Source organism: Populus alba, chromosome 6, assembly GCF_005239225.2.
Source record: "Populus alba chromosome 6, ASM523922v2, whole genome shotgun sequence".
NCBI lineage: Eukaryota > Viridiplantae > Streptophyta > Magnoliopsida > Malpighiales > Salicaceae > Populus > Populus alba.
In genome coordinates, this window is record NC_133289.1 from 20666123 (window position 1) to 20949876 (window position 283754).

Here is a 283754-nt window from a genome sequence, read left to right on the forward strand (position 1 = left end):
TATTATTATTTTGCATTATTAGGCTTCTATAGTTTTTCTATTCGAAGAAAATAGTTTTTATTTTTATTTTTATTTTTCTATCTAGTATTAATATGGTTTTCTAGTTTTTTCTATATAAAAAGTTATAAAAGCCTTTCAATAAATTAGTCTTTGATGAATAAAAATTGAATATTTTGAATGTTTCTCTATAATTATGTTGTTCTTGATCTTTAAGGGTTTAGAAATTAAATATAAAAAATATTTTAAATAATATAAATAAGTGATTATACAAAAACAAAGGAAAAAGAAATTAGTAAAATCATTAGTCACAAAAAATATCCCCACATGCTTATATGTGTCTTTAAAGAAAAAAAAAGAAAGGAATTCGGGCCATTGTTTGAGCCCAACCGTTTTCTTTAGGTATTTTTTTTCTCTCCTTCAGTTGTGGGCTTATTTCTTTGCTGAAGCCCCTTTTATTTTATGGGTCCAACTGGTTTAGTTTTTAGAACACATGGGCTAATATTAAAGATTTAGGTCTTTAAGTTTATTTAGGTTTAAATATTTATTTGGGTTCATGAAGTATTTTGTAATGTACTTGTAATTAACGTATGAATTGGGCAGAATTATTCTTTTTAATGCTAGGGGGTTTTAGTGTACAGATACGACATTAACAAATTACAAATAAATTGGTAAAGGGATGAAATTGAAAAAGAAACAATAGTACAAGGACGAATCTCTTGTAGTCATGTTTAACCCAGGGGGCAAAATGAAGTTTTACTCTTACTAAAACCCCTCTGCTGGGGCTCAAAAAACAAAACCCTAATTTCAGAATTCTCTCCCTCTCCATCGCCATCTCTCACTCAATTTATTCCTTGCTCCACATCTCATTTTCTCAGTAGTAAAGGTACAATTTTCCTTATTTACTTTACTTTATCTTTTCGTGCTTGATTGAATGAAAAGCTGCACTTTAAGCTTAACTTTTCCTTGATTTGTGATTAAAGTGTTTGAATTTTCTGTGAAGGGCTGTGCAATGGAATCCAATGTGGAACAGCAAAGCCCATCTCAGAAATTTCAAATATACTCTACTTCTAACACTGGTGTCACTCCCTTCTGGAGAGGTCTCTCTATATTTCTATTTCTCAAAATGACAAAATTTCTTACATAAAAAATTCGTTGGTTATTTTAATTTAACTATGTATGTTTTGTTTCTGGGCAGAAAAGTATGAAAGGGATGCTAAGAAGTATTGGGATGTCTTTTACAAGCGACACCAAGACAAAGTAAGCATCTTTAGTCATTTTGATATTTTCTGTTGGTATAATTCAACTTTTAGTTCGTTTTTAAAGTATTATGCTTGAAGGGACTTGGTGCGATTTTGAGTTATTTTTATCTTATGTAAGAAAGTCTTGAACTTATTATGGTTTGTGAATCGCACTAGTGGTCTAATTTACTTTCAGTATTATGGATATTGATTATCATTGTTCTTCAGTTTTTTAAGGATCGTCATTACTTGGACAAGGAATGGGGTCAATATTTTGCAGTAAGTTGAAAAGAGATAGCTTTTTTGTCTGTCATTATGGTTGGCTGAGTTTTATAATCATGTGACATTATTGATTTGGGATTTGTAGGGCGAAGAAAGAAGAGTTGTTCTTGAGGTAAACAGAAAAAAATCCTTCTCTGCACTATGACTTTTCTAATCTATACTATTTTGGTTATTGATAACTCCTGCTGATAAACAGGTTGGATGTGGAGCTGGGAACACCATTTTTCCTCTTGTTGCTAGCTACCCTAATATTTTTGTCCATGCATGTGATTTCTCACCACGCGCTGTTAACTTAGTTAAGGTCTGATCTCTTACCCTTTACTAGCTGATTTATTACAATGATGTATGATTGAACATATTCAAAGAATTTTACTATTTCATTTTTTTTTATTTTTCTGTAAGAAGTAACTGTATTAATCAGAACTATACATTGGATCTGGCACTTATGTTTTATGAAGGTAAAGTTTTAGAACTGATAGTGTGGTTAAAAGTTATTACTAAAATTTTAAAATTCTGCATTATTGACACTGTTCTCTTGATGAATCAAGATTGGACATTATATGCTCAGGTAGCTGCAATAGTATTTATCTAAGAAATTCTTCTGCTCCTAATTCTGGCATTGAGCATCGCAATTGCAGCTGTCTTGACCCATGTCCATTAAATATGTAACCAATATTGACTCATATATCCTAATTCTTCTCGCATAAGCCCCCACCCTCTCTCTGAATACAGTGAACCACCATTTTTGTTTTCGTATATGTCTCCACTATGAAGAAAATATGATAGATTGCATTACAGTTGACTTTTGTATAATCTGGTATGATTGCATACATTGCAAGGGTCAAGGAAGGATTGATCTATAAAGTTCTTCAAGATCACACATTTCTTTCTTTGAGATTAATAGTTGTTGTTTTGATTTTGACAATGTGTTTTATCTTCGTCAATATTCTGTGTGCTGAACTTAGAATTGTGCCTTTAGTTTATAAATTGATAAAATAGTGGCGTGATCTTAGTGGGCATTATGTTCTATTTTGATCGCATATGAAGCTTGGCAAATTTTACCTTGAACTCATAATTTCTGTTTCGGCATTTATTTTTTACTGTCTGCTTATAATCCATATTTTTTTCTAGCATAAGTAGGTCTAGTGGTGAATAGATCTCTATTGCTTGTTGCAGACTCATAAAGACTACTTAGAGACATGTGTTGGTGCATTCGTATGCGATCTGACTGTTGATGACTTGAGCAAAGAGATTTCTCCATCTTCAGTCGATATCGTGACAATGGTATTTGAATGCAAATTATTACCTACAATATTTACAAAATAACAGGATGTCACTTTGTTCAAGTTCATGATTAGTAACTGCTATCCTGAGCCTCTCATTGAGAAACTTTATTGTGTTTAAATTGTACCTCTCAAGTTTCTTTATCCTTCATTCAACTTTCTGACTTTTTAAGTAGATATTTGTGTTATCTGCAGTGTCCCCTGAGAAGATGCCTCTAATCCTGCAAAACATTAAAAAAGTAATGAAGGTAAATTTTTGTAGCTGTAAGTTTCGACTTATTATCTAATCAGATAAATTGATTAATTATGATGAAACTCACTTTTTTCCTTCTTCAGCCTAATGGTTATGTGCTGCTTCGTGACTATGCTGTAGGGGACCTTGCTCAGGTTGATCTGCACGCTTTTTTTTTTTTTACTTGTATTCTATTTGATTAGGAGGTGCTGGAACCATCTTTATAGTTCTTTTTCTTACACCACAGCCCCATCTTGGCATTTATGGGGCTGAGTTTTCAGTGCTGTTGCCCTTCTTTATTCTCAGTTGATTTATTTAATGAGCTGGATAAAATATTTCTCTCATGGTTTTTGTCTTGGTGCATCTATACCTATTAATGTGGGTTGTACGTGTGTAAACATGAGTCTTTCTCTACCTCGTTGCCTCAGTTGTTGTTGGCCTTATTCATAATTATCTTCTCTCATGATGGTCAACAGGAAAGATTAACTAGCAAGGATCAACAGATTAGTGAAAACTTTTATGTCAGGGGTGATGGCACTGTAAGTTTCAAAATGTGTGCATCCATTATTCTCAGCATTCTACTATTCTAGTTTTGGAAATTAGCTTATATTTTATTCCTCTGGCTTCTTTCAGCGTGCTTTCTATTTTTCAAATGAATTCTTGACAAGTTTGTTTAAAGATAATGGATTTGATGTTGAAGAACTTGGTTTGTGCTGCAAGCAAGTTGAGAATCGGTCTCGTGAAATAGTGATGAATAGGTAAATGATGAATATCATGGAGAAGAAAACCATAACTCCTGGGAAAGTCAAAGTCATTTGTTTTCTTATATATATATATATATAAAAAATAAATTATGTGGAACTTTTCGCTTCTAGTTTCTTCTTTAATACCATCTCATGCAATTTTGCCTGATTTTCAGGCGTTGGATCCAAGCTGTTATTCCGATTTGCGTCAGACAGCTCAAACTATTCTGTTAGCAAAGAATCTGCAATCAAGGAAGCCCTCTGTCAAGAAAATGTAAAGTCTAATGTCAAGGAAAGCACATCACAGTACCCTTCAAACAATTTTGAGATCGATATGTCTGAGGGTGTGGCAGCTGAAATGTTTGGAATTTCTCCTTCCAATGATAATGAGAGTAGCACACCTATTTCCTTTTGTATCTTGTTTTGTGCAATTTGCTGATAGATTTTGGTGTAAGAAATCTCTGAAGTCTTTGCTTCACAGATTTATTCTTTTCTCAACTAAGCACGATGCATGTGAAGTGTAAGTGTATATATGCCATTTAGAAAAAAAGATATAACTTCACAGACATTAATGTATATATTTTTTTTTCAAAAGGTGATTCATCGTTACCTTAGGGACGAAATTTCAAGATTAATGTCCTGTCAAAGAGTATCAGCATACTTGTAAATCAACAGGATTGATGCTCTGGGAATCAGCTCGTATGATGGCTATGGTGCTAGCAGTAAATCCAACTATTGTTGAGGGGAGAAAGGTGTTAGAGTTGGGGTGTGGCTGTGGGGGTATAGGTGCTCAATGGTTTCTGCAATCAGCTGACTCTTGTAGTGCTACTGATGGGACGACAAAAAGCACTTTGAACTGTTGTCCCAGAATGTTGCTTCTAACCTTAGACAGCCATCCCTTGCAAATAGCGAAATAATTACGGCGGTGGGGGAGAATACAGAATGATATAGAGAATGGCAGTCAAGGATCTCAAGTCGCTGGAGGCTTTGAAGTCATAATTGGCACAGATGTTACATACATTCCTGAAGCTATTTCTGCCTTGTTTGCCCTGCAAAGGAATTAATTTCACGTGAAGATGGATGGCAGAGACCAGGAACATCTCTAATTCTCTTGCCATATCTTCGCCGAGTCGATGAACCGTCGTTACTTTCAGCTGCATCTCAATTTGGTTTTAAGTTGGTTGACAAATGGCCGTTAGGAATTCCATCTAATCCATCTCAAAGCATTGTAGGCTCTTGGTTCCGCAGAGATGGTTCGTGAGGATTATATCCCAAATGCAGCATTGAACATCATGTACTTCCACTTGCAGTGAAGCCTTGCTGTGCTACCATTTTACCTCTCTTTTTTTTCCTCATTACATCGGTCTGATTTATAGCTTGAGTTGTTAAATCCATATTTTATTGTAGCATGATCGTGCACTTTAACCTTTCATTTTTCTCAAACCGTTATGATTTGTTGTGCTTGTACAAGATCCAAATCAATTAGCATAGTAACTCAGAATAATTGTCACACTGATATAAAAGGATCCGTGGTGTTTTTTTTTTATTTATTTTTTGATGATTGAACGGAAAGCCATTGCGTTACCCCACAGAGCAAGGCAATGGCTTGTTACCTTCAAGTGGAAAGATATTTAGCTCCGTTTGTTTGCTGGAAAGTATTTTTTTTTTGAAAAATAAATTCCGAGAAAGTGAATTATAAGAAAGTATTTTTTGATATTTGGTAGTGTAATTAAGCTGGAAAACATTTCCAGTGTTTGGTTATGTTATGAAAATGAGCTGGAAAATAACTTATTAACATTTTATTTTTTCTCAAGTTTATTAGAATAATAAGAAACAAATTCTTACAATTAAAAAGTTGAATGAGAATGAAATTGAAAAAAAATATAATTTCATAAAATAAATAATAATCAAAATATAAATATCAAATCTAAAAAATTAAAAAAATAAAAGATGAAGAAATTAAAATAATATATAATCAACATTCATAAATTATTTCAAATAAAATAAGTTAATAATCAAAGAATGAGGATCAAATCTAATAGATAAAAATTTTCAATAAAAAAATGATAAGAAAAAAGCAAATAACAATTATAAAAATAAGGACCAAAATTAATATAAAAATAAAATTTTAAGAGATGAAATTGAAAATAAATATTAAAAACAAAATATATATAGCGATTAAAATTTGAGGATCAAATTTGATATAATCAGCAAATAATGACATTTTTAAATTTTTCACCACGAACTTCCTGAAAGTTTTCCCCTAAATTTTTTAGGAAACACTTTCCTGGGAAACCAAGCCAAATTTCTTTTTACTGGAAAGTGTTTATCCATGCATCAACTTTCTAATGACAAATAAAACACAGAAAGTTTGAAGTGATTTTTTGGAAACCACTTTCCGGGGAAAACAAACACAAGCTAAAGGGAAAAACACTTTCCTGAAAAACCAAAGGTCAATTTTTCATTGACTAAAATTGACTGGAAAGTATTTTCTGACCGGAAAGTGTTTACGTTAACCAAATTTTAAAAAAATCTAATGACAAATATACACAGAAAAGTTTTGAAAACTGGTTTCCGGAAACAGTTTCAAGAAAACAACGAGGCCTTAGATCCTGTCGCCCGGAAAAGGAGGGTTTTGTCATTTGCACTTGGCAGTGATATTTTTAACCTTAATCCTTCCTAATCCGCAAATCTTATCCTCGAGAAAAATATGAATTCAAATAACTTGTGATTGAAAAATCATCCATCCTCTGTCACTGAAGGAATTAAGATTAATAAGTGGTCTTCTTTTTTTAATTTTTTTTCAGAAAAGATTTGCCGGTGTCTTCTCCTGACTGAAAGCATCATATGGTTTTACCATTGTGGATTAAACAGATGATCTTTATTAATAAATATATGTTAGTTTTTGATTACAAGTAAGAGTAGTGGGCAGGAGTAGAGAGCTGTACAAATTTAATTAGAGACCAATATAATTAAATAGGATTTACATTTATGGTATAAAAAATAATTAAAAGAACTAAATTATAAATCAAATAAAATGAGTCCCTTTTCATTTTCACTCAAAAAGTTAACATCTTTCATTTATGCATTTTTATTCCTGTTTAGTTTTAGATGCTAAACTTTTTTTTTTTTTTTTTTTTTAATGTTTTAATCCCTTAGTTTTGAAAGAGGTGAGAGAAAATCCGATGAAAAAGGAGGAGAAAAAAAGAGGTCAGGTTGGCCATATTAAAAAAAAAAACTGATTTTGGTATCAAAATGTGCTTTTTTAAGAGGCATGCAATTGAAGTGTTTTTGAATTTTATCTTAAAAAAAAAAAGATTAGGGCTCGAGAATTTTTTTCTATCTATTAAATTGTAGGTTTTTTTGACTAATTAAAAGCTGTTTTGAAGTTGATAACAAGTTTAATGAAATTCTTAAGATGTTTTTTTAGATGTTTTAAATAAAAAGATTAAAAAATAGATTTGTGAGTCCTACAACCTAATATACCAACTTTTTGGCTATTTTTAGTGACTAAGATTTCAACCAAGTAAATGATATATTGTATGTTTTATTTAATTTTTTTTTTTTAAAAGGGGAAAGTGATGTTTTATTTACCTATTTTAAAAAAAGAAATAAACAGCATGTTGGCTAGCCTTCTAGTGTTTATCTAGGCTTTATTATTATATTATTATTATTATTATTATTTATAGGGCTAGATGTGAAAAACATCATTTAAATGTTTAAGGCAAAAGTCTTCATCTATGCATCTTGATCCTTTTGATTTTAGACTTTTATATTATAGGTCCTAAACCTATATATATATATATATTTTTGTTAAATGTTTAAGGCCTTGAGTTTTTGAAAGAAGAGAGAGAGTCATTAAAAATTAAAAAAAAAAGAGAAAGTGATTAGGTGATTACGTTTCAACAATAAAAAAAAAAGTTGAAGATATCAATGAGTTTCTTTTTGACAAGAAAAATTCATGTGAGGTGGTGTTTTTGAACTTTTATCTCATCAAAAAAATTTGGATCGAGGTTCAAGAATTTTTTATATATCTAATTTAATTTTTGTCTTTTGATTGATTTTAGGGTGGTATAATATTGATAATGAGTTCATTGAGGTGTTTAAGGTGTTTTTTTAGTATTTAATTTCAGATAAAAATAATAATTAAAAATGAATTTTTCGAATCTAAAAGCTTGAACCTGACTTTACTAATAGATAAAACGTTGTCTACTTAACCTTAGTTTTTAGATTGTTTCTCACCCGAAATAGCACATAAAGAGCTTCCCTGTTAGCAAACCTTTTAAGATCCTTAAGCTAGCTACCATGTTTCCTGCCAATGCAGCTCCTTTTCTCTCCTCAGTCATCGATCCCTTCCTCATGACATCCAAGAACCAAACCGTAATATAATGAAGTTTGGAAAATAATGAATAAAATTAGGGATTGAAATGGACATTATTCATAACCTATTGAGATAAAATTGAATCGCATTCCATTGGTGATAAAATATATTACAAGAATTCAATCCCGTGCTGTGTTAAACCAGCAATATACACTGCAATCTAGGGAATTATCAAGCTATCATTTCCACCCATTTTCTCCTCATTGATGCGTGCATGCTACATTTACCAAACACAGCTGTTGCTCTGTTCTATTACCGAGCTAGTTAGCTGAACAAGCTAACTATCTCCTCTGTTTAAGCTGTAGCCTGGCAGCCATGAACATTGTAGATTTTTAGCTCTCTTATTACTTATTGAAAAACTCTTCTGCAGTTCTATTTATTATAACCTGCCAATTTGACTTCTTGCAGCATGCATGTTCAAGTGAAGTGAAGAGAAGAAACGGCGAATTCACTATTAGCATATGAACCAGTGTCGCTGAAATTGACACGCAGATTCACTGGAAAGAATTAATGATCTTGTGTTAGAGTGTATTTTGATATTGTGATAGCTTTTGTGGTTGTGGTTTGAAAACATTATTTTATAAAAAGTATTTTTAGTTAAGGTTGATTTGATATTTATATATGTTTGGTTTAAAATTATTTGTTTGAAATTGAGATTGAACAAAAGTAGTTTAATGTGTTTAGTTAATCAAGCTTTTAAATTGAAGTTATAAAATAGGTAAAAAAATATATATTAATATTGATGCGTTTTTAATTTAAATATTGTAGAATTAATTACTACTATTACATTTGAAATAAATAATACTTATATAAAATATTTTTATTTTTCATAAACTATCTATAATTTCATTACGTATAAATTCATTTGATAAAAAACTATAGTTTTCATAATTTTTGAGCGTGTAATAAAATTAGATAAAATATTATCAATGTATAAAATTAATATTACAATACAAGTAAATTTAATTCACTCTATACTAGTTTTTGAGAAGAAAAAAAATATTGTTCACATCATAGTGCGAGTGAATTTAATTCACTCTAAACTAGTTTTTTTTATATAAAAAAACTGTTAAAAAATTAACACACCAAAAAAAAACTAAAATTGTTCACGTGAACAATGTGAGTGAATTGCACTGTTCATATGAACAATGTATCAATGCACATTGTTCATGCTAATTGCACTGTTTAGTGAACAGTGCAATTAGCATAAACAGTGCGCGAAAAACAAGAATTCCTTGCTTTTCTTTCCCTATGTTTCGGACGCAAAAGTAACGTGGGATCCATGAACAGAAAATCTTGTTTTCATGTTTACCAAACAGCTAAAATCTGTGGTTTAATTAAAACTCAGCCACAGCCACGTAAACAAACACATTCTAAATATTTTATCCCACAATGATCATATATAGTTCGTACTGTATTTTTGTTATAACTCTAATTATTTTTTTCTATCATGGAAGGAAATATATGATTATATTTTGCTTAAAGTAATTCCTTTCTATTGTGATTGGATGATGTTTCAAGACAAAAAAAAAAGAAAAAAAGAAGAAGCTAAAATGAAACGATGAAAAGAGAACAAAGATGGAATTATGTTTGGTAATAATATACAAAACAAAAATAAAATCTTGTTTTATTGACTAGGAATAAGACAATACAAAATACAAAAAAAGTATATTTTATATTGTATTGTTTTGTTTTTATATTATATGTATATTTTACTCATTTAAATTATTTTTCAATGATAATACTATTTTCCTCTAATAATATGCAAAACAAAATTTGATTTAGTAAAAAAACTAATTTATAGTGCCAAGCTACACTACGAATCGGGGTCAATTTTTTGTTTTTTTATTGTAAAAAAAAGATATTCAGGTCGTAAACATTATTTGGCATTGTTAGTCAACTCGACAGGTTAACCTTTGAAATCTCCTGATCTGATTTCTTGCTATAACCCAAGTTTAAAATTAAATCACGTGGGAGTTGATCTAACATGACTTGATTAACTTTGCCGATCCAAAGACAATTCAATTGACCATTAAAAAAATAATAAAATTGACAGAAAAAATCTTCTAACTCAACTTCTTGCTTAGCCAAGGTTTAAAATTAAACAGCGTGATAGTTGTTCTAACATGACCCTATCAACTTGGTAAGTCCAAAAATAACTTGGCCAACCGGTGAAAACAATATGATGATTCATTATGCAATCTTGCTTTGTTTGTCCACATAAAAATATCATTTAGTGATCTTAGTAACTTTATCCCAATATCCCAATTAACAACTCTTATCACAACATTTGCTACTCTATATGGAAAATTGAGTAATATATACTATCCTAGTTGGTTTACACTTTATTAAAGATTACATTATTGTGAGGATCTTAAATGGGCCAAAATATTCCAAAGAAAAACAAAGATCACATTTTTTTTTCCTATAAATCCCAATATCATTCCATGCAAGTAAAAATCATCTAAGGACTCTAGTAAAATCTATTATTGCCCTAACCAAGCCACCACCAAAGACCATGATTGCTATATCATCTCACATTAAAGAAAGACATGCTATGTAGTCTCAATCTTTCTTTTTTCACAGGAAGACAACTCAAATCATTCCATTGTAACATATTTTATCGGTGGAGAAAAACTTTTGTAGTTAGTTTATTCATAATGACAAGCTAGAGATTAAACTTAACCTTTTAAGAAGAGCGAAAAAGGACTAGAAATTAGATTGGAATGGTTTATCTCTTGGTAGAAGAATAGTCTTTTTATTGAAAAAAAACCTTTTAGATCCGGGTCTCTAAAATATTCAATATCCATAATATTTTGACTTAAAGAAATTTTAGATAGTAGTTGCAAAGGCTGTATTTCCTTTTCCCTTTTACCTTTCACCTTTTTTCTTTTGGATATAAATTTTAGTTTGTGTTAATGAACCTCACAAGTAGTTTCGTGTATCAATTTTTAAAGGTAAATAAATATCATTGTTCTCGAACTATTGTCACATGCTTTTGTTTTTTCAGAACTAGTAAAATATAATGTTAAGATTATTATAAATTTATTTAAAAATAGCTTTAGCAACATATTTTAAAAAATCAGGAAAAAAACTAATATGTATTAATAAAAAAAATGATATGAATTAAATAAAAATATTAATTATCAATTGATTTTCTATTGTTGATTCCAAATCAACATTTTTTATTGTTGTGATATTAGCAAAAACAAATCTACATTTAATATTTTCTATTACTAATGAATTTTAGTTTTATTTGTAATATAGATTAGATAATTGTTACTCGCCCTCATTTTTTTAGTAGTGATTAATGAAGAGGTCACATTGCTACAAAGAAAATATATATTATATGAGCAAAAATAGGAAATTGAAAGGCTAGGAGTTTGGTTGCCAATGGAAATTTGAAGAGCCTCGACCAATTAGCACAAGAAAAATAATAGAGGGATAACATGAAGAAAAGAACAAGAATGGAGGGAAAAATATATAATTAACCCAAATGAATAAACGTTAATTCTAATGAAGTTAACCTCTTTATATATACAATCAAGAAGATCAATTCATAACACAATATATTTGATAAGCATGGATACATATTGATGGAAGCTCAAATTTCTCCGCAGGAAATTATGAAGCCTAATTTACCATGGCAATTGTCTCTTCATTTGAGTCAAAATTGATAAGAGACCAGAGAATCGAAATGAAGGTATCGTTCTTGGAATTGTTTAGATGAAATTTCTTCCAATGGGGATCTATTCACTGCATAGATTCAATTGAAGATGCGACAGTTAAATTCTACTCAGATATTTTTCAGAAACCTAATTGCAGACGTGTTTCTATGAGTTCTTTTGGTTTTAAGCAGCTGAATATGGAGAAGGCATTATGGTTAGAACGATAGCTTGCTATGAAGGAGCTTAAAAAAGTTGTGTGGCACTGTGATGGCTCAAAGTCTCCAGGTCCACAGAGTTTTAATTTTATTTACAGGAGAGCTTGGGAGTATATATGTCAGATCCTTTTTTACTTGGTAAATGAGTTTTTTACATCAGCAAGGATGCTTAAAGGTATTAATTTGGCATATGTCACTTAATACCAAAAACAACATTACCAAAGCTCTTCTCCGACTATAGGCTGATCAATATGATTCATGGGATTTATTATAAAATTGTGTTAAAGATCCTCTCTAACAAACTGTGGTATGTTATCCAAGACTTAATTAGTGACAACCAGACATCATTAATTTTAGAATGACAGATCGTTGATGATTTCTTGATAGCCAATGAGATGGTTCATAACTTGAAGATTGATGGTAAAACATGTTTGGTTTTTAAAGTAGACTTCCATAAAGCATTTGACACAATTTTATAGGATTATTTAGATGAAATTATGGGGTATACGAGGTTCAATAATAAATGGAGACGGGTTTTTTTTAATGAATGTCTCTCTACCTCATACCTCATAATTGCCTATTTTGATTAATGGATCTCCGTCAAAGGAATTCAAAGTTAGTTGTGGAATTCGACATGGCGTGATCCTTTATCACCACAGTTATTCAACATAGCTGTAAAAGGACTTTCAATTCCATTTCAAAGGGGTTCAATTTCTGGCACTCTTGTGTTTATGCCGGTCAGTTTACAACCACTGCAAGCAGTTAAGCAGATTCTTAGATGGTTTGAATTGTGTTCTGAATTAAAGATCAACTTTCATAAAAGTTTGGTGGTTGGAATCAACCTTGATGAACCTCACACTACAGGTATGGATCATTCTGCTATTTGTAAACATGATTCAATATGGAAGGGTAAGATGCTTAGCATGACAGGAAGGATATGCATGATAAAGAGTGTACTTACTTTATTACCTCTTAATTTTATGTTTATTTCCTTAATGTCTACAACATTTTAACGAAGATCTCTTTCGGTTGGCGTTGCACAACAAATGAAGATTTGTAAGGTTCAATGCATGGAAGGCGCGCCTGTGATTAAAGAAAAACAAAAGGAGGATTGAGTATTGGCTCTTTATTGAGCAAGAATAAGATACTGCTGTTTAAGTGGTTACGAGGGTTATGTAGTCCACCTCAAGACAAATGGAAAAAGATTGGTTGTAAGAAGTATAGTCTCGGTCATAAAACCAGGAGAGGAAACTGCTACATCCATGCGAAATTGTATCAGCTTTGTAGTTCGGAATGGAAAGAATGTTTCATTGTGGAATGACAAATGAGCAGGAAATATATACAATCATCAAGCTTTCTTTTCCGAGACTATTCATGCTTACATGCACACCAGCAGCAACAGTATCAGATATGGAAATCTGGATAAATGGAGATCAACATGGGATTTAAAGTGGAGAAGGCCTTTACATGTTTATGAATTTCAGCAGTGTGAAGCTCTACATCAATTACTATCATCGACTACAGCTCTACTACAAGATAGAAATGACAGAAAGATATGGAATCTATATCCAGATGGTAACTTTATAGGCAAGAGTTGTTCTTCTTTAATTGACATAATTGAATTCAATGGTGGGTGTTCTTTTCAAACAAGGGTCAGGATATCTACAACACCACTAAAAATACAAGCTCTTACCTGGTTGAATCTGTACTACAACTTTCTCAAGTCAAAGAGGTTTGCTACTCATAGAGCTTTCGGTATGTCCTTCATGTACAATTGATATGGAAACAACTAAGCATCTGTTGATTCATTGCTCATTTTCATGGAGACTGCGGACTGAGTTTTTGTCATGGTGGGGCGTTTCTTGGTGCGTTCCTAAATCACTAGATAACTTACCATTTGAATGGCCTCACATGATTTTTAGGAAATTTTAGAAAAAGACACGACAACTCCTATATCTTTTGGCATTGATTGAAGTGTTTGGCTAGCTAGAAATGACTTGGTTTTTAATGAGGTTCAATCTAATGCAAAAATATGCTTCTCTATAACTTTGTTTCGTCTTTCTTCTTGGTCACAGGCTAGTGAGAAGCATTTAACTTATACAGGTTATGATTCAGAGATAAGTTCAGCTTGTATTAGTGCATGATCTAACAATATTAACTCAAAATAATTAAGGAAATATGGATCTCTGTATGTTGTCGCGCTCTTAATTTTTTCTTAAGTTTTTATATCACTTATTGAAAATTAAAACACTTTAAAGTATTAAATATCCCCTCTTAGTCATTGATATTAAAAAATATTTTATATGTTTATAGAAAGATTACAAGCTCCAATTATCATAATACAATCAATATTTTAATTAACTAGTTATATAAAGATTCTAAACATATCCCTTTTTTGTTTTAAGAAAATCCTATTTAGATTAGGATTTCAACTACTATCTCAACATGCTTGCTTTTACATGATCATAGCTATTCCTAATCATAGAATATCATAAACATGAAGCAAAATACAAGGAAATATATACGTGAGTGGTTTTTTTTTTTTTAAAAAAAAGCACAATAGAACAGGAACAAAGAGAGAGGAGAGCCGCTCAATAAAGATCGATCTAGCTGAAAAAAAAGTTCAAATAACATGTGTGCTGAGCAAGATGCCCACGCCTAAACTCTCCAAGACCATAAAAGACCACACCCTTATTTAAGAGAAGCAGCAAACCAAGGGAAGATCCTCAAACAAGTAGCACACATGAACACCTGAACACCATTAAACAAGGATCTGTGCAGTGCCTCCAAACAAACCAGAAAACATGACCAAAACCTGCAGGCATTGAATTGATCAAAACTGCATAATTTTCTGCAGTAAACGGTTAGAAATTCAATATAAAACCATTAATAAGGCCTTACATAGATTAATTTTTTGAGTTGAACTGATTCTTTCACATTAACCAGACCACAAAATCACTACTCCTCCATTCGCCTTGCTTGGCCACAGAGTCTGCTACAGAATTCGCTTACCTAAAGACGTCAGCAAAGATCATCTACCAAAATTTGGCAACAAGATCAGCAATGTCAACAGAGTGTTTTCTAGTTTCCAAAGATGATTAAAGGGATTTCATGAGCTCAAATATCTTATCATAAAACCTAGCTAGATATTTCCAGTGGGGGGTTTTAAATTGCACTTTCAGCTTCTGTTTTGAGGGAACATCACGTGACTCATGTCAAACTTTCCTGTAGCTCTAGATTGTCCTGGCTTTATATTTAATAAAGCCTAAGTTAAGCACAGCTGATTTATTTATTTATTTACTTGGCCAATAAGAAGGATTCATCACTATAAACAAAGGATATGCATGTATCAGAAAGAGATCATATATATATATATATATATATGCCATTACAAGTATGATGAACAACCAGATCTAAAGTATCCTACTGGCAGAATTGTTGGCCGGATCCCAAGTGGACTGGCTAAAGGGATGAAACGCAACCCTAGCTCTCTAACGCGTGTCTTCTAGAGTATCATTTCGATTCACAATTGGCACTCATGCCAACATAAGCTGAGAAGGAAAAAAAAAACACTATATATTAGTTAATGTCAAGTGTCAGTTGCAACCGAATACAACCAAGAACAAGGCCAGTGTTCTACTTTTATGCATCAAAGTAGAATAAATTCTTACCTTATCGCTACAAAAGTAACGATTTATGTGTTTGAACACTGACCAATGAAGCTAGCAATAATTTCAATGAAAATATAAGAACATGGATCTACAAATAGTCAATGGAAGGAAACAACCTAAATGAGAGCCTGTGTCCACACTTATGTTGCTTGATTTCCTTGACCATATTTGCAAGAAAATCAATTAACTCAGCATAATATCATATGCAGACACTAAGAATTAAGAAACACAACATACAGACAGGGAAAGGGGAAGATCAGAAAGAGAGAGAGATGGTGGTGGGGTGACAGATAGAGAGTAAGCACGCAAAGTTTCAAGCATGGATGTCATGCAAGAAAGTACCCTGTGTGCTCACTCTCTTCTGTCACCTCCCTTACCCTTAAAACCCTTGATTCTTGAGGCTGAAAGCACAACCCGTGGAGTCCCTTGCAGCAGACAACTAAACCAAAACCCTATTATACTACTATATATATATGACCCAAACTATATTGTTCCGTATAAGACTGGAACCTTGCTATGTTTGCTTTGCTGTGTGTAGAAGTGGTGGCATGTTAGGGCCTTTATATAGAACCATAAAGAGAGTTGCATCACGTATGGAATAAATGTGGTCTCCAATATGATAATACAATGGCATGACACAGGGAAAGAGAGAGAAAAAGATATTCCACATGAAGCATTATCTTTTGATGCCTCCCAATACAACCCTAACCACACACATTTATTCAATTACTATTACCAATGTGTCTTGTAATTCTAAATCTCTAACCCTCCAATCCAACTACTTTCCCTTTTATCTCCTTCACATCTTTATCCTATCTCTTCCACTGCTCTGCTCAATCTTGTCTTCTACTGTGTAAATGGCATGCGTACAAGATTTTTGGCCTTTATCCATGGTTTGTTAGAGTGATTTTTCATGCTTTTGTGGGTTTGGGGATTACAATTTTGGCTGGAGTCCGAGTTTGCTCTCATGCATCATTACTCTCAAATGAAAATCCAATTTTAGTTCTTTAAGAAACTTGATTCCGCAACAACTTAAGCTTTGGAAACCTGTATCGGGCAAATAACATTATGCAGCTGCATAAAATGGTAAAAGCATCGGAACCCACACACACACATGTAAAGAATAAAGATAGATAGATAGTTGATTAAGGCAGCCCAGTTATTAAAATGATCTTGCATTTTAACGTTAATTAAAGGCATTTTTTATTTGATGTGTCTGAGAAGTACTGACGTTCTCATGTATACTGATTTGAATGTTTATGTCCATGAAATCTGTTGCTTTTCTGGATACTTGTAGATTTCTTCACCACACACACACACACACACACAATACGCATTACATGCACACTATGTTAGAATAAATTTTGAAGTGTAAATTCAATATGTAATTTTAATTTTTCTGTGATTATTTATGGTTTTGTATTGAATAAATATATTTTCTAGATGTACTGTATCAAAGAAATGAAAATTAACGTGATAAATCAGTAAAGTCCAATCAATAATTCGTCGAAGTTGTATGGCTTCTACAAATGATTTTGTATGGAGGGAAAAGGCTACAAGTTAGTATAGAGAATTCCGGTATGCCGGATTTTTTTTCCGGGTTGCACGGATGTAGATTTTTGCTAGAAAAAAAAATTCTTAAATTCAATAGAAAATTTAAAGAAGTTTCAAGAAACTGATCGACTATAATGAAAACCTTATCAGGTTCTAAGGGCGTCTTACCCCTTCAGCCGTAATATCACTTTTATATACAAGTGGGAAATTAATTTATTAAAATACATAACATATCACAATCCAATTAAGCACGCTAGCCATCAGCAGCCGTTTAGGAAATGATTAAAGAACAAGTTGTGAAACGATTGTGATTGTCTATTCTGAAAGCTAATCTGGAAGAAAAGAAATATAGGAAGAATTGGGAGAAACTACATGCATACATAGAGATGTATTATCCTTCCTCTCTTGGACCTTCTAGTTCAAGATTTTTTTCTTCTCCTCCACCTCCATCTTTCATTTTGTTAGGAGTTTTTGTAATGTAATTAAGATATTTGTATGGAATTTTGATATTAATTGTTACATTAATATTATAAAATTCTATTGTTCAATTTTTTGTTTGATTTTGCTATGATTTTAAGTTCAATAAAATGCAATTGGGATTATTACAAGGAAACATGCAAAAAAAAAAATTAATGACATACCGATAGAAGCACCGACAAAAATCAATATTCTATTACTGATTTCATTGACAATAAACAAACCAATTTTGTTAAAGAATTAAAGAACATTGTGGATTTTTTTAATCTTGACAACCTGGTTGATAGATCAATGATGGAAAACATCCATTGATAATTATTATACCAATGTATTTGTTGATGAACACTGGTCAACATTTTACTTCATAAACAAAATTATAGATGAACATCAAACCCTCAATGATAAGCTGATTGGCGACATAAATCCATTGAGAATTCTATTAGAATTTAATGTGTCAATAGATATAAAACATAAACACTAAACTAATATTTCATTGGCCTTAGCAACTTTCTAGTAGTGGTATGGCATGTTTCTCTTTAAGAAAAAAAATAAAAACATGGATCTCACTATATTATATATACCAAAAATGTTCTCCTCTTTTTAGTAAGATTTTACACAATTAATTTGATAATTCTTTCATCCCTACTTTGTGTTTTTAACAAAAAAAAAAAAAAAAAGTTTCTAGTTAATTGTGTTAGTAGACGCTATTAATTGGAACTTCTTGGATGCTCTAGAAATTAATCTGATCAGTGGGGACATACCAAAAGGTTCAAGAAAAGCCGTCTGGTAAAACACTTTGAAGCACTAATTTGCAGATTTTTAGTTCTTAATCTGATCAAACTGTACGAAATCATTCTTAATTATTGATTCTTGAAATAAGCCCCTCTCAAATTAACCTCGTACCTGTAGCAGGATATGTGAACTCTTCGATTTGATTTATGATCACTAGGGCCAGGCAAGCTTTAACTTAATTAAAAGGTTATATTTTTGCACTGTGTTACATACGAATAAATACCTGGGAGACGTCGACAACAATGTTATTCAAGCAGATCGTGTTTCCCTTGACAAACTTGAAGAAGACCCAGTTGCAGTGACCTAACTTGTAAAGATGCCATTCTCTTTCAGCTTAGTTAATTGGTAATTAATCACCCGAGAATCCTGCAATTTAAACCTAAAACTAATGGCTGGATGTTCCTTGCCTCTGGAAAAGATAAAGAAAAAAGATATAAAGAGGAGACGTTTTTGAAGCGTTGATCCAATGACAGATCAACAGAGCCTCAAAGATCTAATACGTCGCTAAAGTACGTATGCTTTATATTAATTAATTAAGCAAATAATATTGTAAGAGAATCATTGACAATTGTTCTAACCAATCACTCTAAACCGTGGTTTACGGGACGTCATACCTTTTATACATTCCCTGCTGCGTTTTGTATAATAATTATCATCAGATTTGATATCTGTGTAAAGCAGGTAAATCCAAATCGAATTAGATCGTTAATTATATTCCTTTTCCAGATCATCATGCACGCGTCGAATGTAGCGTAATTATGCAACAAGATTAAGCCAATCATTCAGCCCGGAACCAAGCTCACAATGCCGGATGATTGCAACTTATTAAGCATATCACAGGGAATATAAACGTAGCCTGCTCGATTTTTTATATAATTTGGCTATGTCAATGTTTTCTAGAGAGAGCTGGGAGAAAATTCTCCATGATTAAAACACTTTATGTTTGCATCCATATCTAGGAACCTAATCTCAAACGCACCCATAACCTCATAACACATGATGGTTGTTCTCTTCTCCTTGCACTGTCAAAAAAATTATCAAATACAAACCGATAGAAAAACACTCGTTGGTAAATTACATTAGCATTTACCAACATAATATTTCCTTGTTATTTCTTCTTGGTATACATCGATGAAATCTTTCCGTGGGTGAATACAGAGAGAATAACAATTGGAAATAAAGGAATGAAAATAAAATGACATGCTATTATTATAGACATAGTTACCAAGAAAATATGCTCATTGCTAATACCCGTCAATGAATCCATCGGTAATAATAGTATGGTCGAGGTAGAAAGACCTATAACAATGGAGTTTGTGTTACGGGATCAACTTCTAATGGGCTTGAAGTTGATTACTATAGGAAGTTAGAAAAGGTGATTGAACTGCAATATCATAACAAGCTTAATAAAGTTTTTTTTTATTCAAATACTATTGGTATGATACCACCGGCAGAGGAATTAAAGTAAATCTCCATCATGGTTTATTTGAAATTATTACGAAGGTTAGACTTTGTAACATCAATGATGTTTTTGTTTTTGCAAATAAATGCCAACAAGTTTATTATATATACACTTCTTCGTTTAAAAATAATCGTTCTAAGGTTGATTGGTTATCCGTAGTGAACACCAAACCGAGTAGTCGTGCCCAAGTTGTTCAATAAGGTAACGATGAAGTAACTATAAGAGAGGATGTCTTTTAAATTGATGAATTAGTTAATGCACATCAAGTTGTTCTGTCTAACAAATTAGAAGAAAATTAAAATTTTCATGTTGCTGTGAATATTTTTATTAATGTTGACGTTGAGGAGTTAAATAATGTATTGAGAAATAGTGGATATATAAAAGTTGATGAAGATGATGATATTGACAAGCATAAATTCAATGAAGAAGATTATGATGGACATGACGATGATGAACTTGAAAAAGAAAAGGACAATTTTAATCAAATGGTAAAACATCAATGTGTAATGAAATTGATTTTAATGTAATCTTTATGTTTATTCATTTACAATGAACTATTATTAACACTGATGAAATATTTACTGATGTGGTTTTATTATTATGAACATAAATGGATAGATATGGAAAACTAGAACACTTGCCAAAAAAAAATTTGCTTTAATTACTAATGAAATGTAAATACCAACAAAGTACATGCTTATCGATTAACTAAATCTCTCAAAAGAGTTCTCTAGAGAAGGAAAAAAATTACAGGGCTTTAGCATTAACCATTACAAACAAAATCATTGATGGACTAAGTCCCATGAAAAGTTCTAGAGAGTTGATAAGGCATTACATGACTTTTCCATTGACAATTATAAACAAAATCACTTACATACTAAATCCTTCAGAAAGTCTTAGAGAGTTGAAAAAAATTGCAAGAGAGATACGAAAATGATCATTTGATTCATCCGAAACTTGATCCAGATTTATGGTTGAAGGGTGGATTGTTCAGTGGACCCAATAGAAATCAGGTTTATGGTATCTCAAACAACACAACTGAGGATATGTGAACATGCCATAATGTATTGATCATTTGTTCCTTGTAATCAAGTTTGAACTCCTAATCTCTAGTTGTTCAAGTGATTATATGAAAACAAGTTGAAGCTCAAATGACTTGACTAAGTGCTGAGAGTGTCCAACTTGGGTCTGAGGCGATCAAACTTAAGCTATTGTACGAGGAGCTGTTGTCAAACCTCGATGGTACATGTAGTCTACCTCGTCGCCCTCTAGTCCTGACGAAGATCTGCCTCCTCCTCCTTCTTCTTTTTCAGCTTCTGTCATCTAGATAAATTATATTTAAACTGATATTTTTTAAAATTAGTAATAAATATTTAGTTTTTTTATTTTGGTTTTTCTAAAAAACATATTAAATATAATGCTGACATAATTTGAATCATAGACGGAATGATCGATGAAATAAATCTCTCAAAAAGTTCTAAGAGTTCTAAAAAATTGTAGTAATTGCCCTTGACAATACGTAAATCACCGGCAGGTTAATTATGTCAGTTTCAATCACCGATGGAATTAATAATGGTCATTTATGTTGGTGATATGCCATACTTACCGATTGAATTACTGACGGGATGATGTTGATAATTTTTTTTGTTTGACGTGCTTTTTCTTTTTATAAATCCATCGATAATTAAATTATTGATGGAATGATCAACATAATAGAAATTACCTATATGATAAGTTTTTTAACGAACAAGTTATTGTATATGATTTCATCAGTAAATATTTTTCCCACGAAAGTAATTTTCAAATACCAACAACATATCCCTTCGTTTTAAGCAAAATTCCGATTGTGTTGAAAAATGAAATGCGGCAAATATACAGCTAGCGTAATCTTAATGAATACCGGGTTGCATCCTCACAAAAAGTTTGAACCTAACTAGCTAGCTATATCTCCCCATAACAAGCGTCTCTCTGCACATGTCATTGAGCCTAGTACAAGCTATGGCTCACCATCTCATTTAGCTATGTAACATGGAGCTAGCTAGGGGGTCTGGTTGTACTTTTATTGATATTAGGAAGTGGGTACAAAGGAAATATATGTGTTGGTTATAACATTTCCGATTTCGGAAGCAGACATTAAAATAGTATGGTCTAGAAACTTTCCCTTTCAGGAGTGGGGAGTGAGAGGAGAGCTTACGTCCATGGTGATTCCCTGCCAACAGATGTGAAAGCAAAGCCTGTTTGTCAAAAAAGCGCATGCCACTTGCATCGCCAATTATGATAAGCATCTTCTGCCATATTGTAAACCCACTTTTCCTTTTGGAAACCCTAACGCAGGTAAAGAGGACTTTGGTCTCTCTACCATGTTCCAACCCTATCTTCTACACCACTTTCGGCAGCAGGGAAGATGGATAGACAGAAGAAGTGTGGATCCTTGTTGAGGCAACAAGTGGCATTGTAGGGTTACCTATAATTGGTGGCCAAAAACCAGCCATAAGTTTGCTGTCTTGGCGACTAGCAACACCCTAGCTAGCTAGAATTAGTGCTCATTTCTGTTCCTTCCCAAGTAGTTTGAAGCGTGTGAGAATCTATGTATGTGGTCCAAGACGTTGGGGTATCCAAGGGGGCTGGAGTACAGCCATTGATTTCTTCATAAATTATTAGTTTTTCCAGATGATATATACACTGCTACATCATTTTAAATTAGACAAGATTGAAAAGAAAGTAAATGAGAATATATTTATACATATGAGGAGCAATTAATAATAAGAAGAAGAATAGAAAATTCAAAAGAGAGTGGAGGACCATGGCATTCCGGCCCAGATCAAATGCATCAACGAGGCATGCAGTCGCTGCCGGCCGCTGGGTTGAAGCATGCGAACATGCAGGTGAATCAGAAGCCATGTGCAACTGTGCATGCTTTGATCACATGCTGTTCATCTTAACTCAGTAACATGCAATGCAATTGGCTGAGAGTGGAGGTGTGACAGCATCCCACCAGATATAATTAATATTGTCCCGTTAATATTTGCCAGAAAGCTGCATATATATTCTCTCTCATTTTCCCTCTTTCTTTTTTATTAGTATATTTCTGGGCAGAGGCCAGAGGAACAGGAGGGGGGAGAGGAATTAGGGAACACATGCAAATTAAAGATAAGACGTGGACAGTTTCTGGGGTCAAGTATGATAAAGGATAACATCTCTCTCTGCTGCCCCTGCATGAATGGAGAGATGCTTTAGATTTCATTTAATTTCCTGTGTTTAATTTCTTTGTATGGACTAATTATTGCTTGGAGTGGCCGGGGTGATCATTCATTTAATTAAGAAAGCTATATAATTGCACCAACAGGTTGTTGGCTCAGTGGTTGTTGGGGCAGCTCTTCTTCCTTCGAACTTCAGTTCGAGTCCCAGTGAGAGTGGGGCTGGAGAGTTTGTTCCCTTCCTATCTCTATTGGATCCTTCCTGTGTGGTATACATGTCACCCTCGCGGTTCCTTACCTGCTCACTGGGCTTGCAAGATGTTCAGTGGGCCGTGAGATTAGTCGTGGTGCGCGCAAGCTGGCTCGGACACCCACGTTAATAAAAAAAAAAAGCTATATAATTGCGTTTTATTTATTATTGTATTGGGATAGAAGAAAAATAGAGATAGATTTGGTTAAAAATATAGAAATATAAAGTAAATATATTTTTGTGATATTTTTAGAGTGAATTTTTATATTTTTAAAATTAAAATGAGAGGTATTATTATTTAGTTGATATTGAGAGGTAGGCGCTTGGTATAGCGACTTTATAGAATGCCAAAGCTACTTAATAGAATGCGTTTGAGAAATTTTAAAATATTCAATAAAAAACTATCAATATTTACTAAGAACAGATATAAAATATTCAATAAAAACTATCAATATTTACTGAGAACAGATATAAAAATAAAAAATATATATATTTAGACCCACTAAAAATAAGTATTGATAGTTACTCAGAATACCCTAGAATTTATTTAATTTCTCTTAATATTGATAAATTTTATGCTAATTAAATCTTGATTCTTAAATTAAAATAAATGGATATGATTTTGTTAAGTTTTCATATAATGAATGTGTGTGTGTGTGTGTGTAAAAGAGAGAAAGACTTCGATCATGTAGGGTTTTTTTTTTTTTTTTTGCCTTTGCAAGTTAGAATAAAATAAATGGAGGTATTTTATAAGACTTTCTTCTTCTCTTTCAAATAATTAGCTTCAAAGGAAAAAACAAAAGAAAGTATGTCCTGTATATTAACTAAAAAACAAAAAGAACTGGGGTATGAGAGAGTTGATTCATATGAATAATGAATCTCCTCTCTTTTTTTAATTTCATTTTTATCATCTTATTCTTTTTAATTTCATTCTTATATTTTTTTTAGATTTAATTATTTTGTTACTTAATTTCAAGAGATAAAGTCTTAAATAGTAATAATTTTAACTTAATCAATGATGAAATTGAATGAATTAGAAATTTGAAAATCCAATTGTGGACTGAATTGAAAAAACCTAAAACTAAGGATTATTTTATAGGACAAGTTGAAAATTCAAATCCAAGAGTCCAATTGCAAAATTTCAAAGGTCAAATTGAAAATATTATAAGAGATAAGGATAATTCTAGGTTTAATTGAAAGGTTTAGAAATTCAAGAGGCAAATTAAAATTTGATATTTACTGAATCTAATTCTTCTTCTTTTTTTTTAATAAATGACACGTTATTTGTTTTAAATCCAAGGATACAAACGACATGTTATTTGATTATTGTTTAAAAGCCGCCGGAGAAATCACCAAAATGCCTTCGATTCAACCCGGTTCAACCCAATCTGCTCACCAAATCACATCGAATCTGCTCCAAATCTTAGAGTAGATTGTCTATTTCAAATCTCACTAGTTAGTTCAGTTTTCTTTGCCCTCACAATGATCACTTGACACCAAAAAGAAATCCATCCTATAATCCAACAATGACAAAACTAATGGTGTTTTCTTTTCACCAAACACGGAATAAACTTGAGTTGTAGTTATCTTTTTGGTTTCCTTCTTGTTCTTAAAAACCCAGGAGGATCTGCATGGAGGTTCACTAATAAGAGTCTAACAACGATTTTAAGAAAAGTCAACAGTTTAGAATTGTAAAATGATGGGCTGTTGTCATGGGATGTGGTCTGGTTAGTGTTGACTTTGAACTCATGGGCTTTGGTTCATGATTTGGTTAATCTGTTAGCTTCGGTAACATGCGTGTGCTTGGAGTTTTTCTCTTTATGGGCTCATTTGAGGTTCCTTTTTTTTTTTAAAAAAAAAGAATTATCTTGAATTTTTTTTCATTGCAAAGTTCAATCTAAAAATAATTATGGCATATCTTAGAATTGTAAAATAAAAAACCTTTGTTTTGCACATTGTGGCATTTATTTTAGCATTGTCAGAAATAAAAAATAAAAAAAAACTAAATAATGTTTTTTTATGCATATTTAGACCTTATAACAAGATTTATAAAGTCCATTAGGACTTGATCTAAATTAAAAGATCATTAGGCCAGCAAACCTAAATTTCAAAATATGAAACTATTAACTTGTTTTTATATTAGAAAACTTTTTGTTTGTGTTTGAGGTTAATGAATTCATAACGAGTCATTGTATTGAATAATAAAAACAAAAATATATTTCATAAAATCTCAACAAAAAAATATTTTTTATCAAAACTTTTTATCTTAACATGTATTTAGGATACCAAAGTTGTGAATATTTGTATTTATTAATGCTAAAATTAAAAATACACTTAATACTTATTAATACTCATTTAATATTTATTGGTGTCAAAATCTAAAATATTCATATGCAAATACTCTTGGTTTTTACTAAAGTTGAAATTAAAAAATATTGAATAGAAAATTATTCTCAACCATAAAATTTATTGATATCAAAATTAGAAAATATTATTTTTATCGACCGTCTAAATTTTTTAAATTTGTTGAATCAACTTATTTATAGTAAAATAACTATTATATAATTTCATTTAAAGTTCAGATAAGAAATCCAGCGGACATGTTTGATTTTCAATAGCAATAGTCAGAAATGCAGTTTTTGCAGCCAAATCTCAGCTAGCACCAGGAAAAGAAAAGAAAAGGGCAAGTTATTAAAATAAAACGCAAGATTTGCATCGTATTTGTGATCGAATATCGGTTGCAAATATTAAACCTCAAACGACCGAAGAATTGAATTTGCAGTATTGTCAGAAAAGCAGTGTTTTTTAAAATATTTTTTACAACAGTTTTGGGGCTGCTTATGTTGGCTCGCAAATCAATGGAAAATTGTGACTCTTCGACTTATTTAAGGGAGTTAGAGCATCTCCAATAAATGCTATTTTAAAAAAATAAATTGATAAAATAACATTTTAAATAGTGTAAATATAATTTTTTTTATCATGTATATTCCAATGAAAAAAACCATTTAAAAAGTCAATTCTATTAAAGTAGAATAAAGAAGTGTTTTATTTTTTTTAATGATTTTTATTATTTTTTTTCCACATGGCTAGATTTAATTAGTTTATTCTTTTGTTGGCCCACTTGATTAATTTTGGTTCTTTTAAGAGATATGTAGGAATAACATTTGTGGGAGAGAAAATACACTTTAGCATTTTGTTTGGCTTTCCTCTTGGAATGTGCAAAACAAGCAAAGAAAAGTTAAAATATTAATTTTTTATTTTTAGCTATCTATTTAGCTTCTCCATTGAAGATGCTCTTAGCGACTGCATGTGGAGTACAGGATTTTATTTATTTATTTTTAAAATCATCATTAATAGATTTGTGGTAAATTATAGTAAGCCTTATGACTTATGAGATGCCTTACAAGTCACAAAGGCTCAAAAGTTTGGAGGCTTGTCACAAAAACTCTCCCCGTTTGAAAGAAAGAAAGAAAAAACTATGTAAATCATATTTATTTTCAAAAATTGATGAAGTTACTGGACAATTTTATAAATATTATCTTGATGATTTTACTTGAAGAATTTATTAAAAAAATAAGAATTTATTAAAAAAAGAAAATATAAAATAATGGGCTAGGGCACAAGCCCTCTAAGAGCCCGTTTGGCATTGCTGCCAAAAAAAAAAAATTTTTTTTTTTTTGCTAAAATTGAGTGACGGTTGTACTTTCTGGATCGTTTTGATGTGCTGATGTCAAAAATGATTTTTAAAAATAAAAAAACATCATTTGCATGCTTTAAAAAGCTATTTGAAAAGCAACCGCTACCACACTGTCAAACACGCTCTAAGACCTAGAAAATTCAACCCCCATACCTGGTCTAAAAGCAAAAGGCCTAGGCATGTTTGGAAGCTAGACCAGCATGCTTGTTATTTTATTTTAATATAGTTTTATTAAATTATTTTTTAATTTTTATATGGTTGCTTGGAAAGTATCAACGAGTGCTTTTTTTTTTTAAACAATGATATTATTCTATTTTAAAAAATATATTTCTAATAAAAAAAACATGTTTTCTTGAAAAAGGAAATAAGTGAATAAAAAAAATTAAAAGCAAACTTAAAAGTATATTTTTTACTCAAGAATATAAATCATTGGAATTTTATAAAGAAAAATTACACTAATCTTCTCATACTTTATTTGCTATTACATTCTGACTCTATAATTTCAGAAATTATCGCTAATATCTTGAGTAAATGTAAATTTTAAATTTTTATGAAATGAAAAATTTATCCTTGTATACAATATCATCTAAATAACCTCAATTCATTATATTTCACAAATTATCTCTCTCTCTCTCTCTCTCTCTCTCTCTCAATCAATCAATTCAATTCAATTCTCTTCTTTTTCATCTACCAAATCTCCTGGTGGGAAACAAAATCTGGCAACAAATTAAAATCCTCTAATGGTTCGTGATTTTGTAATTTCCTCTAGCCGTGACCCCATAATTTCTAAGAATAACTAACAAGGCTTCAGATGCATGTAGAAATGGCGGTGCTCTTGGAACTTACAAAAGAGCATTAGTTACCATGAACAATAGCCACCAACCACGCCTCCTGCTCGCCTTTCACGAGCCACCACAACCCCTCTTCCACCAGCCACGCAGCCACCAAACCACCACATAATAGTTCCAAATCAAGAAAATCCAATACCAAGACGGGCAAGAACACATATATGATTTCTTTCCCCCTACTACTGTACAACACTTATAGCTGTAAGCACGCTAAAAAAAACACCTTTGAAACAGCCAGTTCTGCAGCATAAAACCCACTCTAAACGCCTTTCTTTTTGCTGCAAAATATGGCGCCGATAATAGGGGTTTGAAGAGTGGAATGAACAGAATCGATCTTTGATCTGTATAAAAGGACACGTTGGTTTTTGAAAGAGAAGTGGAAAAGGGAAAGAAACAAGTCTGAGTGTGAAGACAGAATTTGTTGAATATTATTGGGTTTTGTTTTTCAACTCTATGGAGATTTTGTAATTTCAATTTTGGAATTGTTTTTTTGGTTATTATTTGGAATATAGTAGAAATCTTATAATTATTTTAAATTATTTTTTTGATTTTGTTTTTGGTATATTTCATTGGTGATATATAAAGATTTATATAAATTATTATAATAACAGTTAAACGGTGTAGGAAAATCGTTATATAAAGAGATTTTTTATAAGGAATTATAATAGTAATTTTATTTTTAAATTTTTATTTGTGGATAAATGTTTTTTTGGCTTTTCTTTTTTTCCTCAGCGAATGGGTGATGTCCATGCTATTAAGAAGACGCAGATGACGCTTCTTGGTGGCCAAATCTGACATTCCAACTGAATGTGTAGTCGTATCCTTTTTTATATGGTATGACACGTGTAAATAGATAATGGTTGGATTGCCGCTTGTGATTGATTATTTGCGTTTTTTTTTTCTCTCTTAACAACTAATATACACAATTCTCATTTTTATTTATTACTTGTCAAATTAGACATGTTTATCATACTTAAGACGCTTAAATCTAGCAAACTTGAGTAAGTATAGTGTGGATCAAAATGCAGTCCACTGTAGACTTGTATAATAAAGTTTCCAAACCATGAAAGCTTGGGATGAAACCAATGTTGTCTTTTTCAAAAAAAGATAAATTATTATTTTATCATTTGATTGAAAAAACTAAGCCCTAATGTGGGGATATTTCAATTTTTTTCATATATTGTTTTATTATTTTTAAAGTTGAAAAGCTGTGTAGACTTGCTTGAATCTGATAAAAAATTGAACGAAATTTTAAAAATTCATCTATTTGATTAGATTTAATAATATTATTAAAATATATTTTTATATTTTTAATATTTTTTTATTTTAAAAAATTATTATTAGTTCACTGCAGCGCGCGGGCAAATAAATTGAGAAGCTTTAATGTGCAAACTTGCAATTTATGAAACGCTTGCAACTATGCTCTCGTGAAACAAGATCGGAATTGGGCCTTCCTCACCTGTAAGCCCATTAAGGCCCACCTAAACATGAGGAAAAAAGGGCGACATGGTAAATTAAAAAACCAAGGCACGGGAAAAAAATCCCTTGATTAGGGTCATAATTTAAGCAAGCCCGTCTCCGTATCGTTTCCTCACATCACAGTGCTGCTATCGATCTAACTATCTAATCAAACAGAGTGTTCCTTGAAACTCCTCCAAAACAAACTACAAAAAGATCCGAGGAGTTTGTGGATTCTCAATCAAATCTTCTATCTCTTTTCTCTTATCAATCATCACTTTTTCCAGGTAACCAATCCGTATACTCTTGTTTGTTTCTTGATTTAATGTTTCGATCATCTGACAATCTCATTGTTTTTCTTTTAACTTTTCTTGCTGCTTTTGTTCTTTATTGTTTGTAATCAGATCCGTAAGTTTTTGTTCTTTTAAGACCTTGTTTATTGAGTTTTGCGATGGTTAAAGATGAATCAGTGTTAAAAATCTGTACTTGATTGATGAATAATCGCTGATTAACGTTTTTTTATTATGATTTTGTGGGGGCCTAGCGATTTGGGTTTGGTGGAAAATTGGATGTGTTTTTCGGTTTGATAGGGATGTGAATTTGGTGCGAGAAAGGATTTACTTTCCCCACCCTTGTTATGGGAAAGATGGGCATGGTTTTTGTAGTGAATTATCATATGGGCTTTATTCGGTGTGTGCTTTGTATTGTGGTGCAGGGTCTTTTTCAAAAGTGTTTTTTCTTGAAAAATGATTTCTTTCAGATTTTTTATTTTATTTTTAATATCGGTACATCAAATTCTTCGAAAACCACTTATAAAAAACATCACTTTGATGTTTTTTCAAGTAAAATGCACCTAAAAGTAAAAGCTACCACATTCCCAAACACCCACTAAAATCTCTTTGATGAGTTTGTTATTGGGTTACTGAGTTATTTGTTGGTTACTGTTTGCAGTCATGGCTAGTTCGGCACCTGAAGGATCCCAGTTTGATGCTCGTCAATTTGATTCTAAGATGAATGAGCTGTAAGTCCTTATTTTGCTCTATGATATGTTTGCCGAGGTTTGTTGGTTATAATGTGTTTTGTCTCTATTTCACTGTTTGAATAGTGTCTACAATTTATTGGCTTCTGTTTATCCGTAATTGCCTGGTGCCCTATGATGTTGAATTTGCTAGCTTGATGAGTGCAGGCTCACAACTGAAGGACAGGAGTTCTTTACCTCATATGATGAGGTGCATGAAACATTTGATGCTATGAATTTGAAGGAGAACCTTCTGAGGGGTATTTACGCATATGGTGAGTGGCATTAAAACTGCAATCCTTTTCATGTTGAATTTATCTGAGTGGTGTTGCATGATGAAGCACAATTTGGAAATTTTTCTGGTTGCCTGAGTTTACATATGCAAGCATTTGAGATTTTTTTCATTGCCTAATCAGATCAATTTAAAATAAAATTCAGATTTCAGGTGGTTGGCTGGGTTGAATTTAGTTTCTCATACTCCACCTATCAACTGCTTTTTTTGTGTTGCCATTCTTTTTATTGTATATGATTAATAACAGTTATTTTAAAGCTCCTGTTTTGTCCTTGGAATATATTTGTATGCATTAGACATTATGTCTGTGCTGTTGCAAATTTGAGATCTCATGGTGTGATCTAATTTTGTTTGAAGGTTTTGAGAAGCCATCTGCAATTCAGCAAAGAGGGATTGTCCCATTCTGCAAGGGACTTGATGTAATCCAACAAGCACAATCAGGAACTGGAAAGACAGCTACGTTTTGCTCTGGGATTTTGCAGCAGCTTGATTATGATATAGTTGAATGCCAAGCATTGGTTCTTGCACCTACCCGAGAACTAGCTCAACAGATTGAAAAGGTTATGAGAGCACTAGGTGATTATCTGGGTGTGAAGGTTCATGCTTGTGTTGGTGGAACTAGTGTTCGTGAGGATCAGCGTATTCTCTCAGCTGGGGTTCATGTTGTAGTCGGTACTCCTGGTCGTGTGTTTGACATGTTGCGGAGACAATCACTTCGACCTGACTATATCAAGATGTTTGTATTGGATGAAGCAGATGAAATGCTCTCAAGAGGATTCAAGGATCAGGTTCCTACTTTTACTTCAATCTGCACATGCGTTCTTTCTTAAGGCTTTCTACTGTTTTTTGCATGGTAATGTCACTTTGAAGTTACACACGAGTGTTTCTACTGGAAGTTTCTCTCTAATGATCAAACTTTCTTTTAACAGATATATGATATTTTCCAATTACTGCCCCCAAAGATTCAGGTTGGGGTCTTCTCTGCTACTATGCCACCTGAGGCCCTAGAAATTACGAGGAAGTTCATGAATAAACCTGTGAGGATTTTAGTGAAACGTGATGAGCTTACCCTTGAGGGTATCAAGCAATTCTATGTTAATGTTGACAAGGAGGAATGGAAGCTTGAGACACTTTGTGATCTATATGAGACCTTGGCAATAACCCAAAGTGTTATCTTTGTGAACACCAGGCGCAAGGTGGATTGGCTCACAGACAAGATGCGCAGTCGTGATCACACAGTCTCTGCCACTCATGGAGATATGGACCAAAACACAAGGGACATTATTATGCGAGAATTCCGCTCTGGTTCCTCTCGTGTGCTGATCACTACTGATCTGTTGGCCCGTGGTATTGATGTCCAGCAAGTCTCACTTGTGATCAATTATGATCTCCCTACCCAGCCAGAGAACTACCTCCATCGTATTGGTCGTAGTGGACGTTTTGGAAGGAAGGGTGTTGCTATAAACTTTGTTACCAGGGATGATGAAAGAATGCTTTCTGACATCCAGAGATTCTATAATGTAACGGTTGAGGAGCTGCCATCAAATGTTGCTGATCTTCTTTGAAGCAATTTTGGTTCTCCAAGGTAAATGGCTGAGCTTGGAAGTTAAAACTATTATGCTGTTTGCAGTTTTGGGGCCTCTATTTAGCATGGATTGGACTAGCCCTGCAGGTTTGGTTCTGAGCATTTGAGATTGGGGTCAATCCCATTTCGGGTGCAGGAGTCCCTTGTGTTAAATTTTGTTGCAAGTTTGTTTTTGCTTTTTCCTTTTTGTGTCGGAGTAAAATTTGCAGAATTATGGTAGTGTCCATCATAATATTTTACTCTCTGCGTGGTTTTTCATTTTATGCAAGGGAATTTCATGTAGGTAAAAAACATATGATAAAGTCATTATGTTATAATATTGGGCTCTCCGTTGCTGTTCTCTTGAGCAATATTTAATTTGTGTTTCTTGATGCCTTGTCCTTTCCATTAGTAAGCCCCCCCCCCCCTTTTCTGTATGTGTGTCATGTTCTTAGAAAGAACTAAACGGAGGAAACGGATCCTTACATATTCAAATCCTAAAGCCTCAATTACTTGAGTTTGTGCAACACAAGTGTTTTTGCTAAGCCGAGGGATCCTGTTCAGAGTGATATTAGCAAAGCACCTTCACTTGCCCGGGCTGGCATGTATATGCATATGGAGTGCCAACAAATATATATTATATGCTATTTCACCTAATTTTTTGGCTGGGATATGCCCTTATCTTTGGACCGATGATTTTATGGGAGCATGCATATGTTATTTATCAGTCATTCCACGGGAATTTGTTGTTTATCGTGTGTGCATATGCTGCTCTTCTACCTGAGTTTACTGATTAGGTACCGTTAACTATTCTGACTTGTCTATATAGTCTTCACGTATTTAGGAAGATATAAATCCCTATTTTAATCTGCTAGTTTGGGTGGTCGGGTCGTGATGATTCTGCATATTATCATCGATCGTGAATGCACATGGGTTTCTCGGTCTGTGATGAGAGGTTGAATAGTCTTTACTGAAAAGGCGTAGCCTATTGACCCGAATGCAGACGAAATGATGAGCACGTTGCACCTGGTCAACCACCATGGCCCATTTGCTTGAACATGAGCACAGGAATCCTCCCTTATGCTGAACTCCACGGACCACATTTCTAATTGATCAAAGAGCAGCATTTTGCTACTCCGCTAAGAGTCGAAATTCTTGCGAACACAACTTGCCATTATTTCTAGACATTGAAGCCCTTGTTTCTCCACGGTGGACGCAACATATCATTTTCACAAGCCTTTGTAGTGTGTTTTACTCTTACCTTGCCGCATGTGGTAATGGAAAATCTTATGTTGTTTCGAATACACTAAAATAAATTAGCCGTATCATGACCGTTGCGAAACATACAAAAATGTGCTTCATACCACTGATGATGATGATGTTGCTGCAAATAGTGAACCATTATTAGGAAAAGTATGAGTAAAACTTTTCGGTTACAGAACTGTAAGAATTCCTCCTAGTGAATCTACTCCATCAAATTCTATGAAAATTGATTTCAAACATGGTGGTGTGCTGGTAGCCCCGGTCAAGGGAATTTCACACAAGGAGTTTTATCTCATCGAAAGATTTTGGATTTCCCTCTATACAAAACAGATAATAGTAATATATAAAAAGTATAAACATAAATTGCAGTCATGAATACTGACATAAGGACGGTATTATTCATTCTGACAGGTAAATACTGAAAACACGAACATGCAGAAGAAAAAAACGCACAAGTAAAAAACTACTGCCCTAGACAAAATGATTGCCCATTAAACACGCCATGTAGATTCACTCATCGAGAAAAATGTCCAGTAAGTCAATCCAAGCTAAAAAAAAAAAGTTGAAAAAGGAACTCGAGCATCTCATCCTGTGTTGGATTGGACCCCACCATTCCATTATTCCTACTCTTTCCTCCTCTGTCAGAATCAAGAAGCTCAACCAATAAAAACAACCTCTCCTACCTTCATTCAATGTCTGTTTCTCTCCGTCTCCGCAGCATACCTATACCATATTCCTCATCCCATGGAAGACTACAACAGATCAAGATCGTATTCTTATTCTCATGGGAATGATATGATGCAGATGGAGAGTTATCATGGTCCCCAAAGGCCACCAACTTCTTCTTATGAGCTCAGGTCCTATAGCACCTCCTACGCACAGACTCAGGTGGCCAACGGCAGCTATAACACCAACAATTTCGGCAACAACAGGGACTTTAAGGTTAAGAAAGGAAAGGGCTATACTGGTTCATCTTCTTCCAAGTCTTGGAGCTTTGATGACCCTGAGTTTCAAAGGAAGAAGAGGGTTGCTAGCTATAAAATGTATAGTGTTGAAGGTAAAGTGAAAGGGACTTTCAGGAAGAGCTTCAGGTGGATTAAAGATAGGTGCACACAAGTGATGTACGGATGGTGGTGATTTGATGATGGGTATTGCTCTCTTTCTTCCTTTTCTCCTTTGCCTAATTTCCTGTGTTTGTACTTAAGGTCTCTGCGACAATCACTGAAAGTTTATAGATTGATGTGTTGGTGTTATAAATTCCTGATGTGGGACTAGTTTTAAGTTGTGTAATTGATTGTTTTTACATTTTTTTGCTGCCTGGGAGGCTTAAATTAATCTTTTAATTCCCTTAAAAATTCTTTTGATAATGATGTGATCTATATATATATACTCTTTAAGGTTATCTGAGTTTGATTAATCAGTTCTATGGATACTTTGGTTCTGTAAATTGGATTGTTTCACAATTCGTCACCATGGGTTAGATTTATTATTGAAAAAGTCGATTTGCTTTAGTCTGGTCTTTGATGTAATACTATTCCTTATCAGTGCTGGTATTATTATTATTATTGCTTTTAAATTATAGTTGAAGGCCATGTTTTTGGGTTAATCTTGAAGGTTTGCAGAAGAGGGTTTTGTTGTCTACACTGGATTTGAAATCCTTTTTCTTTCTGTTTATGTTACTTGATGCATTTAAGGTTATGAAACTGGAATGATTATATTGTGTTTTTCTATGGCATCCATCATACATGATCTCTACATTCCTATAGCAGAATATCATCAATCCTTTTCTGCTCGTTGTGCATAAATTGAAACAAAAACCCTTTCCGAAGCCAAATATGGTAGACAATCAACATGACTTTGTTACATATGCGCTATATAATGTCTTCGGAATATCATTTCTTTTGTGTTCTTTATTGCGAAGGCTTCTATCCATTTCCTTGATTAGCTTACTTCGAAATTTGATCATAAGCCACAATCTTGTTTCTACTCAGAGCGATACAGGCCAGTGATGGTTTTTCATTCTTGAACTTCGTAGTTCCAAAACCTTCATGGCCGTGAATCATGATAATGTCCAAGTAGGGTTAACTTCTAAATTTAGAGTCGTGAGGAGCTAGGGGCAGAGGGGGCCTTGGATTCTTCTAATTTGATGACAGACCAAAATATGAAACTTACCTATGCAATTGAGTTTCCTTCGTTCTGCATTTCTGTTTGTCATCTACTGAAGTTATCCATGTTAGCATAGTCAAAAGCTAGCATCATAAGAAACATAAACATGTTATTTGATCATGCTCTCCTCTGTCAAAACTCTGAACTTGTTATATATAATTTGGTTAATTAACCTTATGTGCTAAGGAAAGGAGATGAGTCCACTTCATTAATTTGTTGTTTTCATTTCCTAAAGTTGGTTAAATCACCTTCATTCTTGATGTGCTGATCAAGCAAATGGTATTAGCAGTATAATGATAAAATGTCAACTCTCCCCACTCAGATGCCTTGTAACGTGTCCTTTACGAAGAACTCTGAACCTTTTGTATGTGTAGCGTTAGTTTTTGATGTGAAACTTTGTCATTTCACACTTCCTCCAGGATAAGCAGTACAAATCCATGATAGATTACTCCTGGATTATCATTCATGTCATGTAGCACTTTTCTCATAGCATGTCGCAATTATGATCTTTGTGCTGTCATCATGCACAGATGCAGGCGTTGTAGATTATAAGGATATATGATGCATATTGCTTTTGGTGAAAGATCCACATTGAAGAATCAAGATAAATATGGATTGAACAGTAGATATATATAGCAATGCTCTTTCATTTATGGTGGATAACTTTTTAAAGAGCTGTTCAATTTGCGTTTGTTATATATATATATATACACACACACATAAAAACCGCTGAAAAACACTTAAAAAAAATATTAATTTGATGTTTTTTCAAGTGAAACATTTTAAAAAACAAAAACTATGGCATTCTCAAATACTATTTCTGAACCTTTAGAGGCTAAGCTGGAAAGACTGAATTTGCAGCTTTGATCAGTACTCTGGGGCTAAATATTCTCGTTTCCATTACTGAACTTTGAAGGCAACGATGGTGATGAGAAACAAGTTTGTGTGTTTTAAAGCAGGGTTTACCGGGAGTTGTCATAGCTTAAATGCTGTATTCGTGTTAACTGTTAACTTACTCTGTCATAGCTTAGATGTTGTATTCAAAATATAACTACAGATATGCAGTTTATTTGCCTCTTTTAAGCCAAAATTTGTTTCTCGCCTTCTTTTATCCATGGATTGCATGTGTTGAGATGCGAAGTCTACTTAAAAACTTAAAGCTTTATAATTGTACAACCAAGTAATAGTGAGGTGCTGATGGTTTTTTCCAATTACTATGTGTCTTGGATTAGAACCCACTAGATAGCTTGTCCGTGCGCTTCAGTGTGAGTCGGCCTGATTTTTTTAAAACATAAAACAAACAATGTTTAAGTGTTATAAGTATATTTTAAAAAAAAAATTAATGGCTTTACATCATAGAAAGAGAATAAAAAATAAAATATTAACAGTCAATCTCTAAGAATTCAAATGATGAAAAATAAAATTAAAAAATAAAAATCAATAAACAAAAAAAAGTAAAGAAAAATACTGGTAAACCCAAGTGATGAAATTTTAAAAAAAAAATTAAGATTATGGATCCAATGATGAAATTATAAACAAATTAAAATTTAATAAAGGTGTCAAAAAAAAATTAAAACCAAAACATTGATGGTTAAAATCTAAAATACCATCAAATATTGAACTAAATGGTCAAATTAAAAATTTCTAAGTTTATAAATTAACAAAAAAAGTCAAAACAAAATAAAATCAAGTGAGTAGGTACAAAATTTAAAAAATTAAAAAAAAAAAACTAATACTAAAATATATCATTTAATGCTCAAAATGATCTATTTGAAAATGGTTGAGTCATGACTCATGAAGTATTTCGGCTATTAAAAAGTTGCCATGACAAAATAATTTGATTGTATATGAAAAATATAAATTTACTAAATTATCTTGATTGATAAATAAAATTTTTATCCCAAAAAAAAAACAACTCTCTCTAGTAACCAAAACAATTGTTCAGAATATTAAAAGACAAAATGAGTAATATATTATTTAAATTCACAGTATTTCTCCTCACTTGATATAAAAAAGAGTTGAGCCTCTAGAGTTTTTTTTTTTTTTTTTTTATTATTATTATTGTTATTGTTATGATGCCAGGCTATGCTAATTTCAATCGAATTCTTGTTTGTCTTTGAAGGGAATAAAAAGAAGAAAAAGAAGAAGAAGGTACCATTGCTAATGCTTGTCCAAAGTGAAGCATGTATTGAGGACAAAAGAGTGGTGTTGTGTTCTTTCAATTATGGACAAGGGAATATCCAATTTAATTGACAGAATCTAACAGCACGGAATCTAATTGCTCGTTGACAAGATTCTCTCCTTTAAACTACTAGCATTTAAAATCGCGATTGTAATCTTATTTTTAAAAAAATAATATATTTTTTATATATTTTAGATTGTTTTAATACATTAATTTAAAAAATAATTTTTAAAAAATAAAAATAAAATAATTTTAATATATTTTGGTATGAAAAACACTTTAAAAAACTACCAAATAACTGCACCTTCAAACCATTTATATTATTATTATTATTATTATTATTATTATTATTATAGAATTAAAGTATTTCATCCTCTGGCGAGTAGTCTAGATTTTACCCGTAAAATAATTTTACTATAAATGAGAAATATTCTACACGCAAAACAATTTTTCAGAATTTCAGGTTTTCCGGTAAATAAACTAAATTTAAGGGTTTAAGAATTTCTATCACCTCTAATAGAAGGGTGTCGATCAAAGAAAGAAACAATAAGGAACCTTTATGAATTTCACCTAAATTCGGGGATGCTCACGCTAACGATCTTATTATTATATTGCCTGAACATGGCAGTCAACCAACAAACCCCAAGTAATTGTAAATTAAGGCAAGTAACTAACGCTAAGACAACAACAACCAAACACATAAAACCCACCATAAAAAGAAACGTGAAAAAAATTGGAGACTCACCGCCTTAATACAGCAAGAAAGGAGAGATCTTTTTGCTTCTCTGCCTTTCAGATTTTACAGAGCGAGCAAAAAGAAATGTGGGAATCCATCTTTTTAACGTTGGCAGCCACCGCCGGTAGTAACATCGGCAAAGTTCTTCAAAAGAAGGGCACGGTCATTCTGCCTCCTCTTTCTTTCAAACTCAAGGCGTGCTTCTTTTTCCCATTTTCTCTTTCTATCTCTTTTGTTCTTCCCTTTTCTTTTCATGACATATGCTTTCAATTGTGTTGAATAACAAGTTAACGACCAATAAGATAGATTATTTGCTTTAGTCTTCAAGTTTGTTGGAAGATCTTCGATTCCTGAATTTGGAATTCTGTTATGTTAGTGTTTCAATTTCAAGAATTGATCTTTATGCTGACAAGTGCATGCGTGTTGCTTGGATTTTTTATTTACATTATCAATCTTCCGTTTCTTGATTCTGGGTTTATGGAATTTCTCCCAATTCTTTGCTTATTAGAATGTGTGCTAGCTAACTATGTACGTGAAGGAAATGGGCTCTTGCGTATGTTTATTGATTTATTGTGTGTGACTTTTCAGGTGATAAGGGCATATGCTGCTAATGTAGCTTGGATCATTGGTTTTCTTATGGATATTATTGGTGCATTGCTGATGTTGAAGGCATTGTCTCTGGCTCCTGTGAGTGAATTCATTTATGTTCCTGATTTTTTTAGATTGGTCTGCTTGATTGGAAATTTCTTTTTCTATTGAAAAAAAGGAAAATAGTAGATTGACATTTTTGAACTATTTAACTATGCACACATTTTCAACATATACCTGCGAAGGGGAAAAATGAAAAAAACACGGTGAGATTCTGCTTCTTGAAAATGATTTGAAAAATATATTTGCCGTATTCTTCCACCAATTACCAGTAAAAAGGGAGCTCTTTTATTTGTTTGTGGAATTCATTTTGGTTAGTGCTGTTTATTGGTCTCATTTGTGCCTAATCTACATCAAATCTTGACTGTTTTCTGTTAGGTTTCTGTCATCCAACCAGTTTCTGGTTGTGGACTTGCTATTCTTTCTGTCTTTTCCCATTTTTACCTAAAGGAAGTCATGAATGTCATTGATTGGATGGGGATCACTTTGGCTGGTATTGGTACTATAGGTATGTAAACTCTTCTTGGTTGACTCCTGGATTGGTGTTGATCTCATTATTATACTCATAGTTCAGAATGTTTCCATGATAGTTATGGCTCAAAAGTAAGAGCACATCATTACCTATTTTTCATTTTTTCCATGCTCTGTGTGCCTTTTGTGGATGGATATAGATTTTATTGGGTGTCTCATTTGGAATAGGTCTTGACCTGAAATCTTGTTTTTCATTATCTAACGAGTATAAAGTGTTGTTGTATTTAGCCAAATTATTGATAGAAACTTATTAACTGGTTATGAAAATCCAGTCCTCCAAAATTGTTCGTATATACATTGTGATTCAACATCATATTTACGTGTCTAATTAAACCTTTTAATTGCTTTTTTTGTATTTGCAGGAGTTGGTGCTGGAGGTGAGGAGCAAGAGGCTTCGTCCATATCTATTTTTCAGTTACCTTGGCTGGCGTTGCTTGTTGCCATCTTGTTTGTAGGTACCTTATACTGTGCACCAACTTTACTAGCACTAATATGGTTTTGTTATCAGAATTATTGCAATAGATATATGAGTATGTGAAGCTGTTTCTCTTGAAATCTAAGCTTGTCTTTAAACTGCTGAATGATAGGGATGTTGAGAAATTCAGGTCTGGCAAGGACATCAATACAACCAAAATAAGGAATGAAAAGTTTCTCACAGATACTACCAACAGATCATGTTTTTTCATAAACTCACTAGGCTATCTCTCTACATGCCACCTATAATGCACACAGCACACGCTCATATAACACATGCACGGAGCAGTCATATATGATGAAACACACAAGATCAGCCAAAGGTCCCTACTTATACTAGTGTAGGTGACATAATTTCACTTCTTAATGTTGATTCCTGATGCACTGCTGGATGTTGATATTTGGTACAATTTCCAGAGAAAGGGGATTTTGTTTTAATTGGTTAAATTTCAGCTCCATGGTCCCCTTTATATGCTAGCATGGCTGACTTTGAAGAGTTGGTGTTGATTCTCAACACTCCCCCTCAACAATGATTCTCTTGGTTTTTCACTAATTGTAATTGAAACTCTGCAAATTTGGTATGGCTGAGGTCTTCAGTGAATATCAGTTCCTTTTGACTCTACATAAGCATGATCTCCACCATGCTGAATGTTGGTCCCTTGCTAGCACAGTTCACAATAATTACCTAAAGCCCAATCCTTGTTTACAAACTCCAGAAGTGGTCCTTGACTGCTTGTTCTAATACCACTGTTCATACTAAGACAAAATTTGCATTCAAATTTTGAAAGTTCTTCTCCAAGTTTTTGATTATGCAATCCCATTAAGTTGCAAATTCTTTTGGTAGAAAATCATTTATTTCATGCGAGAATGAAGCATGTGGAACGGAATTATCACTTTGTAAAAGATAGGGTTAAAAGGAACATTAGCGATGCAAAAAATTGTTATGGAAGTCCAAGTGGCTGAAATTTTCACTCACTGAAGGACTCAATGCTTACAATTTGCAAAGTTTCAATTGTGACTTGGTATGACAAAAAGAGAGTCATTGTTTAGGGGGAGCGCTGATAGTCAATGACTAACTCTATAATCAAAGAAGCAAACCTGAATTTTCTCTCTAAAGCAAACCTTCAGTCAGCCATGCTGCTGAAAGTTTAGCCAACCAAATTACAGCTACCTTCATAGCTAGAACCAACCCAAGAATGGTTGTGTTTACAACTCACCTTAAGAAGAACAAACTGGTCTCTCTGGCTTCTTTTTTGTAGCACGCGCCATTTATTTATTAAGACAAATTCTACATAATGTGTGTAATGGGCAGCAAGAGCAGAGAAAGCTTAATGAGCTCGTGAGCATTTTTTGTGTGGTTTTAGTGTAGTGCTCCAATGTAATAAAAGCGTGTTTTGTCTCAACCCTTTTCATTTCTCAGCTAGGAATGTTTCAAAACTTCATCCTTCTTATTTAAAAGTGGGGATTTAAAAGTGGGGGCTGTAACCTGATTACTACCATTTATTGTTTTTGGTGCCCTTATTGCATATTTTTTTAGTTAGGGCTCAATTCATTAGACATTTACAGGTCTCTGCATGGTTGGAGGGAGTATATTAGATAATGTGATGATTACTCTCTATGATTTGACATAGGTAGTTCTCAATGGATGGCTTCGGATGTACAGACGTCAAAGAAGAGCACATGAGACAGTAATATTTTCTATGTTTATGTTGCTCGTTTGTAAGAAAATGTTTCTGATTTTGAGTCTTCAACCAACCACTTAGCCTCATTTTCTGCCTTCCATTGACAATTCTTTTCAATGCACAGATGGACTCTGAAGTTGTTGAAGAAATTATATACGGCTTGGAATCTGGCATTTTGTTTGGGTATGATTCCTGACAAACCATCTTTGTTCAGACATTTATTGCTTTTCAGAGTTGACTCTTTTTATACAACATAGTTTTATGTCCAACAAATTCAAAATAATAAGGATCTTTTATGTGCCAATTTACATAGATAACTTTTTTGGGCTTTCATTATATCATTGAATGCACAGAAATTTACATTAAAAGATGTAAACACGTGTTATGCCTAAAGGGTTCGCCACCCAGTGTTATCATTTTAGTTTGTCATTGTCATTTAATCAGAATAGTTATAGTCACTTCAATCAATAATGTAACTTTTATAATCATGAATTAACAATTTCATTTCTTTTAAAGAAATCATTCCTTGATGATTATGCTGAAAATATTGTTTTAAGTGCAATTCAACATATTAAATGTTTTGAACTACTGCTGTTATTCAGCTAAGTTTAAGATATTAAATGCTGAATTAAGACATCTAATTCAGGATGGCTTCTGTAATATCAAAGATGGGATTTGTCTTCTTGGAGCAGGGCTTCTCCAAAATGCTAGTTCCTTTATGCCTTGCCATCAGTATATGCTGTAGTGCAACAGGATTTTATTACCAGGTATTTTCAAATCATCTTCTAGATTTTCTCTGGAGCTCCATCTGAGCTATTTTGACTTTTTATCCATATAGAACTTGCTTTTCATATTTTAGATGTCCACATATTTGGAGAGATTTCTGCTTATCTCTCTTGTCCCATAACAAGAAAAAAGCAATTTTATTTTCTGTTCTAGCTCCATCAAATGCATACACGTCTTATTGATTTTCCATTTGGCTTAATTTTGGGTGGAACCAGATCCCATTTCACTTGTCCTGTTGAAGCTACCTGTGTGTGTAGAAAAGTTGACAGATCAAACTGATTTATGCTTTCCTTCTGAACAGACCCAAGGTCTAAAACATGGAAGGGCAATTGTGTTGTCTACATGTGCTGCCGTGGCATCAATAGTGACTGGTGTACTTGCTGGAATGCTTGCTCTGGGGGAACGGTTGCCTTCAGCACCAGCTGCTCGTTTTTCTCTTCTTCTCGGATGGTAACTGTAAAGCAAAGTTTTTATGAAACAATTGCTCTTTTATATTTGAGTATCTTGATATGAACTTGATGCCCTAAGTCGTGGTCATAAAGCCCATGTAATTTGATGCTATACCACAGTTAAGGTGCCCTATTCAAGAGGTTGCATGTGGAAAAAAATCTATTGTTGGACAATTTTGCGGAAATCTGAATTTAAAACCTTGACTTCCATGTTATTGAAATTTCCCCATTTGGCGCAAACTGATGGGCCAATGGAAGTATTCAGTCCCATTTTAGTATGCTTGGCGACTGAATGCAACCTGAACCAAAAAAAAACAAGTTGAACTCCACGCAATGATATTAATTTACCTTCCATGGCCAATTTTGTAGAATTTATTAATTGTTTTTCTGACTAATGAAACCTAGTCCACACAAAAATGTGCATTTAATAGGGAATTAGGGATCCCAGTTTCCCAGCTAGGAAATATAAGATATTGTCATCTTGCTATAATATACTATTTCATTGAGCTTTTCCTTATTTCAGGCTGCTTATCGTAGTAGGTGTGATTTTACTTGTGAGTTCAACTTGGCTGTTGCGACACCTTCCACGACCATTGCGTAACTTAACAAGTAGTGCTGATCGAAATTTCAGTCTGAGTCGATCAGGATCTCTCCGACTTAAGGATCCAAACCCAACTGCTGTTATCCATGCAGCAACATTGCATCATTTGATATCATCTCCATCTAAGGAGAAGGCTTGAACAGAAACAATGCTTGCAAATTTTTTGCCAACGCCTAGACTCGAGACATTTTGGTTAACATGGTTGTGCATTCCCTGAAATGCTGCATCGTGCTTGGTCTTGTTAAGGGTGGGGTGTACAGTCAATCTGATCACTGCGTTCTTTTTTGGAAGGCATGAAATTTTTTAAGCCATTCCTTCTGTAATATAATTCAAGTTTGGAATATGTACCTATTTCCAACTCCATTTAAAGTTGCATTCGACTGTAAGATGTAAACCATTTGTCACAGTATGGTATTGTAATTAAGATTGGATTTCTGTCAACAACTCCACTTCAATCATCTCAGCATAAAACAGGTTCTACGAATTATATACAGCAGCACACTAAGATCAGCTTCATCTACAAACAGGCCCGGTTGGCCATGGAATAGATTCTGGGACTATGTTGCTAAAATAATTGGTTGCCAGTGCAACGTGTTTTGCCATGAAGCTACTCGGTTTGTTTGAGCACTGGATCATCCAGTTAGGATGAAGCCGGTTACTGTTTCTGTCCGACATCCTATGTTAATTTAAATTGGTTGGAGATGCAGCTGGGAAAGAAATCCCGAATGATTTTATTTCCATTCGAAAACAAGGTTGGCTTTGAGGATATGTAAGAGGGTGACAAAATATGTTGCAGACAACACCAGACTAATACTCTGTTTAGCTACTTTACGATGGCATCATGTGCAAAATTTCCTTTAATTTTTCCTCATGTTGTATTCTCACTTCCTTGGTGGTTAAGTGTTGGTATTTCCTACAAGGTACCAAGCAACATGCATGATGGTAACAGGTGGTAAGGACAAGCAATTTCAAAGGACAATTGTCTGAAAAAACAAGACCTAATTCTGAGTTAAAGAGGTTAGGGGGGGGGGGGCTTCATATAATAGTACGAACAGTTGCATACCTCTGCAATCACTTCATGGTATGTCCTAGCAAAACAGTAAAATGGCTTTTCAGTTGTTGCAGCGACTCATTTACGAACAGAAAGGGAGAAAAAGGGACCCCATGAGAAACTGCAGCCATCTCCACCTTTACCTACTAGTTCATGACATAACAAGACCAAATGGTCCACTATGACCTGGACAGGAACCGCTACTGTTGGTAGAAGATTCATATTGAAAAACAAGAACCTATCTCAGAATTTCAGAGGCATCATCAAATTCGTGAAAATACAAAACTCATGGACCACATTGTGGTGAAATGGGGCAAAACCATCAATTTAAACAAAAAGGGCTAGTCTTCTTCTCTTTTTTTTCTTGTTCTTTCGAAAATAAAAGCAAAATTACGCGTCCAATGAAGTGGCATGTTGTGGTACTTCACTGGATGGACACGGAGAAGAGAGAACACGTTCACAGGCTTAGGACCCCTCAGTAGGCAATTCCCATGTGGGTTGCAGTTGGGACCATCAAAATAAAGCTAAGCCTTAACCATAAGGCCACACATGATTTTCCCAAAAGCTGACAGATCAGTTGGGCTCCAAAGATTTTGGACAAAATGGTTTGCTCATTGCAGTGTGCTACTCTGCTAACCTCAATAGCCAGCCGAGTTCACGATTCCAAACACCAACACTTGACCCTGGTAAAGGACTATTCCTGCTTGCTATTACATGGATAGCAGTAAGGATGTCTGTAAGGAAACACGGATTTGCAGCCACCAGAAAGGCTTATAAATTTCCAATGGCCTATATCATCTAAATAAATAGTTTTGCCTTCTCATAATCATCATAAAGGGTCACAAATGATTCTTTAAAGGAGTGCTCCACAAAGAAAAGGCTGTTTGTTAAGTGGTCAATTACTTCACAGGAAGTTTAGGGTAAGAATTAGGCTTTTTAAGGCCATCTTTTCACATTTTATCAGCCAAGAGCTTGCTTCCTTCAACAACCTCCGAGTTCTGATGCAACCACAGTAAGCAATAGTTGTAGTTCTATAAACATGTTCGGTTGATTTATATTTTATACTCTCGAGAAGGACTATACTAGGATATTGGTTGAATTCACAACGCTAGAATGAAATCTCAAAATTTGCTAGATTTGGCTAAATAATTGCTTCTAGTTTAAGTTTCACCATAGCAGAATTTACCCCTAATAATGTGTGTACATATCTCCACGTGGTATAGGCCTCTCAAGAGGTATTATTCCAGATGATGTGGATTCAATCATTAAACCTATCGTTTTCTGATCGATGTGAAATAATGACATTATCATAACCACCTGAAGAGGGGTTTTAAAGCGCAATATAACTAATGCTCTCACAAACAACACTAATGATACCATGTGTCTACATCCATATATGGTAGACTCCCTGAAACAATATTATTCTAGTTGACATGGGTTTATCTACATAATAAGTTTTGTTCTTGGAAAGACATTTTTTATAGAGATCAGAGACCCCCATGCTACATAAGTGATTAAAGACTCTGTCCTCTTAATCAATACATGATAGTAGCATATCATCATAATCCTCGAGATGAGGGGTTTGGATAGCATATCATGGATAATATTCCCACAAATAAAGCGGCACCGATAAAACTGGAAAAACTTCACTTTCTTTACAAACAATGATGGATTAGATGGTGGATGTTACTTGCCAAATAACCATCTTATGTTTCCGTCAATTTAGGATTTTTTTATATGGGTATTATATAAGAGAAAAAGACAGAGATAAATATTTTTCTTTTGTGTTTGAGATGGAAAAAATTCTTTTTTTCTCTCCTCTCAACATGTAAATATATAGCTTACCTTGAAAAAAATCCGAAACTACTTCCAATGAAAAGTGGCAATTCTGTTGTGATACTCAAGCTTCTTGTTTAGAAAGCTATGATGATGTTGCTATCTTATATCGGCTAAGAGACAAAAATAATAGTTGTTTATATACATGTGGGTCTTTTTTGTTTTCAAGAGGTGGATGTATTTTCAAGAACAAACCCCATTACGTAATTAAACCCATATTAACTGAGATAATATTTCTTGAAGGAAATAAATATCATGTAAGGATGTGAACTCAAATCATCCACCTCCAAAGAACCTAATTAAAATGGAAAGGTTAAGTGTTATACCTCAGTGCATTGCATGCGCATCTTTCAGTCCATCGGAATGTACATATAGTAAGTCGTGTTGTACAAAAAAGGACTTAGCTCTATGCAATAACCACTTTCAAACTCTTTACAGCTGAAAAACCTTCTAACTTTTCGTTTGGAGTTGACTGAATATTCAAATAAAGCAAGAAAAGAAGGTCCTCCTGCGACAAAAACAAAAAAAAGGTCCGGTAATCATCCACAAATCTTGCCGATAATTACAAGATAAGCTAGCTTTATCACGTTCTTTCTTCAAGATGCTTCAAAATGCCTATGACAGCGGGATTTACTTCTAGTGCCTAAAGCAAGGTATCTTGGTAAAACCAAAAGCAAGTGGCGGAAACATACAGTAGCTTGCATGTTGCTAGAAAAAGCTTCCACCAACAAAACTGCTTCTAATAAGAAGCTGCGGGATTGACCGAGTGTTTTGCCCTTTCTCTCATGGAAAGATCAACTGCGATACTGCACGGGATGTGTCTGGCCTTACGTCACAAGTTACTGTGAGGTGGCCACACCTAAATACTCTTGTTATCAACCCACTTGTGACGCTGGTCACATATAAACACTCATGTTATCAACCCGCTAGTTCTTTTTATTTCACACAAGGTGAAACTTAACTTGGACGATTTCGTGAGAGATCAACTTTTCTCAACACCGACAACATGACTATTAACAAAACAGAGACCACAGGTGCCTTGACAGAAACCTTTTTTCCATCGTGTGAAAATTGCTCCAAATTCAACTTCCATTTGACACTGAAAATAAATTTTGATGTGAAAGAACGGTCGTCAACAGAATCGACTTTCAGAGGTTGGATTGATGAGGTGCTTGAGGTCCAATAGCTTTGCTACCGACCAAACACCTTAGTTGCCTCCACCAAACGCACTTAAATAGTCCACTTTAGGGACCATTATTCACTATTCATTAGATGAAATTGTACTAAAACCGCTTGCAATTTGTTTGCATTTCTAGGTATCTTTGCCCTTCAGTAAGTGGTAACAACCAGATAAGACCCCAAAACAGTGGCTTGATTGACCATAAACCAATGAAAGTTCTGAAACAGCATGGATGATTCTAATAGACTTCAAACCATAAAACAACGACAAAAGTACATAGTAACCAACAATTATGTGGTCCCATTTCAGAAAGAATCTTCTACACAGCTCAGAGTTACGATGGATTACATCAGGAATTAATTTGGGATAAAGACCTACCACCGAAACCCTCACTGTGCATTCTGTTGTTTAGCATAGTCTCCGAGTTGCTCCATATTCCAGCTTTCACGAGGCGCAACCTGTTTGTGGGAAGGAGTGTATTGCTGCAAAAATTTTAGAAGTTCAAAATTCTGTCAAGTAATAAGGCTCTATTAGTTGTAACTAAATACTAATTTCAAGAAAAAGCTATTGATAGGCTCTTGGAACAACTACAAGCCAAGTGGCTGGCAATGTTCCATTTGAAGTTACAGGGGGGAAATGCAACAAAAAGGATGGAATATGTAGTAAATGCACTCTCATCCTCTACATTCCAATAGTAACTAATGGAAGACATCATGCCGGTAAACATGAGGACGGACTTGTCCAAGTTTGAACCAGCTTTTCTTTCCATACATTATTTTCAATTTGTGACCTCATCAAACCAACAAACTGGAATCCACATCACTGGCAATTTTGCAATTTTTCATCTTAAATTTAAGAAGAAAATGTATTCTTATCACTGAACATTTTTTTAAAAAGAAAAACTAGTGAAATTGCTCCCGTCATTTTGAGGAAACAAAGCATGTGAATTACAATTGGTGCAACTACAAGCAAGTCTTATAGTTATGCATTCTCCCTTATTTAGTTATTTTTAAAACATTTTTTTCTTTATGTTTTCACAAAAAGTTAATTTTATCCAATCCCGAGTATCTAAGATTTTACCTCCATCTTTTCCATAAGTTCTTTGGCTGTTGGAGCAGAGACAACAATGTCCCGAGCACCGGGCTTGATGAAACCTTGTTCGACACCATTGTCAAATAATGCAAGCAAACAGTTATAGTATCCATCAACATTTAGCAAACCAACCTGTGCAGAGTACCACTCAGTTTCAACACGGAACATGGAAAGGTAGTTTGCCTAAATATGATCCTCAAGCATGGAGAATGGAAGGTTACCGGTTTCTTATGAATTCCAAGTTGCGACCATGTGATCATTTCTAATAGCTCTTCCATGGTTCCATATCCTCCTACAAGAATAAACAAGTATTATCACTTATTATCAGAAGCATTTTAAAAACTAAAGAAATCCTGTTAGAGAACATGAATTAAGATCTCTACTTCTGCTTCTCAGGTATGAAATTATATCTGCTAATTGTTCATCGAGAAAATTGATGAGAACAGCAAAGATCATTACCAGGAAGAGCAATAAAAGCATCTGATTCTTTAGCCATGGCAGCTTTACGCTCATGCATGTCCACAACAGTTCTTACTTCTCCAACAGTTTGACCAGATATCTGGAATGTTGCAGAAAACAATTTACTGGTGAACAACTGATCACAATTTTACTGCTAAGAAGTATAACTTCTTTTCAGCAAAGAGAGCTAGAACTAATATTATAAAGGGTCCGGTAAATTTCTAACCAAAAAGTCCAGATGGGGATTAGAATGCTAAAGCAAAATACAAACAGATGAAAGTCCAAAGGGAAAAGCACTACTAATATTTCAAAGGAGTCAAAATGATAGAGTTAATAACTTCAAAAGCAATAAGAGAAAAAACTTGTAAAACCTAAGCACTTAAAGAGTGAAAACCAGAAGCAAATCAAATTTCAAACAAAAAAACCTTGTCAGCATACCGGCAGTCCAAATTACAATCAGAATAAGAAAGATATTCACAAAAAGCACCATAGTTGAAGACATTGACAAGAGGGCAAAATTTTATTTGAGTTAAAAGCATAGATACCTCAAGAGGCATGAGTGCTTTTGGAATGACCCTGCATTTGAGGAGCAACTATTAGTTTAGCACTGCAATATAATAGGAAAGGATCAAACACCCTGTGTTTAATCAAAACAGATAATGAAAAAAAAACGAAGAGTATATTCCTCAATGCAACTTTCTTGATTACCCGAGAACATGGCAGCCCCCATCATACACTTTCTGGGATATCAAACCCATCAGTCCAACACTTCCTCCACCATAGACCAGTTCTATCTTCCGCTTCACCTACAAGCCACATTCAATATCAGCAAACCAGAAACCAAACTAATCATTGTAACAAAAGCTAAACACCATTTCCATTTTCACAGATAAGAGTCATTTAGACCATTAATCAGTACAAACCAAGATAAGTATTGCTTGCAAACATAAACCCATTCTTGTACAAGAACTATCCAAACAAGTGCACTGAGTTACATATATCAAACACCTCACAGCACCTTAAGGGTATCCATAAATGACAAAAGGTATCAAAAAGGTCAAATATTTGAGACCAACAAACACAAGAGCAATCTTAGTCAATGAAAACAATATCTATGAAAAAGTGAGTCTATTGGACCAACCAGTTCATCTCCCAATTCAATAGCAGCATCGCTGAAGACTTGTCTGTTGCCAGAGTTGCTTCCACAAAACACACACAACCTCTTGAACTTGCTACTCCTTGTGTTGCCTTCTTCCATTCACGCAATCTCTATTACAACAACCACCTTAATGCAATCTCTATATATCTATATCCTCCTCGATTCTCAATAAGAAAAGGGGACCCTTTAAATAAAGAAAAACAGAACAAAAGGAAAGACAACAAAAGAAGACAAAAAGCAATCAAGCAAAATCTTAAGTAGATAATAACATTACTTATTGATAAGTTGCAAGAACCAAACTTATTGTAGAAATCAATGTTAAAAACTAGAAACAAAAATCTGGGTTGATCTTGAATTTAAGAATCATTTATTAAAAAAACTGAAGAAATCAAAAGGGATGTATTGTTTCTTATACATTTGGAGAACGAGAACATAAGAAGCCCACATGCTCCATGCCCTTTCTAATCCAACGTCTCTCTTGCGGCTTTGTTGTATTTTTACATATATTTGGAGTATTAAATTAAACAAGCATAGTAATTAAAAATATATATATATATTGCTGGTCAGTAATTGATGAATGATAAAACAAAAAATTATTTAATTTTCCTTGGTCAAACGCAAAATCCAAGTAGTTTTAACTTGTACATGACAAAAAGAATAATGAAGCAAATATTCCCTAAAATTTGCTCTTTTTTTCACCGTTTGACTTTCCTTTGCACATTTATGGTTCTTGCGCACTCCAACTTCAAGTTGTAATGGTGTTTTGAATCATTTTAGAAGTTCATTTGATGGTTAAAATAAATTACATTTTATTTTTAGAGTTTAAATTTTTTAATTAGAATTTTAAAAAGTCATCTAAATGCAACAAGCCAATATAAAAGCATTATTAAGATTGTGTACAAAGGTATTCTAACTCGAAAATACCCATGGAAAAAAAAATATTCTACCTATATATCTAGTGTCATTTTTTCTATAGTTTATACTAGTATTTTTGTTATCTTATTTAAACAAATTATTTACATCATAATAAATATATCTATGAAAAAATTTTAAAAAAAACATGTTCAATTAAAATGTACACGCCCCCCCCCCCCCTCAATGTCTAATTTTACACTCCAAATGGGGTTTCTTTTCTTCTATTTTGGTGTAATATATCAAACATATTAGTAATAATGGTTTTTGAACTTTAATGATTAATTTTATATCAGTTTTCATGAATAAAGATTAAGTACTTTTTAAATTATCATTTATATTCAAATTGTTGTATTTAAAAAACGATTAACAATATTTTTTATTTTTTCGATTAAAAATAGCGTTAGTAAGAGTTTGTTAAGCTTTAAAATATATATATATTAATTTTAATGTTAAGGATAACCCTATAAATGAGGAAGCACATGACCATCATGTCAATCCTCTCAATTAACTGTTAGTTAATTTTTAGAGAATGTTTGTTTAATCTAATTGAGTAATAATGGAATTTACCCCTTGATGATGTTATAAAATCCAAGGAGTTTAATAAAAGGTTAATATGTTGGATAATTAATTAATTTTATGATTCAAGCAATTTGTTCTTCTCTTCTTAGTTAAAGTAGCTAACAGTTGATATATAGGGGTGAGCAAAAAAATTGATAAATTGATTAAACTGAAAAAAACCGAACCGAAAAAAAAAAAATTAAATTAACTGATTAAAAAAATCACAAAAAAGTTCTGATTTGGATTGGTTTCGGTTTCGGTTTTTAAAGTCTGAAACTGATTGAACCTAACCGAATTGATTCAACCAGGCCAGCACTTAAAAAAAAAAAAACAAGTATAAATATAATGTTTTCTAATCCTAAACCTAAAATAACATTCAGCTACCCCTCTCCATTTGCTCTCTGCATCTCTCCTCTCTGATTTTTCTTCATGCTCAGCTCCACAATTGTTACTTGTTAGTTGTTAAGCTCCTGCCCATACTCCTTTATCCGCCCCCTCTCCCTATCCTCTATCTCTCATCTCTTAAATGATTTGAGTCAAATCTGTCTTATTCTCTTCCATGCTCTTTATCCCTGTCTCTTATCTCTCAAATCTGCATGTTCTTGGTTTAAATGTTGTGGCTTTGTGGTGCTTGACAATTTTAGTAGGTTTATATGTTGGCTAAGAATTGCTTACACTTTTGTATAATTCTTTCCCTGCAGGGATGTTTGGTAACTGCTTTTGGAAATGCCTTTAGTTGAATTCAGTAACCCTGCACTGGATTTGATCTATTGTAACCTCAATAGGATGAGATTTGAGTGCATGCATGATGTTGGGAATGTTTTCTATTTGTTTGCAACTGGTAGGCCTTGTAACATTCCCTGGAGAAGGAGTGGATTGAATCTGAAATTAGCTCAAGCATCATAATTTTGGTTTGAACCGGTTTAGAAAGGAAAAAAACCGAACCGAACCGAACCAAACTGAAATTAATCAATTTGAACCAATTTTCAATTCGGTTCAAAAAGTTAAAAAAATATTCGGTTTGGTTATTTATTTTAGTTCAAAACCGGATCGAACTGAAAATGCTCAGCCCTATCGATATGTGATGTTTAGTAGGTATAGGTGGTATTGGCTGGTACCTGACAAAAAAAAATTATGGAATTAAAGACTATATTATGCTTATTAAAGTATCTTTTTAGAGGGAGAAAATATATCAATATGTACTTGGGCTTAGCGCGTTGTTGAACTTAAAAATGTTGGGTCTGATAAATTGCCAGAACTATATACACCTAGGCTCATCGTATAACTGAGTATAGAGATATTAAATAATTACCTTATCTATGATCCTTTTTTTAACATAGGTTTTAGATAAAAAATAATATGTATAAAATATGTTGATCCATAAGTAATTTGTTTACCCCATAACATAACTTTGTATTATGATATAATATGTCTTATATATATGAAGTAATTTTTTCACCAAATATTTGAATGTTTTAAAAATTGTATTAAAAACTAACTTTTGAATGAGGTACTAAATGTTTATTTTTGCATTACAACCTACTTTTCAAATCTTTTTTCACTTAAAAATGTATTTTGGATGTTTTAATAAATTATGTTAAAATAAAATAAAATAAAACATCATTTTTAATGCATATTTAATTAAAAAACACTTTTAAAAATTATAATACACCATAATATCAAACACACATTAATGCAGCGTTTAGTTACTGTCCTGAAACAGAAATGATAGAAACAATGGAAACAAAGATTTGTTTGGTTGAAGAGACAAATATATAAACATAAAAATAAATATGTCTTGTGATAATTACAATTTTTTGATTTATTTCTAAAACATCCTTGTAAAAAACATTTAATTTTAAAATTGTCTAACTAAGACATGTAATGATACAAATGATTATTATCATAGTTTTAAAACCCAACTCAGTGGGTCAATCCAAGACTAAGCCAGGGTTACTAGTCGAGACCTGGTTTGATCCAAGTCAATGTAAGAATAAAAATGATTATTATTGTATTTTTAAAACGCGATTCAGGGTCAACTGGGGGCAAGGCTCAAGTCACATATTGGGAAGGTCAACATAAAAACATATAAAAAAGTTATTATCATAGTTTTAAAACTCGACTCGAGAATCAATCCGAGACAATATTCAAGTCATGAGTCAGGAGTGTCAACCCGACTGGCCCGATTTGTTTTTTTTTTTTAATTAAAACAACCTTGCTTTGACCAACAAAATTTTCAAAAAAATCAACAGGTTTTTATCCCATGTTTTATCTTAGGTCAACATAAATTTTTATCGAGGTCATATCAAGTTAATTATTATTTTTTTTTTATATAAACTTGGACTAGTTCAATTTAAACTCTGAGTCGGCATTGTTTCGAATCAACTCACCAAGCGAGTCCTGACTTTATAACCAAGGATATTATGATATTAAAAAAATAAACTTCTTCGTATATCTCTCTTTTTTTTTATATATATATTTTTTATCAGGGTACAATAAACAAATACAACCTGCTACTACCTAGACAACAAAGTCAAGACTTCCTTTTTCTTTTTTCTCTAACGTTATAGACATGGTGTTGTCTATATTCGTAGCTCTAATGTTACGAAGCAAAAGGCATGTCTGCGGGCTAATTTTCTTTTGAATCAGCAAAGAGGGATTTTTTTTTATTTTAATTTTTTTTCAATTTAAAGGTAACGTAAGTAGGTGTTTGCTGTGTCTTAAAAGGATTAAAATAAGGGCAGGTTAATGGGTGGACAAAACAGAGCCGTCCCTTTGATGATATATATTATTTTTTTAATAATAATGCTTTCTTTCATGTCTGGATTGCTGTCTTCTTGTGTAATGGTCCTCTTGACAGGGATAGATTTGTGCATTAAACCCCTTTCTCTTTTCTCCACTTCATCATGATAGAAATATGGCATAAAGAAGCTCCACCAGACCCCTCCGGCCCTCCCTCCTCTCCTCCTCCGAGGCCGGGCCTCATAATTTCGACACGACAATCTGACTTTATTTTTTCCACAACAACAACAATAATAAAATTATAAATTTAGTTTTTTTTTTTCAAAATTAAAATGATCCAAATTCAAAATAATTCCAAAGTTTTTATATTGGATCGGATCAATTAGAGGTCAAGTGCTGTTTTAGATATAGTTTTTAAACTCGGCCAGTTCAAGGCTTAGATTTTGAATTTTGATTGAGTCGCTTGGGTCATAATTATTATTTTTTTAAAAAAAATCAAAACAATGCTGTTTTAGTAAAAAAAAAAGTCATCGAGTTGTAATCAGCTCTTACCGGGCCAACTGGATCATCAAGTCAACCTGTCAGATGACACTAAATTTTTTTTTTTTTCAATTCAATTTAATTTCAATTCTAAATTGATTCGCCGACACCGGGCCGGATTTTAAAATCTTTGCTGCAAGTACTTTTAGCCAGGTTGAAAGAAAAGCAGTAAATCTAACTGTCCAGAATTGAGAACTCTACTAAAAGTTTAAGGCTTAAATCCTAGAAAAGGTGGGATGGGATTTAGATCGTGACTAGCTTATTCAATTTTTTTTTTTTTTTTTGTGTAGCAAAAAGAAATGTGCGGCCATTAGCAGCATGTTTTTTTGTTGCAGCAAGAAATTTCTTTTATTGCGAGTCTTTTTCTTATCGTCAGTCAAAATCATGGTCGAGAGCCACAAAAAATACTCGTTATTTCTACAAAAGAAATAACGTTATAAAATCCCATAAAAAAAATAAAAGATCAAATGGTATTTAATCAAACAATCGAATAAAATCTAAAAAAATAATCATGAAATATTGTACAAAAAAAATGTTTGCTAGTATCATAAAAAAATTATGATTAAAAAAAATGGAATTCCAACTATATCCAATAAAACCAAAAATCAAATTATTTTCTGGTGAATCTATTTCAAGGGGCAAGACTCAAGAGTGTGAGACTTAGGGAATGTATAAAAAGAACGGGCCAAGTGCGTGGGTGGGCCTGTTCAGTGGGCCACGAGACTCGAAACCTCCAAAACGTGAAGCCCAACATGGAACTGGACTGTGCTAGACCATGAATCTAATTATAATCACCGCACAAGAGGCAAACAGGAGATTGGTTAGTTAAGATAATCTCTCAGTATCGATGTACCTATTTTTCCTAGGATCCTCCTAGATATTGTGGAGGTTAGTTTTGCATTGCCTTGCGTAGCTAGCTTACAGCTAAGAAGAGAGAAGAAGAGAGATGAACGATGAGGATTCTCCACAAATGCAACCAACTTAACCGTCAATGAAGGGCTTATCTGTATTGAAGCAGTACCCAGATGTCAAATATTGGCATCTTTGCCTCCTCGCCTCTATTTCCCTTCCTTCAATCCTAACTCCAAGCATTCTGTTTGGATACTCAGAAATTATAGAAAACAAGAAAAGTGGCCGTTTTTTCTCCATTTTTTCTTTATGAACATCAAAGGCAGTTCCTCCTCCTTTAGCACCATCTCAAACAATTAAAATCAACAAAGAAAAACTCCTGACCCTTTTTTCCTGTATTGTTTATGCACTAGTTTTTGTATGAAATTTCTTTGGCCAATGGTCAATGAGTTCGTAATCCAACATTTTCATTTTCTTTGTTCCTTGCAACAATGGCTGGAGCATTGGCTATGATCAAAAGTCTCTGCGGTGCCCGGTTTCGAAGATCACGATCGAAAGCATCAGAATCACCCCAACAAAGAGGGGAGTCGAATTCGGATGTGAGCACCTCACCATCATTAGCCTCCCCATCGCCGCCGCCACAAGCAGCAGCCATGGAGACAAGAACGGCGCCTCCACATACACAAGCAGGCGGTGCAGCAGAATCTCACTATATAAAAGAGAATGATGCCCAGGAAATAAAAGAATTGCCTTTACCACCGGCTATGCAATTGACAGCCGAGACTACCTCCGCACGCAACTGCATGAAAAAGTCTGCCTCCACCCGGAGTCTAAGCAGCATGAGCATGAAAGCCATAAGCATGAAGTTGCCAAGAAGCATGTCAATGGCGAGGAAGGACGGAGATGACAAAAAGAATCAAAAGAAGAAAGGGAAACCGAAGCATGAGGATTCAGTTTGGATGAAGACAATAATATTAGGGGAAAAGTGCAAGGTGCCAGATGAAGATGAAGCTGTGATTTATGATGGCAAGGGAAAAAGAATCTCAACATATCACAAAAAGGCCTCGTGTTCTAGGCAGAATTCTCAAATTGATTTAAATGCAATTCCTTCTCAAGACAGGGAAAGGGGGGTCTCAAGAGAAGAGGGTGAAGAATTCTCTTGATGTTAATGGATCATCTTAACTTGTGTTATCAAAGGGTAGGAAACCTTTTTCTCTTTTCTTTCTATGTTCTTCTTCTTCAAAAAATAAACGTGCATGGATTTATTATGATACTCAATGAGAAAATCAGCAGCAAAAATGGTTTTCTTCCTGCTAAAATTGTCATGATTTCAAATTTGATAAAGACAGGATCATAGTCCTTTTAACACATTAGCAATTCTGACATAATAATAGATGAATTCTATATCAGTATCAATGCATGCAGTTTCTTCGTCCAAATATTTTCAGGACGATAAAATTCAACAGACCAGTGCCAATATTATCTTGCTCTGGGCAATCGTAAGCTGTTAATGCAATAAAATCTGTCAAAATGCTACGTGAGGTGCTGCCATTCCTCAGTTTGGTTTAAAATAATGAAAAAAAGATTCTACAACGGTATCAGCACTAGACTTGCGTGGAGTTGTTCTTCCATATTTACCACCAAATTGCAAGGTGACCTCGTAAATTTAGAAAACTGGATATCTCAACAGCCATGGCTTTTGTCTTTGGTAATTCAAACTGCAGCCAGGATTGACCAAGTAAACATAGGTAATTGTAGTGCTGAAAGCATTAGGACTAGATTCTGGAGTCACCTCTACGGTGGTTTCCCTGATGATCGGGTGGAAATGTTTGAACCAATGCCTCGAAATCCAACCTGTATTCAAAGCAGTTTCTTTAAGAACTTCATGATGATTTGTCATTCCTTGCTATCGACCGAAGATCTCAGTTTTGTCATTCCTTGGCAATTCAAGATTTTGCATAAGAAACCCCGTTGGATATATGGTGTGCAGTAAAATTGATTTAGTTTGGCCTGGGATACTGGGTGATTTTGGATAGTTATGCGTGTATTTATCCTAATTAAATAAAAAAAACTACTCCAAATAATTTACACAGATAATTTACAGATATATTTATAAACTAATAAAACATATTGAATAATTCAAAAAAATCATAATTTTTTTATCTAATTGTTGAATCGCGTTTAAATTTTTACAAGAATTTTCAAAAATTATTTTCTTTCAAGTAGCTATAAAATCATTACTTTAACTTTTATATCTTTAGATTTTGAAAATCTTACCCTAAAACCTTAGTTTTAGCTGTTTTTATAATTTTTCTTATTATTTTTAATTTAATTTTATATTTCCTTCCATTATAATCACAAATTCTTATTTTTATTTTTTAATTGAGATAAAGTTGGTATCCTATTTAAAGTTTTGAGAACCTCTCCTAAAAAGACAAACATTAATTATCATTGTTATTCTTAAAAAAAAAAAAAAAAAAAACCCTGAAAACTTGAGGTTAATTTCAACGAATCTTTTCGTTCATTAAAATTATCGTGCTATTTCTTTTTTTTTTACTGTCCTCAGCTTAAAAATCTTGCACAAACAAAGTGATGCTCTCAATTCCAGAAGGTTTATAATGCATTAATAATTGTTTAGATATTTTGAGAATAGTAGACATTGAAACAATGAATTATGGTTTTGTATAATTAACATCGAAACAATAGTAAGAAGTCAGGATGGCCGAGTGGTCTAAGGCGCCAGACTCAAGTTCTGGTCTTCGAGAGAGGGCGTGGGTTCAAATCCCACTTCTGACATCTAGTTTTTGTTCTATGACCTGTCTAAAAGTACTTAAATCAATTTGTTTGCATATTTAAATTAATTTTTTTTATTACTCTCATATCCAGACACTAAATTTGATGTATTCATGAGTCCAGTCCAATAATTATTAATTTAGATTTATATAATCTAAATTTCATAGATTTTTTTTTAAAAAAAAATCTTTAATGTGTTATGTCTTTTATTTATAGCAGCTACAAGTTTATTCGAAACTTCACGGCAGAAAAAAAATAAATTTACATACATGATGGGATTTTAAGTAAAAAAATTACCGTATCTCTCATTGCAGTTTTGATATTCTATCACTGTGGAACAACATGAAAAATGGAAAGATGAGAGAAACATGGTGCTAAGCAAAGTTTCAATAATTAATTACTGTTTGTTATATGAAATTCGATTTTTATCTTGATTTTAATATTATAAAATCTTGAGATATAGATGGAATGAGTAGAATGAAAGATGTGGCAGAAATTCTTGCAAAATTATCATTACCAGCTGGACCACGAAACTCGAAAGTACATGTCATCCTCGTATCTTTCTTTTTTTGGGTAAAATATGTTCTGATCTTCAGGAAAAAAAAAATCCCAAGGTAGCATCTGACCACTTCTTGTGCTTTATTATTAAGTAGTTTTGAATATTTTTTTAATAATTTTATGGAATAAAATAACTTGGAAAGAGAAAAGATGAGAAAAACAATGAGCATTCCATCCATTTTCTTCTTTTTTGAACGCCAAAAAGGTAGCATTGAGGTTGACTGTTGCCATTTACCTTGCAAGACTGTGTTGGGGCTGGCTATATATTATTTTCTTATAATTTTTGATGTTTTGTGTCAGGGAGGAGTGATCGTCTCAGAATCAGATAGCCCTCCTTTTCTCTTGTTAAGGGAGTCATTATTGCTTTCAACTCGCAGTGAGTGGTGCTTCCCAGAAAGGAGGTTTTCTTGTACTAGGACTTCTTAAGAGTTTTGATCATCTCTCATGGTGGATTTGCAGTCTAAGATAACAGTCAACTGGAGTTGCAGATGGTTGCTGGAATTTTTGTTGACGAGGCTGCAGATTCTGCAATTTATTATGTTTCTGAGTAACATTTTAAAGGGAAAAGAAAAACTCTTTGCATTTAAGATTCAGTTAGATCAACTGGGAATCAAGAGATAGGCTATGATTCATTTAGATCAACTGGGAATCAGGACTCTGCATCTCATGAACCGCTGGAAAGAATAGGCTGTGATTTTAAGTTGGATTTTGATGTATTTTCTTAGAAAAAGATGTTGTTTTCAATATTACAGATCTACAGAATGTCTGTTGATTTTTGTTCTTATTTTGAGGAAATATGAAATTTTGATAGAAGAAAGGATCACCTAACTATGGTCCAGGCAATACACCAGCTTATCTCAATGTTTAAGACTTGGCACCCAAGAATGGCGACACCACCTGGGCAGGCCTCGGCATCTTTCACTCTGGTGTGGAAGGCCGAGGCTCCCAAGTGTTTTTTTATTGAAATTAAGAACCCATGTAAAAAAATATGTTTTTTATTGAAATAAATACATTTAAAAGAAAAGAAAGAATTATGCTAGAATTTTTTTAATGGAGTTTAAATTATTTATATTCTAAAAGAAATTGAATAACTCAATAATATGAAATTATATATATTTATCCTAACTTCTTGATTATCTTTTGATGAAATCAAACTAGTTATTATCTAAAAAATATTTAAGGATTTGCCGTATTTGTGACGAGAAGAGCGCAATGCCAGCCATTAGCCAGACAGCTAATGTAAATAGAGTCAAAAGTCAAAGAAAACACAGCACTCCTATTATTATTAAACTACGTTTCTTTTTTGTTATATATAAAAAAAAAAAAAAAAAAAAAAAACAAATACGCCCTTTTAAATTTCCTTCCTGAAAGCGCCTATTTAGAAGCCAAAAAAAAAAGATACAGGACAGTAAAACGTTGGAGAAACCTCCCTGCCTCCATCCTTAATCTTTCCTTCATAGGTGAACAGAACAGAACAGGGTTATCGATACTTTTATGCTGTTTTGTTAAAGTAACTAGCCTGTTCTCCTGTGACCCAAGAAAGAATCATTTACTGGTAGGTTTTCTCCAACAATTAATAAACAAAAGTATAAAAACTGCGTTAATCTTGATTGATCTCAATTGGGTTTTGTTTATTTGGTCATTTGGGTTAGCATTATAAAAGGGTTATGAGAATTCTGTACTGTTTGATTGAAAAGTTTTGATTTTGAGACAAGGGTTTGGATTTTTTGGTCTGGGATTGATTGGATTTGTGTTCTTGCTGGTTTGGCTGAGGTTATTGGATCTGGTTTTTTATTTTGGATTGGTAGTGTTTGATAGAAGTGGTTATCTTGGAATGATTGTTGGTGGGTTTGTGATAGATCCATGGGAGAATTGTCGTGATTGAAGGGATTTGATTACTTGGTCTGGTGTGACTAGTTTCTTTGTGTTTGTTGATGAATATTGTTATTTTTGAAGAGGAGGATCGGCTTGTGAACTTTCCCAATTCGCTTCTGGGTGTTCTCAGGCCCTTGGATTTACTTGTTCAACGAAAGGTCTTTTCTTTTTGTATCCCTAGAGATAGATGGGATAAGGAGTTTTTCAAGCTTCAGAGTGGATAATTACTATTATAACCATCATCCATCTAATTTTCAAAGGTTGTGATTGTATAATTTTGGTTTGGAAATTGGAATTTTTGGGAAATGAGCTCCTCGCAAGGGTCCACATTGTCTTCTAATGTCGCCGAGCTGGTTGATGGTTCATCTTCTCACAGGGACGTTTCTTTGCTTGATGATGTGCCCGTTTATGTGAAGGAGCTCATTGCTGGTGGAACTGCTGGAGCATTTGCTAAGACTGTCATCGCACCACTTGAAAGAACTAAAATACTCTTACAGGTGCAGGACCTCTCCTTTTTATATGATTTTGTGGATTTCATGTGACTGATTATTTCTGCTACATGTAGTTAGATTTTGTTTGGATTAGCCATTATTAGGCTCTGCTGAAATCGAACTCAGGAACTGTTTCTAATATGCAAGTTTCCCTGTACCTTTGCATAAACTAGCTTTTTTAACTATTAGTTAAAGAACAGAATTTTGAAATTTGAACCAGCAGGTTCCGGGAAGAACTTAAGATTCTTGATCTCGAGTTTATTAAAATGGGTTTTTGTCTAAAACTTGTGTTCCTAGAGTAAGCCTGAAAGAGGATTCTGCTATGCAAATCTGGCGCTGCATGGGGATTTTGCATTATTGTTGCATCCTGCGCTGATCAGTTGTTTCTTTTTCCTTATTGACTTGCTTTCAAATGTTCCAATCAATTTGCATTTTTTTTTTTTAACTTTCTTGCTTATTTTTGTAGACAAGAACTGAAGGGTTCCAATCTCTTGGAGTGTTTCAGTCATTGAAGAAACTATTAAAGCATGAGGGAATCCTTGGCTTTTATAAGTAAGTTGTAGTTTGTTTCTTCATTTTCTTTTTATTTATACCAGTCATGAATTTAACATAGTTTATGGTTATGCTTTATCCTTTCTTCCAGGGGGAATGGAGCCAGTGTTATTCGGATTGTCCCTTATGCGGCCTTACATTTCATGACATATGAGCAATATCGTGTTTGGATCTTGAATAATTGCCCTGCCCTTGGTACAGGGCCTGTGATAGATCTATTAGCTGGTTCAGTGGCTGGAGGAACAGCTGTTTTATGCACTTACCCTTTAGACCTGGCTCGTACTAAGCTTGCTTATCAGGTAACTAGTTCGCAAGATTGTTACTGAAGCTTTTTTTTTTTTGAGTTTGATGGAAGCCCATGGATTTCATATTAAAGGGTAGTGAACAATGAAAGCATGTTGTAATTTGTTTCTGAAACCTGGTTTTAATTCATTTTCATTATTTGGAAACTGTCTAAATTACATTTCAACTCAAAGTAGTCTTATGTTGTTGAACACTTCAACTGTTCTATTTACCTGGTTTTCTAGAAGTAGATGGTTCAGGATGTAATCTTCTTTCCTTTTTCTAATGGTTCTGCAGGTTGCGGACACAAGAGGGGGTTTCAGGCGTGGCATGAAAAGTATATGTGCTCAGCCTGCTTATAACGGCATAAAAGATGTACTTACAAGTGTCTACAAGGAAGGGGGAATGCGTGCATTGTATCGAGGAATAGGTGCGTATATGCTTGTTTTATGGTGATTTGCTGTCTGATGCGGTGTGTAGGCATTGGTGTCTGAAGGTGATCAGTACTTGTGTTTCTTAGTATGTTATTGAGCATAAAAATTTGAAAAATACTACCTTTACATAGGAGCATTATCATGTCCATTATCAACTATAGTTGGATGGATTTAAATCACTAATGGTGTCATTGGTAATTAAATTCAAACTGTAATTAAATTTGAACAGGTTTAACTGATCTCTCCAAATCAACCAAATCTCCATATTTGATCAATAGATTAATTTAATCTATCTTTTTTTAGTTATTTTAAGCAATGATATGATTTAACTTTTTTTATCATTAGTATCTCAATTTGTTTTTTATGGTTAAAATGAACGATACAAACAAAATGGAGATGGATAATTCTAAAAAATAAGGGAGACATAGAAAGTGCATTGCATGCAAAAGAGAAATGATATTGCAATTACCATTCTCAAAATAAGTAAATGATGTGATCTTTGGTAATTGCAACTGCTAAAATCTTTTCCTAAACTGGCAATTAGTTTCAAAAGTCACCTCTATACAACGCTATTTTATCTCTTCTTTTTTGTTGAAGAAGCTGCTCCATCACCATTATCCTTGCTTACAAAACTCGCCATTTATGATGAATTCAAACTCGGATAATTTCATCATTGGATACAAAAATAAGATTTTTCCTAAATCCCACCAGCCACTTGCGTCTTTCCACAAAACCAAAATTGGATTATTGAATATTTCTGGTCAAAACCCAAAACTATCACTAGTTATAACTCAATTCAGCTTTGCCAGTATGCCTCTTTCAGCGTTCCCACTAGGCCCACAAACATGAGCTCAAAAGCATCGCAGTCAGACACCTTGAAGACAAGTCCAGAACAGTTGTAACATAGAAACATTAAAACCACTAGGAGATCACTTTTCATTGATTTTAACAGTGTGACTTGCATGCCACTGTTGATTCCACCCAGCTGCTTTTTCTTGGCTAGTTAAAATGTCCAGCATATCATGAACCATAGAATCCTATATGTTGACATGTAATTTTGACAACAATGCTTGGAATAGTTTATAAGCTTTACTATGATTTAACTTCTACTTCACACACACACACATGATACTTGCCCTGTTCAGCTGGCCACAATGATGAAGTTTCTTTATTTGAGCAGGTCCAACCCTTACTGGAATCCTCCCTTATGCGGGTTTGAAGTTCTATGTTTATGAGGAACTTAAGAGACATGTCCCTGAAGAGCACCAGTCCATTGTGATGCGTCTTTCATGTGGAGCTATTGCAGGGTTATTTGGGCAGACAATTACATACCCATTAGATGTTGTTAGAAGACAGATGCAGGTATATCACAAAACTTGTGCAATCCTCATTTAGCTGGCTATTCTAGACATGACTATTACTGTAGGATGTAGAAAATTATCATAGTACAGCTATACAGGGAGTGAACTTTAGTCTATAGGGCACTTGCTGTAACCCAGTTTATATGAACTCTGGTATGAGTGATTGCTGCTTCTGGAATGAGTCCTAGATGATAGATTTTCTGGTTCCTGAATTTATATTAGTGAATTGACCATGTGCTTGACCATTTGATCATCATATGCCTCTTCACTGTTCAAAGTTGGGAGGAAAAGCATGGCTAAACTTGGTGTAACCTGTTTCAAATTTATAAAATAAAATGGCAGCTTTTTAGTTGAGATTTTTAGTGTCAGCATGCACAGTTTGAAACTTAAACAAGAATTTTGGGATGTCAGGTTTTAAAGTATTACTGGAATGTATTTTACAGGTTGAGAATTTACAACCTTTTAGTCAAGGTAATGCAAGATACAGGAACACATTTGAAGGGCTTTCTACTATAGTCCGCAATCAAGGATGGAAACAGTTATTTGCTGGGCTGAGCATTAATTATATCAAGGTAATGCTTTTAATTCATGGAATATTACAACTGATATTAGACTCTTGTTATCCATGCATTTTCTCCGACAATCAAATATGTACTTCCATTGCACATGAACTTCCTTTCACATTTAAATAAGATAGTATTTAATTATCGTGTTCTTCTTGGTTGTTGAGTTTTTTTTATTAAATGGGAAGAAAATTGTTTTTAGGTGATTTCAAGTGACAACCATTTTAATATAATTTGGAATGGAAGAGGCAATTTTGTTTGTGATCCCTTATTTGGGATGCATGTGATATTGGATATTAGGAGTGAAATAAATTGCCAAGTGTTTTTATCATGTTTTATACCTGAAGACTCTTACATAGATGCTTTGGATATTGATTTCAATTTACGTGTTGTGCTGACTGCTTTGATTTTTAATTGGCTTTCATGTATTGCCTAAAGCTCACCACTTACTCTTTAGTTATTATAGGCATGCTATTGGTAGTTTGTTTATTTACATAGATGGTTTGTGAAATTTTGATCTGCCAAGGAACTACAAGAATATGATCTTCTGTCTTCTTGCAATGCATTGTGGAAAGTGAAATGCAAATCTATGGTTAAAATTTTATTGGGTATTATGATTCATTAGAGAAAATGAAAGAATTTTGATTTTTCTCCTGGAGGAGGAAGTTTTTCCTCTTTTCTTCATTCCTTTTTTTTTTTTAAAGGATCAATCTGATAATTCTTTTCCTTGATGTTTTCCTAAAAGCCTGGCAAATCACAAAACCTAATGCACTGCTGATATCTGGAAACTTTTTTCCCCTTTTCTGACTAAATGAAATTTTCCTGTTCAAAACCACGTTTGTTCTTGAAAGCCTGCCACACCAACCTCTTTATGGTCGCATGACTTTGTAGATCATTGTGGAAATGCTGGACCAAGTATCATCAGAAATTTGACCACCTAGTCAGTAAAAAGAAAAAAAGCAGAAAGTGTAAAAGTATTTTCATCATGCAAATGGCCTTTGCTATTACTACGTTCATGAATGCTTTATAGAGGCCTCGTACATTGCATTATTTAGCCCCACTATTGATATGCATGCATGGTGTGGGAAGTGTTTTGAAACCAATCCGAGTGGTTCCATGATTTCAAAATGTTCACTAAGATTTTGTTTTTCATTATCCTGTGAGTGCCCTTTACTCTGGAATCAGTGAGTTTGTAGTTAATAACACCGTTTCACTGCCTATTGCCAGATCGTTCCTTCTGTGGCAATTGGCTTCGCTGCATATGACACGATGAAGGTTTGGCTTCGGATTCCACCTCGACAGAAATCTCAATCGATATCTCCTGGATAAATCTCCAGCTGACTAAGTTTCCATTACAACTATACAGTGCTCAGCTAGTAATTTTCCATTGTTGTGAGACTTTAAGATAAGTTTGGATATTTGATGAACAGGTATAAGGTTCTCTATGCGTGGTGCATTTGATTTTCAAGATGATTGTTGAGCCCAGTTTGGACTCGAATCAAAATTAGGGACACTGCTGTCTTTAAGTCTTTATAAAAAGTGCTCGTTTTATGTTGCTGGCAATATTAAAGTGAGCCACAGAGAATTATTAGAGTAGCTGTTCTTGGTCTTGTTTGGCAGGTTGTCACGTGTCCGTACAACCACTGGCTATGGTGGCCCATGAACATTGGCCATTTTCATAGAAATGGTTCCCGTTGAATGACATTTCTTTCGTCATGGAATAAAGACTGACCGGTGGCTCGTCAGACGTTGTCGGCACAGTTTAATTTTTTATATATAAAAAAGATGTTTGGATAATGATAAGAGCAAGTCTAGGGTACAATCCAAGATGTGAAATAAGGGTAATCCTTTAAAAATGAAAGCAAGAATTTCACAAAATTTCAGGTCAAATAATAATGTGAAGAATAAAAGTAAAAAGATTAAAAAATTATGTATTAAATAAAGACCTGGAAAAAAAAAAACCAAAGTTAAGTCAATAAAAAACACTAGAGCCAGCACATATTAACTTGACTAAGTCATATTAGAAATTACTTTGTATAAAAAAAGAGAGAAAAACTTGAGACTGCATATGTTAACTGGACGTTGTACTAGGAATAACTCTGTTGTATAAGGAAAAGAGAGAGAAATTACAAAGTTTAAGGACTAATAATTTAATACTAGATAATAAAATTTTTAAAAAAAAAAAAATTTCTTGAACAAAAAATTTTAAACTCAAGTTAATGTAATTAACATGTGACTCGAGATATGAGGTAAGGATAACTCTAAAAAAAAAAGTAAAAACAAATCACAAAGCTCGTGACTTAATAATTTAATATTTAATGATAAAATTAAAAATAATTAAATTTAAAAAAAGGATTTAAAAAAAAACTTAAACAAGATTAATTTTTAATATTAATGGTCAGGATAATGAGATCATTATTATCTCATTAAAAATAAAAAATAAAAAAAAAAAACAGAGAATGGCAAGAACATCTTCAAAATCCAAGGATAACACAATGATTTTACTATATAAAACAAAAAAAACAAAAATCAGTCATCCCCATCAATTTGCTAATGATAATTGGGTCCTCTAGAAAGTGCGTGCCTAGCCCGTTATCTAGGCAACTGGTCTTTGCAGGGAATGGCAAGAAAGTAAATACAGTGTGCTAGGGCACAGTGTAAATCACATAACTCTTTCGGGGTTTTTTCCATAATTATAATTTAGAATTTTCCATCTCCGTTTGTCTTACGAGCCACCTTCCTTGATTGTCAGATGAAAGTTGCCTGCCCGCCTGTGTTTTTTCCAAAGGAAAACAACAAGTCCACCGCGTGAGATTTTATCGTGTTTTGACAGCACGATGATGTGGAAGTGCTTCCTCTTACAGGAGGAGGAGCTGTGTAGCAGTCAATTCAAAATGGTCCTCTGTATATTGATCAATCCAACTAACTGTACGTATGGTAGGGTTCTTATTGAATCAAAGTGAGCGTAAATGATAAGGTTTTGGATCGACGTCTTGTCCATGAACTGTTTGATCTTTCCGCCCTGTTAGACGGGCCATTAATGGATGACCTTCGTCCCGTTGCTGTCACTCATGGATAATAAACAATACAGAAGCAAGCAGCTGGTTCGTTGACTTGCCAAATACTTTGTTTTTTATTAATTTCCATTATTAACCACTATTAATTACGTTTTGCGCACACAGAAACAATATATATGTTCAAGAGAACAAGAAGCATTGTCTTCTTCCTTAACCATAGTTTAGAACAGGACTTGTTTGATTTTCCACACGATTAATTACTCAGAGCAGTCCGATATTGTCTGTGAACTAAAGGTGGAGAAAACGCCTCGACAGCGTGCAGTATTTCCCCAACCTTGTTTGTTTTGATGTTTGAAGATTGTTTTTAAAACAATTTAATTTTTTTAATTTTTTATTTGTTTCAAATTAATATTTTTTATTGTTTTTAGATTATTTTGATGCATTAATATTAAAATTAATTTTTAAAAAATAAAAATAAAAATATTATTTTAATATATTTCTAAATGAAAAACAACCCCAACATATTTCTAAATAAGTTAAATCAATCTAGAGTTAAATACGATTTGTGTCTGTAAAGTAATTTCATTTGAAAAAATAAATTATTTTTATATATTAATTTAACAGATCCCTATTATACGTATTTGAGATTTTGAACAATATATATAATGAATGAAGGGAGACGATGATGATCTCGATGTATCCCTGTCAACTGTCAAATAATAGATATATATATATATATATATATATATATATATATATATATATATATATATTAGTTGACAGTTGACAGGGATATATCTATATATCAAGGCAAGTGGGCAGAAAGACAGTGAGTGCTGTCGTCCCCATGTAATATCTTTAATGGAGGTGCTACATGAATAGTTAAAAATAAAAAAGTAATATTTTTATTTATTTTTATATTCTAAAAAAAATCAAATGAAATACTAAAATGTATTTTTTTACCCGTAAATATTTTTTTTACATATCTCTTAAAAGAGCTAAAATTAATACCAATTAAATCTAGCCATGTGGAAAAAAAATAACATCAAAATCATTAAAAAAAATAAAACATTTATTTATTCTATTATAATAGAATTGGCTTTCCAAATAATTTTTTTATTAGAAATATATATGATGTTATTTATACTATTCAAAATATTATTTTATTAATTCTTCTTTTTAAAATAGGGCGATGCTCTTATAACTCTGGATATGCTCTTATAAGGAGGATGTGAACATCTCCATTAATGGGATGTTTAATTACAGTGTGTCGTTCCATTTTCTTCTTGGTTCTTTGTTCTTGCCATAGAAAATAAGAAAATAAAAGTATGCAGTGCAAGGACATAGTTTTCTTGAGTATATCTTACGTGTCACCACATTTTTTTATAGAAATTTTCCACAATAAGAATGCAAAGGGAAGCAAAGTCAACAAACGACTATAACTTTGAAGAGTTGAAGTTGATTTTTTCAAATCAAAACGAGATTACCAAAGTATATAGTTACTTTTGAATTATCAACATCCACCTATCTATCTATCAATCTATGTATAGCGTGTGAAAAGACACCCTATAACCTCTATCATTTTGCTCTTCTTTTCATGCTAAAATATCAACTTTCATGTCGTTTTCAAATTAGCTTTCCCGTGTATAAAAGGTTTTAAAGTAATTTTTCTTTTTCCAAAAATAAAGAAAAAAAAATCAAAATTATGTGTGCACACATGAAAGTTATATATCAAGTGGTCGGAGTGTATGTTGTTAGTTATAATGTAATTAACTATTTGTAGGGCTCGTTTATTATTTAGAATCATTTTTGAAGGAAAAAAAACCTACTTGATATATAAAGATGTTAATTGTCTCAGTTTTTGAGAATCTGCCAGAGCAATGTAGAAAATTCCTTGAAATAAAATTCAACTCCCTGGTTCAAATATATTATCTATGTTTTGAGTTAGGTATTCATGAGAAAATATATTTTGCTGCCGGGTTTTGAATCCTCTAATAGCTTGACCAATTATATTCTAAATCTCACGATTATTCTTAAATTCAAAATTATAAATTAAATAAGAGAAATAAAAAAAAAAAGTTGAGATGAGCTTCAATCAATCCAATAATTTGATTGCATTAGTAACATGTATATTAGATTTGTGGCTCACGCTATATTGGAGGCCAAGTCAAATTTTGCTAACATAAAAAAAAAGTAATCGAGTGATGCCAATTTATTACAAAAAAAAACAAAAAAGACATGAGACGTGGGTCATTTGTTTGAATGAGTTTAATAAGATTGGTTAATTTAATAATATGATTAAAAATATTGATAGTGAATAAAGTGAACAATAAAATTAGCAATAATTAACTATGAAAAATAATTTGTCAATATCATACTCAGGAAGAGAAGGACGAAAAGCCCATTGAAGACTCATCTTCTCTCCTCTGTGAACACTACCCCGCCATCAAAAAAAGTTTATCGAGATGGTTCTAATATTATTGCAAAAAGTTGCACAACAATATCGAAAGAGGTCACACACACCATCAAAGCAACGATCCATAAAACAAACCAATCAAAATATCATGGAATGAATATATATATATATATATATATATATATATATTTTATTATTTAATTTAATTCAATTCAAAAACAAAGTTTCTTAAAAAAAGGGTTAAATTTAACAAAGTATGGAAATTAAAAAGACCTAAAATGACCCAGATCATTTTCAAAATTAGTGAAAAAACCCTGTAGAAATAAAATAAAAAAGAAATTATGAAGCTCAATTTCCAGTCAAATAAATACTGAATGATGAAACTGAAAAAACATGAGTTTTAAAAAAACAAGTGAACCTGAGAAAATCTTCTATACCTAGGTTAATGTCCAAAACTTGCAACTCGTGAAATCCTAAACCTGGGCTCAATCAATAAGCTCAATTCTTAATCAATTTAATGTTGAAGGATGAAATCGAAAAAAAAAATATATCGCTCTTGAAAAGATTTTAAATAAAAAAATAAAAATTAAAAGAATAAGGATTAAATTTGATAGAAAAAAAATAAGGATGAAATCATAAAAATAAATTCAGTTTTAAAATTATCTCAAATAAAAAAAAATTAAAAGAATAAGGATCAAACTTGATAAATGAAAAACTAAATGAGGATGAAATTATAAAAAATCCAATATTATAAATTATTTAAAATAAAAAAAATAGCAATAAAAGAATATAAACCAAATATAAAGAAAAAAAAATTCGAAAGGCTGATATGAAAAAATAGAGGGCCAGTTGTGGAAATCGAGAAGAAAAAATAAAAGAAGTATAAAAAAAAAAAAATGTTTTTTGGTGCCAGACCAAAGTTTCATTAGCCACACTTGTTGCCAGAGAATAAAGAGGCCTCCAAGATGATTCTAATGCTGCCCCTAGGTACCAGCTTAATAATTTTTTCTTTTAAAAATATTTTAGTCGTCTTACTATATTAAAAACATATAAAATAACATATCGTTTTTAATAACGAGACGGTTTATTATTTTTTAAGACAAAGTTATAATTTCACTATTTTATATTTTAATCTACAACTTGTATTCTAGAGTTACAACATTTACTACTACAATGTTTTATCCACCCATCATAGTGTTTTTTAAGTCTTCTTGAATTGCAAACCCATAAGAAGTTAACCACTAAATAAATGTATAGTTAAACTCAACTCAATTAGACATATAAAACATGCCTAGTTGTTTTTCGGTTCTTCCCTAACCTTTCTCCATAACTTCCTTGAAAGTCCCTAGCACTAGGACGGCCCCCCAAATTCCATACGTGGGCTTGGAGGCAGCGGTAGCAGCAGCTTCACAAAAGGAAATTGCTTTACTTTTTTGAAATCCTGACTTTGACTAGAATAGTTCTTCTACGTTTTCGATACTGCTAGCTGTCCTATATATATGAGGTGGTAGTTAAGCTGCCAGATGCATATTTTACTCCAAGCTAGCTTGCGTAGCTATCCCTTCTTTGGAACCTCACAAACAAAGATCAAAGAAAGCACTGAGAGAGAGAGATAACTATTTTGCAGGCACTGTTGGTGAGCCATCTTGATTTATTATCTTCTCTTACAGTTTTATGTGCATGTTGGTGGGTTCTTGCAGTGGACTTGATTGCTAAAAACTTTGATTGTTTTCATGATTAAAGATCAAACCTTTTTCTGATTCTTACTTTATTTATGTGATTATCTTGTTAATATGGTTATGATTGCTTTCATGATGAACAGGCTTGGAGATTCTGATACCACGCATCAATTTTGCTAGTTCTTTAATGGGCCTTTCTTTTTCAATACTCTTATCTGCATGGTCTGCAATTCTGGGACACAAGTTTTTTGGCTCAAAGGATACTGTTGAAAATACTGTTGTAAGATCCCTGAGCTTTGGAAGGAGAGATGGAGAAATGGGTCCAAGAACAAACAGCTTCAAGACAGATGGCTCAGAAACCACTGGAAAGTTTGATGGGTCAGAGAAAATGAGTATAGAGAGATCATTAAGCTTTGACCACTGGGACTCCAACGAAACAAAGGCTAAACCATCTGATTCATCCAAAAATTCGAATTCTCTAAAGTTCAAAGCGCCTAATGAAATAGTCCACCTAACAAAGCCTACAATATCACTCCCTGAACCACCTGTGATCTTCTTTTCTCCAAGACCTGTTAGTGAGCTTGATGCGGCTGCAACCAAAGTTCAAAAAGTCTACAAGAGTTATAGGACTAGGAGGAACCTTGCAGATTGTGCAGTTGTTGTTGAGGAACTCTGGTATGTCTTTCAATATCCTTAACTTCTTGACTCTCAAACGTATTTGTTTTGTGTTCTTTGTGATCATTTGTTGTCATATTCATTTTTTATTTCAATTGTTGTAGGTGGAAGGCCTTGGATTTTGCTACTTTGAAAAGGAGCTCCGTATCATTCTTCAGCATTGAAAAACATGAAACTGCCATGTCAAAGTGGGCTAGGGCCAAGACAAGGGTTGCCAAGGTACGGTACTTAATTGCTGGTTTCTTTCATACAAATGAATGAGTTGATTCATTAAAAGTTTCATAAAATAACATGTATTCTCTGTGTTTGCAGCTTGGGAAGGGTTTATCCAAGGATGAGAAGGCTCAAAAGTTAGCCCTACAACACTGGCTTGAAGCTGTAAGTCCACCATTTTATATGTGGACTTGAATTCATTTGGTCTAGCTAATCGATCACCTTGCTTAATAAAATGCTCCCTTATGCTCTGCAGATCGACCCACGCCATCGTTATGGACACAATTTACACTTCTATTATGATATTTGGTCTGACAGCAAGAGCACACAGCCTTTCTTCTACTGGTAAATAATTAAGACTCGTGCAAAACCAAAATCTTAATATGATATGCAGTTGTACAGGCATTGCCTACCTTCATTTAGTCCTTTTATAACCTTCAGTTTTAATGTCGTTATGGAATTGCAGGTTGGACATTGGTGATGGTAAAGAAGTAAACCTTGAGAAGTGCCCAAGGAGCAAGCTTCAACGCCAATGCATTCAATATCTTGGACCAGTAATGTCTCATGACTCTGCCAGTGTGCAATTCAATTCTAAATTCCCAGCCCCCTAAACCCCTTTTCTGCATACACATGTTTCTAGTTTTCATGCATTTATTCAAGTTCTCAAAGAGTTCTTGGTCCTTGCAGAAAGAAAGGGAAGCATTTGAGGTGATTGTAGAGGATGGCAAGCTTGTGTACCGCCAAGCCGGAATTCTTATTAACACGACGGAGGATACGAAGTGGATTTTCGTGTTAAGCACATCAAGATCCTTGTATGTAGGGCAGAAGAATAAAGGCGTTTTCCAGCACTCGAGTTTCCTAGCTGGAGCAGCTACAACAGCAGCTGGAAGATTAGTAGCCCAAGATGGAGTTCTTCAGGCTATATGGCCCTATAGTGGTCATTATCTCCCTAACGAGGACAATTTCAAAGAGTTCATTAGTTTTCTGGAGGAGCATAACGTGGACTTAACAAATGTTAAGGTAATTAAAAGCTTAAAGCTCAAAAGACCTCCTAGTAATTGCCTTGGTATGACGACAACCATGTTTAAGTGTGCATTTGTAGCTTACTAATAACTCTCACCATTTCTTTGCAGAAATGTTCAATAGATGATGACTATGATTCCTTCAAAGTTGTTGATGACAAGCCTAGAGAGGTGGAGATTAAGGACGTCTTCACTACAATCACATCTACCGACACAAAAGCTAATGATGTTGATGGGCCTATTGATAATACGACAGCCAACACTCAGCATGACGGTACAGAGACTAATGCAGCCAACTTGCAAGCACCAGTATTTGACCTGAGCAAGCGTTTGTCGTGCAAGTGGACTAGTGGATATGGTCCCCGAATTGGATGTGTGAGGGACTATCCAGCTGAATTACAATCTCGGGCACTTGAGCAAGTCAACTTGTCGCCTAGGATCAATCCTGGTGCAGGGAGTTGTGTTCCAATCCCTTCACCGCGGCCTAGCCCAAAGGTTCGAGTCTCGCCAAGGCTCGCATACATGGGACTTCCTAGCCCGAGGGTTTCCGTTAATTAGCTTCTGCTTGCTGAAGAGCTGTGAGATTTCACCAAATGGTGAAATGCCATGGTCCACGTTCATCATGTTTTCTGAATTTTGGAGGTTTAATTTGATCGGATGAGCTCTAGGCCTTAAAATATGTTCAAGAGGGCTTGAGGCCTAGACAAGTAAGGCACTCCTCGTGACCTTACCATCAGTATTTCTAGCTAGTGAGGGAACATTCATTGACCCATCGTTCTTTGATCTTCTATTTATTTCTTTTTTCATCAAGTTGTACAGATAATAAGATAACAAGCCAAATAAAGTTCTTTCTTTTATTAATCTCAAAGTTGTGGTGTTATTTAGTTTGTGCTATATAATGGAGAGGAATATCTGATGATGCAAGAGAAGAATATCTTCTTGCTGGCTGACATGGAGAGGGGGAAGGTGGTGGGTTGGTGGTTGTTGACAATCTGATGTATTTTTTGGTCTCCATTACTCAACACGAAGAAAAATAACAAATTCAAATGTGCTAATCGAACTGAAGAAAAAGGCAGCAGGTGACTTTCGCCGAAATTCTGATGATCATATCCAATTCCCCATGCTCTTTGTTTGCCTTGACTATTGACTCGGGACCATCCCCGTCACATGAAAATTCCAGGAGACGACCTTTCTGCTCTTTCCTTTCCTTTTCTTCTTTTTCCAAGGGTGGGGAATGTGGACCCGAAAGTTCATTCTTGGGCTTGTGTACGCGTTATCCTGCCACTCCCAGAGACACAGGTTATTATTGTCTTTTTACAGGGACGTTGGAGTAGAAAAATTATGACGCCCTCGGGAATACTGTTTCCCTCACAGTTTTTTTTTTTTTTTTACCCTTTGTTTTCCTAGATTATTGGATTTTTTTTTTATAATTTAATCTTATATAATTTGTGTTTGAATTTGTGTTTGGAATTCAATTGATAATTTATTTTTTAATTTTTATATGATTATTATGGTATTAAAAAAATCTCTACAACGTTATATGGTATATTTTTAAAAAATTATTTAAATAAAAATTGATTTTGAAAAAAAAAACTAGATTATTAAACTTTGTGGAGTAAATCACCTGGCTTATGAGTTTGGCGAGGTAACTTTTGTTGCCCCAATTCATGGGTTTCGCGGGTTTTTTTTTATTTTTTTAAATTGAATTTGATTATTGATCGATTATTTTTCTTTTTATCATATAGTTAAAAAAATAGTTTAGAAAGAAAATATGTTATAAAATTTTTAGAAAGTCTATTGGCCTAATGACGGATTTGGCAAGTTTAGCTTAACTTTATTATTTTTTTTTATTTTATCTTTTGATATTGGACAGATTGAAAATTGAGTTTTATAATTTGTTTCGTTTTACTTTCTATGAGGTTATCATAGTCTTAGAAAAAAATCTCAGCTTTGGTTTGATACTCGATTTTACGATCATATATTTTTGTTATTATATAGTTAAATAAACAATAGTTTAGAGAGAGAAAAACAAGTTATTGATTCCAATGAAGTCCATTACCCAATTTGCGGGTTTGATGTGTTGACTTAGGTTACCTGATTCACAGGTTTAACAGGTGTACCCATCAAGCCTGATATGTTTTTTTTTAGTCTTTGATCCTTTAATTTTTCTATTTTTTTTTATTTTACTCTTCTTCAATATTTGATTGGTTGAGAAATAGATTTATAATTTTTTATTTTTAGATTATCATGATTTCAATAACATATTTTTTAGGGCTTGCGCTTGATTTTACAAGCATCTAATTTTATCATAATATGAAATAAAAATAATTTTTTTTTTAAAAAAAAAACAAGTTATTAAACCCATTGAAATCCATAATCTAGGTTGTAGGTTGACCAAGGTCAATACAATTTGTCATCGTCTCAATATTAAAAAAAAATTATCATCTTAATTTTTTTTAATAGTTATGCCATATTTTTACCGGTCATCCAAGTTGTCTTTGGACTTATTAAATTGAATGATTCACTTTTGATTAGCTCTCACGCGTTTACATTTGAAACTTGAGCTAGACAAAAAATTGAGTTGACAGGTTTCAAGATCAAACCGCTTGATTGGATTTAATGATACTACCAAAAAAGTCTATAAACTCTTAATATTTTTTTAAGCTTAGAAAAAGAATAGTCTGACCCGCAACGGAGCACAAACAAATATACTAGTGTTAGTTACTAAAGGCACAAAATGATATATAAATTAAGGTGTTCATACATATAGTTGGATCAAGTTTGGATTCATAATTGTATTCAACATAATTTCCAATATTTTACAAATTTAAAACCTATTCTATTCAATTTTTTTATACCTGAGCTAGTTGGATATATTAGGTTAGGCTAAATTTTTTTTATGGATATTACAGATCCATGAGTTGAAGTTGAAGCCCATTAAGGACCTCTTTCTTAATATTTCCTATATATCACTTCATGGTGGTGATGGAAAATAAGTAAAGGGGTAAAGTTCATTTTGAAATCAAGATAAACTCGATGATAAAAGAGCAATCTTCAGCTTTAAATTGACACTTCTAGCATCTGTTAAACTATTAACATTAACAAGATTTATTATGCTTAGTTCATTAACAATTAAATATATTTGTATGTATATATATATTTGAATCTTAGAATGACCACTTTTTATTCTCATGTCACATTTTCAATACGACCAAACAATCATTTAACTAAATAACAAAATAAATGATTTCAATACAATATATACATTAATGATAAATCAAATGACATAGTTAATTCGATTGATCAATTCAATTTGATAATTTATTTTCAATATTACTTATCGACATAACAAATCAATATATCAATTAATTTCACCTAATAATCCATTTTGATAATTCTTATTGATATAATAAATCAACTCATTCAACTAATTCAATTTAACAATTTATTTTGATATTTTCCATCAACAAATTAACAAATTTAATCGATGCAACACAAAAATCAAATTAAACATTAGCAACACGATTAATTAATTGGAGTCAATCGATTTAGATTAAAAATCATATCAATAACAATTATCAATATAATAGGTCAACAAGATTTATTTCATTCATTCATAAAACAATTTCCACCACCAAAAGCATTGATTCATATAAAACATACTCATAACACATCTCAAGTAACAAATCAATTCCCTCAAACTCTTTATTTTTCCCTATTATGACCGACACTAATCTCCTCTAATAACCTATGATATTTTCTTCAATTATCTACTATAAGACATTATTTGTAACACAATTTACCCAAATTATAATAATTTATAACAATATAACATTTTCCTCAAATTTCTCTTCAAGAAACCTAATAAAAAAAATTCAATTTCATGCATAAAACTCACATCATTGGGTTTAAAACTTCTTACCAATCATGGAAGTGAGCTTCGAATGTTAGCATGTCGATTCTCTCTTTAGAATTTCTAAATTCTCATCTCAATTCTTGTCTTAGTGATGTCAGCAATTTGATTCTTGAACTTGCCAAACTTTCCCCTTTGATTTATGATGAAACCCAACCAATTTCAAGAGAGAAAAATGAAGAAATTTTTTAAATCCCCCCCTCTCTCTAGTAGAAGCTAGTCACCATTAAAGAGAAATGATGAAATTTTCTTTCCTTTTTATATTCTTAGTTCACCCCCCTCTTATATTCTTAACATCTTTTTATTTTTATTATTTTACATTAGATCATGGAAAAAAATTAGTCGAGGTTTTATACCATCTATTTCTTTATCAGTTTCAATCATCTTTATGTGGTCATTTCCCAAAACTCACAATAAAAAGAGTAGAAATTATCTTGACATTGTAGATTATAGGTAATTTTACTAACGAATGACAAATTAGGAACAAGAAGTACATCATAAATTATTAACAATGATGTGAGTTTGATATTTCTTATCCTAGCAATAATCGAGAGTGACCATTTATAATTTTAGCCTTTTTATTGTATACACATAGACTGTATGATTTAGAACAATTTAGAGCAATTAGTCATATGATTAGTTGCACCAAAATCACTTATCAAATTACGAGTAGAATTAGGAATAACACCTAAAAATGCAGTAGCAAAAAAGCTACCCTACTACACCAAAGAATAAGATAAAGTTAAAGACATTTTTTTAGGTTGAAAAAATTTATACATGTGATCTAATTGCTCCTTGATAAAAAGGACTACATTTGAGTTAATAAAAAGCTCACGAGTCTCTTTAGCAATGGCTTGGAAAGCATGACTGTCAAATTTGGATTTTGATTTCTAATTTTATAGTTTACCATCAAGTTTCCAGCATGTCTTCTTTACATGCTACTTTTTTAAAAAGATCGCACCATAGTTTTTTAAGCTTATCATTGTTAGAATCAACACCTCTTGACATAAGAGTAGAGCTCTTGGGTTCCAAGTTGAAACTAGGTTCAATGCTATACAACATGATTTTTCCCCTTAACTTTTTACATCGAACTTTAGATCAAAAAAACCTTTCGAATAGACGACAATGGCTTCTTGCAAAAATACAACCTCGAACCTTATCCAAACCATTGTTAAGGTTGGTTAAAAACATGTAAACCCTGTAATTTTTCTTTCTTTTCTTATGGCAACCATGGTTGTTTGAATTCTCCCAAACATCATCATTACACTAATCAAGTTCTTGTCATAATGTTACCAATTATTGTAATAAGTAGTAACATTATGATCATCCTGCTTGAATCTTTAATGTCTAGTCTTCAAATCAAAGATTTGAGAATAATTCTCTAGGACCAAATAAAGATCTTGAATGTCCTCCTAAACATCTTTAGTATTAGGATGAAATAGGTAAGGTTTTCCAATGACAGGTTCCATGTAATTGTGAGTTAGGCAATAATAAGAGGATTTTCATACTACTATTTTTTTTATATTAGGATCACCAGCCATAATTTTAGATTTTATTCGTAAATAAATAGAAATTCTTAATTTATTTCTTAGAAATCTAGTAAAAATACAGACAAATTACTTCAATTGCAAAAAAAATAAAAGTATTAAAAAACAAATGCACAGAAACATAATCCTTAAATTTGTCAAAAATTACTCACTGTTTGATTGGAGAGTAATATGATTTGTGGTACATAAAACCCTTCCAAACTTTAGATCATTCTCATCCAGGTTAGGATTTAAAGGAGACTCAATTCTTTTACCACCTATATCTAGGTACTAGATAGCTTTTTGATAGAGGTGGGTGATAGAATATATAAGGTCCAACATGGATGAAGTGGTTAAAATAATGGATTGTTGCCTTATTTTGGTTATTAGTCAATGGCAAGAGTATTTTTGGACTCTAGCATGCTAAAAAGATGATAAAATAACACGATGTTAAAAATATTTAGAGAAATAATACAGTTTGAAAAGTTGCAAATATCATATGCGATTCTTTTAAATTATAAAGTTTGGACACTTGATTTAACAAGGAGAGAGAGAGAGAGAGAGAGAAAGAAAGCAAAAGATACTGGAGGCACACCTAAACTCTGATAATGACACCACAAGTATTATTGAAAAGATCTCGATGAGATGAATCCAATGACACTAAGAAAGGTTATCAATAGTAACCGAAGTAGGCCACATGAGCAACTTAAAAAAAAGTGAGCCCCGACAATTTTGGACGACTCGTGTGGGCCACTTCGTTCACCATTTGTGACACATTCTTTGATGTCGTTGGACTCGTCTCATTGAGATCTTTTCAACGGTATAATGGTGTCATCATATGAGCTTCAGTGTGCCTTCATAGTTTTTTTTTTTTTTAAAAAAAAAAACTTTTTTTCCCCTCTCTTCTCTCTCCACAAATTACAAGGAAAAGATGAGAGAGAAAAAAACAAAAAAAAAATGATCATGGAGGCACATCCGAAACTCTAATGATGACACCACCGACATCGTTTGGAAATCTCGACAAGACAAGTCCAACGACATAAAAGAAGGTCACAAACGGTGAATGAAGTGGGCCACAAGAGTCATCCAAAGGTGTCGAGGCTCTTGTGGCCCACTCTGGTTATCGTTTGTGACCTTTCTTAGTGTTATTGCATTTGTCTTAGCGAGATTTTTTCAATGGTACTAGTGGTGTTATCATCGACGATCCAGTGGTCAAATTCGGATTTTGACGTAAAATGCGCAACTATCCAGTTTTATGGAAATAGTCGGAAAAATTGTACGTGGTCCTGACATGTTTTCATACCCATGTCAATTTCGTGACTTGTGGACTTCCTATTTGGCTAGAATTCTTTTCCTAAAAGGATTTATTTTGGAATCTCCTAGTTCTACAAAGATCTTTAATGGGCTTCAACATAGTTTCCAAGTGTGGCAAGATTCATAAATGTTTCAGAATGGATTGCTGCAAAAAGGTGAACTAATTTTACCTTCAGATGATTCTCCTAGCTTATATAGGACTTCTAAAGGGCTACAAATCTGATCCTATCATATTTAGGATATTAAATTCGCATCATCGACGTATCCTTATAAATCAATATTTGTGTCACACTCCTATCAAATTCTTTTAGTGCCCCCCTCCCTCTTTATTAAATTATGTATCTTTTAAATTTTGCAATTTGAAAGAGTTAGAAATGATATTTGTGACTGAGAGAATTATAAATATCATTTGCCACTCTCTAAACCGTACTACTTTTTTATATATTTTTTGTATTTTGTTATTTATCATAATTGTTTTTTTCTCGGTACGCTGGAAACCCAAAAAAACTCCTGGTGGCAAGGAATATAAAGAAGGTAGAAGTGCTACTATAGAGAGCCAAAATGGAAATTAAAAAAAATCTTACTGCAGCACTTACTGCTGAAGAGTAACCTCGGTGCCAATGCCTGACAAAGACACTAGCAGGAAACATGGTTGTAATTAACAAGGAAAAGACTTCATTAGCTCATTTATTGCAGTGAGCTGTATTCTCTAGATGCTTGCAACTTAACCTGCAGCTTAAAGCAACTAGAGAAAAGTCAACTTTGAAACTAGTGAGGAATCATCTCACGCATGGTGAGGAGTTTACCAAGACAAACTTCCCTGCTCGGAGGTCTAGTTCCTCTCTAGCTGGTTGGATTTCAGACTAGTGAAGTTCCCATTGATTACTCTTGAGAGCTGAGATGAGTCAGGCCAAGACAATTCAATTGACCAATGAGACGAGAAGGGTCATTTTGATTGATCGTTCAAGTTATTGATGGTGCTAGCAGCACCTCTACTGTTCTTAATTTATACAAAGAACGCAATTATGCAATAATTTTTCGGTGTTTTATAGAGGGCACGTCAAAGAATGTATTGCTTAAAAGAGCATCAGGGAAACCCTAGATTATAATATTGTAACCATCTTTATACTTCACAGCACATACAGAAAAGAGATGCATTGCTATTATGAACCAACATAGGATGCTCTGTTTAAATTTTGAACACATTCCCGAGCTCAGGAGTAAAAGACATGTGCCCGAATTAAAAAATTCTGCAAAAAGTTAACCAATATGCCAATTCCCACCGAACAAGATTTGAAAAACATGTATTTGGTTGGCTTTTGGGACAAATCCAAAATTAAAAATTAAAAATTCAAACTCCATCTTTGGCACTTTGCAAGCAAGCAAGCAAGGATTGCTAATCTGGACATGCCATTGGTTTCCATTTACTGACATTGTATTACTGATCAGCTAGGCGGTCATTGGCTTTCAACTTTTTCACTCCCAACAATTAAACTAAATATTGTTTGTTTACAAAACACCAGATCTTCGTTACGCTGACTAGAGAAGATTTATTGTCGGCATGCTTTTGTAGTAACCAAAGGGTTGGTGCCTTTCCATGTTTTTTTTACCAAAAGTAGGTACCTCCACTTGTAATATTATAGTACTATCCAAAGGACCAAACAATCTCCTCCTTAGAAATCGAGCGGGACGAGTCGTTGATTGTCTCTTGCTTGTTTGAATTTCAAATATCAAACGGGCACATTGGACAATGTAAGCAGAGACAAAAAGAAAGGAAGGAGGAAAACCCATCAACCCATCAACCCACCATCAGAACCCACGTCTCAAGTCTTGCCCATTTTGCATCTCCCTCTCTCTTGCTTTCTTTAGCTAGCTATTTTTCAAGCTCGGTTTCTTCAGGAAATTTCTACTTTTTTAGGCTCTTTCTAAGACTACATCAAGCTACATTATTGCAACATTTTTTTTTTAAAAAAAAAAGTTTGCATCTTTCAAGTTTTAAGAGGTTTAAACACCATATCTGGTTACGTGCTTGCTCTACTCGAGCAAGAAGTTTTTAGTGATGGGTGCATCAGGAAAATGGGTGAAATCCATTATAGGTCTAAAAAAGTCTGATAAAGATCAAGACCAATATGTAAGCTAAAACACTATCAACCAAAAATACCCGACCTTTATGTTTTTTACTGTAGTGATAGTAATGCTAGTGATATGTGTTGTTTCTGTAGGAGAAGGTGAGTGGAAAGAGCAAGAAATGGAAGCTATGGAGGAGTACATCAGGAGATTTGGGGTCTTCATGGAAGGGTTTCAAAGGGAACCACAGAGCAGCATCAGAGGCATCGGGTTCTTCACCACTGGCTGATCCATTTACTGCTGCAATGGCTACTGTGGTTAGAGCTCCTCCTAAGGATTTCAGGGTTGTCAGGCAAGAATGGGCTGCTATCAGGATTCAAACTGCTTTTCGTGGATTCTTGGTAAATGGTTTTTTTTTTTTGTTCTTGGATCTTTTTTAACTGTTTGATTGCTGTGAAAATGGAATAGGAGGGAAAGAAAGTTCAATGTTTTGAAAATTTATGATTTTGATTTCTGAGAAAATGGAACAGGAGGGAAAGAAAGTTCAATGTTTTGAAATTTTATGATTTGGGTTTTGCATTTACTGTTTGTTGGAAAAATAGGAACTTTCCCCATTCTGTCAACTAGAAAAAAAAAATGGAAAATTGAAGACACTAAACATCTCAGATAAATTCACCCAAATGCTGTGTTGAAATATTACATGGAAAGCTCAAGATCTGTTGATGATCACTGACTCTTTTTGCAACATCACTGAATCCTATGTTAGCAAATGAAACTCTAATCAAACAAAGGAAACAGGTAGTCATATAAGAGACAACTTTCTAAATTTCAAAGCAAAAACTTTGAATAGAATACTTGGCAAATCAATTTACATTTTTTGTTGAATTGAACTATAAAGTAACTGGTGTAGGCAAGAAGGGCTCTGAGGGCCTTGAAAGGAGTGGTGAGACTCCAAGCTCTAGTTCGAGGTCGACAAGTGAGGAAGCAGGCTGCAGTGACACTTAAGTGCATGCAAGCTCTTGTTCGTGTTCAAGCTCATGTTAGGGCTCGTCGTGTGCGAATGTCCTTAGAAGGGCAGGCAGTGCAGAATATGCTGAATGAGCGACGTAGCAAGGCTGACCTCTTGAAACATGCTGAGGTATGATGAAAACCACTAAATATACACATGTTAATGACCATTTTGGTAGTCCTAGGCACTAGCTTTGCTGATTTAAACTCTTTTGCAATGCACTAAGGTTCTTGATTTAATTTCAGGAAGGGTGGTGTGATAGAAAGGGGACATTAGAAGACGTGAAGTCAAAACTGCAAATGAGGCAAGAAGGAGCCTTCAAGAGAGAAAGAGCTATTGCTTACTCCCTTGCTCAAAAAGTATGCCACCATCATGTGTTGTGCTACCTTTCTCTTTCATATAAGCTAAGTATCTTCACTAACTTCTTTATTTTTTCAGCAATGGAGATCAAACCCCAGCTCAAACACTCGACCCAATAACTCAGTATATTCTTTCAAGAATGAGGAGTTTGATAAGAACAGCTGGGGATGGAGTTGGCTTGAACGTTGGATGGCAGCCAAGCCATGGGAGACTAGATTGATGGAACAATCCCATACTGATCCCTCAGTGACTCCACCACCCAAGTCTTGTGTAGATGCAAGCACACATTCGAAATCCTTTGAACATAGTTCAGTGAAAGTGAGAAAGAACAATGTAACTACTAGAATTTCAGCGAGACCTCCAATCGGGCATGTTACTCGCTCATCTTCAAGTCCAAGTTCTGAAGTCCGCTTTGATGAGAGCTCAGCTTCTTCATCAATTTGTACTTCTACAACACCAATATCAGGAAACACTGGCTTGGCCTCAGATAAAACAGAGGAGAGTGGTAACAGCAGGCCAAACTACATGAACCTGACCGAGTCAACCAAGGCAAAGCAAAACACATCCAGTCATTTATTTCATAGGATTCAAAGGCAGTCCATGGATGAGTTTCAGTTTCTCAAAAAGTCAGGGGCGTTCTCAAACGGAGATTCAAAAAGCAGGGCTGGTTCTGATCCTTCAGTTAATTTATCCAAGCCACTTTGCTTGCCGACAAGATTTGATAAGAACTCGATGAAACAAATAAGAGGAACGGATCATTTGTATGCCTAGATGGATTGATTTATGTTTGTTAAGAAGTTTCAACGACTTGTTGTTCTCCATTGTTGAGATGTGTATTAATTTAGGAGCATTTCTGCAATCATCACTAAGCTGTAGCTAAGACAGCTTGATGAGTATGCTAGTGTTTTGAGGGCTATCCATTCTGTAAAATAGTTCATCATTTATGGCTGTGTATGTGATATCCACCAGTAGCTTCCTACTATCATACCACCAAAATTGTGACAGATCAATGGATATCTGCAGGACCTGGATTGTTCTCTGGCATTTGTGCCATCACCTTCAAATACTGTGAAATCACATCGATATTGTGGTGTGTTTTTTCTACTTTCAAAAAGTGGGTGTCTTGTGAGATTTGGCTGGGAACCAATCCTCTTCCTTCCAAGTCATGACCACAGATCGTTGCTGCTTTTTTCAGTTTGCTTTGGATGAAATTTAGTTGCCGAAGCTGCTCTCTCCATGATAGTACTGTTGTCAAAGCATGTATTATATTTATATTAGACTATAAGTATACGAAAGCATAAATTCGCTTTTAATATAAATATGATAAAAAAAATTAGCATGCATATTAAATAGTAAATATGTAATTAAACTTATAATTGATATCAATTTAAAGTTTTAATATATATACTTGTAATAAAAAATATTTATGTTTAAATTAAAACAAATAAGAATATTTATCTATTAAAACACTTTAAATAAATGAAATTTTTGTTGTTATCGAGGATGAATTATTATTCTTAAAGTTTTATTGTTCTTTACTTGTGCAATTGAAATGTTTACAATATATTTCTCAAGATTTCAATAACATTTTAATTTAAATGTATTTTTAAACAAGATCTTTAAACTAAAACAACTTCAAATATTTCTCAATAAAATATGAACCTAAACTCTAAATTTTTTAGAAAAAACCATAACATAACAGAAAATAAAAATATTAAAAAGAAGATGAAAAAAAAAATATATCTAAAAATATTCAAATTTAGAATTTTTTTTATAGTGAATTTTAAAAATTAAAATGTTAAAGAAATAAGAAGAATTAACTCTCATCATTATTAATATTAAATTAATCACTGTAAATCAAGAAATAAATCTAGAAAAAGTTAACAATTATTTATCATTCACTCCGAAATTTATTTAAATTATATTAATTAAACAAATTTTCAACCATAAATACGAGATAAATTCTTTGTACAGGGCACATTTATCAACACGAAGATTTATTAACTATTTATTCGAAAGGATGGCCTTTCCATGATAGTGCTGGATATGTGATATTTCTGAGAGATTTATCTCAGAACAACAATCTTCAAGTTCGTTTTATGATTCTCAGCTTTACTCCACGCTTGAAGTTGAGAACTATGCCAAATTCAAATTCAAGAGGTTTTTCCATGTTTGGGGAATGTCGAAATAAATATTTCCGGTACAAGTGTATCAGAGAGAGCTTGATTTCTTGTATGGAAAATTTCTTGCCAATGCAAGCTCTAGGTCCGATTCCAAAGGGTATAAGAGCGCAAGGATGCCTTCGTTTTTCTTCTTCGCAATTTGGATCAAACCTCTCTGGCTTGAACCTGTCTGGCTCTGGGAAGTTCTTAGGGTCTTTTGCTAGAACTCCAGGTGCTAACCAGATCCATGTGCCCTGTTCATCAAAAAGGAAACAATAAGTACATCTAAAATGGCAGGTGTGTGAGTTCTAGGCACGTAAACAGTCATACAGAATCAGATCAATGCTCTATAACAATACCTTTGGGAGAACATAACCTCCGATCTCTACTTCTTTTGATGTTTCTCTTGCAACTAATGGAGAAACAACGTAAAACCTCATTGCCTCTTTAACCACCTGCAATTAAACCATCTATCAGAAAATGAACTTCCACAGTTTGATAACACGCTCCATGAAACATGGAGATCAGGATTTGCAATGACAGAAAAATCTTTGTGGGTCAGATAATTCGGAGAAAGTAATAATGCGGCATCAGGAGACCGATAGAAAAACTTCAAGAGACTTGCCTGGTCAAGATAGGGGAATTTGTTTTGAAGATCATGAGCTGTTGGAATCTGATCATGAGGACCAAACCCATCAATTTCAGCAAGCAACTTCTTCTCAGTTTCTGGATGCTGAGCAACTAAATAAACAATTGAAGATAATGTGAAGGATGTTGTAATAGATCCAGCAAGAAGATGCTCATAAGTAACTGCACTAATATAATCTGGAGTAAAAACTTTCTTTGACAGAGTCTCTGATTCCCTTGAACGTAATATTAGTGACAAGAAGTCCTTTGAACCCCTATTTTTCTCTTCCATTTTCTTTCTGACAATCTCATCAAGCCGGCCGCTTATATTCCTATTAGTCCTATCAACTTTCCAGTCCATGGTGCCAGGAATTCGTTTAAGGATCTGCCTAAATGGCTCCTGCAGTATGGGGACAAGTAGACCTATTATAATTGAAAAGGAACCTGACAAGTCCATCTTAAGTTGTGTTGTTGAGTAGATATGTTGATTAATGAACTCTGACACATCACAGTTGTCTTTGCCTTGGCTATGGAAACTGTTGATTGAATCACTGGCTGATTGTGGTTTAGAGAGGCCAAAATCAACACCAAAAGCAGCTTGTCCTATGACATCTGTGGCCAATTTGAGGGAGAAGTTGGAGAAGGTGATTTCTTCGTTAGAAGATTGAAAATTCTCGGTTGCAGACTCAATGAATGATTGCATGGTGGGCACTAAGCTGGCTAAGTGTGATGGCTGGTAGACTGAAAGTATTGTGTTTCTCATGGTTGACCACCTTGCATCCCTGTAAGTTCAAATTTCACCAGAAACTTTGTTCATAATCTGCAGTTATTTGCATACTAAATTTGGATGAAGCCTTGGCGAAAAGAAATGAATGAAAAGTACTATGGAGAAGATAAGCATGCTTAATCTCTGCGATCATATTACATATGTTACCTGGTGAAGAAGAGACCTTTCTGATGAAGAGGAGAAGCTGAGATGGGAGAGGGAACACTTCTATTTGGAATGTCTTTGAACTTCTTTATCGCAACTTCTTTACAAAGCTCTGGGTCAGCTACTATGATCAGTGGTTGTCTCCCCATATGAAACCTGCTCCATAGTGATCCCAACAAGCCTAAAATTTATCAGTAGCCTAACCTAGTTTCAGTGTTTCACCATTTTAACCAAAGGGGCCTTGCAAATCAATAGCCCTTGTCTAGAGATAACATTTGACATGTACAAAATCAGATGCAAATCCTCAAGCTGCTAATTGTATGAAACAAGAGAGCAAAACAGGAGCTACAGAATACTAAAATTTCTTCTGGAGGGACACCTATCTCCTCCACTTCCATCAACATCTCTTCCTTCTCCAATCACCTCACTTTTCATTACTCTTTGAGGAAGTTAGACTACAAAAAAATCTTTCCAGAGAAGGGAAAAAAGAGAGTCAAATTAGACTTTACAAAATTAATCCTCTAAGCAAGTTCAAAGTCCTGACCTAAAGCATATAATACGTATCAATCACAGGGAAAGGAGCAAAAGAAAAACATTCAAGAACTTTCACCAGTTCTAGCATGGCAGCGAATTTAGAGATTAAAAGCTGTAACCTGACCTGAAAATGGGGCCATAGCGTTTTGCAAGAACTGTAAACACATCAGGGCCGTGCTTCGCCATCAAGGGAAGGTGACCCAGCAAGGGGATCACTGGAGGGCCTGGCACCTTCCTAACACCCCAGTAGGGTCCGTACAAGTAACCCAATAATCCCAATAGCATGGCCGACACTGTGCAAACAATAGCTGTGACCATGGGTACATCTGTAAACAAGACCTGTAAATCCATACTTGGAGAGTGCTGCCCTCTAAGTAGATGGATGCTCTTGTTACAGAGATTGGAAGAAGAGGGGAGAGCCTCCCAAGTTTATAGCTCTACCAAAATGTGGGGACTGGGGAATGGGAAAAAGAAGTGGTTGTCTCTCTAAGCATCTTTTTGGGCACTATGTCTTTGTTGGTTTTTGAATCATTATATCGGTGACTCTTTGTTGCCCATGCCCATGCCCATTATTTCTCAACACCTGGTTAAAATTTCCTGTGCGACAAGTGACCCCTGCATCCCATAGGTGCTTTTGTCTTGTAAATAAATCACAGTAACTGTCCTGTCACTTGAGATTTTTTTTATTACAAAATAACTTTTGTTTATGAAAAAACAAGTAGAGGGTAAGCATGATCGTCCAGATTCTTGACAAACCATACTGTATAAGATGAACAGATTCTCTGGGACAGTACGAGTTTATAATATGATAAGATGGGATGAAATATGAATAAATAATCTTCCATAAACCATGTTCTTCTTGCTTCTTTAAAAAGCACTTCCATATCCTGGCAAACACCTATTTATTGTTCTCAACTATTCTGCTTCAAAATCCCCTTGCAGCTTAAAATGAAGACGTAGAAAGTAAATTGTTCTTGATATTATGTTGTGGTGATTTTTATTTTCTATCTTTCCATTTTCTAATTGAAGTGACCCCAAATGATGGAATAACACAATGAAATCATATTATATTCGCTTAACCTAGTCCATTTTCGATCATTGGATGCCATCCACGACAGAATATGCATATCTTTAAGCAGAAAAGTGACCCTGTTCAGATAATATGGTCAGTCACATCCATGGAAAGCTAAGAATGCGTGCTGACAACTGATGGCTCGTGGAAGAGTCAAGAAAGCAATTACTTTCACCAGTAAGTCTCCGTTATCCATCTCGCAATGACATATTCGAGCTCTTTCCCCTGCACAACCGTTAGTTTATGCGATGCTTTTGCAGGTTCACCATCAAAGTGACTTGAAGCAGGCTCATCTGTTTATGAACTCGATTCGCCCTTCTGGGTCGAAGGTAGTTAGTTTGTAGCAACTGTGGTGTGCAAAACCCAGGATTCCTTGGACTCGTAGCTTGGTCTCCGCTAACAGTGAGTAGTAAATATTTGAGACAGCAATGGAAATGTTTCAGAACGCATCTTTGCGCATGCTTGTCTCATACATCACAGTGACAGGCACTAGATCATGTCGCTGCCTCATGACCATTGTTAAAATATCGCATTGAATATTTAATGGCTCTGGAAAGGGTTGATAATGACATCAATTTTTCTGTATTCTGTTCTTGTTTTCTAGTTTAAAGTAAAAGGGACCCCTTGATTCCCATTGAACTTGCTTTCCTCGGCATTATTGCTGCTGTACAGGCCGATGATACTCAATTTTCTCCTTCAATGTAGCATTGCAGGCGGAGCTTCTTGACTAGCAGCGTAACTTTTAGGAACACCAAGAATCAGCCTCATGTTATGATCGCGTGCTACTGCATATCGTAAATTTTTCCAAAAAAAAAAAAAAAAAAACCAGGTTATTTTGAAAAGAAATTTAAAGTAAAATAAAAATAAAAAAGTTCATGTGAGTATATAATCAAATAAATCGATAATCATTTATGTAAATAAATATAAATAAAATCGTTAATTATAACCAAAAAAAAACTGGAAAAACTAAGAAAATGTATGTAGGTTAAGATATTTAATATTGTAATATGAATCATTTACTCAACTGTGTTTAATAAATTTATTTATGAAAATGAATTTGTAACAAAATTGACACACATAAAATTTATTGAAAAAAATCCAAGGAAAAAAACTATATGCAAGGTTGTATATATTGAAAATATTGTTAAAAAATAAATGTTTTTCATTTTTAAAAATAAGTTCAATCCATATAAAATATATAAAAAACAATTATAGATGAATCACACTAATTTCATAGAAAAATCTGCAACACAAAAAAATATAATTAAAAGAATGAGGTTGAGAATCAAAATAAAAAATAAATTAGAGGCCATAAAAAAAACTAACATTAGATCGTAAATTAAAAGAAAAAAACTTTAACAAAAAAAAAAAGAAATAAAAAGAATAAGGATTAAATTGAAAAAAAAATTAAATTAAATTTTGATTGAATGATGAAATTGTAAACAACAAAAATTTAACAAAAAAGCTAGGGAAAGAAATTAGAAATCAAAATTGTAATTAAAGGATGAAATTAAAAACATAAAAAACTTTTCCTAAAAAACCAAGGACTAAAATAAGCAATCAAAACCTAAGGATGTAAATCAAGAAATGAAAAAAAAAAAAAGAAGACTGGTATGCACCTTTGCTAGGAGAAATAGAGAAAAGTAGTAAAAAAAACAAATAAGTTACCATCTGTGACAAACTGTCCATCAAGAATCACCACGCGTTGCACCATGAGAAAAAAAGTGAGGCAGCGCTTCAGCTGACACGACAAAACAACATATTTAGCCGTGGGAATATAAATGTATCTCACATGTCGATATCTAAACTTCATGCACCATGTGTTTTTTTATTAAAAAAATTATTTAATTAGAGCAAAATATCTAAAATACCCCTTCTTGTCCCAACATTTAACCAAAAAACCTATATCAAATGACGACATCGCCCTAGGCTCTTTCCTTTTGATTATAAGGGCAGAAAGGTCATTTAATAATCTTGAAAAAAATGCAAAGACATAAGCACCCTTTGCTAGATGTTCATTTTTTTAAGCGCAGGAGCAAATAAGTGATTATACTATTTTTTAAAAAAAGAAAAAGGACAGTAGCAACCCCATGCAATCCTTTAATAACCGATTGATATCTTAGAAATGGTTCAATTACTTTTATAACCGGGGCACCAAAAATCCTCTGAAAATGATGAGATTGACATGACACTACCACAATCTACAGTGTAATGTCTTTATATCCACAGTGAAAGCTACGGGAAAAAAACATGATGTTTTATATTTTTGTTAATGTTACAATTTTAATTTAAAATTTACCAAAAATAATAACCATTAGAAATAATTATTATAACTATTTTAATTAATTACTATGACCGTTGTTTCATGTTTCAATGGTGTTGGTTGGTCATAATTAATTTGTTGTTTATTTAATTGTTTAAAATATGATTAAAGATATTTTTTGTGTGTGTATGGGCGGATGCAATTCATATTATTAGAGATTTTTAAGAATAAAGAGCACTTTACTATTTTAAACTATTCTCTCATACATATTATTTTAAAAACATTCATTTCTATTTTTTATGTGTACTTTCAATTCAAGTGAGCATTAAGGTGATTAAGGTTTGAGAAATTTTTGCTCCACCCAAGAATTCCAATGGATTGTTGTATGTTGAAAAAAAAAACGTACTTATATTTGAAGTGTTCTTGAGCATATGGAGCATTTTTTATATATAAAGATAGCACTACTGCATATCATAATCTGGATGGTTCATCTAAACCCTCACTCTTTTTATATTTATTTTTAGTTAAAATTATTTTTATTATTGCTTTTAAATACTAAGTTAAAAATCAAGTAATAATTGTTGCATTTGTTTGCCTTATTTATTTTTCATTAATTCTCCCAACAATCTAGGGTCAGAAACACTTGCAATACGTACGTTGTGTAACATCATCATTCACCTCAAAAGGCCAGTCTACAACCAAGAGCAACGAGATGAATCTATTGAAAAAAATGGTGTACAAGAACTGCATCAAAGTGTCATCCATTATGTGCTACCACAGCTTACCTCCTTCCTCTTTCACCCAAATGTGTGGCCATTGCAGGACGCCGGTCGCCACTGCTCAAAACCCTGTTGAATGAAACCACAGACATGAGCTGGCCAAGCCATCATCTACTCATGACTGCAGCCAGATGTCTCAGATCAAGTCCCGGTGAGCAGCAACCACACACCCAAGATTATGTGGGGATAGGGCCGTCACACAGCTTGCAGGTTGCCCCGCAGCCTTGTATGAACGACCGCTGAAAACAGCACCTGGATATCAATAACTTTCGAGTTACAAGCATCCATTATCAACCATGATCAAAACCCTTGGAACCCTAACAAGTGCTTTGGCATAACACAACGTTTATAAAAATCCTTATAGAATCATGGACAGGAGCTTTCCACCCTCCAACCTCTCAATCCAACTGGGATTCAGATTCACAAGCCATAATCCATGTCTACTTATTCCAACAGGATACACAGTCTCTAATTAACACAGATAAAACAACAACAAAAATACAAGAAGCACAATCAACACAATTCTATCTAATAGGATCACTACACAACCTAATTTAATTATTGAATATTTTCTCTTCAAATAGTATTATCTGTAAAAAGTTTACACCCTAAATAAACTTAAAAACTGACCTAAACAAACTAAAAAATATATGAAAATAAAGAGAATAAATAACAAAACCAGACTAGACCGAAGCTTAATTTAAAAATATTCAAGATTTCAGCTGGTTAGAGAAGCTGTCCCTTTTATGAAATTGAGCTTGTAGAATCTCTTGATAAAATTTAAACACTAAATAAAAAATTATAGGAATTTTGTCCAGCTAATCACTCTGCATGATCCATAACTATTCTTGAACCTAGCTCTATCCTATCAGTTCATAAATATCCCTACAAAACCATTCACTCACATAACCCACAACTGACGTATTAAAACCACCTACATCACTAATTTACTTTCAATCAACTCAAGTAAACAAGAAACTGTAATCTGCTGGCTTAAATCATAAAAAGGCAGCGGTGTCTGGAACACAGTCAGACAATGCAAGGTCTGGTAGCTTTACAATCATACCCTGTACGTTCTATTAATTGAAATTTGAAATGCGTTATATTGCTGATAGTCATATAAATCAAGTTTTTCTTTCAATTACGAATCAGTATAACCATGAGATCTCAAATAGGAATCTGAGCTCCAAAAATCATATAGCACTGCTGCTCTTCCAAATCCAAGCATCACCGATACATGATTGCAGCATTGAATAGTCATTCACAGTATCAACTGTAAAAAAGTCTATGCAGTCACAAAAGCTGGTCACGAATAACGACCATATTTAGAGGCTGTCCCGGTCCAGAGAAATCTCTCAATTTTAGTGGATAACACATACAAGAAATTAGTTATGTCTAAAACGTACAATATGTCTCGTACATTTATATACATCATATACACTATACACACAAGTTTTTTTATAATTGTATATAACAGTGGGATGTACACAAAAGGAAACTGTCAGCAACGGAAGTTGAGAAAACGAACATATAAAGCAGTGGAGTCTAGAACTCGTTAGATGATTCAAATCCAGACACCCCTCCGAAAACTTCTTTGTTGGCGTTCCGGCCTGCAAAAATTCAGCAGAGAAGAATCAATGGAATCTCAAGGGCTCAAAGTAATTTAAAAAATTAAGAAATATTGAGGAATTTCACTCTAATTCAAGAAGGAAACAGAAGAGCAGTAACATCTGTTGGCCGTGTTGGAACTTCCACCACTCCCTCCTGTACGACAAACAATATAGTCCTCAGTCACAAACAAACAAGAAAGAAATCTAAATAAAATAGAACTCCCAAACCAGGATTCATAGGTATACCATTATGGAAACAGGAATGGGGTTGCAGAGACCAACTCAAAACCATACAAACTCCCAAAAATCATTTAATAACAGCTATGTCTTATATCATGGATTTGACCTGAGATAACCCATTTGATCCACAAGGTCCTGAAAATCATCACTCCAGTCCACAGGTTTCGCAACCAAATCCTCAACTTCCACATCAACTTCTGGTTCATCACTCACAGCAACTTCATTAGGTTCCCCGGAAACTAAATCATCAGTAAGTAACTCCTCCCAAATTGTCTCATTAACAGCATCCAAATTGCTACCACCATTTGCTGTGTGCATAGAACTTGCTATTGGGTCCTTGATATCACTGCTTGATTCATTGTCCAAGACAGCAGAGAAAAGTGTCTCCATCTCATTCTCAATAGTTGGTAAATCCTGATTCATGTAATCAACAAATTGGCTGCTACCTAATGCCACAGATGCAACTTCTTGCAAATTTTCAACACTTGGGCTAGCAGTGAGTCTCCTCTTACGCCCAATTTCAACACCTCTTATTTCTCTCCTCTGTGCAGCCCTTTGTGCAAATTGCTCGATAAAGGATGGGTTGTTGAGAGCTTTAGCAAGGAATGTCATCACCCGCTGCTGTTTTCTCTCTGTGCTTCGTAACCTATCCTCCATCGCAGCAATGTGCTCCCTCGACTGCTGTTGTTGCTGCTTAAGCCTTACAATCTCTGCCATTAACACGTTTCGGTCTCTTTTTAACCTTTCAAGCTCTCCTTCAAATTCAAATTGTCCTACCTCAATGCAAGCTCCTCCACCTTGTTGTTGTGTGGTCTGTGAGAGATGTCTTTTCCGTTTGATGGTCTTCAATAGATGCTTCTGCCCTCCCAAAAACCCTTCATTGGCAAATTCCCACCGGTCAGGATCAACCTTCCTGAAACCCTGCATCACAATGCAACAAGAATGAGTTCAGCACTCATTGAAAAACAGCATATCAATATTACTAGCTAAACTTCGTACTAAAATTAACATATATACTTAAAGAAATTGAAATTAGCATACAAATTGATATTAACATGGAGTGATTGACAAACAAACAGGATAAAACAAAAACAAAACTGCACAGCATTTTCCAATACATATTCAATCACATCTATAAGAAGCAAGAAAACTAGATTGAATTAACAAATATAGACATTTTCAAAAACATTTGATCTGCTATCACAAAACAAAGACCACACAAACTCAGAAACGAAAAATAAAAATCCAATCCTCAACCTAAGATGATCCACCACAATTAAGAAATTCGAAGGTCACAAGCTTAAAAACTAACTTCCATTCAAATTAGAAGCATCATAATTAGCACTCGCCATAAAAGATTAACTATCACACCTCATATGAACATTTATCAAGAAAGATGAGGGCATATGAGTTCTTACATAAGTGTTGAGCTGTCGAATGAAGCTGGAGAAGTTACTGTGTTTGAAGTGTTTCGGAAGCAAAGTAGTAGAGAATTTATGAGAGTCCCAAACTATGAAGCTATTGCGACCTCCACTCCACGAAACCACTGTATCCGTTGAGGGGTCTTCCACCATTTCATATGTCTTCGTCAAGAACGGAGGTGGACCCACTTCATTTAACCCCTCCATTGGATGCGGAGAGAAACTAGAGGATGATGAAGATGAAGAAGCTCCACCTCCAGTACATGTCACTGTCTCCTCTTCTTTCACTACAACTCCCTCCATTTTCGCAGAACCTCTCAGTCTATGATGTCTCAATTAAGGTTGATTGGGTGTTTAATTACTTGGGTTCTTGAAGCTTGTAGCTTCTGGTCTTGTGTTTAGCGGTTTTTGCAGGGAAAGATTGAAACTTGGAAGTAGTCTCTGCCTCAAAGTTTACGCGTGGGAGTAGGGAGAGGGAGTGAGATTTATACGACGGAGGAAAGATTAGCACTAGAAAGAGGGTGGGAGATACCGTGTTCTTTTCAGAACTTTCTGACACTTGTCGGATTGTGTGGGGTTCCAGAATTCAGACAACCAGACCTCGAAGTTCTAGACGATTCTCAAATGTTCTCTTGCAGGAGATATTTTGCAAGGAAAGATTTCAACAACCACAACGATTTAGCCCAGCAACCACTATTGGGCCTCATTGCAGGATCTGGATTATCTTGGTCCTGTTTTTTCTGAGTCCGGTGTTCGGCCCGTAGAAGCATTCAAGAGTACCAAATCCATTTGGGCTGATTGGATCCAATGAATGAGCTTCCATTTGGGCCCTGATTCTTTTGTATCTGTGGCCTGAAGTTGCCCAGTCTAGTGATCGGGCATCTCTCATTTGTCACCTAACATAGGACTCTCAACCTAGGCTTTTGGAACACCTTTTTATCTCTTCAGGGATGTTAGGGACTGCCGTTAAAATTATATTTGGATGTGTTTTAAAAGTGTGTTTGATTTGAAAAAATATTAAATTGATTTTATTTTTGGTTTTGATGATTTTAAATTTGCTGATATCAAAAATAATATATATATATATATATATATATATATATATATATATATATATATATAAAATAAGAGATTGTCACCCTTCTTCATAATCTTTTCCTAAAATGAAACTCAAGAACAAAATATTATCAAGGTTACACTCTTATCAAATACATCCCATGATGTAGAAATACCTCCCAAACCGGCAGTTGCATATATATGTAGGTGAGTGCTATTAATTTCGTAGGGAAATGGAGGCTTTACTCTCATGGTAGATAAATTCAGTCCCCACGTTAATTATTCTTCATGACTTGGTTTCAAGAAAGGTTGTGGAAACAAATATTAGGAGTGCCCATGCAGAGGTTAAATGTAGAAATAGGAAAAGCTAGATTCTTTCACTCTGGAAAATGGATTCTAGAAAAATAAATTATCTAATATTTGGTAATATAATGAAAAATAAATTGAAAAAGAATTTTTATTATTTGGTTATGTTATGGAAAATGAGTTGAGAAATAACTTATTAATATTTTATTTTTTTAAGTTTATTATAATAATAAAAAATAAATCTTACAAATTAAAAAGTTAAATAAAAATGAAATTAAAAAAAATACATAAATGATCTCAAATAAAATAAATATTAATCAAAATAATAGAGAGTCAATCTAATAAAAATCTAATAAAATAAGCAGTTAAACCAAACAAGTATATTATTAGCTATTTTGTTAATATTTAAAGATATTATAACTATAAAAAAACAAAAAATTAAAACAAACAAAAACAAAGAGATCGCGAGTGCTAGTAAAGCTCCTAGATGGAATCATTGCATTTAAAAAGTTTTCCCAGATGACAAAATTGAATTATAAACAATATGGGCCTCTCTCTATCTCATTCTCTCATGCATACACACAGTTGCTGCACACGGTGGCAACGGTGGTTGAGGACCCTCATCGTTGCCAGCAGAATTGGCTGTGAATTTCAGGGAAGACAAGGAGACCATGGCCATGCTTTGTTCCACCAAATAAAGTCCAAAGAGAAGGAAACTAATCGATCGAATCCCTCGAGTCTTTCCACAGATGAAGGGCCCCCTCTGCTTCCTGGCTGACATATGAATCTTCAGCCGGAAGGGATGGCCGTCAAGTCATTTTTAATTTACTTCTGCTGCTGTATATCAGCTATAATTTATTCATTAATGGATGCCTCTGTGTGTTAATATAATTAGATTTAATTACTTGTTGATAAATTCGATGCCTCCAAGAGTGTTCTATATTAATCATAAACCTTTTTTGATCAAAAGTAAAGTCCAAAATCAAGAGTAATTGGAGCCCAGCAAGAGTTCTGGTCAAGGGATGCCCTATGCCTTGTTTTTTACAGCTACATAACCTAGCTAGGCCATGACGACTTGCCCAAATACTAGAATAATCAACGTGATTTTTGGGATCGCATTGCCTGGAGAAAAGAGACTTGTGATGTCTCTCCATGCGTGTAGACAAGAATAAATTAAAGAAGAGAACTAGGGTTATGAAAACGTGAGAGGGAATTTTTATAGCATGATTACTCCTTTTATATAGTACTCAAAGTGGCCTCGTTGCAACTTGCTTGTGTATCTTATTTCTTGTTCTCTCCAAGATTTATGATATCATACACATATATATATTGAGCTGGAATTAAAATAACCAAGATCTAGATTAATTACTACATCTACTCTTCTCTTATTGATTGCTCTCAATCAGTCCATGCGAGTATAATTTTCCTGTAAATCTCTCTCTGTAATTCCATCAAAAGGTCCTCTTCGAAGAAGAAGAAGAAGAAGAAGAAACCTTCAAATTTTCCCGTTCTTCTAAACATGCTTTGCGTGTCTGCTTTATTATGATGAAAATGACGAAAGTTTAGCTTAGTTATTATCTATTTTCTCTCGTCAGATTTGAATATATTAAATTCAAAAGCAATCATGAGATTTGAAACATGATAAATGTTAGAATATAATTTCATCGTGTATATTCAATATCAAATTAAATACAAATTTTATATATCATATATACAAGATTCCAGCCTTTTAATCAATTGAACTATAATGTTGTATTATAAAGTTATTCAACTTGAAATTAAGTTCTAATAGTTAGATACTGGAATTTCATAAATAATAACCGGAAAGTTTAGTCAAAATTGCACTTGGTTACTGAATTTTAAAAACTATATATAATATATATCCTAAATTTTAATACGCGCAAAATAATTCATTTTGTACCTGGCATTCAAGATGAAAAACAAAAATCATCTAATTATTTATAAGTTTGTGACGCTTATATTAGATATTAGAATCTTGTCATTAAATTAAAAAAAAAACACAGTTATTTCTCCACCCATCTTCTTTCTCTGCCCACCAAACGTAGTCGCCACCTTCCTTTCCCTTTAATCCCTCGTCAGCCACAATCTCTGATTATAAACTCACCAAACCCACAATCCGTGATTAAAACCATAAGCACGCAGCCTCACCAAACCCACAATACATGATGAATGATGAAATCTAATTAATGGTGCCTCATGATTTCATGTCCTAAACAAAACAAATATGAAGTTCCAAAAACCTAATGAAATGACAATCTTCAGACAAATCAAGCTGCAACATGTCAGGAGTTTGTCCTGTTTTGCAATCTTTTGTCAAGATTGATGCTTGACAATCTCTGTTGCTATTATGCAGAAGATACCCCACCCGGTTTTTTTGCTAGACAGAGGTCGTTCTTCGTAATTTAAAAGGGCGAGCAATGCACATCTTTTATGGAGGGTGGATATATATATAGCTTTTGTTCGTGACAACAATATCAAGTAAACACTGTTTTCCCAGAAAAGGAGTATTTATGCATCATGCATGCTTGGAATTCATCTCCTTTCACCAATAAATTACCTTTACAGGGATGATTTGCTGTTAATTAAACTGAAAATGTGAAAAAATCATCTCTATACATACATGTTAGTGTCCAGCTAGCCATCCAAGATCAAATTAACAGCAAAAAAAAGCAAACCAGTATAGCAACCTAGCTTTTCTAGAAACTCATGACTCAGAAGCAAACAGTCAGAAGCAAAAAAAGAGAGGTGAATCTACCATTTCAAAAGTGTACAATACGTAAGGATCTTGCATTAGTCGATTCCTAATTTGATGGATATTTGACAATTCAGCAAAGCCCGTCTTGGCCACTAAGCATGCATGATTTTTCTTTCAACAGAGGGCGACTTCCATAATTGCACAAATCGGTACTGGCTAGGAGCAGTTCTAGTCGTAGTACTAAGCTCCATAGCTTCTAAAATAATTGCAATAAAGGTGCGGAAGGACCCCAGCACTTCTCTCCATGAGCAACCCCCCACCTCATTGTCTCGCCTCAAAATCTCACCCAACACCCATTTGATTGACTCATCATGATTTAACCTCCCCCGAAAGGGACCCACTTACAATCATGACTGCCACGTGGACGGACAGCAATGAACAAGTACTTTAGTTGTGCCTTGATATGGGCCATGAGAGAAAAGAAGAAGATACCCTCTTTTGAAAGGATCAAGAGAGAAGGGTGAAAGTTACGACCGCAAACAAGGCTATTCTTAATTTTTAGCATGGAATTTTAAAAAAAATATATCGGTGAAATAATATATTTTAAAAAGGTTCAACATTATATTTTTTAAAAACATAACTTTTAAAAAATATTAAATTATTAAGAAAGATAAAAATTTTTAAAAAAATGAATGAATAAAAAAAAAACTCACCAAACCTTCAAGTACAATATTATTGGAACCATAAAAACATCTCGACAAAACGAATTTAATAAATAAAAAAAATTAACTACAGTTATTTAAGTTAGATATCCTTATCACCTAAAAATGAAATGTGACCCACTTATTCTTTATAATAAGTTTGACATATTCAAGTCATTTTCAGTTGAACCTATTTGAGTCATTATTAATAACTTTATTTTATGTTATTTAATTTCTAAGATCTTTATAAATTTACTAATAGTATCATAATAAAAATTTTAATGTCTCCAATATTTTTTTTCTCTTTACTCTCTTCTCTTCTTTCCATTTAATATTTTTTAAAATATGTTCATGTAAACTATAACAATCATATTTCTCAATTACAAAAAGTACAAACTATATTATTTTACTAATACTTTTTACTATATTATTCCATCTATATTTTTAATTCACTTTTATCATTTAAAAAAAAATCCGAAAAAAAGGTTAAGAGCCGACACAGATTCAGATCATTGCGTCATAGGGACCCATATATGACCGCGACTGTCATGTAAGTTACGTCACCCAGGTGTCACCCTCAATCAGTCAACGAGATAAATAAATTAAAACAATAGAGACAGCGGCGCCGACAGGTTAAAGGAGCAAATTAAGGACATGTCATAACAGTGGATGCTTACTCTAGGGAGGTCGTGCTAATGTGCGCGTTAAGGGTAGATGCGCCCTATGGGAGAATGCGGATCCGCATTTACGGGTACGGGTACGCGTTAAGTTGTACACATTTTCCGTGTCTCTGGTGGATCAACACCATCTTTTGGAAGGCTACTCCGTGTTGTTGCCCACGTGGATCTCTTATGTTTTTCATTTATTTTTCTTATTTGTATCATTTATTAATCAAATCAATTCGGCTGCTTGTGAAGCGAGTTACAACTGGGGGCACCTTTTACTTTTGCGTTTGTAGCTATTTTTATATGTTAAAAGCATATATGGTTATAAAAAATTAAATTAACATTTTATAATAATTTTAACATGTTGATAGTAAGAATAAAATAAAATTTTAATTCATTTTAAAGCAATAAATACTTTTAAAAATAAACCCTACATTATCATACCAGAAACAGAACTAAAAAATATCTTAATATTAAAAAGAATTTTTTATACAAATATAAAAGTTTATTATATGATGTCAAATGACTTGGATGTGCAATACAAGATTTTATGAATGAATTAGCCTGTAAGAGATTAAACGAAAGATCCATCAATGAAAAGGTTGGAATCTTTTTTTCTAGAGGAAGACGGGTTCATGATGATTAATTGAATTAGTTTATGTTCCTAGTCTTGTTCATGAAAATAACATCATCAACATTCGGTATCGTATACTCTAAAAATAAAGGAATTATACCATATGTCGTCGTCATGCTGAATCTTAAGTTTCTTTAAAAAAGGAAGAGGATATAATTTTAGACATATCTAATAATTTTTCCTAAAGATATCATCATCTATCCTTCTATGCACGGCATAAGTTAAATATATTTAATGTTTGAATTCTAATTTATCATAGTTTTAATGATAAATTATTTTAAGCAATACATATATTGACCAATTCATATTATATATATATAAAAAAAACACTCTTGACATAAAAAATTTACCAACTCAAAACATGAGCAATAAGTATACACACTCACACTGGCAAATTTATATATATATATAAACACCTCCTATAGGAACTCACAAGAATCAAGAAGATTTTCTATAAGCTCTATATATACAAACAAATCTCTAATTAAAGCTTGTAAAAAGAATTGAAGTTTTTATTGAAGTATTTAATTTTTATTATTTTCTTAATACAAATAAACAATTTAAAGTGACTTGGGACACTCGCTAGCTCTTTCCTTGTGGATTATACGCTAAAAAAAAAGAAAAAGGAAAAAGAAACTGAAACGATTCTCAACTACTTGAGTATAATTATTAATCCGAATCCTGTGTGGATCATTGATGGCTGCCCCTGTTGAATCGAGTGATCAGGTGTTGGCTGGTAGTGGTGTCCAAGGGATTTACACAGAATTCCTCAGATAATTAGCAAAAAGAAAAACAGAGAAAAGGATTCAAGTGTGAAGTATGATCATTGGATTTCTAGCGACAGGTCAATTAACAGCAGAAAAATCTGAACCATCAGAGAAAAAGATAAAGCAACTAAAAGCATGAAACGTTTGAAGTTGCCCTAAGGTGTCATTGCATATGTCATGTGGCTTGTCCTCTGTTACGTATGTGATAGTCAACTATAGTGACAGATTGCGTTACTTGGGGCAATTCCTGCTTGAAGGATCCATGAATAGTCAAGGAAGCTGTAGCATGCTGGTTTTCCATCCCCCCCCTCCACTTCTTTTCTTCTCTTTTCTTTCCGGCTGAAAAACAAGTATGTAAATTGATGGAGGCAGGTGACATAAGAACCAATTATATGCATATATTATTTAATATATTTATCAGGGTTTTTCGTTAGATCAAACTACTAAATAGCAGTTCAAAAAAAGGAAAACAACCACAACAAAAAATTAGGATGAAGTGTTAGGGTTAAGCCAAGTATATATATATATATACAAATTTTATTTATTTTTTTGTATTTCGTGTTGATGTGGCAAAGATCATCGTATCTAGCCAAAGAATTGTGTTTAGGTAAAGAATTTGGTTGCCTGCCAATATGCATTGGTGGTGTTTTTGGCCCTCTGTGCAATCCAAGTCGACCTTTTGCTGAGTTAGGACAAGGCAAAGCAACCAGCACAGGCAACAGCCTTTATGGTTTTCTCCACGAAAACATTAAAGAGAGACACTGTATGGCTGATGTTATGCATGACGATCTGCAAAAAAAAAAAAAAAAAAAAAAAAAAACCTAAAAAGAAGAAGAAAAGCTACGATCGACTTGATATTTAGATTTGACCTAGCGTGCATGGTGACCACGAGTACCACTTCCACAAAACTAATTAATAAAAGGATGCCTGGTCCATGCTTCCCATTACTTAATTTGTGAGGTCTGATATGATAAATGAACACTGCATATTCTACACTTGAATCTTTCCATTAGATCCAGTCAAGTGGAGTATCCAACTATAATCTTTAGGTTGGAGAAAAATACAATCATCCACATAGGTCAATCTTGTCATTTAACGCCACCCCCCCCCCCTCTGAATTCTCGAAAGGGATATTGTTCGGTATAACTTTTGCTTTAAAAGTGTTTTTGGCTTGAAAAAATATTAATTTAATATTTTTACAGTATTTTATAATGGTTTTGATGTAAAAATCATGAGAAAAAGAATTATTTAAATATATTTTTAATTAAAAAAATTATATAAAAAATTGTTTGCACCAGAATTTATAAAATTAAAAAAGCCATATGGTTGTTAGGCTTGTGTCCACCAACCATGCATGATATTGACATCAAAACCTTGACCTAATTAAAGCATGTTTCAAGATTCTTCTTTGTAAATAAATCGGGAAATTAAAAGGGGAATCATTTCAGTGTAAAAATCATTGTGTTTTGGATTATAGAGTAAAATAGTCTTTTTAATCCTCAAATTTAATAGTCTAGCCATCCCTCTTAACATTAAACACATGACATCTCTCGACAAAAATCCCAAATAAACGTCGTACGTAATCATTCAAGCTCGAGTTTTTTTAAAAGTTTGTGTAACATAGAAGAAGGGAAAGTGATGATAATTAATATATTTAACACCATGTAATATATATCTTGGATGCTCCCATGCACCCAATATCGTGGTCAACTATAGCATTGAAACTGCTCTTGTCATCATATAAGCTCGATGAATCAATCTGTTTATATTTATTTATTGAAAATATTCCAATTTAAGCTACCATGGGTGCAAGAATTGAGTGTTAATTATAAAAAATAGATGAAAAAATCACAGGAAGAGGGCATCTGAGTTTTGGAAGGTTAGTGGGTCCTCCTCCTGCGTGTTGCCATCCGCTTACTCATCAATCAAAACATATGGCAGACACCATATTTACCACCATCAATGGTTCAACTTCAAGAACCCTCCCTGATTTATGATGGTAGGGACCGCAGGTCACCCCACCGCTCACCATCAAGCAGGCTGCCGAGCCACGTGGACACCACTCATTGGCAGGAGTCTTGCAGTTTCAAAGGTGAAGATGGGCACACTTCCCTCCATTTTATTTCCCGAAGACCACAATCTCCACGCCGGAAGGAAAGTTAAAGCGCCACCACGTGTCAAGATGGGAACGTCATGATGACGGGAAAGTGTAATTACATTCCGATGATTATGTCATGAGGATGGGCTCCACCATAATAGAAGCAGCTCTTCTCCACGTCATCTGACTTTTTCTTTTCCTTTTTCTTTTTCTTTTTCCTTTTAAATCAAGGGAAATGCTTTGGCCACAGCCTTTCTGTTCTTGTACCCAAGTTCACTCTTTCATCTCGTTTTACCACACACTCACTGTTCCCAGCCAAGACTTCCACCATTGCCGCCGGTCAGAAGAAGAAAATAGGTGTGTTTGTCTGTATGAGCGTGATTATATTTGTTTTTTAAAGTATTTTTTATTTTTAAAAATTTATTTATAATATTAGCATATAAAAATAAAAAACATCTACTGTTACGTTAACCTTCACCAGAGAGAAGGTTAGGAAATATTTTTATTGTAAAACAAAGAGAAGAAGATGCTTTTATTTAAGGCGGGTGGCTTTAGGTAACGTAACGGCTCAATCTTACGGCTCCACGTTAAAGTCAAAGTGACGTAAGGGTCATTTACTTGAGTATCATCACCACACCCATCCCCATGTGAGTGAGTGGCCACCTCTCCAGCAGTTATCCAGTATTTCCGAATTACCGTATTGCTTACAATCACTTCCATTTATGTGCACATTTACAGCCTTCACGCGCTGCCTGGCCTCGTGAAATCCAATCTCCCCGCAATTCTACCCCTCTTGATCTGTCTATTTATTTGTCTGCTGTTCCCTTTCCTGTCTCATGTTTAAATGCGTATTATTTGTTTTTTAAGATAATTTTTAAATATTAAATTGAAAAGAAAAATCTCGCACGCCGTTACCTCTCTCGTTGACATAAAATCATAAAACGTGAGGAATGCTAGCTACATTTGTGAGGGTGCAATTGATACAATCATATGTGAGATGGACGTGAATGGCTGGGATTTTTACACGGTGTTTGATGCAAGTGACTGCCTCGCTGGGTAGGATATTATAAAATAACTCCTTCATTTTGGTACGCGACAAAAATAAGTTGCCATTAAATTAATTTAAACTACGGAAGTTACTGTAACTCTAGGGGTGGAGTAATGTGCTGGATACAGGGACACAGTAACTTTCCTATAATTTTCTTTTCGGGACATGGAATAGTGTCTTGAGTATAGAAAAACAGTAATTTCCTTAGCTGTTTACTTTTACAGTTTTACTATTCATTAGAATAGGCTCACGATGAAGTTGTACCTTTAACCATAAGAACTTCAATTGTTATTTTTAAAGTGTATGGGGTAGAATAATTTATTTACTTTTTTTCACAGTAAAATAAATTGCCTACCCCTGAGATAAAAGGAATAAATTCACAATCAAGGGCTTTATAGTCTTTTTAATTTTTTATATCAATATAATTATTTAATTACCATTTAAATAAAAATCTACCTTACTTATCTTTATCATTATAGCTTTCAGGGGATATTTTTATATTTCACCACATATTAAGTATTATTAAAAAAAATCATGGTGATAATTTTAAAATATTCTTGGTTTTTATGTTTGTCATTTAAAATTTTAAAGCATCTCTTTGATTTGTTATTCATAATTAATATTTGTTTTATTTAGATTAATTTATAAAATTGAAATTCCTTTTCAACTTCATCCCCTTTAGTTTTTTATCTTTTAAATTTGATGCTTATTTATTTGTTTTAGTTGAGATAGTTTTTTTTTAATATTTTTTTTTTACCATCTCATACTCCTTTATTTTTTTATATCAAATTTGATTCTCGTTTTTTTTATTATAATTTTTTTTACTTTGGTAATTTTTTAAAATTAATTTTTTTTCCCGTCTTCATCCTTCAACATTAAATTGGTTGTGAATTGAGTTTTTTTATTGAGACCAAATCTAAGATTTTATAGGTTGTAAGTTTTAGAGATTAAATCAGGTTTAAAAATCTCACTCAAGTTTGCTTGTTTTTCTTTTTTTAAAAAAAAAAAACTCATATTTTTTAAGTCTCATCATTCAGTACTTGCTTGATTGGAGATCAAGCTATATATATATTTTTTTTATATGGAATCTTTCATAATTGTTTTAAAATAACTCGGGTTATATTGATTCTTTTTTATTGTCATTCTTTGTTGAATTTAACTTAGCAAGTTTTTTAATTTTTTTATTTCATCCCTCAACATTAAATTGCCCGAGAATTAATGTTTTTTTCCCCAGTTCCATCCAATTTTTTTTTATATTGGGCTTCATTAGTTTTTTTTCTAGTTTCTTTTCTATTCATTTATCCCGATCTCATCATTTAAATTGCAAGTTTGGCATATCTGTCTTGGTTGACTCAATTTTTTTTAAGATCATATTTTTAGATTTAATACTTGTTGCATTACATCCTTCAATATTGAGTTTTTTTTTTTAATTGAGCTTCGTAAATCTTTTTTAATTTGTTTTTTATTGAGTTATCTCATACATATAATTCAGGTTTGGTTGACTTGCCCAATATCCTGTTTGCTTGTTTGATTTTTTTAAAATTGATTTTTTTCTTCAATTTGATTTCTTTACGCTTGATTTGTTTGAAATTGGAGTTTGATTTTTTTTTTTTGGTTTTATGTTAGTTTATCTTGGTATTATTATCTGACTTGCATATTTGGTATGTTTATTTAGGTTCGTTCTGGTTTTTTTTTCTTCAGTAATTTTTTTATTTTTTTATTTGACTGGTTGGAATCCTAACTTCATCACTGTTTTCATTTTGGTGATGGTTTTTTTTATTTTTTGCAGGTTCCAATGATTTTTTTTTTTGTTTATATTGGTCCATTAACCAGTGTTACTTTTTTTTTATAATTTAATTACATTATAATTTTTTTCCTTATGCAGGTCTATCCTGAGTCATGTTTTCTTATTTTTTTTCTTAAAACATGTTTGCATCACTCAAATATCTTTTTAAAAAATGTTCTGTCTACGGGTACCGCAGCCCCACAAATCTAGCTGCATCTAATAACCATGGTCGATTTAATGTTGCATTTGGTCCCTCTACTCTCAATCATATCATGGTTTGCCCCCCCTGTTGTAATGTAGTCCTACTGCTCTTTCTTTTGTATAATGTTTTCTTTTCGTCCGGTGACGCCGTTAGATAATAGATGATGATGTCACTCAGTATCTATTTTCGAAGGGCATGTGGCAGTGGATGGTGGGATTTAACATTGTCATAGGCAAAAGTGCCAAATGTTCACAAAATAAAGGGCAGATGGGAGATGATATTTAGATAAATGAAAGTAAGAGGACCAAAATAATACAATGCTGAGACTTTTAAAGGACGACAAAATAAACCATTAAACCTTCTCGTTTCTTCCTATTCCATACAATGTGTTCATGTTCCATGCATCCAATCCATTGAGGAGGTTTGTTTTTTTCGTGGTTTTAAGTTTGAGTTATATAATTGTTAATAGGATAATCACTAGAGATTTATATGATTGTTGATTTCAAAATTCGTAAATTTAATTAAAATACACGTAAATTAACCCAAACACTCACATTAATAATAATAATAAAAAAAATTCACATGCATTATACAAATGCGAGAGAGAAGGAGCGCTGAAAATGGAGGAGTTAAAATGGATTTGAAATTAGCTGAAATCATGGCAGCAAATCAAGGGAAGATTTGTTGGTAGAAATGGGGAAGATTGTCTCCCGTTTTTTTTACTATAAATAAATGGAAAAAACATGATCAAAATGTAAGCAGCAGAAGTAGTAGAGTGTCTGTTTGAGACTGTAGTTATAGTTATTTTTTAGAGTGTTTTTTATTCAGAAAAGTTTGTCAATAATATTTTTTTATTTTTTAAAAATTATTTTTAAAATCAGCACATTTAAATGATTTAAAAAATATATTAATTCAAAATAAAAAAAAATTTAATTTTTTTAAAAAATTATTTTTAAAACGCAATGTAAAGCACTATAGAGAGAAAGAAGCTGCCTTGGGTAGCAGCTGTTGCTGCAGCGTGAGAGAGATCTGAGGCAATTCACATGACAGTAGAGTAGAGTTGATTTGTGTTTCTGGACAAAGAAGCTGCCTTGGGTAGCTCCCTGAATACATGTAAGTTGTCCAACCGCGTTAAATGTTAAATATATTATGTTATGTTTCTGGACAAAGATTTAATATTTATTATGACTTCTATCAATTTTTAGGTAATTTTATCTTACCCTTTGAGGCTTATGATCGAGTTCTATCGAATTTTTTATTTAAATATCTGTTCTTATTCCCTAATTTATTCTCACGTGATTTGTTGAAAGATATACATGTAAAGATTTATTTTGAAATAAAAAAAGAGTAAAAAAAAAATTCACTTATTTTTTTTAATCTTCTGACAATTAAAACCATTAAATGCCCCCACTCTACTTAAGTTAAAAAAAATGTAATTAAAATTATTATGAGATTCATTTTTACATATAAAATAAATTATTTTAGATCTTGCAAAAATAAGATTTTAAATATAATTATATATGAGATTCGGCAATTTTTTTTTTTTAAATATCAAACAAAATAAATTATTTATTTATTTTTTCACAACAAAAATAAAAGCAAGTACCAAGCCTTTATATAAAACAGAGCCTCCACGTACACCCCCAGTAGCTACAGATGTGATGTAAATAGTAGTTTTTGTAGTTAGGACTTTGGACCCGAATCTTTAAATGTAAAATAAATTATTTTAATTTTAAAAAAAACTAAAAACTAAAATATAAAATCCCAAACAATTGTTTTTGCTAATCAAGAAACAGACAGTGATGAACACACACCGTTATAATAGAACTTGTAAGGAAGCAATCGTACATGTAAGAAAGCAGCATGGGCGCGTGGGCTTGGAAAAGCAAGAAAACTCCCGCAAGCATTGATCCCGAAAGAAAGAAAGAAAGAAAGCAAAATACTTTGCAGTTGCAAACACAGTACTATGTGATGTAAGCAACCCCACCTCCTCCCCTCCTCTGTCCTTCCCTTTCATTTATAAATATGAACACTCCTCCCTCTATAAGCTCCCACTTGCTCCCCCCGTTGACATCAACTCGCACCTACTACTCTCTTCCTTCCTCCACAACACCAACACTTCGTTTCTCTCTCAATTCCCGTCCTGGCGATGCAACGACTACGTCGACGTTGCTCCAACGACGTCGTTCGTCTCGACCTCACTACCCCACCAAACTCCTCCTCTTTATCCATCGACGGTGCAGAATCCACTGAGACAAGAATCCAACGACTTATATCAGAGCACCCTGTTATCATTTTCTCTCGATCTTCTTGTTGCATGTGTCATGTCATGAAGAAACTCCTTGCTACTATTGGTGTTCACCCCACCGTCATCGAATTAGAGGACCACGAGATCTCCGCCCTCCCTCCCGCCGCTGAAGACGGTTCCTCCTCCCCCTCCTCTCTTGCCCCAGCTGTCTTCATCGGCGGCTCCTGTGTTGGTGGTCTCGAGTCTCTTGTTGCTCTTCACCTTAGTGGACATCTTGTGCCTAAGCTTGTTGAAGTTGGTGTCCTGGCTTTCTCTCCTGGGTATGATAGCAATAACAATCCTATCATATCCTCGTAATAACAACAACGACGACAACATATTATTATTATTATTATTAAAAAAAGAGTCATGAAATTATGATTTTAGATTTGGGTTTTTAATCTACTGTTATTAATGTAAGTGAACATAAATGATTACTAGCGAGAAATGATTAATTTCTCTGTTTATTTAAGGGTCTCCGCTACAATATTATAGCAGTAGTAGCAGTAGTACCAGGAGAAATCAAGAAAGTCTGCTTTCAGTTTAAGATTATGTTTTTGTCATAAATTGGACTTAGATTAAGTAAGTACTTTGTCTGATTAAATACTGTTGGGTTGTCGGTCAAGTCAGTTCTAGTGAGAACAAGTAGTGTGTAATATTTGATTAATGAAAGGAGTACTACTTGCAGGTTTTCAAGATTTCATTGAGCATTCTCCTTCCTTCCTTCCTTCCTTCTTTCCTTCTATCTCCATGAGTTGATTTAATACTAGCTAAAGAACAATCAATCATGCAGACAATGCGTTGGACCCATTTCCAATAATTGAAAGATCAGAGCCGTTCAATTTTCTTGGTTTTGGTTTGGTTACTGTGATCATCTTTGGGGGGTTAAGGAGAGATGGGTTTGGGAGTACTACTTGGTGAAAATGACATGAGAGCGGAGACTAGAGGGAGTGGGTTTCTGTCAGATATTCTGACAAAATTCTTTCAATTATTATATATAGCTTCCAAAATCATGCAAGCCCCAGTTATAGTTCTTCTGATTTATAATTTGCGGTCTGGACCAACTCAATTTGAGACACGAATAACAGGCAGGAACAACTCATCATCTTCGCTTCAAAATGTTACGAAAACCACAAATGGAAAGAAGATTCCAGGTTGTGAAAAGAGAGAGCACTAATGGTGGAAACTATTACTTCTTCTGATCTTTCCCCTTTTCCCACTCTTCCTTACCTGGAAATCGAAAGAGAATAATGGGAAAAAGTGGTGCTTAGTCATGGCTTAGCTAGGCTACCATGACCAAAAAGACTAGTAAAACTTACCTCCTAGATTCAAATACATGCCTTACAGTTCATCACATTGCTCATGTTAATTTGGGCCAACAAGTTGTATTTTTATATATGGATGATCCCCATGTAGATTTATTTCCTTCATTTGCAGTAGAGAACAAAACGAGGGTATAATTTTAATCTGCTAACATCTACTAGTACATAGATTAATGAGGTTTTTTCTGGTGTTAATTTGAGGTGACTTGATCATGGTGATCTGTTCTTGAAGAGCTAAAAACTTAGCTGTGACTGAACTGGACAAAAGACAAAACACGATATACATAGATCAAGCTAATTAATTTGTTTAGATGGTAGGTATATAGTATATTTTCGTGAATCTGACAAAGAAGGTTCCCCTAAAAATTAAAGATTTAAAACCAAATTAAGGCGTGATGCCAAATTTGTCACCACTCCACGAGACAGCCTGCAAGGGGCGGTGTCACCACCCATGACATCGATAAATATTCAACCACCTGACAGCCTGATATTACTCGCCATCGATCCTGCTCTTTCCACACGCCCATCCTCGCCCCCATCACACACCCACGGATGCCCAAGATTCTTAGCATTAATCTTCCCACTTGGAAGCTTAATTAACTAATATATGCGCAGGTGTTCTTGTCAGAAATCAATTGCTGACATCACTCATCTTGGCCCATGATCGCCATGGCCATCATGCGTCAAGCACCTTGTAAAGATCCTCCCGAATCCATGTGCTTGCCCTTGATCGTGTCTATAATTAAACAAGATGGGCTACAATAACGTTCTTGTCGCTGTAACATTTCATTTTTCTTAGTGTTCGAACTGAGAGACCATAATTTACCAATGTTAACTACTTGAGAAAGATAAAGACAGGGAAATTAATGAAAGGCAACCCTAGAGATATCTCCCCTTACCTTACTTGAAGAGACTGTGCCCTTCACCTAGCTAGGTTGATTATAAATTTGTTGGCTAATTCCAGGTCGAGGTTAATTAAAAAACTTGAGAAATGGAATATATAAGGTACTTCAGAGATCTTTTCCCATTTAGGAAAAGAAGACGGGTGATAAATTATGGTAAGAAAAGGCTTAACCCTAACATAAGGCAACTGGGACCCATTTCCTCTGGGCTTGGAAAAGACAGCTACAGCCTACAGGGTAGGTGATGATGACAATAACAACATCAACAAACGACAGCCACAATTACCACCCCCCACCATTAGAGTGCTCTCTTCACTTTAGTTTTGTTTTTCACCTTCTTTAATAATGAATCACACTTGGCAAACATGCAATGGTGTTGATATAGCAAGTGACGGACCCAACCCTAGAATCTTTATTCTTTACACTCCAACGTAAGAAAATCAAATTGTGATTCTGTATATTTGAAAAATACCAATAGCAATAACACCATTTTAATACTCCATAAACGGTAGGTAATTTGTAGGAGGAGAAGTGGTATTTGATCTTTTTTTATATGTATATTTTATGTGAGGACATGGGAATTAAGCAATCCAAGTACTATCCCCACTGAAAGTTCCTTGATGGTAGGGTTTTTAGGTGGCACTTTGTCTAAATTTAATCAGTCTAAAGCTACAAAAGCATCTTCCCCTTTATTTTATTTTCTTTTTATTTTTATTTTGAATGGTGAAGTCATGTTTGCTTAATAACTCTAGCCTTCTTTATGAGATTCCCCCTTCACTTCCACAAATTTTATTCACCCATTTATTAATTATACATTCACTATAATTTGCTCCCAATTTGATTTAAATTATTGTTATTAGAACCGGTTGGAGTTCAGATTACGTGCGAAGGGTTCAATCAACTCGTTAAAAGGTAGGGTAATTCATATCTATTTCAAAATTATATTTATTTAGATAAAAAAAATCTCACTAAAATTTAATTTGATTGTATTAACCGAGTATGAACTGAATTATTAGGTTATTAAATTTAATTATATCAATTTTTTAAACAGATGAAAACAAATTTAGCTTGAACTAAATCTAGAAAAAAACCAAAACCAGGTTAGAAAACAATGGTTTATCGACTTCATCATATTTATTATTAGCCCTAAATAGTCCATCTCCAGCCTGGTAAACACCTTCCCTAGATATTCCTCGTATAGTTTACTTACAAATCACCAACTGCCATGTAAGTGCACAACTCAGTCATTCTTGCATCACTTCCCAGAGAGAGAAAAAAAAAAAAGGAAAAAAAACACTCCCATCTCTAAGCAGCTAACAAAAGAGCTTGTGATGTGATGGACATAAATGGCACTGAGACATTTCAGGACAGCATATTCTGATTATAGTTTCTCTTTTCCCCCTGTCTAATAGAGCCCACTACTTCACACTATATTATACAGTATTTATTATTTTAATAACTTAGTTGTTCGTGTTTTTCTTTTGGGGTCTTATTGTTCTTGATGCTTGATGATGCACTGGAAGAAAAAAAATTATGACATTGTTGTTTATTTTTTGTGGTCAATTAAACTGAAACCAAGCATAGAGGATTCCGAACACATAGTCGGCAGCACACAGAATGGGAAAGAGAATTGAGTCCATAGAAGCCCAAGATTCGATTCCTATGATTGATCAAGAACCAATATATGCTTGCTAAGAGGATCTTTGAATTTGTCCCAACTGTAGCTCTTAAGACATAGAATTTGACTTTTGCTGATGACTAATCATTCCAAACTAGAATGTTATGAACACTATATATATATATATATATATATATATATATATATATATATATATATTTGGGAATCTGCAGCCACTGATAGAGACCGAGGAAATTGAAGAAGAACCAAGCTCCATTTTGTTGACAGGGAGAGCTTAATTACTACTTGCGGCCTTCCCTTGTCACTCCAGTTTCCAACAATCTTCACCTCACATTTTAACATATGGCCATTTTGAAGTTTTACTGCCAGCTGCTGGTGATAGTCATGGCTCAAGCACCCAACCTTCATTGAAATTCATCCATGTGCTTCTTGGTTCCTGGACGATCCATCATATTTATTAAATTTGGATTGGTCCAGCAACCGACTTGAAATCTAATTAACTCGTTGACTGTATATATATCTGTGTAAAGTAAAGACTGGGAATGAGAAAAAAACTCGATAAAAGCTGTCGGGTTGACCCGTGACCTGAGTAATTTGGTAAAACCTAGTTGAGATCCTTTTTTTTCTTCAAATGTGTTTTTTTTCCCTAACCTTATATATATATATTTTAGTTGGTTATTAACCATTTTCATAGTTCATTATATAAATACTAGAAGAATATTTTATTTTTTTCAATGTGAGATTTAAAGCCTTTTAGTATATATACTCCATATTCATAAGAAAAAAGTTATGTTTTTTTTAATGTGAAATAAAAAATCTTTTTGATTTAAATATTTAAACTTAAAAGGATTAGAAGGAGAACAAAATGTAAGAAGCAAAAAAAACCTTTTAAAAAAAGTTGCATTATTCAAGAAGGAATATCTAAAATCTTGATGAGATGATGTAGCTCAATGGGCACACCTTTAATGTCTTTGATGTTCATATTTTGTTTTTGATTCTATTGATTTCATTCTAGTTTAGAAGTACTGTTTAATATGTTTTTGCATCTAGTCATGTTTTAAAACAATATGCATATTTTACAATGTATGTTAAAGATAGTTTTAAATGAATGGTTTGATGATTTAAGACTGTTAATATAATGTAATTGACATGTTTTAATGTCGTTTTTTATGTTTTGAAATTTAGGTTAATCATTTGGATTTGTTCTAGTTTAATGTATTAATGTTTGGAGTTAAGTTGTAAATATGTTTAAAATGATGAAAAAAGAGAGGCAAATGTTAAAACTAATATAGCAGTGTTCAAAGATCTTGGGAATTCATCTTTGATTTTTTTGTTAATATTGTGACTGATTTTCTTGTTTTGTTTCATTTACTTTTTGTTTTTATTTAAAAGAAGTTTAGGAAGCTAGCTTAAGCATGATGAAGGTTGGGTTAATAGGTTATATCTCATTTATGGGTTTTTAAGTCTGTTTTCGGGTTTAAGCTATTTCTAGATAATTTTTAGGTTTGGCTTAAATGCTCATTGAAATGTAGATTTCATCTTTTCACAACTAGATATTTTTGCTTGCCTAATGTAACTAGATTGAAGCTTGAACTTATATATGATAGTTCCCTGTCATTAACTTGCCCATTGATTGCTTATTTTGGATTAATCAATCCTTAGAGGTTTGGATGACTAGATTTGTATTTTTAGCTATTGGTCATCATTTCAAGTCATTCTCAATTTGTTTTTCTTGTGTAAAGCATCATTATGCTTCTATGCGCCATGATTCATCTTTTTTAACTTTCTATTTGATATAATTTACTATGTAATTTAGATTTAGTTTTCGATTTCTTTCACTTGTTTTTTGTGCTCTTAAATGGATTCAAACGAGAATCTTCCTTTGATCATTTTCTTTTCTTTTCTATGCATGGGTTTGGTTTTGGGGCTTTTGAATTTGGGTTGGGCTAAGTCCAACAAGGTTAAGGGCATGTTTGGTTGGTTAGGAGTTTTCAAAGAAAAAAACATATTTTTCTATCCTTAAGGTGTGTTTGCCAAATACGATCTTAAAATGATTTTTAAGCCTATGACTTTTAGCTAAGGGATTGCTTGAAAAACACGTCTTACTAGTTTTTCAGTAGTGTTTCTTTTTCTCTTTTTAATGTTTGGCAAACATAGCCCTAGTTTTTTTAATTAATTTAATTTCATAACTTCAAAGGGACCTTTTTGCAATATTTTTATTTTCCCCATATTTTTCTTCTTATTATTTAATATTTTAGATTATGACCTACATGTGAGATGCTTTTCTGAATATTAAATAAATCAGTTTTTTTTTTTATAAAAAAAACAATAAAACACTTTCTTTAAAAAATATATTAAATATTTTAAATTTTCATATGGCCAAGTCTCTCAAATAAAAATCTTATTTTGCATAAAAAAATAAAAAATAATACATGGCATAATTTAGCATTTTTATATACCAAAAATTCAAGAAGAAAATAGTTTTATTTATATCTTTGCTTGTATTTTTCAGATTTAATAATAAATTTATTAAATTTATGAAAACTTGATCTATATTTAAGAACACCAATAAATCAATTTGTTTATTTTAATATCAAAGATTACGAACTTAGACGTAAGATGTATTTAGTTATTAAAAGAAACAAGTGCAAAAATATGTTTGGACTCTAGAATAACTAAACTTAACCCATAAAATTATGGTTCATTTCACTGGGTGGATTAATTTTAACTATTAGATAGATCAACGGTTAAAGAAATATAATAGTGCTTTAGTAATCAGACAAATAACAATACAATTTATCCTAAATAGGGTGTACTGGGAGCAATATTATCTTTTCTATATACAACTAGTTTTCTTTATTCAAACTTTGAAGATCAATTAAGATTTATAGTGATCAAAATACTATGTAAAGACCAAAATATCATTTTATTGATAAAGAATAAAAAAATTTTAATTTTTTTTTTGATCCAACAAACGATCATTATAATGTTGCACACATGCGACATTGTCTTTGAATCCACTTGTCCGAGGCTCATTTCTTTTTGTCCTTTGTGTTTTTTCTCTGAAATTTATATATAAAAAAATCATAATCTAATAAAAAAAATTGTTATGAAATTTTGTATTTTTAGTTTTATTTAGATAATTTATTTTTACAAGAAAATAATTTTATTTCTTTAATTTATAATCGTCCAATAGCATTCTTTTACTTTTAATTTTTTTTATATTCTTTATTATATATTTACAAAAAAACATAATCACGGGTTTGTTTTTGTATCTTTACATTTATTTTATTTTTTTAAAAAAAAAAACCAAATTGTTAGCGGTCATCCAAGGTTGGTTTTTTTTTTTTTAACCTACGTGCATGAGCTTCGTTTTTTCATCTATACTCTTTTTTTTCTTAGATTTTATTGTCTGTTTCCGCGACGGAGCGCAGGAGAGGGGCCTAGTGTGTTCTAATAAAGTTTTTATTTTTGTTAAAACAGAGCCCCGAGGCCCAAAACATGACACCTAGGTCCATGAGATCCCTAATCAACAGATTAACAAGAAAGCTCTGGAAAATCGCAGGACTTATGTATTCAAGTCCACTTTCTTTGCTTCCCGCCCTTCTCCTGCAGCCAATTTACTTGACGATAAAAAAAACAGGTGATTTCCAAGAATCAACTTTTAGGTATACAAAATCTGTATCAATCACATTCAACTTTTTTATTTGTTAACAAAAAATAAAGGTAAGGTGGCATCTAGTGTTTGCTATCGTTTAGCTGTATGGAACTCATTTGCATTTCACAATATTTTCCTTCTATAAACCGTATCACCTCATCTTACTCCAATCCTTTTGTTGAGATGAAAAGCTAACCAAAACTACTGCTTCCTGCTACAAGCCACCCCATTTCATGAACTTCTTGACCTCATCGTACAAAACCAAAATGGCAGCAGCACCAGTACTCCTAAACACATTTGAAACTGCCCCACGATAGAAAGAAGCCACCCCCTCCGCCCTATAAATTTTCCTCCAGCAATCAAGTGTGCTATTATACATTGGTTGTTCCAGACCAGATTGCATCATCATCCGCCTTCGAACTGTATCCATTGGATATGACATCAACCCAGCAGATGTCGTGACTATCTGAGCCACCACCCAACGCTTCCACAATGGCAATTCAGGTTTAGCTGCTTCTCCAGACAAAATCTCCTTCATTGTATCAAACCCACCAAAATATAGACTCCTGTGAACTACCATTCCTTGCAGAGAGGCAGGAAGCCCTCTGTACACTCCTCGAATCCCATCTTTATTGTATACAGTAGTCAGGAAATGAAAAATACCTCGAAATTGACGAGCATCAGTTCTTCCAATGTCAGCAGCAAGGCGGGTGTGTGCTATATCAAGCGGGTAGATTAAAATCAGTGTTGTACAGCCAGCTGCAGCACCCGCAGTGAAGTTGGCAGGTGTGCTAGACAGAAAAGGACCATTTGGATGGTTTCTGTTATGCAAGATGTTTTTATAAAGATCCTGCAAAAGAAATTAACAACCATGAGGTCATGGCAGCATAACACGAAATGGAGATGATCCTAATTCACTTGAAACTTTGATATCAATCATCAAAGCAAAAGATCACTTCCTTTTATGCAGCCAAATAAGTTAGAATCCCTATTATTATCTTCTATTGCATTATTAAATTTTCTCATGCCATGGATAATGATATTGTATATCTCAAAGAGACCAGCTACCAAAATAATATTTCAAGGAAAAAGTCATTTTCCATATCTTAGAAGTTCTGAGTAGAACTCAGCCAGCTAAAATATACCAATCCAAAGGTGGTATGCAGTTTAGCTATCTGCATGTCCTCAGAAAAACCTTTGGCAAACTTAGTGTTACCATGAGGATGCAAGAGCATGACCGAGCCTTTAAACATTTACATTTGTGGAAAAGAAAAGGTCAAAAGCCAACCTAAAAACATCGGTAAGAGGTTTTATTCAGCCTTCAATGCATTCAATACACCTGTTAATATCTAAAGTTTGTTTGTCCTTAATTAAACTCTTTTCGCTCTCCTTTTGTGCAACATAGTAGTTCTTGGATCTTCATTTCTACCGTCTTGCACAAATCAATGGACCTGTAATTAAATCCCATGCCACCTTATCTCTCTAAACAGTGTTTCTTTCATTCCTTGCAAAAGCTCACCCCAGGATCTTCTCACAATTTATAAATCCAAAGTTAATTCACCAAAATTTCAAAATCTATCCAACTATTTTTTATGACATAATGACTCTATGGAGTAAATGCATAGCCAGGAACTCTCTAGTTGGGGAAGCATTTTCCATATCTAAAAAGTTCTGAGTAGATCTCAGCCAGCAAAGATAGACCAGTCCTATTTGTCACATCTTGCAATCAACAAAAAAATAGTGTGTGGTATGCAATTAAGCTGTCTGAATGTCCTAAGAAAAAGCTTAAGAAAACTTAGCATTACCATAAGATTGCAAGAACATGACCAAGCCTTTACAAATTTACATTGCGGAAAAGAAAAGGTCAAAAGCCAACCTAAAAATATCAGTAAGAGGTTTTATTCAGCCTTCAATGCATTCAATACACCAGTTAATATCTAAAGTTTATTTGTAATTAAACTCCTTTTGCTCTCCTTTTTTGCAACATAGTAGTTCTTGGATCTTCATTTCACCGTCTTGCACAAACCAGTGCACCTGTAATTAAAGCTCATGCCACCTAATCTCTCCAAACAGCGTTTCTTTGATTCCTTGCAAAAGCTCACTCCAGGATCTTCTCACAATTTATACATCCAAAGTTAATTCACCAAAATCTCAAAATCTATCCAGCTATTTTAGATAACATAATGAATCTATGAAGTCAATGTATAGCCAGGAACTCTCTAGTTGGGGAACATTTTGATTTCCAATTCCCAATTGACAACTCATGCATGAATTTCATTCTCCTTTTATTTTTAAAATCAGCAAGACCCTTCTTCTAGAAAATTGCTTAAAATTTCTCCAAATTCAACTGTACCAAAATTCTGTTATCAACATTTTCCCTAAACTCTAAAATCCTCATTCCACTACTGGCAGCAATCAGTTCCAAAGATCCTTTCCCATCAAATCCTATCAGCCCAAGTTACTAATCCTCCTATTTCTTTCTAACTTCAAGATTCTACTTTATTAAAATTACAACATGACAAACACCAACTAAAATAAAGAACCATCCTTTACAATCATAAAAGACAACATTCCCATCAGCCCATGTTAAAATAACCCTCCTATTTCTTTCTAACTTCAAGATTCTACATTGTTAAAATTACAACATGACAAACACCAACTAAAACAAAGAACCATCCTTTACAATCATAAAAGACAACATTCCAGTTAATACGTCAATCATTGCAATACTCATATACTCATTTATCAAACATTTCACACACACATCAAGAACCATCATCAAATACCAAAAACACCCAAAATACTATAAAAACGAACCACCCAATATTCCCACGGACACATTTCATCAAACACCTTACCCACAAACCAAAAGGAACCCAACTTTACTCACCTTAAGAGAGAAATTAAGAGCAACAGAAGGGTAATGTCTAATCACACTACTGCCATTGCCTCTCCAAAGCGAAAGAATCCCTTCTTCTTTAACTGTACGAACAATACAATCAACCATTCCTTTGAATTTCCTGCGTCCACTCCCTACAATTGCCAAATTGCTTTCTTGAGTTTGTAACAGCACCTTTGCCCTCTCAATTGGCGCCACTGTTGTATGCATTACCCCTCCCAGAATTGCTCCTGCCAATAGATCTTTGTGAAAGTCTGTCAACCATTTGTACGGCCCTGATGATATTGGTGGCTTTGACCGATCTCCCTTTTCTCCTGGATCATCATCGTCTCTACTCATTGTTAAAAACCAGAATCAGAATGATTTTTTCTCTATAAAGATCGGATCCTTTTGGGTTTCAAGAGAACCCCTTTCGTTGTTTATCTTTATAGTATCTCTAGAAAAGGAGAAATAGTGGGTTTTGTTCGTGTCTATTTTTTCTTGTTGGGTTGGTGCGAGAGATTCCGAAGGAAGAATCTTTTTCTTTCAATCTCCCTCTCTGTAGTTTGAGGGAAATAAAGGAAAGTCAGACCAGGCAATTCCTTTCCCGATGAGTGATCAGGACTTGCTAGCTTATATACTCTCCTTTTCCTTTGTGTAGTCCTTCTCCTTCTATCTAGGAAATCTCCAAGGTCGTTTTTTTTCGGGTTTTGATAAGTCAACACAATTTTTCTAACAATTTATTATCTAAAAAAATAAGTTTCATCACACAAAAATACACACCCAAAAAATTCATTATTCTAATAGTGATTTATACCTACAAAATCTTGCGCTTGCGTCATTTTAAGGTAATGAAATATCTCCGGCTAGCCTCAGTTACTGGGTGATTATATTCATCATTAAATAAAATCAATATATATATATTTCCTTGATAACATTTTATAATTTCTCCCCCCTTTTGTTCTCATGAAAAGCAACAACTTTATAATTGATGTATCACTAAACATTTTCAAAATTTTTGTTTTCTCAAAACAACTTAATGTTATTTATTTCTTAAACACTTTTAAGATTGGAATGCCCTTGTGTTGACTTTGATTCCAATTCCTCCTTCTCCTCTTGCATGGCTTCCAAAGTTACCGTATTCTTCATGTAATTTCTCTTCTAATAATATATATTTTTTCTAGAATAATTAAAATATAATAAGAAAAAAAGTAACAAAAACCATCTTGTAACATCATAATATTAACATCTAACACTGTCACAGTAAAAAGAAAAAAGAAGGAAAGGAAATAAAGAAGAGTAATCATATGAAACTAAAAAGCTTCTGATTCCATGTCCAGTACGGCAGAGCCAACAGTTGCATTTTACTTATTGCAAGATCCTAAGCTCCGGCAGCCTTTCTCTCATAATTCACATGCATGCCTAACAGGTTCCTTAACTGAAATATTTACAGAGAAAGGCCAGATGTAAAACTTCCTACAATCGCCACCCACCCACATTGCTCCAAAGGGTTTTCTTTTTTCTTCCCTTCGTGTAAGATGTAAGAACAAGGGGTTCGCGTAACGAGCTCCACTGCAGTTGAAAGATGTCAAATTCTGTATTACTGGTAAGCAACAAAGCATTCCAATGCAGATGATGCACTGTAACTTGGACAAACCTAAATGAAATTCCAGTTCATTGTCAAAGCATACAGTAACTAATAATCCAATGTAACTTGATTTCATCTCGCTGATCCCGAACACACTCACAATTCTCAGGATATTTCCTCGACCAAGATTACAATTTATGTTAGAAACCGACAACAAAGGTTGAGCAGGAAGCATTTATTGAAAAAACATCAAGGTCACTTTATGAATTAAAAATTAAAATAAGGAAGCCATCACAATATCAGATAACTAACAGACATAAAGGAAAATAGAAACCATACAACCAGTCACAATCCAATTCAAGATTGAAATACCCATCATTTAACATGATTTACAAGAATAAAATGTTCCAGAATTCTCATCAAAACATGTATGCATCACCATTCTAGGGAAGGAATAAAGAGAAGCAAAACAGCAGCATCTCATGCATTCAAAATATATTAATAAGTCTCAATTCTTGTAATTAAATAAAGTCATCAATCTCACATTTCACTATAACAATCCAATTCTACTGAAAGATTCTACTCACAGAACAGACAACATGAACATGCGAGAGGTTTGCTGACTGTAAGCTCTGAAGAATGCTTCTGCTCCAATTCTTGAAAAGGACTGCTCGATGATCTCTCTGTTGCAGTAGGGCTGCAAACATGGGGGGCAAATCAGATAAAATAGTGAAAATCTGTGCAACCAACAATCAGATGCATGGTTACAGTTATAGATTTATTTGACCTATGATCATGCTTCAATTGATTAAAAAATCAAAGTTACCAATCACTGTCACATAATTCATGGTTGCAGTCAAATATTTGCTTATTACCTTTACTGCAATTCTATAGTGATTAGGGACGGTAAAGACAATAAACACATGTTACTTGCTAACATTATGTACATCCGTCTTATCATTAGAAGTCCAAGTTAACGCTGCAGCACCTGTTTATTAATCAAACGCTAGAGTTGTCCATAACATGCATAGATATAATACTTTGAGGAGGAAAAAAAGAAGGATAATTCAATTTTTCTAGTTGACTAGAAAATCATATTCCAAGATATATGACAAATCAAGGAGACGATTCAGGACCCTAAGAATATCTCATGCAAATTAACACCAGAATTATTTTTTTTCTCTTACTAAATCTAAAGTTTTCTATATTTATGCTTCCAATTTGGCTTCCTCACTCCTTGCAATGATTACACAACAAACAAATCGATCAAATATAAGTACAGAATAGCTCCAGATAAAAAAATACATACAACTTTTCTTTTAAAGAAAGCACATTGCATGCGCATTTTGGAGACTTCTACGAATATCCTTGAAGTTGGAATATGTTATAACTGAGTTCATCTGGTCATGGACCTTAATATGTTCTTTTTTTGGCAGGTGCAAACTTCACAAAATACAAGGAATTTGCTTATGCCATCATTTTTTTCCCTATCTATTCTCACAGCTCTGCACTCTGCAACCAATTCTAGATTGTTCTGCAGCTCCATTGACACTAGTCCCAGAAAGCAAGCAAAATCAAAGTCTTTAACCAGAAACCATTGCTGATATCAACTTTTACCCTTTGGCATACTTATCAACATAACCCTGCAGAACAAAATGTGAAAATGATATTGCTAAGGGGAAAAAAATGAACATAATTAAAGACCATATAGAATCTAATCATGCATAAAACATCTTTTTGAAGTCGCAACTCCCACAAATTTCCCTGTTTGGTGTCCCAGAACTCGTCCATTTGCAGCAAAGAAGTTTCAATCATATTTTGAAATACTATTCATGATGGTCTCAATCACTAAGAATGATATTTTGTGTCTGTACTTTATGTGATTTTTCAATAGTATGGGACAATTTTTGTGGAAGGTTGTTGGTGTAACCCTACCTTCCCTTGATAAATTAAATACAACTGTACAATTCATTGTAGAGAGTTAAGAAAACTACACGACAACAAATTCTAACTCCTAGGTCCCTCTGAAAACATTACTAGATAGAAATGGCTAATGGTTAAGAATTCATGTTCTGCACTTTCCCTTCAGTGGAAAGGGGCAGGATTGCAGAGGAAGCATATTGACAGGAAAGTTGTCAAGCTGCATCAGGCACACATCGATGCCTGTTTCCCACCCATGACTTCTAAGTTCTAGAATGACAATAACCACTATAATGATTGTACTTTTTATGGTAGTAAGAAATTGATGATCCAATCAGTAGAATCATAAGCTGAGCCATGAGGTTACGGGAAACCTATCATTGAATGTGTACCATGTGAGATTCATAGTGCTAGATAACATGCATTAAGTGTGATATTTCTTAAAGAAACCCTTTCTAATCATCTGCAGCTTCTGTTTTCATGCACATAAGGCCATAAATATAAGTATCAACTGTCTTTGCCACTTGAATAGGAACCATTATTAAATGAGCTTGTTTGTGTGTGTATTTGTGTCATGAGAAAACTCTTTCACATATCAGTTTCAAGGTAAGAGAAAGAAGGATTTACCAGCACAAGTTTTGTTAATTTCTGTTGCGACGAGTCAATGTAATGATCTATTTTTGCCTTGGACTTGGGTATTTGATGGCTCTTCATTGCTCCTGCAACCTTATCAACTGTCTTCTTGACAATAGTCTTAAATGCTTCCTTACTCATGTTACCCTGTCGCCATGATGGCTTTAAAACCTCCTTGACAAAATCTGCAAGGGTAACCTTAAAGAGCTTCATTGATCTGGACTCCTTGCTCTTTTTGCTCTTCTTTGGAGACTTAATCTGATCAATCTCCATATCACCCAGATTCACATTCACTACAACAGGAGTACTGTGGCTGTGATTCTCAACATCACCCCCTTCTGCATCTGCAATCTCACCAAACCCCTCATTATCAAGAGATGTGGAAACTGCAGTGCCTCTAACTTCTTTCTTGTTTTCTTCAACATCCAATGATTTGTTTGAGGCACTAAACCTCGGCATAACATCAGTGTCAATGGATTCCCACTTCTGAATGTGATCAAGTCTCTTAAATGAGTTTGAAGTTGGCTCAATGCTGTCTAAAAACGGATCATACTGATCACCTCCTGAGCCAGGAATAATTTGTGCAACCCCCCAGGCAGAATTGGGCGAAGGTATTGGATGTCTTGTTCCAACACTGACACCTTGTCCATCAAGTGAAGCATGGTTCAAACATGAAGAATGATCATCCTTACAAGAACAGGATGGAACCTTTTCTTGTCTTACAACATCAGAACTGAATTCGGAGTTGAGTGGCTGCTCAAAACTAGTTGGATAAGAATTCAGGTGAGCTGAATTTTTTGCTCCAAAATCTGGCGGGTGAGATGGCTGATTTGAGTCCAGAATATCTGGTGGGAGTCTAGATGAAGAACCCACCTTCCCAGATAGACCATACACGTTATCAATAGCAGAGGGATCCAAACCATAGGGTGGTTGCTGCTGCTGCAGATATTCAGAGCCAACAGTAACCAAGTCTGAGGCAGTTTTAGGAATGTCATCTTTCAAACAGGGCTCCTCATTATTTTCTGAGCAATCCTCAGAAGCATAATCTTGAACAAGTTTGAATGGGCTGCTGCCTTTAAAAACTTCACCAGAATATTTATCAGAATTGATGCATCCAGCAGCTGCCATGATCCTTAATGAACTTTTTTCATCAGCTCCTGCTGAATTAATGACTGGGCTATGAACTTCAGAAACTGACTCCCCAGATGTCAATTGGTTATAACAATTGATGAGTTTTGAGCCTGTAATTGGAAACAAGATTAACTCTAAACTTAAGGGCATGGAACAGGTGTACAGGTTATTCCTGTACAACTAACATGAGCAACCTACATGAGAACCACACAACAATAAACGTTCTAAAGTTTCAGGCCAGCAAATAACTCAATATAAGCACAGACATGTGCTATTAAAGCTTTGCAATATATAATCCATAATATATATAAAAGCACGAACTACTTAAAAACTTTTGATTTTCTATTATACCCTTAATACAATGCTAATATTATAGTATACTACCAATACTAATAAGTAAATCCAATCCCATCTCTAATTCAGAAAAAGAACAATATTGGTAAAATTACAAAGGAATTATTAATTCCTAAAAAATAAGCTTTTTTATAATGAATCCTAAAATATAGGTTAATTTCCTCTTTTTTTCATACTTTTTATTTATACACTAGATAAAACCCTAAATAACATAAAATAAGCTACTAATATCACTTCTAAACTATATAATAATGTATTGATACTTTATTTTGACAATCAATTAGGTGTTTCCTAAAATCCCATTGGATGAAATATATCCCTTTGTCTTTGTTTGTGTTGTTCTAATGATGATATTGATGTTGTGGTGATCCAAGCTAGTTATCTAAGGAGAAAAATTAGGAAGAGACTGTCCAAGTAGGGAAAACTAGTGTGTGGGTGAAACATTTACCTTGTTCACCATTATTCAGCCTTGAGGAGCCAGAGAGAGATAAAACCATTGTGGAAGCGTCAGATTGTGCTGAACTCTGCAGTTCATGCAACTGCTCTCTTACATCAAATGCTCCAGCTATCAAATGATTACCGTGAGTTTGACCTCCAATAGGGTAATTTACTGCCTGGTCATTGTCAGACTGTGTAATGTCATCTGAAAACAACTCGCCGATGAGTGAGAAACAAATGATGAGGTGAATGAATCACTAATACCCGCAATGCAAATACAAAATATGACTCGTCCATAAAAGTACATACAAATAAAATAAACAGTTACAAAAACTTCTCCAAATTGGATCATCTGTTCAGGTCATTCAATATGAAATCTTTTCATCTACAAACTAACAAGCATTTCAATGAAACATCATCCACAGCACCAATCTATTACTTCTAGACAAAATAGCATGGGGAGTAGCTGCTTGGTGTCACATTGACATACAACAACCAAACAGCAAACCATATCCACTAGATAAATTACCTTAAGTTTAAGATTGAATTTAAATAAATAAATCAATAAAACAAAACCAAGGAAAGATTTCTTTAAAAAAAATTGGACAGAAACAACAAATTTCCAAGAATCATAGATATTTTGCATCTTGGTCATACATCAGTATCATGATGTAAATGAGAAACAGTCAGGCATCTAATTTTCTCTTTAACATTGAAAAATTAACATAAACAGCAGATCATAGGTTTTATGAGATTTATGTGCTTCAAAGAGAGGGATAGAGACATATGAGAAACATAATTAACTTAGCAAACATTAGAAAACAAACACCTTATGAAGTAGACTGAGAAAATTCCAATAAGGTACTAACCTTCCATCTCCATATCAGAGTCAGAAGACATGTGGGATCCAACTGCATCCATCAAATGACTGGGTTCAGAAAAAGCCTTTCCTTCATCCAATTTAAAACACACCCCAGCACCACTTCCACCTTCCAGATATAAGTTGTCATCATGCATGATAACATTATGTCCGCCTTGATTGAGAGGAATGACTTCATTGGCGGAACTAGCAGGGCCCAATTTATCACCAGAAGGTTTTGAGGAATTGGAAGCAAAATCAGAGTAAAATTGTGGAATGGAACCATCTAGCACGGGTGCAGATAATGGCATCATGTGGGAGTTATGCTGAGGTGGAATGGGTGGTGCAGAAGAGGTCGGTGGTGGGGGCAGTGGTGGTGGTGGTGGGGGAGGAGCTGTGGAAAGCATTTGAGGGTTTCCAACGTGAGGCTCAGCAGAACTCCCAGAGAGAGCAGGAGTCAGGAAACTGGAAGTTGGAGGAAGAGGTGGGGGGGGTGGGGGGGGGAACATGACCCTGCACACCAGCTAGCTGTTTTGGCAACGAATGAACTGGAGATTTATAAAACCCCTGACCTTGTGAAGGTGGTGGAGGAGGCAAACCTCTATAAGGCAGTGAGGCCTGTAACATTTCAGGACGGTGTGAACCAAAGGGAGGGGGAGGGGGAGGCACCGATGCTAAATAGGAAGAATGCTGTGAATTTTTCTGCGCAGGTGCATAAACATGTGGCGTGGGAGCACTTCCATGAACTGTTGCAGAAGAGTGCAAATAAGGCTGACCCGGGTTAGGCATCCTGCCAGGTTCAAGTTGCTGAACTGCAAGATGTTGGGCCATAGAAACATGCTGATATCCAGGCAAACTTGGCTGACTAGTGTGAGGAGGTGGCGGAGGTAGAGGGCCTTGTTGGAAACTGTGGGGGAGCGGAGGTGGATGGTGTAAGTATGGAGGGGCAATTGGTGTTTGAGGACCTTGGCTGCCAGACTGGGGATTAGAACTGCCTTGACCATACATATTGGAGAATTTCAACAACTTTTCCTAAGCCTCCCTCAATTTTTTTACAGAACTGCCTGTGGAAATGAAATAATTAAATAAGTGCTTAACGAATTCATCTTGAAAACACAGAAGAAAGGGTTTTTTTTTTTATCAAAATATTGATGTGAATTAATTATGAATGTGGAATTGCATACACCAACCAATTACATCTCAACATGCTAAAAAAAAAAAAAACACAGCAAGATCATCTTCAACAAAATTGGAAAGTAAGAAAGCAATGTTCAATAATGCAGGAAAATTAAATACGGATGTTAGTTAAAATTCAATAGACAGTTTCTTTACAATATTAGAAATAAATAAATCAATGAAGAAGGAAGAGTTAGAGAGAACATAAACAGAAACAGCAGATGCAAACCCTAGTTAATGTTGAGAGAATTCAAATGTTTATTAGAGCTTTGATTGTATTGGAGAGTGAATTGGGGGGGGGGGGATTGTGGATTCCTTGAATTCTGAGGTAGACTTGGTTGGGTTTAACTCAGCGTGAGAATAAAGAAAACTGTGAGTTTAAAAAAGAAGAAAGAATGTGATATTATAATTTTAATCTTTATATTTTTAAATATCCATAGGGCATTCTTTGCACGCACTCACTCTAGTGATTTTTACCATGTGCATTGTCCACATTATTGAAATTTAGTTTTATTTAAATAAAACAATGATATTAAATAAAAAAATTATTACATTTATTTAAACAATAGCTATATATAAAAAACGAACATGATTTTATGAACAACATAGAAAAGTATAAAGTGAAAGCTTCCTGTGATTTGAAAAACGAATCCTTTAAAAACAATAACTCTATTGCCTGTTTGAACTGATACCCCTTTCATTACATTTCGTTAATAAGCACATGAAAATCAGTTTGGACCTCAACACCACCCCCCCCCCCCCAAAAAAAAAAAAAAAAAAGAGTAAAAAAAATTGCCCCCCCACTGAAAACATCTGAGATTTTCTTTTAAATTCAATAACCCTCCCCGTTATCTTCTGAAATTCCATAGAATCTAGATCTTTAATAGTTAAATTTTGAAATGGAGCTTGTTTTAATGAAATCAAAAGGCATGAACTAAAAGTTTTCCTCTCACCACTTAAAGCCACCATTTCTATTTTTATTGCGAGACATTGTGCGTGTGCTCTTCTATAAAACTCAACTCCTTTATTGTTCAGCATATCCACATTCATCTTAATCCAGTGGCTAGAAACCTATTCATGATCATGCAATGATATTAGGCTTACCTGTCAACTAAACAAAACCATTCACCGTCAGACATAACCTTCTTGTTTTTTTCCCTAGGAAGCTCAAGAATCTATCTATCTCTTGGAGTGTAAACTTGAGTTAAAACGATTACTTTTCATCCATAAATACGTTACACTCAAAGTTTAGCAAGTCCTGTAACTAATGCTATATGCAGCCGTCCAAACAGCCTGCAAACACCTCAAAAAGATTCACTGCCTCCCCCTATACATGTATGTATATAAAAAAAGAGACCGGATTCGATAACATTTCCAGCCATGTAAACTTTGCAGTTTTTGAATAACATATCAGCACAATTCTTCCATTACCGAACTCCTAAATTGTTAATACTAACTTGACATGTTTGCTGATATTCCGTTCATCACAAGCTCTGCTTCAGCCATGAATCTTCATCTAAAACTCCAAAAAGTAAAAGAAGTGTTTCCTGTTCCTAAATATGTCCAAATCTTGAGTACAATACATGTCTCCCAAAATGACACAAGGACTTTACTGACCTTATTAAGAGAATTACTTCCACATATCATCCATTCCTGGACATCAGTTTCTTCTTGATTGCAGACACATATCCATAGCAATCGTAATTGATGATAGAAATCTATTTATAAACATCATGGCAATCGTTAAACTTATTCCCACTTTAAGGACCAAAGTGTCACTTTACAAATTACAACCACCAAGATTATAATTTCATAAACTTTAAGAACCAAAGTTCATCACCTTCTCCAAACTTTATGCAGTTTCATTTCGAAGAACAAACAAACCAACTATTCTCCGCATCTTTTTTCATTTCTTAACCAAGTTTAACAAACAAAACAAACCCTTTTGATCCATGACTAATCAAAAGCACAACACGTTTAAAGGTTTTAAAAATCTAAAATTTCTAACTTCAAGAATGTCATTAAAAAAACAATTAACAGTAAACTGCATCCATACCTCCCTCAGATTTATTTGCTGTCTTTTGCTTCTTTTATCTTCTTCCCTTCTTCATTCTCACTAATTTCTCCTTTTCCTCTTTCTTTTTCTCCTCTCTTTGCTCATTTGAGAATCTAACCCAGCTCCCTTTTCATCTCTCTTTCTACTTGTCTCTTTTCTTTTTACTCCCTTCTTCTAGACGTCTTGTGCCTTTGCTCTTTCCTTTTTTTTGTTCCTTTTAAAGCTTTCAGAGAAATACTAGATAATGGCTCGCGCTAAGTCGCGGCCGGGAAAAAATATTTACATGGAAAATACTGTATTTTAAAGAATAAAAAAAAAAATCAATACATAAAAGAAAACGTGATCACATTGTTCTGCACATAAAAACAAAAAAGCGTATATTAAAAAACTCAATTTTAAGACAATTTAATATTAAAAAAATAAAATAAAAAACAAAAAAAATTACAGCACAACCAGATTTATAAAATTATAATAACCTCCTAAAAAATAAATATATAAAATTCTCAATAATCTAAAAGTGAAAGAATAAAATAAAAAAAATCAATCAACAAAAAAAACCTAGAAAAAATAAAACACCAATAAAATCAAATAAGTATGTCTAACCTCGTGAGCCAGGTGTGCAAACAAGATAACAAAAAAAAAATTATAAAACTCAGTTCTCAAACAAATTAAATATTAAAGAATGAAATAAAAAATACTCAAATCTTAAAAAATGATCTAAAAAATTATTCAACTCGATCTGGAGTAATTTTCAAATTCATAACTTAGGTCATAAAACCTAGATAAGCAGATAAAATAACAAAATCAGTTTTCAACAAACCTAATGTTGAAAGATGAAATTTTAAAAGAAATCAATGTAAAAAAAAAAAGATAAAAAAAATCAATGTTAACCTCATAGAAAGGAAAGCAGATAAAATAAAAAAACCTAATTTTAAACAAACCTAATATTGAAGGATGAAATTTAAAAAGAAAATCAATGTAAAAAAAAAAGATCTAAAAAAATTGATGTTAACCCATGTTAAACTTTCAAACTTGTGAGCCAGGTCATGAGACTGTGATAACTCAATTAAAAAAATTCAAGAAGCCTAATTCTCAATAAAAACTAATATCGAATGATAAAATTTAAAAGAAAAAACAATTTTTCAAAAAGAACCCAAAGTAAAAAAGTAACAATAAAAAAATAAGGACCAAATTTACCATAAAACCAAAATGACAAGTTTCATTTTTTCCTATTTCACACGAATTCCAATAAGATAAATGAGAAAAACAGAGAGGAGAAAAAAAATCATGTCATCACCATGTTGTCACTCATCTACCAACATGTGTCACCTCTCTTAAATAACCTCAACACATCGCTTCCAACACCATCAACAAAGCCAGTGTTTGACTTTTGGAGGAAGCCACACGCATTGCTAGAATGTGGCAGGTTTCCTCCATACGAGCAATGCATATGTCAACCAAGTTGCCCTTCTTGTCTACCCTACCCTACAATATTTATTTTAGATTCAATCTTGCTCCCTTAAACTTTAACTATTTTACATAAAATTATTTTATGTTATTCTTCTAAATTGAGGATTAACCAAACACCAAGATATTTTTTAATTTCCTCAATATTGTAGGAACTTCAAATCTAAGCAACCAAAATAAATCATTGAGTCAAATCCTAAATAAATACAAAGTGAAATGATAAGTAACAAGAAAAACAAACATAAACTCTTCCCCTATTCATGCAAACCAGTTCCTAATTTTATATATAAAAAAAATACTAGACACCTGTTCAAGCTTTAAATATTGTCCCTTTAATACTTTTGAATCAATAAAATTTAATTTTGTTTCGTTAAGTTAAGCATCAACCAAGTAATGAAACACTTCCCGACAATGTTAAATCCCCATAAAAACCAAATCATCATGGCTAATATCAAATCAATGCAACATTAAAGGATCAAATAAAATGAAAAACCAAAATGAAAAAAATCCTAGGGACGAAAAACAAAAAGATGGCACAGTGAATCACTGGAGCCCTCTTATTCTTTTTTTATAATCATCTCTTTTCTTTATAATAGATATTTTTCAATTTTCTATATTTATTTTTGTACCCTAATCCTAAATCTTGTTCGATTTGTTTCCAACCCTCTCTAGCTTCCCAAGTATTATGCCTTCAGAAAGTAATTATTTATATTATCGTTCATTAACTTGACTAATTACTATGTAATTATGTTAGAATTACTAATATTATAATATAATCACAACTTATAAAGTATATTGTTATCTTTATAAAAAATCATGTATCTTTCATTTAATAAATAACTTGGCAAGTAAGCAGAGTGATTATAAAATGCGAGTAACTATGATTGGGAGGGAGAACCATATATTCTCAATACATTTGTGAGATTGGCAGCAAAGAGGGATCGTGTGGTGGACCAATAAAGCCACTCACTTCGCTTGGAGCTTTGATAGGTGCAATCCAGAGAGTTGATTAAACAAAGCATGAGAGACAAAGCCGAAAAGTTGAGGAAGCTGTATTCTCACGCTTATAGATTAGTTGGCTTTCCTATTCATTTGCTGAAAGAAATTAAAAAGAATGGCACTGCTCTGGTTGTTCATGAGGAAGGCCTATTTTTATAACATTGAATCGTCTCTCCCAGCTGCCAAGATTCCACTAGTGTTTTGGATACCAATCAAAACTAAGAACTTGCAGGCCTAGCCCCATAAACTAAGTTATTCACAGCTCAAGCTTAGCAGAGGGAAGACCCCACATTGTCTTCTCATCTATTTCTCTACCTGTCAACTGGGAGAAAAAAGGAGATGAAGAGTGTGAGACTTCAAATTCTTAAACAATACTAAGGCATGAACAGCGTCAGGAAATATGGTAAATTTATCACTACTAACAATCAATCTGTAATGCAACCCAAGACGCAATAAATTTGGAAAGGAATGCCTATTGGTCAACCAGAGATTGAATCGGAAATTAGTAGATTTATCCAGTAGTCAGAATCGTCCTCGCTTAATTCTAGCCCAAGCTATTGCTGCAACTGCAGCACCTCCCAAGTGAGCTGCTCCTGAGATGTTACTGTTTCCCTGCAAAAACAAAAGTGAAACCCAGCGTTTTAGCTTGCTTTGGGTTGAAATCTTTCAAAAAAAAAAAAAAAAAGATTTGTAAAAGGAAGGGGAAAAAATCATAGGATTAATATCCATGTACCTCCATTACCCTCAACACGTCTTTCCCAATTAAAAAGATACCCTAGAATGACAGTTGTCAAAAATAATATGGTAAGCATCTGAAAATGAGCTTGAATAAACTTACTTCTTGGGTTGAAAAAAAAAAAGGATTGTTCATTGAAAGGAGCCTACCAGTAAGATTGCTGGAACTGGTATGATAAAATCGAAGTATAGAGTAGCTCTTGGATTCAAGAATATATCGAGCAACATGATAGCATTGACAGCCCCACTAGCCCCCTAAACGACACAAGCATACTCGTTAGTCAACCTTCGATGATGAAAAACTGATCCAGGTTTTGTTACTCTCCTCCTATCTCTGGAACAAACACGGAAAAGTGGCCAGAAATGAGAGGAGAAGCTGTTCATTATTCTGAGTCAAGAAACTAATTTAAAAAATATATAACAGGAAGTGAAACAATTTTGCCACCAAAAAATGCCACACTGAATTTATTGTTGGCATTTGTCAAATTTCATGATAAATTTTCCTTCATTTCAATCTTTTAGCTGTCGACTAGCTATTTATTAATTAGTTCACAGGGTCAAAGTATCAGAGGAACAATCCTAATGAACAGTAATGTCATGCTAATGATGAGAGAAGTCAAGGGACAAGGATTCAAGCATCGTTTGACTTGAATAATTGAAGAAAAATGTAAATAGAAAGAAGAGAAATCTGATAAAAAAGAGTTGCAAAAGCATACCAATCCTGGAGTCCTTGAAGAATCCATCACCCACATTCCCTGTCCCTGCAGATAGCAAAAATAGGGAACAGAGTCAAAGATTTCAGGTTAGGGAAAATCATCAAAATCATTGCATCCTAAAAATAGAATTCCAACAATAATAATCAAATAGCACACAAATTACATGTGTTTTTATTTAACACATGGAATGGAATTTTCAAGTCATCATCCACACAACCGTATATTATTCTGTTAGTTAACTTCATAAAAAATCAGGTCAAATAGTTTAACCTGTAGTAAAAAATATGCCAAAATCTACATTTCAGTGAAGCGCATTTTCATAAAATAAAAACCATCAAAGTAATCATTCCCATAACTTGCTTCATAACAAAGCATAATGGAATTGTGGCTAGGACTATTGTACCTTCGATGATAAATCCATGTAGCCATGGTGCAGCAAGTAGAACACTGAGCCACCAATTGCTCCAGCTAGATACAACTTCAACAAGAATTCAGGTCCAAAAGTCCTTGCAATCTGGGCAGTAAGAAATAAAAGAACAAAAGACAGCACAGCCAAATACATTTTTTAGGACTCATAAAGAATACTTCGTCCAACAGAAAATGCGCAAAAACAAGATAGACACATGCTGCATGTGCAAAATATTTTGGAAATTTTATTGTTGCAAGTTATAAGATAATATCATCACGATTACTGGAGAAGAATCTAGAATGCAATAATTTGCTAGAATATTTTTAAATATCCCCTCCTAAATTGGTTTTGGGTTGATTGAGTCTCAATATGAGAAAAACTATTTCTTCTCCTTTTGAAAATTTTATTTGCTCAATTTCAATTATGGACTTTCAGCAATATATTTAAACAATTAGCACGAACAAAAACATTTTATCATATTCAAGAAGCATTGGATTTCACTAGCCAATGCAAAATTTATAATAATTAAAGGTAATAGTTTATACAAAGTATCTGCTATAATGAACCATCCATCATACATATAATTGGTGAAAAATTAACAGCCTATACCAGAAAAAAAATCTGCAGGACCAATGATAAAACACAAGAATGTTGGAATCTAGAACCTATCAGTGACTTATCATTCTAGATAACATATTTAAGTGTAACTTTGAATGAAAGTCATAACAAAGGAATATAATGATACTTTGTATGGTTTGCATTCTCCAAACTCATCAGGTTTCAAATCATAAAAAAGTAACCAACTCAACAGCAGTGGTTAATGGAACAAAAGGTTGTAACAAAGAAAAAATGCCAAGGAATGTGAACATACATTTGTCCCGAAGAAGTAAAGTCCAATCATGTTAAACGCAATGTGCCCAATATCAATATGACTGAATGCTGAAGTAACAAGGGTGTGAATACGCCCACTTCTGAAATTGTCCAATGAAATCTGCTCAGAGCACATCAAATGAGTCAGTAGGCAATGGAGTTTAAAACAGACCACTGATAGTTTAAAACACTGAGTCATCTTTTAAGTGCCATTCTTCAAAGAATTCCTCTTGGATTCTCTATTCTATAGTCACATGACAATCTACAGCTAGAAAATTAGCCTGCATACTCTGTGAAAATAAACATTTTTTTCACTGAAGAATTCTTTCGCCGATAATGCAAAAAAAACTATGCTTATAGTGTAGCTAAATGTTGCACTTCTATTAAGAATTGTCAAGGGTTAGCCTCTGCATCCAGCACTTTAAGGAGAGGGCAGCACCTAATGAGTTTAGCAAACAAAATCTGCGTGGTATCAATTACTCCTGATACTTGGTACCATTTAATCATGAAACAAAGGACCCACCATAAAATTTTCCACCATAAACTTTCGATCTTCAATCCTCCATAACATAAAAACGGCTGCATTGGCTATGATCAATCCCAGAACCACATTATCAGCAGATAGTCGATTGAACCATGATCTCCTACGAACAGCAGAAAATAAATGATTGACAAGCATGAAGAATTATGGCTTGTCTAAGAAGAAGAAATGCCTTGTAATAATTAATCTCATCTGTTCTTTAAGCATTAATATGAAATGAAAAACCAAAACTGTGATGTTATTCCAATAGACCAAACCAAATATTCTTCCACCTTCTACAAACATAGTTTAATGCAGAAAATAAGAGGCAATTTTTTTAGTATAATGATGGAGATTCTTATCCTCCAGTTGAAGGACTAGGATGCTCGGAACCAAAAACAGTACTCTCTAAATGTAAAGTTTTCCTCTCTTGCAAGGTTTAAAATGACCATTTAGTAATAAGCCTTCGTTAAGGAAATTCCTAGCAAGGGGGTTGCTTAAAGTGAAATGCTCAATACAAAATCACACCTTATATGACCATCCTTAAGAGCTAAGTTCAAAATGCTATGTTGAGAGAGAGATATGGATTTCTGGTTAAGAGTGAGAGCTTTTGTGAACAGTGAAAACAGCTACGGCTTTGAAGGTGTCAATCCAAAAGTTGACACGTACTCTACTTCTGAGCCAGAGCTACTGGCTACTGCTAATGCTTTATCTCTCTAACCTAAATCACGAATCTTTTATAATCACAACTCACAAGATAAGTAATCTAAATCAAATGACAGTAATTGTTTTTATTCATCTAATAAAATAAATCGCACCAAAACTCAAGCTTTTTCTTGACATTTTTCTCAAAAACAGCAGAAGCAACAGAAAAAAAATTGCAAGTTACCAGCCACGGCGATTAGAACCAAGACTTAGGTTGGACCAAGAATACCCTCTAGCAAACCGAGCTATAAAGAAGCCAACTTTGCAATCTGTGAGATTTTTGGTTGAAACCCTGAAATGGGTGTTCGATAAAATGGACAAAAAATGTTTTGAGAGAAATCCATGGAGAGTTTTAGCTGGAAGATGGTGGTATGAATATGATTGACATGAATGGATTGACAAAGAGGAGCTTAAAATATGGTTTTGGTAATGGTGGATTGGTTTTGTGAAGGTTTTATAAGGGTGATTGAGGAGAAGGGAAGAATTGCATGTGAGTTTTTTGGGGAGGTTTGATGAGGCATTTCTAAGAGAAAGGAGTCTCTGCATTTCTCTTGATGCTCTCTTCCTCTTCTCTTCTTCTTCTTCTAGGTTTTGGTTGGGAGAGGCTTTTGTAATGAAACAAGATGGGAAATTCTTTGCTTATAGTTATAGTTAGTGGAGTAAATTATAATTCAGTCCTTATAGTTTTTAATGACATGTAAGTTAGTATTTCTGTTTCTGAAAATCATAAATGAGTGTTTTGACCAACGTTGACTGTCATGATCCTTTTGAAAAGCACTTTTAATTTTATTCATAAAATAAGATTGAAAAAATCGATTGGAAATAAAAGATATTTTAGATAGGAAAAAAAAGTGATTCAAAAAACTAACGGATGAAATTGCAATAAAAAAATATAAAACTTAAAATTAGATTTTTTAAAATAAAGAAATTAAAGAATTATTTTATTAGAAAAATTCAATCTCTTTTCTTTTCTAAGAAATTATATAAATAGTGTTTCCACCCAAAGTTTTTTTTTTCATTCGCATCCTCTTTTTTTTTTTAAGGATCTTCAAACTTTTTTATCCACCTTAATTTTTTTTTATTTGCATCCTTCTTTTTTTGTTCCGAGTCCTTCAATTTTTTCTTGTCAAATGCATGCTTCTTCTTTTTTTTTTTTTTTAATCTAATCCTTCTGCTTTACATTTAACAATTATAATTTAGTTTTGTAAAATTAACAATTGATGAACAAGCTAGGCAGTGCGAGATAAATAAATATTAAAAAGAATTATGAAAATGCAATATAAGATAAATAGATAACTTATTGTGGGTTTTCGTGACAATTGACTTAACTAGTCTTTCTACGACGAGCATCTTTTCATTGAAACTATGATCTTATAATTACAATTCTTAATTACAGAGAAAACTATGATATATTTAAAAAGATTTTAATTCATTAATTTTTAATAAAAAAAATAGATATTTATATTTATATTAGTTCTAGACCTAAATCCTTCAAGATATTTTATTAAAACTTACCTAGCTTGTAAAATCCAAATTGAGATTCTAAATCAAACAATTCTTGTAAATCTCAACAATTAAACAAATAATACAATAAAAATAATTACTTCTTCCAGAACAGAGCATGAAGGAATTGTTGCGCAGGACTACTGTACCTTCGATGATAAAGCCATGAAGCCATGGCGCGGCAAGGACCAATTGCCCCAGATTGATAAACCTTCAACAAGAATTCATATTCATGGACTTCATTGAGGGGCTTCCCTTGTCCAACCGCCGCCCTGTAATTATGTTAGCAGTGGGCAAACGTTCTAAACACGCTCATTCTATGGCTATTGGGCATCGTTATACTGCTCTGTAGGTAGCTTAGGTTTTCTCTCCATTGTAGCTTGAGTTTGCTCTCATCGTGTTCTAAAACTTCATGGGCTGCTTGATTCTTTTATAACTAACAAGGACTCCGCCTTCACCAATAATTTTTGGCAAGAATTGTTCAGGTCTCAGGGGCCGGGTCCTCTGCCTGCCATCCTCGGACTGGCGGTCAGCTGAAGTAACTAAAAAAACCCTAAAAGGTGCCTGGCTACACTGTTTTGCAGGTGATGGCCCTAGGATTTGGTGCTCTTGGTTGCTAATGGCCAGGTGGTGGTATAATACTATTAGAATGAAGATCAACATTATCCAGCTGAAGATCAAGTTTTCTGAAGATCGACATTATCAAGCTGAAGATCAAGTCTTCCATATTTGAATTTCCTTGTATTCAGCAACAGCACTTATCTTTGTTCTTGTAACTTATCCTTCCCTGTATTTAGGCTTTGATCGTTTCTTGTAAATCTATATATGTATAGCTTAATTGATTAATAAAATGACAGAACATTGTGTAAAATATTTCTTCCATCATGGTATCAGAGCTGCTTAAGTCTATTCTTCATTAGCTCTTCTTTCTTCTGTTACAAACTATCGATTCTTTGATTCAACACAAAAAAACATGACAACACAAATCGACTCAGCAACTACCTTCTCTTCTTCCAGCCTTCCTCACCAAGAAGTTTCTCTTATAACAATAAATACCACTGCACAAACACCTCTCAAACTCACATCCACAAACTACCTTTCCTGGAAACTTCAGTTTGAAACCTTATTCATTGGATATGATCTTATTGGATACATCGATGGATCCACTCCCTGCCCTCCCAATCCTGTTATTGTAGACAATGTCACAATAACAAATCCCTCTCATAAGTTTTGGATTCGTCAGGATAAGCTTCTGCTTAATGCCTTGATAGGATCTCTTTCTCCCACGATCATTCCTTTCATTGCTTGTGCAAATACTGCTCAAGAAGCTTGGAATATCTTGGCCAACACGTATGCTAAACCTTCACGTGGTCGTATCAAGCAAATTAAAAACCAGCTCAAACATCCATCCAAAGGATCTCAATCTATTACTGAATTTCTTCACTCTGTCAAAGCCACTGCTGATGAACTGGCTATATTAGGTGCACCCATGGATCCCGAAGACCTCACTGATACAATCTTGGATGGTCTTGATGATGACTATAAAGAGCTTGTTCGTGCAGTTCAAGCACGTGATACTTCTATTTCATTTGATGAACTGCATGAAAAGCTTCTTTCTTTTGAAGCCATGTCATCCTCCCATGCAACACCCCTTCCCATTACTGCCAATCTTACACAAAAGAGTTCTCCTACATGGTGTAATACTCGTTCATCCTTCAACTTTCGCCCTCCTTCTCCATCATCTGCTAATTCTCATTTCTGGCGTTCTTCTCCTCCCAGTACTTTCAGGCCTACATTCAATCGTCCTAATTATCGACCTGCTCGTCCTCCTCAGCGCCCATATCAAGGCTTCTGCCAAATATGTGGCATTCAGGGTCATACAGCCAAACGCTGCCCATCATTTCAGCTAGTTCCAACAAATGCCACAAATACTGAATCTTCAGCCTCCCAACACTCTTCTTCTTCTTGGCAGCCACGAGTTAACTTTGTTGCCAACAACTCATCAACCTCTCCTACATGGTTACTTGACAGTGGTGCCTCTCATCATGTAACAGCAGATTTGGAAAATTTATCCCTGCACTCTCCTTACAGTGGATCAGATGATGTGATGATAGGCGATGGAACCAATCTTCCAATTACACACACCGGTTCTACACATCTATCCTCTCCTACATCATCTTTTACATTGTCTAATATTCTATGTGTACCAACTATGCAAAGAAACTTGATTTCTGTTTATCAGTTTTGTGTCACTAATAATGTTTCTGTCGAATTCTTACCTTCTCTGTTCTTTGTGAAGGATCTTCAAACGGGGGCAATTCTCTTTCAAGGCAGTGTTAAGGATGGAGTGTATGAATGGCCGGCTTCAAAACCACAATCTCCCCCACTTCTCGCCTTCTCTACTACCAAAACCACATCTGCAATCTGGCATAGTCGCTTAGGACATCCAGCATTTCCTATTTTAAAACATGTTCTCACTCATTCTCATTTAGCATCATCTGCATCTATCACTTCTGATTTCTCCTGTAATGCCTGCCTTTGCAATAAAAGTCATAAGTTGCCATTCTCTACTTCCACTCTTGTCTCTACACATCCATTGCAAATTGTTTTCTCCGATGTTTGGACTTCTCCAATTGTGTCTTCTGCAGGTTTTAAATACTATGTCATATTTGTTGATCATTTCACCAAATATGTCTGGTTTTATCCCCTTAAACGAAAATCTGATGTTCATGATGTTTTCACACGATATAAAGCCATTGTTGAGAATTATTTCAAGCACAGTATAGTCACTCTCTACACTGATAATGGGGGGGAGTTTATTAGCCTTCGAAATTTTCTCTCTACAGCAGGGATCACTCATATGACCACACCACCTCATACCCCAGAATTGAATGGCTATTCTGAACGCAGGCACCGTCACATTGTTGAGACTGGACTCACGCTACTCTCACATGCATCCCTTCCATTAACATTCTGGAATCATGCATTTAGTGCTGCTGTGTATCTTATTAATAGGATGCCTACCACATCTCTCAATCTCTCTAGTCCATTTGAATTAATTTTCAACACAGCACCCAACTATTCCAAGTTAAAAAGTTTCGGTTGCCTATGCTATCCATGGATTCGTCCATATTCGTCCCACAAATTAGAACCTAAATCCAAACCCTGTGTTTTTCTTGGATACTCATTATCACAGCATGCATATCTTTGTTTTGAACCATCTACTTCAAAAACTTTTATTTCTCGTCATGTCCAGTTTGTTGAATCTGTTTTTCCTTATACTCATCTTCACAGCACACTTCCACGCCCCAATTCAACCACTGCAGTGTCATGGTTACCCCCAGTTATTAAAGTCTCAGTTCCTCTTCCATCTCAGCTGTCTTCTTACACTCCAGTCATCACTGCTCCAGAATTGCCTCCTGCTGCTGCTACTTCAATCCCACCCATATCTGCTGCATCTCCAATACCACCCTCCTCTGTTACACACCCAGCCTCCCCACCACCTCCCTGTCACTCCATGACTACCCGTGCCAAAAATAATATCCTCAAACCAATTCAGAAACTAAAACTTCATACACAAGTCATTTCATCACCTACTTCAGAACCCACCACTGTTGCCCAGGCACTTAAAAATTCCAACTGGAGAACTGCTATGTCAGAAGAATACAATGCTCTTGTTCGCAATGGAACATGGGAACTTGTTTCTCCATCTCTTGCTACAAACCTTGTAGGCTGCAAATGGATTTTTCGCATCAAACGCCATCCTGATGGCTCAATTGACAGATTCAAGGCCCGGCTTGTAGCCAAGGGCTTTCATCAACGACCAGGTGTGGATTATCTAGAGACATTCAGTCCAGTAATTAAGCCAACCACTATTCGTCTTGTGCTCAGTGTTGCCGTTGCCAATGGTTGGTCTCTTCGACAATTAGACATTAACAATGCATTTCTCCAAGGTACCTTGACAGAAACAGTCTACATGGCTCAGCCGCCAGGCTTCATTGACTCCGATCATCCCACTCATGTGTGTAAACTTCATAAGGCTATCTACGGACTCAAACAAGCTCCAAGGGCTTGGTATCAAGAGTTACGTAAATTTCTCATGGAATCTGGTTTCAGAAATTCACACTCTGATACTTCTCTCTTCATTCTGCAAACTGGCACAAAGTTGTTATATCTTTTAGTATATGTAGATGATATTATCCTAACGGGTAATAATTCAGATCTTGTGTCACAGTTTGTTGATTGTTTAGCACACAGGTTCTCCCTCAAAGATCTTGGCAACCTTTCCTACTTCCTTGGTGTAGAAGTCATTCCTCAAAGTCAAGGCATTCTTCTGTCTCAACGTCGCTATATCAAGGAGCTACTTGCTAAAACACATATGGACATGTCTAAACCTGTTCTTACTCCACTGCCCACATACTCCTCTTCACTTACATTATCAGCAGGAACAATTCTATCAGATCCCACAGAGTACAGAACAGTTGTAGGCAGTCTTCAATACTTGTCTCTCACACGTCCAGATATTTCTTTTGCTGTCAACCGAATGTCTCAGTTCATGCACGCCCCAACTGATGAGCACTGGAATTGTGTTAAACGAATTTTGCGTTATCTAAGTGGCTCATCCCATGAAGGACTTCTTCTTAAACGAAATTCTCCACTCGCCCTGCATGCCTTCTCAGACTCTCTTCAAGCCTTCTCGGATGCTGACTGGGCAGGTAACAAAGATGACTACACTTCCACTAGTGTCCACCTTGTCTATCTTGGCAACAATCTCATTTCTTGGAGCTCCAAGAAACAACAAACTGTAGCCAGATCCTCTACTGAAGCAGAATACAGATCAGTTGCTGCTACTGCAGCTGAATTGTGCTGGATTCGTTCACTGCTCTCAGAACTTTGCATTACCTTGCTTCACACTCCTGTCATCTACTGTGATAATATAGGAGCCACACAACTAAGCTCCAATCCGGTATTTCATTCAAGGATGAAGCATGTAGCCATTGACTATCACTTCATACGTGATCAAGTGCAGACTGGTGCTCTACGTGTGGCTCACGTCTCCTCAGCAGATCAGCTTGCTGATCTGCTCACAAAACCTCTTCCTCGTTCTCGCTTTCAAGATTTACGGAGCAAGATTGGCCTTTCTAGTCGTGGCCTATCTTGAGGGGGCATATTAGAATGAAGATCAACATTATCCAGCTGAAGATCAAGTCTTCTGAAGATCGACATTATCAAGCTGAAGATCAAGTCTTCCATATTTGAATTTCCTTGTATTCAGCAACAGCACTTATCTTTGTTCTTGTAACTTATCCTTCCCTGTATTTAGGCTTTGATCGTTTCTTGTAAATCTATATATGTATAGCTTAATTGATTAATAAAATGACAGAACATTGTGTAAAATATTTCTTCCATCAAATACAACTACCATAGATCACTTAAAACCACACCGTTTGAGGTTCTATATGGATGAAATAGTCGAGCAGGAATCCAAGGAAAACTTGGAGAAAACACAAGATGGACAAATATTACAGGTCAGTGGGTGATGCATTTTCAATTAAAAAAAAAAAGGAGAATTGGATAAAAATTAAATCTAAATTCAAGAATTGTTAACACTTCAAAAGAAAAGGAAGAAATTTGTTTGTTGTTTTGCTTTTTATGTCATCTAACTCTGCTTCGTTAACAACAGTAGCTCTTCAAACTAAAGGTGTGGCTTCCTTCGTTTCGTGGTAGAAACAATCTGAGCATTCTTCATGGACCAGGCATGAAGCCTTGAGATCTTGACACTTGAAGTACCATTGTTGAATGCAAATAGGTATGCTTGCTTGTGAATTGCCAGCTCTGCATAAGCCCTAGCAGTGATGCAAGCCCTTCCCTCACCACCAAAACTCTCAACTATTGAGTGGTCAATCTACAAAAAGAATCACATCAACAAAACTCAACCACATAGCAATAACAAAATATGTGGTTTGTCACATAGCTAACGAGCATCTCTTCCACTCAACATACCAAGCTTCTCAGTGTAATATTCTCATGGCGAGGATCCATGTCTATGAAAGCTCCATACGTGGTTTTATCAAGCTCTTCTCTTACAGAAGACCTGTTGAGATTTAAATCTGAAGTTGAGGGTCATGCCAGTTTAATTGCAAGAAAAACTGGAATGGTAGCTTCCTTGTAGACAAGTCGTATAACTAACCTGCTTTGATCACTACACATGAGCACAATATATTTGTGATTGCTTCTAAATATTCTGAAGTAGATTGCAGTTTGCTCTGTTAAGTCCTTGGTGGCAAAGGCTAATAATCCAAATGGCCCAAGCTTGCCTCTAACAGAAGCTTTCTTTTGACTGCAAAGCAGTTGGGGATCAGTCCAGCTTGGGTCCAGTATCTCGGCATCTTCCAAATCGAGCAACTCAAATGAAACGTCTACATCAGCCTTCAATGGGAAAACAGGAAAAAGAAACATAGTTATTTCAACTATAAATAATCTTAACGAGTCATTAGGCATAGCCAGTGATTCAGACTCAATTTCATAATTACCTGAGAAGCTGTTATACCAGGAACTTCGAGTACTGATCCAGACTCCAGCTTCTTATCATGGAAACTCACGTTCTTGGAACGTAGTTTCTCGATTTCTTTAACCGGCCACTGTACTAATTGCTTTCCATTTTTACTAAGAAGAACAGTTCTAGGAATTGACTGGAAGCAAAATACACACATTGTTATATGGTGTTCAAAAGTTTTTTGCATGCAAGACTGAAAGTTCTGTGACATGATTCATTTCTACCAGGAAACAAGGATGTTGATTAATCATTTTTCCAGTAAATGTTCTCCTGTTTCGAAACAATTCTAGGCTGATTCTACAAGTACAGGTGATATAAGCTTGACATTACCTGAAGTCCAGACCAGCCTTTCTTGATGTCATCTGATTCACTATCAGACTCATTTATCCATCCCCACAAAATTCGCCTGTTCATAGCTCCGTCGAAAAATGTCTTCGAAGCATAAAATTTACCATAATCATACCGCAGATCCACACCACTGTCCATGAAGTTAGTTTCGACTGAAAATTTGTCATTTTCAGGCATATAACTTCCCAATATGTAGTAGTCATGATGATTGAAGCTTGCTTTAAGCACATGCTTGGTAGATTTATCTTGGGAAGAGGTATCAACTCCGTTTGTGCTGCTGGTACTGACAGGAAAGAAATCCGGGCACTCCCACATCTCAGTTTTTCCTGATGAGTGAAGTGGGCTGTCCATTCTAGTCCAGTTAACAAAATCTTTGCTTCGATATAGAATTGCTCTTCCATGACCATTAATCTGACTTCCAACGATAACTCGCCAAATCTTGTCAGGGCCTTGCCAAGCAGTTGTTGGGTCTCTATAAAGATCAGGATCAATGCCATCAATAGGAGTCATTAGGGGATTATAAGGTGATTTTATCCATTCCCTCAGCAGAGGGTCAGACAGATTCTTAGGCACCGCCAGGTTTTGAACTTGATGATTCTTAGTGTCGATTCCAGTGTATAGAATGGCAGGTTTTTCCCCAGGAAGGATTGTGGTGGAGCCGGACCAGCAACCATTGATGTCAGAAGGCTGCGTTGGATAAATTGCATGATCAATATGAACCCAATTGACAAGATCATATGACACCGAATGAGCCCATAAAATGTTCCCCCATACTGCTCCATCTGGATTGTACTGATAAAACAGATGGTATACTCCCTTGTAGTACATTGGTCCTGTGAGCGATAAATCTTAATTAGACCATGATGTATATTTTGTCTACAATGTTTGGCTGGAACTCATAATGTCAGTTCTCTATCACTGTGGTATGCCACACAACAAACCACAGAAGAAATAACTAGCTAGGAAAACACAAAGAAGAGGGAAAATCTGGAGAAGAAAAGGTACCAGGCATGCTCTTACTTCACAAGAGAGCTTCCTAAGGAATAATCAGGTCAAGAATGCACATTCTGACAAAAAGCATTGGCAATTTGTCTTTGATATATCTATCCTATTACATTGTTTGACAATTAATGCATGAATCTAATTCAAAAGAGTATACTGGGGAAAAATGATTTTAACCATAAAGGAAAACAGTAGGATGAGAGAAACAAGAGAGCTTACCATTGGGATCTGCAGTGCAAAATTCCCACCATAACATGCCAAATGGTGCAAGAAAAAAGAAGCAACAGAAGAAGAGATCAGAGATTAGGAAATGCCATAAAGAATAATAAAGAGAGGAACACACATGGAATGAAAACTGTGAAGGCGTACCATTCATCCAGTTTTTTGGAGGTTGAAAGTGATAGCCAGTTCTGTATGGCTGGTCTGTTTCCTGAAGGTTTCTGCTACTTTGATGGGAGGCTTGGACTCCATGGTCAACCAACAAAACGCAGAATCCAACCACCCAAATAACAGATATCTCCATTAAAGGTTTTCAGGTCAACAGCCTAGTGCAAGTCCAATAGAACATAGGTTTCTCTGCCGATTTTCTCCTTCTGTTTCTACCAAGTGAATTGAACTTTCAACTTGCATTTTTAAATTCAATATTTTTAAAATAATTAAATATTTTTCAGTCTATGGAGGGGGGGGGGTTAAGATTCCAGGAATTCAGTAGTTTAATCCAAATTGCTATAAAAAATTGTTAGAAATAGACTTGAGACTTTGTGACCGCTTCCCCGTAATGAAAATGGGTTCTTACAGGTGGACAGGGAAGAAAAGTTCATGGGAATATGAAAAATTTAATGTAACTATTACCAAAATTTTAAAACAAGAGGGATTAAAAACTTTGTTTTTATAATTTTGTCCTTCTCACTGTAGATTGTGAGTGAAAATATTATTTACTAGAATAATATTTTTTATGGTTTTGCTATTAAAAAAAGATCAAGTCTTTTTATAAGATCATTAATCACCATAGATAGATGCAGGATTTTACATTTTTAACGCTCAGGAGCTCATTTGCCATCGTTCGAGAGTATGATTGCATCTCTTGTGACAGATCAATGACAACATTTCAACCTTACTACCGCACACATGCAGAATCTGTCAGTGATTCCTTAATTAGTTTCCCAAGATGGAAATTGTATCAGTTTCATTCTCCACCTTTCAACAGGTGGCCACGGTGCCTTTGAAAAATGGTGGTATAGGAGAATTCCTGCCTAATTGGGCCTATTCTTGATGCTGCTCACAAGCCAATCATCATGGACTCTGAAATTGTGAGAGCAACACCATGAACGTATAGTAATTGTAAGTGAAACCATGCCTAGTCAATCAATTAACAAAGTGCTCTCCATGCGGTGCAAGAAACTCAAAATGCTGATAAAAAAACAAGATTAGCTTGTTTCGAATTTGAATCTCTTGATATCTCTTGATATACAATGTATGAAGAATTAGAAAAACTCAAATCTAGATGTCTAAGAAGCATAAAGCTTCCAAAGGTAGCTGACATCATTGCAGTTTTTTTGATAGGACCATTGGTAAACTTCTATTTCTCTTCTCTGTTTCAGCTTTTTAAGGGTAAATGACATTAGCAAGCACAAAAGAGAATACATTGATCTTCTCCAAGTATAGAAGCCCCGGAGACATAAAAATTAAAAACAAAGTAGATTGGATGGTAAATCAGCCAACTCATTGGTTGTAAAGACACCTATACCAGCCAAAAGATCTTACATCCATTGCACTCAAGACACTAAAGCAGACTGCAGAGGCCATGCGATGCTCCTTCCTTTTTAAATGAAGTTTTCTTTGTGATTGATTTGGGCTTTGTTCATGCTCCAAGCATTCAGACTAGAGATCGTCACGCTCAGGGTTCCATTGTTAAATATAAACAGGTGAGCTTCTTCATGAATAGCCAACTTAGGATAAACTCTATTGGTGATGCAAGCTCTCCCTTCCCCACCAAAGCTCTCAATAATGGAGTGATCAATCTGCAAAGCATTGCACAAGCATGTTGAACCAAACTGCAATTGGACGGTAATCCCTATAAAAAACAATATCACTAATCAACTCACCAAGCTTCTTAATGAAATATTTTCACGCTGAGGGTCGATATCTATGAAAGCTCCATATGCTGTTTTATCGACCTCATCTCGAAGAGCAGATCTGTTAGCAGGTATTAGGTACAGTATAAGTTCAAGTTATTTGATATTCAGTGCTTGTTCAGATTTGGATTTGTTAAAGGGACTAAGGGAGAACCTGCTTTGATCACTGCACATGAGTACTACATATCCTTTCAGGCCTTTAAATATCCGAAAGAAAATCGCGGTTTGTTCAGTTAAGTCCTTCGTTGCTAAAGTTAATAAACCAAATGGACCCAATCTGCCTTTGATTGATGCATTTGCGTCAGAACAAAGTAGCTGAGGATCAACTGCAGTAAGGTTCAAGAACTCAGCCTCTTGCAGTCCTGGCAACTCAAAAACAACCTCCACATCTGCCTTTTTTAAGAAATGAGGAAGTTGTCACGACTGAAGAGTTAAATCAATGCAAACAACTTCAATCTGAGATACTCTGACAGAAAAAAAGAAACTTGGAAGAAATGCAACTTAATCATGAGACAACATTTCAATTCAACTACTACTTTTCTCTGCTAACTGGAATTCAACTATTCACCTGTGCAGCAGTAATGCCTTGAACTTCAAATATTGACTCGCTATCAATTTTCATATCAAGGAAACTGACTTTCTTGCCATGTAGTATGTTGATTTCCTCAATGGGCCACTGCACTAATTGCTTTCCACTCCTATCCAACCAAATGTGCCTAGGAATAGACTGCAAGGAAGAGTAAAAATAAGTTAGGTTCAACGATGTTAAAACAAAACAGTTCATCGCTTTTTTTTACATTTATAACCCAGTAAAAAACCAAATGAATTTGAACTAAGCTAGACATCCAACTTTTCACAGCCAAAAATTAAAAACAAGAACAGCATGCCTTCACTTAAATTCAACTCACCTGAAGTCCAGACCATCCTTTGTCCATGTCATCTTCTATGCTATCAGACTCATTTACCCAACCCCATAAGATTCTCCTATTCTTGACACTGTCAAAGAATGTCTTTGAAGCATAAAATTTTCCATGGTCATACCTCAAGTCCATACCGGTACCGGTAAAGTCATTATCAGGAATGTATTTTTCCATCTCTGGGACATAAGTACCAATCATGTAATAATCATGAGAATTGAAGCTTGCCTTCATCACATGTTTAACACCCGCATTCAGGACAGAAGTATCTACTCCATAAGTGCTATTAACAGACACAGGATAAAAGTCCGGGCACTCCCACATCCCAGTTCTTTCAGTTGAATAAAGAGGATCTTGGTACTTAGTCCAGTTAAAAAAATCTTCACTTTGATACAGAATTGCCATTCCCTGATTATTGTTCCAGCTTCCAATGATCACGTTCCATTTCCCATCATGACTCAACCAAGCTGTTGTAGGATCTCTAAAATTGTTCCCTTCAACACCATCAGGAGGTGTCATGATAGGATTTTGAGCAAATTTTATCCATTCTTCAAGAAATGGATCAGACAAATTCTTTGGCATTGCCATATTCTGAACCTGACATTGGTTAGCATCAATTCCAGTGTATAAAATGACAGGTCCTTTCCCAGGAAGAATTGTAGCAGAACCAGACCAGCAACTGTTGATGTCATATGGTTCCGTTGGGCAAAGGGCGTGATTGAGATGAATCCAGTTGATGAGATCATATGATACAGAATGTGCCCATATCATAAAATCACCAAACAATGCTCCATATGGATTGTATTGGTAAAATAAATGATAAACTCCCCTATACCACATTGGCCCTGCACCAGATTGATCATTGTCATAACACAATTGGAGCTTGTTTCACTAGCAGTAAAGCATAGACCCTAAAACTCCAGTTGACACCAAAATCCAAGACCCACTTTTGGAAATTGATTGGTGCATTAAGAAGATCAGTAATTTGCTGCATGATCAATAGTAGACCATACAAGAACTTCAAAATGACATTCTAATCCTGTTATTAAGACACAAAAAAGGCTTTTCTTGTTCAATTTTTCTCAATAATAGAAATCAGCAGTTTCTTGTGCTATCCAAACATCCATGAAGAGATAGAGAATGAAAAGAGGGAACATGGATCACAGAGTTACTTACCATTAGGGTCTGGTGTGATCATAGGCATCATTTATTCATCAGCAACCAGTACATGTAACATGTTAAACACAAAGATTAAAACCCGTCTTCAGAATACATAGACACATAAAGAAAGAAAGAAAGGACACACTAAATTATAAAAATTGACAAGGAGAAAGAAAAAAAGAGTAAATATTTATACCATTAAGCCAATTTCTTGGTGGTTGGAAGTGAAAGGAGGTTCTATATGACTGCTTTTCTTGCAACATAACCGTGTGAGGCTGAAAATTCCGGCATCCGTTATTCTCCGAGGCTTCAACTTCAATTCCATTGCTTTGCAAAACACAGCATAAACCAACCAAGAAAACAGCAAGAATCTCCATGTTTGCATCTATGACAAAGACTGAAAAAATAAATGGCCTTGCGCGAAGATAACCGAGGAAATTGCTTGCTACCTACAACGTTTTCTTGTCTTTTTCAGTGCCAGCGTCATTCATGGAAAGACAGAACCACCCCATAACACTACAAATTTGGATGAGACTGATTGGTTCACACCCTATGCCAACCTGAGAGAATCAAAGAATAAGCCAAACTTATTTAATTTACTGATCTGTCAAAAATATGATACAGTATCAATTCTCAAGTACTTCACAAGGTGAAGCTCAGAGAAGGGACACAGTGCATCATTACCAAGTTATTTGACAGTTTAAGAACTATTCAGATGCTGAGGACAAGGACTCCTTGTCTTGATCGAATCGAGCTTCCCTTTTACTAAGAATCTTAAAGAACTCAAGTTTCTTTTCTTATAATATAAAGAAAAAAAATATTTCTAACATACATGTCATCAATTAATAACTTCAATTCTAAAACATCCATTAAAAAGAGCAAGGGGATAAAAAATAGATGAGTGCTAAAGGCTTCAAGCCAAGTTCCAAGTATGCGACCATTCATTGGTAATTTGGTATTATCCCGTTGGAGAAAATAAAAATAAAAGTCGTTTTCAATCCTCTACTTTGTTGACAACTCTGTTTCAATCCAATAATTGAGTTTAATTTAAGATTTCTTTTTAATCCAATGGGATGTCCAACGACAAATGGTATTGCTTGCCATGTTTTTAAGCGTGTTAATGTGATGGATGCTTTTTTTTATAAAAATATTTAAAAATAATTTTTTTCATTAAAATATTAAAATTATAAAAAAATAATTAAAAATATTAATTTGATATTTTTTTATATAAAAAAATATTTTCAAAAACAAGTTGGACCTAAAAACAAACATGCCCTAATTTATTTATTGTGAAATTTAAACTTGTTTTTTTTCTAAATATGAAACGTTCATTTTACCATTAATTGGAACATTTCAAAACATATAAGATAAATATATAAAGGATAGAAATACATTTGATTGAAAAGAAAAAAATATATAAAAAAAATATATTTCTATAATAATTTAAAAATGAATTAATTTATTTTTTTTCAAAATAACAACAAACATCTTTTCAAGAATAACTTAAAGTAAAATTAATTGATAAAACATACCCGAAAAATATAACATTAATAGGGCCGGAATGTCAATGATAGCTTAAGAACAAAGAAGAGACAAGTTGCTCAAATTAACTTGTAAAATTAAACCTCGAACTAAGCTTGACTACTCAAGTGCATCAAAGAATAAACCCTCCTTTTTTTTTTATGAAGACAATATTTAATTTTATTTTTTTCGTATAATGATTGTTATATGACATGAAAAACCATTCAACGTATAGATAATGTTTTCCACATCTTATTTGCAATTTAAAAAAACTCTACTTGATTTTGAAGATCCAACGGTGCCATTTCCAAAGGTCAAAAAGATATTGTATTGACTTTTATTCATAACTTAGAATGATTGATAGATAGTCGATATGACTCCTTATATGTCAAATCAATTGATATTCGTATAGATTACTTTTCCTTTTTCTTTTTCTTTGAGATAAAACATGTTTAATGGTAATTTCTTTTTTCTTTTTATCCATATCATATAAAACCCATAATAGAACTTTTATGTTTTTTAAATAATAGTTTTTATTTATACATAATTAAATTAGTATATTTTTTATAATGCATAAATATATTAAAAATAATATTATAAAATTAAAAACTTGTGTCGAGTTTCAAATCTAGCTAAAAAAAATTGCCAACATCTATTTGAGTTTATTGTTCGACATAATATCTTTTTTTAATGTAATTTTTAATATTATAAATTTTATTATTATTATATTAAAAAAATTAAAAAATTCTTAAATAAAATATCAATTTAATATTTTTTACAAATAAAAAATACTTTAAAAAAAACACCCAAAACAAAAACAAAAACACTCCCAAACACACTCATCCTAACTATGCATGCATGAATGTTTTTTGTTTTTATATAAATGAGTGCATTAATTTGATCATAAAACAGACACCTGATAACGTTTCCTTTTTTTATTTCTTAGGAGAAAAAGAGCACATAAAAAAGAGATGGCATAGCCTCGTAAATAGCATTTCATGCATGCTGAATCTGGATATATACACTTCATATTTCATATGAAAAACAGAACAAAACCAACCAAAAATCAATTCACTCAGAAACTTCATGTTCGTTTTTTTTAAAAGCCCGAAAAGGGAAGAAAGATCGAGTTAAAAGCTTAAGAAAAAAAGAAATAAATAGTAAACTCAGCGTAGAAACACACCACCATGAAATCCTCCCACAAAACCTTGGATAAAAAACTTAATCCACGAAACTTCACGCACTAATTCTCAATAGGAACTCAACAGGAAAAGATTAATGGCTGTAATTATAAGCTTAACAACCACATGCACATACTCGCACGTCAATGTCAATGTCAAGATAGAGTAAAAGGGTTGGTATGGAGCAATAGATTGAACAGAAGGGTCGGTTGGTATGGCTTTTATTCCCCATATAAAACCAAAATAAGACGTATATTGTATAGTTGTACTGGAAACTATAAATATTCCTTGAAAAGAGCTTGCGTTAATGAGAATTAATTCCTCCCCGCATGTAAGTATATGTACTGCTCTCCAGATCAAATAACGAGGAACAGGGATCAGGACAGTGCTGTGTCCAAGAACATTATGAAGCTGCTTTCAAGGTGGTAAAAGCTAGCAAAAAGGGAATGTTGAGGCGAGAGCATAGATGATACGATACATGGTGGAGCAAACATACATATTATATATTCTTAAAGAATGATGGAGTATTGCAATAAATAAACAATGCAAAAGCTGAAGATGACAAAATCAAAGCCAATCAAACTATACTTTTTGAAGATCGATCCTTTAATTTTGCAGTGTGAAGGAAGACAAAAGCTTTTGGGAGAACATGGCACAAACATGTCAACAGTGTATCTCTAGAACTGTATATTTCGTTTGTGGGGACGAGCTGGTCACGAGGGGCACCTATGCTCGTGACACCGAGAGCAATGTTCTTGGACTCTTATTTACATTATATTCGTTTGTGTGTGTGTGTGTGTGTGTGTGAGAAATATACTTTATCAATCAAGTATTTAAGTAGCCTTTTGCCTCCCCTCGATGATGAATAAAGGACCTGACAAATACAGATTATTGTTTTTTCAATTTCTTTTATTAATATTGAGTTGATTTAGAATTGAGTTTTGTAATTTTGTTTTCTTGTTAGTTTATTTTTTTTATTGAATTATTTTTTTAATTTCATCATTCATTGTTTGACTATTTGGGGATTGAGTTTGGTAATTTTTTTCAATTTGATTTGTACGGGGATATACCGGATTTATGACCTATATAAGTCGTGTATTTGAAAAGTTAACTCATATTGGCTTAAGTCGTTTCTTTTCATGGTTTTTTTTTAATTTTATCCTTGAATATTTGGTTAGTTTGGAATTGAGTTTCATAAGTTTTTTTATTTACCTTACGAGTTTATCTTGGTCTTATAAATCAGGTCATGAGTTTTGTAAATTAATCCAAGTTGACTCAAGTTATTTTTTTCCTATTTTCTTAGTTTGATTTTTTTTTTTTAAATTTCGCCCTTCAACATAGTATTGGTTTGGAAATTAGGCATGATAGTTATTTTTTAGTTTGCTTTTCATGAGTTTATCTCATTCTCATAACCCATATTACGAGTCTGATAGGTTTGTCCATGTTAACTTGAGTTACTTTGGTTTTTTTCTAAAAAGTAAATTTTTTTTCTTTTTATTTTCATTATTCGATATTAGATTGATTTGGAATTTGGCTTTATAATTTTTTTTATTTGATTTATATGGAGTTATCACCATTTTTTAACATGTGTCATGGATTTTACAAGTTAGCTAGGCTTGGTCGAGATCTATCCAATATGTTATTGTCTCAATATTTTTAAAAAATATATATTGTCCAGTATATCGCCAACTCAATATCTAAAAAAGGTGTCGATCAATATGCATTAGGTTTTGAGTTCATGATTATATTTTTTAATGATTTAGGGTTTGCTTAGTGATTTATTTTGATTAGCTTGGTATGGGATCCTCATGGTGTTGAAAAATAAACCCTACAATTAGTTGATGCTTGATTTGGCAAAGTCAAAGTCAATTTAATTTGTTGTTTTGTTTTTAGATTGAATCATTCCAAATTTTGTTTTCTCTTTTTATATTTTTGGTCACTTGACTTTTTTTCCTTCAATTTGATCCTTTTATATTAGGTTGATACAAGTTTGGGCTTGGTGATTTGTTTCAGTTGGCTTGATATGGAGTCTTCGTGGCATATCGAGAAACAAATATGATCTTGGTTGATGCTAGATTTGGAAAAATTAAATTCAATTTTATTGATTTTTTTTACTGAATCCTTCTATGTTATTTTTTTTTCATTTGATTTCTTTAGCCAATTGAATTTTATTTTTCAATTTGATCCTTTTATATTAGATTGATATAGGGTTGGGCATGGTGATTTATTTTGGTTAGCTTTGTATACGATCCTCGTGATGTCAAGAAACAAATTTAATGCTTGATTTGGCAAAATCAAATTCATTTTTTTATATTTTTTTTGAATGAATCCTTTTGTTGCTAATTTAATTAATGACTTATTGGTGAGATTTGTAATAGAAAAGAAAATTCAAAGAAAGATGACCAAAAAAAAAAAAAATAGAGAAACCATATGGCCAATTTAAAATTCACGCAAAAGGTCATTTAAGTCTAAAAATGTATTTTATTCATTTTTCAATCCCTGAATTGAAAGAGAAGAGGAGAAGCTCACTGAAAAATATTGAATGAGTGAGAAAATTATTGTTCCCAACAACCAAAACATGTGATTTTGGTACAAACAATGAATTTTTATTCTAGTTCTTTTTGTTTTGTTTTATCAAACTAAGAAATTTTCAATGGAGTTTAATAAGAAAAGGAGGAATTATAATAGAATTGTTTCTCAATAGAGTTTAAAATTATTTGTTTTCTAACCAAAAATAATTTTATTGTTGTATAATTAAATAAAAAAATATGTAAAAAGTTCCCTATTATATGAGATCATATAACTTAATATATATTTTTGTCTTAATTCCTTGACTCAATTTTTGATTGAAATCAACATATTTGTTATTATTTATTGAAGTATATAATTCTTGATTTATTTTATTAAATACATATACTAACTTTTTAGTTTTCAGTTAAATATTTTTTTAATGCTAAAGAAAATTAACAATCCCCGTATCTTTTTTTAATTTTTTTAAAAAAGTTTCATCCCACAACGTTGGTGTTGTGCTGACTAGATGGTAAGTTTTAAAATAGAATTATTGCTGGTGTTCCTCACCATATCAATCCTCCTCCTCTAGGTGATTAAATGCTCTTTTGCTGGATCAAGATCTTAAATTATTGGGAAATAGCTTTCCACCATAGTACTGTTTATATTAATTTAGTTTTCTATTTTAGAGAATATAGGGCCCCTACCATTTTATTTTATTTTATTTTTTTTAAAAAGAAGAGAGTATATGACAGGAACACTCGACAACCGCAACAGTCCATTTCTCTCAATATTTTGAGAGGACGTGTGCACTAAGCGCAATCCTCATATGTGCATTTCAGAGCATCAAATGTTGGGCGAGGATATGACATGCAATTAATACTGTGCAAGCTTGCATAAATTTTTCATATTGGAAAAAGAAAATCTGAGTTCTTGACATGCATTCATGACTCATGAGGGCTTTTGTAGAATTATCAGACAAGATAAAATAAGAAATCAAAATTGTCCATTATTTTGTGTATTTTCCAGACCGACATCCTCTTTTCCTCATCTGCACAAATGCTGACCCACCATGCCAAGCAAGTCCATTCTCCCTCCCTCCCTCCCTCTCTCTCTCTCTCTCTCTCTCTCTCTCAATAAAATAGTCATGGGGCAAGAGGTTGCATCAATGGGGACCGACCCCGTATTTCCTTTCTACCTTTCAATTTCAAAACCCACAAAGAGACAGAAGCTTTATCATAATCAAATTATTGATTGTTCTTTAAGAATAATAAAAACCATATAGTAATAGAATACTAGCAGGAGAACAGCGCAGCACAGCACAGGAGTATTTTTAATTACCAGTGTAAAAACAGAGCTGATAGTGTGTGTGTGTGTGTGTGTGTGTGTGTGTATCTATTCCCCGCGAGCATGTCTGCTGGAACTCAATCACAGAGCTAATGATGCTATAGCTGGTGTAAGTGCACAGAGAAAGAGAGGGAAAGAGTTTTTGCTTTTTAACTCTTTTACCTACCGTATGTTAAAAGCCTGTAATTATCAAACTTCTTATGATATCTCTCTATCTCTATCAAGCAAGGATATTGGGGTGTTTGGTGATTAAACTCTTTTTAAGCCTCTCCTTTTACATGGATTGCTTTATATCTGCTGTACTTTTTATGGATGGAAAAGGTGGCATTGAGTAATCCAAGGTTTTAAAGTTTAAACTTTATAGCGTACAGGGAAATATATTATTTGCCGATACAATTATTAGAAAAAAAAAAAACGAATATATTATATATTTTCTAGCTAAGACTTGAAAGAGAACAAAGGAAAAGACAGAGAGTGCACGTCAGAAACAAGCCTGCTGGTTTGGGTTTTGGTTTAGGTTGTGTGGAGGGCTTCAAAGGAATCCTTTCTCATCCTCATCTCTCTCTCTCCCTCTCTCTTTCTCTCTTCACACATACACACAGCCATGTTTTCATCTCGTTTCTTCATGTATCTATGGTACTTTAGATTCAATTGATTTACAGATGCTTCGTGTTGGTTTTGTTTAATCCTCTTGGTGTTAGGAAGCGAAGGCTAGTTCAAGTCTTAAAGGAGTTTGGTGCTTTTCCACCTAGGAACTAATTTTATTTCTTTCTTGTCCATTTCTTGTTCTTTAGTACTGTACTTCTTTTCTTTCTTCTTATGCCTCTTAATTCTCAAGGTTATTATGGAAAGAGAAGTGATATCATCAATGAGTAAGCTGCAGAGAGAATGAAAGGATATTTGTTACATACATACATACTGAAATCACAGAAATTTAAGAGGTCTTATTGCTTTCCACTTTTGTTAGCCTTACTAAATTAGGGTTCCCACTCAGATCCTAGGACATTTTGTCACACATATAAAAAAAAGGTTGATCTGTGGCTCATGAATGCATATCTTGTAGCTTGTGTCATCGCCTACGAAGTCATGTGATTATTTCTTTAACGTAGAGGGAAAAGATGATGAAAGGCTTGGTAATGGATGAGAATATGTCCAATTTAACTTCAGCATCCGGTGAAGTAAGTGCTTCTTCAGGCAGCAGAATTGAAACCGGTGCTAAACACCCACAACACTCCTTTGATTCGACAAATCAACCACCGCCAAAGAAGAAGAAAAATCTTCCAGGAAACCCAGGTTTCAAATCAAGACCATCATATCTTGCTTGCAAATCAAATTAGCTAACAGCCGCTCCATTATTGTTTTTTGTTTGTACCTTGATATTGGTTTGATTTTTCATCAGACCCAGATGCAGAAGTGATAGCTTTGTCTCCCAACAGTCTACAAACGACAAACAGATTTCTATGTGAGATCTGCAACAAAGGATTCAAAAGAGATCAGAATCTTCAACTTCATAGAAGAGGGCATAACCTGCCATGGAAACTAAAGCAAAGAACAAACAAGGAGGTGAGAAAGAAGGTGTATGTGTGTCCAGAGGTTACATGCGTGCACCATGACCCATCAAGGGCTCTTGGGGACCTTACAGGAATCAAGAAGCACTTTAGCAGAAAGCATGGTGAGAAGAAGTGGAAGTGTGAAAAGTGCTCAAAACGTTATGCAGTTCAATCAGACTGGAAAGCTCACTCTAAAATTTGTGGCACAAGAGAGTATAGATGTGATTGCGGTACTCTTTTTTCTAGGTAAGTACTACAATATACAATTCAGTTTCCACTACTCCACGGATTCATTTCTTTTAGTCTTTAGTCATCTATTGTTAAGCTTAGTAGCTCTCCTTAATGCTGATATGTTCCTCCTTGTGTGAGATAGACTAACGAAAAACATAAAGAAAGTATCTCGAGTTCTTGACTTCATCCTTGTGATTTCGAAAGGTTTTCAGCTCAGAGAGACAGACAGAGAGAGAGGGAGAGAGAGAGACTTTATTAAGTAGTAAAATTATTCTGCTATCTTTAAAGTGCTAAGATTGAGAAATCTTAATGGTTAGATCTACTATGATTTTGTCCTTGTTGAAGGAACGAAAATACAAAAAGTAGCTAGAGAGAGAGAGAGAAGAAGAAGTGGTACTTCACCACTGTTTGCTTCATTTTAATGGTATACCTTTTTTGTTTTCTTCTGCTTGTTTTTTGTGGTTACAGGAGGGACAGTTTCATCACTCACAGAGCCTTCTGTGATACTTTAGCAGAAGAGAGTGCAAGATCCATGACGGTTCTCTCCTCTCAACAGCCTGGCTCCTCAGCTTCACACCTGATGAACTTACAAGCCTTATCAGTCAAAAGAGAGCAAGATCAAAACCAGTATCTTTTTAATCCAAGACCAGATAGCATCCCGCCATGGTTAGCTTGTCCACCAATAGGAGAAGCTGGTCCAGGTCCACCACAAATCAATCTCTCCTCGCAGTTATTCCCAGCAAATTTAGACCAGTCATTTTTGCAACATGGAAACCCTAGCCCTAACCCTACTGTACTTCCTCCATTCCAGCCCTCATCAACAGCTTCCCCTCACATGTCTGCCACTGCGTTGCTGCAAAAAGCAGCACAAATGGGGGTGACTGTGAGCAAGCCTTCTCCGTCACCTGCTACTGCTGCCATGCTTAGACCCCACCAAGGTCACATGTCTGATCAAAACCCTGGTTTCGGTTCCACATTGCCAGCCACGTCCACAGCACATCCTGGTCTATTTTTTACATCACGTGAGGAGATGGGAAGTGGGTTTGGTCATGGTCTGGCATCTCTAGAGGATAAAGCTGCCACTGTCACCTCTGGTATCATGGAGTATCTTGCTGCAAGTGATGGAGGAGGGACTTCTCTAGTCCATGATATGATGAGTTCTTTGTCTTCTGCGAGTGGATTTGATGGTTCATCTTTTGACAACGAGGATTTCAATGGAATGTTGAATCCAAAACGAGACACTAGTAATTATCAGGAAATTCTCTCCAAGTCAACAGAGTCCCGATTTATAAGGAGTGATACTGCATCTGGTAGTCATCACGGAGGCGGCAATGACGGCTTGACAAGAGATTTCTTGGGTCTTAAAGCCTTTCCCCGCAAAGACTTTCTAAATCTACCAGCTGGGTTTGATCACATTAGCCCTTCAACATACGGCCAAAGGAACCAAAATCTGCCACCACCTTGGCAAGGTTAGCATTTTATGGATCTGTACGTCATACATATACATATACATATAAATACATACATACATATATATATATATATGTATGTATGTATGTATCACCCACTCTTTCCTTTCCTTCTTCTTAGAAAGATAAAAACAAAAATGTCCGCGGGCATATATTTCTACGGCTTTCCTAATTAAACTTGTATGAACACTGAATAGTGCTCCACAGTTTTACCTCGGGTTTTTGAATATTCTTATTTCCAGTCTTTCTCCTCTCATTAATTATAGTATAATTTATTAGTTATTTTCTGTTGTAATTGATCGTCAGAATCTCTACAATAAAATAGTATTCAGCAACCACAATGCATGGAAGCCACGGGTCAGTCCTTTTAATTACTCCATGCTCCTAACTATATAATATATATATATATATATATATTAGTATATTCTTATGCAAATTAGTCTTCTTTCTGTCCTTAATTAGTCTAGCTACTGAGGGTCACTCTTACCGACATTTTCTAATTTAATTGTTTGTTTCTTCATGCATGCCTGACCTTTAAGTCAACATTCTTCTTATTTTAAATGAGATGATTGGTATATAGAATAAATAAATGCCACATGTGTTTTTTCAATAATTTAAAAATACACTTCCTCGTTAAGATTAATTACCACCATTCCTCTCCTTCCCCTCTATTCATTTCCTTTTAATTTATGGACCGAATGAAAGAAAATTATTTATTAAGGAAATTCAATTCTTCCTTCACGTAATTTTCTTTCTTTTCTACATGATATTATTAGGTCACAAATGCAGTAGATTCTACTCAGTACTTATGTTATTGAATATAATGTTTTATTTATTTGTTAGGCCAGACTGAAATTTTTCTAGGAGATTCTAGAAACCTTAATTTTTATAGAGTTAAATTCTTTTTAGCAATGGAAGATCGAGAAGGCCGAACAAAAGTTATTTTTTGCTATATTTTTCTAATTAATTTAGAATTTTGTTTTTTTTAGTTTAGAAATATTTTATTAGTTTTCATGTTTTGTTTAGGATTTTTATTACTTTTTTTTATTCTCAGGTTTTCTAGTTAGTTTTTAAATTTATTTAATGAGTTGTAAACTTTCAAAAGACATGCATTACATTAATAGAAAATATTCAACAATAAAATTCCCAATTAGAATTTATGTATGATTCTTTTTCAGCATGATTTTGTGTTCTTGTAATTGTTATATCTTTTTATATTGCTTCTATCTTCATCAATTACACTTTCATACATTCTGTTCATCTAAACATATCACTCATCTTTTCATTTTAATTGATTGATCGTCTCAGAAAGGAAAAAAAAAAAAAAAGATAATTGACGTGGGTTTTTTTTTCCCCTCTCTCTCTCAACAGGAAGCTCCATGGACTTTCAGCTATACAATAAAAAGTAGTGCTACTTTCACAGCTTTTTAAATCCCACCTCACCTGTTCCAATTCCAAGGTTTGAACAGGAGACCTTCGATTGAAAATCTCGAGTCTCAATTGTTAAGTTGTTCCATTTGGAAAACCATTGTTAAAGATACTTGTTCATTTTGAGCCAGTTAACGTCTGAATTACATATATGCTATGCCATCTTACAAATTAAAGTCTAACAATGGCGATGATCATGGATGAATTTACTCCTCATCCTTGCTTGTAGAAGTTAAACACACACACACACACACACACACACAGAGCTTCGTTGAAGATTTGATGTTATAGCTGGTGTTTACTATAATTTGAGAAGAGCAGTGAGTGCTATATAATGCTTTAGCCTTTAGACGCTGGAAAGTGGAGGAAAAGATTCGTGAATAGTGGCATGGATGTTTATGTTTGCACGGAATTGGTACGCAGCTTGCATGCAAGACAAAGGCAGATGCTTTTTTATGACTTAATGGGTGTCCAAAGTGGTTTCAATCCCGAGGACTATGACGCTTTTTCTAGGGTGATCATGCTCACCTCTTCTCTCTCTCAAATTGCTTTGCTTTTTCCTTTCCCTCCCTTCTTTTTGAAATCTGAAAAATAATACTCAATTATATATTGTTTAAGATTTTCAAAATAAGTCAACATGATAACATTCTGACACTAGTTTGGTCGAGTGAAACCCATTTTAGTACAAAACTAGAGTTTTTTTTTTTTTTTGCCTGATATGCGAAGGCTAATCCATTTTTTTAATATAAGGATAAAAAACTAAAAAACATAATTAAATCTTTGTTTATTTACTGGAGAGTGGTTTTTTTTTAAAAGTAAATTATTTTTCTATATTTGGTAGTATAATAAAAAATAAGTTGAAAAACACTTTTTAGTGTTTGATTATGTCATAGAAAATGAACTGTAAAATAACTTATTAATGTTTTATTTTTTTAAGTTTATTAAAATAATAAAAAATAAATCTTATAAATTAAAAAGTTGAATGAGAATGAAATTGAAAAAAAAATATAATTTCATAAATTTTCTCAAATAAAATAAATAATAATCAAAATAATAAAGATCAAATCTAACAAATAAAAAAAATTGAGAGATGAAGAAATTAAAATAATAATAATTACCATTTCACAAATTATTTCAAATAAAATAAGTAACAATCAAAAGAATGCGGACCAAAGTTGATAGATAAAAAATTTCAATTAAAAAAATGATAAGGGAAAAGCAAATAAAAATTATAAAAATAAGGACTAAAGTTAATATAAAAATTAAATTCTAAGGGATGAAATTGAAAAAAAATATTTAAAACAAAATATATATAGCAATCAAAAGTTTGAAGACCAAATTTGATATAATCAGCAAATAATATGACATTTCTAAATTTTTCATAACTTTCGAAAAGTGTTTTTCGGCCAAAATAAAAGGAAAACACTTTCTTGAAAACCAAGCCAAAATTTTCTTTGATTGGAAAATATTTTCCGTTGACTAACTTTTTTAATGACAAATGAACACGGTAAAATTTTGAAAGTGATTTTTGAAAAACCACTTTCTATCAAACAAACACCCCCTAAAAGAAAGAGGATTATAATTGAATTTTGCTCTATTTTTCTTTTTTATCAAAATCAAGTGAATGACTTGGGGGAAATCATGTCAAAATATATTGATTATTTTTTTTCTATTATTTTTTTATCAAAATAACATTATTTTTACTTCTTACACAATAAAAAATATGATTGACCCAGGTCATTCGACCCAACCCGTGACTCAAGACATGATAGAGGTTGAATCTCGGGCCGGATTTTAAAAGCATGATAAAAAAAAATAAATATCAAATATGATATAAAAACTTAATGAAATTAAACAACGAGGCATGAAATTGCATAAAAAAAAAACAATTAATCAAAAAGAGAACTCAAAATAAAGGATTTGCAATGATAAGAACGAGGATTAAATTCAGCAAAAAAAAATCATAATCAAATGATTAGGGATTAAATCAGAAAATAAAAGAAAAATAAATAGAAATAAAAAAAAAATAAGGATCAAGTTTGATAAAAAAAAACATAAAAAATCAAATGTCAAGAGATGAAATTGAAAAATAAATAAATAAAATTCAACACAGTTAAAAGATTGAAGACCACTCTGTAATTTTGTAAGGCCAACACACTTTTTAAGGTGGAGAAGAGAGAAAAGAGAGGGGAGGAGAAAAATCGCTACTGGAGCTTAGTCACGCAATAAAGGCCGACACGCGAGAGATTATCGTGTAAAAGGTGGTGCGATGCTTCGATCACTACCATAGAAGGCGACCAGCATCCACCGAGAGGCGTGGCATACACTAACCAAAGGGTGCAAGAGCCTCTCACTTGCTGGTGCATACTATGCACCCGCTAGCCATTTTTTATATCAAAAGACCAGAATGCCCTTAATCCCATACAATAATTGCAAAAAAAAAAAAAAAAAAAAGAGATAAAGAACCAAAAATACCACTTGACCTTAGGCGAAAAAAAAAAACCCTGTAATTAAACTATACAAAAAAATATGAAAATCACAAAAGGCCCTAAGTTATAAGTTTTGTTGTTTTTTTTTATTATTATTTTCCCAATAGCATAAGAGTAATTACATTGTCTAATAAAGTGTAAAAATATTACTTTAGCCATGAGCGTGCGTTCAATCCCTTTGTTTTTGAATGGCAAAATAAAACACTAATGGGTTTTAGCTTTATATATAATTAGTTAATTGTCAACGCTACGCCGAGAATTTCTATCTTGGTTAATTAATAGTATTATTCAAATTTTAAAATTTGTATTGAAAAAAATTTAATGCTTACTCATAAACTTATTTACTTAAATGAAGGTTAAATTATTATCAAAATAAATTAGGGAACAATGTATCTTTGACATGAAAGAGTTTTTTTTTATCAAAATACTGTCAAGACAACTGCGCTGGGCAAACTTATTTTATTTCCTATAAATCTTTTCAAAACATTCCTCAAGCTAAAACCATGCTTTGATCATTTTTATGCTACATGTGAAAATAAAGAATAATTAATTTAAGAAAATTGTATAGAACTTTTATAATGAAAAATAGATATTTCATTCTAATTGAATATTCATGAGATTTGTTTTTACAACAATCATGCATATTAGTTTCATATTAGTTTGATATATTATTAATCATAAATAATTGTTAATGTTGCCATTAAAAATATATAATATTATTTAATAAAATACTGTATCATTATATAATTTTTAAAATACCATTGCAATTGCTTTATTTAAAAATATTTTTACTTTATAATATTAATAAAAAAAACAAGAGGGAAGGGCTGGTGAAGTCAAGGCCAAGCACCTGGGCTTTCCTAGACAGACATGCCCACATGTGTTGGTCTTGAAAAGAAGAAAGCCCAAGCGTACATGGCTTTAACAAACAAAACCGCTACTTCACTAACCTTTCATGGTAGGATCCAGCTACCCTAGTGTTAAAACATCTAACACTTTTTAAGATAAAATTAAAAGTGAAATTCACTCTTTTAACAGTTAAAAAATTTATTAAAAAATTAATTTTCAACAAAAATTCTTTAATATAAAATATTAACATAATTATAATAATTATAAGTAAAAAAAATAATTTTAAAAAACTTTTAATTAACATGTTTATGTAAAACTCAAAAACTCCCTGTCCCACATTAAAAAAAAAACATAAGACCATCTTATAATTTCTATGGTGAAAAAATGAAGAGTCACAAATGAGTCCGTGCAAAATAGCTTTAAGCTTATGCCATCAATTTATTTTAAACTTGGATTTGAATTTGAATTGATCATAAATAATTTTTTAGCCCATAAAAAATTAATTTTTCAACCTATGAATATAAAAAATCTAGACATTATTTTTTTTTAACCTAAGCAGTTTCTTATACAATAAAACACTAGGATTTAAAGATAAAATATTATTAGGTTAATTTTTGTTTGTATGGTCAATCGAGTATCTAGAAATACTAATAAAGCAGCTCATGTTTTATTAAAACACGCTGCTATTATCTTTTGGAGTCAACCTCTAGTTTTATTGTATCCAGTACTTTCCAGGGAAGTTTAATAAAGCTTTTTTTGAATAAAAAAAAAGAGTGGATATTAAATATTATTATTCTTCCACGTATACAATGTTTTTTAAAAATTGTTGTTCTTACTCCATGAGATTTTATAAAGTGTTAGTCATTGTTTGAAAATGTGATGTAAATTATAATTTTTAAAAAAATTAATTTTTTTTATATATTTTACATCATTTTAATATGTTGATTTTAAAAATATAAATAAAATATTATTTTAATATATTTCAATATAAAAAATATTTTAAAAAATAATTATAATTATAATTATGCTCTCAAAAATACCCCAGCTAACCACTTTGACTAACCACTTTAATCCTTCCAAACAAAATAGAAATCAAACACTATATCTTTGCTTTGCTTCACCAATAAAATCCCCCGTTATAATCTTTTTATATTAATGGATTAAATATATGAAAAGTGGTTCGAAGATGCTAGTAAAAAAAAAAAACTGATGTCAATGGGCAAAAAAGACATTTCATGAAATAAATTGCACTTGAACCACATCGCAAGTTAGAAGCTCGTGGTGAACAATTTTTTTTTTTTTTTAAAGAAACTCCAATAAAAAGAAATCTAAAATAAATAAATAGAACGTTAAAAGATAATAATTTTTTTTCTCGAAATAAATTGAAACCTCTCTTTCTCACAGCACAAGAAAGACAAGACAAAACAACCAACCCCTTTCCTCTCCTCTCTTTCTCACATTTCTCTTCCTTCTCTCGCCACCCATACACATCTATAACCATCTCCACATCGTAATCACTGTATTAACCAGAAAAGAGAGAAGCGAGGCCCAAAGATCAGACCTATTCTTTGATTATTGCCAGGTCATGGCTTGGAGGCGCCTAATCACTCAGGTCACTTCGATTTTCCTCTTCTTTACTTTAATCAAAGGCTTGTTTCCATTGATTTGTATTATTGTTTATTTTTTTTAATTATTACTGTTACTATTATTAAGTTTGAGATTGTTCTTTGATTGACAAAACCCTAGTTTTTCTTCTTCTGTTTGCTAATTGACTCGGGCCTGTTAATATAGGGAGTTAGAGTTATTGAATCTAATTGCAATTTGATTATTAGAAACTGGTTTCCATGTGTAAAACAAACGGGAAGTTCTATGTGAAATTTTATTAGATTGCCGAGGGAAGTTGTTGAATAGGGGAAAAAAATAGGGTTTGGAATTTGTGATGATGTGCTATTCTTTATTGAACAAGGGCAGTAAAAATATTTGGGTCTGGCTCAAAAGGCTGTTTCTTAGTTTCAATTGTGAGATTAGAAGCATAGATTTTTTTTTGAGAAAAATATATGTTTCTTATGGTCATAATTGTAATCACTTTAAGGAAGTAAATTGAATCCCGAGTTCATAATTTTTTTAGGTGCTTGATTGTGTGTCAATTCTCGCACCATAACTAGTGATACCATCAATAGTTTTCCAGCTGCTTAATTGATTGCGTAACTGCACAGATATTTTCTGATTCACTTTTCTATAGAAACAATGGTTTATGGTACATGCAAATGCTTGTGTAACTGCACAGATATTTGCATACGGAGCCAAGAGCAACTTATGGCCTGCTAATTTGTTGGGATTAGTTGAATTAAGATGGCAATCCTTTGTCTTATTCCGTTAAGTTCTTAAAGCTGGTGGCTTTCTAAAAAATAGTTGAAAAAATATATACAAGGAATCAGTATGTAAAATGTCTAAAAGAAAGTTGGAAAAAAAAAACTAGGAATTAGTATGTAAAATGTCATGGTGATTCTCTTCTCTTGTTTTATTGAATTCTAGATTCATTTTGTGACAGGTTTCGAGGCATCAATCAGAGTTGGGACAATTCAAAAACTTGTTTGTCAGAACTTATTTTCCCATAAACAAGTTTGGAGGCAGTGTAGGTATGTTATCTACCTTATAAAAACTTGTGGTGTTAATATGCAGAGACTAGCTTTTTGGTAAAAGGTATTAATTTGTCAGATACCTGTTGATGTGGAGGTATCATGGGCCAAAACATGATGACAATACTGCTCCTAACCTTAAGAAAATGAGTGGCATTCTTTTTCTTTAAATATTGAAATCTTGTATTTTTACTTTTTCTGCATGTGTTACCTTAAGTGATATTTAAGTGTCGATAAATCAGTATCTATGATGCCAACTTGGAATTGTCTGAGCCTGATGTTCTATCTGCATCTTTTTTCCATGTTTATACTTTGATGATGAAATTATTCTTTATTTCTGTGCAGGGAATAGGATTTTAAATGCTGAGAGGAGGTTCCAATCAAGTTATGTTGGTAATTTAGCTCGTAGGATGCGTGATATGGATGATGGTAGTGAAGTTCTACAACTTAAAGAACTTCTACGACATGATCCTGAAGCAGTGATAAGACTTTTTGAAAGTCAACCATCTTTACATGGCAATCCTTCAGCACTTTCTGAATATGTTAAGGCATTGGTCAGAGTTGACAGGCTGGATGACAGCGAGTTGCTGAAGACCCTGCAGAGAGGTGATTGTGGGCAAAGAGGCCCCCCCCCCCCAAAAAAAAAAAAAAAAAAAAATCACATTTGCTGTTATTTTACTGAACAAGGTCTCCATATCATTGCAATGGTGTTTTTGCAGGATGTTATCCCCATCGTGTATAGAAAATAAAGATTTTACATGCTGTCAAAATTGGGTTTTTAAATACTCAATTTCCTTGCCTGTAATCAGATGCGTGGATGGAAATTTCTTTCCTTGAATTAAAAGATCTTCTTACATGCTTTGATTAGAATCTGTAGAATATCATAGCCTTTCAGAATCTTTTCTTTGGCTATTTGAACATTTATTTTTGAGTTATGCCCTCCCTACACATAGTGGCTCTCGTTGATTTTGGTTTATTAAGCTAGAGCTGTCTTCAAAATTTGTAGGTATTTCCAACTCAGCAAGGGAAGAGGAAAGTATAGGAGGTCTTTCAGTTTTCAGGAATGTGGGAAAGTCTACAAAAGATGGTGCTCTTGGAACTGCTGGCACACCTATTCACATGGTGGCTACAGAAGGAGGGCATTTTAAAGAGCAGCTTTGGCGTACAATCCGCACTATCGCGCTGGCCTTTCTGTTGATTTCTGGTGTGGGCGCTCTTATTGAGGACAGAGGAATCAGTAAAGGTACAGTGGAGTGATGATATGTTTAATGCTCCATTGTTTGATTCAATCACAATTTCAATTTGATGTTCAGTTCATTCCTTCATTTGTCGTGTTTCATGTATTAGGACTTGGTCTAAATGAGGAGGTGCAGCCTAGCATGGAATCTAACACCAAATTTAATGATGTAAAGGGCGTCGATGAGGCAAAGGCAGAACTAGAAGAAATTGTCCACTATCTTCGAGATCCAAAGGCAAACACTTATTTTCCATTATGGTCATCTCTCAATGTTGTCTGACATGGAAATGCCTGTGGTTTGGTGAACACCTAACATGCATTTCCAGCATCAGATACACTATTACATATTTTTATGTTCTCTTACCATGCAAATGAATATTCTAAGCCTTCATAAATAGGCCCTGATTCTATCTGTTCATGCAAACATCCTTTTTATTTTCTTATGCGCTCGTAACTGTTATCTATTAATGGTAGTGGATGATGCCTTTCTATAGACTTAAAACTTGGAAATTTCATGTGCTGATAACATGGTTTATCCAAAATGCAATCATTAGCTAAGTGGTTAAAAGTTCAATTTGTTTTTTTTCCCCTTAAATGATCATTGCTATCAGGTAGTCTCGAATTATAGATGTGTTTGATGAAGTTTCATGTTCATTTTTCTTTTGGTTCATGCTTTATCATTTCCCCACATGTTTTTCAAGTTTAAAATTTCAATCTCTCTCTTAAATTATTGCTTGCCTTCCCTGTTGCAGCGCTTCACTCGTCTAGGTGGCAAGCTCCCTAAAGGTGTTTTGCTTGTTGGACCACCTGGCACCGGCAAGACAATGTTAGCCAGAGCTATTGCTGGAGAAGCTGGGGTTCCTTTTTTCTCATGCAGTGGCAGCGAGTTTGAGGAGATGTTTGTTGGAGTTGGGGCTCGAAGGGTGAGGGATCTTTTTTCTGCTGCAAAGAAGCGGTCACCATGTATAATATTTATTGATGAGATAGACGCTATTGGAGGAAGCCGCAACCCGAAGGACCAACAGTACATGAAAATGACTTTGAATCAGTTGCTTGTTGAATTGGATGGATTTAAGCAAAATGAAGGTATCATTGTGATCGCGGCAACGAATTTTCCAGAATCACTGGACAAGGCACTGGTGAGACCTGGACGGTTTGACCGCCACATTGTCGTTCCTAATCCAGATGTAGAAGGCAGGCGGCAGATTATGGAATCCCACATGTCAAAGGTATTAGTTTCCCATTGCATAGAAATTCAAAGTGTATGTTTTGGAGGTCCGAGTATGACCTTAAAGCAGCAATGTGTGGTGCTTTGACAGGATACTATATGTTCAAAATACCCGACCCAAGTACTTAACCCTTAAGCATTTGGCTCGAATATGCATCCATTATTGCCTCTAGCTATTGAATGGTTACATCGTTAGTTACTTGATAACTCGGCTGGCCATAAAAATCATATGATGTTCCTTTCATGATTTCAATGGCAAAAATTTGGTCAGGCATTTGAGTATCGGTGCATTAACTTAATGATAACTTTGGTGGTCAGAGTTAGGTTTAATGTGGTAACCCAGTCTGGCACCATTGGGTAGATGACAACCAACAGTGTCAGACTAACAGCCACCAGTGTTGGTTTCTAAATTTGTTCCATCAAGGTTTTCTCTATAACCAATCAAAGTGTAATCAATTCACAAGAAAAATATGTCTTTAGTTGATTTTTGTTAGGTGATTAGATTTGACATGTGATTATTTAAATTTTATAATTGTTTGCAGACTGCAGTGACACAGCAAACTGCAACTTAATGGTTGAAACTCAGCCATCATTGACAAATAGCAACAAACAATGGCAGACTATCCATTCGTGATATCATCTGGCATGTGCTCCGGTGGCACTAAAAATTTGTTTCAAATAAATAATTGCTGATGTGAGCTAGAATGATAATATGGGCGGCCGAAGTTAGGGTTAATATTACAGCACAGAAATTATCATTTCGAGTGACCAGAAAATCTTGTTTTCAGTATCATTATGATGAATAAATCAGGAATATGTGACAATCCATTGTGGTTTTGCAGATCTTGAAGGGAGATGATGTTGATTTGATGATTATTGCTAGAGGGACTCCTGGTTTCTCTGGTGCTGATCTCGCAAATTTGGTCAACATTGCTGCTCTCAAGGCTGCTATGGATGGTGCTAAATCAGTGACCATGACTGATCTAGAATATGCAAAGGACAAGATCATGATGGGAAGTGAGCGCAAGTCAGCTGTAATTTCTGCCGAGTCACGGAAGTTGACGGCTTTCCATGAGGGTGGGCATGCCCTTGTGGCCATCCATACTGAAGGGGCTCTTCCTGTTCACAAGGCAACAATAGTTCCCAGAGGTATGTCTCTTGGCATGGTTGCCCAATTGCCCGACAAGGATGAGACAAGTGTATCTCTCAAGCAAATGCTTGCTCGGTTAGATGTTTGCATGGGGGGTCGGGTTGCAGAAGAGCTGATTTTTGGAGAAAACGAAGTTACCTCAGGTGCTTCTTCTGATCTCCAGCAAGCTACTAATCTTGCTAGAGCAATGGTTACAAAGTACGGCATGAGTAAAGAAGTTGGAGTTGTCACCCACAATTATGATGACAATGGGAAGAGCATGAGTACTGAGACTAGGCTTCTTATTGAGAAGGAAGTGAAATATTTCCTGGAAAGGGCTTACAACAATGCAAAAAAAAATCCTCACCACCCACAGCAAGGAGCTTCATGCGCTTGCTAATGCTTTGCTTGAGCAAGAAACGCTCTCAGGGAGTCAGATCAAGGCTCTACTTGCCCAAGTCAATTCTCAGCAGCAGCGGCAACAGCCACAGCAGCAGCAGATAGTTGCATCACACAGCAGTTCACAGTCCAACCCTGTGCCCCCCTCGACCCCTAATCCAGCCGCATCTGCTGCTGCTGCAGCCGCCGCCGCAGCCGCAACTGCAGCAGCTAAAGCTAAAGGCATTGCTCCTGTTGGATCTTAGCATAAGAACTGTTGGTGAGGCTTCTTGTCAAACTGCTGTTTATTGAATTTAATGTGCATATAGTCATTGACCAACATTTATGTGTTTGGGAACTGTAGTTTGATTGCTGCCAGTGATGTTCTTTTATGTATTACTATGAGTCAGTGATGGACTTTGACCGAAAGCGGTGGAAGAACTAGATGGTAGTAACTTCACCAGGCCAGTTGTAGCTGTTACTTAGGATGGCCTTTTTTTCCCCTTAAATGGCTCTTTGCTTATACGGTTCAAATAATGTTTAATTGGAATTTTGCCCTTCTTGCTAGTTAGCTGTAAAGTTGTTAAATAATCCTTTTTTTTTTCTTGGTTAATTTGCAAATTTAAAGACTTACCATCAAAAGGGAAATTCCGGAGGTCCCACAAATGTTGACACCCAATTCCATTAAAAAAAAAAATTCCCCCTTTGCCACACCCCCAATTCCTCACCCTTGTAATAATTTCTTCTTTCCATCAGCTGTTATAAAAGGGGGGGGGGGGGAACATCACTAATGACGGTTGACAAATGGGATCTAAGTGTGTGCTATTTGTTGTGCATAATGTTTTTTAATTAAAAATAATTTTGAGTTTTTTTTATATATCATGTTAAAATCAATTAAAAATATTTTTAAAAATATTAATTTAATATTTTGACAACCTTGGTGAGCGGTTGTGTTGGAAACAGCTTGGTGAGCTCTTCACGATGAAGCGGCCCTGTCATTGTTAAGTCTCTGACAAACTTTTTTATTTCCTTGTTTTTTTCCTTGGGATTCATGCTACTCTACCAAAAAACAAATTATGAAAAATTATGTTATTTATTGTTTTAAATTGTTTCTAATTTGATCTTTATTTTTTTTATTTTAGATTAATTTTTTTTAAAAAAAATTATTTTATTTTATGAGTTAGTTAAAAATTAAAATTTATAATTTTTTTTTGTTGGAAGGATGAATGACAATAACCCAAAATCTAAACTTAAGAATCCAATTACTTTTTTATTTGTCCTTTTTAAACAAGGTTAAAGGTTACAAAGGTAATGAATGATTGAATCACAGGGACCTGGGCTGCCGAGCTCAAATCAAGACAAAAAAAAAAGATTGAATAATGCAATTCCAGTCTTCGAGATGATTAAAAAAAAATTAATTCTTATAATAAAGATATTGTATACAAGATTTAGATTATTCTTCATTATAATAATATAATTATAAAATTATTTTTAAATAAAAAAAAAACCTTTGAACTAAATATTATAAGCAAGATTTTTTTTTTTTTATTATAACACAATTGTTTTTTAACAATTTCTATGAGGATAAATAGGTCATTTAATCTTTTTTTATGATAAAATTATTAATTTAATTGTAAAACAAAATAATCTAATGATTGATACTCTTAAATATTTTTGTATTTTTAATTTTTTTTTAGAATATTATAATTACTTTAATGTTTTTAGAGATAAAATCATCAAAACTCTCATTCGAGGGTTTTTTATTATTTTATATTGGTTTTATTGTGAATTTCAAAGGTACTTAAAGGCATTATTGTAAATTATATCTATTAAATATAATTAAAGAAACTTGTTAGCACGTGCAAAGTACAAATTATCATATCAATGGCTCTTTTATCGTTTGGGCAACACGTGAGGTGTCATCCGACCACCAAACACTGCCTTCAAAGACAATGTTTGAAACCCCTCGAAGTCCCTGATATAATGGAGCGATATATATCCCTAACACGCATCGGGTTTGGCACCACTAACCATTTGTTTTTCTTCTTCTCTCTCCCCACCCTTAAATTCCACGCTACACCCTTCAAAAAATTAGACCAACTCTTGCAATTTATTTCCTCTTCACATTTGATTTTTATCCTTTTAATTACTATTTTTTAAATTTTGAATAAGCAATGAAATTACAAATTTTTTTAAATTTTATCTGCCTTTGAATTTTTAATCTTTTAGATTTGGTCTCATTCTTTTTATTATATTTTTTTTTATCTTTAATAAGATATAAAATTACAATTGTTTTTCAATTTTACACCGTTTTATTTTTTATCTTTCTAATTTAATCTTTGTTTTTTTATTGTTATTTATTTTGTTTGGAATCATTTATTAGATTGTTTTTTTAATAATTTTATCCTTCATGGGTTTTTTTTCTTTCAAGTTTGATCCTTATTTTTTTATTGTTATTTTTTTAGCAAGTTTTTAAAATTGGTTTATTTTCACAGTTTTATCCTTTAAAATTAACTTTCTTGATTAAATTCTATTCAAGGATTTCACGGGTTGTGAGTTTTAAATATTAAATCAAGTTTAGAAGGTTTGCCGAAGTTGGCTTTATTTGTTTTTTTTTTTTAAAGCTAATGTTTTCTTTTTTTACTTTTTCCTTTGAGATTTGCTTTATTATTTTTGATAGTTTTCCTTTGATGAGATTAGTCTTGGGTTTAATACCAAATTCACCGATTTCAAAAGTTAACAGGATTTGACTTTTGTTTTATTGTCATTTTCTAAATTGATTTATTTGAATTTCATCATTCATCATTTAATTTATTTTAAATTGGTATTTCTATTTCTTTTTCTTTTTTTTTACTGGGTTATCCCAATCATGCACTCATGATCACAAGGTTTGTGACTTAACTCATGTTAACTAAGAGTTTTTTTTTCCCCGTTGCTATGGAGTTGATCTTAGGTTCAAGATTAGGGTTAATAGTTTCAAAGATTAACGCGAATTGATTTTTTTTTAAAAATTGAGTTATTTTAATTTCATCATTTTACATTTAATTTATTAGAAATTGATCTTCATATCTTTTTTTTTTATTTTCTTTTTATTGGGTTATCCTGATTATTTTTGCTTTTACAATTTCATGCTTTATTTTTTTTTCTATCAAATTTGATCTTCATTCTTTTTATTATGGTCTTTTTTATTTTGAAAAGTTTTCTAAATTGATTTTTTTTTCATGATTTAATTTTTCAAAATTAAATTGGTTGAGGATTAAGTTTCTTAATTAAACTTGATTCAAGGATTTCATGATTTTTATTGTTACAGGGTTTGTGGGTTAACTTATATATTTTTTAAATTGCTTGTTTTTTAAAATTAAATTTGTTTTGTCATTTAACATTAAATTGTTCAATAATTTATTTCATGTTATTATTCAATTTGTTTTCGACCATGTTCACCCTATTATCACAACTATGTTAGAGATTTTGTATCTTGACTCAAGTGGGTTCGGATCAAGTTTTTTTTACCTTTTTAAATTATATATATATTTTTTAATTTTCATCATTTAATATTTTATTTATTAGAGATTGAGCTTCATCTTTTTTTTTGTGGAGTTATCATGTTCTAATTTGATTTATTAGAAATTAGTATTTAAATTTTTTTCCTATATTTTTTTTATGAGATTATTGAAATCTTAATTCTATAGTTATAGAGTTTATGAGTTAACCCAGTTGAACTTCAGTTTTTGTTGTTGTATATTTTATTATTTTTTTAATTTTACCCTTTGTTATTGAGTTATTTAATAATCCAGGTTGTCTTAGATTGAATATTTTATTTTATTTTATTTTATTTATTTTTCATGTGTTTATTTATTATTATTAGATTTTTTTAATCATAGTACTCAAATCACCAATCTAGTCTTAAAATAGTATTGAAAAATGATGAAACCAAACATTCATTCATGGCTCTTGTAAGACAACAAATGTTTTTGCTGCCCCATTACCATAGGTCTCGTGCTTAATGGCATTCGTCCAACACCACGAGTCCACAACCAACAAGATCACGAGGCCTGACGTTGTTCAGGTTTCTCAAAACATAAATCATCGAGTGTTGAGAGTTGAGACTACCTCTGCTCAGCTATTTTCATCACCAACCGCGTCTTAAATTTACTCAAAACTCTAAACACCATTTCCCATGACTCAGTCCCTTGCAAACCGAGGTAAGGTGGCCCGACCACAACTTGATTTAATTATAGACAGAACAAAATCATTTCTTTCAAAAAAAATTTATCCAGACAAGAATAATTTTTTATCTTCTGAGCTTCTTTATGATTTATCTGATATGGGTCATAAAAGTGTCGTTGAAAATTTAAAATTGATAGTGTTCTATGAATTTCTAATACTGTAGGGATTGGTTTTATGAGAATTGTAATGTTCATAATCTTGGGTCAGTTTCATTTTAGCTTTCTATGTTAATGAATTGTCAATATTCTCTCATGATCATCCCTGTGTATGAATGTGTGTTTGATCTGTTGGCAGCTGTCCAACAACGGAGAGTTGTTATAGAGAACAACCATGGCGAGAAGCTCTCTGGGATATTACATGAAACTGGTTCTAAACAGCTTGTTATTGTGTGCCATGGATTTCAGTCGTCAAAGGTGATTTTTTTTTATATTATCTATTCTGTTTTTTCCCTTCTACAAGAACATATCTTGCTCCTTTTGTATGACCGTTCCGTCTAAACAAAACTATTGGTTAATCTTTTTGATGTTTTTGCACCGTGTGTGTACAGGAACGGATACCAATGGTAAACCTCGCCGCTGCTCTGGAGAAAGAAGGAATCAGTGCCTTCCGTTTTGACTTTGCTGGAAATGGGTAAGCTTTCTTTGCGATTAAAGAGAATGAGAGCACATCCCATCAATTATTTTTAACAGAGTGAGATAATAGGCAGATGAATCTGTCAATGATCGTTTTGGTGTTTGTGGTTGCTACTATACCTTTTGTTTGCATACAATTGGATAGACTCCGCATTGCGAACTTCATCTTTTAGACCAAAAAAAAAGTCAGTATATTGATAACGAAATATTGTTATCTCCACCTTCCAGGGAAAGTGAAGGCTCATTTCAGTATGGTAACTACCGTAGAGAAGCTGAGGATTTACGTGCTGTGGTTCAACATTTTCGGAGGGAGAATCGTGTGATAAGTGCAGTTATTGGACACAGTAAAGGTCTGTTTGCTTTCTTGCTCAGTCTATGTAGAATGAAAGAACCAAAAAAGAAATGAAATTAGACAGCATGTCTGGAAATATGTGTGAATCTTTTTTTCCTCTGATGTAGCCGTTTGTTGGCATTTGAATAGCATCATATTCACTCCATGTATGTCTACTGGTGCTCTAGAATATTGAAGTTATGTGGATGCAAGGTTTTCATGGGTCGAGTAAGGGTGTTAATATTAACACTGATAAATTTTTATTTGAAATTGAGATCCCCTCTTAAGTGCTGAAGAAATGTTCTCTCATCTGAAGTGGAACCACTTTGATTATGGCTAATGCATTACTGACAATTCTTTAGAAAAGTTGTGATCTTGCTACATGCACAATATGCTTCATTAAAATTTAGCTGAACCTGGAAAATCAAATGTAAAAAAAATAATATATTATTGCGATTTTTGTCTTGATTTCTTTGAAGGGCTAGTTTGATCCAAGATTATATTGCAGGTGGAAATGTGGTGCTCTTGTATGCTTCAAAGTACAATGATGTCCATACAGTGGTTAATATTTCTGGCCGGTTTAACCTGGAGAAAGGCATGGAAGGCCGCCTGGGTAAAGACTTTCTGCTAAGACTCAAACAACATGGACATATAGATGTCTTTAATAGAAAAGGTAAGCGACTGTATGTGATTTTGTCATATGCTAATAGATCCTTGTCCCTGTATTGTTCCTTGATCGCAAAAAAGTGTTATTATGTTAGATTTTAGAATTTGATGCTTGTCTATCTTTGATATAACAAGGCATTGTGTAGTTGCCTGCCTGCCAGACATCGCTGATGAGAAATTATATTTAACAAGGACAAGTCTTAAGAAGATGGTAAGCCATTGGATCATGAGCTTAATGTGGGACCCAAATGTGAATCTAATGGCTCAAGTGTATAAATGAAACTTTTTCTTGTAAAGTTTCTTAAGAAATACCATCACTCATAGCTGATATTGGGTGGTGTTTGTTTGTTAAATTAACCCGGCACCTGGTTAATTTTTACTGTCTCATTGCAGGAAAATTCGAGTATCGTGTGACCGAAGAAAGTTTGAAGGATCGATTAACTACTGATATCCATGCAGTCTGCTTGTTGATTCAACAAGAGTGCAGGTCAGAAATTGCAAAGCATTCATTTTCACACATGGTTGATATGTTTTTCCATGTAATATTTATGGGGTGGAGATATTGTTCTGGTGCTTTCTTTCCCTGAATTGAACTGGAAGAAGAAAATAGCAACATCCCAAGTCACAAACAATTTGAAGAGCATACCATTGATCTCTGTCTCGAAACATCTTGTGGAAGCTCCGGCTTATCCTTTCATTTGTTCTTTGTTGCTTCTTGCAGCGTATTACAGTATTTTCAAATTGCTGGGTGTTGTGATCTTAATTCTGTTAATTACAGGGTATTGACAGTCCATGGATCCATGGATAAAATTGTACCAGCTGAAGATGCTTCGGAATTTGCCAAGTTCATACCAAATCATAAACTACACATCATAAAGGGAGCTAATCATGAATATACTTCACATCAAGGCGAGTTAACTTCGGTTGTACTTGATTTCTTGAGGGAAAATTTTAATGCAGAAAAAGACATGCCTAAGTTACCATTGAAGGATCATTCCTTTCGTTCTCGACTGTGATAGTTTCAGTGACGTCAGAAGAATAAATTTGCTCCCTGAGCAATAGGAGCAATTAGTTGCAAGTCATTTGGAAGAGTTCCTGGAGCTACAAGTTGAGCTACTCTGTGTCATCACTCACCCCCAATGACATGACGGCATGACCCCAAGTTGAGCTACTCTGTTGCACATAAATGAAGCTTTAAGTCTTGTGATTCAGCCACTCCTGTCACAAATTGTATGACAGTGAATATTTCCCTCAAAATTATATGCACTGTTGAACTTACGAAAAGGCCTATGGTAAAAAAAAAGTATTTTTATTTTTGTGAATCTCTAAATAGAGCAAAATCATTACTATCAAGATTTTAAGAAGAAACTTTTGGAGTAGTCATTGTTAATCTGCTAACAAGAATATCAAAATTGCACAGCAGAAAATAAGACAAGCACATCACTGAAACGCCTAAGAGTGAGCATTAGCCCTTGTTGGTCAAATACTGAGACATGAGCGAACAACTCGCAATTGTTCGTCCAGAGATCGATTCGTTCGTTTCTTTCATAAAGTATTCCACTCTGACTATCTTAGTAAATACACAAGCAATCCCGCCAACAAAATCCTAGAACCCTAGAATTTCGAAGACAGGATCTTATACTTGTAACTTGCATAAATTACAGCTGGAAATGATTACAGACTACATTCAGTAGAATGCTAAGAAAAGCCACACTACCTACAAAAAAAAAATGGAGCAAGGAGAGAAATAAGACCAAGATGAATGCAACTTCTCAGCTGAACAGCCTTTAACCATCCATGCTTGATTAAGCTGCAAGAGTCTTTGGCTTCACACCAATCTTTTTCCAAGAAACACTGGGCATTATTTGTTTTGTATCAACCCGATCCTTGAATTTGATGGCAAAATTGAGCAAAGAGTCAAGAAGAGAATCTGAAAGAAGGTGTGGTTCGAGCCCTAACTCAATGAGCTTTGTGTGCTTGGCATTGTAGTAATGCTCTTCTGCCTCTACTCTTGGGTTGGGCACAGATATTGTTTTCACATCAAGCCCTAACTTCTCTCCAGCTTTTGTAACAAGAGAAGCAAGTTCGTTGACAGAAAATTGCTCAGTAAATTGATTGAAGACCCGAAATTCACCAGGCTGTGCCGGGTTGGCAATGGCAAGTTCAACACACTGGACAGTGTCTCTTATGTCAAGGTAGCCCCTGGTCTGAAATGCATGAATTAGAAAGTTAGAGAACAAAATAATTAAAGGCAATTTTATATGTACATGCAGGATAAAACAAATCCATAGATCACCAGTTGGGAAAAAAAAAACCACAATATATCTGTACAAATTTCTCCCACGAACCAAATTGAAGCCAACAATACAAAGATACATCAAAGATATGACAAAAGGAAAGTCATTCTTTAGCATATGTTTGTATTGATGTGGCATGTGTGATAAGCAGTGAATCAATGAAAGCTACTTTATTGTTCATGCGCCACATTAATCCCTAGTGACAAGGCATTATCCAATTTTGGAGTATAGCTTGATGTGAACATCAAACAAAAATAGCTATGCAAGTCAGGATCTAGGTTTCTCACACTGCACAGCATAATATGAGCAACTTAGTTTATGGTGGTCTCATTTCTTTAATGAATATCACATCATAAGCAAACAGGAAAAAGTCTTCCAGATCATACTCTCCAGTATAACAGTTTCCTCAGAAGCATCTTCTGGGAAGAGTGATGCTGCAGTGAAGCATTTACATAATTTTTTTATATAAGGCTATCTTCAGGATCTGAATTTTAAAGAAACTGAAAGTGGACACTAAGAAGCATTGAGTTTCAAGCTACAAGCTAAGAACTATATTACAATTATCAAGCTCTTGTCCTCAGCACCTAACTTAAAATATTGGAGAATTGTTTTCAGTACTATAAATTATCATTTGTCCACATATTTATGAAAGAAGAAAGCGATGTGGAGTAGAAATGCTATGTTATTATTGAGCCAAGGTCTCACCTGACCCCCCTTTCCATAAACAGTAAGTGGATGGCCAACAGCAGCCTGGACACAAAACCGATTCAATGCAGTTCCGAACACTCCATCATAATCAAGCCTGTTAGAGAGCTCTTCGTGCATCTCAGTCTCATCTGTCCTTACTCCATAAACCACTCCTTGATTCAAATCAGTTGCTCTAATTCCCCAAGCCTTGCAAGTGAAGGCTATATTATTTGAGTCATGGACCTTACTAAGATGGTAGAAAGAGCTGGCTTGCTTGGGGAAAGGCAAAGTATCTGTTCTTCCATTATGAGTAATAGTTATATAACCCTCCTCAATATCAATGTTTGGTGTTCCATACTCTCCCATTGTCCCAAGTTTCACCAGATGGCACTGATCCCTGAATTCCTTTATAGCAAAGAGCACATTAAGTGTTCCGATCACATTGTTGTGCTGAGTAAAAACAGCTCTGTTCCGATCAATCATTGAATACGGGGCAGACCGTTGTTCCCCAAAATGGACTACAGCATCAGGTTCAAAAGACTTGAAGGTTTCTGACAGGAACTCAAAGTCACAAATGTCACCAATATAGAGTTCAATTGTTTTTCCAGTGACTGATCGCCAACATCGGAGACGGTTGTGGATAGAAGCAATAGGAGTCAGGGAGTCTAGACCGAGTTGTTGGTCAAAGAGACGACGAATGAGGCTGTCAACGATAGCAACCTCATAGCCTTTGTTGGATAAGTGGAGGGCAGTGGCCCAACCACAGTAGCCATCTCCACCAATAACCATGACCCGCTTTGGCTTGGATGGTTCACTGGAATTCTGTCGAGAATCAGAGCTGGATTGAGTTGGTGTTTCTTGGCTTATAGGAGCCACGGTTGCACGGACAACACAGCTTGCTTGCTGTGTTCCTCCTTGCAAAACAAACCTTTTAAATGGAGATTTTGAAGTTCCCAGCGTAAAAAATGTAAGAAACTTCGTTGGGCATTGACGAAATGGCTGAGATAAAGGTCTGTGGCTTGATGACAACTTTATCGAGCAAGAAGTGGAAAGCAGATGAGCCATACTGATGTTTGGTCCAGAACAACCAAACCCACATCCACCTGGAAAATATCCAGATTGTCAGAAAATAATAAAGTTAATAGATCATTATAACTGAACTTCAGGCATAATTATATTTCAGATTATCCCAACAACAAAGACCCAGAGGCATTGAAAATATCAGAGATACAATCTCCTTTTAGGTGGACTTTCATCAAAATACGATTAAGGGTAAGTGAAATCACAAGAAGGAACCTGCAATCTCCATCCTAAGAACTAAACTACTAAAATTTACAAACACTGGCAAACACAAATTCCATTCATTCAAATGAGCAAATGTGAAGTGCAAGGAGCAGTGCTTAACCAGGCCGCATGTTGTAGTAAAATCCATAAAGAATAATCTCAAAAAAAAAAAAGATCATGAAGAAAAGAAAAGAAAGAGTTTCAAAATAATAATTCACATATATTCATGCTGAATTAAGCAACAACACAAATTGCAACCCTTCTGGAATAATTTAGTTAATAAAACAGGAGTCAAGAACCGATTAAACAGCGTCACTAGATGTAAGCTGCTGCACAAGTTACAAAACAACAACTCCTAAATACCTTGACTAGTTTAAGGATCAATACTCTTTCTTAACCTTAAAAGGGTAGGCAAAAATAAAACAGAAAAAAGCTTGAATGTTGTTAAACAAAGAGTGGCGATCGATTACCTTGAGACCAAGAAAAGATGATTGTAAGAGGAGAAGCTGTTTGAGGGATTTTGGACAGACAGTGACTGGGTGTTTTGAGGGAAGAATCGAATTGTGAGGGGGGGAGGTATATTCCTAGTTTTATCCATCCAGACTCCAAGGGAGATTTTCTTTTTCTTTTTCTTTTTTCTTTTTTTTTATGTGTCACCCTCCAGTTATTATTTAAAAAAAAATAAAAGGGATAAGTGAATAATTGTGTATGCATAGTCATTGAAACACGAATCGAAACAATGTAATGTAATGTTGATTTTACCCTTCTTTTAAAAAAATATATATTAGACCGATTATTGAGGGTAATAAGAATTTTTTACAATATTAATTACTTATTATCAAATTTACTTAGAGATGTCTCAATCTTTTTATATTTTAAAAAAATAATAAAATGATAAAATTATTCTTGAAAGAACAAATTATTTAATTAGCGTCTGGGATTTTTTTTTGTTTTTATTGTATTTTTAAAGCATTAAAAAATTGATTATTTTACCCATAAAAATTTTTTTCCTTCACAAACATCCAAAGAATATTTCCTATTTTTATTTTGATTTGTTTTAGTTATCATTAAATTGATTTGGTATTTTTATAGATATAAAATATCATTTAAAAATTAAAATTAATTGACACATGCATTGCATGCATTATCATGATCGTTGCTCTTCATGTTGAGGCAATGCATCATTAGATTTCAGCGATTAAAAATATTTTTTTATTGCTTTCCAAGTAATTGCTCTGATGATACATATGATCTTTTTTTATATTATTGTGCATCCTTTTACAATAGCGTTAAAATTATTTTAGTGAGCTTTTTTTAGTGATAGAACAATGTCTATGACGGATCAACGGTGAATCTTCGACATGCTTTTCTTTCCTTTTATTTCAAGTATAATATTGGCAACTTATTTTTATAGATAATTATTGTTAAATTATTTTATTTAATCTATTTATTATCATTATCTATTTTCTTATCATATTATTAAATTAATTAAACTTATTGGATCCAATCAAATAAATAACATAAGTATTGAATCTTTCTTGCTTTTTTATTTTTTTCACATTAGAGAAAATTTGGTATGGCTCGTGGCTTTGCAGAGGCCACCAATCGAAGTACAATACCAAGAAATGTTAATTTAAGGGAACTAAAGTTATGGCGATGACGGGTTAGGTTATGGATATTTTATAAGATTATGGTCTTTATGAGACACATGTCTTGGAAAACCTATTAATTCATTGACGCATCAAATTATTTTTTATGAAACATAAAAAAATATGTCAAGATTGTTGGAATTTGTTTGGTAATGTCATTAAACCCGGTAAACTAAACTACTACTAATAATATGGGGTTTGGATTTAAAAAAAATCAAACTGAGAAAACAATATTATAAAAATAAATCAAAACCAATTAATTTAATAGAAATCAAAATAAAAAAAATTCAAAATAAACCATATGCATAAAAAAATCTCTGCATTGCACTTTTTTATAAAAAACTTTAACGATAATATATTTGATTGACCTAGATTTTGATGCTTAACCTGTCAAGTTGGCGGTTCTAGTAATGAAATCTAATGGTTTTAGATTTTTTTTTTATTTGATTTACCCATCAAACTGGATGAGTAATAATAATATGGTTTGAATTAAAAAAAAAAATCAAGATGATAAAAAACATTATAAAAACAAATCAAAACCAATTAATCCAATAGAAAACAAAACGAAACATATTATAAAGACAAATTCAAAATAAACTAGAGGCATACAAAAATTTCAACATTGCACTTTAACAAAAAATTAAAAAAATAATATATTTGATCGACCTGGGTTTTGATGCCTAACATGTCAAGTTGGCGATTCTAGTAATGAAATCTAATAGTTTTTTAAAATTTTTCTTTTTAATTTGATACACTTGGCAAACTAGGCAACTGATAATAATATGGTTTGGATTTGAAAAAAAATCTAGAAGATAAAAAACATTATAAAAACAAATCAAAACCAATTAATCTAATAGAAACCAAAACAAAACATATCATGAAGACAAATTCAAAACGAAACATATCACGAAGATAAATTCAAAATTCAAAACAAACTAGATGCGTAAAAAAATCTTAGCATTACACTTTTTTAAAAAATAAAATAAAATGACAATATATTTGATCGACTCAAGTTTTGAGGTCTGACATATGAAGTTGGCGATTCTAGTAATGGAATCTAATGGTTTTAATTCATTTTTCTTTTTAGTTTTATCCACCTAGCAAACTGGATAATTAATAAAAATATGGTTTGAATTTAAAAAAAAAATCAAGATGATAAAAAAAAATTATTAAAACAAATCAAAACTAATTACTCCAATAGAAATCAAAACAAAACTTATCATGAAGAAAAATATAAAATAAACCAGATGCATAAAAAGAACATTAGCATTGTAGTTTTTTTTTTAAATAAAATAAGAAAATATTTTAGCGACCCAGTTTTGAGGCCTGATTTATCAAGTCAGTGATCATAGTAATAGAATCTAATGGTTTTAATATTTATTTTCTTTGTAATTTACTTTTTACCTAATTATAGGATAGAAGTATGAAAATTTTTATTTTAAAAAAAGCTAAAGAATGAAACTCAAAGTTGAAAAAAAATAAAGGGACAAAAAATCTAAAAAATAAATTTCTTAAGAAAACATATTAACATGGTAACATATTAAAGCAACTAGGTCAACCATGTCGCATTTATAGTCCAAATCATGAAACCATGAAAATCATACAAAACTCAAATTTGAACAAATTAATTCCATATAAAAAGAAAAGAAAAGAAAAACACCATAAAGATAAATTTAAAATACACTAAATGTTTAAAAATATTCAATTTGACATATTGTTTTAAAACATATTTAGATGATAATATATTGAATTGATATGAATTTTATGATTTAACTCATTAAACCTCCAACTCGGGTTATGAAATCAACATAAATTTTTTTATTAAATTTTCTTTTAACTAAATATAAAATTAAAAAAAAAAAAAAAACTATTCAGATGGGCCGTGGCCCTGGTAACATAGCATATATGAGCCCTCTTAAAATTAAAAAGGCGAAAGGTGTTCAAGTTTTTTTTTTTCAAATTAAGCAACGGTCTGTTCAGTCATGACACGAATTTTTTTTTTTTTTTTTTTTAATCAACGACAGTATTCTAGCTATCATAAAAGCATGCAAACTTTTCTCCCTATCCAAGAATCAATCTGACAAATTTAGGGATTCTTCGTCAAAGCTTTACACGATGACAGCTTTTTTTTTTGTGGTAGTGTAATTATAATTATTTTTTAAATAATTTTTTATATTAAAATATATATATAAATAATATTTTTTTATTTTTAAAAAATTATTTTTAATATCAACAAATTAAAATAATTTTAAAACAATAAAAATATATTAATTTAAAATTAATAAAAAAAATAAAAAAAATTTAAATTTTTTCAAAAACACTATCATCATCTATAATTTCAAAACTCCGTAATGTGTTATATTTTGTGTTATATTTTATATTATTAGCTTGTATATATATATATGTACTTTGATGTAGTTTGTATAATAGACTATATTGACGATTATGGCTCACAAGAATATTATACTATTAATAATATATCTATTATATTAAAAGCTATGTTTTTTGTATATAACCATACAAACTAAGAGTCTACGTGATTACATAAAAAAGTGGATTTCTTCCTCGGCATTAACATAAAGCTTTGAATGAGGTATCGGGAGAAGGTGTACAGCTAGCTCTAGCCGACACAAAATCACCACTTGTTATTTAATTTACCATGTATTCGGTGACAAAATTCATGGATTTATTGAAGACATAAGATACTCCAGATTCATTGATGCATGCATCCATTGCTCTTTCTCCCCTACTAAAATTGATTTTGTGAGAATTCATCCAAGCAAAAGTAATAATCTGAAGTTACATTCTGTAAATAACGCTGATTTATAAATATACCATTTCAAAATCAAAAATCAATCCGACTTTCATTTGGAATGCACGCATCAAGCAGCTGGAACCTTTTTCCCGTCCTCAATGAAGTAAATGGCGGTTTCAGGAACCTGGAAAGAAGAACAGTGAAACTTAAGTCAGTTACGCATGAAAGAGGGGGGCAAAAAGGAGGCATTCAGTTGACTAGCTCTAGCTCTACTGCTACGATGAAAATTTAAAGATAAAAAACCGATATTTTTGTAAGAACAAAAAGAAGTTCCGCTCATTGGGGGGGGGGGGGGGAAGCATTATCCTGAAGCTCTTCACAACAACCTAAGCAACTCTTGATTTTGTAATTTCCGAACATCAATTTCTGCTCTTACAAATAAAATTTCAAAAGAATTATTCCAAAGAACACCAATCACATAACTGCACCATGATTTAGTGTGTACATAGTCCAATAAAGAACACACTATTCCTAACATAATTACTACAGCATGCTTGATAAATCAAAATGTAGTAGAGCCATTAAATGAGTACAAGAACTTCTGGCAAAGTTTGTAAACTTTGTATAGACTAGTATGGATCTTTCCCTAACAGAACTGGACACATAAAATCTTTCTTTAGCATCAATATCAAGCTATAACTACGTTAGCAATGCAAAGCCTCTGACATGTAACTCAAAAGCAAGATGATAAACTTTCAAGTCAGCAAAGAACTTAAAACTGAATGCTTCAACTGCTTATGTGCACAGCTCTACTTGGGATTCAGCTCTGAAAACCATGGTTTTAAGAGTCTCGAGGCTTCAAAATCATGGTTTTGTATAGTTAACTAAACACCCACAAATCAACTTTTGACTCAAAACTTGCTTTTTGGCAACTCAACCACAGTGCAAGACACACACACAATCTTTAGTAAGGTGAATTTGGATGTGTTTCTTATCGGTAATTTAAAAACATCCTATGCCTAGATGATAGTAAGACAACTAAAAGGAAGAAAGTCAGGGAGGATAACGAGAAGAAAGAAAAGGTTGCTTGAAGAAATTACATCAGGCCAAGTCTCTGTGATAAATTCCACGATATCATAAGCTATATCTCCTTGAACATCAATCTGTTCCTTCTCTGTTGGACCCTGAAAATGACCAAGCAATTAAAAAAGAAAAAACGTATCATTCAGTGGAATAAAAAGGAAAGAAATTGGATAGTCATAAGAGGCATTTGGTGCACCTTAACAACAGATGCTCCAGTAGCAAACTTTTTCCCAAGCTTTTTGGAAGCATCACTCAGTTTAATACCTGAACAAAAATATTTCATAACATGAGAAAAATTAAGTAACTTTGGCAATTAGTAATCAACCCATGAAACCACAAGATAATGATTTGAAGTCAACTCAACATCCAGCTTACCAAATAGGTCCAATCCTTTAATAATGGTGATACATTTGCGCTTGTTGCGAACAACCTTTTCGATTACAACTTCTTGCCTAGCCTGTACAGTGAAAAGAAGAGGTCATCCAATAATACCAGATCATTATATTTCACCTAAAAATTAAATCCACTACAACGCCATCTCATAAACAACAGGCCAATAATCAATACTATTTTTCATTGATGAGACAAAAGCCAGTTATCCAAAAAAGAATAAAAAATACAGAGAGACAAGAGTCTTCCAACACATAATTGGCACCATATTAACAAGAAGCAAGCCTGTAATGCACCTATGTTGAAATTTTAAGACAGGAGGATGTGAAGAATATGACAGAGAAAATGGACCACATGCATGATCAGATGTATTAAGAGCTTTTGGAGCATCATCAAGTCACAGAGAAAGTCAATGTCTCATCTTCAAACTGAAGACTGTTGATAATGGTTGCTAGTTGAACTTATCAAAAATCATAAAACTCGTTTTTATAATTCCAAACTTCACGTGCCTTTGGCCAAGCTCAACTGCAATGCTATGCTATCAAAGAATGAAAACCTGATAGCATTTTCAAGAAACAACAACGACACACTTACACCCCGCTATCTATCCTTTTCTCCCCCTTTTACCGTGAGACATGCTTTAACATATCTCTGAACATGAAGATCAGAAGCATCTTGTACGAACCCATTAAGTAGAATTACAAGTAACATAACATAACAAAAAACAGAAACAAAATAAGTGCTTACTTTCTTCTTGATTTTTCCACCTGGAAGCCTTTTCACTTCTTCTTGCTTAGATGACGATGTCACTCCTGAAACAAAAAAAAATGCAACAAAAAGATAAATTTTTGGAGAACAAAAGTAATAATGCCCAGTGTATTATTTCCTGAAACAAGCACACATTAAAAACAAAAATCCTTTAGTGGAACAGTGTAAAAAACAAGAGTTACCAGATTGAACATAAGAAGCTGCCCCATCGGCACCACTTGAGGAAATTCCAGCTGATTGCAGTTGCTCAGAAACCCTCTCGGCCTCCTTCTCATTAGCCTCTGCCAAATTAAAAACCAAAATTAAAAAAAAAAATCAATTATTTGCGTCTTTTTACCAGTTACTGCAGCAGGAAACAAACATAGGACTTCTGGGTTTTCAAGATTGAAACAAAAGAAAAATAAAGGGCGTACCTTTAAGGAGATCAGGGTAGAGTTCAGGGGCGTTTATGACGAGCCAAGGCTTGCACTTCTCGAAATCAGGACCGAATTCACAATACTCTGCAGGGAGAGAACATATTGGACAGTATAGCACTTTCACTGGCTCAGGTTTCTCTGCCATGGAATTCTGAGCGAAACTGATTCTGGGAGTTTTGTGTTGTGGAGATCGGTATTGATTTGTGCAGAAGTACAGTGATGTTGTTTTGGTGACCGAAGGGGAAAAGAGAACCGATTCTACTGCTGCTGTTTTGGGAAAGTTGAAAGTCGCGTTTCGGAACGCTGTATAAATTCCAAATTTTTATTTTTATTTTTAAATTATTAAAAAAATTAAATTATTTAATATGTTAATATTAAAAATAGATTTTAAAAAATATTATTTCGATATATTTTTAAATAAAAAATATTTTAAAAAATAATTAATACCAAACACTATAATAAAGTTTTTTTTATATATATACGTGAATCCATTTCAGCATAGTACATTTATAATTATCATTCGTGTTTTTATTGCATCAAATAAAATAAAATTTTATTTTTATTTTATAATTTTATCTTGTAACTAGAATTTTAATTAATTATTATAGAAAAATAAAAAAAATATTTCATTTTTCTAAATCATATTTAAAATAATATTAATACTAAATCTAGTTTTAAAATATACAATTATGTAATTATTAAATACCAGCAATCTTTGCTAATTGATAAAATATTAGTGATTGACACTATTATATATACACGACTCTTTCAAAATTATTTTTATATTTAAAAATTATTTATATTATATTAAAATATGTGATCACTGTTCATTAGATGATTTGTATCATATACTTTAAAAGGAATACATTCATTATCTATAACTAATATTATATATTACTTGACACTGATAGAGAGAATATATAAAAAAGTAATAAATAACAATAAAATAAATTAAGAAAATTATGAGTCGCTTTCGTGTATGGTACCGAGGGGGGCTAGCTTTTGATGTTCTTAATTAATGATTAATAATTATTATTTTTTAGTATCATATATTCAAATTTATAAATCAAACTTCTATTGCAAAGTAAATTTAAAATTTTAGATAGATGATTTCCATAGATTAACGTATGATATTATTCTCATTTTAAGGTGATTTCAATTTGGGTTGTTTATTGTTTATTGGTATAATTGAGTCAGGTTTAAATTAATAATTCATGATATTTTATAAATTCAAAACACAATCTATTTAATTTTTATTTAAATTGATTTCGAGCAATTGAATATATCGGATTAGACTAAAAATTTTGTGAATATTATAAATATTCAAGAGCTAAATTTATATTATTAAAATTTTCATGGATTGTACTTAATTAAAATTAAGATTTGAGTTTAATAAATTAACAATAAAACAATGTAAAACACATACTAAATCATACTAAAACACATACTAAATCATATATTTTATCATCGTGATCACTGGAATTTGTTAATAAGAAATTGAATGCTGGATAATTTGATTTCTCAGTAGCAATAAAAGGGTTATTTCAAAGTAAAATATAAGATGAGTGTGTCAAAAATAAAATTTGCTAGAGAAAAATGCATGTTAAATGTAACAAATGTATTGATTGTTGAGATGTATTATATTTTGCATGAATTCTCTATGGAGAAATCATTTTTTTCGCTGTAAAAAGAGTAAAAAAAGAAAGAAAAATTATGGATCCAATAGAGTAGAGGTTATAGACAAAACTGGTCACAGAAGCCTAGATCCCTAGACTTATTGAATTTGTAGCCCTCCAACTTTGTAAACTTCTGTTCAGGTTGGTCTATAACCTACAATCAAACATCAAATTAATTTTTTTTTGAGAAAAATATAGCAGCATATGGATTTGAAAGAGAAGCAACAAAGGGATAGGTGTTGTGTTAAAATAAAAATGGAGAGAGAGAGAGAGATAGAGAGAGTTTACAATCAAAGTTTTGATTTTTTAAAAGGTTAGATTAACAGGATTATGATGGAGGTCTTTCCAAATCAAGTTGAGGTTTTGATTACAAAGATAATATAAAGAAATTGATAGTTTTAATTTGTTAAAAAATAGACAGAGTTGGTTGATGTTTAGGTTTAGGGTATACAAGTCGAGAAAGAAACAAGAGAATAACGAGAGAGAAAAAAATAAAAAGAGAACGAAAGAGAGTATTTATATCAAGAGGATTGATATATGGTATTTATCAGGTTTCAAAAATCTCAATCAGTTATTTGATTCGTGATATTTATTTTAAATATATTTGTTTACCTATCATATGTAATATCTATATTATTTATTTTTGACATGTTAGATCAAGTCAAATAATACAAATATTATAAATAAATCATTATTGTTGAACACTTTAACTCTCAATCAAACTATATGAAAAACTTATTCTATTAAGGTGGTGTTCGACATCATGATCCAAATGTATTTTTAAAATTTTTAAAAAATTATTTTAGTTTTAAATTAATTTTTTATGTGTTTGAATGATTTTAATATGTCAATGTGAAAAATAATTTTTTTTAAATAAAAAAATATTTTGAGAATAATAGATGGTGGCTATGCTGATTAAAATCATAATCCTTATATGAAGCAAGTACTTCTATATTATGTCCCTTAAATATTTCCGTTTATCTTTTTTTCCTTTTCAAATGAATACTGTTTTATTTTTATCTTTATGTATTTGCTCGATACTTGATAGGTATGATATATAAAGAAACGGTAAATAAAAAAAAAAAATGTTAGATTGTGAGCCACCAGATAATGATTTTAACGTGGGACCTAGTGGTGGGTTTCACTATTTTTTTTTATTATTTCTTCTTAAGTTTAGAACCACTTTCGTATATAATACCAAGGCACGTTAACATATCAACACTTTTCATGTTCTTGTTTAATACTCATTAACTATTATTTTTTATTATCATGGTAAAAAATTTATTTTTTTCAATTTATAAAGTAAAATTTATTTATATAATTTATAAAGTAAAAATATTGCAAGGCTCGTATTCGTATGACTAGTATGATACCTACACTATTTAGTTAACTATTCATTCATTATTTTTTTAAAAAAAATTTATGTTTGCATTATCTTTATTTTCTTAGGAAGATTAGTCTTTCATTTTATTATCTAATTAGTGTTAATATTTTTTTTTGTATTTATCATGCTGTATATTTTTAATTTATTTTATTAAGCATAAATAACATCTTTTTATTTTCCAAATAAAAAAAATTATGATACAAAAAATGCATCTATAATACAAATTTTTTTTTTTTCATATTAGCTAGATGATTGGACTTTTCATAAAAAAAGATTGTGCTCTCTCATAAATTAAAAAGACTATAACGAAGAAGGAAAGATTATTAATGGCTAAGAAAAATAAAGCTCTGGCTAAATAAAAAAATATTTATACCTTAGAGCCATGACAGAGGCCACGTTGGGAAGACTTACTTGATTCGACCATAGCATCATTGTTTTTGAATTTTTTGTTATAAAAAAAGTGTTGTTTTCTTAAATATATTTTTTCTCGCACCCACCGAGTCTCCTGGAATACAGCCGATCACCTCCCACAAAATTTGCTTTGAAACTCGTGTGGCTGGGTCACCGCAATAATTTAAGGCCTGTTTATTTCTATATTTTAAATTCAAAAATATTTAATTTTTTATTATTTTTAAATTAATATATTTTTAGTGTTTTCAAATTATTATAATGTACTAATGTTAAAAATAATTTTAAAAAAATAAAAAAATATTATTAACATACATTTTAGTACGAAAAGTTATTTGAAATGCAATCGCAACAACATTACCAAACAAGCTCTTAATGATTAGTTTGTTTTTTGTATTGTAAAAATATTTTAAAAAATTATTTATTTATTTGCTTTAAATTTGTATGTTTTGATCATTTTGAAGTGCTGGTATCAAAAATAATTTTTAAAAAATAAAAAATATTATTTTAATATATTTTTAAATGAAAAATACTTTAAAAAACTTCTGCAGCCAGTATTATAAATAAGTTAAATTGATCTTAACTAAGTTTAATAATATTATTAAAAAAAATAATTCCTGCAGCAGCAACGTGCTGGGAATTGACTAGCATAACTAGGCAACAAAAGGGATCCAATTTCTTCCATGTTAACGCAGTAAAAAGTAAAAACAGCTGTGGAGAAAGTGCATGGACTGCAAGAGGACTGTAACCCCACTAACATGGCAGCAGTCTGTTTATAAATAGAAAGACAAGGCCACCTACGCATCATCGTTTTTCATCGGTTCTTCTTCTTCTTCTTCTTCTGGGAGGTGGGGTTTCTGTGTTGAAAGTGGAACAAGAAACGTCAAATCCAAGGAGCAATGGGAGGTTATGATGACTTATCTTGATCTTTCTGTTTGTTATATGGCGCATATCCATGTGGTATATTCCTCTGTTCATGAACAATACTTTCATTTCTTTTTTCTTTTTGTGTGTATTTTGATGTTTTGAATCGGGTCATAGATGTGCTGCTACAAATTACTGAAGATCTAGAAAACATGATTATTTTACAAGCAAACAACTTTGAATATAGTAAGTAAGTAGATAATTAAAAAAAATAAAATTGGTGCAGGACTCTTGAATGCTTTACTGTCTTCGAGCAACTCGTGTGATTTGTAATGGTGGTCGAAATCAAGCTTTCATTACATCATTTGATGTGTCTCGATATCTTTTTTAATTTTAGATGATGCGTGTATAATAGTAAGGCATGGTTTGATGTCAATTGATTTTTTTCTTTTTTTATTCAAATTGTGTGCTGGCTATGCAAAAAACTATATTAGCCATTCATTTTTTTTCTTTTGATTAACACATTTTTCTCTTGATTGCAATTATTTTATTTATATCAATTGTTTATAATTGATTTTTATTTTATTTTTTTCATGGTTGTTTGATTTTGTTATTTTTTTTAAAATCAAATTTTGTTTTTATTCTTTTAATTGCTATTTTTTTTCAATCATTTTGTTGATTTATTTGTTTTTCTTCAATTCCATCATTGAGAATTTCTTTTCATTGAATTTTGTGCAAGTTCTTTTAATTGCTATTTTAATCATTTTCTTAATTGATTTGCTTTTTTTTTTAATTCAATTCCTAAACATTTAATTTCATTTAAAATTTCCTTTAACATTTAATTTCAGTTGGTTTTTATATTGAATTTAGTCATAATTCTTTTAATTGCTATTTTTTTTTTTGCATTGTTTTTTTTATTGACTCTTTTGTTCTCATTTTCATCCCTCAATATTTGTTTGGTTAAGAATCTTATTTCTTTACTTTTTCAAGTTTGTGTTAGTTTCATAACTAGAGTTATATATCTAAAAAATTAATCCGAGTTGATTTTTTATTTTTTTTTTAAGTATTTTTTGAATATTTTTTTTGCTTTACTATTAATGAGATTATCCTAATTTCATGTACTAAGTCACGTGTTTTATTTGTTTATAAAAGTTGGCTGTTAAGTTTACTCAAGCTTTTTTTTTAATTTTTTTTTAAATGTATTTTTATTATATCAGCTGAATAACACTTAGGATAAACTCTAATTATAAAATGAAGTGAAAGAAAGAAAACAATGATTAGTTCATGTGTGTGTTTGTACGTGTGTGTATATATAAAGAAGTACTATGTTCATTTTATTATTTTTAAAAATCTATTTTGATAGAATACTTTACCCTTAATTTAATTTAATATGTAGGTCAAGATACCACCTTAACACATGCACCTTAAAGCAAGTAAAATTTCGAGGCATCTCTCGTCAATGGTTAAAGTAGGCATCCGAATAAATGTTTCTTCTTCTTCTTCTTCCTTTAAAAGAGTCATGACTTTCACTAGCAAAATAAAAATAAAAAAATCATGGCCTTGATTGATCATATTGTTCGGAAAAAAACAGTGTAAATTATGTTTTATAAAAAAATTTAATTTTTTTTTATATTTTAGATTGTCTGATACGCTGATTTCAAAAATAATTTTTTAAAAATAAAAAAAATATTATCTTAATGTATTTTAATATAAAAAATATTTTGAAAAATAATTATAACCACACTCCCAATCATATTAATTTTTATAACTTTTATTTTTTCATAACTCTTTCAAATTTAGATACGAGCAAAGATTATATCTGCTTACTTGGCACAATATCAGATAATTCAGTTTAACATCCATGAGAATATGTTTTAATCTTCAGATAGGATTAACTTGTAAAAAATAAAATAAAAAAAATATCATCCCATGATGAATCCATACCACATCAAAGGTGAGAAAAAAGGAAATTGCTCATGCCTCTCTAGTGTTCCTGTGACTCACTGACAAAGTCGGATCAATAAAAACTTTTTTTTTTTTATCAAAAATAATATTATAATTTTTTTTAAAAAATCTAAAATTTAGATCGATCCGAATTTCTCTAAGACTTGAGCCTGGTCGCTTCTAGATTTGGTTTTGTAACTAATTAACTAAGGTTTCTGTTCTCTATTTCTAGCTCGTGATCTCTATCCACGCCTCCTCGCAAATCTTATTACTGTAAACAAGTGTCCATGGTGCAGTGCATCTTCATTCTAGCCTCGCTATTAGCTAACTGAAATCCAGCACATAAACCCAGACCCGAGAATAGAGATAAAGAAAAACTCAAAAGACAATAAAAACATTAAAATTATCAAACAACAGTAACAAGCCTCTATAAATTAAGAAAATCAAGAGGCTCTCTTCGCTCTCCTCCACCACTCGCTGACACCCCAGACAAAAAAGTCTCTTCCTTTCACTTCAAAGAAAGGAGGAGAGGAAAAAAAACAGAGTGAAACACAGTCCTCCGATCCTCTCTACAATGGCAGAGACGAAGAGGTACATTACAAAAGAAGAGCTTGAAAAACACAATACAGCAGGAGATCTATGGATCTCTATACAGGGCAAGATCTACAATGTCACTTACTGGGCTAATGACCACCCTGGAGGCCAGCTTCCATTGTTGAGTCTTGCAGGCCAAGATGTCACTGATGCGTTTGTTGCTTACCATCCAGGGACTGCGTGGAAATACCTTGACAAATTCTTTACTGGGTTTTATCTCAAAGACTACACTGTTAGTGAGGTATCGGAAGATTTTAGAAAACTCGCTGCCGAGTTCTCAAAATCGGGTCTTTTTGAGAAAAAAGGACATGTGGTGTTTGTTACTCTTTGTGTAATTGTAATGATGTTTGGTCTCAGTGTTTATGGTGTTTTGTGCTCTGATAGTAGATCGGTTCGTTTAGTTTGTGGTGCGTTAATGGGGCTTATGTGGATACAAAGTGGGTGGATTGGGCATGATTCCGGTCATTATCAGGTTATGAGTAGCCGTGGATTCAATTGTCTCGTGCAGATCTTAAGTGGGAATTGCCTTGCAGGGGTTGGTATTGGATGGTGGAAGTGTAACCATAATGCACATCACATTGCTTGTAATAGTCTTGATTATGATCCAGATCTGCAGCACATGCCTTTTTTCGCGGTATCTTCTAAGTTTTTCAGTTCAATTACTTCTTGTTTTTATGATAGGAAGTTGAATTTCGATTCTGCTTCTAGGTTCTTGGTTAGTTATCAACATTGGACATTTTATCCTGTAATGTGTTTGGCGAGGATTAATTTGTTCGCGCAGTCTTTCTTGATTTTGTTATCTAAGAAGAAATTGGCGACTAACAGGGGCCTGGAGTTTTTGGGTTTAGTTGTGTTCTGGATTTGGTATCCTCTGCTTGTTTCCTGCCTGCCCAGTTGGGGGGAGAGAATCATGTTTGTTGTTGCCAGTTTTAGTGTTACTGGGATTCAGCATGTTCAGTTCTGTCTGAATCATTTCTCATCAAGTGTTTATGTTGGTCCGCCTAGTGGGAACAATTGGTTTGAGAAACAAACTGAGGGAACATTGAATATATCATGCTCGCCTTGGATGGATTGGTTTCATGGTGGATTGCAATTTCAGGTTGAGCACCATCTCTTTCCCCGCTTGCCTCGATGCCAACTTAGAAGAGTCTCACCGTTCATCAGGGAGCTTTGTAAGAAGCACAATTTGCCATACAATATGGTATCATTCTGGAAGGCCAATGCAATGACCTTGCAGACTCTCCGGACTGCAGCCTTGCAAGCTAGGGATCTTACCAATCCTGTTCCAAAGAATTTGGTGTGGGAAGCTGTTAATACTCATGGATGAGATAGGGGGCCTCGTGAAGCTTTATGGAGTCTTGGCATGGCTGTTATTTCTACCTATTTGAGATTCTGATCTGATTTGGGTATTGATAGCTTCATTCGATTGATGTCCGAGGGTGGTTATCCTTGGTTTCAGTGGAAGAATAATTTATCTGTCACTCCTTGAAGGCTTGAACTGGTTTTTATTATTTAAGCTGCATGTTTATTTAGTTTTGGATTAGGAGAAAATCATTCATAATCTTCACTGCAGGCTGAAGTAGTTCTCTCTTGTTTCTGCTCAGCATCGCAGCTAAAGGATTAGTAGAATGTGGAGCGCTATCTTCTCATTTAGTCTTGCTTTTAGTAGCCTTCTGTGTGTTTTTTTTTGTATTTTTTTATTTAAAGTCTTTATTGGCTTCAACTCCCGTCAAGTTTTGGCTTGTTTAGAACTTCATTATTGTCAGAACCAATAGTAAGTAATTTGTTCATTGCCAAAGTTTAACTTTGAAGATGAGCCTTTCTTTCTTGTCTACCGAAATTGCCTCCTCACTCTCCCATTCCTCATTTCCTGTTTTATTGCTGTTGATTTTTATTGTTTTAACATATTAAATGCTCTACTTTTACGGATAGAGGGCGTGGTTGGGCAAAGTCGATAATCATTTTAGACTGAAAATATCTTCTGCCAATCTGTTTTTGTTCCTTCCTTGGTGATCACATTTTAATTAATTTTTGCCTTCCTATTCTGTTTTCCAAAATCAATTTGTTGCCGAGGTCCTCCCGTTTCTTCAATCTTTCGTTTGTGGAAGCATCAATATTTGTCTTTTATTGTTGGATTTGTTTTTAGTTCTGTCGAATTCTGGATAGCTGATAGAAGCATACTAGCTCATCTCCTCCCTGCCTTTGCTTTCATTTCTTGATAATATGGTAAAGGCAGCTAATATACTGCAGTTTGGTTGTCAATGGAGAATGAACTGGAATTTGGGAAGAAGCCAAAAAATGAGTGGTGGTTCCATGGGGAGCTCGTATCTGGGACCACCCAGGAGCCATGCGGATGGTTTTTTGTCTTGAAAATCAAGATGCTGGCTTTGTTCTTTTTACAGCTGTGGTTGAAGGGCTTTGAGATGGATCTAGGAATCAGTCTGAAACCTCACTCAATCACAGCTGTGTATTTGCACACAGATGGAGATTAAAGCCCATGTTCCTCTAGTGCCCTCTTACCACTAGAGTAGGAATTTCTCCCAGTTAATGGTACTAAAGAAAAACAAGACGACTATGGAAACTTCACACTGCTCATACGAGCAGTCCGCTGGCCCAGCATCAGCAGCATGCATTCACTTGATCAATTACCTCTTGGATTGTTATTCCATCGAGCAACATTAAACCCTATGTTATTAATTGTTCGAGAAAAACATCCTAAAATGAAAGGTACGAAAGTTCTATTTGAAAAAAAACACAGAGAGGAAAACAAAACGGTAGTGTCAGTGTCAACTTTCAACAGCTCTTGGATAAGGATCGGGGAGTTCATGGGTGTCAATTCTTTAATCTGGAAAGACAATCGTTGGCAATGGCTGGTGAGCTATGGCTTCATTCTGCCGTTAGGATTACATCGTTTTTTTTAACCCGCGAGAGGGCCTTTCTTCCCTGTTACATCATGAGGATGTGGTTGGAGTCTGATCTTAGACTCTCTACCCCTGTTTATATCGAATTTAGTTTCCTCTTGCAGCTTTCAGGTCTTAGGCTCCTTTTTCTACCATCAAAGAAAGCAATAAACATTTTTTTTAGAGTGCCCAGAATTAGAATTAAGATAACAATGTTAATGACAAGGCACATCTTTGATTTAAAAAGCTTATAATTCAATCACTTTTCACCTCAACTTCCTATAGATCGATTTATCTCTCCTCGCTTTGCACAAATCCTGCCAGAACACAGCATTGTGTTCACGGTGGCAGGTCCATCGTCAACAAGCTGACATTTGACAACCATGCTAGCATATCTCTGCTAATGTGGCATTTGATTGGCCAACAAGGGCCTAGTTAGAAATATTTCCTTCCCGTTTCAGCCACCAACTACACACATGCATGCATAGTCTCTACTCCCATTAACCCGAACTGTTTGTTCTTAACAAGAGTCGTGTTTTTAACTAGTTATGCTAAAAAATAAAAATAAAAATGACGAGAAAGGAATAAAAATTAAGATCATAGCAATTAAGATAGGACTTACGAGCAGTTCAATCCCATTTTATGGGTAACACTATATTTGTTTTCCACGATGGTCTAAATTTCAAATTGATGGGTTAGTTGGAGATAACCTTCGTTCAAGATTTTGAACACAAATAGACTAGTACTTCCAAGAAAACTAACAAACAAGATCAAATTCAAGATAACCCAAACACCAATTTCATTTTCCTTTTCAAAATACAAAAACTGTATTTAAGAACACCCCACGTCCCTCAATGACACAACCTTTGTAAACATAGCATTGTATACGGCAGTTAAACCCTAGCCCCCCTCCCCCTCCCCCTCTATCGACATTCTCTTCCTTCTTTTTCTCCTTCTCACCAGGTAACCTCTCTCTCAATTCAAGCAACCGGGATACCAGCAATATTACAGATTTTAACAACGATGAAAAGGCCTGCCTGTGCTGCTTGTAAGAACCAGCGTAGGAAATGCGATGAAGATTGTTTTGTTGCTCCTTACTTTCCGGCTGAGAAAACAAGAGATTTTGAGGCTGTCCATAAACTTTTTGGGTTACATAATATTGTCAACCTCCTCCAGAATCTACCCCTTGAGAAAAGATCCGACGCCGTTATTTCGATGGTTTATGAAGCCAACGCTCGAGTTAGAGATCCTGTTACTGGCTGTACTCGTATCCTTTCAGAGTTAACGCAGAGGCTTAACGCTCTCAAGGCGGAGCTTAACCTTGTTCAAAATAAAAATGCTTTCTATCGTACGCTAAAACAGCAGCAACCTGGACAGCAAAATATGGTCCATAATGCAGGCTTTGTGGACTTCCTTCGAGAAAACAAGAATGTTAAATTGCTCCCATCTCCGAATCAAGATCTCAAATTCTTGCATGAGAATTTTGAGAACCCTCAACAACTTCAAGAATCCAGTTCCGCTCAAAATCAAATTGCGTATTATCATACCCTAAAACAGAAGCAACTTGGACAGCAAAATATGGTTCATAATGCAGGTTGTGTGGACTTCCTTCAAGAACACAGTAATGCTAATCTGCTCCCATCTCCGAATCAAGATTTCACCTTCTTACATGAGAATCTTGAGAACCCTCAACAACTTCAAGACTCCAGTTCTGCTCAAAATCAAATTGCTCACTATCGTGCCCTAAAACAACACCAACCTGGACAGCAAAATATGGTTCATAATGCAGGTTTCGTGGACTTCCTTCAAGAAAACGATAATGTTAAATTGCTCCCATCTCCGAGTCAAGATTTCAACTACTTGCATGAGAATTTTGAGAACCCTCAACAACTTCAAGAATCCAGTTTCTGTTGCAAGAAGACTGATTGCTGGAATTGATTTCAAAATAAAGAGCAGAGAGTTAAATTCAGTGCAGCGTTTTATTACATAGGGTGAGTTTCTCACTGCATTATTTACTGTTCATCCTCAGGGATATATTATCTAAAATTTTATATTTTTTGATTTTTTTTTTAAAAAAAAATTTGCACTATTTAATTCTAATTAAAAAATAATTGATTTTGAATTCTTAAGAAAGGGTGAAATTAAAAGAGAAAAGATTGAAATAAAAAAAACACAGTAAATATAAGTGGCGTGCCATAAATTTCAAAAAAGATACACTTTGATCTTCCAACTTAAACAATCACACAAATTATACAATTTCAGTCCCTTTGAAATTTTTTCAATTTCATTTTGGTTTTAAAAAAATTTATTTTTATTATTTTTTTATCCCTGATTTAAGAGAAGATAAATTTGTAGATTCTGACGGTAGAGAGAGAGAAACATATCGTTAACACCGATTTAAGACAACAACATGGATGATATTTGTGTCAAATTATTCAATTTGAAGATGGGAGTTCTTATTAGGTATTTTTTTAAACTTAAAAATTCGTGAAAAAACAATTTTGAGCTTGTGTTGATTTTTGGTTTCGGGTTGAATTTTTTTTTTGGATTTTTTTAAGGTCATGGATAGGTTTATTATGATTTCTAAGGTGTTTTATAAGGATTTTGGGTAAAAACAATGGGTTGAAAATGGATTTTGGGATTAAAAGAATTGAAACCCTGATTTTTCGATCACCACAGCTGCCAAAATCTAGGTAAAATAGATGATAGGTCGTTTGGTTATTTTTTTCAAGAAAATAGGGTAGATGACATGTATGTGTAGTTAAAAAAATAGGCTTAAACATGCGGACCTTAATAAAATGGGCCAAGCGAGTTGGTGTGGCTTGCCAAACCCAACAGTACCTAACCCTTGTTTTTCTTGATTTTTTAATTTTGATTAATGATTTATTTATTTAAAACTTAATTATATTTACATTAATACTCATTTTCTCTTTTATTTTGTTTAAATAGGTTCTTTTTAAATGATGATGATTTTTTGTTATGTATTTAATTTTCAAAGAGGGTTTTTTTATTCATCTTTGATTTTTTTTATGTTTTGTATAGATGAATTATATTTTCAGATGAAATTTCTAATATGTGTAGCTTGCATATTTTTTTTTTTTATTCAATCAATTTAATATGTTTATCTATTTTTTTTATCGTTTGATTAAATAAAAAATATTTTAATAAACAAAAATCAGCAAACATGATTGAGTAAATCTCTCATCTTGAGAGATTAAATATTTTTATCAACATCTATCTCTCGGTTTTTCAAGTTTTATTTTTTAGGTGTTATTAATGATTATTTATTTATTTATTAGCACACATAGTTCTCGGTTTATTTGATTATATATGTGCATAAATTATTTGATTTGAATGTGTTGAAAAAACATGCATATATATTTTTTATGAAAAATAAAAATATTTGACTCGCGGTGGAGTGCAAGTCATGTAATTAGCTTATAACTATGTTTTGTTATCTTTCTTTATAAGAACAAAAACATATGTTCTTATAATTAATAATTCATTCTCTCATTTATTATAACCTCTTACTAAAAGTGACTAGTTTTATAACTTGAGGGTCCATAAATCCCATTAAAAGGAATTATTTTGCATATGTTAGGCTTTCTGCCATCCACTATTAAAAAAATATTGATAATTATTTATTATCCAAATACTTAAAAACCACATTCTTGAACATATATAAATTTTGAAACATCATAAAAAGTGACTAACTTTATAATTTAAGGGTCCCTAAACCCCATCAAAAAAGACTGTTTTGTAGGTGTTATATCTTCTACAATTAACTTCGTGAACTTTAGAAAATAAAATATTGACATGAACATGTAATTACTCACTATCCAAATACTTAAAAAACTTTATTTTTTAGCATATTAGATTTTAATATATTGTCGGTATAACTATGGATTTAACTTTGATACAGATTTCTTTCTCATTTGGAAGTTGTTTCATGAAGTGAATTGTAGTTAATATCTAAACATAACAAAAGTACTTAAGGTATTCATTGTAGTATAGGCTGCATTCGATGATTTTGGTTTTTCTTTCTCTGTACAGGTGAAAGAAATCAAGTAATGGCTTTGAATGGTTGTTGGGTTCATCAATTTCACAGCTGAAAGAACTGCTAGCCATTTAAAAGATCATGGTGGACCTTCCCTGTGAATAAAGCCACCACCTCCCACTTTTCCATTTCTACTGGGAGCCACATCAAGTCTGGAGTTTGGACCCCCGTTGCCAGCCCATCGATGCACGGAAAATTTGGCTCCTCATGAATAAGCATTCAAGCAAGTAGGTAAAAACCATGTGATTTCGTGGCCTTTTCTTTTTGTATTCGTCTTGCATTCATGGTCGCAAGTTGATATCGTCGTCCCAGGTTTTCTCACGTCAGCTCCTGGTTTTGTTGCGTTGTGTTGCTGTTCACGACCACTCTACAGCTCATTCAAGCCTGTTTTTTCCTCTCAAAATTAGATACCAAACCGACTCTTTTGGGTAGTCCATACGCGTCAATAACATTGCTTTTGACATTTCAAATTTGGACAAAAGTGTCAATCTTTTGAGCAATGGTTCTTCATACCAGTATATCGTCCAAGGATGATAGCATCAGCATCAACCAAAATCCTGTTCCCCAGGACTAGCAAGCAAACAGACATGAACATCTTAGAGTGACCATGTCTTTAGATTTTTCTACTGTGAGGATATATCACCCTTTGTTTTTTTGCCTCAGGAACAACTCACCATTCTGTGTCCCCCAACAACAATCAGTACTGTCTGTGCCAATAGTTTCAACCCTCAGGTGTTCAAATGTCAAGCAGCTTAATAGTAACCGAGAATTACAAGATCCCAATCGCCTAAATTTTCTGCTGGCATTTAATTTTCTAACAAGAAATACTCTTTGGTTAGTGCTTGAAGTCATTCATTCAAAGAATCAGAACTCGAGAATTTCTCAATCTATTATGCATATATGCTACTATAGTTTCCATAAATCAAAACATGCTACCATGAAAAATAGATTCATTCATATGCTATATTGTTTTTACAGAATTGCAAATGGCCCAGGCTTACGATCTCAAATCCCAGCTCCCTTATGATGTCAAACTGCTAAAAGTGCACACTTTCTGCTAATTATGAACTTAATTAGGCAAACATAACAGCTGCCACCTCTCTTTTATAAACTAATCAACTCCCACTGGTGAAATTGAGGGTGCTTTCTGACAGAGAAGGAGATGAATCAGAAGACAGATCATTCATAATAGAACTCCGGTCAACTAATTGTCTTCCACCCTTGGTCCTAATATCTTCAATCATCATATGCACCATGCTCATCTTTGGACGGTCTCTTGGAAATGGAGCCAAGCAAAGCAAAGCCACTTGCATAAGACCTACCATTTCCTCCTCCATTTCCTTATACCTCAACAACTCAAAATCAAACACCTCCCAAGTCCACTCTTCTCTTGCCACTCTTTGAACCCACTTCACTAAACTTGTTTCTCCCTCTCCATTTGGCATTTTTCCTGTCAATATCTCAAGCAAAATCACCCCAAAGCTATATACATCACATTTTTGTGTAAACCTTCTCTGGCTGACATTATTCTGGTTGCTAGGCATTAGTTCTGGAGCCTTGTAGCCATTGTTTGAGATAGATGCGGCATGCAGGAGTTGGTGGAGACCAATGTCAGAAACACAAGCATTTCCCAAGTGATCAACTACGATGTTTGATGATGTTAGGTTCCCATGGAAATGCTTGGCTTTGTTGTAGCCATGCAGAAATGCAAGGCCAAGTGCAGAACCTGATGCTAGTTTTAACCTTGTTGTCCAGTCCAATGGAGTCCTCCCTGGTCCTCTGTTCCCTATTATTTATTACAAAGCAATTTTAGAACAAAACATATCATAAAAGACAATCACTTCGACTAATCATTAGTACAATCCAATCAAGGAAAGAAGCACAAACCATGCAAGAGAGAGTGTAAGCTTCCATTTGGTAGAAAATCATAGACCAAAAGCAACTCCTCATTAGAATCAAAATAAGCTCTTAGGCTCACAATGTTAGAATGCCTTAGCCCTCCAATTATCCTCAACCAGCTATCAACCTCCTTTCTCTTTCTCATCTCTCTCACCCTCTTAACAACCATCATATCACCGCCATCCACCACCACCTTATAAGTGGTCCCCGCAGATCCTTTTCCTAACAACTCAGCTGATGACTTCAACAAATCATCCACATCACCAAAACCCTTGCACCCATCAAACACCACCATCACCTCGTCACGCCCACCACCACCACCACCACCGTAAAATCCACCCATTGAATTGAGGGAACCTGCTGGCCTAACTTTCCTTTTAATTCTCTCCTGGGCCTCACTGTTTCGTCTTTTTTTACAGTAACAGCAGCACGTGATGGTCACGAGCGCTGCCAAAATGGCAACCGCGTCGACAGTGATGATCAGAAACACCACCCAGTCACTCACTCCCTTCTTATTTTTATTCTTCATTCCTACATCACCTGGTTTTGCTGGCTCACTCTCCACTCTCCGATGAAAACAATCCAACGCCAGCGGTTTACCACAAAGATTCTTATTTCCGGAAAAAGAACTCACCGGGAAACGTGAAAATATCGCCGGAATCTCGCCGGAGAGAAAATTATTGGAAACATTGAATTCTAGGATTGACCCAGATGGGAAAAGGCTGAAAGGTCCAATTTTCCCAGTGAAGGAGTTGAAATCGAGACGAAGAGTTAGTAGCCGAGGCATCTGAGCCAACTCGGGAAATGGAATCTCGCCATAAAAGTAATTATAGGAAAGGTCGAGCCTCCGGAGACGCTGAAGGGAGTGGATTCCAGAGGGGAAGTTTCCGGAAAGGCGGTTGTGAGAGAGGTAAAGAAGCTTGAGGTTTTTCAAATAAGAAAAGTTCAAATCGAAAGCAGAGGAGAGGTGGTTTTGTTTTAAGCTTAAGAGTCTGAGTTGAGTGAGTTGACTCAGAGCGTCGATCGAGCCAGTAAGATTCAAGTTCTCAAGTACCAGTTTCGTGACTCGGTGAGTTGTGGGATGGCATGTGACACCAAGCCAGGAATCAATGCACGGGTTAGTTGAGTTGACCCAGTTGGATAACGCGTTTGATGAGTCTAACAAGGAGGATTTGAAAGAGAGTAATGTAATAAAATCCGGGTTCGATAAAGAACTAGAGAAGATGCAAGAGAAGATGAAGAAGATCGAAAGAAAGTTTTGTTTGGACAACATTTTCTTTCTGGTCTGGTTTTCTCGAGAAAACAAACAGGAAAATATAAGGTTGTGGTAAAATGGGATGAGTGATGATAAGTAGCCGTTGGATTTCTGAGGGAGGGAGAGAGAAAGGCCATGTTTGGACCACGGGCATATTTAATCCGCGTTTACGTGTTAGATAGGGGAGCGTGGGGTACGGGTTGATTTAAAACTAAAAACACGAATCTTGTTTGTTTTTTAATTTCGAAAGCATTTTTAAATAATTTTAAAAAACTTATTTTTTATTTTAAATTAATATTTTTTTTTATTTTTAGATAATTTTAATATATTAATTTCATAAATAATTTTTTAAAATAAAAAATTATTTTGATATATTTCCGAATAAAAAATATTTTGAAAAAAAATCATAATTACACTCCCAAATATCTTTTTAATTTGTGCGTCTTCCATCACATAATTAAACATGTTCATAAAAAATATAAAAAAAAAATTTATTAATAACTAGAAGAGTTTTGCAATGCTACAAACTCAGGCAAGAAAAATAAAATTTTAAGAGTTAACTTGTTATGAATTAATTTATTTAATAGGTTTAAAAAAAATCTAAATAACTTTTTTTATATAAAAAAAAAGTTAATATTAAATGATAAAATTTTTAAAAATAATAAGACAAAAAAATAAAAAAAAATATTGAACCAGATAAACTTTTCAAACCAGTAATATGGAATATTATATTAAAAATACATTGTTTAGAAAAGCAGTGAAATTCAGTTCTCAACAAATCTAATATTAAATGATGAATTATCACTATTATTATTATAACAATTAATATTTTTATTTTTATTATTATCATTACTAATATTATCATTATCATTACAACTATAATTATTATTATTATTATCAATAAGTAATATCACTAATTATTATTAATGTTATTATCATAATCATTATCATTATCACTATTATTGTTGTTGTTATTATGACTACTACTATTATTTTTTATATTATTATTATAATTATTATCACCACCTATATAACAATTATTGTTATTATTATTGTCATTGTTGTTATTATTATTATTGTTATAGCAACAACAACAACTATTATTATTATTAATACTACTATTATTACTATCACAGTCACAATCAAGATAACTAGTACTGTTATTATTTTCATTATTATCACAGTTATTACTACCATCACCAAAATTATTGATATCATAACCACTACAACCATTATAATAAATTACTATTATTATAATTACCATTAGAACAATAATTAATTTACTATTATTACAATTACTATTACTTCCACTACTAATATCATTACAACTGCTTTTACTACCACCACCACTATTACTACTACTGCTATCACTACTTATCATCGTCACTATTATAAATATTATTATCATTATTATAATTATTGTCATTGTCATAATAAATTAATATTATTACAACTATCATTAACATTATAATCAATATTGGCAATCAAAAACTATAAAAAATTTAACAAAAGAGCCAAAAGAAAAAATAAGAAATCAAAATTAGAATGATCGAATAAAAAAAATCATATACATAAATTAAAATTGAAGGACTAAATTATAAAGAAATAAAATTCTAACAAAAGAGAAAATGACCAAAATCAAAAATCAAAACTAAAAGGATGGATTCTAAAACAACAACGAAAAATAAGGATGAATTTAGGAGGATTGAAACTATAAAAGAAATAAAAATAAAATAAAATAATAAAGACTAAAATTAAAAACAAACATATGAGAAATAATAATTGAATGAAAAAATTAAAACAAAACAAAACAAAACTTCAATCAAAAGTATAAGGATGAAATAAGAAACTTAAAGAATGAAGACTGGAATTGAAAAACAAAAAAACAAAGAGGATAATCGAAAGATATGGGCGTCACTCATTTGGTGGTGTGTGTAGAATATATATCAACAACTTTTTGATTTAAAAAAATAAAAATAAAATGTGAAAATTCCAAAACATCCCCCGTGAACCTTTTAATTACATAAAATACACATGTGAATATACCAAAATACCCTAAAAGAAAAGGTTTTTTTTTGTTTTTTCTAAGGTTAAAAACATTCTTTTACTGCAGATGAAAAGTGAAAAAACCTGAAATACCTTTGTCTAGCGGTTCAATATTTTTTTGATCTTGGGAGCAAAGAAGTGTTTTTAATATTAAGAAACTTGTGAAAAGTTAAAAAAACATTTGATCAATAGTTTTAAATTTTGTTGACTCTATGGATAAAAGAATATTTTTACTATGTTAAAAAAAAACAAAAAAAAACACATACACCACTAAACAATCTTTTAAAGACCACTAAGTTAGAGGGAAAAAAAACCCAGCTCAAAGACTTAAATTTTCTCCACTCAAAGGTAATTTTATTATAGCAATCCACAATAATCTATGTATAGAGCTATAGTGAAACCCACATGCGTTTTAATCTTTCTCTTAGTAAAGGATGAAACTATATTTTAGTCATTAAAATTTTAAAATAATTCATTTTAGTCATTACACATTAAACTTTCGCAATGTTGATCTTATATTTGTTGTGTTGTTTTTTCAATCTCATGGATATGATATGATTTCCTAATTAAAAATATTTAAAAAATAATTCATGGTTATTATTTGAGAATGATCAAATCTGAGAATGATCTGAAACAATAGAGTCGAAGCTAGTAGCCCGTGTTAACAGAGCCAAGCTAGCTTTTGTCTAACAAATTCCAAATATAATGCCTTTCGACAAGACCTAAATCTCAGGATCATCAAACAAGGCATCTGGCGAGGTCTTCAAACTGCAGGTTTCATCACAACAAGAACAGAGCATTTGGCTTTGTGCACGCAGTATTAAAAAATACCATCTTAAATGTTATTAAATGTTAAGGTGAACATTTAATGTATAAAGATGAGGATATAGTTGGAAATTTTGAAATAAAATGTCAATGTGTTATTTAAAAACAAAAAATATGAAAATGATAAAAAAAAAAAAAACAAAGAAATACGGATAAAAATCAAATGGATGAGGTAAAAGAGGAAAGAAATATTTTGGGATATAATATGATGAAATTTGACATAATTACTTAAATTTGACATTAAAAAGATGTTTGAATCTAGAAACTATGAGTCGACGAATATAAAAGAAATAATGTAGAACCATAACTTAAAAATCGATGAATTAGTGATGAATATGGAACTTATATATATAGGGTAAAAATATTTAGAACAATATTTTGAATTTTTAAAAAAACAAGTTAATGTATGATTTTACATGCAAATGACTCTTATTGTCAATTTAAGCTTGTATATAATTATTCAGTTTTTAACTCGAAAAGGAAAAAAATTTAAGGAAAAATTGTAGAGATAAAAGTCATGGATGAATTAATTAAGCATATTGATTATTTAAGAAAATATAACATTGAAAAAATTAGATTTTGAAATAAAAACTTTTCTTATTAAGTTTTATGCTATTGAATATAACTCTTAATCCAATTATTAAATTAAACAAAAATTTTATAAGAAATCTCTTAGCATGTTACTTTACCTTAGATAAAAAATTTAGAGTAATTAAAATTTAAAAATATCAAATAAAATTATTGGTAGCCAGAAGTATACATGAAAAATATTGTATAATTAGGGGTATATTGTAAAAAAGATAGGGGGGGGGGGGTTCTTCTTCCTTCCCTTTTATCCATGACATTCTTGTGTCACGTTTTGCCTTTGCATGAAGGGTGTGTTTGGTATTGAGGTTGCTGTTGCGGTTGTGGTTTTAAAAAAGCTGTTTCAAAAAAAGCACTTTTAGTTGAGGTTGGTTTGAAAAAATATGTGTTTGGTTAAAACTGTGGTTGAAATTGAGGTTGAACAAAAAGCAGTTTACAGTGTTTGGTAACCGTTTATGCGGTGCAAACTGCGTTCCCAAAAGATGTTGAAATGTTTTTTCATAATAAAAATTTTTAATTGTTTTTCCTACGTGTGCATTTCGTTTTCGTGTGCCGGTCGCAACAATAATTTTTTACAACGTGAAAAAAATATTTTATTACTGCTTCGTTAATGAAAAGCTCTATACTCCCATACAAGCAAGCTTTGCAAATTGATGTAATAAAATAACTATAAAAGACATTAATATTCTTATTTTGCAATAGAAAATATTGTAGAGTTAAGTACTGCTATTACATCATTAATGAAACAAGACATTATAAATTCTACTTTATTCTTCCATCAAACTATCTGCAATCCCATCACGTTCGAAATTCATCCTGCTTTGCCTATTGTTTCCAATGCTTTCAGGGCGTGCCACAACATCTGGTAAAATGTCATCAGGTACATAATTGGGATTGCGATCAAATTCCGCAAATACAACATCATCATGCGATCTTCTTCTAATGTAAATTATGTAGTGCCATTGATGCAACTACAAATTCAACTTGCGTTTTGTATGGATAAGCAGGCATGTTTTGTAAAATCCTCCACCTTTGTTTCCATACTCCAAAAGATCGTTCTATGACATTACGTAGCGATGAATGTGCACGATTAAAAACTTCTTGCCGATTTCTAGGTTGTCCACGACGCCTAAAATCTTGTAAGTGATATCTCTCACCTTTATACGGACCTAAATAACCATACTCATTTGGATATCCAGCATCAACCAAATAGTATTTACCTGTAATTAAAAACAATATCAAAATTTGATCTTGTAATTAGTAATATAAAACAAATTTTATACCTAAGAACATAACAAGTTATGTTGTATACCTACCTTCTGGTGGCGTTGGGAATTTTATATTTATATTCTCAATAGCCTCATGAAAAATACGTGTATCGTGGGCACTGCCTTCCCATCCTGCCCACACAAACGTGAATCGCATGTCAAAAATTACAAACCGCCATTATGTTTTGAGTCGGGACACCTTTTCTTCCGATAAATGGAATTTGATTTTCGGTTGATATACAAGCCCGCACATGTGTCCCATCAATTGCACCAATACAATTCTGACAAAAAAAAAAAACCATTGACAATATCATGTCGTTACTTACTAACATGCATACATCAATTTTTGAATTGAATACTGACAATAAAAACATAAATATTTTTCGTACCTTGAAATGCGGCATATATTTAGGATTCATTGCAATTTCTCGTGGAGTGTTTGAAAAAACTCGGGTCATCTGGTTTTATGACATCGACTGCAAACAAACATACTGCTGCGAGGACTTCTTTAATGCATCTACTAATAGTTTCCCCCCGAATGTTGAAATCGCTCTTGCACCTCCCTATTTGATGCTCCTAGTGCTATTGTATATAGAAATATTGCAACTTTTTCAATCACACTCATCCTTCTCGATGGCTTCAACCCATACGTTGTTTCTAAATCACTGCACAAGCTCAACAAAGTTGATGTGTCCATTCTAAACATGTTGACACATCGTTGCCAATGTCCTCGTAAAACTTCAGTTAACCAACGCATGCCTGTATTGTATGAAACCATGCATGGTTCTTTATGTATATGATTGACATAATAAATGTTTAGTGCCCCAGCTGTGCACACAGCTAATTTTTTCCTATCAAATGCTCGCTTCCAAAACGATTCTTCATCATCATCACTATCATCATCGTCGTCATCGTTGTCGTCGTCGTCAGTGTCGTCGTCGTCATCATTTGCGCCATCATCACCATCCCCTCCCGAGCCACCGTTGTCATCACCACCACGATAATTAACGTGATCAACAACACGATCCATTATGTTATCATAATCATCATCAAGAGATTCATTAAATATTGCATTTAAACGTTCTTCTTCCATATGTATAATCCTACATAAATAAACACTTAATCATGTTAAATAAATTATTTTTTTTAAAATAAAACACAATGTTTGATGTAATACATGCACGATTAATTTTCCCATGCAACTATTATATTATACTAATTCACACTAAACAAAAATTTACTGCCCAAATTGTTGCATTAAAGTTATATATACACTGTCCACTGTTCACATTTTACATGAACAGTGGACACCGACTTTTACTCATCAGCAGACGAATGAAGGAGAAGGCGATGGACAGAGGAGGTTACCCTTGGCGGCGCGAGGTGTGTTTGGCTGTGGGAACGGCGGGGAACGGTGGTGGACTTCGGTGATGGTGTTTATGTTCCTGCTCTTCTCACTCTCCAGTATGCTTTCCTTGCTTCTCTCCTGATGATGGTGCTGCTGCAGTTGAAGCTAATGACGCCAGATGGTTGCTATGGTGGAGACGATGATGAGTTTGCAGTGGTGGTGTGGTTTTATCCCGCGGTGGCCCTGTGTTTATCGGCTGAAGCTGCTCTGCTTCGCACTGCCTCTGCTGCGTTTTTTCCTTGCTGCACTCTTTCCTCCCCGCTGTTGGTGGTGCTGCTGTTGTTGGCGAAGATGAGGGCAGACGGTTGCACAGAAACGGCGAGGCAGGTTGGTTGTGGTGGCCCTATTTTTTGTCTGAATCTGCTCTGCTTCGCACTGCCTCTGATTCACACTGCCTCTGCTGCGTTTTTTTCCCTGCTGCACTCTTTCCTCCCCGCTGTTGGTGGTGCTCCTGCTGTTGGCGACGATGAGGGCAGCTGGTTGCTTTGGTGGTGACAAGGAATGTTGGTGGTGGTTGCCCTTTGTTTATCCCGTGGTTTGCCTTTTTTATCTGCTGAGTTTGTTCCTCTGCATCTCCATTTCTGTATCTGCTGGTTGCTCTTTGTTTTATCTTCTTTTACTGAAGCATTGCAGGTACCTGTGAGGTTCTTTTACTGAAGCATTGCAGGTACCTGTGAGGTTGCTTCTTCTTTTCACAAAGTGTTTTGTTCCAGCATTGTCACATAAGCTCGGTATTCAACAACCCGTGTTCATTATCTTTTCTCTTCTGCAACCGATGGGCAAGGTGAGGAGCAGTTTATCCCAGTGTACCATAGCTTGTTTTTGCATGTGAATTAAATATATTGAATCTTGCATATTTCTCTGTTTTTACTTTTTATCTTCTGTGACTAGGCTGAAATGTCGGAAGCAGTTTATTGCAGTGTACCACTTAGCTAAATTTTTCATGTGAATTGTATTTTCAATCTTTGCATATTTTGTATCTTCACGTTTAATCTTCTGTAACCAGAGTGCATGTTCTATCACAGTGTACTAGTTACTTTAATATTTGCATATAAATTGTATTATGAATCCTTGTATTTTTTTATTTCAAATTTTTTAAAACGTTTTACATATTTTGCATATTTTTTTCCCTTGCCGCACATCACGTGTACTTATTAGAAATAGAAATCAATAATAAGTTAAGCTTCTAGACCTCAATTTATATTTTTAACCCAAACTAAAACAACTGATTTTTCTTTTAAAATGGACGTAGAAATTTTTTTCCGAGCAGTATAATTTATAATTAAGCAATTTTAATGTCGATAATTTAACAGCCATTTTTTTGCATTTTCTATCGGTTGCATTTAAGCATGCATATTTTGTAAACTATAAAAGCATTGTCCACGTCATATTACATTACAAATACATAGAAACATTCAGGATTGCAATTCATAATACGTAGCTCGTATCGAATAACAGTACAACTTTTCGATACTTTTAATATACAGTCCGTTTGCATGAAAAATAAAAAATATTTATGCTCCATAGCCGAAAAATAGGACTTGTACACAGCCTCTCTCCATGTGAGATGAGAATTGTTAAAATTACAAATAGAGTCCCGAACAATTCTGGCCGATTATCTTCAGATCTCTGAAAGAATACATAATTGTCAATACATTTCAAAACATGTTATATAACAATTTAGATAATAATATTATCAACAAATTTATAAAAGCATGCATTCAGGGTCAATATATACCTCCTCGTCTATGGTGCCTTACGCCGTGTAAACATTTTCTGCAACCATATCATCTTGTTTTGAAGACTACCCATACTGAACCACATTTCTCTATTCCTTCTTATACCCAAGAACTCAGTAGCCCACGCATGAAAATCATCACCAATATGAACTCCTTCTATTGAGTGCAGCTCAATCATAACCTCAGGAATACTACACCCTTTCCTATCTTTAAATATAGATGTGGAATCACTATTGATTGACATACTGTCAACCATGTTATCAAACCGTGACAGTAGCTGCATCCCAATTCCAGAACTTCTTTTTTTTTTCCCTGATTGAACGTCAACACGTTCTCTTTCTTTTCTCTTTCCACTGCTGCGTGTGTTGCTACTGCTTGACATATTAACCCCTCTAACCATGTTGCACACATCATCAGTGAAATTTGGAATTCCATCCTCTTCTGAATCACCGCTTCCTTCTTCCAAATCAGGTTGTTCGTCATTGGCATTTGGGTCCTCATCAACACCAACATTATCATCACGACGGATTCCAGCCGATGGTGCCCATGCGTACTGTCCAGTAGCAACAATATTGGAGAACATTCTGTCGAACTTCAACCGTAAAGACGGTTCGATACCAGCATGCCTAAATTTTTTTGCGCCTCTTATTTCCTACACAGAACAAATAGAATTAATTTAATGTAGCTTGCCTAAATTTTTTGGTAATTACTGAACTGAGATACAACGAAATTTAAAATTAAGGAGCAGCAAAATAACCTGAATTTTTGTTTTCCACCATTCATCACTTGCAGAAATTGTCCCTAATTCTGCACTCCAGCCCACACCAGTTTCTGAAATGAGCTTTGTCCATATCCTCCAATCCTTTTTACAGCCATCCCATTTGTTCTTCAATTGTGTCTTTGTGAATGCGTGACCAGTTATTTCTTTGAAAGAAGTTTGTAAATATTTCCAACCGGCCTTGTCGAAATGAGTATTCGGTCTCATTCCCATGTCGATGGCCTTGATGCAAAGGTCACAAAAGACATGCAACATTTCTTTATTCCAAGCAGCTTTATCAATAGTTTCTGGATTATCCATTCCTATTTGGATAACATATTTGCAACCAAACATCATGAATTTTTATAACATGCTAATCATTTGCGTAATATTGGAAGGAAGTGTTCACCTACAAAGTGATTACCAACCTATAACAATTCTAGCCAGTCCACACAATATGCATGTGCCCTACAAACTACACATATCAATATTGCACATCATCATGCATCATCAAGGTAATTGAAATCCATTACCAGTGAACTTTATAGTTTCCAGCCGAGAGCATAAACAGACCAAACAGATTGTATACATTCTTTTTTCTGTGACCATCACCTCCTAGTTCTCAAATCGCAAAAGACATAAGTATTCACAAATTCTGTAGGATCAAGGCATAAACACCATCCGAATGAAGCAACACATATTTGACTCAAATGGCAACAACATTATCCGAATTAAACACAATTATCAGAACAAATTCTGCAAAAAAATTTTAAAAACACACAGATGGTCAATTAACCTATTATCACAGCACCAGATTTTTTTTCCATATCAGCATCAAGCAAAATGTTGTGCTTAATTCACAATCCTTACAACACAATATATTTCATAAATTATATGTTTCCCAGAACAATACACAACACCTAAACATATATGCATATCTGTAATTATCTTCAGGGAGGCGTAAAATTTTAACAGAAAACATACTCTCTACTGCAGACCCGTCTCCTTTTTGTCCTAGTAATTTCTCGTCCCCTTGTTCGTTTGCCTCTCACAGAAATCGACTCCCCTTGTTCTTTTTGCCTCTCACAAAAAATCGACTCTGCAGGCATAACAACAACAATCACGCACACATTGGGAGAAGAAATTCAAACGGGAAAATTATTTTAACATGCTGCAGATCAACTTCAAAATTAAACAAATGGCAATATACCTTTATATTGAGCGGATCTACAACATCAGGCGAATGGCAAGCTGTTTGGGGTAGAAAAACAGAAGGGGCAATTATTTTTGACAGTGGATGAGAGACAATTTTTTTGTCCTGTGTGTGTTTGTGAAGCTGACCCTGTTTTTCGTGTGACAGGGGGGAGGGAAAAACAGTGGCAACGACTGCAATTTTGCAGCAACCTCACCAGCTCCGGCGCTTGGAAAGAAAGGATAAAAAAATGGAGGAGGGGTCTGCTAGGTGGGAAGAAAGGATGGTGAACAGTGAACAGAGTATACAGGGCCGTTTGAAGCTATGGAAATGGTGAACGGCAAGATAGGATTCCTTGAATTTTTTTACAGTGGGGAGGAGAATATTGATGGGAGCCTGAGGCTTTTTGAATTGATTTGCAGAGGAGTTATGGGACTCAGCTCAGGGTGTGTTAATTATCCAACGGCTTTTTTTTTTGGAGTATTATACTTTCCCTTGACAGACCGTGGGTTGCTTGAGGTTGCTGCTGGTCAGCAGCAGCTAGTGGCCACTTTTTTCAAACCGCAGTTTCAGCCTTCAGGGGGTGGGTCCCACCATTTTGAAACCACGTTTTCAACGTAACCAAACATATAATTTTTGCGTTTTGACTGCACCTCAGTTCCTACCGCATTACCAAACGGCACCGAAGAAATTAGCTGTGCAGTGATCAAGTTGAATGGGTTAGACTAAGCACATTCCATTCAGCTAAACTGGGTCTAGTCCATATATATATAAAATTATGGGCCACCAATAAAATCAGATTGGATTGACTTGAGCCCAACACATATATATGGGCTTGAGCTTCAAGATTAATAGGCCAAATTTATATGAATGGGCCAAGCCCAACCTAGATCTATAAGCATGTTTGGCACACCCTGTTTTTGCAGGGGGTAAAGTGTCATGTTTGGATTCTTTTTGCCAAACAAAACCTTAAAATATTTTTAATTAGAGGGGTGCATTTGGCAATTACATCCTATTGCCTCATCTTTTAGTTTTAGTTTGTTTTTATTTTAGTGTCTAGCCAAATAAACCTTAAATAATTTCAAGAAATTCTAAAAAAATTTAGAAACTATTTTAAAATTATTTTGGGATCCTTTGCATATTTTTCTAATATTTGTTATAAAATATTGGGTTATTTATTTACATTGTAAGATATGAATCTAGTATTAAAAATATTTTGTTTTTCTCAAAATTAAAAAAAAATCCTTATTTCAAAAATACAAAAAATATATATTTTTTAATGAGTCTACAACCAAATTCTAAAAGTTTTCGCACATATTTTCTAAACAACAAAAATTATATTTTTATCATGTTTTTAAAATATAAAATGGATATCGTAAACTAATTTATAATTATTTATTGAGATTTGGTTAAAATTTCAAAAATACTATAAAAATTAATTTGTTTAATTAATGTTCCAGGTATGAATTTTATAATGTAATGCATATTCCTGGTATTAAATCAAATGAATTAATAATGATAAATATTAGGAATTAGGTGTAGATTTTATTATTCTAGAGTATAAAATTACAATGTAAAGTATATCCTCAGGTATTAGAGATACAAAATAAATATGATGCTAAAATTTAAACCTTAAAATAATTAGAGTTTAATATAATAAAGTGGAAACTTTCTCATGAACAGAAATACCTTTTAAACCTTAAATAAAATCAACAGATAAAAAAATGATATATAAAAAATCAATAAAAAATATTACTTTTAATGATAGGATGTACCAGAATCTGATGCACAGGGGTGATCTATTTTGTGATCGGGTCTATAATATTTTTAATGTCACGTCTTCTAGAATTTCCCAGCATCTTGAGGTCTTTATCAAAACATTCACAAATTAAGGATTTTTTTTTTATCGCTCTCTGTCCTCACCATGGAGAACATAGAAGAAGAAGAAGAAGAAAACCCTCTGAAGTCATATTAGGTGGTGGCCCATTAACATCTTAATGACCAAATTTCAGGGCTTAAAAACTCACAGCCCAATAAAAAGTTTAAATTCAAGGCCCATATGCAAAACATGAGGCCCACCACAATTAAACTTAATAATAATAATAAAAAAAAAACAATTTAAAGTTACCTGCCACCAGTAATATTTTCCGCCACCAACCGCCGCTGCTCCTCTTGCCTCCTGCAGCAGAAAACCGACTACTTTCAGAGGGCGTTAAGGCGTGGAATAGAAGGGGAAAGCTCCAACCAAGGTTGATCAGGGTCTAAAATCTCCAAAGACCCCCACCCCCAAGGTATAATCTTTATGTTTGTTCTGAGTGTTTGAGGGGCTTGTGGATTATAAGATATGTGGTATTTTTCCTAATTTTGTTGATGAAATACGTTGGCAGTGGTCTTTATGGTTTTTTGGGTTTAAGGCTCTGTGTGTGCTCTTAATAATTCTTGGTGTTTAAATGTATGGAGTTGTTGTATGTGTTTGGAAGGTTAAGCATATGTCCCCAATTTTATAATTTCTTGAGTATCAAAAGGGATTTTTTGCCTGGGTTTCGTGCAGTTTTTGGAAAAAGCATAAGTTTAATTTAGCTGATTTCAGTTTTCAACATGCTTTTAGTAGGTTTTGATTAATTTCCATGCTCTTACTCTAGCTCTCATGACTTTCATTCTCACTTTATAAATTGAGTAAGTAAAATCTCTATCTCTCTTTCTATCATCATTGAAGGATAATCAAAACTCTATCTACTTCTCTGTTCTTTTCTCTATACTCTTCGATCTTCATTTGTCTAATTCTTTTTATTAATACCCCTAACCTTTGGGAAGGGTAAAGTTTTCCCTTTTGAATTGTTGTTCTTTAAATAAACAATATATATGCTGGTTGTGTAAGTCATTGTAAATGTAAATTATATGGATATATGCAATATGCTTCCATCAATTGGAATCCTTTTGCTGGTTTGAAGTGAACAAACCACTTGGGTATTTCTGGATGGCTTGTAGTAGCACCTCCTCTCAATGGAGATGGTATTTTCAGATGGCTTGTAACAGTCCTTTCTTTTAATGGAGTTAGATGGCCATATATATTATATTCCCTGTTAAGGAGATCAGTTGGAAAGACAGATAATTATTCAGCCATTTTATTTAATAGTTGCAAACAAATGGAATATTTCGCCCTTGTCAAAGGAATGGTGTCGTGACGTAAAAAGACTTACTAAACCCAGCTTTAATCTTCATTTGGAAATTTTGAGGTTTTTTATTCCTTTCAAATTAATTATTGGAAACGTGGGGTTGAGCTGCTCTTCTAATATGCTATTATTTAGTGCAGTATGGATTTATGCAATTATAGTTTTTTTTTTAGTTTCGTGTAATTAACCAAATTGATAGTTTTATTAGTGAGAAAAGCAGTTAGCATGGCACAAGGAGATAGTGACATGAAGAAGAAACCAAACATATTGATAACTGGCACACCCGGAACTGGAAAAAACAACTACCGCATCTGCTCTGGCAGAGGCCACCCAGTTCCGCCACATTAATATTGGAGATTTGGTCAAAGAGAAGAACTTGCATGATGGATGGGATGACCAGTTTGACTGCTACATTATTAATGAAGACCTGGTAACACCCCATTTATTACCGAACTTCAATCTCATTTCCTATGTTAACATGGATATTTGAAATGTTAGTCAAACTTTCAGGATGCTCATTTTCTAAAATTTATATTACCTTTTCTGGGGCGGGAGGTAGGTGTGTGATGAGCTCGAAGATATAATGGAAGAAGGTGGAAACATTGTGGACTATCATGGTTGTGATTTCTTTCCAGAGCGATGGTTTGATCAAGTTGTGGTTCTGCAAACTGACAATTCTGTTTTGTACGATCGTTTAAGCAAGAGGTAGTTCAGCCTATCTAACTCATCTTGAACGTTATTAAAAGTATAGTTGTGTGTGTGTTTTGTAGCTTCTGAAGTAGCAAATGTCAGGATTGATCTTTTTTTCATCTTCTTTTTTCATTTAAACAAAACAAAAGAGGTTACTCAGAGACGAAGATATCCAACAACATGGAATGTGAAATCTTCCAAGTCCTGTTGGAGGAGGCAAAAGAAAGTTATCCAGAAGGCATTGTGGTGGCGTTAAGGAGTGATTCCATCGACGACATCACCAACAACATTGCCACTCTGACTCACTGGCTCACCACTCGGCAAAATGTTCCATAGTGGGATCCTCAGCTTCCTCTCTGTGTTTTTTGTTTTTACTTTGATTATTACCATTTTAGTAGAGAGAACATATGGTGTGGACTGTAGTAAGAACTAGCTCTCGAAAGTCGAAACCAAATGGCAGAATGTTTCCTCTGTATGAAATCCTTGAGGTTATCAGTACACACTCATCACCTTGAACCATGAAGTCTCTGATAAGACTATCACATCATTGGGACCCATTAATAGGCCCCACCACCACTGGGGCACGAATTTCTTACTTCTAAAGCAAGTCTGGCAAGCCTTAGAAAACCAGATCTAGAGTGGAGGAATCTTGTGTTTCCTCCTGGACATGAAAGTGAGACCAGCCATCTGCAGAGCCTTGCTTTTTCCCTGGGAATATATTCCAATTAATGAGATTTAGTGCAAAGCTCAATTAATTAATTAAAAAAAAAAACCTTCGTGTGTGTTAAAAGCTTTTGATTTTCCACTTTTCACTTACAAGAGAAGGATCATAATCCAATCCAAGTGTCCTTGAGCTCGATGTGATTGATTATTGTTCTTTTCTCTCTCAAATCCCAAGTACACAAAGGCCACGTGCACCCGAATTAAACACACCGTTTCTCATCATGGGATCGAGATGAAACTTGATTTCCTAAAAGATAACATATAAAATTGTACGACAAAATTTCGTATTAGATTGAGTTGTTCCCTTGCTGGTTTGATGCTTTAACCTTTTCAATTATCCAATGCTTTTTTTTATTATTATTATTTAATCTTGTTCATTCACCTGCTAACCTTATTTTTGTAGCAGCAGCGTGGTGTTTTGGATCTTCCAAGGGGAAAGCATAATGTAATTGATGCAAGCGAGAGCACAAGAAGGATACAAACATTCATGTAAAGATTGAAATAGAGTTAAGATAAGAAAAAAATAATCTAAAATCTTAATTTTATTTATAAAATATTGATCTGAAATCTATCTTTCTAGGAGGGTTGCAAATCTTTATATAGGCTTGAAATTGAATTTAAAACAAAACAAAAAGATCCCTAAAAATCATAGAGATCTAGAATAATCAAGGAAAAATAACATTGCAAATCTTGGAGACATGAGTTTAATGCAGGTGGGATTTGTTCTCGGTTTGAATTCAAGAAAGAAGCAAGAGGAAGAAATTTAGGTGCTATGTCCAATCGAGAAAAGCTTTGCCTTCAGTCTAAAACTGAAAATGAAAGACCCTATTCCTCCTTAATTTCTGAGAGTGACTTTTATTTTTATTTTGTGGTATCCATCAAGCAATTCGTGCTCCACGATTTGACTATTTGCACATCTCCATACACATACAACAACTCCATACATTTAAACACCAAGAATTACTAAGAACACACACGATTTGACTTTTATCGCATCAAGTAGAGGGACAGGAGTGCCATGTATCAGAACGAAAACAAGTTGTTTTAAATGATGTAAACCTAGATTTCACACCAATCTAGTGAAGAAGACAGTGAGTTTTGCTCACAAGTTTATGCGTGCTCTCATCCTGTTTAAATAGCCTAAATCTCCTCGTCCTTCTTACCACCCATCTTGGACTGTCCTAACCAGCTCAGTTTCTGTAGATACAGATTTACAAAAAGGCAAAGCTAAATTCCGATTCATTATTTCGTGCCTTGGATCTGACACCATGCAAGGACAATTGTCTCAGCTATCGCTACTCCAAACTTTAATGTGAATTTCTACTCTACTGTGTATGTCACATAGATCACGACATCCCATTTATGATTTTATCAAAGAAAAGCTACCCAGCAGAAAGATGTAAAATATTCATTGCTTGCAGGTTACTGGGATGCGAGAGCATCGATAAACAGGGAAAGACCCCATTACAGATCTCCACAATTTGCTTGCATAAATGGTTGAAAAGTGATTTTGCCATCAATTTCAGTGCTCTTGCATTTGTTGTGACCTCCAAGCATGATTCCAAATAAACCAGCTACTTTGAAAATAAAGTCATCAGATCAAACAACTATCACACTAAGAAAGATCCAAAAATACCCACATCACTGACCCATCCATTCCTTTTCTTGAAGGAAAAAAAACAAAAGCAAGCCACCCCATTTTGCTCTCTTCTGGAATCTGACAACTCCAGATTTGGAGCAGAGCAGTTCCAGGGCCTTCAATACACTAAAATTACTGCTTAATAATGTTTACACAACTTGTTAATCCCAGTTATGAGCAAGGATTATTACTGTATAAGAAAGAAGACACCATTGATGCTAAAATACTAAACATACATCAGCCAAGAACACAGAAGACTAACTTGAATCGCCAAAATATAATTAAAATTTAAAGAATTCTTAATTTCAATACCCTTTTTTTCCCTTTCATTAACCTACTCACAATTTCAATCATTTTTTTTTTCTCAATCCATAATTTGCACTTTCATACTTCTCAAAAGTTTACAAACCACAAAAATATAAAACCAAAGAGAGAAACAAAAACAAACAAAACAGAAAGGAGAAGCTTCAAAAGGTCCACCTCCAAATCTTGATTCTTAGATCAACCTTACACTCAGACTTAGCAGTAACAGCAACAGTTGGTGTCTTACCTTTTGGTATAGACCCTTTGATCCCATCACAAGTAACTCTTATCCCAACTTTCTTTGTCTTCAATCCACCCACCTTCATTTTCACCTTTGTATCCATCTCAATCTTCAACATTACCGATCCATTTTCACTTTTCTTTTTCTTCAGATCCGATCTCAATGAATTTACTGCATCCACGTCAAGGTCATTCGACCCCGAGACCACAACGTTTCTAAAACTTGTCTGGTTCTTTTTACTCAAGCTAAAAGCAGGTAAAGTACCATTCCCAAGGAACACATCATTACCATCAGATAATGCAGAAACAGTGAAGGGTTCATAGTCTAGCGAGATATGTGAATTGGGGTTCTTGGAAATGATTGTGAGGTTAAAGAGAGTGGAAAGATGGGAACTGGAGGAGTCGGGAGATGTGGTGAGGTTAAGGCGGTGGATACGCAGGGAGGTGATGGTAAAGGAAGGGCGGTGAGGGCGGTAAAGGATGTAAAGAGCAGCACCGGCTATGGCAGCGAGGAGGAGGAGCAAGAGGATGGTGAGGATTGTCCAGAAACAACAGCAGCAGCAGATGTTTCGGCCACTACGGCTACGGTGGCGGCGAGCGTGAGGTTGTGGACGGTAAGGTAGGCGGGAAGTAGGGTTGTAGAGGTGGGATTTGTTTGTGGTGGCAGGTGGTGGGTTGTTTGTAGTGGCGTTAGTGGCGGTGCCATTGGCTGCCGGTTTTGAAGAAGGAAAGACCTTGTCTGACATTTTTCTTTCTCTTTTTTGGCCAAGCAAGAGCTGTGTGCGAGTTGTGAAGGGAGAGAACGAGGAGAGGGGATGTAAAGAGAAGAGAAGATAGGGACAAAGCACCAAGAAAGGGAAGGATGCTTACAGCAGACCAAAGTTGGAATCTTGGCAAGCAAAGCTTTTGTTCTTGAGAGGGGTAGCTGCAATCTCTCTCTCTCTCTATCTAGTCTCTCTCTAGTCTCTAGTATTTACTGACTTGACCAGAGATTACTTGCAGTGTTTTCTCACCTTCACGACAAGTTTCCATTTTGTAATCTACTAATCTTTAATGGGAGGGACATCTAGCCAAGCATGGTGTTAGGGTCTGGCTCGGTGCTTGACACGTGATGGTGGGTGGGGTCTTGTGATTTTCGCCGTCGTCGTGGTCCTATACGGCCTGTGGTTTAATTTTGCAGTTTGAACATTTTTACGGTACGCCTGTGCGAGGATGATTTGTATTGTTGCCATGTCTAATCACCCACCTTAAATTGACTTTTTGCCCTAATTTTTTTAATAAGCCTCGCTGGGAAATAGCTGTAATGATATGATCTTTGGTTTGAATCCATGATTTTGTGGTCTTTACTGTGGAGTATTATTCACAGATCAGCAATTAAGTTAGCCCATCTAATTCTAATGATACTCACAACCTGCCTTAATTTGCAATCAAACACAACCCCTCCTCTATCTACTGTGAATCGATAAGTACTGGTGTCTCCGCTGTGTTTGGAGGTATAATCACGGTTGTTTTTACACTATCATGTTGAATTTGAATTTGAAGAAGTATGAACGTATAATTCATCCTAGAATCAAAGATTTTCCACCATCCAAATCACAAGAATTTCTCCAGCCTCACGCGTGAATGTTTTTCAATCTATCATGTTTCTTAATATGGACGATAAATCTTGGAAACAACCTTAACCATAGCCGCGTGAAATGCAATATATTCTTTCCTTTTTTATGCCATCGAAGATATGGAGAAGACTCAAGTCAGTAGATATTTTTTGCATTTAATATTTGGGCTTTTGCTTTGGTGGACGTTCAGATTTCTTTGCAATTATAATAACCATTGTTTTTTAAGATATTTATAAACAGAAAACCAAGCACTCAAGAAGTCATCAAGAATCAAAAGGCAAGAACAGGAGGAGCAGCAGTAGTGAGACCAAAGTTAAGGATGCAAGTTAGGCAACTGAAGATCTACCAAATCCCTGCCCACGAAGGGCACTGAGAAACCACCGACGTCTCTCGAAAACAGTAGCAAAATGCCCAGACAGTCAGCAGACACCAACTTAACTTAAATCCCAAGTCAATAATTACGCCATTGACTATGCTGCTCTCGAGGTTCTATTTGCAAGGCCCTTTTGATTATTAGGTCAGAATGAGTGTCTCGTAATTGTATATTATGAAGGAAGCTTTCATGTTCTTAGCAGAAAAGAAAAGAGGAGAAAAAAGCCTAAGGCAAATGACGATTTTTTGTACTTAGCCAGGGCCACCGACACTAGCGTGAAGCTGTGGTGTTCAATCCTGTGCGAATAAAGAGAAACAGTAACGATAACGACGATGTATCAATGCCTCAGACCTTCGCGGATTTCTTTTCTTTTCTTCTTACAAACTAACTAGTGCTTTCAACTTTATCAAATACGATGATATTCATCAGGATTGATTTTTTAAAAACTATTAATTTAAATTTTATAAATTTAAAGGTTATTAAAGATTTTATGATTCATTAATTTTCTATAAAATTAATTAAGATATATGTAAATTAACTCGTATATTCATATTAATCTAAAAAAAACACTATACCATTTACTTTAAGGAAAAAAAAAACAAAAGAGAAGGTTAATTCAATCTTTTTTTAAAAAATTGAAAGACTTTATTATTTTGTATTTAATTTTTTATGTTGTTAAGATTTAGATTACAACAAATTAATTCTCATTTAAATTTAAAAATATTGTTTACTAAATAAAACACATTAGTATTCTTCCATTTTTTTTTATATTAAAAAATAATTTAATCTGACTTGAGTGTAATGTGAACCAATGATGCAGTTTCTATACTTTTTTAGGATTGATTGAAATTGTCTTCCAAATAGTATTTTTTTAAATTATTATTTTTTATTGTTTTGATTTACTTGTGTAAAAAAAAAAATAAAATTTTAAAAAAATAAAAAATATATTTATTTAGATTTTTTTTAATATACTTTTAAAAAACAATATTTAAAAATCTCCTAGTCTCGTGCGACCACAAGAAAGCCTTGGAAATGTCGAGCTTCAAATCTCATAAATATGAAGTGTTTGGCTCTTTCACTGTATCAACTCTTGTATTAATCTATCTAATCTATGTCCATGTAATGTATATTTCTATTTTATATGTATAATAGTAAAGTAGAAGCATTTCAATTAAAAATATTAAGGTGGTACTTAGGAATCAATTAACTATTAATTAAAAATAATTGAGTGGCATCTGAATTATTTTACTAGTCCTGTCCATTCTCATTAATGTGTATAGTAAGTCCAGGTAATACGAGGAAGGATACCTTTCTTTGAATTTATGGGTAAAAAAGTATTTATAAAAAATAACTATTTTTTTAATTTAAAATATTTTTAAAAAAAATTATTATTTTTTTTATTTTTTTAGATCATTTTAATATGCTAATATAAAAACTAATTTTTAAAAATAAATAAAAATATATTATTTTAATATATTTCTCACCGAAAAAACATTTTAAACCACAAATATTATTATAATTCCAAACACATCATTAAAATGCATTGAAAATGACAAACACTAAAGAGAATTAAAAGTATAAAATTACAATTTATATATAAATGTGGAATATTCATTTCTAAAAAATACATAAAAAAACAAAAATGTGTTTGTACCTTCAGTATCTGTAAACCAGGCAGTAATATAGATTGGCGGGGCAAAAATATACATGGATAAAAAATTATTTTAATTTATGAGTGAAAAACAACCGCAAACTATATTTTCAAACACACATAATTAAAATAATATTTTTTTTATTTTTTTAAAAATTATTTTTAATATAAATGCATCAAAATGGTTCTAAATACACACAAAAAAAATATTAATTTTAAAGCAAAGAAAAAAGTAAAAAAAAAACATCAACTTTTTTTTAAAGTGCTTTTAAAACATAAAAACATACAAAATTTTATTTGAAAAAGAAAAGGATAAAATAAATTCAGATTAGTGCATATTAATCTCTAATATGATGCATTTAATTATTTTTTAAACCCTGTTATATGACAAAATGTACTCATTTAATTCAATTTTCATCATGTGATTAAAATGTACATATATAATATTCATATTTCTTGAAAAAAATTATACTCTAGTTCTATTCATGGAGAAGATTCATTTATACTGCAATATATTTTTTTGAATTTCAAGGTTGGCCCTTATTTAACTATTTTCCTTCTTCTTTTCAAGTATTATTTAGATAATATTTATGCCTTTATTTATCTAGTTTATTTTATAATCAATGAAGTTTTTATGGAAAATGTTATTTTCAATTTGAATTCAACTTTTAGTTAAAGGGTTTATTCTTACATATCACCGCCTAAGAAAAAAATACAACTTCTATAAATTAATATAAATATAAACATCTTTTTCGATGGGTTTGATCCATTGAAATATTTAAATGACTAAATACTAAATCTTAGTCGAAGTTTTTGTCATGCCAAATAGTATTAATTTTGTGATTGTAAATATTTAATGTTTAAATATAATGTATTTATTTAATTATATCTTGCACGCGTAGTTCATTTAAATATTGTTTTAAATGATTTTGTATTTTTTCCAATTGATTAAAAAAAATATGCATGTCTCTTACAGAAAAAATGGAGAAAGGGTATGGAGTGAGAATATTCGCAATTTTATCTTTAAAATATTTTTAAAACGAAAAAAAAAATATGATATCTTCATCTAAGAAATTTTCTATAATTTATATGAAGAAAATTGGATATGCGACGGGTCACGTGACAGTATAAGAAGGAGGAGGTAATAGAGAAGATAGACAGAAATCATCTTTACAGGCTCATATTCATAAGAATTGCCAGCCCATGAATCTGTGGATTGTGGGCCAAGGCCCAACCAAGCTGTCATAATGTAAATGCTCATTCTTCCATTACAGTGTTTACATTATGTTTATGAAATGAATCACAGGTGTTCAATATATATTAAAAAAACAAAAACATAAAAAATCATTAATAAAAGAATGTTTACTCTTTCCGGTGACTAGCATATTTTTACCTGCCAGCAAGGGTTGAGTCTAGCGGTAAAGCTAGGGTGTTCGAGCTAGTTTTGCTTTTCAAATAGCGACAATAATGTTTCCATTTTTGATATCAAACACATCAAAAGTAAAACCGTACTCAATTTAAAAAAAATATATTTTAAAAATTTTAAAAAACCGTTGAACTTCAAATCCACCGACGCCACAAAGACAATTTGACTTATGGTGGCACCAGCATGGGTTTCATGTCAGCATCTGTGTGCGCTCCAGACAGACTGGATGCATGTTTTATCTACAAAAGTAGTGCTTCAATACGCAATGATGTGAGGTGTGAGCATATAGCCATCCCTTGATGACGAGAGAAGAAGAAGTTGGTGCAGCTAAATTGATCAAATTCGTGGTTTTATTCTCTAAAAATTTTAGAAATTAGTTAGTGGAGATTATATGATTATTAATTTTAATATTCATAGAATTAATTAAATATGCATAAGTTAATTTGAATATTCATATTAATAATAAAAAAAAATTAAAACCAAATTGAATCGAACTGACACAGGTGATTTTGGTTCGTCTTCTCCAGGTTGGTACGCAGCGATAACAAGGCCGCTACCCCTCTAAGCAAATGCACGTGAACATGCATGTTAGTATATGATACATGGCCGCAGAGAAGTTTAGCCGAAAAGCAACAAAATTACATGTGAAAGCATGAGCATATTTGTCTTGTAAGAACTGCCACAGTGTGTGCCATCCATGTGCCATACAATTCTTAATCTTCCAATCCCCATTATTGATCAATATGCTTGATTAGTTATAAGTTCATCATTAGATGACTAAATAGTTTTTGTAGTATGTAATTCTTGTAGTTTCAATTTTGAACAAAAGGTTCATTTCTTTTAAATTTTAGTGCCCTAAGTTAGAAAAAAGAAATGAAGGAGAAAGTCATTAAATTTAGGTTGAAGAGAGAAAATCATTTATTAGCATTGATTTCGAGCACGAAATTTATTAATCTTGGTGTCAACGGTTCTATTTAATTATAGTAATTTGATGATGGTTGTTTTCAAACCTTAATCTTACCCTAAAAAAAACATATTAAGGGTTGAAAAAGAAAAATTCTTTCTTATTTGGTTTTAGAACCATTTTGAAGGGTTCTCGGAGATTCTAGAAATGTTTATTAAGTATTTTGAAGTTAAAATTGATTTTTAAACAAAAATCAAACTTAAATTTTTGACAATCATGATAGTGGTTAGATTCTAAAAAAATTAATGACACATTGTTTTGCTTATTTATTTAAAAACAATTGGATTAAATGACTTGGCCCAGACACACGGGCTTGAGATAGAAGGCCCACTCGTATGTGCTTTGTTTCAAAGGCCCAGGCGCACTGGGTACCCAGGATAAGCCAACATGCATGATCTTGTGTTTCTTCTATGGTTTTTGTTTACAACTTGATTTTATTATTTTTATTTCCATAGGGTTTTGAAGTTTCTTAATTTTTTTTTTTTTCTTGAAAAATAAATTTTATTTTAGTGATTTTGAAGGACATTTGGATTAAAAAATGACATAAAAGATAAATGTTGATATATGAGTACGAAAAAGTTTAAAACATTTTTTAAATTTTATTTCATTAGACATTTGAATTTCTAGACAAAGATTTATTTTTGGTTTTCCTATAAAAAAAAATAGCCATAACAAAATACACAACCTAATATATTTATACAACTAAATCAATAATTAAATGTATATTCAAATTGGTAGAACAAAATTATTTAAAAAAGAAATAATGTTAAAATGTATTAATAAATATATTAACAACATAAAATGTATGAGCCAGAGACTAATTAAGGCATCATTTGATTAATTTTTATACTATAATGACTAATTAAGTAGTTTCAAGCAATTATATATATATATATATATATATATATATATATATATATATATATATATATATATATTATATTAACTCTTACATTCATATTAATAAGACAAAAAACTTTGCCCCATTGCTATTAATTTCATTCTGTTTCTACATGTGCTAGCTTTAATATTGGATTTTTGTTAATTTTATCTTCTTTGATTTTAAATAGATATTCATATTTATTTATCATATAACTAAATATATATATATATATATATATATATATAATATATATATTAGAAAATACATTAGAGTCCATAACTTGAGTCACAAATTTAATAAATTAATCCCTATCAATTTAATATATAAATATTTTTTTAAAAAAGTTACTTTCAAAAAATTATGGGTCAACAGCATAGAGCATGAATTAACTGGTTTAAGGCCTACAAAGAATGAAGGCCACATCAACCTTGTATCTGAATTATGAGCTGTGCTTGAAATGCAGCTATATGAGAACCTCTACTGTCTTTTTCTACTGCAACTGCCATTATGTTACCAGGCTCTCGCCAATGAAAATACTACTGGGTGGAGGAGTGCAGTTCATGTCGAAGAACAGAATCAAGTTGATGCAAGGGGGCATTGTTGGTGATATGAACTTTATTTCTACTGCTTTCTGCCAGGCAAATTGAAGATTAAAGGTTGGAATGGAGGGGCGATAGAAATGTGTGAGAACTCAGAATGAAGATATATCTTGCACATTGAAAACAACATCGGGGAAAAGATTTCATGTAGATCGGTTTCTACATTTTAATGTTCTTCCTACACTGGTTTGCTTAGGCACCTGTTGGCAGCAGCACCAGAAATGAAAGTCTTCACCCCATTTTCTTCAAGGACGCGGGCGCTCTTTCAAATCACCTAATCTGTTATTAGCCAGGAACATGTTAGAGCATATTTAACTTTTTATTGGCAAAAAGATCTAAAACAAAACAAAACAAATGGACTGGAAACACAACAACTCGAGGCAGTTGAGATCATATGTGAAGAGAGGACCATCTACACAGAATAAACGGGGACAAGGCCATTGCCATGACAGAAAACGAAGTAACAATTACACATGGCCATACAAAATGGTTTTATGAAGCAAGACAATATTCGTGGCGCAAAAGTGCACCTCAGCCATCTTTGATGATGCAAAAGAAATGGCCTTATGTACCACTAATAAGACTCCTTTGCAAATTCCACGTGACAGCAAGATGACTTCAGCTTATCTAATTCATTAAGTTGCAGAGTTTACATACCTTTGACATCTAATGGTTCTGTGTATGAGCATAATTGCGAACAAAACAGGAATTGCTGCCGAGCACAAGTGCTCCAAGGAGTGACCGCTGATAAGGTACCGATTTGCATTGTATATTTTCTTGTCAAGAGCATCTTCAAACTTGGCTAAAAGGCAAACACCTGTAGGCCGAGGTGTTAAGATTTAGAAATAGATGAGCATGAAATTAAAAAAAAAACTACCAGAACCCACAACTATACGGAGTTCGTCCAAGTATGCATTATTTATTACAACTAAAAGGCATTCAAGGAAAAAATCATCAACAGAAAAAACAGGGGTGCAAGAAGCAGAATACTAAACTGAAAAAAGGAATATACAATTAAATGTTTGCAGCTCTTTTACTAACAGTTTTGTTTAGAAGGGAGCATATCCAAATACTCTTGCCTATCCTATCACTTCTCATCATAAACAATAGAGAAAAATCTTCAGGTAGTACTGAATATCTCATTTATCTTCCACAAATAGCTTTTCTTATTGAATAAGCAAATTTTGCACAAGTGATGTTTTTACAAAGGTCAAAACTATGCATATGAGTGAGAGATAACTACCCATAAACCATTAAAAAGATGAAATTCAAGCATCAAGCAAATATCCAACAAATCTAACTTAAGCTTAATTCAATCAAACAGCTAGCACCTAAAGCAGCTAAACTTGAGCCAAGTGAATATACCCTACATGTTATATCCATAACTCTCGTTTATAACAAGGCTAATTACTACTGCAGATCAAATTGCATTGCTTTTTGGCCTTTTCTTTTTCCTAAATACACTCTAGGGATATGAGAATGATATTCTACATGCATTTGAAAGTAATATTAACCAAACACATAGCAATGTGAAAATAAAAGGTCAACATAAGAAGTTAAAATGACGGTGATTGACTACCAAATTGTTTTCAACAGAAGTTCACACAGAGATGTACTAAGAAAAGCATGCTAGGGAACGTAACGAGATATTAGTTGAGAACATGGCATGGGAGGATAAGTTCATAAAATTTGTTCTGCCATAACCAGATCTTTTTATCAACACTTCAAACTTGAAGATGTGGGCACAGGGAGATAATTTGAGAAGGCGAGAGCAAGTTGATTTCATTTGACATAAATCACCCACAATCTGGGTTGCAGTATATGTTGTTGTTGTTGTTGTTGTTTTAATGTTGGTAAAATTCAGTTTTAAATTATATTATTTGTTTATTACTGATCACAAAAAAACGTATCTTTATTATATGAATATTCTTATAGCTTCATTGAATTGCTCAGCTACCAATCTCTCACTTCACTCAATTTACAACAAAATTATGAAATGGTTTTGTCTTTTGAATCAATACAGTGGCACATAAATGTGTTGCATAGATCCATTGAGTAGCTCAATTACCAATATTTCACTTCACTCTATTTGTACAAAAATCATGAAATAGAGGCATTTTGTAATGAAATACACAGAAGAATAACAATTAAAAGAGAATCAGATAGAGCATCAGATACCTGCTGCCCAAAGCCAATATCTTGAATGCGTGTATTTGGGTGGGTATAAAAAAGTCATGGCCGGTATAGCTACGCATGGAATCAACTGGAACATCATGCACAATCGAAGATCATTAAATGTTCTGCAACCAACTAGCAAGTAGCAACTCATATTCAGCAGAAAGCTATAGATATTCCTTGACATAAGAGATACAATCAACTAAACAACTGGTTCAGCATTGAAACCAGGAAGTAGAAACCAACCTTGCATAAGCTGTGCTAAACAAAACAGCAAATAGTAATCCAAACAAGCAACTCAATCCAGCCCTTTGCCCCACTCTCTCTGCCATGAAACTAGAGAAAAGTGAAGAATATGCTATCATCATCTGCATTTAGCAATGCACATTAAGAAATTGATTAACAAAAACACGTCGTGCAAGCAAAAAGATAGTGGTGATAAAAGAAAGTGCTGATAAACACGCCAAGGCCCAACTAATCCTGGGGTGCACAGGCCCTCGGCAAGGAGTTTCCGGCAAGTGCACCACGGGGCTGCTTTACCCAAGTCCGGTGGCGGTTAAAGAAAAGTGATGTACGCTAATTCACTTTCCTTTCATACATTTTTTACCACAAAAACAGAGAAAAAATGGCAAGAAAACAAAGAGAATTGTGAAGCAAAATAGCAATGCTAACCGGTATGGTGTCCCACATTACTCTACTGTCATCAGGCTTGAGATGATAGTAAGCAGAACCAAAAGCCAAACCCACTATTCCACCATAAAATAGTGCCCAGCCCCAAACCTCTCCTTTCAAACTGTAGCGACAAACCACAACAATCTCATAAAAAAAAAAAAAAAAAAAACTCAAAGAAATCCCCCTCTCACACACACCAACAATAGTTAATACTAAATTACCTTATGTTGAAAAAGCATCCTTGAAGAGAAAGCACAAACCCCACAACACCAACAAGCAAAAAAGGGAAATTGGTGATCACGTTCAAAGTATTAGGCACTCCTGCACCCAAAAAAACACAATCAAACCCAGATAGTAAAATCAAGTAAATGATCAAAAGAGATTAAAAAGATACGAACTTTACAAAGAAAAATCAAACATACCAAGGAAATTTCTCATGTCAGCAAACTGGAGAGGTTTGTGAGATAAAGTGATTTTAGGAGTGACTACCATGAAACAAAGCCAGCATAATAATGCCCCTAGCCATAAGTGATATCTCTTCCCTTTCCCTATTTGTACCTGCTTATTTACCATCCACACCATCTTTTTCTCTAAAGTTCTCTCCTTTTTTTTTTATTTCTTTCTCTTTCAAAAGATACGTATCTGTTTCATAACAGTGTCTTCAGATTTCTTTCACTAACAACATTCGGGGGAATTGAGATAAGAGTATCAGCAGCAGCAGCAGACAAAATGATATTGTTTTTGACGTTTTTGCCTTGGAATTTTAGACGGCTTGTAGTTTTTGACATCTACAGCTATTTGTTCGGCAGTTGTTCGTACTTTATCTACGGGATAGCGACTCGTCGCTTGAAGTTAATCAATGATTTTTTTATTTTTATTTTTATTTTTTTGATCAGTCCCGTTTTGAAGCTTGATAGGCTTCTTTAAGAAAATAGACCCAGTAATCAGCCCACGAATAAGTCCATAAAGAAATATGGTCCTTCACAAAAAGAATGTGATTTTTTTTTTCTCATTTTAATGGTAAGGGTGTTGGATTATTTTTATAATTAAGGTTAATAGCTAAATTTATTCTTGAATAAATTGTAGAATTAATTTATTATATAACGTTAGATTGAGTTAATAATGCTTATAATTGAAACTATCATTACTATATTAACGATGAAAAGTTTTAGTTTATTTTACACTCATGTCAATTATATCTATTAATATGCTGATTAACTTGATCTAAACAATACCTAGTTGAGTCATAAGTTTAAAAAAAAAATCCAGGTGAAGTAAACTAAATTTGATGTAATTATATATAATATATGTTATATTGATTTCTATGGGAAATTAGTATAAAAAACATGAAAAAGATATGAAAAATGGCCTTCTTATGTTCTTAACTGAGCAAATCTTATTTTTATAAAACTCTTAAGTTTTTAATATATCATTTTGCTCGCCTTTCCCGTCCAAATTATTATGACAAGTCATGCACATGACTTGATATTATACCAAAAACGACAACTCCGATGGAAGAGAAGCGTGTCACCAAAGAAAGAGAGGAAGGAGGGGAAAACCTTTTTTTTTTTTTTTTTTGGTGGGGGGGGGGTAAATGTTGGAGTGAAACGAAATGATAACATTTAGATCTTCAGGATTTATTTTATGTTTTGTTATCAGGGACACTATAAAGGAATATTAAAAAAAAGTATAAATATTTTTTTTTATAATCAAATTTTTTTAAGTAGTTTTGGTATGTTTGTTTCTGTGTTTCAAAAATATTTAAAAAAAAAATTAAATTTTTTTTTATTAACTTCAAATTAATATGTTTTTACTGTAATCAAATCATTTCGATGTGTTGGTGTTAAAAATGATTTTTAAAAAAATAAAAAAAATTATTGACATGTATTTTAGCACGAAAAGTTATTTGAAAAGCAATCGCAACAACACTACTAAATACGCATTTATTGTAAATATGTACTATGTAATTTTATTTTAACATAATAAAAAGTAGATGCTCTTTACTCTCATGGAAGTAAGCATATTATCAAATCATGTTAAATTTTATGTTTTTTGTGATATTTTTCTATTACCATATTCATCAATAATTATTTCGGGTTTTTCATGTATGTGTCTCAACCTATTAACCAATAAATATCTATTTTTTTATTATTATTAATATGGGTGTCCGGGTCAATTTATGAACACCTCGACTAATCCCATGAGTTTTAAAGTTAACAGTTGTATAAGCCTCTAGTGATCCTGAAATTTATAAGACTCAAACTGGTGATCTAGAAAAACAAACTTGGACCTGACTAGTTGAGCTACAACATTCAGAGTTATAAATATCCATAATTTTGGCACAATGGCACCTCCATGTTTCATGACCAAACATGACAAGTTTTAATAGTGATTTAAATGGCTGGTAAAACCTACATCTCTATATGCTATGATCCTCGCATTTGATGATTTGATATATTAGAATAGTTATATTTACAACATGGTCTATTTTAATCTTATATCATGCATGATCTTCTAGCACAGTAAAAGCACAGTATGAGAGCTTTATAAGTGGTGCCATTTTATAAAGTTATGGCAAATATAGCCTATGTTATTGTATCTCTAAGATGGCTTGTAGCATAATATTGATTTGCTGCATTAAACAATATGATGTAGACGATGCATGTCGTCTCCAAAAGACGAACTGATTATGTCTTGGTTTAATCATCAGCAACTTATTTTAATACAACAATATTATGAATGATTTAATAATCTTTGTACTATAATACTTTGATAACATACTTGTAATCGTACCGGTGACTAAATTAAAAAGTTCTGGTTTGTCTTTCATCTTAATTTATTTAATAATTATATGATTTTTATACATTATTTAATTTTGAACTAGATACTCCAAATATCTTAATATCTGTTATAGATTTACTATTAAATGATCTAATTAGATTTGAGCTAGTTAATTCCAATTAAATAATGAAAAACTCATTTTAAATTATATTTCAAGTTTTAAGTTTCTAGATCAACGCAGGTCAACCGGCTTTTTATAGCAAGAGTGTCGTCTGGCTTGAATGTTGTGGCAGCTTTCTAACAAGATCCAATGACTGTAATGAAAGGGTAAGTAGTTTGTGGAGACAAGTCAGGCATCTCCCCCACCATTTCCGACCACCAGCCACATGCTCCATGCCTGGTCTTGCTTCCGCCACAACTAGAGCATATCCCTTTACAGATCATCAACGATGAAATTAACACGGCATTCTAGCACATTCACACCCAATTCTTGACGACGGTGCCTCTAAATTCACCGGCTGAGCTTTCGATATTTGCCCACCAAGAACAAAGCAAACAGTTCAGCCCCACGGCCATCATCATCAAGGCTGGGTCTAAGAAGATACGGCAAGGCAACGCGGCATCCCTTGCCTTGATATTTATGGCGTGCCGGTGCTCAAATATGGTGAAGCACCATAAATATTGATGATATTGATCTCACCTTCACCTCCTAAGATTCTACAATCAATATTGATGGTTGCAGTCCCATTCAATCTCCAAGATTCTCCGTCTCCATCGTTTATTTTTGCATTTGAAATTGATTGTTAAAAAATATATTTCAGTTTAAAAACATGATATCCAACGAGCGTATTTAAAAATTTAAGAATGTGATTGAATTTGCTTTTATAAATAATTTTTAAAATATATTAAAATAATATTTTTTTATTTTTCTAAATTTAGTTTTAACATTATTAAAAAAAATATTCAAAAAAAAAAAAAAAATAAAAATAACAAAATTTATTAAAATTCCTATGCAAATAAGCCTTAGCATGCTTACAACTACTTTACTGTTGATGCAAGTGTCATCTGATTATAAGTGACATGCACAGTAAATATAAACGTTGATACCATAGTCCCATGTAGAATTATTCACAGTTCGGTTTGGTTTGAACTACAAAAACTAACCAAAATGAGTAACTTAAATTTTTTAAAAAAATAAAATAAACCGGATTGAAAACCGATTCAAATTAAACCGGTTTGATGAAATTCAGTTTTTTACCATAAAACTAAGAAATCTAATCCTATCATATGAGTTTTTTTCTGTTTAACCAGAATCTTGTTGTTTAAATCCTACAAATATAGCAAAGCCCTAAAAGTTTTATCCGATTGATAAGAATATATGTTGGTAAAGAAATTTACAAAATAAAAAAAAATAACAAACTAGATTGAAGAGGCTAGCTTTTTTTTAGGGGCACTGGTTATAATCACACTTCTCACGATATCACTAATTTAAAGTTGCACGTTTAAAATTACCATTAGTGTTTTTGCTATCGAAGTTACCTACTTGACAATAAGACAAACCAGATCTTGCTGATAGCTTGCATAGAAATAAAAAAAGAAGCCAAGGGAATGGAGATATAAGTTTTTGTTTGCTTGCACAAAAGAGATGGAGAAAATAAGCTTTGGAGATGTAGATTTTTATTCATGGGTGGGATGGCTTAGCTTTTGAGTTTTGAGACGAGAGTAGAGGGTGATGGTATGTTGTATCATTAATTATGTTATCGATAAGTTAATTACAGTATTTATATTCTTCTTGTTTTTTGATTGGCTCGGTTTAGTTTATTGGTTTCTATTTTAAAATCAAAACTACACCAGTAATATTTTATGATTTAAAAAATTAATTTAATTGATTTTCTATCTCTATTTAAATTTTTTAGTTAATTTTTCTTTAATTTTCTCAGTTTTTTTAAACACCCCTGGGAATACCATAATAAAAAATCCCCCATGTGAATTCACGACCAGACAGCAGTCAAGCACTTTACCTTCATGCAAGGATAAGCAACATGTGGGGACACAAAACTGCTTGGACCAGACTGCCCACAGCTTTACTGTTGATATCAACGAAATATCTTCGGGCAAATAGGTCAAAATACAATAAAAGGCCCAAGCTCCCTGCTACAGTTCCACCGCAACTGGGGCTCCGAGCTTTCTAATCGGCGTTTTTAAAAAATTAATTTTTATATTTTAAAAAATATATATTATTTTAATATATTCTCAAATAAAAAAAACAAATATTAATATAATCCTAAAAAGTAAAAACCCACCTAAAAAGACACAACCTCCCTGCCACAGTGCCACCGCAACCGGGGCTCCGATCTTCCGCGAATGGGCTCCAATCATTGATCATTTTGAAATTGCATAATGCAAACGGTGTTTTTAAAAAATTAATTGTTTTTATTTAAAATAATTGTTTATATTTTTAAAATATCAAAAAAAAAAATTATTTTAATATATTTAAAAATATATATATCAGCGCAACCACTCCTTTTAACCTTCCCAGCCTGGCAACCTTCTTTCCCTGACTGGAAACAAAACCTTGAAAAGCAAAATTTAAAACATGGCCTGTACCCAGGAATCAATCAAGATGGTAAGTACCAAATTGCTATATATATATATATATATATATATATATATATATATATATATATATAGAGAGAGAGAGAGAGAGAGAGAGAGAGAGATGAAAATCAATGGGATTTCAGTAGCAACACCATTCACATTACCATGTAGTACTTGAATGCATGAAATTAATAAATATGGGACCATATTGTGGATAGATAGGTCAGCAAACAGAAATACTAACTAATTAAGCAAGTAAATTTCAAGTGGAGGAGATCTACCACCCATGAAGTTCTTAATTTTCAACAAAGTTCCCAGAAAAGAAAAAATTAAAAACAGCCCCGGGAGAAAAACCAAATTTACTTTCAACTCCCTCCGGTAATCATGTCTTTGTACCTTATAATAGAATCCACCCTCTGCAACTTCAGCTGCTGCTTAAACTTGTATATAAAATCATCAGCTTTAGCATCCACTTCAGTGTCACCAACCTCAGTGGTGGTCTTCCCTTCTTTCACAGTAGCTGGCCTGCGAGATTCAACGATGTCATCCTCTTCAAAATGAGAAAAGGCAGATTTTGCGCTTGCAGATTTCCTCATTTTCTTTGGCAGCTTTTTGGGTACTTCACCGGAAGTTGGTTTTGTATCTGAAATGGATTTGCTCAGTTTACTTCCCTGTACCTTGCTGTGTATCTCATCAAAAGTCTGTTCTTGGCCTTGGATTTGCTCGTTTTCTTCATCGTGAAAGTTTTCCTCATCTTCTTGTTCTCGGAGCCGTTCATCATGTTCTTGTATTTGGCTATAAATTTGTTGAGAAGTGAAATGGGTTGGCGTGCTTTCTTGGTTTTCGTGGGTTTTGGTACTGGTGGGATTAAGTGATTCTTGAGATAAGTAACTGTAAAGGTTGATGGACTTGATTTTTTGCAAAATCGAAGGTGAACTAGAAATAGTTGGCTGGTTTTGATTTTCATGGTATTGATAATCTTGTTGAGAGGTTTGTTGATGAAAAGTGAAACGTTGGTCAGAGTCTTGATGTTTTTCGAAATTCACGGTTGCAGGTTCTTGCGATCTATAGCTATATAAGCTGATAGATTTGAGTCTTTGTAGTGCAGAAGGAGATCTAGTAAGCTGGTAACCATGACCATACTGTGCTTGAACATGTTTTTCTTGTTCTTGACGTTGGTCACCAGGTTTCTGGGTGGCTAGTCTTGAAGATACAAAAATGGTGCCAATCATTAGATTGAGAAGAACAAAGAAAACAGCTGGGGTTAACCAACTATTCATAGAAGCCCAGATTGATATGGATTCTGCAAGCATGATTTTTGGCTGGGATTGTTGAAGATGAAGATGGTGTTTGTTGATTGTAGAAGAGAAACAAACAATGGGAGAGCGAGTAAAGTTTGAGCACAAATATAATGAATACACTAGAATTTTGTCTGCTTATATTTTGGAGGCTTGAGAAAAAGAAATGATTTTTTTAATTTTATAGAATCTCGAGGGACACGCTTCAGGACGTGGATGTGAGGCTGTGGTTGTTTGAAGGGCAAGTGAGGGAGACAGGCAAAAATCGAAGACCAAGGAGCGAAAACCTGCAGCTGGATTTATATGCCGACGCTGCGTTTGTTTTTTTATATATATATAAAATGTATTGTTTTGATATTTTTTAAAATAATTTAAAATATGAAGTTATATTTTATGCCAGTTTGGTATGCGATTTTAATTGTAATTTTAAATGTATTAAGTTAATTAATATGTATTATAGTTTTATATGTATCTTAATAAAAAAATAAAACTTTAATTAAAAAAATCTGCTATTCATAACTTTTTTAAATTTTATTTTTTTAAAACTGTAATCATAATAGCAAATATATACTTCATGGTCTCCTTAATTTCAAGAAAAACCAGTAAATTACAGAAGAAACTCTTATAAAATTTAGAGAAAAGTCCTTGCTTGCTGTCAGAAGAAAACGATTCAATCTAGATGATGTCGTTGGAAAAAACATAATTATCCAAGTAGAAAAAAATGAAGCCACCCTTACCTCAATTCGTGCCAGCAAGCTGTCATTAGGTAAACATTTTTAATTTAATTCAATTATTTACTTTTTAGGTTCATTTTGGAAAATATATATAGATATAAAAAACATAAATTCTAGATATAAATATTTTTATTATTTTTTATGGGTTATAAATTTTATTTTTTTCTCTTTCTTTAAAATAAACTAAAATAATAACTAAGTATTAGGTCAATAGATACTTCAAAGACACTATAATTTTTTTCTTAAAAGGCACGCATCTATGTCAGTGCCATCAACTTTAGTCCAAGTAAGAAGAACTAAGATATAATTTGGTTAGCAGAAAAGATGAACATTATAAGAACAAGGAAGACATGACAAAACAAAAGATGAAGATAAAATTGTATTTATTAGCGGTGTATAATATAAAATAATTGTTTTTATATTTTGTTTGATTTGTGATATACAAAACAAGATAAAATATAAAAAACTATATTTAACATTTAACATGTATTACCTTCAAACTTATATATTTTAAAAAACAATTAAATGTTATTTTTTTAACTTTAATTTACAATAAGTATTGAAATTAATAACAATTTAATAACCCTGCATATAAAACATGAATCGGCTTGACAGGTTACCCCGAGACTTAAACAACTTCGTGCTTTAACCAGTCCAAATTTAAAAAAAAAAAAAACTATAGAGATTATTGAATTAGTTTGGCTCGATCAAAAATATTGGTTGTTCCCGCGATCCGGTCAACCAAGGATACAACTCAAGTAGAAAAGGTGTTTGATTTGTTTTTTTTTTTATATGGTCAAAACAGTGTTGTTTTTATCTCTTTTTCAGCAAAAAATAATAATAGGGTTAACCCTTCGACTCATGACCTAACCTAACCCTCGAGTCAATTTTGAAAACATGATAATGATAACTTTTATCATTGCATGTCTTAATTTGGCAAGTTTAAAATTAAATATTTTTTTACAATTATAATCTATATGTAAAAAATAATAATTGTTTTTCATGGAGACATATCATATCTATATCTTCTATTTTGTAAGTAAAGAAAACACTTCTAAATTATTATAGGAATACATTTATTATGTATTTATCCCTATCTTTTCATTCAAATACATTTTTTTTTTCTTTGTTCTCTTGGTATCTAATAACAAGGTTGAAAAACAAAAAAACACTAAAAGTGAGGGGAAAGTTACTGCAATTCAAGACGCAAATTATTATTCATTGGAATAGTGATTTGACAAGATCATTGCTCTCTAAAAAGGCCTTTCAACTAGGCATTGAGGGTAATATAGTCTTTTCATCGTGACATAACAGTCCTTTACATACTGTACGAGGATAAATTGGTCATTTTGTTTTTTTGCCCTGTAAAAATAAAAACTTAATCCCATAAAAAAATACAATGCATGTTACTTGGGGACGTTATATATATATTAATTTAAATTAGTGTAATTATGTCGACGCCCTTAAAAATTAAATCAATTTAACTCTATTAGAAAGGTTTTTTTTTTGTTAATCTATGTTAATGTTATTGTAGATTTAAATGTTGCTCACGAGTTGTTGTTTTTTTTTTTTTGTAATTGAGATATATTAAATATATTTTTAAAAAACTTGTTATCACATATTTGTGAGATCATCTGGTAACTAAAACCTCCTTATGGGGTGGCGTATAAAAGATCTCAATGCCCCGATCCAATGAGGCAACATGTTTTCCACTAATTACCATGGTTTGGCACAACGACCATGCTTGAATAAGTTTTTTAAATTGATATTTTAAAATTAGTTTATAATCAACTTCTTTTTCTATTTTATCCCCTTTATTTTTTTTCTTGTGAATTATTTCTCATTTTTTACTGTTTTTTCTTTAATTTAAGATGAATTTTTTAAACTATTTTTATTTTTTGGTTTTACTAGGATTTTTCATTGATTTTTAAAATAAATCGGGTTTTCTTGAATTTTTTTAATTGTTGCTATTTGTTGGGTTTACTTTAGATAATTAATACTAAACTAGCTAATAATTGAGCTTCTTGATTCAATTGTAATCTATGGTTTAATGAACTACGAGTTTGAGATCTTTGCTTATATTTAGAAGGTTCGCCTGTTTTTTTTTTTTTTTTTACAGTTTTATCATTTAACATTTCACATCATTAATGATTGGGCTATGTTTTTTGTATTCTTCTTATTTTTTAGTTTATTTGTGTTCTATATGATCTTTTAACGTGTATTTTGGTGTTTTTCCACTTTTTTTTGTTTGTCCATGTATTAATTTTTTTTCTCGGTCATGTCTATGCCCCGAGTCATATAAAAAAAAATTAAAACACATTTTCATCATAAAATTACATAATATTTTTCAATTTCATCATCTTTTATTTTTTTCTATATTTTAAATTTGGTCTCATTTTTTTAATTGCTATTTGTCTTGATTGGGATCACTTTTTAGATTTTTTTTTATATAATTTCATCATCCATAGTTTTTTTTTCTAATTTTTTTTATTGCTATCTTTTTTTTTGCAAGTTTATAAAATTAATATGTTTTTTCATGATTTTATTATTCAATATTAAATTAGTTGAGAATCAAGCTTCTTTATTTAACCCGGATCCAAGATTTTACGGGTTGTAAGTTTTAAAATTTTGATCAAGTCAAGGAGATTTGCTTCATCTTTTCCCCTTCTTTTAATTAATTTTTAGAGTTTCGTTTTTTTTTTTTTCGTTCTGACTTCTATAGTGCTAGTCTCAGATTTATGATCCACCGCTTTCAAATATTAATGCAAGTTAGGTTTTTTTTTATCATTATTAAATTTATTTACATTAATTTTATTATTTATCAATTGATTTATTGAAGTTTGATCTTTGTGTTTTTTTTCCTTCCCTTTAATGTGGTTTTATTTATTTATTTTTTTCTACAGGATTATTCCAATCTTATATCCATTATTATGGAGTTTGTGAGTTAATCTATATTAATCGAGTTTTTATATATATATAATTTTATTATTTATCATTACATTTTTTATATCTGGATAGACTTGTGCTGATTTATTTTTATTTTTTGATGTTATATTTTTTTATTTTAATTACCAAAGGCTTGGGTGGCTCTGATTTTGGATTTATTTTTTTTAATATTTTTTTCCATGTTGAAAAGAAAGTTTACCGTCCCATGATAAAACGCGGGCAATACTGCCTATAAGGGCACGGCTGTCAAAGACCCACTCTCCGTTCTTGTTTTCAAAAAATCTGGCTTGGTCCACTAATTACGCTTCTGTGCTATCATTAACAACTGTTCATAAATATCGCTGAGTAGTTAAATCTAATCCAATTAACACTAAAAGTCAATTATTTACTTCCTTGATGGATAATGACTTAACTTCTTCGTTCGCTAAGCAAAGAGTCTGTGAACCACACCATCTGCCAGCTATTCCGTAATCTTCATCATTAGCCTGATGAAAAAATATTTTTTAAAAAATTATTATTTTTTTATCTAAATTAATATTTTTAATATTAATATCAAAACAAAATTTTAAAAATATCTTTCTAGTATATTCTCACACGGTACTAATATCACCATTATCGAACCTTTTTTCCAGACCAATCAAATGATGTGTTAACTTTACTCTCTTGCACGATCATTACATGAAAGTAAATTAATAATTACACTAGTAGTACACTAACTTTATAATTTTCATCAATCGAGTACATGGATTTCAATGTTTCTTTGTTCGAGTACACCAACTCTCTCAAAGCTTACAATCAAGTTCATCCATCTACTTTTTGTTGATTGCTCCATTATCTAATGACGTGTCCTTTAACCTTAATCCATTAGAGATACGCTAGTTTTCATTTTATCTCAATGTAGTGCATAGAAAGCCTCTTTTTTTTGGGTACACAAACTTTTTTTTAATTGTGTCACTGAAGTATTTTATCAATTTTTTATTTTCTAATATGGGTATATTTTAGTAAAAGTTAGGGGTAATGATTTTTTGTTTGATTTTATTTTTATATAAAAAAAAAATTAAATTAAAATTATTTTAAAAAAAAATCAAAATCGGTTCTAACCGACCGATTTCGGTTCAGTTTTTTTTATAATAAAAACCAGTTCAAATCAATTTGACTCAGTTTTTTACAGTTTTTTGGTTTGGCTTGGTTCTGGCTCGGTTTTTTCTGGTTTTTTTTTTTCCAGTTTTATAAAGTCAAACCGGTCGATTTTTTAAAAAATTCTAACCGGTTTTTTTTCACGGTTCTGTTTTTTCAAGTTTTTTTTTTTAATCAGTTTTTTAACTTTTTTACTTACTAATAATAGAAGTAATCTTCAAAAATAATATGTCTTAGTGAAAAATACATTTAAAAATGATAATGCTATATGCAACAAACTTTTTTAATGAATATGATGATGAGAATACTAGCAATTCAATTCAAATTTTTAATCTTTTTTTTTTTGTTAATGATACTTGTTTTTTTTTATTTATAAAACATTAAAGTCTAAAGAACAAAAAAAGAAAGAACAAAAGAAATTTAGTGATTTTAAATTATTTTTTAAGTGGTGATATTAAAATAATTCTACAAAATAAAAAATATTATTTTAATATATTTTTAAATTAAAAAACTTTAAAAAATAACCTGAGCACTATTTCAAACTTCCCTTGATTGGGCAGCATTTAACGGCTGAGGATATACCTCCATGAGCACCACACCCTTCTGTGTCCCACCAGCAAATAAACAAGGCACAATAATTAATAGGGCCAGTAAAGGGCATAGTGTTACGAAGATGCGATTGTCTGTCTTTTTTCAAAGAAAGCACAGTAAAAAACAAAACTAACACCGTTATAATTGAGAAATAGCGTTGCTTAGCGAGTAGTCTATGGTATCTACGAGCCGTGTGTGTTACAAACTACTTTTTAAACGAGTTATTGTAAAGAGAGAGAAAATGAAAGAAATTTGTTTTTTTAAATCACATCAAAATTCATAATAATATATTAATAAAATATCATAACAAAATAAATTTAAAACAATATATAAAAAATAATCAATAATAAACCACTACAATCTTTGATTTTTTAAATGACAGGTATGATTTAGCATTGTTGATGATTTTTTTGATGTTGTTTGATTCATTACATTAATATTTTTTTTATAGTATCAATAATGTTGCAATTAAAATTTTGATACGTCTCCAACATTTTTTTTTTCGTGTTTTGTTTTCTCCTCGTTATAATTTATATAAGCTCATTTAATAATTTACGAGGGTGCTTGTGTCACATGCGACTTGTAAATTATAAATGCCACTTATAATTCTTTAAACTATATTATTTTTTAAATTAAGTTTTGAAATGTGTTATTTCTTTCTCTTTGTTTTTGCTATTTTGAAAGAACAAAAAAACCCAAACATGCCATATGCGAAGAAATTTAGATATTTTTTTTGTCATGTATAATTATACTTGTTCAACTGATTAGGTATTAAATTTGTTTTTTGTAGATTACCAGTTCGATTCTTATAAATCTCGGGGCTATTAAAAACTTATATGGTTATTAATTTTAAGACTCGTGAAATTAGTCGAGTTACACACAAATTAATTCGGATATTTATAATAATAATAATAATAATAAAGTCACCTCTACTCTCTCCTCCGATCAAGACTAATGTGAGCTTATCCAAGTTGTTGTAATGTGCAGTTCCTTTCCAGACTCGTTAACTGGATCTTGTTTTTCTATCTACTTGGAAGGACCTCGAACCTGTCTGTTTACATTAGGTAATGACTCTGGTTTGTGCCTTAAGTCATCCACTCAGGTTAGGCAATTGGAATCTGACTTGTTGGTTCTGACAAAGAGAGTTTATCATTATTCACATCACATAATCATATCTATACAGACCCCACTCATGAAATTCTTACACGCAATTGGGCTTTGTAAGTAAAATTCTTTGCTTAGGCTGCGCTACGTCGTGGGTCCAAAATACACCATAAATCTATATTATTAATTTTTATAAAAATTGATATTTATGTGCTGTGAACGTGTTTCAAGTAAATACAAAAAAAACTAATGATACAAGTTATATTCATGTCGATTGATTAAGTTGATTTTATTTTAATTAAATATTAAACTAATAATTTTTTTAAAAAATAAATCAATATAGCTAGAAAAAAACATATGAAAGTATAAAGTTGGATACAAATAAACAAAAAAATCCGGCCCGAGTCAAGTAATAAGGAGCGAGCTAACCATGATTAACCCATAAAAATTATAGCTCATGCCATGAGATTGAGATGACCCGACATGAAAAGATTAAAAAAAAACCACAAACCATTTTAAAAAATAATGTCGAACAAAGAAATCAGAAAAGAAAAATAAGCCATACAAAAATATGATGACCTGCATTGATTTTTTAAATTCATGACTCGGATGATTAAACTAGAAGCATCATACATGAAAAAACCACGAAACACAACCCTCAATATATTACATATTGAAGGATGAAATTAAAAAATATATAAATATAAAAAAGAATCCAAGAAAAGCATCAACTGGAAAAATGAAGATAAAAAATAAATTAGAGAGTAATAAAACAATTTTGATTGGAAGGTGGAATCGAAAATAGAATTTTTTAACAAAAAAACAAGTAATTCTAAAAAAACAAGGATCAAATTGAGAAAACAACACACCATAAAAAAAGATTAAATATTGAAATTAAAAACCACTAAAAGTTGCTCAAAAGGGATGAGAATAAAAAAAAAAAAAAATAAGGATGGAAAACAAAGATTTAATAATGAAATTAAAAAAAATAAAACCTTGCAAAAAGTCTAAGGATATAAATCCAAAAGCAAAACAAATTAAGAAGCAACTTGAAATTTTAAAGGACTCGTTCTACCACACTGAAGGTTCGTTTCAGGACATGCGCTAGTCGGATATGAAAGGGTCACTAAGAGGATTCAAATGTCGCCTTGAAAGTTGTTGCTTGGCCATTTGGCAACGCCATTTGAAACCACGCCAATTCTTCGTGTGCTGACACACGCAACACACATCAATCTTTTTTAAATATTTATTAAATATTAAAGTACAAATATGCCCTAACCCCATCCAACAATAACAAACAATCCAAGACTAAAATGACGAAATCAACTCTTGAAAAAAGATATTTTTTTCTAGCTCGAGTGCATTTCAATAACTTTACCAGTTTTTTTTTTCAGTACTTATTAAATATTAAAGCACAAATCTGCCACTAACCTTACCTATTAGTAACAGAAAAAACAATGTTAAAATGAAAAAAAATAATCTTGTCTATTTTTAATTTTTTTACTTGAAGGGCATCTCAGTAACATAACTGTGAATTCGAAGTTGAAAATGCAAAAAATGCCCCTATATACCAGGCTTGTGTGTTTTTTATTCTAAAGGTATTTTTTGTATTTTTATTGTTCAAAAAATAATAATAAAACTCAAATACCTTTGCGAGCAGGCCAAGTTTTTATATTACGAGGAGCAAAATTATAATTTTACAGTTACAATTCACGTTAAACCTAAGTCTAGTGCTACAATAAATGACACTGTTGTCACGCCTTTCCTTTTAATTTATTTATCATGTTATATGATCTTATTTCCAAGTTCATATGTCGGGCCATTTCGTATTTGGTCTAATATTTTTATTTGATCATGTATTTAGTCTTGGGTTATATTTATTTGGGCCTAGATTCGTTAAAATATCAGTTGATATCAAACTATAAAGGACGGGCGATGGATTCGTTGCAGTTAATGTGATAGCTACATTGCATGACGCGTGGCTCAACTTGCAAAGCCCTTTTTGGATCAGACCTGGCAGGGGCGAGCACGGGTGGATTCCAACAAAAAATTAAAGTAGTCCATTGATGTCGGGCTATTTGAAGAAGTTTTGATACAATGGTTATTTGGTAATGTTGTATTATTTTTTTAAAATATATTAAAATAATATATTTTTTTATTTTTAAAATTTATTTTTGATATTAATACTTTAAAATAATATAAAAACACTAAAATTTAATTTAAAATAAAAAATAAAAAAATTTCAAAACTTTTATAAAAAAACTTTTCAAATATGAAAACAAACGAGCTTGTAATATACGTAGATTTTTTTGTAAAACAAGGGAGGAGTTCCGTCATGCTGAATTGCTGATATACAAGATGACGAACAGTATAATTTTGCATATTAAAAAACTCATGCCTTCTAAAATTATATTTATAGTGTATAGGAGAACGCGGTTAAATTTATATTCCTTTAAATTTTATTTTTTTTTGTTAATTTTTTTATGTATTTTCAAATTATTTTGATATGTGAATTTTAAAAAATAAAAAAATTATTTTTAATATATTTCTAAATAAAAATTACTTTAAATTATAATTATTATCTCAATCTCAAATATATATCTTAGATGAAAAGATTTACCCTGAAAGATTAGAAACTGATTGTTTATTAATGAAAAAACATTAAGATTGCAAGAAAAAAAATGAGAGAGAGAAAAGACCCAGCCTGGCTCATTGGAAGGTATTTTTTTTTTTTTATAAATTTTTTTCTGTTAATTAATTTTTTTAATAATAAATAAACACATAAAAATTTAAAAAATAATTTTTAAAAAACACTTTTCTGTCCAACAAACCCAAATTGCAAGAAAAAAAGAAAGAAAGAGAGAGATAATAGGTAAAGTGGAAAGAGAAAAGACCCAGCCTGGCTCATTGGGAGGCACGCCTGTTCGCAAGCCCTAATTTTTTTTTTTTGGGGTGCCTCAACAAGTCCCTTATTGCATGCTTTTCCTCGCGGCTGGATCGATATCTCCACCTGCAATCTGGGCTCGAGTTTATTAGTTTTAGATAAGTTGTTTAGTTTCGATATTTTTGGCGCTCTGGGTCTTCACTTGAGAGCAAAATACGCAAAAAAATCGTATATCGGTTTTTTAACTGGTTTTAGGAGGAGAAGAAAAACAAGATACGGGGGGGTCTTTGTGTGTCATATTCACAAAACGACGTGTGCTAAAATGGATGGTTGCTCTCTTCCCCTCCCGGAAAAAGAAAGACGAAAGGCAATTCCACCAACTGCCGGTGGTGGACTTATCTACAGATAACCAAAGCTGTCATTTTGTCTTGTAATGTTGGGGATGCTGTTTGTTTATTTTGATAAATAACTTTCTTTTATTCGACCACGACTTTAGTTGAAGTCATTAGTCCTTTAGTTCTGTTTAGTTCGGTTTAGTAGATTAATTTGGTGATCAAGTTTCTTTCAAACTGTTTTATAAGTTAACCCAATTAAATATAAATGAGTTCACAAATCAATGTATGATACAATTAATCTGAACAACCCGGTCAAGTTAGCTTAAATGGTGCATTATTTTACGATAAATCCGGGCGGGTTGGCCGGCAAAACCATGGTAATGTTGAGGTATGATAACAATGGCTGAAAACAATGCATAACAAGATTAGCCATTTTTTTTTTTTATATACTAAGTATAACAAGTTTAGCCCGGGAATTGTATTCTTGTTCGTTTTTCCTTTTCGGGGTCCTAGCACGGAGTTAAAGAAACTAGCAACCCGCCTGGTGGTGGGCTGACCACACCGCGCAGGCTAGGCGGTGGTCAAACAGTCTTGCGGGGCTGCGTTTAGTAAGCTTACTTGCCTGACTTCCAGCTGTAATCGCTAATCCGCTGCTACAACTGGACCGGAGATCTTGCCATCGTTCCAATCGCGTTAACGTTTTGCTCTTTTCTAGAGAGTTTCGTGGATTCAAATTAAATGAAGAAGTAACGGCGCTGTGAATAGAGTTGAATATAAACAAGGACCTCTCACCTTAACGTAGCTTAGGTTTCAAGATTAGATTGGGGTCTCACTGCGGACAGGATGGGTACTCCTACCTGGGCCCTAAACAAATCTTTGGTTGACGAAGGTTAAGAATTGAATTTTAAAAATAATTTAATATTTAAAAATGTTATAAGAATAAATTAGAAGTTAATTTTTCTTATTTATAATTTTTTTTTTTAAAAAATTTAATGTTAGAATCAGTTTTTTTCTAGCCATTTACTTGTTTTTCTTAGAATTATTTTAAAAAACAAGATGAAGGTAACGAGAATAATATAAAAAATAAAATGAACTGAAGGTGTAAATTTAACTTATGAATTAAATTCAAATCAAATACTATAATTAAATTTAATTATATTCAATCCAATACGAAGAAGTGTGCATGCACTAAACAGAGTTGATTAATTGAGCTGGGGACATAGAGGGCGTGCTCCTTGTGAATTTCTAACCCAAACCCCAAACTTTTTATCCAGGAACGTGATCAAGCAACAGATCAACTAATTCCATCGTCTTTTTAATCTCAATCTCACAAAAAGGATTAAAATTTATATCCATTCTTCAAGTTGATTAGAAGAAAAAGTCACGGCCAAGCTAATATGAACAACTAATCAATTAATTTTGATTAATTTTTTGTTTTCATCCACCTAGTTAGAGCAAGATCAAACCTCTTCTCTCTTCCGCTCAGGACAGGCGACCTGTGAACTAGATAAACAAAAAATGGTTCATCTTCTTTCTGTGTACCATGAAGAGGTGTGGTTACAAGTAGCAGCCTAGGAATCTACCGCCTGAGGCTCTAGCTGGGCCGCTCACGAGGGCGGCGCCCATCTTATTTGCTACGGCCATATTGTTTGCAAGTAATGAATTTTTGTGAGAACATGCAAGGATTGCATAATTCAGAATTTTTTTTTGAGTCTTAGGTCAACTGTTTTCATTGAAATATCTCTCGTCATTTTTTTAATTTTTTTTATCAAGTGTTGATTAAATCAAGTCTAAACAGATTAACTAAATTACTAAAATTCTAGCCAGATCAAAAAAGTTTTACCATGTTAATTTGTTGTTTAATTTAATTAAAAACCCAGATCAAACTTTGAATCTCAAATTTTCCGAACTGAGCGAGAAGAACCCATTAAAGAATGCTAAGAAAGTGACAATAATCTAGTACATAAGCAGGTTTGGTCTGGTTAAGTAGTTTGTTATCTATATATTATCTTTTTAAGGATCAAAGGTTTGGGTTGCAACTGATTTCAATTTGATCTCCTGGAGAATAAAAAGGGAGTTTTCGAGGTTGTAATTGCTGTGTTTGTTTTTGAGGTAGTTTGTATATTTGTAATTTTTAAAAAAATAAGTTTAAAATAATTATTTTTAGTTGTATTTAGTTGAATTTAAATACATGTTTAGTAATTATTGTGGCTAAAATACATATGTAATAAAAAATATGTATTAAATATTTAAATAAAATATTTTGATTTTTATACAAATATTTTAAAAAAAGACTGATAAGGAATATTTATAAAACTTAATTAAAAAATCTATATTTTAAACTCAATTTTTTTTGGGAAAACTTAATTTTATGCTATATCAAACAAACTGCTGCCTGCGTTTATTTTACTGTATTAACGAGCTAGTGAAAAACAAATGCAGTCTAGATTAACATATAAATCCGGACCCAATATGCTGGAAAATGGATCTATCGGTCAGATCATGGGTCATTATTTTGAAAACAGCTAAACCCGACCCGACCCGACCCGACCCGACCCATGTATATTGCCAACCATCTGGATATTAATTACGGCTAGGGTAAAACGTTAAAACCACGAGTCTTTAACATGGGCAACCCTGCTATAAATACATAACGATCTTCCTCGCCATTCTCTTCCACTTCACAGCCGCTCATTACCACCATAGAACCCCCTTTCTTCCTTCCTTCCTTCTGGAATCAATCGTCTTCCACAACCCAAAACATCTCCAAATCCTCTTTTAATGGGATTAGTTGGCCTTTGGGCGGCGATGCCTCTAGCCTCCTTGAGTGTTTTCTCTCTCGAAAGTAGCTACGTCCTTCTTAGATGCTGCTTGTAAACTGTAAAGGCCTTGCCTTTTACGAAAATGAAAGTTTAATCGTTCAAAGAACTGGAAGAACGATCCGTCAACATGGTCCCTTCATTTAGAAGAAGGTATCCTCTTTGTTTTTTAGCCATGGTGTTCAAATATTAGGGCAATGCTGTGAGAAGGAAGGTGGTTTTTGATTTTGCGTACAAACTGTATTTTTGAATTTTTATAGTTTTTTTTAAATTATTTTTAATGTGACAATGTTAAAATTAAAATTTTAAAAATATAAAAATTATTAATTTAATATATTTCGAAATAAAAAAGACTCTAAAACACTACTAAACTCTCTTTTATTTTTTATTGTTTTTACTTTTACCAAACCACTGTGCAGTAAAAAAAGAAGCATGTAAATCAGGCAATAGCAAAGCGTTGGTGCTTATAAGTAGTAACAGTATTTATAACATCCTTAAAACCCTACTTCACTTCAGTTTCACTTTCAGTCCTCCAGTTAAACCCAACACGGTGGCTCTCTCCACCAAATCAAATGCCCCTCTTTTCTCACCGCCACCCCTCCTCCTCCGCCATCCCAACCACCATCAATCCTAAAACTTCAAAACCATCAAAACCCAATTTTATACCTCCTTCAACCCGCTACCCTCTACCTCTTCTAGTCTTTTCACTCATCTCCCTTCTCATTGGACTTTCTGGCACAATCTTCGCTATCTCAGCGATCCGCAGACCCAAACCTGTTCCTGTTTTTCGCTGTGGCAGATCCGAGGACACTTTTCGAGCATTTTATTCGGGTTCGGGTAGAACCCGAGGTGATGATAACGGAGCATTGATTGACAGGCCTAAGCTTCTTGGGTTTGTTGGGATTCAAACCGGGTTTGAATCGGGTGATCGCCGGGCTGCACTTAGAAGTACTTGGTTTCCTTCTGATCCAGATGGACTTTTGAGGTAAAATCATGATCTTTGTGTACAAAGTCGAGAACTTGAGAGATGTTTTATGTTTCTTTCGGGGGAGCCAAATGGGGGCATGAGTTAATGGAAGGAGAGATGAATATCATGTCCTCTCTGTTGCAATACATTCTAGTAAGATTGTAACTCCATATAATGTTATATCTTGGGGACCTTGGTGGCAGTGATGTCATTGATAATCCCAGCTCTATGAGATCTTCAATTTGAAGATCCAGGAATAGATGTAATCAATTTCTGTCTGAGCCTATAACACTGTTCTAGTATTTCTATCCGAGCCTAGAACATTCTTCGAGTAAGATATTTCATTATAGTTTAATAATTTTGAGTCTTGAGGAACTTGGTGGCAGTGATGTCATTGATAATCCCAGCTCTATGAGACCTTCAATTTGCAGGTCCAGGAATAGATGTTATCAATTTCTGTCTGAGCCTATAACACTGTTATAGTTCATTTTGCTTTAATAATCTCAAGTCTTCAGAAACTTGTTGGCAGTGATGTCATTGATAATCCCAGCTCTATGAGACCTTCAATTTGAAGGTCCAGGAATAGATGTTATCAGTTTCTGTCTGAGCCTATAACACTGTTCTAGTTCATTTTGCTTTTATAATCTCAAGTCTTCATGGACTTGGTGGCAGTGATGTCATAGATAATCCCAGCTCTATGAGACCTTCAGTTTGAAGGTCCAGGAATAGATGTTATCCGTTTCTGCCAGAGCCTATAGCAATGTTCTAGTTCATTTTGCTTTTATAATCTCAAGTCTTTAGTGACTTGGTGGCCGTGATGTCTTTGATAATCCCAGCTCTATGAGACCTTGAATTTGAAGGTCCAGGAATAGATGTTATCATTTTCTGTCTGAGCCTATTACACTGTTCTCGTTCATTTTGCTTTTATAATCTCAAGTCTTCAGGAACATGGTGGCAGTGATGTCATTGATAATCCCAGCTCTATGAGACCTTCAATTTGAAGGTCCAGGAATAGATGTTATCAGTTTCTGTCTGAGCCTATAACACTGTTCCAGTTCATTTTGCTTTTATAATCTCAAGTCTTGAGGAACTTGCTGGCTATGATGATCATTGATAATCCCAGCTCTATGAGATCTTCAACATGAAGGTCTAGGAGTATTATATGTTTTCAATTTCTGCCTGAGCCTAATAATATTCTTCGAGTAAGATATTTTATTATACTTTGATATTTTACAGTCGTGAGGAACTTGGTGGCCGTGATGTCATTGATAATCCCAGCTCTATGAGATCTTCAATTTGAAGGTCCAGGAATAGATGCTATCAATTTCTGTCCGAGCCTATACACTGTTCCAGTTCATTTTCCATTTATAATCTCAAGTCTTGAGGAACTTGCTGGCTATGATGATCATTGATAATCCCAGCTCTATGAGATCTTCAATTGGAAGATCTAGGAGTACTATATGTTTTCAATTTCTGCCTGAGCCTAATAATATTTTTCGAGTAAGATATTTTATTGTACTTCAATATTTTACAGTCGTGAGGAACTTGGTGGCAGTGATGTCATTGATAATCCCAGCTCTATGAGATCTTCAATTTGAAGGTCTAGGAATAGATGCTATCAATTTCTGTCTGAGCCTATACACTGTTCCAGTTCATTTTGCATTTATAATCTCAAGTCTTGAGGAACTTGCTGGCTATGATGATCATTGATAACCCAGCTCTATGAGATCTTCAATTGGAAGATCTAGGAGTACTATATGTTTTCAATTTCTGCCTGAGCCTAATAATATTTTTCGAGTAAGATATTTTATTATACTTCAATATTTTACAGTCGTGAGGAACTTGGTGGCAGTGATGTCATTGATAATCCCAGCTCTATGAGATCTTCAATTTGAAGGTCTAGGAATAGATGTTATCAATTTCTGTCTGAGCCTATCATGTTGTTCAAGGAAGATATGCAATATTTTGTTTTTTGTTCACACATAATTTAGTAATATTTTCTCTATCCTAGTTAGATTCTTTTTTCTGCTGTGAAGTTTTACTTTGAAATCAGGTTATTTATGGATCTAGCATGCTATGATCTTATTGAAAAGGTCAAGTTCACTGCTGCTTTATTGTAGGTTGGAGCAAGCTACTGGTTTAGCATTTAGGTATGTAATAGGGCGCTCAAAGGATGCAAAGAAAATGGCCCAGCTTGAGAAAGAGGTGGATAAGTACAGAGATTTCATGCTTATAGATGTCGAGGAAGAATATCTAAAGCTTCCATACAAAACGTAATAGTTCCTTTTCTGCATTAAGGTTTCCTAATGTGTATTGAACTGATATCTTGTGGAGTAATAATACCTTTCTCCTGTTATTAGGTTGGCCTTTTTCAAGGCAGCCTTTAAGCTTTTTGAAGCAGATTATTATATCAAAGCTGACGATGATATCTATTTGCGCCCAGGTATACAATAGCAAGTTTAATGATTTAGCAGCGAGGTATACTGCAATTAATGTTGATATTTTTTCTTTGTTAGATCGTCTTGCAACTCTTCTCGCTAAGGAAAGAACCCACTCACTGACTTATATTGGATGCATGAAGAAAGGACCAGTGATCACTGATCCTAAAATGAAATGGTATCCAATCATCACATATTTTCTACTGTTGGATTTGTCATTATTTTTTACAGTTTGTTGGCGTGAGTTCTTGCTAGTTGCATGATTTAGGTAATTTTTCAACAATTCAGGTATGAGAAATCGGGACATCTGATTGGAAATGAGTACTTCCTGCATGCTTATGGACCTATGTATGTTCTTTCTGCAGAGGTTGTGGCTTCATTAGCATCTGCTAGAAATAACAGGTCTGTCATTTATGTAGGACTTTTTTGCACTGATTTCTTATGTTTGTCATCCTATGGTTATGTTTTTGATGGAGGTTTCAGTAGCCTTCAGCATACTTTTTATTTATTGGTAAATTGATGGCTTTCCATGTTAATTGTTATCTGCTAATTGAAAATCAGATTCATGGCAAGTTTGAAGTTGGATCACAAGAAATGAATTTTGGAAAGAGTTACAATTTAGACCTATAAACACCAGCAAATCAGTTTTGATTTAGAGCCTTGAAGTTCTTTAATCTTGCCATTTTAAATTTTACTCAGTGATTATGCATGCCAAAGGTAGCTTTTATGTCTTCAATGCCTCACTTCAACATACTGCCCAACTTTAAATGCCTGTCTTTGAGAACTTGTTTATCATAGGATGATTGACTCCCTTCTCCTTGGTGTTCTTTCTCATCATCCCGATTCCTCAATTGTCCCCAAGGCCATTATCTAAATATCTTCTTTATCAGGAGTAGTTAGATTTGTAGCTATTCTGCCAATACAGGAGAAGCTATTTTAAAGAGGAAAGAGTATGGCTGCTGTCACAAGCCCTGACATTAGTTAGATTTATAGCAACTCTGCCAATACATAGGAAAAAGTAGATTGAATTAAAAGATGATGTCCACTAAGTCTTCTGGTTGGTGGTGTCTGAACTGCATACTGATCTAAACTTCATTTGGATTCAGGGGCAATATTTTTCTCTCTCTAGTGCTCCTGAATTTGCTTATTTGAGCGAGTTTTCATACAGAAGCCTTTTTATTCTCTTCCTTTCTTTTGGAGTCATTGTCATGCTGTAGTCTTGTTTTCCTTTGGATGTGCTCTCGCTAAGTAGATTCTTCTCTTAGCTTTCAGTTTGAGAATGTTCAGCAATGAGGATGTCACAATTGGATCGTGGATGCTTGCAATGAATGTTTATCATGAAGATAACCGAGCCATATGCGATCCCCGATGCACTCCAACATCTATAGCAGTTTGGGATATTCCTAAATGTTCTGGTACTATTCTATTCCTAGAATTCCGAAAGACATTTCCCTTTTGATGCAAGCAATTGGGCAAATGCATTTTCTCTTGAGGTCCCTTCTTAGCCCATCGAATTCTTGCTGTGGAAACACAAGAACAATGAATTTGGTTTCTTGAACTAGTATATGGAAAAAAACTTGAAGCTCGCATGTTACAACAAAACAATATCATTTCTGTAGTTGTATGCCATTAAGGTTTCTTTCGGTAGCCATCAAAGCCATACCTTTTGACTGTAGTTATGTTATGGAATACAAACTCATAAATAAATAGACAATGGCAGGAATTTTTCTTAATTAAATGTAGTAGCAAAACATGGTGAACTCTTGTATTATTTTCTGTTGTTTGCTAAAACCTTAATTAATGGATAAATGAACAATATCAGGTTTATGCAATCCGGCGAGTCGGATGAAGGAGCTTCACAAGATTGATATGTGCTCCAAAAGTCCAACACTGCCCCCTGATGATAGATAGTGTCCAATCAGCCAGAACTTATGCTTGCATAACATTGACGTAGCAATATAGCTGTTTTTGAGCAGAGTACTGGGTTTCTGCAGGACAAGTATCTTTCCCCAAAGATCAATAGGGGCTTTTGTATTCTGCCATTCTATTGTAAAGACTGTATAGCCATGCAATGCATTATCTTCAAGCTGCTAGATAAGTTAATAGCACCATTAAAGGAATGCTTGATTCTTAAAACACCGAACATCACGAGAATCAAGTGTCGTTAGACATGTAGAATACCAGCACCATGGGATTATGGTCACTTGGGTTAGGAGACTGATTTTGAGTTTGTTCAAGGATTCAAGCGAGGATATCTGCCTGTACTAGTGATCTGATCACTGTTTCTGGGTTTGCCCATAGGAGTATGGTGTATAATTTGTTATGTACTTGTAAGTGTTATATCTCCATGGAAATGAAATCATACTGTTCTCTTTAATTTGTTCTCTCTCTGTTCATTGAATGCTTGTCACGTCCTTGGCTGCTTGTGATGAACTTGTGTAAGAATAACATGGAATAAGTTCCATGTTTTCTTGGCCATCATTTCCTGGGAGCTTATCCAGTTTGTGATTTGCTGAGGAAGGCAGAGGGCTATGCTAGTTAGGGTTTCATCTACTGCATCACTGGATTCTTCACGAGTTAAATTCAACGTGTGCTTCTCTTTTAAGGTCCTTGCGGTCTTAACATCTAAAACAAGTAGGTGTTTTAGTTATAATAACAATAACTGGAATGGCTGACCAATTTTAATATCCATAACTCTGTTTTTCCTCTCTCGATAAAACTTGAGTGGACAAAAATAGAAAATATAATAATCACAGCCAGATAGGTTTTGCATATAAAAATATTCATAAGCCATAAAAAAAATCTATTTATATTACTAACAATCAAATAAATGATTTCAACATAAAATAAATTTCAATACCATGATAAAAAAAATATAAAATAAATATATTCAAGGCATGAAATGAGATACTGTTATAGTAAATGAAATAATTGTAAAATCTCAATACTTAATATAAAAACATAAAAAATACATACGATTCTTTTGATTCGGCTATCATAAAAACCATAACCTAAATTGAAACTCATTAACCAAAATCAATTCACAATAACTTTTAAACCAAAATAATAAACAAAATCGATACAAATACAAATTGACAAGACATGTAATTTGTAAAAGGGCATGGGAAGAGAAAAGAGAGAGGACAAAATAAAAAAAATCAACTAGAACCCAAACGCTATACTACTTTATCCACGAGCCTGATCACTAAAAAAAAATGTCGGGATGCTTTTAATACCTTCATAGAAGGCGGCATTCAGTTATATCATGAGATGCCTCATGCCTTATTAACTTTTAATTTTTAAATAATATTTTATATTTATTAAAATATCAAATTGTTTCTTTAAAAACTTGATTGCAACTAAAAAAATTAGAATGAAAATAAAAAAAAATATAACCCGTTAGATAATACAATAATTTTGTTTGAAAATACTAAAATTATCATTATACTATTTAAATCTACAGTGTTTTGTATTTGCTCCACAGTGAAACATTAAGCTAGTTTAGGTCTCTGTTAATATATGTGAAAAAGGAGAAAGCATATCATTGTCCACTCCGGAGATGAAATTGAAATTGAAACGTGAGAGTGATTGTTCTGACCAATGCAGCAGTGCATCGCGCTGACAGACGCTTCGAATTTTGTGCTATAATTGTGTACTTGGTGCAAGTACATATTTCCCTTTATTGTTTTTTTTTTTTATTTAAAAATAAATAAATCAGAGATTGTGATGGGCCACACACATATAAAAAAGCTGCTCGTTTTTCAGGAGGTGACGGGTCGTTAATGGGCCTCGGCGCCTTATCCGCCAGCTCGACGCTAACATTTTTCGTCAGTGATCATGGCCCACTTAACCTTCTAGCACATCATTTATATAACTTTGTCTACACGGTAAATTTATAGCATGTTATTCGCATGTGAACGAACGAGATGTATAAATATATTATGTTATTAACTAAATACATAATTATAAGTTTATACGGGTCATAATACATCACCTCATATTTTAAAGTTACAATATAGTTCTACAACTCTTTGTGGTGCTCTAATGCGTCCCTAGCACTAATATTATAAAGAATAACGAGAAATTTTATGGTAATTAGTAGTATTCTATTTGTTATTCTCTAGATTCATTTTAAAGACAAAATAAATAAAAATAAGAGAGGAATCATAATAAGAATTATTATTATCATTTAGTTTATTTTTTTATATCTGTCTCTTTCTTCAAGATAAATCATAAAATAAAGTTACTAACCACCAAATATATATAGCTAACATTCCAATTTTCACCGGTTAAAAATAAAAACATATAAGGAGTGAGATTTGATTTGGACGCAGGGTGGTGGAAACAGCATGAGGATATTGCCATGGTCCAAATGGCATAGCAGACTAGTAAAAAGAATATAAGAGGAAGTGATTTCCAAAAATAGCTTAACTAATTAGATTTTAAATTAGATTTTTTTAGAAGTTATTAATACGAGTATTAAAAATTTTAGAATTATTAGAAATTTATATAATTATTAATTTTAAAATTCATGAAATTATTTAAAATACATATAAATTAATACTGATATCTATATTAATAATAATAAAAAATTCCAATAGAAGGTAACGTAACGTGTGACCTGGAAGCCTTAATTCTACATTGAAACTGACCTGACATGTTTCAATCATCTCCAACAAGGAACACAAGATTTCAATGCAAGATGATTATTACACTGTACCACGCTTTTTTCTCTTCAAAAACACTTTTAATTTATTTTTTAAATCGATTCTTTTTATAAAATCAATCACCCTGTCTTCATTTAATGCAATATTCTGAACAATTTATTACGTTTCATCTAATAACTTGTTGAAGCAGGGCATCGTGCACAGTGGTCTCTCGCTCTACTGAATTTTCCTAGTGCATTTGGTCGAAAGGTAGGCCTCGAATGTTGCAAAAAAGAAGGGTGTCCTATGTGCTTGCTACAGTGCAATAATGGAGTTCCTTTGTAATAAGTGAATCGCATGTGAAATGGGTCGTACATTCACAGACGATGTTATAACATTAACGAACAACATTTTTGTCCCTTTTTCGCTTTTGGGGACCCTCAGGCATCGATCAAGGTCGCCCCTCTTTTCTTTGCGTGTTTTTGACATCTTACTAGTTCTTGCATTTACAATTTAAAAAGATAAATTAAAAAAATCTATAAAATCTAGTTTTTAATAATTAAGATCTTAAGTTAGGGTTTTTAATGAATTACATGTGAAACTAAGGAGGGATGAAAGATTTACCCTATCCATTGGATGCCGACCCGACCCGACCCATATAGGTATTAATTTCTTTGCCTTATCAGGTTGGGATAATATCCAAAGTAAAAAAGTTGAATTTGAGTAAGATATGAATAATGTCATTCCCAACCCAAAACCATACCAGAACTAAATCATAAACCCTAAAGACTAAAAAAACTAAAATTGTACCAAACTTAATTAGGGTTACCTTTTCCTAGTTGCCCATCTGTCCTCTCAGCTGACTTCTTTTCTCTTCATGATCCTACCCTAACTATAGTTCCCTTTCAAAGCTGCTCTTCTCTCATTTATTTTCTTTCTTTTAAGCTATATTTTTAGTTTCCTCTATTTTACAATAACTCCAAAGCCTTTTCTCTTTTTTTTTTTTTCTTGAAGGAAGGAATTTATAAAGGGATAAAGGTGGTGTTTTGAAGGAAGATAAAGTATGGGTTCTTATGCATTGGAGTCAGACCATGAAACTACGAATATATATATATATATATTTTTTCTAGTAGTAAGTGTTTGGTGACTTCTTTCAAGCTTTTTTTTCCTATTATTTTTTATGGCTTTGTTGTTTATATTATGTGGAGATTTTAAATATGTTTCATTATATGGTTGAATAGTTTGATTTTTTTTCTATGATCACTTGGGATCACAAATATCCCATTGCAAGAAAAAAGGATAACAAGATTTTTATTTTTTAAAGTGAGTTAGTGATCTATGAAGCAATAATATATATCAAATATATAGAGACACAAAAAGATATGTGGCATGTATGAGTACGATACATAATGTAGTGTTTGGTTACTATCCCATGATAAAAGAGAGAAGACAATTGAAACAAGGCAGTAAAGGAGACTGCGACATAATTGTGATTGATGGTGATGTATAAGACAAAATGACTTTCTATATCCTATTTGGTTATGGTAGACAAGACAAAATAAAAAAATATATAAAAAAAATCTATTTTATCTTTAATATATATTATTTTCAAACTTATATATTTTTAAAAAATAATTCAATACTTTTTCTTATTTTAGTTTATATTGAATGTTAAAATTAATAATATTATAATAATCCTAGTTACAAGACTAGAATTGACTTCATGGGTTGACCCTAGATTTAAAATGGCTCAAGTTTAAGAAAACATAGTAAAAGGATTGACTTGAAAAGATTTGACCCGGTTAAAAACCTAGGTCAACTCGGGATAAAACATGAGTGAAAAATCCATTGACTTTTTTGAAAAAAAACTTATTTTTTTGGGTAAGTCAAGTTGACCTTTTCGACCCGTGATAACCTTGCCTCAGGTTGACTCTCAAGACGAGTTTTAAAACTATAATAATAACTACTTTTATCCATAGATTTACTCGGTCAACCTGTGTTGACCCTCCTAACCTGTGACCTAGGTCTTGCCCCGGTTGACCCTTGAATCGGGTTTTAAAACTATGATAATAACAATTTTTATTCTTACATTGATCCAGGTAAACCTGAGTTAACCTTCTTCATCTGTGACTCGATCTTTGCCTAGGGTTAACCACCAAATCAGGTTTAAAAAACTATGATAATAATTATTTTTATTTATACTGACTTGAGTTAACTCGAGTTGACCCTCCTGACACGTGACCTAGGTCTTATCTCAGGTTGACCTTTGAGTTGATTTTTAAAACTATAATAATAACTATCTTTGTCCTTATATTGACTTGGGTAAATGATCACCACCACTTGTGATTTAGGTTTTGCCCTGGATCAACCCTTAAATTGAGTTTTAAAATTAAAAAATAACCATTTTTATTTTTACATTAGCTCAAGTTAACCCGAGCCTCGACCAGTGACTCGAGATTTGTCATGGATCGACTCTCAATAACAATTTTGGAATTGAGAATTTTTTACAAAGATATTTTAGGAATAAAAAATAAAAAATATTATCTCTAGAGACATGTCCCCTCTATACCTCCTGTTTTGAAAGTATAGAAATTCACTTTAAAATTATCCAAGATATAGATTTATTTTTATGTCTATATTTTTATCTTTTCAACCAAACATATTTTTGTCTTTATTGTCTCCGTCCTTTTTTTCTAATGACAATAACCAAACCTTACATAAAGGATAGGACTATGATAATTTTTAAAATCAAATTTTTAATTAAAAAAAATTGTTTCAAATATTATTTTAAGTTTATTTTGAGCTAAAAACTTAGATATTTAACTAAACAAAACTTTACTTCAATATTTTTTTTATTAATTATCTTTTCCAATAATGTTAATTAATCAATAATGATAATTCACCATATTTTTTATTCTATAAATATTTTAAATAAAAATAAAAATATTATTAATTTTTTTGTAAGTTTTATTAAAAATATGATATTACTAATTACTAAATATACTAAAATGCCTAGAAAATTCACTGTAGCACTTGACAATTATATTTTTTTTTATATTTTCTACCTTCATTTTTTTTAATTGCAGCTTTCAATTGCCAAATTAATGATAAATTTGTCAAAATTTATTAAGGGTAGACAAAATTAAAAAACAAGGGACCAAAGTGTAGTTTTGATTTTTTATTTGGTTGATTTTGATAATTTACGTGATTTTTGATTGTTTTAGAGTTATTTAATGACTTATAGAGGATTTTGTGATATTTTTAAATGAAAATTAACTTGAAAATGATTTTCTAGATTCTGGGTTTTCACAGGTGACTTGTCTAAAAGTAAAATGATTTTGTTTAAAAAGATAATGGGCTTTCATATTTGTGATTTTTCCTCATGCAGGTTCGAATCCTGTTGTCCACATTTGCCCAATTTTCTTTCTTCAAGGTTCATTCCTCTTTTTCCATGCGGTCCACTTTTTAAGTTCGTTTTTTTCTTCTTGTTTTAGTTTTTAGGAGTGTTTGAAAATATTAAGTTATCATATAATTCTGTAATAAAAAAATAATTATAATTATTCAAAAAAAAGGTCATGATGTATTTTTTTTAATATATATCTAATTTTTTTAAAAAATATTATTAAGCTCGGTAGTTTGACAGAGTCAATTAAATATATTGTTATTTCAATATTTTAAAAAAATTATTTTAATTTTTTTTATTCAGCCCATAACGCAGGAGCAATGGCCTAGTTATTATTTTTAAATTTAAATTTATTGACTTTTATCATAAATAAAAAAATCACAAAGGATTTATATATATGTTATACTAAATAGTTGATGACTATATTGTGATTATACTAGTTGATATTTTCTTTTTGGTACTCATTGTTTTTTGTATTAGAAAGTCTATATGTTTGATTTTTTTTTTTAAGTGCCTTTGAAATCCATTTGAAAATTGTCGAGATCCGTCTAGTGGACAAATTGGCACAAAACAATGAGCTTATCATGTTGTGAATCTCATGAGAGTCAATTACAAACTTGGTTCTCGTAATGGTTGATTACAAAATTAATATATGTTCTAAAATCCATTTGAAAATTGTCGAGATCCGTCTAGGGTTTATTTTGTTAAAATACAGTGGATTAAGTCCCATCTTATCATTTATGATAAAACATTGATTTTTAAATACATTAGTTTTTTTATTAGGTACATCATGATTATTTTATTTTTAGTAAAATTCATAAAAATAAAATAAAACAATATATATATATATATATATATATATATATATATATATATGTCAAGGAAACCTGATAAAAGAAACCAGGATTAGTACAATCAAGGTAATATATTTTTTTTTAATATTGTTTACATGCTTCCGGATGCTTTTTACGTGTGAGTAGCTACTTTAAAAAACGATATATTATTTTTAGTACTGTTTTAATTTGAGATTTATTAACGATCACATATTTATATATGGATTGAGGTGCACAATAATTTTTTTAAAAATTATTTATTGTAGTACTATTCTAGTCCAAATACGTTTAATTTTAAATTTCTTATATGATTCAATGCATTAGACTAAATACACAAATGCTAATGAAGGTGATATCTATTTTTACCTTTATTGAAAAATCAAACTAAATTAACCATGTTGTTCACTGCTACTATTCAACCCGTAAATAGCTAAAATAATGACAACATTTATGATTCAAAGAAGAATTATATTCATTGAAAAAAGAAAAGTTAAGTTCCATTACGCCTGAATAGATTTTCCAATATTCTAATTTTATCTTTATGATTTTTTTTTAATATTATTGTTTTAATTTCTAAAAATACTCCAATATTATACATTACAATTAGATACTTTTTAAATTAAGTTTTTGAGTGTAAAGTTTATTGGTTTTTAAAGTGTTCTTGTAAGCTGCAATACCTTGAAAAGGTATTTAAAGGAAAGTGATAAATGTAACAGTAGCAATAAATAAATAAAAATAAGAGAGAAATATATATTTTTTAAGGGTTTCTGAATACTTCTCATCCGTGACTCTAATATTTCAAGGATAAAACACAACGGAAAATAGAGAAATTATAAATTGTAAAATTATTTAATTAGTTTATTTGATAAAATCCAATATTTAATTTTTGTATTTATATATGTACTTTTATTAAATATTTTTAATAATATTTAACTTTAAAAAATTTTAATCGCAACAAATCTAATTATTATCATTTGACCATGTTATTAAAGGAAAACGTACATAACCAAACTAAAGGGTAGTCTCGTGAATTGTTGACATCGCGTTTCCCAATGCAAATCTTGTCCCTTTCTCGCGAGCTTACCACCACACTCCCAAGCTTTCCATCTACGTTACTCCTAGCCGCCGGATTACCAATAGATCAAGATCAAGAAAATCCAGTGGTCCAAAACAACTGAATGGATACACCTTAGACCAACGCATAAACATGATTACATTACCCAAGACCGAATACAGACAAACTTCTGGCTGGTTACTGTTCGTCGTCTATTTACCAGTTGCTGCAGAAAATTGCCACGTCACCAACCTATACCGACTACCTCCGTGGCACTGCCCCTTGCCAGCGTGGCACTCTCTTTGCAAAATCTCAGAGAGAGCCATGCTTTATATTCCTTGCTCCCTACAAACACACACCTCACTAGTGTAGTGATCCTCTCTCTTGCTCTCTCTCTCTCAACACATGGAAGAAGAATCTTTGATCTCTCCGGGAAATGACGTCACTGATGAGTACTTGACGGATTTTGACTTGGACGGTGACCACTCGCCGGAGTTTCCCATCAAAGAAGAGATGATAGAGGAGGTAATGCAAGATTTGTACAAGGAGATCACGTGTACAAAGTCAGCCCCGTTGGGAAATGTTCCGTCTCCGGTCTTTGTTGACAATGGGAAGAGCGAGAGCTGTGGGGCGTCGGTGTCGGACTCTTCGTCCACGGTGATGGCCGGAGTGGAGTTCGTCGGGAAGCTCGCCGGAGGGTATTTGTGGTTGCCGGGAAATAGGCTTCGGGAGGAGAGGAGAGGTTTTGCTCTTGGAGAAGTGTTTCTCGCGGACAGGATGATGATGGACGGCTGTGATGGGGTGGAGTTAGGTGATGATCAGTGGCTCGATAGAGTATTGATGGGATGGGGCCCAGTAGAGGTTGAAGGGTGGACTTGAATTGATGTTTATGATCTTGTGGGTCGTAGTTAGGGCTAGTTGAAGTGGAGTGTCCGTACAGTTGATAGTCAGTCATAGCAACTCAGTAGAAGAAATGTCAGTGTTCAGTCAATGGTTAGTGATTGTGCAGTGGGTTTCTTGTGTTTTTAGTTTTTGTTCTCCTCCTGTGTCCGACTAGCTTTGGTAGATCGTTCTTCGTGGATGATCTATAGCTTGGCCCAGATGAAGCCAGAAGCAATCAATGGTTCACTTTCCTTTCTCTTCTAGTCATTTCCTCCTTTATTTTGAACCTTCAAATACATTTTACGTCCATGAACGCAAACTCACACACCAACAAAGGTCCCTTTTGGATCTGCAGGTTTTGGTTTTCTTTGCAGAAAAACATAAAATCGAATTTCCAATTGTTTTCAGAGAAATTAATGATAGAAATAAATGGTTATGAAGCTTGAACACGGATGATTTTAGGTGTGTTTAGGCGGCCACCGGCAGTGTAGAGGTTCAGGGAGGGGGGGTAGCTTGTTAGGTTGAGTTCTAATAAAGACTGCAGAATTCAGGATTGATGCCTGTGACATAAAGGAGGAGTAGGTCTGTGATCTGCAAAGCTGCTAGTGCTTGACATGGCAAACTTGCAGTGCAATTCCAAGCAAAGATTAAGACAAGGCATGACTTAAGATGGAAATGCATTAATTTGTCCTCTGTTTGGGAACCGTACCTGTGTTCCTCGCTACCCATAATAGATAATGCTCGAACAACCATTAGGTGGTAACGGCCAATTTGGTCGTAACCTATTAATTAATCTTTTAAACCTTCTCTCTTCAGTTTCGGAGCATAGTTTATTAGAAAAAAAAAGAGTTTTGGAGTACGCACTTCATCCTTTTTTTTTTTTTTTCTTTAAGTCCCTGCTTTAATTTTATTGCAAATAGTATAAAAATCTCAAGAAGTTCACATTTAAGGAAATATAAAAACAACAATAACGGACATCACATAAAAAAATCAAACCGGAATTATTTTCAAAATTAATAAAAAAAAAATTAAAACTAAAATAATATTGAAATATAAAATTGAAAAAATATGAGTTTATTTTTTTAAAAAAACCAAATAAATTTTTGGCCTAAATTTTTTCTTGACCTTAAAAAAAATATAAAAAAAATGGTGATATATTGGACAATATATTTTTTTAAAATAAATATTGAGCAATTTTTTTTTTAATTTAATTCAAAAACATTTCTTTAAAAAGAAGCTAAATTTAACAAAAAATGACAAACAAAAAATCATTCGAAATTCTAGGCATTTTCAAAATTAGTAAAAATTCTAATAATAATAAAAAAAAGAACGAATCTGATCTCCAATTAAATCAAATACTAAAGGATAAAACTGAAAAGCATGAGTTAAAAAAAAAAAAAGAACTAAACCTGAGTTAATATCTTAAATTTACAACTTGTTAAATCTTAGACTCATGCTCATTCAATAAACTCAATTTAATATTGAAAGATGAAATTATTAAAAAAATAATATTAATTTTAAAAAAATTTGCCAAAGTAAAAAAAGAGAGGATAAAATCTGATATGTAAATATTGTTGCTCTAAGATTAAGACAACACAAGCACCTAAGAGGAGGTGAATTAGGCATGCAAGGTAAAACTATAAATTTAAAACTTTTTACCTAACAAGATGCAATTCTAAACACTAAACCAAATATAGAAGCAATAAAAAAAATATAATTGTGATAATTAAAGAGAAAGAGAGTTGAAAGATATTTCACAAAGATTTAAAAGGTTCGGCAAACTGTCTACTTCTCTTTTTGAACTTCTGTTCAAGAGTTTCATTATCACACACCGGTCTTCTTAGCGGGAAATACCAAACCATTACATGATCTTTTGCTAGCTTATGATCAAACCGCTATCCTTAATATTTTTATAGGATAAAGATTAGAAAATCTTTCATCAATATTATCAAACCGTTATCCTTAATCATTTTGATGAATCCTCAGAATCTCTAGAAATTTTCCAGAAATGGAATAGCTGTTTTAAAAAACAGCTAGAATAGTTTGAGTTGTTTTTTAAAATGGTGTGATGATTTCTCAAAATAATTAGACTTTTTTGCTATTGACTTGCCATTTCCAAAACGGAGCAATTATTTTGGCTACTATCCAGATTTTGTTCATTTTTTGTGTTTTGATCTTTTCTTGGTTTTATTTGGTTCTTTTGGGTTTGTTTAGGTTGTGTGAGTATTATAAGGTGTTATAAACAAGTTTATTTGACAAAATCCTATTATAAATTCTTGATTATCGAAGTTGATATCGTAATTTTTACAAGTTTTTTGTTCTTGACCTTCGAGAATCCTTCCCTTGCTTGTTTGGTGATTTCTTTAATATTGTAAACTTGTCTACACACACACACACTAACATATCCTTTTTTATGATATTAATAATGTGATATGCATTATGAACACTTTATCAAATCAAAGTTTTATTAGGTTCAATGTTTATGTTATCATCAAAACATATAATTAAATTATTATCGTAGCAATAAGGCTAACAAATATAATAGAGGATGAAATCATAAAAAAATCAATTTTAAAAACTATCACAAATATAATAAATAGCAATAAAAAGAATAAAGACCAAATCTGACATATAAAAAATTTGAGGATGAGATTGAAAAAAAAATCCAATTCGATAAACTAATTCAAATAAAAAATAACAATTAAAAAAATAAAGACAAAATCTTAAGGAAAAACAAATTCAAGGACTGCTATGAAATTTTACAAAGCTAGGCACATAATTTTAGGAGAGAAAAAAGTAAAAAAAAAAAGAAAAAAAAGCTAACCATGGCCAAACTGTAGAGAATCCTGCCACACGAGCTGCCCAAGAAGGTAGGTCCTATCGTGATGATTCAAAGAACATCGAGAAATGACATTTTTAACCATCATAAGCTGCCACATATGCCACTTAAACATGACTTGGTGACTCACAAGTTGACGGTTTCAATGCACACGCGAACAAATTTTATTTATTTATTATTATTGGTGTTAATTAAAAGATCAAATAGCCTTTAAGACCAAATGAGTATTACAAAAAAAAAAAAAAAACCATTATGAATTTACAAATAAACCCTTAAAGTCAAGGTTACATTTTTTTATGTTAAGGGAAATTAAGTCATTATACTGTTTATGGAAAAGTAGAATTCCTAAAAAGCCCCCATACCCAAGGTAATTTTTCTTGATTTGAAAGGCAATATTGTAATTTAACTGTTCTAAAAATTACAAAAGACAGTGTTACCCTCAAACAATTCAAGAATGACAAATGAATCTTGTGAAAAGACTCATCCACTTTTTAAGGCCAATTCATTAATTTGATTTTTGTAAAAAATAAAAATAAAAATTTACTATTTCAATTCACAATAAATTAATATATGTACAATATGTTTTTCACATGTATTAGGTATTTGTTAACAAGAAAGACTTAAAAGAATTCTTTTCTCTCTCTCTCTCTCTCTCTATAAATTAATTACCTCACAACATAGAAGAGATCATTCTCTAATCCTCTCTTTCAATGACCGTAAAAGTACAATGAATAAGCACTCACAAAAAGAAAGTCTTTCCCAAAATCATAATTAACAAACTCAAGCTTTTATATGATTATTGTTAGTGTTCTACTTAATCTATTTTGGTTAGGCTTTTGTTAAGCTAATTCTATAATCACATGAATATTTATATTTTTACTTTAAGAAAACTCAACAAATTTCATATAGTATCTTAGAAATTTATGTGCTAAAAAATTTATAATTAGCCTATACTTGCATTCCCTTGTAGACATAATAATAAAGTCATGTTAAGCTTATACATGAATCATTCAAGCTCACCTTTATATTTAATTTGCATGTGTATAGGGTTGTAAATGATTTATGTTATGTACTTGGAAAATAAAATAAAATGAAATCAAATGCGTGCATTTAGATCATGTACCGCTCTTTGTTTTTGCAACACAAACAAAACATTAAAGCACATAGTGTGTAAGTGTGCCAAAGCCCCAGCTAGATAAAGAGAGATGAGAGAAACACCATATTATACTTATTAATTTGTCACTATTGAAGGATCTCCTTGCTATCCTACGAGACAATCCATTAAAATCCCTTCCTTCAAAGAAAAGCTTGTGAGGAAACTATTGAAACATGTCAAAGAACCATCTCAACCCAATAGTTTAAGTTATTAGGTGAGATCTCAAGATATATTTTATATTATTCTCTAACACACTCCCTCAAGTGCAAGCTCTTTGGGCTTGAAACTTGCACATATCAACATTACTTTGTGCTTAATTTTTATCAAATAAATGAGGATGATGAGATTCGAACTCGTGACCGCTTGGTCATCAAGGCTCTGATACCATGTCAAAGAACTATCTCAACCCAATAGCTTAAGCTGTTAGGTAAGGTCACATGATATGATTTATATTATTCTCTAACAAAGTAAATACAAAGCCTATGGTGAGATTCGGTGGATCAGCTAGCCATTACACCCACCATCATCATGTACTACATTAATAACATCTCCATAAGTCTTTAGTTCACGTTTGATCTCAAACCAAAGATTGATGGACTTTGTCTTGGAATGGACATTTTCCTCTTTTAAGAATGATTGTGAAGACTTAGATATTATGTTTAGTAATGGGACATAAATGATTCAGGTTCATTACTTAAGTGTTAGTTGTTGTATTTTTTAGTTTAAACCTTAATCATACCACGTACTTTAGCTATGTCATCAAAACTCAAAACATCATCATTGTGCTCAACTAGCTTCCAGTAGTTTATAAATAGTACATTCTATATATTTTTCTAGCCAAAGAAAAATATCCTTTGTAAAAATATATTGAGTATATGTCATTAACTACAAGATTTAGAGGCAATTATTTAAAATTCATTAATTGGCTTTTTGAAAGAAAAAAAAAAAAAACTTTTAAGTTTTTATATAAAATAATATTATTTTTTCTAAAAACAAATATATTACAACTTGAATGAAAATATAGATGAAAAGCCTTAAAATGGATGAAATTTTTAATTGAGATTTTTTGAGAGTTTAAGGATAAATTGATGGATATAAAAAATTATTTGGCATTAACATTGAAACTAACTATATAATTGGATAGTGTTTTTGAGGTTTGTTAAAAAAGGGCTTAGAGCACATCATAGGTAAATTATCATTAACTTTTTTCTTTTCAAAACCATGAGGAACTATATTTTCCATCTTCGTAATTGATATTTCATTTGAATTAATTCAATATTAGTAATATATGAAAATCTAGACATTCAAAAACTTATTATGAAAGGTTTTTTGTGTGGCATGCGCCTTTGCATGACTGGTTTCTATGGCTATCTTTGTGTGTCCAAATATTGGATTTGGATTGCTTCGTAATTGTGTGTGTTTATATATTCAGGTCTTGAACTTTTTTAATGGGAAATGAGATGTTGTATTAGTGGTGAAATTGGTATGCTGTCATTAGTTGGCCATGATAGTTATGTTGGTTATTGTGTCATGCTAAGTTTAGTGAAAATATTAGTGATGCATTGTGTCATTGTTTTAGAAAATTATATCTGTTTTGCTTAGAAAAATTGTGTTAGAAAAGTAGAAAAGTTTGTGTGCGTGGCTGTGAAAACTCGAAAAAAAATACATATAAAGATATGTCAAGCAAGATTGAATAAACCGTGATCAGTCATGGTATAAAACTGAAAATTTCAACCCTTTGTGCTAGGCCTAGACCGCGGAGAAATTCTTTATTATTATTATTATTATTATTATTATTATTATTATTATTATTATTATCAATTGGCTAGAGCTTTTGGTAAGAAAAAAAAACAAAAACTTTTAAGTTTTATATAAAATAATATTATTTTTTATAAGAACAAATATATTACAACTTGAATGAAAATATAGATGAAAAGCCTTAAAATGGATGAAAGTTTTTAATTGAGATTTTTTGAGAGTTTAAGGATAAATTGATTGACACAAAAATTGTTTGGCAGTAACATTGAAACTAACTATATAATTGGATAGTGTTTTTGAGGTTTGTAAAAAAAGGGCTTAGAGCACATCATATGTAAATTATCATTAACTTTTTTTCTTTTCAAAACCATGAAGAATTATGTTTTTTATATTTGTAATCGATATTTCATTTGAATTAATGCAATATTAGTAATATGAATGTTATTTTTAAAAAATATTTGAAAATTAGTGTAATACAGGTATAGCATGTTAATAATTATAAACTTTCCTAGAAGACATAAATCAAGGAAGTGAATTTCTTGATATATATATAGAGAGAGAGAGAACTTATTGGTCAATTTTTTCAAGCGTTAAATTAGCACTACTTGTTCCAAACCTAAAATTTAGTTCCCATTGTCCTTTTAATTTGGCCATTAAGATTTTAAATCTTCTAAAATTTTAATTTCATATTCATTATCTTGTTTTATTAATATAGATGTTCGGATCAATTTATGCGTACCTTGACTAATCTTGCAGGTCCTGAAATTAACAACTATATAAACCTACAATGGCCCTGAGATTTGTAAGACTCGAACTGGTAATCTCTAGAGAACAAATCTAGAACCTAACAAGTTGAGCTACACTCCTCATGGTTAATTTTATATTCTTTATCATCATCATCATAAGTATGAAATTAACCCTCCGTTGAAACTATCTCTTTATCTATATTTTTATTTGCTCCGAACGATGGCCATTTGGGAATGGAGGAAAGGCCCTCCGTTGCCCAAGTGCCCCCCTTTGATTAATTAGGAAATCAAATTATTAGAGAAGCTCCAGCACTCGGACACAATTTCCATGTTGTTTAGTGAACAAGTCTCTATCATTGAATCACGGCTTATCTATCTGAGCTCGACATATAAATTAACAGGAGTGACTCGCATGACTCATACGTAGCATGTTTTATGATCTTAAAAATTTGCAGACCAATCCAAAGAGATTGAAGATTTATGCATATTTATCTGGTCAACCAGCGTTATCGGTTTGTGATGAAATTAATAGCACAAAACAGTTTCCTTTGGGTGGTGCCAAACTCAGGAGCTATGTGCATCACTTATTCTTCAGGTATCTTGAATGTTTGGTACTTTTTGTCTCTTTTTTCTACATGATTTGGGCAATTTTAATGCGATTTGAGAGGCTGGCGTGATCAGGAATATCAATCTACCAAGATCAATGAGCTTTCAAAAACAATTTTGATGTGTACAAGTTCTAATAAACTCTTTAGACTTGATAATTGGAACTTAATTGTGATTGTTTTATTGCTAGAAAAAAAAAAAAGAACCTCTCATTTCCACAGAAAATAAACCTCAGCTGACGATTTAGGATTTTTAAACTCTGAGTTTATTTTAAATTTTATTAAGTTTATTATGAACAAAACCTGGTTTTCAAGGTCAAAAATTTGGTTTGGGAAGGTAAAATATTTTCAATTATCATTGAAGCTTCTTTCGGGATAAAATTGATATTTTTACTTCCATGTCATTTCAAATAAAATTTCTTACGAATTTTATTATTATATTAGAAATGGATGAGTTGTATTATTCACAATAATATTTTAGATATCAACATCATACTGGTTTTTTTTTATCCTTATAATAAAGAGTAATAAAATTATTATCTCTAATCATATTTTGGATATTAACCCCTTTTAGATTTTTTTATAGCATTATATTAAAAGTGAATAATATTTTCTTTTCAAAAATAATTTACCAAAATCCTTTGGAATTTTACAAACTTATTGTAAAATTCATGCAATATATTAATTTTTTATAAAAAAAAAACTTACCAAAGTATTTTAGATTTTCTTTGTAAGAAAGATGCTCAAATAATTTTAGGATTTTTAACCATATGGAGGAAAAAAATTATTATTAGTATTATTTTATTTTATTTATTTATTAGGCTTTGTTTAACAAAAACCATATTTTTCTTGAAATAAAGCTACCCAAAATAAGCCTAAGAGGTGTTTGCCAAAAAAAACCATTTAACAAAAATATGGCAAACCAAACAGGGTATTAAACTCTTTGTCCCAAAAAATTTTTAACCCGACCTAACTTGACCGGGTTAACCTGAAACTTTTTGTTTGACCATAAACTAAATCAAAAAACCCGGTTTGACCCAAAAACAAATTAAAAAAAAAACTAAAATTAAAAAATAAATTAAACACCTAAAAACATTATAAAAAAAAGCTAAAAACAACTTGAAGAAAAAGGATCAAATACCCAAAAAATAAAGAGCATCAAGAACACCGAAACAAACCCAATAACATTGAACCTAAAACACACTAGATTTGGTCACAACGAAAGCACATACATGTTGGAAATCATGCAATGATCAAGAATCTAGCATCCATTCACTTCGATTATCATTTAAATATCATGATTTTATCAATATGGGTTTCGGTTCAAAACCAAAACCCTAGGATTAAAAACAATTTAAACACATTATACGTTATTGATAGATTTTCAAGAAAAACAAAATTTTTTTGTAGGAAGCGAGTGAAATGAAGCAGAATACTTTGAGTGAGTTAAAAAGCATAATAGAGAGAGCCAGTATACAAAGAACAAGTCAAAAAAGAGGCTAAAGAAGTTATCTTTTCCTGCGAATAAACACTAGATTATTAGTTAATCATGCATAAGGAAGAATTATGTGAAAAGAAATGAATTGAAATTGGTTCAAACCCAGGGGCTAAGGTAATGTTCTTTCCAAGAACACAAAAAACATTGCCTAAAAACCCCAAAAAAGGCCCAACCAACGAACCACTGCCAAGCCACATTTTTTGCTTCTAAAACATACTTTTTTTTTATCCCAACAAGTCACAACATTATACTTAAACATTTTTGAACCAAAAACTAACAAAAAAAAAACATCAAAGCATCAAAATCAATCATAAGGTATACCAAATCAAAAAAGCTATCAACTTAAAACAACCTATATGTTCATGCATAATATATTTAAATTTGGTTTTTTGAATCCATTTTATGTATGGACATGCCCAACAAACTCAATATAAACACCATTGCTTTAACATGTATAGCATAAGTTAAACAAAAACTAAGAGAATATTATATTTTAAAAAACAAATTTAACCAACAACTTCAAAATATCAAAGACATAAAAAGACTTCAAAAGAACAACATTAAATAAAAAAACGCAGCAACAAGGAGGTCAATATAACATTATTTGTTAAGCATTTCAAACCTTTTTTAACTGCTAGTAAATATAAATATAAAACAAAACAAATAAAAAACAACAAAAGCATGCCACAAAGGATCTACTTTTAGATCAACAAGTTATACCTAGAACAACTACTCTTTCTTGTCTTTTCGTTGTAAAATTTTGCCTCTCAAAAACTTGCAAAACGTAAGAAAACTTTTGTTTAGGCTTTTGGACCTTTACCATTATGTTTTTTATTGATATTTCTCTTCTTTTTCTTATATTATCTTTTTTTTTTCTTTTTCTTTTTCTTTTTCTCCTTTTTTCAACCCTTTTTTAGGGGATATTTATAGGGTTTTGCTATCTCAATCAACCAAAATTATCAAAACAGAAATGCAAGCTGACAAACGACGTGTCATTCATCTTCTCTTTATTAAAGTTGAATGACACGTCATTTAGGGTTCTTAATTTAGGATTGGAAAATTTCAATTGAGTACTTGTTATTCCAATTGATTTTAATTCTACTTGTAATTACTTCTAAACTTTTAATTTCATGCAATTTTACCCTTGTCAAACTCAATTACCAGCCTCAAAATTTACCGTTATGTTCATTTTAGTCCTTGGATCTAAATTCTACATTCCAACCCTCAATTGACCAACAAACTTCTAATTTCTTCAATTTAGCCCCTGATTTAGTCAATTTGATCCCCTACATTCATGTGTATTTTTCAGTTTGGTCCTTGGTTTTGGACTTATTCAATTAAAGCCCTAATTGCCCGTTAAACTTCAATATTTATGTAATTAAGCCCTCGATTTGATCAAATTAACTTTTAAAAATTGAAATTCAACCCCTAGATTTTAATTTCTTCAAATTAAAGCTTAAATTGACTTTAAAAATTAATTTTTCTTGCAATTAAGCCTTAATAAATTCAATTAAACCTTAAAAAGTTTCAATTGAATCCTTAAACATCCATTTTTTAATTCCTTTTTTAAATTGAACTTTTCTTTGCCAATAAAGCCTTTATATGTCAAAACAATACTGTTAAATTTTATAATCTTGTATATTTTGATTTTCCTCAACTATTTTTCAATAATTTTCTAGGCATTCTAGTATATTCTTCTCACTAATATATATATTATTTTCTTCCAATATTTTATCAATTTTTTTGTGTTTCTTCTCTTTTCTTTTTTTTTTGCTTATATAAGGCCCCAAAGTATATAACAACAAAACTATCAGAACCAATATGGGGCTCAATAATGTATTGAGCCCAAGTTAATTTGAGTTTGGAAAATTGCTTGACCTCATATACTTGGGTTCAGCCATGCATTAAGCTCGAGATAACATGGGTCTGGCAAGTTGCCAAACCCAATATACTTGGGCTCGGCCATATGTTAAGCCCAAGTTAATTCGAGCCTAGCAAGTTTTCATACCCAATATACTGAGATTTATCCATGTTTCAGCCTAATACGGTGTGGGTGTGGCAAGATGTCAAACCCAATGTACTTGAGCTCAGCGCATCTTTGAGCCCAACACAACGTGAGCATAGGAAGTTACTAGACCCAACATACTTGGAATCAGTCATGTGTTGAGCCTAAGGCAACATGGATATGGTAAATTACTAGACCCATTGCCTCAAAACTTGGCTACACGCCAAACCTAATTGGTATAAAGGTCATTAAAGATCCTTATTAGGACCATAAAGATATGTATTACAACTATTAACATGAACAATTCGTGTCAGAAATAATCATCTTCCTATATCTATAGTATAGATGTGTAAAAGGTCTTTCAATAGCCTATCATATTTCTATTTTGTTGATGATTTATAAAGGATATGTGTCCCTCATTAATAATATATAAAGGATTTTTATCCTTCATTGATGTCATTAGGACCAAATGACTTTTAAGTCTCTCCACTCCATCAAAACAAGTTTTGAAGATTATAATACCCCTTAAATCATCGAGATAAAGAATTCACAACTTCTACTCTCCAAGCATTCACAACTCAGGTCTTATAAATATCTACTAAACCGTCTATCTTGTACTGATATATATGTGTGTGTGAAGGTTTTTCATGAAAGGCTGTAGAAGTATTTTCTATCTTGTACTGATATATATGTGTGTGTGAGCTCTCTCTCTCTCTCTCAGAGCAATATGCATGGATACATCTCCCATATTAAAGGTTTATCTGATCTAAGAAACCAGGCACTTCCCTAAAACTGCTTCTAATCAAAAGTGAATTAACTAACTAATTAATGTCCAGACAAGAATGTCTTTTTCATCTTGTCAGATTGAGAGATTGAAACAAACTATCTTTATTCGGCAGATAACATAATCATTGTTCCTTCATGTGAGCTCGTTAGCTGCCTATCTTTGGATATTGGAGAAGAAACCCCAGGGTGGCAGGGTCTAAGAACCTAAAGTTTCGAAAGGGTTTCCACGTTCTATCTTTTAGCTAATTTTGGTAGCTCCTTCACATACCCGAGACTATATTAGTCCTCATACCTGTGGCTTTAGACGGACCTTTCCATCTTGATATCTGAGCTGTATTTGATGAATCAAAGATCTAGAAACCGAAATGACAGATCAGATGAAAAAGGAAAAAAGCTGGGCAATTTTTCCCTTAACAGACGTGGTAAAACAAAATTGAAAAGAGTAGAACGGAACAAGTTGATCGAAATTGGTGTGAGGACTAAGGAGGCTGTCATTGTCCATAGCTATAGGCCTGCTCACAGGCATTTAAAGCCTTTTGGCAAGGCTAAGAAGGGATGCTAGCTCCCGTTCAAATCAATGCCCACCCATTTCTTCATGTCTGCACAAAACTCTAAAATACCTGTCTCCGTGCTTCTATGTATCTCCAATAATTTGCGGAAATTTTCTGTACATTGTTAAAGTGAAAATTTCGATGATATATATATATATATATGAAAGATCAACCTTTGGTATATTTAAATGCAATTAGACCTATTTTATTATGGTGATCTAAGAAAAATTGATTTGTCATCCTAAAGAGAATTAAACATGTCAGTAACCAAGACATTTGATGATTTGTCATTCTTCTACTCCTGCCCTAGGGTGCCCTAGCTAATCCGAAGTCTCACTATCACTGATAAACAAATAAGCAAAGCAGATTTTTTCCCTACACACACACACATAAATATATATATATATATATATATATATATATATATATATATATATATATATATAGTAGCTCCCACATTAACGAGTAACACTACATGTATACATTCAGCAAGCTGTTGCTTAGTCTCATTGCGTGCTTAACTCTAAAGATCTTATGGAATGGAATAGTGCAACTTGATGTCAAAAGGTTGGAAATGCGTTTATGGGTTTTGATCAATATTGACCTAAGGACAAATAAAGGCATGTGATATGTAGGGTATATCAACCTTGCATGCAGTAAAAAAATGGGAAGTTATATGTATATAGTTGATATTTCCTCATGGAGTTAATTTTGAGCTGGTACTGGGGCGAACACAGCAGATAGGGTTTTGTCATACTGGGTCGAGTAGTAGCATTCCACACCTCCTTTTAATTTGTCTTCATATAATTTGTTTCTTTGGGTGACATGAAGTCACGTGAATGGCTTTCAGGCCTCTTCTTGCCCTTTACCTCTTCCTTTATAAGTTCCCTGCTACTATTAATTAGGCCCTTTTAGCCTTGTTTGTTATTCTTTATCCTATCCCATATTGTCCATCTTTACTGGACAGCGGGTGCAGCAGCAAAACTCTCTCTCCCCCACCCCCCCTCCTCCATGACTCCAGCCTATCTGAATCCAGCATCCTCCTCTTTCCCTTTTGTGGATCTAAGAGAAGAGCAAAACCTGCAGCTCTTTCTGTCACCACATCAGGCTGCCACTTCTCTCTCAGGTCCTACTCATTTCTTTAACACAAGTGCTCATGATCATCAAAGAGAAACCAAACCTGGAGAGTCGCGCCTGCACGATAATCAGGAGGCAAGGACAACATCTTTTAATTGCATCATGATTTCAAATTTTTCATGTTTTTGTCCGACTGTTATTTTTCCATGTGATCTCAACCTCTGATAGATGTAGGGAAGTCTGTGGTGCCCGTACATCATTCTCTTATTAATGCAATATATATTTACATGATCGTTCATAACATGAGTGTTTGTGTCATGTAATAACTGTTTGCATTTAATAATTTCACAAAATCTTTGATCTTTTATTCATTTTATTTTCTTTAATTCCATCCCCTCCACTCAATATTTGATCTCAACAAAAATCAAGTTCCATGAGAATTTGTATCAGTCATAATTGTCTAATATGAAGTCCAGTAGTTTTCATGATCGTAAATATATGATTATTTTCTTTTGTCATTTGATAGATCATGTATGGCCTGCTTGAGTAACCTTTCTGTTCTCTGGTCTTGATCTGATCAGGCTGACCTGTACAACATATCACATGGCGGATTAAGTTCTTCTTTTCAACCTGAGGTGAATGATCATCACAATAATTGCAATTTCCATAACTTATCCTCATCTAAAATGGAGGATGGAGCTGAAGAAAGTGGTGAGAGTTCTGTCAAATGGATGCCCTCAAAGATGAGGCTGATGCAAAAAATGACCAGCTCGAATTGCTCAGAAACTGATCATAAGCCAATGAAATTTATGCTCAAGTTTCACAATCAGCAATATCAGAATAACGAGATCAACTCCTCCAGCAACAGCAATATTAGAGTCTGCTCGGATTGTAACACCACCTCAACCCCGCTGTGGAGGAGTGGTCCGCGCGGCCCTAAGGTTTTATTTATTTATTTATTTATTTACTCAAGAATTGTGTAATGCTGTGATATGTACATAAAAACTGTCTACTAAAAAAGGCAAATATTTTTTGATGCAGTCACTTTGCAATGCCTGCGGGATTCGGCAAAGGAAGGCCAGACGGGCTATGGCAGCAGCCGCGGCGGCCGCAAATGGCACAGTTATTGCCATCGAGGCATCGTCATCTACGAGGAGCACTAAGGTAAACAACAAGGTAAAGAAATCGAGGACGAGCCATGTTTCGCAAAACAAGAAACTGAGCAAGCCTCCTGAGTCATCTCTTCAGAGTCAAAAGAAGCTTTGTTTCAAAAATCTCGCATTAAGTTTGAGCAAAAATCCAGCCTTACAACAAGTGCTTCCGCAAGATGTGGAAGAAGCTGCAATCCTTCTAATGGAACTATCTTGTGGCTTTATTCACAGCTGATGAGTCATTTTTACGCGCTTCCGATCTTTGATTTAGTTCTAGGAATTTGTCAGTTTGTTTAATTTCTGTCAGCGAGAGGGTTTTTTCTTTCTTTCTTTCCCTGCATGCTGCAAACCAAAGTACGGGCTTGCTTGCTTCCTATCAGTTTGTCTTGGAATAATTGTAATCAGTAACAATATCTAAGGTCTTCCAGGCACGTAATTCAACTGCTGCTGTTCTTGTATTTGAACAATGTTAGATTAATTAGCATAAACCATATGATATTGTAAGCTATTTTTCAACTAAATATCGTGTGCTGCCTAAATCTTCTTAAGCACATGGATTTTTCTACATTTTTTTAAGCATTGTAATAGCAATAAGTGCAATATATATCACACCAAAATCTTGTATTTCGAAAACGAAGCACCGTCGCATCGATTGGTTTAAGTTTTAGGCTAACAAATACAAGTTATTTTTGCTGAGAGAAAAAGGGCACAGAAATTTAACCAAAAGAGAAGGGGTCAGTGTAAGCAAGCGTTGGAAATCAAAACTGTGCTTGAACACAAATGTACATGCACCACAAAAATGGCTGAAGATTCTTCTTGGTAATTTTGTGTGATGCGAAGTGTCTCCAGAAAAGCTTAGCAGGTGATCGATGTCGAGAACTTGCCCTTCTATCAACATTGACAGCGCACGGATGGTGAAATGATTGGTCTCATTCTCCACCTGGAAGAATCCCTGTCATCCCAGTTTTTATTCACACACGCACACATGCTTGGTCTTTCTTTATATAAAGAAGAAAATTTGCAGCTAATTAAGAGAAAATACATTCGAACGATAATATGAATGTTTGGGAGTGTAGTTATGATTATTTTTTAAAGTGTTTTTTATACTAAAATATATTAAAATGCTTCTTTTATTTTAAAAAAATTAATTTTGAAATTAATTCATCAAAACGATCTAAAACACATAAAAAAAATTAATTTTTAGTAAAAAAATTGATTTTTTATGAAATACGGTTTGCATTGTGTTCCTAAACGTTGTTAGATAAGCTTTTGTACAAAAAATCAGTTTATGTTTATATGGGTTGGATTAAAAAAAATATTTAGGCCTAAAAATATATTTGATATTATTATTAAATTTAGTTCAACAAATTAATCTTGTAACTTTTCATTTTAACTAATTTTTTAAGATGAATTTAAAATTAAATTCTATAATGGTTATCCTAATATAGCTCAATTCGTTATCTTCTGTTTGGAATCTTGTTATAGTTCATAGACAACACATTTTAAAAAAGAAAATTAAAAAAAAAATGATAAGAAAAAAATATCTTGATTTAGTTTTTTATTTAGCTTGAATTTAAATTAAATTATATAAAAATTATTTAAGATACTTTTCTAGAATGAGAATAAATTTTCATGGTGATTTAAGTAGAAGTGAATGTTAAGCCTGTCACTCTCTTGGACCAAGGATCATGTTGAATTAAGAGGTTGATGTTTCATGGGCCGCTGCGGCCTAAAGAAAGGGGGGAAATATTGTCGTCGTTCTGTGTTTGCAAGGGCGACGACAAGTAGTTAGTTCGGCATTTTCAAGGATTTAAACCTTGACCATGAAACGATAGATCACTCTCAAAATAAAACTAAACTGAAACTTCTCGTTCATAATAATAAATTATTCCTCAGATTTTCTCAAAAAAAAAAAAAAAAAAAAAAGCTCATGCTATAGTTGTGGTTAGGTGGGTCAAGCAAAGTCAAATTAAAAAAACGCGATCACTACATTAATATTAAATAATCAAGGAATTTTAGAGCTTGTTTGGTGGGGAAAGGGAAGGAAATGGAGACGAAAGGAGGAGTGCTTGGTCCATAGATATGATATTAATATTATGGGGTGAGATTGGGAAAGAAAGTTAATTAATTAACGAGAGCTAGCTAGCAAGCATTCTGAGAAATTTTATAATGATAAGAGAATAATTAATGGTTTTTTATTGGTTATTTTTTTAATTTATTTTTTAAAAAAATAGATACAATTAGGAGAGAGAAATTATAAGTGAGAAAAGTAATTAGAAGGATGTCACTAATTACTTCTTCAACATCATAAAATTTTCTACGGCATTAACCATCATTTATTTTTGCATTTGTAATTGTGTTTAGATATGTTTTAAAAGTATATTTAATTTGAAAAATCTTTCAATTTAACTTATTGTCTAGACCAGATTTAAAAATAAATTGTATGGAAGTTAGTTTGACATAACCTTGTCAACTTAACCAATTCAAAGGCAATTCAGTCAACTAGTTAAAAAATCTCGATGATGAAATTGATAGGAAAAAAACCTCATGTCCCAACTTTTTTCCTAATCCAAGTTTAAAATTAAATCATGTGGAAATTGATCCAACATGACCGAATCGACTTGTTTAGTGTAAAGGTAACTCATCCAACTATTAAAAACAAGCCTGAAGATAAAATTAAAAGAGAGAAAAATAATAAAAAAAAAAACTCTCAATTTTATTTTTTTTATCTAGCGTGACTTTAAAATTAAAAAAAAGGTAATCAATTAATGAGAGCTAGCTAGCATTCATTCTCAAGACACATGCATGACTGCACTAAGTATTTGGAAATGTAGTAGCTGTTATTTTTCAAAATATTTTTTACTTAGAAATATATTAAAATAATTTTTTATTTATTTTTACATTAACACTGATTCAAAAACTCTAAAAAACAATTTAAAATTAAATTTTAATAAAAAAAAAAAAGAATTAAAACTCAATTTCAAACACCCAA

The 283754-nt window shown here is 33.1% G+C and overlaps 28 protein-coding genes, 1 long non-coding RNA gene, 13 other non-coding genes and 2 pseudogenes across 63 annotated transcripts; 29 read left to right on the forward strand and 15 right to left on the reverse strand.

Annotated features, from left to right (window-relative positions):
* Positions 1-752: 752 nt before the first annotated feature.
* On the forward strand, positions 753-5321 carry LOC118030874 (uncharacterized; annotated as a pseudogene).
* Positions 5322-29530: 24209 nt separating this feature from the next.
* Positions 29531-32683, forward strand: LOC118030765 (eukaryotic initiation factor 4A-9). The gene is made up of 5 exons (XM_035035015.2): positions 29531-29735; positions 30400-30469; positions 30635-30741; positions 31116-31546; positions 31688-32683. Exons 2-5 carry the CDS (start codon positions 30402-30404, stop codon positions 32321-32323), a joined length of 1242 nt encoding a protein of 413 aa, XP_034890906.1. The 5' UTR covers positions 29531-29735; positions 30400-30401; the 3' UTR covers positions 32324-32683.
* A 1646-nt stretch (positions 32684-34329) lies between these two features.
* On the forward strand, positions 34330-34722 carry LOC118030875 (uncharacterized). Its single transcript, XM_035035172.1, has one exon. The coding sequence runs from the start codon at positions 34330-34332 to the stop codon at positions 34720-34722; it is 393 nt and encodes a 130-aa protein (XP_034891063.1).
* Positions 34723-38557: 3835 nt separating this feature from the next.
* On the forward strand, positions 38558-44284 carry LOC118030776 (probable magnesium transporter NIPA9). The gene is made up of 9 exons (XM_035035032.2): positions 38558-38864; positions 39258-39356; positions 39696-39825; positions 40211-40299; positions 41954-42010; positions 42129-42187; positions 42651-42771; positions 43092-43240; positions 43763-44284. The coding sequence occupies exons 1-9, from the start codon at positions 38754-38756 to the stop codon at positions 43977-43979; spliced, it is 1032 nt and encodes a 343-aa protein (XP_034890923.1). The 5' UTR covers positions 38558-38753; the 3' UTR covers positions 43980-44284.
* A 3796-nt stretch (positions 44285-48080) lies between these two features.
* LOC118030780 (cytokinin riboside 5'-monophosphate phosphoribohydrolase LOG8) lies at positions 48081-51159 on the reverse strand. The gene is made up of 8 exons (XM_035035037.1): positions 51033-51159; positions 50600-50801; positions 50167-50264; positions 50004-50034; positions 49459-49558; positions 49221-49291; positions 48988-49131; positions 48081-48389 (listed from the first exon to the last, which is right to left on the reverse strand). The coding sequence occupies exons 2-8, from the start codon at positions 50714-50716 to the stop codon at positions 48297-48299; spliced, it is 654 nt and encodes a 217-aa protein (XP_034890928.1). The 5' UTR covers positions 50717-50801; positions 51033-51159; the 3' UTR covers positions 48081-48296.
* Positions 51160-58933: 7774 nt separating this feature from the next.
* On the forward strand, positions 58934-59017 carry TRNAL-CAA (transfer RNA leucine (anticodon CAA)). The gene has a single exon. It is a non-coding gene; the product is annotated as a tRNA-Leu (tRNA).
* Positions 59018-60913: 1896 nt separating this feature from the next.
* LOC118030775 (mitochondrial carrier protein CoAc1) lies at positions 60914-66700 on the forward strand. The gene is made up of 7 exons (XM_035035031.2): positions 60914-61944; positions 62405-62490; positions 62582-62789; positions 63070-63202; positions 64387-64568; positions 65011-65139; positions 66358-66700. Exons 1-7 carry the CDS (start codon positions 61753-61755, stop codon positions 66457-66459), a joined length of 1032 nt encoding a protein of 343 aa, XP_034890922.1. The 5' UTR covers positions 60914-61752; the 3' UTR covers positions 66460-66700.
* Positions 66701-71942: 5242 nt separating this feature from the next.
* LOC118030770 (IQ domain-containing protein IQM1) lies at positions 71943-75013 on the forward strand. The gene is made up of 8 exons (XM_035035024.2): positions 71943-72199; positions 72386-72917; positions 73022-73136; positions 73230-73295; positions 73387-73475; positions 73597-73684; positions 73818-74150; positions 74264-75013. Exons 2-8 carry the CDS (start codon positions 72430-72432, stop codon positions 74708-74710), a joined length of 1626 nt encoding a protein of 541 aa, XP_034890915.1. The 5' UTR covers positions 71943-72199; positions 72386-72429; the 3' UTR covers positions 74711-75013.
* A 7573-nt stretch (positions 75014-82586) lies between these two features.
* LOC118030773 (protein IQ-DOMAIN 6) lies at positions 82587-85300 on the forward strand. The gene is made up of 5 exons (XM_035035029.2): positions 82587-83036; positions 83128-83373; positions 83883-84110; positions 84227-84340; positions 84420-85300. Exons 1-5 carry the CDS (start codon positions 82965-82967, stop codon positions 85110-85112), a joined length of 1353 nt encoding a protein of 450 aa, XP_034890920.1. The 5' UTR covers positions 82587-82964; the 3' UTR covers positions 85113-85300.
* A 912-nt stretch (positions 85301-86212) lies between these two features.
* LOC118030772 (cytochrome P450 711A1) lies at positions 86213-89099 on the reverse strand. Its single transcript, XM_035035027.2, has 5 exons — positions 88720-89099; positions 88065-88217; positions 87129-87912; positions 86863-86958; positions 86213-86757 (listed from the first exon to the last, which is right to left on the reverse strand). The coding sequence occupies exons 1-5, from the start codon at positions 88944-88946 to the stop codon at positions 86428-86430; spliced, it is 1590 nt and encodes a 529-aa protein (XP_034890918.1). The 5' UTR covers positions 88947-89099; the 3' UTR covers positions 86213-86427.
* A 3482-nt stretch (positions 89100-92581) lies between these two features.
* On the reverse strand, positions 92582-96603 carry LOC118030774 (heat shock factor protein HSF30). Of its 5 annotated transcripts, XR_012170202.1 has the most exons (5): positions 95978-96603; positions 94666-95480; positions 94238-94319; positions 92716-92961; positions 92582-92622 (listed from the first exon to the last, which is right to left on the reverse strand). XR_012170202.1 is itself a non-coding variant. In XM_073410128.1 (4 exons), the coding sequence occupies exons 1-3, from the start codon at positions 96281-96283 to the stop codon at positions 94274-94276; spliced, it is 1167 nt and encodes a 388-aa protein (XP_073266229.1). In that variant the 5' UTR covers positions 96284-96603; the 3' UTR covers positions 92582-92961; positions 94238-94273. The 5 variants fall into 5 exon arrangements, 2 of the variants coding, with proteins under 2 accessions (XP_073266229.1, XP_034890921.1); XR_012170203.1 differs by having other exon boundaries at positions 92582-92961; positions 94238-94473; positions 94566-95480; positions 95978-96602; XM_073410128.1 differs by having other exon boundaries at positions 92582-92961.
* A 13392-nt stretch (positions 96604-109995) lies between these two features.
* Positions 109996-110949, forward strand: LOC118030781 (glutaredoxin-C6). The gene has a single exon (XM_035035038.2). The coding sequence runs from the start codon at positions 110109-110111 to the stop codon at positions 110562-110564; it is 456 nt and encodes a 151-aa protein (XP_034890929.1). The 5' UTR covers positions 109996-110108; the 3' UTR covers positions 110565-110949.
* A 6831-nt stretch (positions 110950-117780) lies between these two features.
* On the reverse strand, positions 117781-121432 carry LOC118030779 (probable ADP,ATP carrier protein At5g56450). The gene is made up of 2 exons (XM_035035036.2): positions 120658-121432; positions 117781-118617 (listed from the first exon to the last, which is right to left on the reverse strand). The coding sequence occupies exons 1-2, from the start codon at positions 121003-121005 to the stop codon at positions 117982-117984; spliced, it is 984 nt and encodes a 327-aa protein (XP_034890927.1). The 5' UTR covers positions 121006-121432; the 3' UTR covers positions 117781-117981.
* Positions 121433-121857: 425 nt separating this feature from the next.
* On the reverse strand, positions 121858-131076 carry LOC118030767 (uncharacterized). 7 transcript variants are annotated; one of them, XR_004684379.2, is made up of 7 exons: positions 130801-131076; positions 127579-128632; positions 126720-126914; positions 124781-126027; positions 123646-123876; positions 122821-122930; positions 121858-122217 (listed from the first exon to the last, which is right to left on the reverse strand). XR_004684379.2 is itself a non-coding variant. In XM_035035018.2 (5 exons), the coding sequence occupies exons 2-5, from the start codon at positions 128075-128077 to the stop codon at positions 123847-123849; spliced, it is 1971 nt and encodes a 656-aa protein (XP_034890909.1). In that variant the 5' UTR covers positions 128078-128632; positions 130801-131076; the 3' UTR covers positions 123480-123846. The 7 variants fall into 7 exon arrangements, 1 of the variants encoding a protein (XP_034890909.1); XR_004684376.2 differs by having other exon boundaries at positions 123543-123876; XR_004684377.2 differs by having other exon boundaries at positions 121858-122302; positions 123543-123876.
* Positions 131077-133157: 2081 nt separating this feature from the next.
* LOC118030777 (RHOMBOID-like protein 12, mitochondrial) lies at positions 133158-137850 on the reverse strand. Of its 2 annotated transcripts, XM_035035035.2 has the most exons (9): positions 137406-137850; positions 136520-136640; positions 135998-136117; positions 135121-135231; positions 134718-134762; positions 134152-134256; positions 134000-134041; positions 133751-133878; positions 133158-133588 (listed from the first exon to the last, which is right to left on the reverse strand). In XM_035035035.2, exons 1-8 carry the CDS (start codon positions 137765-137767, stop codon positions 133789-133791), a joined length of 996 nt encoding a protein of 331 aa, XP_034890926.1. In that variant the 5' UTR covers positions 137768-137850; the 3' UTR covers positions 133158-133588; positions 133751-133788. The 2 variants fall into 2 exon arrangements, with proteins under 2 accessions (XP_034890926.1, XP_034890925.1); XM_035035034.2 differs by having other exon boundaries at positions 133158-133878.
* A 6398-nt stretch (positions 137851-144248) lies between these two features.
* Positions 144249-146929, reverse strand: LOC118030769 (beta-fructofuranosidase, insoluble isoenzyme CWINV1). Of its 2 annotated transcripts, none has more exons than XM_073409934.1 (5): positions 145611-146924; positions 145258-145416; positions 144915-145153; positions 144728-144818; positions 144249-144629 (listed from the first exon to the last, which is right to left on the reverse strand). In XM_073409934.1, exons 1-5 carry the CDS (start codon positions 146454-146456, stop codon positions 144420-144422), a joined length of 1545 nt encoding a protein of 514 aa, XP_073266035.1. In that variant the 5' UTR covers positions 146457-146924; the 3' UTR covers positions 144249-144419. The 2 variants fall into 2 exon arrangements, 1 of the variants encoding a protein (XP_073266035.1); XR_012170141.1 differs by having other exon boundaries at positions 144491-144629; positions 144728-144834; positions 145611-146929.
* A 1112-nt stretch (positions 146930-148041) lies between these two features.
* LOC118030768 (beta-fructofuranosidase, insoluble isoenzyme CWINV1) lies at positions 148042-151015 on the reverse strand. The gene is made up of 6 exons (XM_035035019.2): positions 150859-151015; positions 149674-150527; positions 149334-149492; positions 148920-149158; positions 148736-148826; positions 148042-148651 (listed from the first exon to the last, which is right to left on the reverse strand). The coding sequence occupies exons 1-6, from the start codon at positions 150887-150889 to the stop codon at positions 148454-148456; spliced, it is 1572 nt and encodes a 523-aa protein (XP_034890910.2). The 5' UTR covers positions 150890-151015; the 3' UTR covers positions 148042-148453.
* Positions 151016-157849: 6834 nt separating this feature from the next.
* Positions 157850-162254, forward strand: LOC118030771 (protein indeterminate-domain 7). 2 transcript variants are annotated; one of them, XM_035035026.2, is made up of 5 exons: positions 157850-158693; positions 158800-159196; positions 159650-160650; positions 160957-161007; positions 162022-162254. In XM_035035026.2, the coding sequence occupies exons 1-4, from the start codon at positions 158519-158521 to the stop codon at positions 160968-160970; spliced, it is 1587 nt and encodes a 528-aa protein (XP_034890917.1). In that variant the 5' UTR covers positions 157850-158518; the 3' UTR covers positions 160971-161007; positions 162022-162254. The 2 variants fall into 2 exon arrangements, with proteins under 2 accessions (XP_034890917.1, XP_034890916.1); XM_035035025.2 differs by lacking the exon at positions 160957-161007.
* Positions 162255-166789: 4535 nt separating this feature from the next.
* On the forward strand, positions 166790-172594 carry LOC118030766 (ATP-dependent zinc metalloprotease FTSH 4, mitochondrial). The gene is given in 8 exon segments (XM_035035017.2): positions 166790-167028; positions 167968-168055; positions 168401-168661; positions 169062-169298; positions 169403-169527; positions 170045-170521; positions 171363-172001; positions 172003-172594. Coding segments are annotated over 8 exon segments (2145 nt in total). The 5' UTR covers positions 166790-167001; the 3' UTR covers positions 172294-172594.
* Positions 172595-175962: 3368 nt separating this feature from the next.
* On the forward strand, positions 175963-179205 carry LOC118030783 (putative uncharacterized protein YDL057W). Of its 2 annotated transcripts, none has more exons than XM_035035043.2 (7): positions 175963-176229; positions 176549-176667; positions 176802-176884; positions 177115-177236; positions 177726-177890; positions 178277-178370; positions 178662-179205. In XM_035035043.2, the coding sequence occupies exons 1-7, from the start codon at positions 176205-176207 to the stop codon at positions 178897-178899; spliced, it is 846 nt and encodes a 281-aa protein (XP_034890934.1). In that variant the 5' UTR covers positions 175963-176204; the 3' UTR covers positions 178900-179205. The 2 variants fall into 2 exon arrangements, with proteins under 2 accessions (XP_034890934.1, XP_034890933.1); XM_035035042.2 differs by lacking the exon at positions 175963-176229 and adding an exon at positions 176268-176456.
* A 118-nt stretch (positions 179206-179323) lies between these two features.
* LOC118030782 (UDP-sulfoquinovose synthase, chloroplastic) lies at positions 179324-182769 on the reverse strand. Of its 2 annotated transcripts, none has more exons than XM_035035040.2 (3): positions 182622-182769; positions 180886-181970; positions 179324-180090 (listed from the first exon to the last, which is right to left on the reverse strand). In XM_035035040.2, exons 2-3 carry the CDS (start codon positions 181930-181932, stop codon positions 179689-179691), a joined length of 1449 nt encoding a protein of 482 aa, XP_034890931.1. In that variant the 5' UTR covers positions 181933-181970; positions 182622-182769; the 3' UTR covers positions 179324-179688. The 2 variants fall into 2 exon arrangements, with proteins under 2 accessions (XP_034890931.1, XP_034890932.1); XM_035035041.1 differs by lacking the exon at positions 182622-182769 and adding an exon at positions 182515-182616.
* A 3627-nt stretch (positions 182770-186396) lies between these two features.
* On the reverse strand, positions 186397-189498 carry LOC118030784 (translation machinery-associated protein 22). 3 transcript variants are annotated; one of them, XM_035035046.1, is made up of 8 exons: positions 189210-189498; positions 188979-189077; positions 188776-188840; positions 188014-188095; positions 187835-187902; positions 187656-187739; positions 186636-186739; positions 186397-186546 (listed from the first exon to the last, which is right to left on the reverse strand). In XM_035035046.1, the coding sequence occupies exons 1-7, from the start codon at positions 189355-189357 to the stop codon at positions 186683-186685; spliced, it is 603 nt and encodes a 200-aa protein (XP_034890937.1). In that variant the 5' UTR covers positions 189358-189498; the 3' UTR covers positions 186397-186546; positions 186636-186682. The 3 variants fall into 3 exon arrangements, with proteins under 3 accessions (XP_034890937.1, XP_034890936.1, XP_034890935.1); XM_035035045.1 differs by having other exon boundaries at positions 186397-186549; XM_035035044.2 differs by having other exon boundaries at positions 186470-186739.
* A 6258-nt stretch (positions 189499-195756) lies between these two features.
* On the forward strand, positions 195757-197916 carry LOC118030785 (acyl-lipid (9-3)-desaturase). The gene has a single exon (XM_035035047.2). It carries the CDS (start codon positions 196063-196065, stop codon positions 197407-197409), a length of 1347 nt encoding a protein of 448 aa, XP_034890938.1. The 5' UTR covers positions 195757-196062; the 3' UTR covers positions 197410-197916.
* A 6001-nt stretch (positions 197917-203917) lies between these two features.
* Positions 203918-206332, reverse strand: LOC118030786 (probable leucine-rich repeat receptor-like protein kinase At1g68400). Its single transcript, XM_035035049.2, has 2 exons — positions 204927-206332; positions 203918-204825 (listed from the first exon to the last, which is right to left on the reverse strand). The coding sequence occupies exons 1-2, from the start codon at positions 206209-206211 to the stop codon at positions 204155-204157; spliced, it is 1956 nt and encodes a 651-aa protein (XP_034890940.1). The 5' UTR covers positions 206212-206332; the 3' UTR covers positions 203918-204154.
* Positions 206333-213878: 7546 nt separating this feature from the next.
* Positions 213879-215898, reverse strand: LOC118030787 (uncharacterized). Its single transcript, XM_035035051.2, has 4 exons — positions 215806-215898; positions 214822-215144; positions 214064-214716; positions 213879-213954 (listed from the first exon to the last, which is right to left on the reverse strand). The coding sequence occupies exons 2-3, from the start codon at positions 215140-215142 to the stop codon at positions 214072-214074; spliced, it is 966 nt and encodes a 321-aa protein (XP_034890942.1). The 5' UTR covers positions 215143-215144; positions 215806-215898; the 3' UTR covers positions 213879-213954; positions 214064-214071.
* A 3513-nt stretch (positions 215899-219411) lies between these two features.
* On the forward strand, positions 219412-220374 carry LOC118030788 (adenylate kinase isoenzyme 6 homolog; annotated as a pseudogene).
* Positions 220375-222496: 2122 nt separating this feature from the next.
* LOC118030789 (NDR1/HIN1-like protein 13) lies at positions 222497-223806 on the reverse strand. The gene has a single exon (XM_035035052.2). The coding sequence runs from the start codon at positions 223525-223527 to the stop codon at positions 222706-222708; it is 822 nt and encodes a 273-aa protein (XP_034890943.1). The 5' UTR covers positions 223528-223806; the 3' UTR covers positions 222497-222705.
* A 6568-nt stretch (positions 223807-230374) lies between these two features.
* Positions 230375-233958, reverse strand: LOC118030790 (uncharacterized). Of its 2 annotated transcripts, XM_035035053.2 has the most exons (7): positions 233563-233956; positions 233362-233461; positions 233141-233261; positions 232715-232836; positions 232472-232593; positions 230951-231110; positions 230375-230572 (listed from the first exon to the last, which is right to left on the reverse strand). In XM_035035053.2, exons 1-7 carry the CDS (start codon positions 233720-233722, stop codon positions 230539-230541), a joined length of 819 nt encoding a protein of 272 aa, XP_034890944.1. In that variant the 5' UTR covers positions 233723-233956; the 3' UTR covers positions 230375-230538. The 2 variants fall into 2 exon arrangements, with proteins under 2 accessions (XP_034890944.1, XP_034890946.1); XM_035035055.2 differs by lacking the exon at positions 233141-233261 and having other exon boundaries at positions 232715-232804; positions 233563-233958.
* A 4698-nt stretch (positions 233959-238656) lies between these two features.
* On the reverse strand, positions 238657-240052 carry LOC118030792 (pathogen-associated molecular patterns-induced protein A70). The gene has a single exon (XM_035035056.2). It carries the CDS (start codon positions 239830-239832, stop codon positions 238885-238887), a length of 948 nt encoding a protein of 315 aa, XP_034890947.1. The 5' UTR covers positions 239833-240052; the 3' UTR covers positions 238657-238884.
* Positions 240053-252229: 12177 nt separating this feature from the next.
* LOC118030793 (probable beta-1,3-galactosyltransferase 12) lies at positions 252230-258149 on the forward strand. Of its 4 annotated transcripts, XM_035035057.2 has the most exons (8): positions 252231-252520; positions 252787-253352; positions 255455-255607; positions 255695-255777; positions 255851-255950; positions 256061-256174; positions 257045-257187; positions 257595-258149. In XM_035035057.2, the coding sequence occupies exons 2-8, from the start codon at positions 252940-252942 to the stop codon at positions 257681-257683; spliced, it is 1095 nt and encodes a 364-aa protein (XP_034890948.1). In that variant the 5' UTR covers positions 252231-252520; positions 252787-252939; the 3' UTR covers positions 257684-258149. The 4 variants fall into 4 exon arrangements, 3 of the variants coding, with proteins under 3 accessions (XP_073266210.1, XP_034890948.1, XP_073266209.1); XR_004684384.2 differs by having other exon boundaries at positions 252230-253352; positions 257038-257187; XM_073410108.1 differs by having other exon boundaries at positions 252231-253352.
* LOC140955730 (uncharacterized) lies at positions 253359-255286 on the forward strand. The gene is made up of 2 exons (XR_012170189.1): positions 253359-254934; positions 255077-255286. It is a non-coding gene; the product is annotated as an uncharacterized lncRNA (long non-coding RNA).
* LOC118030888 (small nucleolar RNA snoR69Y) lies at positions 253529-253623 on the forward strand. The gene has a single exon (XR_004684406.1). It is a non-coding gene; the product is annotated as a small nucleolar RNA snoR69Y (small nucleolar RNA).
* On the forward strand, positions 253712-253806 carry LOC118030886 (small nucleolar RNA snoR69Y). The gene has a single exon (XR_004684404.1). It is a non-coding gene; the product is annotated as a small nucleolar RNA snoR69Y (small nucleolar RNA).
* On the forward strand, positions 253855-253951 carry LOC118030885 (small nucleolar RNA snoR69Y). Its single transcript, XR_004684403.1, has one exon. It is a non-coding gene; the product is annotated as a small nucleolar RNA snoR69Y (small nucleolar RNA).
* Positions 253996-254092, forward strand: LOC118030890 (small nucleolar RNA snoR69Y). The gene has a single exon (XR_004684408.1). It is a non-coding gene; the product is annotated as a small nucleolar RNA snoR69Y (small nucleolar RNA).
* On the forward strand, positions 254141-254235 carry LOC118030889 (small nucleolar RNA snoR69Y). Its single transcript, XR_004684407.1, has one exon. It is a non-coding gene; the product is annotated as a small nucleolar RNA snoR69Y (small nucleolar RNA).
* On the forward strand, positions 254282-254377 carry LOC118030884 (small nucleolar RNA snoR69Y). The gene has a single exon (XR_004684402.1). It is a non-coding gene; the product is annotated as a small nucleolar RNA snoR69Y (small nucleolar RNA).
* On the forward strand, positions 254427-254525 carry LOC118030895 (small nucleolar RNA snoR69Y). The gene has a single exon (XR_004684412.1). It is a non-coding gene; the product is annotated as a small nucleolar RNA snoR69Y (small nucleolar RNA).
* Positions 254581-254676, forward strand: LOC118030891 (small nucleolar RNA snoR69Y). Its single transcript, XR_004684409.1, has one exon. It is a non-coding gene; the product is annotated as a small nucleolar RNA snoR69Y (small nucleolar RNA).
* On the forward strand, positions 254725-254823 carry LOC118030896 (small nucleolar RNA snoR69Y). The gene has a single exon (XR_004684413.1). It is a non-coding gene; the product is annotated as a small nucleolar RNA snoR69Y (small nucleolar RNA).
* LOC118030887 (small nucleolar RNA snoR69Y) lies at positions 254879-254974 on the forward strand. The gene has a single exon (XR_004684405.1). It is a non-coding gene; the product is annotated as a small nucleolar RNA snoR69Y (small nucleolar RNA).
* Positions 255023-255120, forward strand: LOC118030882 (small nucleolar RNA snoR69Y). Its single transcript, XR_004684400.1, has one exon. It is a non-coding gene; the product is annotated as a small nucleolar RNA snoR69Y (small nucleolar RNA).
* LOC118030883 (small nucleolar RNA snoR69Y) lies at positions 255178-255272 on the forward strand. Its single transcript, XR_004684401.1, has one exon. It is a non-coding gene; the product is annotated as a small nucleolar RNA snoR69Y (small nucleolar RNA).
* Positions 258150-279440: 21291 nt separating the features above from the next.
* On the forward strand, positions 279441-281220 carry LOC118030794 (GATA transcription factor 21). The gene is made up of 3 exons (XM_035035058.2): positions 279441-279746; positions 280193-280552; positions 280653-281220. The coding sequence occupies exons 1-3, from the start codon at positions 279546-279548 to the stop codon at positions 280995-280997; spliced, it is 906 nt and encodes a 301-aa protein (XP_034890949.1). The 5' UTR covers positions 279441-279545; the 3' UTR covers positions 280998-281220.
* Positions 281221-283754: the final 2534 nt, after the last annotated feature.

Coding starts and splice junctions, on each gene's coding strand:
- LOC118030765 (XM_035035015.2), top strand. CDS start 30,402: ATGGCTAGTTCGGCACCTGAAGGATCCCAGTTTGATGCTCGTCAATTT. Junction 30,742..31,115: donor GAGGGGTATTTACGCATATG/GTGAGTGGCATT, acceptor TTTTGTTTGAAG/GTTTTGAGAAGCCATCTGCA. Junction 31,547..31,687: donor CAAGAGGATTCAAGGATCAG/GTTCCTACTTTT, acceptor TTCTTTTAACAG/ATATATGATATTTTCCAATT.
- LOC118030875 (XM_035035172.1), top strand. CDS start 34,330: ATGGAAGACTACAACAGATCAAGATCGTATTCTTATTCTCATGGGAAT.
- LOC118030776 (XM_035035032.2), top strand. CDS start 38,754: ATGTGGGAATCCATCTTTTTAACGTTGGCAGCCACCGCCGGTAGTAAC. Junction 39,357..39,695: donor AGGCATTGTCTCTGGCTCCT/GTGAGTGAATTC, acceptor GTTTTCTGTTAG/GTTTCTGTCATCCAACCAGT. Junction 43,241..43,762: donor TTTTCTCTTCTTCTCGGATG/GTAACTGTAAAG, acceptor TCCTTATTTCAG/GCTGCTTATCGTAGTAGGTG.
- LOC118030780 (XM_035035037.1), bottom strand. CDS start 50,716: ATGGAAGAAGGCAACACAAGGAGTAGCAAGTTCAAGAGGTTGTGTGTG. Junction 49,292..49,458: donor TGCTTTTATTGCTCTTCCTG/GTAATGATCTTT, acceptor TTATTCTTGTAG/GAGGATATGGAACCATGGAA. Junction 49,132..49,220: donor TTGGAATTCATAAGAAACCG/GTAACCTTCCAT, acceptor TACTCTGCACAG/GTTGGTTTGCTAAATGTTGA.
- LOC118030775 (XM_035035031.2), top strand. CDS start 61,753: ATGAGCTCCTCGCAAGGGTCCACATTGTCTTCTAATGTCGCCGAGCTG. Junction 62,491..62,581: donor GGAATCCTTGGCTTTTATAA/GTAAGTTGTAGT, acceptor CCTTTCTTCCAG/GGGGAATGGAGCCAGTGTTA. Junction 62,790..63,069: donor GTACTAAGCTTGCTTATCAG/GTAACTAGTTCG, acceptor ATGGTTCTGCAG/GTTGCGGACACAAGAGGGGG.
- LOC118030770 (XM_035035024.2), top strand. CDS start 72,430: ATGGGCCTTTCTTTTTCAATACTCTTATCTGCATGGTCTGCAATTCTG. Junction 73,137..73,229: donor CCAAGACAAGGGTTGCCAAG/GTACGGTACTTA, acceptor CTGTGTTTGCAG/CTTGGGAAGGGTTTATCCAA. Junction 73,296..73,386: donor TACAACACTGGCTTGAAGCT/GTAAGTCCACCA, acceptor TATGCTCTGCAG/ATCGACCCACGCCATCGTTA.
- LOC118030773 (XM_035035029.2), top strand. CDS start 82,965: ATGGGTGCATCAGGAAAATGGGTGAAATCCATTATAGGTCTAAAAAAG. Junction 83,374..83,882: donor CTGCTTTTCGTGGATTCTTG/GTAAATGGTTTT, acceptor TAACTGGTGTAG/GCAAGAAGGGCTCTGAGGGC. Junction 84,111..84,226: donor ACCTCTTGAAACATGCTGAG/GTATGATGAAAA, acceptor ATTTAATTTCAG/GAAGGGTGGTGTGATAGAAA.
- LOC118030772 (XM_035035027.2), bottom strand. CDS start 88,946: ATGGATTTACAGGTCTTGTTTACAGATGTACCCATGGTCACAGCTATT. Junction 87,913..88,064: donor AAAGGTCTCTTCTTCACCAG/GTAACATATGTA, acceptor TTGAACTTACAG/GGATGCAAGGTGGTCAACCA. Junction 86,758..86,862: donor GAGGTTATGTTCTCCCAAAG/GTATTGTTATAG, acceptor TTTGATGAACAG/GGCACATGGATCTGGTTAGC.
- LOC118030774 (XM_073410128.1), bottom strand. CDS start 96,283: ATGGAGGGAGTTGTAGTGAAAGAAGAGGAGACAGTGACATGTACTGGA. Junction 95,481..95,977: donor TTCGACAGCTCAACACTTAT/GTAAGAACTCAT, acceptor ATTGTGATGCAG/GGTTTCAGGAAGGTTGATCC. Junction 94,320..94,665: donor GATCAAATGGGTTATCTCAG/GTCAAATCCATG, acceptor GAATTTTTGCAG/GCCGGAACGCCAACAAAGAA.
- LOC118030781 (XM_035035038.2), top strand. CDS start 110,109: ATGCAACGACTACGTCGACGTTGCTCCAACGACGTCGTTCGTCTCGAC.
- LOC118030779 (XM_035035036.2), bottom strand. CDS start 121,005: ATGAGTAGAGACGATGATGATCCAGGAGAAAAGGGAGATCGGTCAAAG. Junction 118,618..120,657: donor CTCTTAATTTCTCTCTTAAG/GTGAGTAAAGTT, acceptor TTTCTTTTGCAG/GATCTTTATAAAAACATCTT.
- LOC118030767 (XM_035035018.2), bottom strand. CDS start 128,077: ATGTTCCCCCCCCCACCCCCCCCACCTCTTCCTCCAACTTCCAGTTTC. Junction 126,028..126,719: donor GCTGAATAATGGTGAACAAG/GTAAATGTTTCA, acceptor TTCCAATTACAG/GCTCAAAACTCATCAATTGT. Junction 123,877..124,780: donor AATTAACAAAACTTGTGCTG/GTAAATCCTTCT, acceptor TTTGTTCTGCAG/GGTTATGTTGATAAGTATGC.
- LOC118030777 (XM_035035035.2), bottom strand. CDS start 137,767: ATGCAGAGACTCCTTTCTCTTAGAAATGCCTCATCAAACCTCCCCAAA. Junction 136,641..137,405: donor GGTTCTAATCGCCGTGGCTG/GTAACTTGCAAT, acceptor TGCTGTTCGTAG/GAGATCATGGTTCAATCGAC. Junction 136,118..136,519: donor TTATGGTGGAAAATTTTATG/GTGGGTCCTTTG, acceptor TGCTCTGAGCAG/ATTTCATTGGACAATTTCAG.
- LOC118030769 (XM_073409934.1), bottom strand. CDS start 146,456: ATGTACTACAAGGGAGTATACCATCTGTTTTATCAGTACAATCCAGAT. Junction 145,417..145,610: donor AAGGCTGGTCTGGACTTCAG/GTAATGTCAAGC, acceptor TTTTGCTTCCAG/TCAATTCCTAGAACTGTTCT. Junction 144,819..144,914: donor ATGTGTAGTGATCAAAGCAG/GTTAGTTATACG, acceptor AAATCTCAACAG/GTCTTCTGTAAGAGAAGAGC.
- LOC118030768 (XM_035035019.2), bottom strand. CDS start 150,889: ATGATGCCTATGATCACACCAGACCCTAATG. Junction 149,159..149,333: donor AAGGCATTACTGCTGCACAG/GTGAATAGTTGA, acceptor TTCTTAAAAAAG/GCAGATGTGGAGGTTGTTTT. Junction 148,652..148,735: donor ATATTTCATTAAGAAGCTTG/GTGAGTTGATTA, acceptor AATGCTTTGCAG/ATTGATCACTCCATTATTGA.
- LOC118030771 (XM_035035025.2), top strand. CDS start 158,519: ATGATGAAAGGCTTGGTAATGGATGAGAATATGTCCAATTTAACTTCA. Junction 159,197..159,649: donor TGCGGTACTCTTTTTTCTAG/GTAAGTACTACA, acceptor TTGTGGTTACAG/GAGGGACAGTTTCATCACTC. Junction 160,651..162,021: donor TCTGCCACCACCTTGGCAAG/GTTAGCATTTTA, acceptor CTCTCTCAACAG/GAAGCTCCATGGACTTTCAG.
- LOC118030783 (XM_035035042.2), top strand. CDS start 176,429: ATGAGAATTGTAATGTTCATAATCTTGG. Junction 177,237..177,725: donor AGTTATTGGACACAGTAAAG/GTCTGTTTGCTT, acceptor ATTATATTGCAG/GTGGAAATGTGGTGCTCTTG. Junction 177,891..178,276: donor AGATGTCTTTAATAGAAAAG/GTAAGCGACTGT, acceptor GTCTCATTGCAG/GAAAATTCGAGTATCGTGTG.
- LOC118030782 (XM_035035040.2), bottom strand. CDS start 181,932: ATGGCTCATCTGCTTTCCACTTCTTGCTCGATAAAGTTGTCATCAAGC. Junction 180,091..180,885: donor TTTATGGAAAGGGGGGTCAG/GTGAGACCTTGG, acceptor CATGCATTTCAG/ACCAGGGGCTACCTTGACAT.
- LOC118030784 (XM_035035046.1), bottom strand. CDS start 189,357: ATGGCAGAGAAACCTGAGCCAGTGAAAGTGCTATACTGTCCAATATGT. Junction 187,740..187,834: donor CTGGAGCATCTGTTGTTAAG/GTGCACCAAATG, acceptor GGTCATTTTCAG/GGTCCAACAGAGAAGGAACA. Junction 186,740..187,655: donor TCACAGAGACTTGGCCTGAT/GTAATTTCTTCA, acceptor TCTTCTTTCCAG/GTTCCTGAAACCGCCATTTA.
- LOC118030785 (XM_035035047.2), top strand. CDS start 196,063: ATGGCAGAGACGAAGAGGTACATTACAAAAGAAGAGCTTGAAAAACAC.
- LOC118030786 (XM_035035049.2), bottom strand. CDS start 206,211: ATGTTGTCCAAACAAAACTTTCTTTCGATCTTCTTCATCTTCTCTTGC. Junction 204,826..204,926: donor CTTACACTCTCTCTTGCATG/GTTTGTGCTTCT, acceptor AATAAATAATAG/GGAACAGAGGACCAGGGAGG.
- LOC118030787 (XM_035035051.2), bottom strand. CDS start 215,142: ATGGATAATCCAGAAACTATTGATAAAGCTGCTTGGAATAAAGAAATG. Junction 214,717..214,821: donor GGTGGAAAACAAAAATTCAG/GTTATTTTGCTG, acceptor TGTTCTGTGTAG/GAAATAAGAGGCGCAAAAAA.
- LOC118030789 (XM_035035052.2), bottom strand. CDS start 223,527: ATGTCAGACAAGGTCTTTCCTTCTTCAAAACCGGCAGCCAATGGCACC.
- LOC118030790 (XM_035035053.2), bottom strand. CDS start 233,722: ATGGTGTGGATGGTAAATAAGCAGGTACAAATAGGGAAAGGGAAGAGA. Junction 232,594..232,714: donor TTTAGCACAGCTTATGCAAG/GTTGGTTTCTAC, acceptor AGTTGGTTGCAG/AACATTTAATGATCTTCGAT. Junction 230,573..230,950: donor AGAACCATTAGATGTCAAAG/GTATGTAAACTC, acceptor GGCTAATAACAG/ATTAGGTGATTTGAAAGAGC.
- LOC118030792 (XM_035035056.2), bottom strand. CDS start 239,832: ATGCTTGCAGAATCCATATCAATCTGGGCTTCTATGAATAGTTGGTTA.
- LOC118030793 (XM_073410108.1), top strand. CDS start 252,940: ATGCCCCTCTTTTCTCACCGCCACCCCTCCTCCTCCGCCATCCCAACC. Junction 256,175..257,044: donor GCATCTGCTAGAAATAACAG/GTCTGTCATTTA, acceptor CTTAGCTTTCAG/TTTGAGAATGTTCAGCAATG. Junction 257,188..257,594: donor GGATATTCCTAAATGTTCTG/GTACTATTCTAT, acceptor GAACAATATCAG/GTTTATGCAATCCGGCGAGT.
- LOC118030794 (XM_035035058.2), top strand. CDS start 279,546: ATGACTCCAGCCTATCTGAATCCAGCATCCTCCTCTTTCCCTTTTGTG. Junction 279,747..280,192: donor GCCTGCACGATAATCAGGAG/GCAAGGACAACA, acceptor TGATCTGATCAG/GCTGACCTGTACAACATATC. Junction 280,553..280,652: donor GTGGTCCGCGCGGCCCTAAG/GTTTTATTTATT, acceptor TTTTTGATGCAG/TCACTTTGCAATGCCTGCGG.